Source organism: Prionailurus viverrinus, chromosome A3, assembly GCF_022837055.1.
Source record: "Prionailurus viverrinus isolate Anna chromosome A3, UM_Priviv_1.0, whole genome shotgun sequence".
NCBI classification, from domain to species: domain Eukaryota; kingdom Metazoa; phylum Chordata; class Mammalia; order Carnivora; family Felidae; genus Prionailurus; species Prionailurus viverrinus.
Window position 1 is genome coordinate 86,627,582 of NC_062563.1, and position 272,804 is coordinate 86,900,385.

At 42.3% G+C, this 272,804-nt stretch overlaps 1 protein-coding gene across 4 annotated transcripts; it reads left to right on the top strand.

Moving 5' to 3' along the window:
* The first annotated feature begins 8,735 nt into the window (after positions 1–8,735).
* Positions 8,736–230,301, top strand: ANTXR1 (ANTXR cell adhesion molecule 1). Of its 4 annotated transcripts, none has more exons than XM_047851232.1 (18): positions 8,736–9,273; positions 34,428–34,499; positions 39,191–39,262; positions 62,512–62,593; positions 63,166–63,199; positions 64,419–64,498; positions 67,365–67,433; positions 69,187–69,267; positions 82,849–82,909; positions 93,514–93,612; positions 112,324–112,393; positions 113,885–113,963; positions 142,016–142,111; positions 159,413–159,454; positions 167,478–167,573; positions 168,094–168,261; positions 179,398–179,478; positions 209,222–210,001. In XM_047851232.1, exons 1-18 carry the CDS (start codon positions 9,122–9,124, stop codon positions 209,462–209,464), a joined length of 1,677 nt encoding a protein of 558 aa, XP_047707188.1. In that variant the 5' UTR covers positions 8,736–9,121; the 3' UTR covers positions 209,465–210,001. The 4 variants fall into 4 exon arrangements, with proteins under 4 accessions (XP_047707188.1, XP_047707189.1, XP_047707187.1 ...); XM_047851233.1 differs by lacking the exon at positions 209,222–210,001 and adding an exon at positions 182,351–182,689 and having other exon boundaries at positions 8,738–9,273; XM_047851231.1 differs by lacking the exon at positions 209,222–210,001 and adding an exon at positions 226,333–230,301 and having other exon boundaries at positions 8,739–9,273.
* The last annotated feature ends 42,503 nt before the right edge of the window (positions 230,302–272,804 follow it).

The window sequence follows — 272,804 nt, forward strand, 5'->3', positions numbered from 1 at the left end:
ATCTTCCCTCTTTGGTTTACTCCTTTATGTTGCTGGAGCTCCTCCAGCACCATCTTGAGAAAGTATAGAAATATGTGGCAGGAAAATTTCTTGATATCTTCTGTGTTTGAACATGTCTTATTCTATGCTGACATTTTATTGATAGTTGGCTGTGTGTAGAATTCTGGGCTGTAAATCATTTTCTTCAGAAGTTCAAAGGCTCGATTAACTAATGGATTCAGATGTTACTGTTGAGGAGTCCAAGGCTGTTCTGATTCCTGTTCCTCTGTGTGTGACCTCATTTTTCCCTTGAGAGTCCTAGGAAACCTTGTATCTGTCCTAAATTTCCTTAAATTTAACAATGAGCTTGAAGTAGATCTATTTTTAGCCCTCGTTCTAGAGACTCAGAGGGTCCTTTCCAAACTCCAAACTCATGTCCTTCATCCAAAAAATTTTCTTTGTGATGATTTCTTCTTTTCTCACATTTTATAATTCTGTTATTCAGATGCTGGAACTCCTGCCCTTGTCTGTTACTTACTTAGCTTATGTTCTCTTGTCATCTTCATCTCATTGCTTTTTGTTTGTTCATTGTTTTTTGGTTTACAGTTTTTGGGGTTTTTTTGTTTTTAATTTTTTATTGTATTTGTCTGTTTGTTTTGCTTGTCTTTAAGACTACTTTCCATTTTTTTCTGTTGATTTTTTCTTCGATTTTACAATTGTGCTTTAATTAGTAAGAGTTTTCTCTCTCTCTCTCTCTCTCTCTCTCTCTCTCTCTCTCTCATTTCTACCTAGCTCTTTTCATGAAGGTCACCAAAGAACTCCTCGTTGTTAAATATTTTTTAAAGTTTATTTATTTATTTTTGAGAAAGAGAAAGCACAAGTGGGGGACAGGAAGAGACAGAGGGAGAGAGAGAATCCCAAGCATGCTCTGTGCTGTCAACGCAGAGCCTGATGTGGGGCTCGATCCCACGAACTGTGAGATCATGACCTGAAATCCCAAGTTGGATGCTTAACCAACCGAGCCACCAGGTGCCCCTCCTGGCTGTTAAATCTAATGAATAGTTTTCAGTTTTTATAGTCTCATACTCTCTACCCCAACTGAGACTCATGACTATTCCCTTCTAGAAATGTCTTATTTCCCTTCTTGTTTCCTTCTGTGGAGCTCCGTAAGACTGCTAGTATATTCCCCTGGGCTCTATCCTTGACTTTCATTTCTTATCATTGTCTTCACTAGCCCAGGGTAATATGCAAGCTTCCACTTATACACTCATGGCTTCATCCTAAGCATCGTCCCTGTGTGTAAGAATCACATATATAAGTGTCTTTCGGATTCTAATTTTCCAATTAAATATGAATGACTATCAATTAAGAGTGAAGGAGGGAATATTGAAAACTTTGAGAGTTTGAGAAAACTTTCTCAGAGAGGAAGGAAGTAACCCAACTAAAGATAGGTAGGACCATCAGTATATAACTGAACTATCGCAGTGATGAAGACTAAAAAATATAGCTATTGCTGCTTGCATTTTATGTTAGGAGAACCTGGTTTAGGGGAAACTATCAAAATGTGGAAAAAGTGTTCCAAAAACGCTACTATATATGCATAGTTTGCCAGATGTGGATGTTTTTCTTCCTCTTTTTTTCCCCCTCTTTCCCACAGTCTCGGAATTGACCACGTGATTAAGAACAGCATTTTAAGCTGATCTTATTACTAAATTTGTGATGAACTCCCTCCATACTTCAAGTTTATAGTTTCTGTTTTTGAGACACCAAATTATAAACTTTTCTTTTCTACCACTCGATTTCCGCCTGCCTCTGGGCAAATCTGATTTGTAGAGGACAGTATTCTGGGAATGGGTTTTATTTCTTCCTTGTTAGCTCTTAGATTTGTAACAATGACATTGGATTTTTCCTCCATTTCAACTCAAGATAATTCTTCTGTGCTTTAGGGGCTTTTAGTCATTTTATGTGTTTATTGACTGACTTTGCTATGTTCTTTGGCTTAAACTCACACTTTAAGTTCCTAAATTTATGACCATGATTAAGACTTCACAGTAGATCAGTCCTCAAACCTTGATGACAAATATGATTGAAAAGAAAACAAACCTGGGTAGTAGCACCATCCATGTCTTGAGCTCTACCTATTTTGAAAGGAGACGTCTCTAGCTTCGGGGATCAGTCCTATCCTAGCAGGTGTAGAGGCCCTCTCACAATGAATGACACAGGACTTCCCCCTGTTACTTTGGTCACAGTAAGGGCAAATGCTTTCATATTTGAGGTTCCAGGATGAGCCTGCTTCTTAGACACCTACCTTGGACACACATTTAATCGAGCCTGAAAACCTATGCCAGAAAACTAACCTAGGTCTGACTACCTGCCAAGCAATTCCCTAAGGAGTCAATGCTCAGAGGCAAACTCATAAGGTGAATGCATACCTTGTTACTAGTTACAGCTGTACCCCCAAGCCCTTCTGTACCCTGGTGAGCTGTGATGGATTATAAATAGGGACAAGGATCCTGGGGATTCCTTAAGTAGCCCAGACCTTGCTGTCTTTGCCATGGGCTCCTTCCTGATCACTTTTGGATCTACTTAAGGAAGGAGTATCTAATTACCAGTAGGAAAAAACATTTGTCATGTCTTAACTCATTCACATCCTGAGACAATCCAAAGAGTTATGGTTCAACAGTGCATCTTTGAAGATTCCATTATGTCAGACCTAGTTATCCTTGGAATTGGCATGGTAGGGCAGAAGGGACATGTTGAGTTTCCTCTAGAAGAGAGATTAAACACACTGTTGTACCAATACCTTCTTATGCATTTGTATATCCCAAGTAAATTATGCAAAGTCCAAGTTTTATTCATCGTTGTATCTTCATGTAGGCATAGGGCCTGCCCTAGAGTAGGTATCCAAAAACTATTTTTTTAATGAATGAATGAGTTAATAAACAGACGGAATAAAGATTCTTTTCTATGGATTGTTAGATCTCAAAAAAAAAAAAAACAGCATCAGAAAAAGTGCCAATTATTATAACATTAGATCTCAAAAACCAGCATCAAAAAAAAAGCACCACTGATTATAACCATTTTCTCAGACATTTCTTTAGAGTTTAGCTATGTAGCATTCTTGGCTAGCAGAAACAGCATTGCTGCCAATAGATTTTTGATAGCTCCAAAGTATTTTTTCTGTTTGTTTTCTGCATGTATCCTAGGAAATCTTCAATTCCCAATAGTTCCTAGATGAGCCCAAATCTTCACCTTTGCATTTCTCAGAGTTGATAATATGAATGTCCATGGTACAGAAACAGCTTTGTTTCATGGGTGGTAGAAAACTCAAACACCCTGATAGTGGTTCTTCTAAATTATTCTTCTCAACTCTAGAAGAAATTCACATGCTATTTCCCAGAATCTCACAATAACAATAAAAGCCTACACTTATTGTGTGTTTCCTGAGGGCCACACATGACATGCATGATCTCACTGAAACCACGTAACAACCCAATAAGGTAGGTAGTATTTTTAACCTCATTTTGCAGATGGGAAGCTATGTTATGGACAAGTCATGTAACTTGTTAGTAATGTCACCCTGTTAGTAATTTGCCCCAAATAGGCTGGTGTGCAATTACGATGTTAATTAGTATGCTTTCCTGACCAGTACACAATTTATGGGAATTACCATTAATTCAACAATAAATCTAATCAGAGCTGTGTGTGTGAGGCAAGAGGGAAAAGAAATTGGTCACTGTAAGATTGTGTGTGTCCCTGAATGCCCCATATCTATTTCTGATATTGTACAGATACATGAATCTTGAAAAAGCTTCCATTGGTTATTACAGAGTGAGTAAACTTCTTTGTCTCCATCTTCCCCGTACCCCTTCCAAATATTCTTATCCATATACATATTCACACATGGTGAGAACCACTGGATTCTCTGGCTTGGGCCTTGGACACATTAGCAAAAGTGCCAAAGGAGTTATGGGCTTGACAGGCTTAGGTAGATTTCTTCTGATATCTTCCACAGTAAAGTGGTCTAAAGTCTCTGAATAAGACTTCGGTCTTAAATATGCTTAAATATGCCAAGGTTGAGCAGAACGAGGCAAAAAAAAAAAAAAGGCTTATATTGGTCTTGTGTTTAGCTTTTTGCTAGCCTTGAGTTGTCTGATATAGTCTTTCATTGGGCATTTGTAAACTCTGGGCTTGTCAAGACCCTAGACTATACTGGTCCATTTTATCCCTCCTCTGGGTTCTAGGTTGGATTGGCCTTGTCTCTGATCTAGATGAAATGAACATTTTATTCAGTGAGGTTTTGAGTCCTTATGAGGATCTGCAATGGATTTTTAGGATATGTTGGCATGAGTTATGGATTATTCTCTTGGTTGAGACCTTGTAGGAATGTACCTTCCTACAAGCAAGCTGTGTTTGCTGTGTTAAGCTTTGACCTTTGGCCAGACTCTAGGTAGATTGGGTTAAGAGTGAGTTGGTGATTAAACTTCATGCTGGGCTTAGATGTGACTTAGGATGGATTGTGATGGTCTATAGGTTTAAGTGAGCTGTGTTGTAAACCAGATTAAACAGGATCTGTCTCTGGGCTGACATTGAATAATATATGAAATTAGCTCATTTTTTTTTTTTACTCTGAATTGATCAGAGTTGGGTTGAGGCTGTGTTTAATAAGTTCTACTTATGCATTTGGGTGGCTGTTAACAGGATTTCAGGATGTGTATGGAACTGCCCTAAATTGAATCATGGGAGGTACTGGATTAAATTGATTTTCAAGTTAGACTGGGCTGGGCTTTGGGTAGGGTTATTAATGGAATACTGGATTCAATGAGGCTTTGACTGTTTCTGAGCTGAGGTTGTGAATAACCTGGCCTATGCGATGCCATCAAGGTATTTGCTCTAGGTTATGATTTTGCCCTTGGGCTTAGAGTCATTACTAGTACCTTTGCTTTTCCTTTGACCAAAAGCAATTATTTAGCTAATTTAGATTCTTTAGAAACTTTGTTGTTCTGAATGATAAATTCCTTCTAGGAAGGCTGCCTTGGCTTTTTGCAAACAGAAGTCCTATGGAGGACAAGCATGAAGGAAATATCATGACAATGAAAGACTATTTTTACTAACTGATGTTTTGCCTTAGGAAGTTTTGGGGTGCCACCAAAACCCAAAGACCAGTGGGACCTGCAAGAACTTGGCAAACATTGGACCTACTTGGTTGACCCAAAATATGGTACAGGGTGTCAGATATGTACATATTCTGTTCTTATTGTGGACAAATATTTCTAAGGGAAAAATTTCCCAAGTTTTCTTGGGTAGTATGTGTTATCTGCAGCATTTTCCAGAACTTGTGTCAAGAACACAGACAAACGATTTAGTGTCCCTGAGACTCTTGAAGGTTTTTTTTTAACTTTTTTTAATGTTTATTTATTTTTTAGAGAGAGACACACACACACACAGAGCATGAGCAGGGGAGGGGCAGAGAGGAGACACAGAATCCGAAGCAGGCTCCAGGCTCTGAGATGTCAGCACAGAGCCTGACGCAGGGCTCGAACCCACGAGCTATGAGATCATCACCTGAGCTGAAGTCGGACACCCAACCGACTGAGCCACCCAGGCGCCCCGAGACTCTTGAAGGTTAAACAGCAATGTTATCAAGACAACAAAATTTGCTTTTTGACAGCTTGGCAAAAGGGGTTTAGTCGCATATTGGAGGTGGGGGGCAAGTATGGGACAGCAAGTCGCTGGAGGCCTGTAAACAGGCAGGTCATTCTTAATTTCTACCTCAAAGAAGGGAACCTGGAATAGTCAATTACAACAGTTGTGCACGACCAAACCCTTAAGATGATCAGTCTTGTAAGGCAAAAACTCTCCAATCTTTTGGAAGGCAGGGAACTTGAAATTCCTGGTATCCTTAAGTATCCTGGGATCCTTCCTTATAGCATTTAAACATTCAAACATTCACAAATTACCACTTATCCCACTCTATACTTGAAAGAGAAGTTCCCCTTCCTAAGAACCCAGTGCAGTTCAACATCCAAAAGCACTACATCATTGGAATCTCCTTGATGACACAATGACACGTTTCACATCATTGGGTTTTTCTTGGGGCTTATGCCCTTGACTTACACAACATGCGACACTCTTGACTGCTTCTTCCTCCAGGAAACTTTCCCTTGCCTTAGTTTCCAGGTTACCATTCAAATGCTTCCGTGTACATGATTAGTTTGTCCTTGCACTTCTCCAACTCCAGAAACTTTTCTCCATAGCCTCAGCATCACAGTCTATACCGTTCTTCCACTGACTTGACTTTGAGGGGCAGAGGAGTTACTTCTAAACCTTATCTACTACTTCAGATTCCATGTCTCCCCCTCTCTCTACCCCTCCCCTGCTCACGCTCTGTGTCTCTCTGTCTCTCAATAATAAATAAACGTTTAAAAAAATTTGAACAGTGCGGGGGGGGGGGGGCACCTAGGTGGCTCAGTTGGTTGAGCAACCAACTTCAGCTCAGGTCATGATCTCACAGTTTGTGAGTTCGAGCCCCACGTCGGGGTCTGTGCTGACAGCTCAGAGCCTGGAGCCTACTTCAGATTCTGTGTCTCCCCCTCTCTCTGCCCCTCCCCTGCTCATGCTCTGTGTCTGTCTCTCAATAATAAATAAACGTTAAAAAAAAATTAAACCTTATCTATCTATCTCTGTGGACCTTGGGAAAGTCAGTCAATCTCCTCCAGAACACTAGGATCTTTGCAAGAGATTAGGAACTCAGACCCCCTCACTCCAATCATAGCATTGAGAATCCCCTCAAGCAAATGATAACATTTGCATTAGGGCATTTGATACTTGGATGTCTCTTAGCTGTGACACTAATCTGGGAAATGCTAGCAGGAAGCCAAAGAAGATTCTCCTTCCTAGGTCCTCTTCCACCCCATTTCCCGACATGCTTTAATTATAAGGCTGCTATACCCCAACAACCAAAGGAAAATGTTGCCAGTTCAAAGAAGCTGTTGTCTCCCCCTGCAGACTTGTTGAGCCATCATATTGCTAGTATACCAGGAGCTTCATTCACCCCTGTTATTGACTCTGGATATCTTTATTCTACTTTATAAAGATATGGAGGAGCAAGAGTTGTGCAGTTTAGAGTATTTTAATCTTCTCCCAATTATTTTTTCCTGAGAGCAGTGATTCCCAAAGTGTAGGTGTCAATAGGTGTTATTTGAAAAGAACAGTTTCAGGATTGAGCAAGTCTAGGAAATACAGTTAAAGTTTAAAAAAATTTATCAAAGCTTTAATGTATAGGTATTTACTAGTTATCTATTATTGCATAACAAATTAACCCCCAAATTAGAGGCTTAAAACACAAATAAACCATAATTATCTCAAAATTTCTGTGGGTCAGGACTCTGAGATTGGCTTAGTTGGGTGGTTGTGACTTGGGGTCTGTCATAAGACTGCAGTCAAGATGCTGACCAGGGCTGCAGTCATCTCTCAGCCTGACTAGGGCCGGAGGGTCCACTTTCAAGATGAGTCACTCACATGGCTGGCAAATTGTTGCTGGCTATCAGCAGGGCATCTCAGCTCCTTGCCACATGGATGCCTCCATACAGCTGCTTGAGGGACCTTTTGACATGGCAACGGGCTCCTCAGAGCAAGTTATCTAAGAGAGCTAGAAGGAAACCACAATATCTTCTGTCACGTAGCCTCAGAAGTCACACATCATTTCTGCAATACCTTATCAACTACACACAAGTCAGTCTTATTCAGTGCGAGGAGGGGAGGGTGTGTTTGAATACCAGGGGAGGAAGGACATTGAGGATCATTTCGGATGCAGGGTAGTGCAATGCTTTATGAATCCCCGAAACTTATCTGATGACAAAATTATTGTTTAATGAAGCATTCCGAGACACTAGGATTCCATGGTACACTGGTGGGGGGAAACCACCATGGATGGTAAGTGTCTTAGAGGATCACAAATGGAGGGGAGAAATCATGCTGGAAAATGGAGTGTTAAGTGTGCACTGAGGACTCTCCAGGGGGCATCTATGAAGCTAAAACTGAGTTCCTGCCTTGATCGGCTCTTCCCTGCCAGTCCCAAACTATTCGGAAGGTCTATACTCTTGCGAGCTGTTTACTCTCTCTGCCCTAATAGGGTGAAAAAGTCAAAGTTCACAGGCTGAAAAGAAGAACTTCTCACAGAGTCTCTAAAATCTGGAGATGGAGACAATCTAGAATGCCCGGCTGTTCCACGCTGGGAGCAGCCTTTTCTTTGGGACTGTTTATGCTATTCCCAGCCACGTCACTGGACCCCAACAGTCTCTTTTATGATCTGCACTAATAGTGCAGTAAGGTCACTGGAATGAATCAGATCACAAAGGCACCGTTCATGTCTACTTCATTTGCACAATGGCTCCTTTGCAAAGGTCCCAGCCCCAGGGTCGGAGCCAAGGTGCTTGGAGGAAGTAATTTCTCATCAAATGTTTACAGTGACCTTATCAACAGACGCAGCGTAGGAAAGCAGAGGACAGGGATAAAAAGGCTAGAGAGTGAGCAAGAAGTAGGAGTGGGGAAGAAATAACGGAGAATGAAAGGGAAGGTGCATGAGAAGAAGGAAAGAATGAGAAAACACGCACAACCACACTCACGCGAAAGCCAAAGGGCGCTTTCGCCATCTTCGGCCACAAGGTGGCACCCTTTGAACTTTCTTTCCGCCCCCCAAAAAGGGAGAAAGGGAGGAGAGAGGGGGGCAAGAGGAGGGAGAAAAGGCAAGGCAGTCTCCCAACCAAGAACAATCTGAAAACCCACCCCATAATATTTAAAAGCTGGGACAAAGAAGCGTCAGGACGAAGCTGCTTCCATTGCAAAACGTCAGCTCAGCCTCCCGAGCGGTCCGCCGCCAGAGTCTGGAGCAGCCCCTTTAAAAAAGCGGAGTACAGTATTGGGATTTTTGAAAACTGAAACCTAGAAACAGAATCGAAGCGGAAACCAGAAGGAAAGCCTTGAACTCCTCCAGACAATTGCTTCCGGGGAGTTCCAGGAGCGCGAGGGGGAATAAAGGGCCCGCGAGCAGGGCCCCTCGGATGGCGCGTCCCTGAGGGTCCAGACGAATTCGAGGCGCGTGGGAAGCAGAGGTCCCTACCCTCTCCCTGGGCTGCAGGTCATGGCCACCGTGGAGCAGAAAGCCCTCGGCATTGGCTTCAAGTGTCTCTCCTTGGCCACTTTTGTGCTCATCTGCGCCGGGCAAGGGGGACGCAGGGAGGAAGGGGGTCCAGCCTGCTACGGGGGATTTGACCTGTACTTCATTTTGGACAAGTAAGTGCCATGAGTTGTTGCACCCTGGGCTCGGCTGATGATGCTCGCTGCCGGGCTGGGCTTGTTGGCAGCGAGGCTTTGAGACAGGCACGCGTCTCCAGGGACCCAGAGGGACCGCGGGGGTGGCCGAGGCCCCGCGCTGCGCCTCTGTCGGGGAGCGCGCCTCCCCATCCTTCTTCGCTGCAGCTGGAGCCCGCAGGGGCGTCGCTGCTGGTTCGAGGGGAAAACCTACTTTCCGCCTAGCTTTCTGTGAATGAGGAGCCTGCAAAGGAGTGTGAGGATGTGTTGACCTAATACGTTTCTGTGAATCCTTTCCCTTTGCTTTAGAAACCTGGTGAGAAGGGCGTGCTTTGGAGAGGCAGAACTTCCAGGCAAGGCTGGAGTGGGCTTTTGAAAGTCAGTCCTGTCTTTGAAAACAAACAAACGACAACAAAAAAAAACCCCACATTCTGTCCTGCATAATGCATTGCCTTTGTTCCTAATAATACAGTGCACGCTGACTGGGCAATTAGTGAAAATATAAGGCGGATTTCTCAACTTAGACACTATTGGGTTTTAGGCTGGGGAATTCTTTGTTGGGCACCCTTGGCCTCTCCCAGTAACCCCATACTTCCCCGCTCCATGCTCCCTCTCTTCTGCCCCCTTTCCCCCGTCCCGCATTGGTAACAACCAAAATTGTTGCCAGACATTGCCAAAAGTCCCCTGTGGGTAAATTCCCACCTGCCCTGCCTTGGCCTGGGACCTCGGATACAGATTGAGTCAAGTTCTTGGTAATTCCACTGGTGGGCTACCTGGGAGGTGCAGGAGCCCTGGTTTCCTTAACAAAAAGGATAAGAGTTAGACTTCAGGTCTGCTCAAGGGAGAGCTGAACTCTCACCAATTAAACATTTCCCAAATCCCCTTAGATTTGCCAAGCCCACAGTCATTCCAGGAAGCTTTATGCTATCTACTAAAATCCAGCTTCAACAATAAAAAGCCCCTCAGAGAAGATCCATGCTCATTAAAACTATGTGAGCTCCCCGGTGCCAGGAGAGACGCTTGCTGTTAACAGTGGTGGGGAGATGAATTTCACAGACTGGAAAGTATTTGGGAGTTGGAAAAAGAGTCCCGCAAAATAAGCTGGCCAGCTAGACACCAAATGTGCTTTGCAGTTGCCCCTGGAGTTTGATTTTTCCGTAAGGGCTGTTTTGAACTCCAGATTCTTTGGATGAAAAATGAAATCTCTTTCTTAGAGATTTATGAGAAGGTGGATACTGAGAATATACTCTACTACTAAGAAATGGAATTTCTTTTGTTACTTCTAGTGGCTGGGGGCAGAAGCTCACAAATTCAGAGACTGTCTGAAAGCAGTCAGAGGTGCCCATCATGGTGCTTCCCCACCCCCCCCACCCCAAAAAGGCAGTTCAGAAGGACAAACAGGAAGACTTGAAAAAATGGACAGAACCACCATGCCCCTGAATGGATTGACTCCACACGGGAGAGATAATCAGTTCTCCCCCAAATTAATTTGAAGTGAATTAAACATTTAAATCAAAGTTCTGTAGGAATTTATTTTGGTGGTGAGAGGAATTTAATAAAATGACTCCGAGTTTATCTTAGAGAACAAAAAAACTGGTGAAAAAGAGGTAAAACATTTTCAGAGAAAGATAATGAAGAAGTACTTATACCTCCAAATATTAAAATGTATTACAAGGCAAATGATTACAAACAGGATGGTAAAGGCCAAAGAATAGGTAGACAGAATAGAAAATCTAGAAGGAAATCCAAGAACACGTGAGCATTTAGTGGAAGTTCAAGTCAGTGGGGAATTAATTTGTTACTTTAAAAAATGATTCTTGGACAAATGGTTGGTAACATGGCGGGGGGGGGGAAGGTGACATTTTTGTTTTACACCACAAACCAAAGTAAATTCCAGAAGGACTGAAAATTTAAATGTTTGCAATGAAAGGATGAAACAACCGGAAGAAAATTTAAACAAATATTACTGTAACCTTAGGTTTAGAGCTTTTAAAACAGGAGGACAGAAACAACAAAGAAAACGATGAAAATATTTAAATATGTTCAAATTTTCCATTTCTATAAGCGAAAATATGTCAGAAATAAAAGATAAGAAGCTACAAAAACTTTGACAGCATAAATTATTGCTTAAAGATTGACCTTAATATATAAAAAGCAATTTTAAAAAGATGATTCCAGGAGAAAATAGGCTTAGTACATAAATAATTCACCAAAAAACATATGAAAATCAGTAAATAAACAAAAAATTTCAACGTCACTAGTAATCAAGTGAAAAAAGCAAACAAGATGTAATTTTTATTAAGTTAGTGGAGATTTTTTTTTAAATTACAATATTCAATATCGGCCAACTTGTGGGAGGAAAGCACTGTCATATCTTACTAAGGAAAATACAAATTTGCATGGTCTTTCTAGACTGGTGATGTCCAATAGAACTCTCTGTGACGATGGAAGTGTTCTATACCTGCTCTGGCCAGTATGGTGTCTACTAGCCATATGTAGCTATTGAGCCCTTGAAATGTGGCTAGTGTGAACAAGGAAGTGAACTTCTTATTTTATTTATTTTTAATCAATTTAAGTTTAAATAGCGTGTGGCCACTGTATTGGATGGTGCAGGCAAAGAGGTAATTTGGCAACATGTATCAAATACTTTTTTAAAAAATGGGGTTCTACTTTTCCATCTAACAATTCTATGTCCTAAAGGAAAAGTCAAATATACTCTCCAGCAAGTGACTAGATGTATGTTCATGGCAGTGCTGTTTATAATAATAAAGCTGAAAATTACCTAAATATCTAACAACAGTGGATTTCTTAAGTTAGGCATGATATTAGCAAAGCATTGAATATGCAGACTGTGCATGCTTGTAAGATATTTTAGGAGAAGTATCTAATGCTCATGATGTACTCTTAGGTGAATATTATATTATTATGTACTCTTAGGTGTATTAATGTACCAATATTATGTACATTAAGATTCTATCTTTGTAAAAAAAAAAAAAAAAGGTAAACACACACATGTGTATTTCTTGATTTACCTAATATGTAATAGTATTCCTGTCTGGAGGATAAGATTTTTAAATTCTCTTCTTGTGTTTTTCTGAACTCTCAAAATTTTCTACAATGGGCATATGTTACTTCTATATTCAACAAAAATAAGTTACTTTGACTTAAAAAAATTATTTCAAGTGTGAGGAGGTCTCTAACCAGCGTGCTGAGCCCCAAGCATATGATAATTATAGAGGCTGCTGCTTCTTTTGTATTTAAACCTGGAGAAAATTTCTAAATGCATCATGGGATGCTCTGCAGTGCATTGGGGACCCAAAAAATGCTCTATGAAAGAAATAATGGGGGCCCCTTTGGAGGCACCTACCTTTATATTGAGGTGGACTCCTCTGACTTTTTTTAGTTGTCCAGTGGCTTGAAAAGAGAGGGTATTTTTGTGCTGAATGAAAAAATTGCTAGCACTTGATGGTGTGCACACTTCAGCTTGTGCTCTTGACCCAGGCCGATTTATACGATTGTTGAACATAGGTGGGGGATGAGCCCAAAGGCAGTGATTGCAAGAGGCCCCTGGTGGTCTCTGGTCCTCTGTCCTAGAAAGAACAGTGCTGTCCAGCACCCAACCACAGCAGAGCGGAAGGGAAAAGAATGCTGACTCACTTTTTCCTTGGGCTACACACTGTCTACAGGCTGAAACTAAGGAATCCCAGGGCACTGAATTCACCTTTCTTCTCCCCACCCCTCAACTCCCTTTTCCCTGGTGAATGGTCCTCTTTTTTTCCATGACATTAAAACTCAACCCATTCCACCTTTAAGCAGGATGCATCTCTGGCCTGGAGAGAACCCAGATTATACATTTAATGGAACGTCGTGTTTTCCCAACCAGGAGCAAGACTTCATAATGATAACCTAGACTACCACAGTAACACAATAGGGCATTATTAGCGGCTTTGGCGATGGGGCTGGTGGACTGGGCTTCACAAGGCTTTATACTGATGGAATTTCATCTTCATTTAAACATGCTTTTCTGGTTACAGTCAGGAAAAGTAGATTGCTGGGAATTCAATCAGGGATTTGAGGAGTCAGATTTGGAAGGCTTTATGCAGAGAAAAACAAGGAGAAGCTAGCTTCCTTTCACTTTTCCAGGGGTCCTCTAAGATTCATGCATCCTGTTGAGTGGTCCATGGACATAAATGTACCTTTCCTCTCTCCCAGGGCTCCCCTGCTATGATACTATACATTTATGTATCATACATTGGTCAGTTTTATAGGGAATGGTTAGTTACTTAAATGGAAAAAGTGGATTTTCCATCATGAGTCTTGGGGAAGTGCTGGCTATATTCATGAGTGCCCTAAAGACTTCAAATAGGGGCAACTGGGTGGCTCAATCTGTTAAACATCTGACCAGCTCAGGTCACGATCTCACAGTTCATGAGTTTGACCCCCATGTCGGGCTCTGTGCTATCAGCTCAGAGCCTGGAGCCTGCTTCTGATTCTATGTCTCTCTCTCTGCCCCTCCCTCCACACATGCTCACGTGCGCGCTGTCTCTCAAAAAAACCAAAAAACAAAAAACACCACATTTTTTAAAATAAAAAAAAAGGACTTCAAATATAGGATGATGTCGATAGAAGGAGGCGTGGAGGAGACAGGGGGCTGGAGGGGACAGTAAGCACCAAATAACTTTATTGATAGGACTTTCCAAAACCACAGCCAATAATATATCCTTACATTTGTAAAGGCTCTCCACAGGCTCAGTATGTCTTCTTTTACCACTAGAGCCCTCTGCTATTTCCTTCCTGTTTGGTAGGAAGGAATTTTCTCTTTCTCTTCTCCCCATACAAGGAGACCCCATTGCCACTCACCCAGAGTTCTACCCTCAGCACCACAATTGGATGATCCCATAGTGGTGATGATCTGTAGGACCATTACCATGTGTTATACTCCAGGGACATGGCCGTTAAATAGATTCTTGTAGCATTAGACTGGGAACTTCACCACCGGGTATGGTATTGTTTTCCTGAGAAAATACTTCTGGGTTGCCAACTACCAACTTACAAAAGAAATCTTTAGAGTCAGAACTGAAGTCTCCTGATACTTGCACATTCTCACAAGTGCCCCAAAGACAACTTTTCTTGGTAGCTAAGGCAAGCACTAGTGTCCTTAGTTTACTGATGAGCAAACCGTTAAACCTTTGTTCAACCCACTGGATTAAGTGACCTGCCCGAGGACCTAGGATTAGCTCATGACAGAGCTGGGCTGATGTCTGATCCTGACTCCGAGCCCCACTTTCTCCACTCATCGCTGCCCTGTGTACTTGGGTTATAATGAGAAGCACATGGCAGTCCAACTAGAGGAACTGGGTGGGTTCCAGGAATGAAAAATCCCTGCATCAGAGTTTCAGTAAATGATGGTACATAAGGCAACCAACATTACTTAATTGAGGAACTACTGCTTTGCTAAATCAGCTATAGTTGATTGAAAGTTTCAAGGACTCCAGCCCCCTGCAGCCCACAGAGATGAGAGCTGATGGCTAGGACTCTAAGGTGCATTCAGGATATCTGATTAGGATGCAGTTAACGGTCCAACAAATTGTTAATTTGTTCAGATTGAATCTGATGGAAAAAGGAAATTCAACTCTTGTAGACGTGTTGAATGTTTTCAGATATAGCTTGTTTTCAGGAATACCTTGAAAGAGGGCTTTGAGTAATAAAAATGCAAAATTAGCTCTGAATAAGGAAAACAAAAAGTCCATTATAAGATATCTTGAAAATGCTACAATAATAGTTATGAGAAGCCTCATTTAAAGAAAAAAAAAATTTCCTCAGGGGCCAGGAATCAATCTCTCCCTTTCTCTTCTCTTTCTTCCCTTCTTTTCTCTCCTTTTTTCCCCTCCTTCCTCCTCCCTCCCTCCCTTCCTTCCCAACTCTTTCTTTCTTTCTTTCTTTCTTTCTTTCTTCTTTCTTTCTTTCTTTCCTTTTTATATTGAAATGGATTTTATGGTTGGTTTTAAATGTTTCTCCAGTTAGGGGCGCCTGGGTGGTTCAGTCGGTTAAGCGGCCGACTTCAGCTCAGGTCATGATCTCTCGGTCTGTGAGTTCGAGCCCCGCATCGGGCTCTGTGCTGACAGCTCAGAGCCTGGAGCCTGTTTCAGATTCTGTGTCTCCCTCTCTCTGACTCTACCCCGTTCATGCTCTGTCTCTGTCTCAAAAATAAATAAATGTTAAAAAAAAATTAAAAAAAAAATAAATGTTTCTCCAGTTAGGCTCCAGGTTTGAAAAGGACGTATTAGACTTGTTAATAGTTGGCAGAACTGCCTACAAATTGGAGATTGGCATATGGGTCAAAAATAAAAATAAACAAGGCATAGGTGTTTTGTTTTGTATTTCTGTCTGGATTAGCCAAGTAATTGCTTCTAGTTTCCTTAGCTATGGAGACCTGGTAAAACCCAGTGTCAAGTTGAGAATAGAATCCAAGAGTGTTGGAGGAAGGCGCCTGTCCTAAGATAACCTGTAATTATCTTCAAGTGCTAAAGGACTCCCAGAGGTCCAGAAACAAACTCTGGCATCCCTTAGCAAGGTTTGGCTGTCACATAAATGCAAACGGGATTTTCTCTCTGCTAATTTGGAATGTATGTCTATTTTTGATTTGTGGCCAAGAGACTGGATTTTGCCTTTCCCAGCGATCACTCAGCAACAAAAGACAAAATAAGTATTTGGACATCTCCTGACATGTTTCCCAGACATGCCAGTTTCATACTGAAAAAAGTAATCAGGTTTCTTCATTTTGGCTGATTCTTTCATTTATTTGGCATAAATACTTTCTCAGTTCCAATCACAAGTGTGTACTCAATTAAAGATATAGGTAACACAGTGTCTATTGCAAGCATGTCCCGTTCTGGGAGCTGTAAGGAATGGAAAAGAAGCAGGAAGCAGTTCCAGACTATTTGCTTTTTAGGCAGAAGGATATTAGAAGGATTCTAGGCAGCCAAAGCTAAAGTCTCCTGAGGATTTGGGGCAGGGGGCAAGTAAAGTCAATTTTAGATCAACAATTAAAAAAATAGTAAGTAACATTTACTGAGCCCTTGCTACCTGCCAGGCACTGTGGTAAGTGCTTTTCTTGTATTACCCCATTTAGTTTTTACAACCACGTAAGGTTAGTACAGTCATGATCACCATTTGACACATGAGAAAATTGAGGTTTAGAAAGGTTAGCCAAGGTCACTCTAAGTGGTGAAACTCAGCCTCAAACCCAAGCCACTCTGACTCACGATCTACGCACAAAGCTGAAAAAAATCTAAACATGCAAATGAACGTTGAATCAATCAGGATAGGTTAAGTTATGCTGTAATAACAAACAATTCCCAAAATCTCAGTGACTGAAAGCAACAAAGGTATAAACTTTTGTTCATAATCTCTGCCTACTCCACATGTTGGATGGGAGTCAGCAAGGGCTGTCTGCTCAGGGTAGTTGTTCTGGGAGCCAAGCTGGTGGAGACGTCATCTTAACACCAGCTTCCACCATGACAGCTACAAGAGAAGAAAATGCTGGAGGGTCTCTCACTGGCAATGAAATGCTCCAGCAGAAACCGATACACATCCTTCCACTCACACACATTGGTCAGAACTAGCTACTTGGCCTCAGCCTATGGAAAGAGGGTGAAAAAGGTCATCTTCCCATGTCTAAAAGGAGAGGAAAGCCAGATATGGGTGGGCATTAAAAGCCTCTACTGCAAACCTATAATTATACACGGGTTTGGCCTGAGTAAGCAAGAAAGGAGTAGTCACCGAGGGCAGAGATACATAAGACAGATGGGAAAGGGTTGGTTTTGAGCTAGATCTTGTATTTATTCATCAACCTGGGGTTCCTGTCAGACATGATAGTTCAATCTGCCTATGAGGCAGTGATGGCTCCTGCCCTTTTCCCCCCTTCCCCATTCTTCCCACATCTTAGTGGGTAAGGAGTTAAATTAGATTAAATGGAAAGCAGAAATGGAGATTAGACAAGCTTTCCTGCCACCCTTGTATTACATGGACATCTGAAAACTAAGAAACTCTTTTTCCATAGTTTATAGGATATGAAGGAACTTGGGAGGCTGGCAAGGGGGAGCAGCCCCCGGACACTGCAGCAGCTGAGCCCAGAGGATGCCCATGTATTGAAGAAACTTATTCAAAGCTTAAATCAAACACCAAATGTGTTTCTCAGTGGGGGTGCTGTTGACAATGTTAGTAGGACATTTTTTTAATGTGGGGATCTGTAGGATGCTTAACATTACTGATCCTTGCTTTGTAAATGCCAGTAGCCATCTTGATCATTGTGATAACCAATAAATAAATGCTCTTACATTTATTTCTGAATGCCTTCTTATGAGATAGTACTGCCCAGGTCGAGAACCCCTGACTGAAAGATGGTCAGGTAGAGCAAGGCATGGCAATGATGTTGATTCCTAACATCCCTGGACTGCAGCTGAGCAGGACGAGCATTTTGTCTGGAAGAAATGGGAAGGTTTCATTGATAAGGACAAGTGGAAATTGTAGACCTTGGAAATGAATGTGTTCAACCAGTAGTTCTTTTTTTTTTTAATGTTTATTTATTTTTGAGAGAGACAGAGTGTGAGCGGGGAGGGGCAGAGAGAAAGGGAGACAGTCTGAAGCGGGCTCCAGACTCTGAGCAAGGTGTCAGCACAGAACCTGACACGGGGCTCGAACTCACAAACTGTGAGATCATGACCTAAGCCAAAGTCAGACGCTTAACCGACTGAGCCACCCAGGGGCCCCTCAACCAGTAGTTCTTAACCAAGGGCCAGATCAGAACCTGAGAAGGCCAAGGTGAGCATGTATATTTTGGAAAAAATTCCCAGGTGATTCTGATGTGGGTCTCTCCCTCCCACAATAAGTGGTAAGAGTGAACAGGAAGACAAGGAAAGCTGCCCCATAATGATGTCCTTTCTCCTCTATGGTGAGATGTCGCTGAGGCAGCAGGCACCTCAGAACTGGAGACCAAGCAGAGTTCTTATTTTAGGCAGTGGTAGAAAAGTCCAACCTGATGAGGAGAAGGAAGAGCAGAGATCAGACAGACTATGCACTGCCCTTTAGTGTTACCAGGCCCTATCATGTGTGCATATATATCTAAGCCATGTATTTGCCAGTACAGTCCTTTGTTCCCTTTCTATTGAGATGTCACACATGAAATGTGGCTCCAGTGCCTCAGGAGAATGAACCAAGGCTCAGGCATAAGCGTTAAGAAAGCCAACTTCGGAATCAGACATCTCTGGCTTTAAACACCAGCTCAGCCTTTTCACCAAGCTTTGTGACCTTGTTGAAAATTACTTAGCCTCTCTGAACCTCAGTCTTCTTACCAATAAAATAGGCCTTAAATTTCTGCCTCACAGAAGTGTTATAGAATAACATTAGATTAAAACCTGTAATGAAGCATTTGGTATGTGAGTACCCAAATGACAGATGGTAATGGTGATGGTGATGCTGCTGCTGGTGGTAATTACCCCTGGAGAAAGAGGATGTGGGTCTCTAACAAAAGACACCTCCCTAGATTCCAAGCAGGACTACCTGGCTAGAAGAAGGGATACACCAATTTAATGCACCAATTAAATGCACCTACTTTTAATACACCGATTTTCAAACCGTGCTAAACTTCTGGAGGTCTCTGGTTCTCAAGGATTTCACATTTTAGTAGAAGAGACAAAGGGCTAGGGAAACAGAGTTGGTAAAATAATTTTGGGTGAGATGTGAGAGGCCTAGGAGGCTTCATAGAGGAGGTAACTTTGGAGCTGGAACTTGAACATTGAGCGGGATCTTGCCAGGTAACCAAGTAAAGAAGAAGACATTGCTCGCAAAAGGGTAACATACAGGATAGCAAAGTGACCCACCTCCCTTGTGGTGTAAACATGACGGGGAGAGTGACAGGAAAGAATCTAGGAAGAGTGGATTTTTTAATGTCAGCAATAGGTTATGGGATTAAAGTTTTCTAGAGACAAAAGTGGCAAGCTTCTATCTATATCCCACCTATTCTTATAGTAGGAATGAGGAAGAGAATAGATGAAATTGAGAGCTCTTTTGTAGTGAGGAGCAACAGGACCTGATGAACATGGGATGTGGAAGAGGAAAGAGTCTTGAGAGAGTAAGGAGGAGGTTTCAGAAGGAAAGAAGGCTTGGTGTGGATGTGTTGAGTCTGAACACGTAGGGCATTTGGGTGGAGATGCTGAGCAGGCAGTTGGATTTATACCCTGAGACTGAGAATAAAGATTTGAGTGTTGTTAGCCCAAGGGTAGTAGTCGAAAATGTGGATATGAATAATAAATAATACCGAGATGATACCAAGATAATCTCAGGATTTTTAAAATGTCAAGAAGAGGTGGAGTTTATTGACAGAGATGGCCAGGGTCCAACCTTAGAGGAATTGCCAACAGGAATATCTGTGCCAAAGAAGAAACTCCACTAACTGAGAAGAAGTTTCCAGAACAGTCAGAAGAGAACCAGAGAAGAATTCTACCACCGAGGCAAGGGGAGAGAGAATTCCAGTGGAAGAATAATCCACTGTTTACCCCTTTATGTCATCTTTTCCTCTATTTCTAGTCTTGGTGAATGACATCACCACAAACCCCAGCCACTTACACCAAAGATCTGGGAGTATCTTTCTCATACTGCAAGGCTGGACAACACCTGCCCTGACATCTGTCCTGTGATCATCCCACATGACCCATTCTCTACCTCCTCGGTGCCTTAGCTCAGGCCTTTCCCTTTTCTCAACCAGTTCACTGAAATAGTCTCTAAATTGGTCTCCTTACCTACTTTCTTCGCCCTTCCCCCACCCCATGTATTCTTGACAGTGGCACCAAATTAATCTTTTTAGAACACACATCTAATCTTGACATCATCTGACCCATCCTTTGACCTTTAAACACTTACCCAGAACTCTTTTAGAGCAAAATGTGAACTCTTTAGCAAGGCATTCAAGAGCCTTATTGCTCAGGCCACTATTTCCCTAGTTTCATCTCTTACCACAACCTACACCCTTGTAATTTCCAACAAAACTGTACCATATGGTTCCCCGAACTAACTCATGCACTTTCTTGCCTTTAGCTAATGCCCTTTATCACCACTCCCATCTTTACATAGGTGATGCCCTCTCACCCTTATGAGATGATCATTAGTACTTGGCCTCCTCCTATCACTAGTTGTGGGCTCCCTGTAGTACAAAAAAAAAAAAAAAAAGAACAATCACCTCTCTACATCACATCTTCATTCAAAATCCCTTCCTTATTCAGAATGTCTCAACTCCATAACAACTCACATTGCATGATAAGCAGCAGGATGGTTGATTATCAAGAGATGGAAAGGAATAACCCTTAGTGTTCGTCCTCTGGGGTCTCATTCAGTGGCCTTATCTTCTTTGCCTCAAATCCTGATGCTCAACCATGTACAGCTCCAGTTAATAAATACCTGTAGGAACCACCTGGAACAGAGCTTTCCCAAGATCTTGGTGGCAAAGGATTATGATCAGAATCATAGTCATTCTGACATCATTTCTCACATACAAGGTAATGCAAATACCAAATTTATGGAAATGACATAGAAAATTTAAAAAGTGAAGTATCCTAACTGTACCTATACACCAGTCAAAATAATAAAAGGAAATTCAAGATGCCATTGGACAGCCATAATCTAACCACTAATCAATAAATCACGGCCCAGGACATTACTGGCTTATGCTTCTTGTCCCAGCACAATTATTAATGGTTTCTTATTTTACTTTTGAAAATGTCTGTTTGGATTTTAACGTATATGGCCATCCTGATTGTTAATTGTCATAAAAGACAATATCAAAGAAACAAAAGGGGAGATGATTAAAGGCCAAAGTGGTGAAGCTCCTTGTATGCATTACTCCATTAAAATGGTCAACCAATACAGCACTCCTGGTTTTCCCCAAGTGCCCCAATTTTAAGCCTTTCCTGGTATACCCACTCCCACATTCCCATAAGAATTTGTGGAGATTTTCTAGTACTTCTCAGTATTAATAACTAGCATTATAAATTGTAATTGTGCATTTCCTGACCCCTCCATGGGAAGGCAGTGTTGCATAGGTGTTAAAAGCCCAGGTTTAAACACCAGAAAGGAGACTGAACAATGTTTAGACTAAGAGTGTGGACTCTAGAGCCAGACCACCTGAGTTCAGATTCCAACTCTACCATTTAACTAGTTGTGTGTCCTTGAGCAAGCTACTTAACCTCTTTGTGAACTCCGTTTCCTCATTTGTAAAAAGGGAGATAATATTATCACATGGGGTGGTTGTGCCTAGAACAGAACCCTATGAGCATGTAGAAAGTTCTCATGAAATGTTAGCTACTATTACTAAGTGGTAATGTGGGTAACGTGCTCACCACAATACCTGCTGCTTAGTAAGTACTTAATAAATATCAAGGGTTGGAATTATTAATCTTTATAGGTTCGAAAGGACCTAGTAGCATTCAAAAATCCATTTGTTGAAACAATAGAGTGTGTTGTATTTATGCATATTATAAATACGTCCAGCAAGATGAGAACTGAGAAAGGCCATATATTTTAGCAGAAATAAAGCATTGGCGACTTTTGGAAGTGCACTTTCAGGGTATCATAAATGCTGGAACTAAAATTTAATGAGCTGATGGTCTTAGTAGGAGATAAGAAAGTTTGTTTAGGATTTCTGAAAAGAAAGAGGAACATACACAACTTCTCCTTCACCACCTCCCCCACTATCATCTACAACTGCCCCAATCCCCTAAAAGAGAAAGTCTTAAGGAGGCATGTGGGGGCAGCCTGCATCAGGTCCAAAGACTAAAGATAGTGACATTGACATGCAGCACACTTGTAAGAAATTCCACTAGAAACAAAACAGATGGACTGAGTTTGAAGGATGTTAGCCAGGCTCTACTTTCAACTCTGTTGCCAAGTTGTAGAAAACACGGAGAGTAAGATTTGAGAGAAGCTACAAAAACAATCCCAAATCTAGAAGTGAGTTTGAAGTAAAGAGTGGGAAGTAAAGAGTGATGAGAACCATCTCCCTGGAGCCCTTCTGCATTGTACAGAAGCCGCTACACTGGATAAGGAAGGGGCAATTAAGCCACAAAAGAGAGATCCCATGAGCCCCAGTCATCTTCATGACCCTGGTTCTGTCCAGCTTCACTGAGTCCTCCCCATAGATCCTGGACCTTCATAGATCCTGGACCTCCAGGGAAATGGCAGAGTTCTGTCTTTGATTCTGTGGATACAGTAAGGGCCAGGAAAGATGTCTGGTACAACAAAATATGAACCTGAAGTGAATACCAGGCCAAAAACCCCTACCAATGACAAGCTGGAATGGATGTAACCATGTCCAAATAAAAACATGCAAACCTTGTGAGGATGAAATTCATCTGTGGCAAATGGTAAGAGTCTATTCCATTCCCTATTCTTCTCTAAGTGATGGAACAATAACCTAAGCTTATTTTAGCCATCAAAAGCAACTCCCTTCTTCCGGATTAAGTTCTTAGAGAAGTTTATGAGTGCGAAATGAGGCAAAACAAAAACAAAAACAAAACACCACAAGAAACTATGTCGGAAGCAAATACCAGATCCAGCAACACCTTCCCACATTCAAGGATAACAATAAGGCCTATAAAATTTCAGCAACTTTAAAAGGGGATTAGACAAAATTCCCAAGGTGAAAGAAGAACATGTTTATACACAAAGAATTTTCAAAGCAAAAGAGGACAGTTTGGGCACCATATGTTTTGTAAATTAAATGATGTTAAATAAAATAAGAAATCTGTGAAATAGATAAAATATGAAACAAGGAGACAAGGAACCGTTAACAAAATATGAAATAATAGGGAAAAATGTTAACTCACCTTAGAAGCAGTAAAGAGCCAAACCAACAATGGAGAAAATGAAATGAATTGATGAAGCCTTGTTTGAGAAATTCTCCAAATTTGAATAGGAAAATGGGTTAGATAAAGTGATAAGAGAGAAGGTAAGAAATATTGAGTGATGAAAATACATATCCAATTATCCAACATACCGGATAATTTCAGTTGCTAAAGAAAAGTCTAGAATAAACACTCAAAGATTGAATAGAACTTTCCTGATTTAAGAAAAACTTGAAAATGAAGATTGAATAGGCTTATCAAGAGGCAATAAAAGTTAATTATTTAATTAAAAGAGATGAGTACTTAGGTATGTCCTTGTGATCCTTTTTAATTTCAAAGACAAAAGAAGAATTTTATGAGTGGTAAAGACAAGGGTTACCTACAAAGTTTCTGACACATTAAATGGTGGAGAATTTTGATGGATAAATTTATGACCTACAATGTTATATTCAGCAAAGATGTCACATGTGAAGAAAATAGGAAAACACTTTCAAATACATATGGATTCTTCTTAAAAAAAGGGTGTAGGGATAATTTTCAGGAAATTACCAAAAAGTGAATCAAGATTAAAGAAAACTTTAATAGTTATTATATAAAAGAAGTGGCAATGACCATTGAAGCCATTTAAGCAAATATATGTCCAGTTAGTATCATCAGTAAATGTTAGATAATAATACATCAACAAACAAGAGCAGCCTGTCAGGAAAAAGGAACATGCTGAAAATAAGAAGATTTTGGAAAGTATATTTCTGACTACTCAAATCCACTGGAAACCATGACCACCATATTGCAGGAAGTAAATTCAGTTCATCAGAAGACAGTTTAAGAAGTTTTTCCCAGAACTCAAGCAGAAAGAATATAGAGTTGAAAATGATGAGACAGGAGATAGGTGCTAGGAACAGGATATATAAACACACACACACACACACACACACACACACATATATACACAAAAAAATATATCTATATAAACTATATACAATATATTTACTATAAAAATTCTAGGAAGAGAAAAGAGAACATTTAGAGGACCTACCAAATACTCAAACTAATTAATTTTTAAAAGGATCCACAACATACACAACCTTATAGATAAATTCTTAAAATATAAGATTAAATAGAAATGTCTACATTCCTCCAAAAAAGAAAAAAATTAGATTTCCCTTCCCCCCACAAAAAAAGCAAGACTCAGACTGATGTTAAATTTTTTTTTCTTTTTGGCCTACAACATTAAATGCTCAAAAAAAAAAAAACCTCAGTAATTATAGAGTTCTGAGTGAAATGTGATATTTAAATTTCATAACTAGGCTTTCAAAATTCAAAATGTATGCCATCCACATACCCTTACTGAGAAAAATTGCTAGAAAATATTGACATCAAAATGTAGAGTATATTGGAAATAAAGAGCAAGAAAAAGATGTAGCATAAAAGAAACAGAGGTAATTGGCCCCGGAGAAATTAATATGAGGTTATACAGACACGTAAAACTTAATGGATAGATTCTCAAAAGAGGACGTGAAAAATAGAAATTTTTTACTCAGGCTATAAAAAAATTACTTCCACTACATTCATATACAAACAAAACAAAACAACAACAACAACAACAAACCAAAATGTAGTCTACTTTTAGCTCCCCAAACCCCCTTCTTCCTCCCAGGTCCACCTACTGAGTAGTAAGAGTTATGGAAATCCCTAAATTTTGAACCAAAGTGATAATAAGAGTCCAATGTTGCGATTTTAGAAAATTCAGTTAGGCAAAATGCTCGATCTTTCCAACTTTGCCTCCCCAACCCCTCCCAGTAGAATGTGGACATTTGAGAGGGACTAGTTTGCCTTTGTGAGTAGGTCCTTTGGTTTTGGACCAGTGGGGTTTCATGGAAAGTTCTAGAAAAGTTCGTCTTCAAGGAACAGAAAATTTCAGTATCACACTTTTCCAGAAAACAGAAAAAGATGGAGTCTCCCAGTTTATTTTAGGAAGCTTGTATATATCTGATATCAATATCTACTAAAGATAACATGTTCATATGCAAAACTGCTGACCAAACTGAATAAAAACTTTAAATCCAAAATCAGATATCATCAAAATAATACTAACAGTGTAGTAGAAGAAGAATATACCAAGACCAAGTAAAGTTTATCCTAGAAATGCAAGGGTGCTTCAATATTTAGGGAATGTATTAAGATAACTCTCATCTATTCTTGACTGCCAAAGATGAAAAACAAATCATTTTCTCAGTGGAATCTGAAAAGACATCTCTCTGAATACTTAAGTGTTCAAAGGACATAGAGGGTATGAATAATGAGGCTGTTTTAATACATATATTTTGAACCATATACCCCACAGAGAATAAACTTTCTTTTCAAATATCCATGAAATATTTATTAAGTTGCAAAGAATGCCTCCGTATATATCCCAAGGCACAATTTTTCTAGTCCACATTCTCAGCAATAAATAACAGGAAATAAGTAGCAAAATTTCAGCTACCAGGAAAAATCCACTAAAGTTTAGCTACACTCAAACTTTAGCTAACCAGGAAAAATACATAGATTTTTGTGATGAGAAAAACTGAAAGAAAGTCACTGTCTAGGACAGAGGTTGGCAAACTATGGCCTGCAGACTGTTTTTGTAAATACAATTGTAGCATCACCACACTTTTTAAATTTATGTATTATCAGTGGCTGCTTTCAATGGTTGCTTTTGTGCTACAACAGCAGATTTGAGCAGTTGCCATGGGGACCATACTCTGCAAACCTGAAGTATTTACTGTCTGGCCCTCTACAGAGAGTTTGCTGACCCCTGGGCTAAGAAAACATTTGCACCCCAGTAGAAAATGGGCAAAGGATATTGATGGCACGGTCAGCCTCACGGGCACATGGGACCTCTGCAGTCACCCAGGAGCCCGCACTTACAAAGGTCTGGCTGGCACTTGGTTTAATGCTCTACTGTCACCATCTTGAAATTTTTAGTAATTTTTGAACAAGAGGCTTTCCTTTTCATTTTGCACTGATTTCTGCAAATTATGTTGTTGGTACTAATTGATATTCAAGGGATACCTGGGTGGCTCAGTCGGTTAAGTGTCGGACTTCGGCTGAGGTCATGCTGAGGTCATGATCTCACAGCTTGTTGGTTCAAGCCCCATGTCAGGCTCTGTGCTGACAGATCAGAGCCTGGAGCCTGTTTCGGATTCTGTATCTCTCTGTCTCTGTGCCCCTCCCCCGCTCACACTCTGTTTCTCTCTCTCTCTCTCTCTCTCTCTCTCTCTCAAAAATAAACATTAAAAAAAGAAAAGAATGCTTATTGATACTCAGTGTTTTTAAAACAGAAAGTGCACAATAAATATGAAAAAAATCTGTGGCTTATAATTAAGTCCATCCAAATAAAAATTGCAGTGAAGATCCATTTTCATCTATAAAACTTAGAGATATTTCAGAAAGAGGTAATCCCAGGTGTCAGTGATATATAAGAAACGAGCACTTCAGATCTTACCCCTGGGACTTTAATAATCATGATGGCGGGAAAGGAGGTAGAGCGGCCACTGTCCTATGTGCTCACTGTGTTTCAGGCAGGATACTTGGCACCTTGGGATCATTAGATTTAATCCTTAAAACAATCCTTATGAGATAGATACTATTATCCCCATTGTATAAAGGAGGAAGCTGAAGTGTAAGAAAGCAAAACATCTTGTTCAAATGCCATACTAGTAAGTGGAAGAAAAGGAAGGAGTCTGAACTCAAATCAGGAGTTTAAACTCACATGGGCATTCACCAAGTCGGTGTTCATAACTGCTGGTCTGAACAGCCTCAAGAGTAAATTTCTGTATAAAGAAATGCAGTAATTACAAATATATGTATCCCAGGGTAGGAAAAAAAAAACCCATTTTTACTGTACTTGGATATATAGAAAATAGTTTAGAGCTGCTTTCTTAATCCAAGAAAGACCCTCCTGCTGGATGCAGGTGTGGTGAGCAGAAGAGACCACTTTTTTCCAAACTGGAAATCTTAGCCCAGTGCAAGAATTTAAACAGTCAGTATATCAAATTTGAGGTTTTGTCCCTCCCCGGCCTCCACTTCTCTCACTCACATGGCTTATTGTGTCCTCCTGGCATATGCATGTGAAAGGGGCCTCTGACTTCCCTGGCAGCCACGTTACTGTCCTTGTCTGGTCATGGTCACCTAGTGGTCATCCACACATCATGTTGGTGGCTTTGGCTGGTAACCTGGGGGGGGGGGGGGGGAGGGGTCTCACCTATCACATCTTAGTGTTCATTTTAATGAGGGGAAATACCTTTTGGACAAGTAACCAATTTCTGTTTTCCAAACAACTATAGTTTTGTGTTAAATTTGCACCAAACGTACGAATAGTTGGTATCAGATAATATTTTAGGTTTTTCCTGGTGTGTGTGTGTGTGTGTGTGTGTGTGTGTGTGTGTGTGCTGGAAAAGTCAAATTAATAGAGATGAAAGGAGTACTTATTTTGCTATAATATCCTTTTGCTCTGATTTGCAAGAGAAAATACAGTTTACATCTATCTATCTATCATATTACTTACATATAATTGACAAAAAGTTCCACACATAATTACTTTCTGTTATAGCATGCAATAGATCCTAATATTTCTGTTCCATTCTGCTTCATTTTGTTTTTAATGTTGGCAATATCCTACCAAAATGATTTCCCAAATCACTAATAGGTTGCATTCTGCAGCTTGAAAGTCATTGTTTTTACAGCCATCATTCAGATTGACTAAAGGAAAAATTCCTCACAAGTCAGTAGGGTGGGGCTGGGTGTCCTGGGCTGGGGTCTCCACAACATAGAGAGGAGCCCCCAAGCTCAAAGTGGAGTGCTCAATGGTTTGGTTTGGGTCTGGACTGGTATCTGAAGAAGTTGGAATAGAGGCAAGAGTCAAGGTCAAGCTTTTTAAGCATGAGGAAGGCTTGGCCATGAACCCTGTCAGTAATAGGAGGATAAGGCGTGGGCTGGGTTTCGGGCTCCAGCCAATTTGAGTGCAATGTGAGGTTAGGAGGAATGAGGGAGGCCACGGAAGAAGCTGGGGAGCAGAGGGAGGGGGCCAATAAATGCTGGGCCTTTGACGAACTAACTAATTGCTTGTCCCACTTAGTGGCGCCTGAGCCTGTGCACCCTTCCAGGATTAGCTGGGGACCTGGGTGGGTCACTTAGGACATCAGTGACTTCAGTTGGGTGGGGCTAAGGAAGAGTGGGACTGACAGTTTTATAATTTCCATCGTTAGAGCAACTCTCTCTTCCAGGATTAAAAGACTTGTGGGTGATGGTTTCAAAAATAAGCTCTGTTTTCCCTTTCGTCTTATTCTAACCCATGTGCAAAAGAAGAGGAGACAATTTAAACTCAGTTTGGCCCACTTGATTCTTTCTGACTCTGGTTGTGTGTGTGGCTAATGGAAAGAGCCTGTGTTTTCTAAGGAGCTTAACCACAGGGAGGTTTGGAAACTCACATAAGCACAAAAGAATGTATTTCAGAAAACAAATCAGAATGAGATTTAGAGTTCTTATTTTGCTCCTACTCTTTGCATATTAGACCTTTGGAAGTAATTGAGCAGAAATCTGAGGGTAATGCCAGGTTACATGTGAAATCCCTTGCTGGGAACTCATAATGAATGCAATGACACAAAAGTTTGTTGATTTCTTACTATATTCCAAACATTGGAGAGGGCATAGAAAAACAAAAATAAGTAAGAAACTTTGGAGCTGCCCCCAGCACTTACTTCTTGTGGAGCTAGTAGTAAGGACTGGTGGCTTTGCCATCCCATGATCTGGGAAACCCTTCTCAAAGTCAAGTCAAAAAAATGGTGTGAAAAGGCATTGACTCTGATTTTTAGTGGACCCATGTATATTGAATGGATCTTCAAGCACGGAACTCTGTAGGACTGTATTCAAGCAGAATTCTTGGAGGCCCCTTGAATTCCAAATTTTGCTGAGACTTATACTGAACCAAGGCACAAAATCCCAATAAGGAGCCTGAATCCTCCACATTGTCCTGATACCCAGCTGAATTATGGAAATCTTCAGGGACTAGAATTGTATTTGAATTAAGATTTAATTAAGTCAAATATCAGGGACATTTCACATCTGCTGATTTTCTACAACATGGACATTTCAGCTCTCCATGACTATAGTTTGCCACCGACTTTGTCTTAAAAGCAGTTTTTTTAAACCTATAACAGAGTCCAGTGAAACATTTGCAAGCTCCTACATAATCTGGGCTAAGAAGCAGTTTTTATTTCTACCTTGGAGCTTTGGTAACAATGGCTGGATGAGCCATTACTGCCTGAAGAGAACATCAGGACTCCATAGCTGGGATTTTAAGATCATTAACTATTAAATAGGTTGATATGATTAATGGTATGTTTTATACGTTGTAGGGTGGATAGAAGCTGGAATTTAATCCACTCTCTACCATTTCCCCATCTAACACCCTATTTCTGGCTATGACCAGGAGGAATCCACTTAAGTCCTCAGGGTTGAGAGGAAGCCAATGATCCAAATATGGACACACCACCCTGGGTTGTACCTACTAGGTACAACTAGGTACTGGGAGTACCTACTAGGGCATATTCCAAGCCAGAAAAACAATTTATAAGGCAAAGTACAAGTGACACATGCATCTTTTAACACAAAGTCCAAATTCAGTCAAAGACCTATATCTATCCTAACATATCTATCCATGTGGCAGAACGACAGAAGTCTGGATGAGGTCACAGTGGATGGTTTCCAGAGGCCCCATGAATGATGTATTTAGAGTTCAGGGTTAGGAAGTCTAACTATGACCACTAGGTGGTGATGAGGCAGGGAGCAGGACTATGGCACCAGGCAGGTAAGCCTTTTGCTCCTGCAGATTTGGGTTAAAGAAATACGAGCAGTACCCCCAACAAGCTCACCTCCATGGCTAAAACCACAAGCAACTGACATGAGGTTCTTTCCCTTCCCAGGGGGTAATATAACCTTGGGGTGAGACAGAGTGTGATTTTGCCAGTTAAGAAGACTCAGTAATAAGGACTAGAAGGCTTCCAAGGCAGCAATATAAATAATCCTATATTCCTCTGCTCCTTGAGTAGGTTAGACCCTTGGGGTCCCATGGTAACCCAGAGAAGACAAAACCAGTTTGGTTCCCAGAATATGAGAAGGTTATATTTACCTACACTTGAGGTAACAGACTAGGTACATTTCAAGTGTGTCCCCAAAACGGTATATTTTGATCAAGGCTTATATAATTGCATAAAGAATGATGATGTTTAAGTATGAAACAACAAACTTCAACAGTCTCAGGGCAATTATTAGCAGAGTTGGGATAGGAGAAGCAAGCCTATCAAATATCTCCTTCCCTCCAGTTTTGTCTTAGGGGTCTCATTTTATTTTCTTCTTGAGAAAATACAGTCCCTGCCCATTAGCAAGAAGGTTTTCAGATAGATACAGACTTTTCTTTAACACCCGAGGTGATTTCTCAGATCTTGCCCTATTTGTGGCATCAACAAATCACATGAATACCAAATTGTGTACATTTTACATGTCAGTCAGATAGAAGAATCATGAAAAAGGAATGTTTTAAGACAGTGTGAAAGTGTGAGTTATTATTGAATGACCTATTTAAGTAAAGGGATGCAAATAGATTTGTAGCTGTTAAATAAAGACCATCCTTGAGAACAAAGAAATGGTAACCTGAGAATTTACTCCAAACCTCTCCTCCTTAGGCAAACAACCAAGAATGGTGCCTCAATTCTGATTCAAGTCCCTATTTCACCAACACTTTGCCTCCTCCTCTCCCTCCTATAGAATTCCCATGCTGTAGGACTTCTCTACTAATGAGAAAATCAAACTTGGGATGAAGGAAGTAGGGGATTCCTCTCTAATCACTAGGCATCTTAAACTACCCCTCAGATAGACCTTGTCCTGGTCACCTGAACCAACATACAACACTACATTTCAGAAGAGGTCACAGATGACCAGTGTTCAAGGAAATCTCTTGGTTCCAGTGAAAAGGATTTGTAGATTTCTAGATCGGACTATGGCTTATCATCAGTCATGTGTTGCCTCTTCTGAGGCACTTATATAGCATTAACCCCAGAACTAGACCACTTACCCCATGACTGAAGGAAAGCAGCTAGGACCAGTCTTTGAAATTTGAAGTATACAATTGAATCCTGTCCAGGATGATGTCCTGGATTTTAATGAAAGAGGATTTCCAAAGTTTTAAAAGCCCAGGGCTAGGATATGCAGTTCTGGTGAGCTCTTGGGAGACTTCCAGCTGCCAGTAGGTTCTTCTGTTGATGATTAGGTAGGTCCATTGACCAAGGAGCTGTGCTCTAGAGTCACTGGCCCATATGGGAAGGCTTCTTGGGTTCACACAGGGTCACAGGAATTGGCTGGAGAGCTGGTGTCCAGCTGGCAAAAGATCAAGAGGCTTCCTTGAGCAATCAAGGCTTCTTCTTTTCATGCTCTTCTTTCTTCCGCTGTACAAACAGGTTGATGCTGGAGAGGCAAATATCCCTAAATCCCTCACAGAGAGAGCAGATAGTAATGACTGAGAGATGTACATGGTGCCCCGAGAGCATGGAGCAGGGGTGATGGGCCCCATCTATGTCAGTCAAAGGCAAGAGGCACAGACTGAGTTGAGTCTTAAAGAATCAGTAGGAGCAGTGTGGACCTGGAGTGTCCCAAGCAGCTGGAATATGTATAAAGGCTAAGAGGCCAGAATGGAAAAGGTTTATTTTTGAGAGGAGGGGTCCCCACCCCTCTTCTTGCCAGATTCCTTTCGCCATCTGTCCATCTCCTCACCCCCAACTCTGCAGGGCTCTATGCTGCCACCAGAGGAAATTTCTTGTTTTTTCCCAAACAATTGTTTAAATATGTATTTCTGTATTACCTAGAAGAGTTAAATGTTGTTCAAATGTTGATTTACTACCCTTTGGGGGATTGTGTGTTCTGATCCTTTGTCTATTTTTCTATTGTTTGCTTTTTAATATTTACTTGTACCAATTATTTACATATCCTGGACACAAATTTTGTCTTTTTTATTTGCTGCAGACATCATTCTTTTCTTTTCTTTGAACCTGTTTATGGTACCAATTTGTCATTCAGAATTGTAGATGGTTCAGGTAGTCAAAATTATCCTTTTCATAAAAAATAATTCCTACTTTCTGTACCTGGCTGGAGAAACCCTTCACTAACCTGGGGACATAAAAGTCTCCTTCTATAATTCACTCAATGGTTTAAAGTTTTGTTTTTACCATTATGTTTTAATACATCTGGGGTTATATTTGGTATGAGACAGTGATCTAACTGGGTTTTTTCCCCAATTAGAAATCCACTGTCATAACGTCATTTATTAGGGGGTTAGTTCTCTGTCCTCAGTCTGAGTCACTTTTTCACTATATAGCAAGACTTCATGTAGGTTGAGGTTTGGGTTCTCTCTTCTACTCCATTGGCTCTACAGTTATTTCACGTGTCATGTATATGAAGTCATTATATCAGATAGGGCAAGCTTTCCAGCTTTATTATTATTTTTCACAATTGCTTTAATTATTTTTAGACATTTAATCTTCATTTCATTTTTAAAGTCAGTTTTTGAGTTTTACAAAACATTCTTTCAGAATATTTCCTAGAATTGAAGTTACAGATTAAGTTGGGAAAAATGAGATAGCCTTATGATACGGAGTCTTTCACTGTATGACCATAACATATTGTGCCCCTTTCTTCAGGTCAGATAAACACATCATTTTTGGATGTGGGGCAGAGACAAATAAATTATCTTTATAGAGATGGAATATACTCAATCAGAATGAGAATTCTTGGGTTGTTGTGCCATGAAAATGAAAGCACAAAATCTATTGCACAGATCCATCTTAAATTTCCATAGGCTAGGGATGCCTAGGTAGCTCAGTCAGTTGAACGTCTGACTCTTGATTTCAGCTCAGGTCATGATCTCAGTCATGGAATGGAGCCCCACAATGGGCTTTGCATTGAGCGTGGAGTTGCATGAGTCTCTCTCTCTCTCTCTCTCTCTCTCTCACTCTTTTTCCCTCTCTCTTTTTCTCTCTCTCCCTCCCTCCCTTTCCCTTTGCACCTCTCCTGTGTGCATCCTCTCTCTAAAAAAAAAAATAAAATAAAAACATTAAAAAATCTATAAAATAGTCTGAAACAAAGGAAAAAATAGCAACGAATAACTCTTTAGAAGTTAAAATTAAGGTAAATGAGTGAATAAAGTAATCTGAAACAAATGGAAACTCTTTGTACAAAATGTCAGGGTAGAATGAATAAACTCTTAACCTCAACAATTATTAGAATGACAGGCAGAAATGCAGTGCTCAGCTGAAACATATCCTCAAGTGGAAGGAAGTGGCATCGTAGCTACACAAAGAATGAGTTAGAACAGAAAAACCTACTATAAAGTCACTGCAACAGATTGAGAGTATTGGCATTGTGGAAAATACAAGCTGAACTGAAGCAGTTAATAAATGATATCAGTAAAACAGAAGTCAATCTTGGGAAGTAAAGAAGCCCCCTTCAAATCTAAAATTCTGTAATTCCATATGTCCTAGAGAAAGTTTCCCTCTGCTTTAGGAAGAAGATTCCTTTTGAATATAATGAAAGGCTGTATAGTTTTTCTTCGTTTTTTATTAGTATGAATAGTTACATTAAGTGTTCTTAAACATTGAACCATCCATGCATTCCTGAAATAAACTCTACTGGTTAATTAATTATTATTCTTTTGGATTCCTGCTGGATTTGTTTTGCTATCATCTTACTTAGAGATTTTTCATCTGTATTTGCAAATGAAACCTGACTCTTTGAGGAGGGGGATTTGTTTGTCTTTGTGTCTTTGGGCATCTAGTTTGTGCTAATTTCTTTAAATAAACTGGAATTGTTTTTCTTCCCTAATCAATGAATAATTTAAATTGCACAGAAACAATGGTTTCTTAAAGATTTGAAACCGACCTGTGAATCTGGGTAGGTCCAGGTATTGTTTTAGTGCATTAGGGTGTGGAGTGGGGGTGGAAGGGATGGAAGGGGGAGGGAAGGGAGATTCTTTAACAAAATTTTCAAGAACGCTAACATTGAGTCTAAACACCTTTCCAAATGATTGCCAAAGTTATAGAAGCTTCTGATAATGAGCCCAATTAATGTAAGATAATAGAACATAAAGAGAAATGATACAAGGTAAGGATGAATGAACACTTGATTAAGTGCCATCTGCTTTTGTTTTCCCAGATCAGGAAGTGTGCTGCACCACTGGAATGAAATCTATTACTTTGTGGAACAGTTGGCTCATAAATTCATCAGGTGAGAAACATAATGTATATATATAGTGCTCTTCCATGAGTAAAACTAGCCTACGTTTGCTATTCTGCTAACTACTAACTACTTTGGGCGTGCTTTTTGACAAAGATAGACTCTTAGATCTTTGACCAGAGACTTGACTTTGTTTTAATCTTTGCCGTGTTAGAATAACTTTTGGCTTTGTGTTTTCAGAAGGACCCTGATTTGGTTATAAGACCAAAATTTTACCACTGTCTCTCTTATTGAACACTATATTCTTTCAGAAGGATCATTAACATTTTCTTCCACAGTGCACCACACTGGGCCACTTGGCTTATTCTAGCTGGACTCAGGTGTAAAAGGTGTAGGGTGAAAGGTGACCAATTCATTCCAGTGTGCCCAGAACTTTCCCTATGATAGTGCTGAAAATCTCACATTTTGAGAGCTCCCTCAGTCCCAAGGAAACCACCATGTTGGTCAGCCTGGCTGTGTGTCCTAACAGGTAGAATTCTCCGAGCATTCTTTATACCACTTTCCAAGGGAGGACAATGCAGTTTTGAACTGCACTATAAACGTTGCAGAGCCTGGGAGGTCCTACTTTCCAGTAAGTATCGATGTCCACTGGTAAAGAAAAGGAGGTCATTTTACCCTCCTTGGGTACAGTCTCCAAGGGAAGACACAACTGTGATAGCTTTCATGGATGTGCTTGAAGCCAGTTGTCAAGGTCTTTGGTAAAATTGTTCTGATCATCGTGAACTCTAAAGCAGCCCCACTCCTGCGTCATGGCATCGGTAAAGTCTTCCAGCCCATGTGAGTAACCATAAACTTCTTCTTTGAATAAGATTCTTTATCTCAGAAGACCCCTGAGACCAATATAATGACAAACACATTCCCTCCAAATTCAGTTGACCTCTTACCTGCTTGCCTGATTGGAGGGGAAGGGTTAGGAGGTATCCTCTCTGTGATGTCAAAAATTAGAAGCTGCAGCAGGCAGCATCTAAACCCAGATTGTTGGAAAAAGTAGATGCCAAGAGGAGAGAGAGGGAGGGGAAAGAAGCAAATACATGAGCGGTATTAAAATCAAAGTATTTGGGAGAATTGTAGAAGCCTACAATTGAAAACAATGACTTCCCAAACTATCCTAAGAGACATTCGCTACCCTTAACTTGAATAGCGTTGGTGAGAAACTGCTACCTTTGGAGGCAAACAGCTCAATAGTTGGACAATTCTAGTTTCCAGAAAAGTCTTTTTGTCGTTGAGCCAACATGTCCTTCCTATACTCCCGTCCATTATATCCATTATATCCTTTGAAGTGATATAAAACAAATCTGCCTCCAGACACTTGACAGTATCTGCTCTGTTTCTATTTGCCCTTCTGGTCTTCTGTTCTTTCTGAAGCAAAGGAGTCTACTGGAAAAGGATTTGAAGTTAGGCAGATGTGGACTTGAATCCAAGCTCCATTGTGCAACCATAGCAATTGACTTACCTTGGTTGAACCCTGGTTTGCATGTGAAAATTAGAAGAGAAAACATGTGCAAACCAAGTAGCCCAGCACCTGGCTTAGAGTGGCCACTCAGCACTTCTCTCTCGCTGTTCCTTCAGCAATTCCAGATGCCTCACTGTCTTAGAATCAAAGACACTGAGAGGTAGGGGTGGAGGAACTAAGAAACCACTTAACCCAATCCTTTCATTTTATTGATAAAGAAACTGAGGAGGAGAAAAGTTGACATGGCTTAATCCAGACCACAAGACACTTTCCTCTGGTTGTCTCCTCTGGCCTTTCTTGTCTATGGACCCCCTCAGAGTGTAGCACCAAGATATCACTGTCACTGTCATGCAAATTCCAAGATTCAGGTACTGTATTTTGACTGCTGCAGCCCAAGTGCCTGTAATAGTATCTGACACATAGTACATGCTCAATCAATATTTTTGAATAAATGGATAGATTTTGAAAAGGAATGAATGATTTGTGTTTATTCACTCTTCTCTGTTTCCTTCAAGACCTCAACCCACACCTCTCACCCATCACTCTCAGCAAAGAACTTCACCTCCCGGTTTCACCAAGAGCCCTGTATATAACAGAAAAGTGATTTCCTAAAGTTCCAGCCCTACTCTTAAAAGATGCATGCATGTCCTTCCCCTCACCTCTGAGATTCAAGTACTCCCCCTTTGAAGGCGACCCCTCCATTTTAGTCCATTTTGTCCCATTGTCTCCAATCTTCTCCGTGTCTTTGTTTTTCTCTTGTATTTTTCTCTACCATTTCTACATCAATAGATGTAAACAAATCTCACCTGCCCCACATCTGAAAAAAAAACAAACAAACACAGAAAACAACAAATCTCCAGACTATGTTCCTCTATAGACACTATCGATACCTATTTCTTTGCTGGTTTCTCACTCAAATATCTTTAAAGACTCAGTATCACCATATCTTTACTTCCTATTCATTCCTTAACCCACTGCCATCTGGCTTCCATCCCCCCCTCCACCTGCTTGCTCTCACCAAAGTCCCTAACTAATGCCCTAAGAGGACAAAGACAGAGAGTGTCTTGCAGTGCTTATTCTGCTGGATGCAGGAGCTTCGTTTGATTGAGAGTTCCCTCTCTTCGAAATTCTTTCCTCCACCTTCTGGTTCTCCTTTCATCTCACTGACTAGAGCTGGGCCTTTAAATGTTAGTGTTGGTTCTAGATTTGGGTCACTTCCCTTCTCACTGCTGACACTGTCTTCGAACAATTCCACTCACATTAGTATGCTGAAAACTCCCAAATTATGTCTCTAGCCAAGACTCATATATCAAATATACTAGTTGCCTCTTGGAGCTGTACATTACCCACATTTCAAATTCAATTTTTCTAGAGCTGAACTCTGTATAATTGTTTAGAAGCCCAAGTTCTAGAACGAGGAGCTTGGTTTTAAGTCCTGGGTCCACTACTTTCCCACTGTGTGACCTTGGAACATTACTTTGTCCTTTAGAGTCTCAATTTCATTTTCTGGAAAACAGGAACAATAATAATACTGATCTCATAAAGTTGTTACTGGTTTAATGAGCTAATATGTGCGCATCACTTAATGATAGTGCCTGATACATAGTGAGCACTTGATAAGGTTGACTGTTATTATAGTATTATGATAATTATGGTGTTTTGCTGATTAGCTGCAGTGGGGTGGTAATAGGAAGAATTGTGTCATGGACAGAGAACCGAGGTCTGTTTCAAGATACCAGCATTCAATTCATACTCCTTAGGCTCCTACCAAGTATTAAACACCATGATAAGGGTTTCCAAAGATGCATCAGATGTATGGTATTGAATGTAGACTTTATCCTAGAGGCAGTAGGAGCCAATGGAGATTTTTATAGCAGATGGATGACAGGTCTGACTTATATTTTAGGAAAATAGCTCGGGAAGCAGTGTGGAGAATGAATTGGAACAAAGACTGTTGACAGGCAAGGTCACTGGCCAGGAAATAATTGCAGTGGTCACATAGTTGAGGGCAAAGTCCTAAGCTAAGAAATGGAAAAGGAGGGAGGGTTTAGGAAATGTTGGAGGAGGTGGGAACTATAAGATATGGGGGCCAGATCAGGGGTGGGAGGGTACTGCGTGGTGAAGAAACAGGTTGACATTGTGACAGATGAACCAGTTGGCCACCCAGAGACAGTGCCTGACAGACAGAACTCTATTGGTGAATCCACTACAGTCTGATAGTCCATCTTTTCTTTTCTTTTTTTTTTTAATGTTTATTTTTGATAGAGAGAGAAAGAGAAAGCATAAGCAGGAGAGGGGGACAGAGTGGGGACCTGAAGTGGGCTCTACACTGACAGCAGTGAGCCCAATGCGGGGCTCAAACTCATGAACCATGAGATCATGACCTGAACCAAAGTCGGACACTTAAGCAACTGAGCTCCCCAAGTGTCCCATCTTTTCTTTTCTTTTTTTTTAAATGTCTGTTTTGCTTTTGTTATTTCTGGACAGTCCATCTTGCAGACAGAGAAACACGTTTGGTCCTCAACTGAGAGTTGTTCTGCCTCTAAGAGTGTGGATTTTACCCAGGACAAAGCTCCTGAGCACTGCCATAAACAAGCCATGCCACTGTGTATATTAATAATGAGAAGTATAAAACTACCAAGTGGAATAGATATTCTTGTGACCCATCAGCACCTTCTCTCCTTCTGGGATCACCTCCTTGGGAAACCGAGCAGAAATTAAAAGTTGATGGTGATCCTGCTTTCAGAGCAAAGGGTGTTTATAGTATGATCTTAGTGGCTGATGGCACCAAGCTGCAACAGGTTTAGCCACTCCCCTCGTTAGAGGATACACTGGACTGCCGTGGAGACACTATCAAATTTCCCCAATCAGGGTCCCCTTTTTATAAACACCATGCAGACCAGTCGTCTTCTAGAGTTACACTTCTTCAGACAGAGCATGGGGCAGTGATGAATGTTACCTTTCCTATTTGTCACCCGCTGTCACTGAGCGGTGGTGTCAAATCTGAAGCAGCGTCCCCGGAAGACACCGCAGGTCTTCCCACTGGTCCACAGTTTCAAGTCGGCTACTGGCTAAATACTTGTGACACCAGCTGTGGGGTCTCTCTTAGGGTTGTAGGTCCTCAGCTCTGGCAGCCAGATAGGAGAGGAAAAACAGGGAAGATGACTGGAAGGAAATGGCATTCTATAGTCTTTCTATCTGCCCTAATAGAATTTCTTTTCCTTTCCAGCCCACAGCTAAGAATGTCTTTTATTGTCTTCTCTACTCGAGGAACAACCCTAATGAAGCTAACAGAAGACAGGTAAGGATGCTTCCCTTCCCTGTTGCTAAAAAGCCCACCTTGTCCTGAGTAGTTCTGGTATATGTGCCCTAGTGCCAGCCTTGACTGTCAGTCATTTTAAATTTAATTTTTTTTAATGTTTATTTATTTTTGAGAGAGAGAGAGCACAAGCAGGGGAGGGGCAGAGAGAAAGAGGGAGACACAGAATCCGAGCAGACTCCAGGCTCTGAGCTATCAGCACAGATAGCTCGAACTCAAGAACTGAGAGATCATGACCTTAGCCGAAGTCAGATGCTTAACTGATTGAGCCACCCAGGCGCCCCATCAGTCATTTTAATCATATAGTTCTTTCTTTCCACTGAAGCCTTGAACTTTGTACATTGACCCATCTGCTAGTTTACTCTGTGGTGACTGATAGAATTTCCTGATGTTGGTGAAATTCTGTAAATGACTAAATCGCATTAAGGTAAATCTTACATTTGATTGGCAACTCATTCTGCTAACTTCAAGCAAAATGTTAGCAAGCCAAATCCTTGGAGGATTATAGTTTCTTTTATTTAAATTAGATTTATTTTGTGGGTTAAGGTTTCAGAGATATAATAAGCATACTGTGAGAGAAGTAAGAACGTGAAATATTATTAAACATAATTGCCAAGGCAGGGAATAGAAAGGGAGGGTTTATGGTACCATGGAAAAAAGGAAATTTGAATCAGGTGTGGCAAAATGTTGTTGACATACAAGGATTACCTAGACGCAGCTTAACAAAGATATTATTTGGGGTTTTACCACTTACCCATGAAAACTAGCAAAAATAGAGACATACCATTTGTTCATAATTAGGATGGTATGTTGGAAGTGGAGATAACAGTTTTCTTGAGTTAATAACACTTTTGTCCACTTTTTAAAAAATGCAATAGTGACATGAGAGAAACATCATGGGGTGAGGGAGACACATGTGGGACTACTGACAGACTGTGTATGGACATGTAGGGAAAAGGAAAGGAGAAAGGGCAAGCACAGAGGACAGGGAGACTTTATAACATTCTTCTTCCAGAAATCAGACTAGGACTAACAGGATGGAGTAAGGTTTTCTGGATTTTGCACTAACACAGCAAATCTGAGTTAGTCCTCATTTTTCTCCATGTCTTTGTTTCCCATGTGTAACAAAAAGAATTCTCTGTACCATGTAAAAGTTTTCAAGTCCTATTTCTTTTTTTTTAATTTTTTTTTAACATTCATTTATTATTGAGAGACAGAGAGATACAGAGCATAAGCAGGGGAGGGGTAGACACTCCCCTCACTCTCACTCACTCCAGGGGTAGAGAGGGGGAGACACAGAATCTGAAGTAGGCTCCAGGCTCTGAGCTGTCAGCACAGAGCCCAATGTGGGGCTCGAACTCATGAACTATGAAATCATGACCTGAGCCGAAGTCAGTCGCCTAACCACCTGAGCCACCCAGGCGCCCCTCAAGTCCTATTTCTCCTTCAGCAGTATCTATTATTCATGCATGCCATTTGAAACCCCATTTTAAAAACAGGGGTTTCTTATTTCCTATTAACAGAAGAAGAAACTGAGGCCATATCGTATTCCTAAGGATACCAAGCAGAATGCACACTAGATGCAGGCTCCACATTCCTTCCACTCTCCCTTGCTGCCTTCTGTTAAACAGAGAATCCTAAAGCTCAAGAAACTTGAGAGATTTTTCCATCACTATTGGCCAAGGATTTTAAGAAGCTCTGAGAAAGTGTCTCTAGCATATGAAAGACTCCTACTTTCTCTCAGTCTTTACATGATGACATCCTTTATGCAGAGATGGCTTTGTTCAGAGAAGACTCCCCTCTCACCCATTCTTCACATCCTCCTACAACCCAGGCCGCCCGGTGCTGCTTCGTGCTGACCCCACTCACTCCATGCTTGAGTTTGGCCCAGAGACCTAGATCTCACACCTCTTGTGGGTATTTTGTGTGCTACTGCTCACAGCCTCTGGGAAGTGGGGAGGGCAGCCGAGGGGGTTACAGATTTATAAACGTTGTTAAAATGCTTAGGCTTTCAGACTCGTTTTGGTTATGCTAGCTCAAATTAGTCACCTGAATCCAATGTTTTTCACTTGAATCTAATGTTTTATGCCTTAACTTCACTACTCCTAGTTTCCTGTACCACGGAGAAGACAGAGGTTATGATCTCCATTTTGCTAGAAACAGCATTTAATATTTAAGGGCTGAATATGCATCAAACAGCCAAAAAATGCCTTGCTAAAAAGGATGTTTTGGTTTCATGTGGTGACTGCTTGGCCTAACCTATGGGTCAGCTGGCAAAGCATGAATGGATTGCTGACACATCCCCAACATTATCAGGCTAGGGAGAAATGTGGACAAGCCTTCTCTCTCCAAAATACTTTTTCATGAGATTGGCTGAAACAACTAGGCTTTCAGAGCTTCCAAACTGGTACTGTTTCTGAAAGATATGACTTCCAGTGTTTTAGTTGGTCACAGGAATGTTTATGTTTTTCTCTATATCTCATCAGATTTTCACAATATCCCTATAAGACAGTAATAGATGCATTATTGTACCGATGTAATGACTGAGGAGCCGTGTAAGTTAAAAAAAACTTGCTCAAAAACAGGACGTGAATTCAGAGACTCTCATTTCCACAAGAGCAAGAGATTGTGGGTAAACCACAAGAAATAATATCAAAGACATATTTGCATCCAGTTCTTGGGATCAAATCCATATAAAGGAAACCACAGGAAGGCTGAAGAAATATAATAGAAAATAAATATGGTGTGTTGAGAGGTTGTAAAGGAATTACAATTCGAATAACAATACTTACCATTTGTCTTTTATCTGCTGAACATTTTACATATCATTTCTCACTTAACCTCATATAACCATTCAATCTCTAATGGGGTCTCCTTATTTTATATGGAATATACTATTTATCACTAACTGCTTTCAGCATTTTTTTCTTTAGCTCTCAGCAGGTTGATGTGATCTATCTAGGCATGGTTTTCTTGGAGTTTTTCCTATTTTGGATTTGCTGAGGTTCTTGAATGTATAATTTGTCTTTCACCAAATTTGAGAAATTTGCAACCCTATTTTTCAACTATTTTTTCTGCACCACTTTCTTCTCTCCTTCTGGGACACCAGCAACAGAGATGTTAGACCATTTGATATGATTCCACATGTGCCTGAAGGTCAGTTCAATTCTTTTCCAATCTTTCTTCTTGCTATTTTTCAGATTAGATCATTCCTATTGATGTATCTTCATGTTCACAGATTCCTTCCTCTGTCATCTCCATCCTGCTGCTGAGCTCATCTATTGAATTGTTTATCATAGACATTGTGATTTTTCAGTCCCAAAATATCTATTTTGTTCCTTTTAAAAATTTTATTCCTCTGCTGAGATCATCTATATTTCCATTTATTTCAAATGTATTTACCTTTACCTCATGGGAGCATAATTATAAAATAAATATATAAATACTTAAATATATAATATATAAAAACATATAATAAGGTATAACATATAATGAAATATATCATATATAATTAGATATACAATGAGATTACATATGAGGTAAATATTTATGAGATCAACTATATGTAATATAATTAAATATATATAAAAACTATAAAGTAAACATATAAACCTTATATGCTTTAAATTCTTTGTCTGACAATTTCATAAGCTCAAGATTGGCATCTTAATTGTTTCTTTCCTGAGAATTGGTGCGTTTTCTAGGTGCTTTGTATGTCGAGTAATTTTAGATTATATCCTAGAAACTTTTAATATTAGGTTGTTGAGACTCTTGAGTCATTTTCAAATCCTCTGGAGAATATTAGTTTGTTTTCTCTGTTTGCACGAGGTTCAGACAACATGTTCTCTCTCTTCTTCTGTGGTTGGTGGGTTTTTTTTCAGTTCAGTTTTCAAAGCCTTTGCTAAGCAGCTTCAAGCCTGTCCTATGCATGTGCAGCTCAGAGATAAGCCCAGGACTTATACAGCTTCATACACAGAATTATTGGGACCCCCTTCTCCAGCTCTCTCTTCTGCAGGATTCCCCACACACTGTTTCCCACTGAGGCCACCCTTTCCAAGTCCTCTAGTAAGAAAAGTGGGGTTTATCTTGGAGTTTGGCCTCCACATTGTCTCGTGTAGTTCTCTACCAAGGTCACCCATGGGGCAAAGGCAGAAGTAATCAAAGATAAATGAAAGTTGGGATTCTCTCCACATTCTTTGAGTCACAGGGGGTCCCTTCCCCAGGGGCCTGATATATGGTGACCTCCCAGGCCACTACCATGTGACTGAGACCCACCCTCAGGTTAAAGCCATGAAAGAAAAGAGCAGGGGGAATGTGGAATTCATACTTGTCTGGGTTATTTGTCCAGGTTTTAACTACTCTTGCCAATCCATCTGCTTTGTTTACTTTTCATAGTCCTTATTTGTTTGCATTTTTATTTTGTCCAGAGGTTTTGGCAATAATTGCCAGGAGAGATGAGATAGCCAGTAGCAAGTTTACTCCATCTTGCCTATTACTTCAATTTTGTAGATAAGGGGCACCGAGAATCTGATTTTAGATAACTTGCTATGGCCAAATAACAAAAATGGCAGAATTAGTAGTATGATTCTGGATTCTGGAATCAGTCCGACTCATATGTTTTGCATCATATCATGTTGCTCTTCCAAGATTTCATAGCTTCATCAGTTTGCAAAATGATTGATAAACTGTAACACATTTTTCAGGTTTCTTCAACAGCATAATAAAGGATCTAATGTTAATTTAAGTACTATTGGAATACATTATTTTAGAGTTAAATACTACCTATGATTCCCTATGTACTCCCTGGACAGTCTTTTTCCTGATCTTGATTTAAATATTTTAGATGTCTCATCATTTGGAATGAGATCATGTCAAGGAAGTCCAACTCTTCCTTTAAAAGAAATCAGGAATAGATATTCAATTTAATCAAATGCATTTTTGGCATATATTAAGATGATCCTGTTTTTTTCTTTGACCTACTAACACAGTGAAATGCATTTAAAATCTTTTTTTTAATATTGGATCATTCTTGCATTTCTGGTTACACTTGGTTGTCATATATTATTATTTTAACGTAGAGTTGAACTCTGTTTTCTGCATTTTATTTAGAAATTTAACATCAGTGTTCATAATTGTGATTGGGCTGCTATTGTCCTTGTATGACTACTTTTACTTACAGTATTTTTTATACTGTTTTTTACATGTGGATCATTACTTCTAGAAATTCATCTGATGTAAGATATAAGGCCAAGATCCATCCATTTTCTCCGAGTGCTTAGCCAGTTTTTCCAACATCATTTGCTGAATAATCATTTACTACCAATTTGAAAAATTAAACTCTTTTGTAGACGTGGATCTACTGCTGTGTCTTCTATTCTGATACACTGCATTTCTGTTCCTAGCTAGGGCCACACCATTTTTATTAGTTTTAGCATCTGGAAGACCAGTCCTTCTTCATTTCTAATCATGAGTGAAAATCTCCCTGGTCTTTTGTAGTTTGTTTTTCTGTTTGCTTGTTTTACCATGGGAATTTACATAATTTGCTTAATGTACCAAAATATTCTTGGGGTTTTCACTTGAATTGTATAGAAAGTACAGAATCACCTTAGCAAAATGGCATTGCAATTTTATTGTATATATTTTCTTATTTAAAGATATATCCCTTCACTTATGTCTGTTACTAAGGTTTTATTGTTTTTTATTCAAATCCGTCTCATACAGTGTTAAGTGTTTTCCAAAGGCATTTTTAAGTTTTCCTTCCATTGTGAATGAGTTTCTTTTTTGTTTTATTTTCTAAAATACTGGTTTATGTAATTTCTACTTTTAAAATTTATTAATTTTTGTTGGTTGATTAGTAAGTGATTAAATTTTACTTATCATCCATGGATGTTAGACCATATGTATACCTGATGGATAAAATTTTTTTTAAAATTTTTTTTTTCAACGTTTATTTATTTTGGGGACAGAGAGAGACAGAGCATGAACGGGGGAGGGGCAGAGAGAGAGGGAGATACAGAATCGGAAACAGGCTCCAGGCTCTGAGCCATCAGCCCAGAGCCCCACACGGGGCTCGAACTCACGGACCGCGAGATCGTGACCTGGCTGAAGTCGGACACTTAACCGACTGCGCCACCCAGGCGCCCCTGGATAAAATTTTTATATAAGAAATGTATTGATTAAATTTGTCAAATAGCTTATATTTTTGTTTACTTGATCTGTGAGGACAGAGAGGTATTTTTAAACTTTCCACCATAACTTTTATTTGAATCTCCAACACATTGCTTTATAATTTAGGCCATATTGTTTAGTTCACATGGGTTTTCATTATGGACTATATGTCTAATCAACATAGAATACCTTTCTGTTACCTTTCATGCTTTTTAAGTCCTTTGTCAAAAAAATTTTATAAACTTAAATTTTTAAAAACATTTTTCTGCTATATCTGTGTCCATTCATTTATCTTTTACCCTTCTTTGATTTTTTAAATTTTGCACCAGAAATTTGAAAAGTAGAATTTGTAGAAGTATAATTTCATTTTTATTCTAGCAACAGTTCCCAATGAATTTTGCTTGTCTTTACAATGGCAAGAATTAAGTAATCTCATTTATTCTCCTCACTGAATTTCTTTTTTTTTTAAGTTTATTTATTTATTTTGAGAAAGAGAGAGAGAGAGAGACAGAGAGCATGTGCATGCAAGCAGGGAAGGGGCAGAGAGAGACGGAGAGAGAGAATCCTAAGCAGGCTCAGCACTGTCAGCATGGAACCCGACATGGGGCTCAATCCCAAGAACCATGAAATCATGACCTGAGCCAAAACCAATAGTCAGAGGATTAACCAATTGAGCCACCCAGGCACCCCTCGTTGCTGAATTTCTTAAGAACTTGGGGCGCCTGGGTGGCGCAGTCGGTTAAGCGTCCGACTTCAGCCAGGTCACGATCTCGCGGTCCGTGAGTTCCAGCCCCGCGTCAGGCTCTGGGCTGATGGCTCAGAGCCGGGAGCCTGTTTCCGATTCTGTGTCTCCCTCTCTCTCTGCCCCTCCCCCGTTCATGCTCTGTCTCTCTCTGTCCCAAAAATAAATAAACGTTGAAAAAAAAAATTAAAAAAAAAAAAAGAACTATTTGCATTATGTCTCATAAATATAATACACATGCACACATACACATACATAGTTCCTTCCCAGTACTTGAAATTTTTACCTGATTTATTTTTTAATTTTTTAGTTGGCTGAGTCTTTTTTCAGGTACAATCTTCCTGAAAGGTATGTGAATATTAAGCTTTCCAAGTCCCAACTTATTTGAGAATTATTGCTATTCACCTCCATATAAACATTTTAATTGAATACGAAGTTCTTACACTCTATCTTTTCCCCTAAATTTACTGACAATGACACTATGCCAACTTGCGTATATCCTATTCTACACTGCATACAGAAAAATGCCAATTTAGTACATTTCTCCTTGTGATAGTCTTTTTGTGCTTTTCCTTAAATTAAATTAAAATTAAATTAAAATTAATTTCCTTAATTAAAAAATCAAGACAAAATATCTAGGTGTATGTTCTTTCATTAATTTTGGGTAATACTTTGTATAGGATTTGAACCTTTTCATCAGGATATAACAAATATCTTGAACTTAAGAAATATTTTTCTATAATTTTTTATTATTACTTTTCTTTCACCCTTAGGATTTTTAAATGTATTCTAAACTTTTTTGTGTTCTAGGCATAATTTTTTAATCTTTATCATTTTTCTTTGAGTTCTTGGAGAATTTTTCACTCTTGTCCTGTAATTCACCAATTTTTAACTTTGTTTGTATTCAACTTATTGTTTGCAGCTTCCACTGAAATTTTTTTATCATAGTAAAATACACATGTCATAAAACTTACTATTTTAACCATTTTAAGAATATAATTCAGTGGCTTTACGTTGTGCCACCATCACACTACTATCCATCTCCAAAACTTCTTCATTATCCCAAACTGAAACTGTTCCCAGCTCCTGGTAACCTCCATTCTACTTTCTGTCTCTATGGATTTGTTTACTCTAGTTACCTCTTATAAGTGGATTTCATATAATATTTTTTCTTTTCAATCTGGCTTATTTCACTTAGCATGTTTTTAAGGTCCATCTATGTTGTAGCATATTTCAGAATCTCATTCCTTTTTGAGGCAGAATAATATTCCATTGTGTGTATGTTCCACATTTTGTTTATCCGTTCATCTGTCAATGGACATTTGGCTTATTTCCATCTTTTGTCTGATGTGCATAATGCTGCTATGGACATTGGCATGTAAATGTCTGTTGAAGTCTCTGCTTTCAATTCTTTTGGGCATGTACCTAGAGGTAGAATTGCTAGATTATAGGGTAATTCTATATTTAAGTTTTTGAGGGACTACCAGACTGTTTTCCGCAGTGGCTGCACTGTTTTACATTGCTACCAGTAATGTACAAAGATTCCAATTTCTCCACATCCTTGCTGACACTTGTTACTATGCTTCTTGTTTTTGTTTTTTAAATAACAGTCATTCTAATGGATGTGAAATGGTATCTCGTTGTGGTTTCAATTTATATTTCCCTAATGTTTAGTGATATTGAGCATCTTTTCATGTGCTCATTGGCATATTTGTGTATCTTTAGAGAAATGTCTGTTGAAGTCCTCTGTCCATATTTTATTTGAGTTTTTTATTGTTGTTAACTTCTAAGAGTTCTTTATATATTCTGGATATTAATCCCTTAGTAGATATATGATATGCAAATATTTTTCTCCCATTCTGTGGGTTACTTTTTCACTCTGTTAATGGTGCCCTTTGACACACAAGTTTTAATTTTGATGAGTCTAGTTTCGCCAGTTCGTTACTTGTTGCCCATGCTTTTGGTGTCATCTCCCAAGAAACTGCCAAATCCAACATCATGAAGCTTTTTCCCAATGGTTTTTCTAAGGGTTTTCTAGTTTCAACTCTTACATTTAGGTCCCTGATCCACTTGGAATTAATTCTTGTATATGCTTTAAATAGTGTCCAACTTCATTTTATTGCAAATGGACATCCAGTTTTCCCAGACCATCTGTTGAAAAGATTGTCTTATCCCCATTGACTGGTTAGCACCCTTCTTGAAAGCTACTCGACTATATATGCAAAGTTTTCTTTTTGGGCCCTCTATACATCTGTCCTTATTCCAGTACCACACTATTTTGATTACTGTGACTTTGTAGTAAGTTTGAAATCAGAAAGTGTGAGTCTTCCAACTTTTGTCCTTCTTAGACAATTTTTTGGCTATTTGGGGTCCCTTGAGATTCCATATAAATATTAGGATAAGTTTTTCTATTTCTGAAGAAAGATGTCATTAGAATTTTGATAGGGATTGAATTGAATCTGTATATCACTTTGGGTAGTATTATCACCTAAACAATTTTAAGTCTTCTGAACCATGAACACAGGCTGTCTACTTATTTATTTATGCTTGCTTTAATTTCTTTCATCTTTCATTTACTGTTTTCAGTGCCATTGCATTTTTTACCTGACAGATAATCTCTTTCAACCCTATGAATATTTTTCTGATCCTAAATTTTTCCTTTTGTGTATGTGTGTGGCACCCTGCTATTGTGTTGGAGATGGAATATCTTCATCATGAATATGAATTAGAATTGCTTTATGTGCTCCCCTGTTTTTCAAATGAGTTTCTTTCAAAGGGGAAATTTTCTTAAATCCCTCAAATTGGTCCTCTTCTTCCCAACTCCTGAGACTTTCCTTAGCATAGTGACTCAAAAGAGGAGCAACTAGGTTTTTCAGCACTGGCATTTGGGGTGAGTTCTGTCAGGGGTCATGAAAAAATCTTTGTTGAAAATATGAAGATCCCAGGCGAAAGACAATGGGCTAACTTAAATGTGGTATAATTTTTGCTTGGAAAGAGTAGAGACCCAGTAGTGTGTCCAAGGTAAGAGGGAAGCTGGAGCCAAAAGAAGAATGTCAGGTGTAGGTTTTGGATCACTGTGGTAAGAAATGAACCCATCACCAACCGCGGGCTTTTCATGTCCTAGAATTCCAGGCTGCTAGGCCCTTCCTCAACCTGATCTCAGCAACTCTCCTTCTTGCAGGAATTATCCCAGGTACCTGGCATGTGTGTGGCACTCTTACCTATTTTCCACCATGGAAAAAAACATTTCCCTGTATTAAACTAGTTTAGCTGTTTCTATAGCCTTTTGGAGGGAAAAAGGGGGGAAGTTAAATGTGTAGACCCAGAGCCACTGTTTTTACCTGGAAATCTCACCTCCCTTCTAAACTTTGCAAGATTAAAAAACAAAGCATAAGCAAACAACCATGAGTCAAAGAATTATTACATCTTATCCAACTCTCACTGGCCTCATTTCACTGCTCAGGAAAATTATTCTCAGAGAGATTGAATTATTTGCCCAAATTCATACAAGTCGTCAGTAGTGGTAGGATTTTTTTTTAACCAACAAAATTAAAAATTTTTAATCTAGTGATTTTTTCTACTACATTATTGTATAATCCACCCAATTTACTGTGCTGCTATCTTTGGTTTCTTGTCTGTGAAATAGTTACACAGAACCAGCCACTATGTGTATGTGCAAATGCATAAGTAAACTTACTTTTGTGTCTATATACAATCTTTTATTAATGAATTATAATGTACCAATAACCTAGAATACTTTTCTCAACTATAGTAAGAGAAAATTGATAATACCTACCTTGTTAGGTTGTTATGAGACTCATTTATTACATGTATTATGTAGATGGAGATACTAAGTCAATGAATGCACAAGACCACTCTGCTGTAAAAGTGTAGGAACTTGGATTTGAATCCAGGCATGCTGTCCCCAATGTCCACATTCTTAATCACTATACTATAGAGTTTCCCACAATTTTACAATTACATACAGTTTTAAGTTAAAAACAATTCCTAGCATAGACAATTCACCACCCAAACCCTCAGACTCCTTCCAGAAAACACGTCTCTGAAAACACATGCCCTCTACACATTTTATCTTCAGGATTTTGTAACAACTTGAGCTTGGAAATACTCCTCACAAAGAGGTAAAGAGGTAGTATCAGCATTTCACAGATGGGGTTAAGAGGTTAAGCATTTTGCCTATTGCTTATGGAGTTGGAGTGAAAGCCAAGAACTCTTGGCTCAAACTGCTGAGTGGAAACCAAGAGACCACACTTCTCCATCCCTCTCAGTCATCCTTTGGTTTGGTTGAGAGTGTGGTTTTGCCATTAGTGTCACAGGGGAAAATGACATATTCTGAACACATCGCTTGATTCCTGGAGCAGAATGATTACAGGCTGTCATTACCAAGAGACATAGTTCTAAAAGCCTTTTCTAAATTTAAAAATAACAAGAGAGAAAAAGAATCTCCAGATACTTTGCACTTGAAAGAACCTGGATTTGTTCCATTTTTAGGTACTCTTTATTTAGGTACAAGAAGTTTGGATGGCAAAATTAAGAGAAATAGAGGGAAGCATGTGTTTATTCTCTTGTCCTGTTGACTGAGAGAGAATATCCCAGGAGCTGGGTCCATGGGAAAGTTCCTTACCTCTCTGTGCCTGTTTCTTCATCTATAAAATGAATATAATGATAGTCTCTACTGCATAGAACTGTTAGAAGGATTAACAGTGCCAGGCACACAATAAGTATTGTTACTGTTGTGGTTGGGGTTTTGACAAACAGCTAAGGAATCACCCCAAATCCTCCTGGACACACCCTACTCAAATCATCATAGTAAACCCAACAGCAATCCAGAGAGCAAGCTCCCAGTTCTCCGTGGCTCACATCCTTCTCCGAAGTTTCTAACATTTGGCCAGTCTATCCCAATATAGCGGGATATAGGTAGAAAATACTGCTTCAGCATGAGGCTAGAGAAAAGTTTTTTTTTTTCCTTTGTATAATGGTTCCAGCGAGACTTCTTCCAGACAGGAGTTCACAGGCAATATCTCTAGAGGAAGTTTGTCTAAGGCCTCCTTATACTGAATCTCAGTGACGGTAAAAAGAACCCACCTTGAAGCAATTCAGCTGTTCTGGGAGCAGACTGATTTGTGGGAGTAGTGAGATCCTGTACTTCTCACACTCTTCCTCTGGGGGTACCCCTATTAGGAGAAGAAAGTAAAGTATACTCCTGGGGCCCTAGCATATAGTTTGAATTGGCTTATCAAAAGCAAACTTTTTCTTCAATACCCTTTCATCTTTAAAATGCATGTACATTTGTATCCTATTTAATAATATACCAATGTTTAGATTTTATATAAAAATCATGTTGAGGTCTTTCCCAAATTATAGAGTACAACTTACACTCTGAAAAAAATACATATACATAGTGTGTGTGTGTGTGTGTGTGTGTGTATCCTGTGTCTTTGTGTACAGTAAACTGTCCTAGTCCAAATATGGACACCCCAGATGCAGTAGAGACAATACAGACTTTGTACCCAGATCAGCTTGGGTTCCAGTCTGGGCTCCCCCAGCACAGCATGTTACTGCACTTCCCTGAATCTCTTTTATCAAACGTACGATGAAGATAATGACGCCCACCTTGTGGTGTTGCTGTGAGGCTTTTGTAAATTACTGTATGGAAAGTGCCTGGCAGAGACCCTGGCACAGCCCAGATGCTCAGGAAATATCACCTCTCTTCCTCACCTGCTGTCCCGCGTGTGGCAGGCACACAGAAATAATAAAATCTGACAGAGCAGCTTGCAGAAACATTCTTGTCAGGATGAAGCCAGCAGGACAGACGACCCAAGTGGGCAGTGGAACCAGAGAACGGTAGGGTGCTCAGATCTGAATGAAGCAAGACAGCCAAAACCAACTGGTTCTCGGTGGCCTGGCAACGGCAAACCGCTATCGGCCGACATAGGCTAGCGCCACAGCACCGCCTGCCCATCACCTCATAGCCCTTGGCCTCTAGGGCTAAGCCTAAGATGTCCTGCTGCCCTTGAGCAGCTCTGACTGCCTCTTCATGAACTGTGCTACTCACCCTCCACAATTTTTTTAAATTATTAAATATTTCAAATGTAACAAAAGTATACCAAAAAAGCATAGTAGACCCATTATCCACCACCAAGCTTATGAAACAAAATATTACTGGGGTTGACACCTCTGGGTACATTCCCCTTTCTTTTTCCTCACTAGAGATAATCACCATCCTGAATTTGGAGCTTATCATTCTAACAGATGCTGAATATTTTTGTATACCTGTGAGCAATACATTATATTTTTCAGATGAAACTCTATAATAAATGGTCATATTGTATGTATCTTTCTTGAACATGCTTTTACACGTAACATCATGTTTTTTTTTAAATTTTTTTTTTTTCCAACGTTTATTTATTTTTGGGACAGAGAGAGACAGAGCATGAACGGGGGAGGGGCAGAGAGAGAGGGAGACACAGAATCGGAAACAGGCTCCAGGCTCTGAGCCATCAGCCCAGAGCCCGACACGGGGCTCGAACTCACGGACCGCGAGATCGTGACCTGGCTGAAGTCGACGCTTAACCGACTGCGCCACCCAGGCGCCCCATCATGTTTTTAAGACTTTTTCTGTGAAGATACACATAGCTGTGCTTGGTTCATCTTAACTAATATATACTTTTCTCTTGCATCATACTGTATGGCTATGAGGTACCATCAGGTACTTATCTGTTCTCTTCTTCATGGACAGTTAGTTTATTTCTAACTCTTTGTTGTCATAAACAAACTTGCAATCAACATTCTTACACCTGTCCCCTTGGGGGTCAAAAGCAAGAATTTCTCTCTGATATACAACTAGGGATTGAATTGCTAGGTCTTGTGGTATGTGAATGTATAGCTTCACTAGGCATGATTTCATTGTTCTCCAAAGGGGCTGCACCAATTTTCATTCTCATTAGTGATTTATAAGAGTTCTCATTGCCTCTCGACATTTGTTTTATCCTCCAACTCTTCTTTTCAAACAGATTGTACCCTCCCCCGTTCATGCTCTGTCTCTCTCTGTCCCAAAAAAAAATAAACGTTGAAAAAAAATTAAAAAAAAATAAAAGGGGGCGCCTGGGTGGCGCAGTCGGTTAAGCCTCCGACTTCAGCCAGGTCACGATCTCGCGGTCCGTGGGTTCGAGCCCTGCGTCAGGCTCTGGGCTGATGGCTCAGAGCCTGGAGCCTGTTTCTGATTCTGTGTCTCCCTCTCTCTCTGCCCCTCCCCCGTTCATGCTCTGTCTCTCTCTATCCCAAAAATAAATAAACGTTGAAAAAAAATTAAAAAAGAAAAACAGATTGTGCCCACCTATGACTTGTGGGTTGGGTTATCTGGTGTGAACATAACTTCTACCTCCTCCTGCCACCAGCCCAACATTGCTCCAAAGTGTGACAGGGAAGTCTTATCTTTGGAAGAAACTGTAACTTCCACCAGCCTATACTTAAAGAAATGTGGTCTGACCAAAACAAGATGCTTGCCTATCATCCCCCCTGGGGCACTTTCAGCTTCCATCCAAGAAGGCGAATCTGGGCTCCACAGTCTCTGTTGCACAGGACTTGGCAGAGTGCCATTCCATCTTATGCCTCTGCAAACACTTGTTGTGGTCAGTGGTCCTGGGCTCAAGTACCTCAACCTGACCATTTTAGTTACTACCAGCACCCAAAGAGACCTAGTCCCTATTGAACTAAGAGGAACATGGAACAGAAGTTTCTCTCTCACAGGAGAAAGCTATGTATTTGTGAAACCCTGAATACAGAACCCACTTTTCACCACTCCCACCTGCAGAATTTGGCTCAATAGGGGAAAAGGGATTTAGTGATGGGAAAGTTACAAAGATTCATTTTGAAAGTGAAGTGGTACCATAGGGACCTGCATGGTGAAAACCACTGCATGAATGAATAACCAACCAAAACAGAGTTGTGTAAGGAGGAGTTTGTTTGGACAAATTCATCATGTTGCCCTGTGATTAAACCATCACTCCTATTCTTTTTTTTTTTTTTTAATTTTTTTTTCAACGTTTATTTATTTTTGGGACAGAGAGAGACAGAGCATGAACAGGGGAGGGGCAGAGAGAGAGGGAGACACAGAATCGGAAACAGGCTCCAGGCTCTGAACCATCAGCCCAGAGCCCGACGCGGGGCTCGAACTCGCGGACCGCAAGATCATGACCTGGCTGAAGTCGGACACTTAACCGACTGCGCCACCCAGGCGCCCCCTTTTTTTTTTTTAATTTTTTTTTTCAACGTTTATTTATTTTTGGGCATCACTCCTATTCTTTATGCCGGCTTAGGCTTAAACCTTTGGAAATTCCCTGATGGGCTCCTCTTAGTGAACTTCAGTTACGGGTTTGCACTTGACCTTGTGCCACCCTGTGGACTACTCCTATCTGCCGAGTATAGCCTTTCCGATTCCCAGCAGATGCCCAGGCTCTTTAGTCCCTGCATAAAATCAGATACAGTATTCTGAGCTGGAAGGGAGCCACTATATTTAACAGTTCCACACCTTCATTTTTACATTTGAGAAATCTAAAGTTGACATCCCTAGGAAGTGGCAGAAGTAAGATTGAATCTCAAGTCTATCTTCTTCCGCAGGCCATGCTCCCTTGATTAGCACCAGTCTTGGGAAGAATGAATTAACTACCTTGTAAAACAGTGTAGGTGTTGGGAATGGGGGAAGTCTGAGGGGAGTTCTGGGTCACTCAATCTTCAGAGTTCTAGAGGAGAAGGAAACCCTACAAGTGAAATATGAGAAAGAACAACTGATGAGGGAGATAAAGAGTGCACACCATAATGGAAATCAAGAAAAGAAAGCATTTTAGCTTGAAGGAGAGGATAACTGTGTCTGATGTTATAAGAGGTTGAGTAAGAAGAAGCCAGGGAGGTGACTATTGGGTTGGCAATGTGGAGATGGTTGGGGACCAGCAGAGACGTGGAGATAAAAGAGAAGAATGGGTTAGAAGGGAAGGTCTTCCATTTTCGAATGGGGATAAAGACATTTTTACCCTTTCTGTCATGAAAAGCACCCCAAAACCAGGAGAATGTGAAACAAAACCACAAAGCCCATCTTTGAGGACTCTAAGAAATATGTAAGCCATAAGAACACTATACATATGAGGGCAGAAAGAGGACAGAGGAGTGACAAAAGAAGCAAGCAGTGTGGAGAAAAGTCAAATATAATCCTGCAGAATGAGATGCTGAAGAGAAACAAGCCTGAAGCCTAGCAGAACCCTAGAAAGATCAAAACCTGGAACTGTCAGATACTGCAGAAAGCAAGGAAGGGCTAACAAGGTGAAAACTGGAATATTGTTTCAGAGTTTATCTTAGGAGCTGTTCAACCTTCAGAACCACCACCTCCACTACCTGTGAAAATTACCTCTTCTCTAGCTGCACCAGAGAAGAGAGGTTTATTCTCTGGCAAAATTAGACAAGGATGGTTTCACCATCAGACACCAGGCCAGGGAAAGTTATGAAGACATCTGCATAACAAATGTGATTGCTTCCAGCCCTCCCCCTTGTCAATTCCAGACTAACAAGTAAGGAAAGAGTTTGAAAACTACTTTTATGTAGAAAAAAATATCTCGGGGGGTGGAGGAATTTGCATACACTGATGTTTGAGGGTCCCCAACCAAGAAGCTTGTTGAGAAAAGCTGGCCATCCACCAGTTGGCATGCCCCACCATGCACGCAAAGCTTTCAGCAAGTTTTTCTGTCTTGCTCATGTGCTATGGACAGACAGAACAACAGTAATCTCTGGATCACTCTACATTTGAAGAAAGTCTGCACCAAGAAAGACAGGGAAGTGGGGAAGCAAGTACTATTTCAGGAAGTGCTGTGAAGAGAAATGCAAACAAATTGGTCAATAGCTAGAAGGAGATGTGGGGTCACAGATGATTTTTTTTTTAAGATGAGAGATACTAGAGTATATTTATATGCTGGTATTCAGCCTCTAGTTTTTTTCTTCCTGACTTGAAACAAATGTGTAGTCACAAATATTTAGAAAAAGCCTTCACAGTATTTCTGCTTCTGGTTAGGATGTAGAGGAATGTGAAGAACCTTCATTTCCATGGTCAACCAGAAAAGTCCTGATGAAATAAAATTCATATGTTTCTATGAGGCTAGCAGACACACAGGAAGCACTGATGAACAAGCCCTTTATAGCTGAGCAGAAATCTACAGAAGCTTCCATACTTGGTAATGGATGTGGTCTCGGTATGGGCAATCGGAAAAGTAGTTTAGCCATGGACAGAGACTTCTCAGAGATGAGGAAAAGTCAGCTGAACTGACATTGTTAATCAACAATGTGTGCCAGAGGGATGGATTATCTGAAGGAGCCCCAAATGAAAAAAAAAATCTGTCTGATAATTCTCCAGCTCACCTGCACCTCTGCATTTTTTCCAAGAAAGTAGCAGTGGAACTGCTTTTTTACTTTTTTGCTGAAAAGGAAATAGAAATTGCATGATCCTATGGATCCTTGCAGTGCTTGAATTCTGGAGTTCTATCAGGGTTGAATCCAAAAGCCAAGCAAAAAAATAACTGAACCTGCACCCAGCTCACTCCCAACTCAAATACTGAAAAGACCACAAAGGCAGGGCAGGGCAGAAGTCTGAGAATTAGGCTAATAACAGGGAACATACTCTAATTAAAGCTGTGACCCAACCCAAGCTCAACTTAACTCAAGGAGGAATCTAAATAATCAGCTCTCCCAGCCCCCACCACCCTAGCTCACAAAGATAAAAGAGTCTGCAGTGAGTGAACAAAACAAATCAATGTTGTACCTAAGTTTCCACTGTTTTGTTTTGGTTTTTTTTTTTACTCACAATGTTTGAAACACAAATTAAAAGATTATGAGGCATGGGAAAAGAGCAGGAAAATGTGACCCATAATCAAGAAAAAACACAGTAATGGAAGCAAACCACAGATCATTCAATGGTTGGAATTATCAGACAGGGATTTAAAGCAACTATTATAAACATGTTAAAGAATTTACAGGAAAAGGTGAATATAATGGAGACACAGGATATCAGAAAGAAAAAAAAAAGAAAATTCTGAAGAACCAAGTGAAAACTATGGAATTGAAAAATACAACATCTGCAGAAAAGTGATTGATAAACTTAAAAACAGGTTAATAGAAATTATCGAAACTGAAAGAGACATGGAACACCTTGATGGCAGTCAGTTAAGTGTCTGACTCTTGATCTCAGCTCAGGTCATGATCTCACAGTGAGTTCAAGCCCCACATCAGGCTCTGTGCTGATGTTGTGAAGCCTATTTGGGATTCTGTCTCTCTTTCTCTCTGCCCCTCTCCCCCACTTGTGCTCTCTCTCTCTCTCTCAAAATAAATACACTTAAAAAATTTTTTTAACTGAAAGAGACAGAAAAATGATCAGGAAGCAGAGTGGGGAGATGAACCAGCTCCTATGATTTGTGGGATAATATCAAGTGGTCTAATATATGTGTAATTGGAGTACTGAACATGGTATTCTGCACAAAGATTCAAAAATCTCAAAGAACCCCAAGCAGGACAAATACAAAAAATAAGAACAAATAAATAAATAAATACCATCACCTAAGTCAAAATAGTTGAATTTCTGAAAACCAGAATAAAGAGATAATCTTACAACATAGGGAGAAGGGAAAAGATATATTACAAAGAGAGAAGCAACAATGAAAATCACTTACTTTTCATCAGAAAAAAAAAAAGACATGCAACCCAGAAGACAACAAATTGATGTCTTTAAAAAGATGAAATGAAATAAAGACAACTTAGAATTCTATATCTAGTGAATAACCTTAAAATTACAGACAAAAATTAAGACATTAAAAGAAAAAAAAAAGCCTGAAAAAGTCATCACCAGCAAACCTGCACCAAAAAAAAAAAAAAAAGACTGCTAAAGGAATTCTTCAGGCTAAAGGAAAATGATACCAGATGTAAACTAGATCTACAAAAAAAGGAAGGAAGAATAATAGAAATGATAAACATTTTCTTAGTTTCATAAAATGATGATTGTTTAAGATAGATATAATGCCTGTATTTTTGAGCTTATTTCATATACAAAAGTAGAATATATGACAATAGTAGCATAAGGGGTGAGAGGTGATATATGGAAGAATATTAGAGGGTTCTTTAATTATATGAGAAGTGGCATAATATTAACTTATGGTAGCCTGTTATATAAAGTAAGGATGGAAATTGTAATCCATAGAGCATGCTACAGAGAAGATGTTACTACAGATCCTACAGATGTTAAAAGGTATTGAAGGAATATTATGACAACTTTACAGAAAGAAATCCAGCAATTATAAAGGAAATGAATAAATATCTGTATGGATTACTGTATATAAATTATAGCTCACTAAAAATATATATACAGAGACAGAAAAGGATCTTTGGTTCAGCATGCATCATGAAATTATTAATCATGTTGGCCTCTCCTTAGGTAAAAGTCCCAAAGAGGCTATGATTTATATACATTATAAACAAATGATTAGAGTTGACTGTAAAACATTATGACTCCAAAAGTAGCAAGAAAATGTCTTTAATTAATCTATGATCTCTTGTTCTGTTCACTCTGTTCTGCTCACTCAGCAACTGGAGGCACAAGTCCATCTGGAAATATTATAAAGGCAGCATTAGTGGTAATAAATAGTGATGTGTGCTTACAATATAAGTTGAGGCTCCGAAGCCAATAACTGCCGGACAGTTGAGAAAAGTCCAATTCCACAGAAGCTCTTTTACTAAGAGGCAAGAAGTCGACAATGCAGAACTGATGTTGGGTTATTTTGGGGTGGCAGTGGAGATTGTTTTATAGACTGAAAATGTGGTAGACATTGCATAAGCCCAAGGAGGATTTTGCAGTAGGAACATCACTAGGACACTTAGGAGAAAAGCTTGTTGAATGAAATGCTTCTTGACATGCTTAAGTGTGTCGATCCTTTAATGTTTTCGTTGGAAAATAATATCTAAATGTCACATCACAACCAGAATCTCGGAAAGTAATCTTCATTAAGTATGGGAAAATTCACTGTTCCCAAGGCAACAGAAAGTACAGCAGATACTGTGACTGTTCCTCCCACGTCCTACCCCTACCAACCAGTGTGGTGACGGGTGCATGGTGCATGCTCAGCAAATAGTTGGGGAAATGAAAGAATGGATGCATGGATGCATCTAAGCTGGAACCATTCATTCGACAACAGATCATCTACTCTGTGCCAAACATTAAGTGTTGCAGGGATTGTACAAGAAACACAAGACATGTGGCCTGAAAACCCTTCACTTATATGTAGGAACACTGGCAGACATGAAACCGCTAAGGAAAACAGGAGACTCTTTAATAGCAGCCTCTCTGTAGGATTCCTGCCTCTCTCATTTCCCAGGAAGATAACATTTCATTTGGTAATAACCAAATCCTCAGAGAGGTTCTTATCAACCCCTTTCAAAGATCTTTCTCCCAGTTTGCTTCCGTTTCTAAGAGAGCATTTAAAAAAAAATAGGCCCTTATTAATAGTTCTATTGTCCCACAATTAAAACCAGCCCACCATTCCCATGAAACCGTCTGTTTTGTTTGCTTAGATGTTGTAGGTGCTTAGAGAAGACGAAGGGAGTAGGGAGGTGGGGCCGTAAGTCATTTGATCTTCTAACGAGGAAGGGTATTTTATGGAGAGATTGTGATCGTCTTCTAACGAGGAAGGGTATTTTATGGAGAGATTGTGATCGCTGCCTGGGCCTCGTGAGCTCCAATCTTGCCAGGCACCAAGTGTCAAGGAGAAGGACATTTTCCAAAACAGCTTTCGCTTGTTCTGGTACCAAAAAAATGGAAAGCTCAAGAAAATACTTGTAAAGTAAAGGAAATAGGCTTAGAGAAAACACCCCGGTTCCCAGACTTTATTTGGCAAAGAAAAAATACAATGAAGCCAAGGAACCTTTTCCACACCCCCAGGATGCCTTTTTTAACCCTCTTTTTTTAAGCTTCAGCCTTAACGTAATATTCCAATTTTAGTGTTGCCAAAATGTCCCAAACTTCACAAAGATAAGACCACATTTGCTTTTCTTTTTCACATTTACTTTTAATTCCCAATCTTTCTCACCTAATTATCAGATTAGCCCCTCCTCCTTAGTGCTCCCAACTATTCTGAGGGGCTCCATGTGCCACCTCTGTGTGCTCGGGAACAAACCCCCATTTTCCTATCCCAACCTCACCTTCATATCCCAGTCTCACCCTCTTGCCACACTGCCATTGTCATTACCCTCACGAAACTGCTGACTGGCAGGGCAATACTGCCTCCTGCCGGGTGACTGATAATGCCACCCTCTTCCCACCCAATGGTGGCAGCAGTGAGGGGCACGGCTTTCATCTTTATCTCCCCTTCTAATGCGCAGATATATGCCCTTTCCTATCACCAAACAACAGCTAGAACTGGTAAGGGGAGAGTGGTAGCTAAACAGATCATGACATAATCAAATGTTATTGGTTATAAAATGCCCTAAGTGCTATGAAACGAAAATTGTCGGGTGCCATGAGAAAGCTTAATTGAGGGAGTAAATCTGAATAGGGGAAGTCAAATAAAGAAAGCTACTTTGAGCAACTGACATTTAGGTTGGGACTGAAGTCTGGGTAACAATTAGCCCAGTGAAGAGCTAGACAAATGGTATCTTCGGTCCACAGGCAGCAGTGATTGCAGGCGTCAAGGGCCTGTTGAAGAAAGTTGCTTGGGAAGACTTGGGTGGGGGGCACGGGGTTCAAGTGAGGAGACTGGGGGCAAAGTCATACAGATAAGGCTGAACAGGGATGCAGAGAAGTCATCCCATATACACCCTGGAAGCCATGGCAAGGATTTCAGATTTTATACCAAGTGTAATCAAGTGCTATTGAAGGATTTTGAGGAGGAGAGTGAATGGCATGTTTTGATCTGTACTTTAAGAATATTATGACAGCCATGTGGAGAATGAATGGAAGAAGGGCAAGAGGGCAGTCAAAAGATAGCAAGTGTCTTAATGGTCTAGGAAAGAGATGCTGATGGCTCAGACCATGGCATTGGCAGAAGAGATAGAGAAGTAGAGAAGTAGTCTAGAGTAGCACTGATGGACTTGATGGCAGATTATGTAGGGGAGAGGAAGGAGAGAGGAGAGTGAAGGTGGACAATCCAGGAAGGCTTCTGGTTTCTGACTTGGGCAACTGGGCATGTGGTCTGATATCTGGGCACGGATAAGAAAAGTAGACAGGAGCACCTGGGTGGCTCAGCCAGTTAAGCATCCGACTCTTGATTTGAGCTCAGGTCATGATCTCATGGTGGTGAGATGGAGCCCCACCTTGGGCTCCCTGCTGACAACTTGGAGCCTGCCCCACTTGGGTTTTCTCTCTCCCTCTGCCCCTCTCCCCTGCTCATGCTTTCTCTCTCCACAAAAAAAAAAAAAAAAAAAAAAAAAAAAAAGGAAAGAGGGAGGGAGGGAAGAAGGAAGGAAGGAAGGAAGGAAGGAATAAATTACACTTTCTTGCCCTTTGAGCATGGTATGGAGCTATTTAAAAGACAGGAACATGGATATAGAATCTTAAATCCCAGAGAGAATGGTCCACAAAGATTCATTTTGGTCCCCAGACCATCCACATTTCCCACTACCAGTTGGACGTTTTCCCAGTGTCATAACCACTTCCCCTTTCTACCCTCCCCCACCACCTTGAGCAACCAGAGTAAGAAAACACAGGCACCAGCCCACAGAAAACACTCTTGGCTGTCCTGGAAAGCGTAGATTGCCTGGACTTTTATTTTCAAAGCTGACTACATGGTTTCCTTTGGTACATCCGTGCGGGTGGCAGAGTTTGCTCCGGACGCCTGCCACTCCCACCCGCGGTCCCTGTGGCAGCCTTGCCCTGAGCTCTTGGTGTTCCCCTCTTTCCAACTCACATGAGCCATTTGCATCTTGATATAAAGTTGCCTGAGTTGTCGTGTGTCCCCTCAGGAGCAGTTGCATTTTAGGATTCATCTCCAATGTAGAATGAAAACTTTGTCCTGTTAAGGACAGAAAACTCTTCTGAGCAGGTGGATATTCCTGCAAAAGGCTCCTTTCTCTCAATCCTTGAGATTTCACTTACCCCGCACTATGGCTGACCCAGAATGGATAACATACTATAAAGACTTTTTCTCTGATAGGCTTTTGGGGGACCGTTGGGATAATATGGCAGTACCCACAGAGATAAGATAAAGGTTAATGCATCTGTCTATCCACAGGAAAGCATAAGAGGCTCTAAGAAGACTAACAGGGTGTCTTTGGATTTCAGGGAACAGATCCGTCAGGGCCTAGAAGAACTCCAGAAGGTCCTGCCGGGAGGAGACACTTACATGCATGAAGGATTTGAAAGGGTAATTTTAAAACCGTTTTCCACTCTAAATATAAAGTGTGACAGGGAAACATTAACATAAGGTTGGCTGATGAGATAAGACACATGTACCAGAACAACACCCAATGGCAAGAAGGTAAACAAATTTTTCCTGCAAGCTTGTACACTATTAACCCTATCCAAAAGAAGTGAGTTTCCTTGATTCTTCCCTGATCCTGGTAAAGGACTTGTTAGCTAATGCTTGGCTGACATGAATCATGCCACACACAAGTCCCCGGCATTCCCGGGGTAAACTTTTCTATATGGTGCATCAGTGGTTGAGACAGAATGTCAATGACTTCAGTCTTAAGGAAGACAGGTCCAAGTCTGTGACAAGTAAGACATGGATCCACGTTCACAGGTATATGGGTTAAGTGTCAGGGTAACTTCAGATGAATGCCGTCGATTGGTATTTGAGCGAAGCCTGGGTGCATCGCATAAAGAATCAAGACCGAGCCAGCCTATATATCGAGCACCAGAGCCCGCTGCCCACTATGGCGCTCAGAATGGCAAACAGAGGCTGTGTGTCTAACGTCTCTTCCGTGTGTTTTTCAGGCCAGTGAGCAGATTTATTATGAAAACAGTCAAGGTGAGACAATAATATGAATTGTCAAACTTTTTTTTCTGTGTTTGCTTCTGATAAAGTGTCTCAGTAATTTCATGTTACAACAGGTTTATGTGACATTGCCCATAACCCTACACAGATCATCACATAGAAGGAAATGTATAGCAAGGTGACGCACACCAGGTCAAATTCTGTCTTGCTGATGCCAAAAAAAGTTATATAAAAATAATGAAAAAATTATGGGCCACAGTCTATAATGCCCATGAACAGCTTGCATGTTGAATTCATTAAACTAATAAATACTTGGAAAGGTTAGTAAAATCTTGGATTCTTATGTCAAATTTAATTTTTTTTGTCCATTCCCAAGCTCCAAGCCTCTTCACTACTGTGATTGGATATGATATTAAGATGAAGATACCAGTGTGATTTACATGAAAAAAGAATGCATACGATGTACTTAACAGAGTATTTAACATATAGAAAAAATACTTGTTATAATTTTAGCTGTTATTACTATTACTGCAGTGTCCTTCATGGATAGTATTTATTTATCTGAGGCAAATCTTTTGAAAGAGATCCAATATTACAGTGGGGACTTTTCTCCCAAGCCTGTAGAGGTATCTACTTCCTATTTCCCTCTCAACTACAACAAACAGAACAGATCTGGTATCGACACAAACACTTGTTAGTATAAACCAATCATCAGCAATGTTACTAGAAGTCTAAAAATCACTGAAAGAATTCTAGTAGGTTTTGCCAACTGCTATGATAACTTCCATTCAGCTTGTAAATCATGATGGCTATAACTCCTTGCCCACTTCTTCAAGGGGTGATGTATAAGGTCAACTACAGCATGTGAGAAAGACTCCTGAACAGCCCAGGTGGTAGAGTTTCCTCCCAGGCCTTGACCTCAGTCACATGGACTGTGAATAGAAAATAATAGAAATTTGATTCACCGAAGCTACTCCCAGATATCAGTCCAGGGACCATTTCAGCAGGTTTGGCCATTTTTTGAGATAAGACTGAGAGATCCACAAACAAAACCTACTCCCCCAAGAGTCGTCCCCACACGAAGATGCATGCTTCTCCATGCTGAACTTGCTTCTAGTCCTGAAAAAAAAGTTGCTGGTTCTCACGATATTGACCTCAGGTGATTGAGCTTATAAGAGATCAACCCCAGGGCTGAGGGGGTTTCCCTGCGTTCGGCGGGATGGACTGAGTGGGTCTGTGTTGTGTTGAGCAGGATACAGGACGGCCAGCGTCATCATTGCTTTGACCGATGGGGAACTCCATGAAGACCTCTTTTTCTATTCAGAGAGGGAGGTAAGCAATGGCCTGGCCTGTATCTAACACAGACATGGAAACAAGGCTTCTTCCTCTTCAAATGGGCTGCAATCTTTCTACTCAGACAACATGATCGGTGTCTTTGTAAAATCCCTGGGTAAAATAGTGTGTTATTTGTAAAAAAAAATAATAATAATAATGATAATAGTAGTAATAATTCATTTTTAAAAAGTGAACCCTTGTATCTTACACATGATAGATATTTTTCCCCTTTCAAAATATTTGCCTATTACTCTGTGTTTGGAGGGATAAAAGTTGTCTACCATGACTTTATTGAAAGCATTATATTTATCCAGCAGTTTTGAAATACTATATATCACTTTTAAACAAAAACATTGGTACCATTTTCTCTCCATTTTTCCTAAAAACAGGAAGAGGGAAAAGAAGTATTTGACATATGTAAGAGCCACTCTTGCTAGAACATATTAATCATGGAGATTCTCACTCTGAGAAGCAAAGTCGAACATTAATTTGTACAAAGGACATTGTAATTGCTCCTGCGGTGTTTCTTCTTCCTTTTCTTTATGTTCTCAAAAAGTACTCTTCAAAGCAAGTGAAAGAAAAAAGTACTGTTTAAAGCAAGTGAAAGATTCTACATGAAGCCTTCGGTTTGAATAAAGAGTTTCAGGAAACTCTTTTATATTTATGTATTTATTCAGGAATTGAAAAGTAATGCTTATATTTAGGAAATCCTTTCCTTTTTAATCTTAGATTTGAACTACGTGTGTAATTGGCCCAAGAAGCTAGTTCACCATTACTGACAAGGTGACAAAGGTTCATTCGGACCAAGTTAGAAAGAAATACAATAAGGAAAAAGGCAGTGAGGAAGGACATGCTGGCCTCTGGGGGAGCAGTTAATTAGAGCATTACACTTAACCTCAAGTTCTTGACCATTGTTTGATTTAAATTCAGCTCTCTTGGCAAATAAGTATACATTCATTCATTCGTTTGTTCATTCATTCATTCATTCATTCAGTGTTAACTGAGAGCTCAGCATGTGTTGGGCACTTTGCCTGATACTAGGGAAATAGGTGAAGTTGCTGCCCATTACTTACCATGTAATGATGTTTGGCTTTTGGAAGCCTCTTCTAGGAAAGGGCATGAGGAAAGGGCAAAGGTAAACACGTTACTTCCCCCCTACCCATAACTAGTACAAAAGATCTTTCACAATGGGGAAACACACAAGTAAATGTGACAGACCCTGCCTGAGCATTTGGAAAGTAATATATTTCTATATTCTGAAGTTGAAACTAACTATACAATGGGAATGCAGAATGCTTATTTTGGGTGTTAAACAATCATCAAAATGAAGTAAAAACCCTAATAAGGAAGTAACTGAATATAAAATAAATGATGGATGTCAGAGGCTTAAAATAGGGGTTAGTAGAAAAGAATTTTAGGTATGGCGCATACAAATTTGGAAACATATTTGGAGTGCCAGTGCCAAGAGAAGGAGGCTTTCTGAAAAAGAAAGATAAAGCCCAAGATGTATAAAGAAATAAATCATCCCATTTTTGATAATCCTATATAAAATCCAACTAGAGGGGAAAAGTCACAGAAGTTATTACAGATAAGTCTGGAGCTAGACTGTGTCTAAACGTTTGTTTTATCCTTAAAGCAACACGGCATATTTGGAACATGAAGGAAAAAAGATATATATATATATATATATTTATCTGAATACCAAGTAGGTCTGAATACTAAAGTGAGGGATGGGAGAGGAGCACAATTCAAATCAGTATGCATACATCGAGCACCTACTACATGTTTACTACCAATGGTTTATTAAGCACCTACTATGTATTCCAATGATTTCCAATTTTTATTTTCTATTCTGAAACACAGAACAACCTGGAAATAAGATATCAGAGCCTTTACTAAAGCAAATATTAAAATCAAGCCAAAATATGTATGTTAATTCATTATGTTGTCCTCACAATACTTAATTGTAAATAAGGTCATGGGTTCACCTATTCAAATATAGACCGTAATTCCCATACCATTAAGCCAGTGTATTTTATGGGAACGAAAAAGGCCTTATTCACAAAGGGTGCTGACATTTATAAGTATCTGTGTTGTTCTAGGCCTTGTATAGGGAGTTCTGCATATGTTATCTTGTTGAATCTTCAAACACTTTGCAGAGCAAAGCCAAACCTAGGTATATCGGGTTCCAAAGATCACATCCTTTCTATTAATACCATGCTGCTATTACAAAGGAAGAAAAATATGTCAATAAAAATTCTTCAGAGGAAAAGAACAATAATTTCCCCAGAATATTTTATAAGACTTACCTTAGCCTACAGTCCCTTTTCCTACCCTCCCCCTCCCCCCCCCACCCCCCAGTCTTTCAAATCTTTTCATCAAGACTCTACTTCTATGGCTCTTTCCTAGTGCTTCCTGTTAGACTAATCACTCCCCTCATGTCCATCACACATTACATTAGGTTGTGATGTTTACTGGAGAATGAGCTCCTTGGGAACAGGGATTGCCCTCCCCACGATGGTATCTGGCACATAGGGAGTGCTTAATAAAAGCTGATCACTGGGGCACCTGGGTGGCTCAGTCGGCTGAGCGTCTGACTTCAGCTCAGGTCACAATCTCACAGTTCGTGAGTTCAAGCCCCGCATTGGGCTTTGTGCTGACAGCACGGAGCCTGGAGCCTGCTTCAGGTACTCTGTCCCTCCTCCACTCGTGCTCTGTCTCTCTGTCTCCAAAATAAGGAAACATTAAAAAAAAGTTTTTTTAAATAAATAAATAAATACCTGATCATGGAAGTTAGTCTGGTTAACCCAAAAGGAGTATGTTTGCCACTTCTCTTTCTAATGGCTTTTCTTCATTGACCCAGGCTAACAGATCCCGAGATCTTGGTGCAATTGTTTACTGTGTTGGTGTGAAGGATTTCAATGAAACACAGGTATGTGCATGGATTTCCTCAGGTTGGGGAGTATATTAAGCTTGTGAAGATAGAGAACATGTATTCGTGCAGAAGGTATATCAGCAGCATAAACACTCCTTAGGTTATTTTTCCACAAATGTTGAGTAGGTGAGAATTATTGGATGTGTAAGGGACATGAAGCCACGCCAATGCACTTGGGGCCTTTGCACACAGACTATCCAGGCAGCATCTTCCTTGGTTGACTTTCTTGGTAGATATTAAATTGCCAAGGTGTCAAAACAGAGCTGAATAAAATTAGAAAACTTGTTGGTTGGGTTTTTTTTTTCATTTAATTTAATGAATCTAATTTTGTTTAAATGTCAAACATCTCTTTTCTCCCATTAGAAATTCAGTGCATTTTCAATATGAGAAAATAAACACATGGTTGGGTCTTGAACAATGCAGGGGTTGGGGTACCAACCTCATGGCAAGTCAAAAATCCATGGACAGCTTTTGACTCTCCCAAAACTGAACTACTAACAGCCTACTATTGACTGGAAATAATATATAAACAGTTGATTAGTGCATATTCTGTATGTTATATGCATTATATACTGTATTCTCATAACACAGAAGCTAGACAAAAGAAAATGTTGTTGAGAAAACCATAAGGAAAATGCATTTGTAGTATTGTGCTGTATCGATTTTTAAAAAATCACATGTTAAGTGGACCCACGCAGTTCAAACCCGTTGTTCAAGGGTCAGTTGTAATTGGCAAGTGGACAAAAAGTATGTGCTAGTATATATATGCAAAATGTGAAATTTTGCTAACAACTTATATAAATGCTCCTCGATGTAGTTCATCATTTCTTTTTGCTTTAATGACATGGAAGAATGCTTATAATAAGTTATTAGGTCAATAAAATAGGGTTACAAAATAGTGGGAAGAGTATGAGTACACTTTTAAAATAAATGTGTACCTTTGGGTAGGGGAAGTATGAAAGACTACAGAGTGTATCAAGTTAACAGTAATAGAAAAATGATGGATGGATGGATGTTAGATAGATGACAGATAGGTAGGTAGATAGATAGATAGATAGGTAGGTAGATAGAAACTTTTTTCCTTTATAACACTCCTGGGTTTTCTGAAACTTCCCATTGATTATGTGTTACTTTTGCAATCAGTGGAAGTCCTGGAACTGACTATGACTTAGCAGTGACAGAACTATAGAGATTTGGAGTAGAAAAGTCCACAGATCAGATTTTCCTTTCTCCTGTCCTCTGCTCCATAAAGCAGGAGAGCCAAACCAACTGCAAGGGTCCTTTCCTCAATGAGCAATTTGGGCAAAAGGTAAGGGTCTCCATTCATTGACCTCACCCAACACCAAAGCTTGAATTTATTTTTAAAGTTGCTCTGAAAGGAAATTTGAGTCTATTTGATTCAAGCACAGTTGCCAACAGAAATTTGAGTGAATGGGAGAAAAATGAGCCAATGGCCTGTCCCCAAATCCATAAATACATCAACCCAGGCCAAATGTTCATCTAGCTGAGCAATCTTACCTCTTGTCCCAAGGAGAAAAGTATTAAAACAAATGTAAAAGCTGGAGCCAATCCTCTAGTCCTGCTCCAGAGAGGCTGCTGGTATTCTCATTATTACTAAGGGCTTTTCAGTGAGGCCCAAGGCCTCAAGTTCCTCCGGGTTCTAAAAGTAGATGGAGCCCCCTAGACTAAATTCTCTGTGGCCAAGCCTGACATATCTCCATGTGTGTTTGTACGTTTGCTGTGTTCTCAGCTGGCTCGGATTGCGGACAGTAAGGACCATGTGTTTCCTGTAAATGACGGCTTTCAGGCTCTGCAAGGCATCATCCACTCGGTGAGTAGAGCACTTCCTCTAAAACTGGACATTGGGCACATTCTGACCCTTGATCCACTGAAAATTCCCCAATCTCCTCCCTGGTGTTCTCTGCTTGAGACAGCACTCCTCTGAACATCTTTGTTATCTGTTATGTCTCACTTCTCCCTCTTGCCTTTCACGCATGTCTCTCTTCTCATTTTCCTATGCCAATTCTACCCTACAAGGTAAATTAAAAATTGAAGGAAACTGTGCTGTGGCAAGCCAGACTTCAGGTGCCTCCAGTTCTCATACTAGAAACATTGGTTGATGGTGTGCACTTGACCTCAGCTTTCCCAACCATGACTGAATGCAAACTGCCTTCAGAGCATTTGCAGGCTCAATCTATATCTTTTGATCACTGGAGGTACTTTTGACCAGTGGTTCTTTACCTTGGCTGCCTACTGAGGTCATCTGGAGCAGGATTTTTAAGATCTTCTCAGGTGATGTTCCTGGAACCACAGCTTTAGACCTATCGTCCCCACATATGAGGGCTTCATTGTTCTCCAGGTTTCACAGTCACCATTCCTTATTTCCACCTCAACCTAGGTTGGATGGAACAATCCCTCACACACAAAAGTGGTTTTTTAGCACCCCTTTCCTGTCAGTGAACAAGACACTGGCTTCCATGGTCTCTCTTTTCTACTGCCATACGTAAGCCAGGCCCTTGGTTCAGCTGGACTATTGGATGATGCTGGTCTTGAAAGCCACAGCCAGAAGGCCTGTTTGTGTGCTGGACCTGTAATGAAGTCTAGAAGCACTGTTTCCTCCACTTCTAGGTTTTGTGATTGGGCAGATGGCCAGCAGTTTCTCTAGTGGAAGCCCACCAGACTCTAGACTCAGGGTCCAGGATGCAAATTCAGAGCTCAGAGGATCACTATCTCCTTCAGATGTCAAGGGGGTCTTAATCCAGAGGTTACTAGACAGTACCAGGATCTGTCCAGCTCCCCCAGACTGACCTAGGAAACCTCCAACGTGGCTGTACCATCAGGTCCCCTCTCTCTCCCTCCAAGGTTTGCAAAGAACTCCTGCAGGGTGAGAAACAAAACCTTTGGAGCTGGTCATCTGAGTTTAAATACTGGCCCAATGGCTTAACCATTTGTAGATCCTTGGATGGGTTATCTCACTTGTTTCCTTATTTTAAAAAAAGGGATTGGTGGTAAGTCCTGTTTGAGGATTAAAAGGGATAGCACTGGTAAAATTGCCTAATATTTTTCCAGGCACATAATAGGTACTCAAGACATATGAATCATTTCCTCTTCCACTTCCCTTCCCCATCATAAAATGGACATTAATGTCAACTTCCCCCAAACCTCTAGATTTTCTTGAACATACATAAAAATCACCTGGGAACCTTGTTCACAATACCAATTTTCAGGCCCTACCCCAAAAGATTCTATTGCAGACAGTATGAGATGGTGCTCAGGAATCTGCATTTTTTGAATGTTTTTTGTTAATAATTCCCCCAGGTGCACTTTCAGAACATTGATACATGTGACCTTAAATTTTCAGAATTGTGAAAAATAATCTCATCTCAGGTTGGGAACTCCTACCTTAAATATGTACAGATGACAGTCATCTTATTCAAGGTGTGTTTATTTATAAGGAACAGAAATCAACTCGAACTACTTTCACCAGAAAGTGGCAATTATTGAGAGATAGAGAATTATCAGTCCCAATAATGGATCCCCAGGTGAGGGAACCTTGCTCCGAATAATTTCTGGGATCAGTGTGTCATATTTGGTAATGTAAGCAACAAGAACTGCAGTAAACATATAAAACAATACCCACATGGTGCAAAACATGATTAATAGGAGGTTTGGGGCTGATCATGAAGCTTAGAAGTGGATTCTTGTGGGCTTGAGCCATCATGAGAAGGTGGGGCAGACCTGAATCCATAAAAGACCAAGGAGGAATGATGGGTAGCACCAGGGAAGAGATGACATGACCTCAGCCCAAAGTCTGGGAAAAGGAAAGGTATACTCTGAGGATAATAATAATAATAATAATACCTGTGTGTCTGGGGGTAGAGTTTGGGTAAAGGATCAGGAGTAATAAGAAATAAGCCTAGACATTGGTTTGGAACCAGACTGATAAAAGCTTTGAAGGAGTTTTGATTCCAACTTAGTAGGTGTGATCACTGAAACATTTGGAACATCTAACAAGTGATATTTAAGAAGAGAATCTGATGGCGGTGTCCATGTGTGTAGGAAGAAGAATGGGAGGGGGTGGGGGGGGACATCTAGAGGTAAGAGCCCCCTGCAGCTACTGCACAGTCCTGCCTTCAGATGGCCGGATTCTGAACAGGGACAACTCTTACCTCTTCAAAGGTTCCTATGAACCATGTGCCCACATCATTCAAGAGTCAGTTCCTACCCAAAGGATTAGAATTGTTTCTATCTGCACAAATTGATGTTGTCCTTGAATATTTCAACCTTAGCAACTCACCCAAGCTCAATGTGAGCCCGGATGTTTGGAAAGCTCTTCCCACCCCCAAAAGGAAATAACTCCAAAGTTGTTTAAGGAATTTCCACAAAATGGTCTCCCCAAAACAGGGGGGAAAATAATAACTTGAGACTCCAGTCTCCAAACTTGAGCTGAATGATAACATTCTTATGAGCTTTTATCTGGGAGTTATGCTTGTGGTTTCCTTCCTTCCAACACTTGAAACCCATGTTTATGGCAGTTGTTAATTCATTTGCTTGGACAGAGAAAAGGGGACAAGTATGGCAGGGCTCATCTTTCTCAAGCCAGACAGAAATAATTAAGGCCTACAGTTGGCTATTTTTAAGACGTGGGTTCATTTCTTCTCTGGATACTAAAAAGAAAGCTCTTGTTTTCTCCCACCCCCCAATCGGAAGCATCTACTCCAGATTGTTCCCATGGATGTTGTTTTGTGGCTGGTTATTTTCTCATAATAAAATAGGGCTGGGCTTAATTATCCAAAACAGGAGTACAGAGCAGCTCTCAGCAAGCTCAGATGGTTCATATGGTTTCCAGCCCGTAATGACCTTATGTTTAAATCCCAAATCAAGATGCAGAAGCTAATATTTACTCTTTTATCCAGCACTCGCTGAAAACCTTCTAGAGTACACTCTTGCCATTCAGCTACAAGTAAAGTAGATGGAACCCCTGGCCTGGTGGAGTGTACCAGCTAGTGGGAGGGATGCATAGGAACAAGTAACTAAACAAATATGTATAGTTAACATTGTGATAAAAGGCATAACAGTAGTAACAAACTACCAAGATGGAGAGTAAAGGGGTTGCCAAAGAGCCCAGGCCCCTTTGAAGAGATGACCTGAAAAAAGCGGTAGCACCCTCCCCCGGAAGAGCATGGGCATGTTCATTCCTGGCTGAGCACAGCCCTATGATGGAGCACAGCAGAATCAAAAGGAGAGCAGTGCTGAAGCGGAGAATGGCAGGACCGGAAGTGAGAAGGCAAAGGCTCCATCCCACACAGCCTAGAGGGCCATGCTATTTTCCTCTAAGGACGGTGGGAACCTGTAGCCTGTAGCCAATACAAAGTCTGACGATAGAACAGTGATGCCTTAAATGAAGACTCGCAGGGAATCTAGAATCGTGGCAGTTTATCCGTATCTCCTCTAAATAATGAATAAACACACACTCAGTATCAATAGTGACGTTAGCCTGTGAAGAAAGGAAAATCGCAATGCCTTATAGAGCATCTTCTGTCCACCAGCATTTCTGCTGCACGCTTCCACAGCCACTCTCTGAAGAAGGTTTTATCCCAGTTGTACAGGCGAGGAATCTGAGGTGCAGGAAGGTCGGAGAAATTGCCCCAAGTCTGCCTGCCTATAACGGTTGAGAGGGGGAATTTGAACCCCAGCCTGGTTCCAGAGATCCTGCTCTTTCCATAATACTTAGCCGCGAATGTCAGGAAGTGGAAAATTACCACTGGATTACCAAGAGCTGATTATCCAGGGCCTGGATTCAGCAAATCCCAGGATTCTCTGCTTCCACCAACTGGTTCCTATGTTTTGGTCTCTCACCGTTCCCCAGTCCTTTCTACTCTAAGGGAGATGTACTTACCTACTAGATTTGTATAATGTGTTATTTTCACGTTCTCACTTGTTTCCCGTTTTAGTCTTTCTTCATTAGGACATAGGGAAAAGGCAGAGAGAAATCGACAGCTGCAGATAACGTATTTGGGACCAGACGTTGTTCATTTATCCCATTTCATATGGTCCCATTTTAGCATCATAACAACACTGTGAAGAAAATGTTCTTATTCCTATTCCACAGATGAAGAAACTGAACCTCAGATAACTTTCCCAAGAACACATAGCTGTTAGGGGTCTGGGTTTGCCCTGCCTCTATTGCCTTAGGAGAGTAAACATGACAGTGAGTTCTGAGGTTCTAGACACTGTGCAGATCATTTTACATAGGCATCTCATCAGATTCCCACGACCACCATTTAGTGTGGATTCCATTATCTTTTCTACAAAAGTAGATGCCATAAGGACAGAGATTAGCTAGCTTATCCAAGGCCACATGGCAGTGAGCAGTGATCCGGAATACACTCACCTCCATCTCTAATGCCCACAATGTGAATGGCCAAAGGGCTCTACTCAATAGTGTGGGTAGGCCAGGAAGTAGCTCCATTTCAGAGAAGGGGACACTGAGGACCAAAAGTGTGAAATGAATGATGTGATGCAGTGCACATAGGCACAGCAGAGGCAAGACCAAACCCCACGTGGTCTGACCAGAGTGCACAGTGGGTGGGCAGGGGAGCTCCTCACCTTTTACTATTAGATGGGGGAGCACTTTGGAAAATACCGATTTCTGCTCAATAGATGAAGTTCTACCACCACGAGAAGCTGGCAGCTCAACACAGGCTGAAAAGAACGTCTTTCCTTCCACACATGCTCAGGACTCTACCTCTGAGGACAGAATTTCTACTTGCTTTTGCAGAATACGGTTGATAAATTTTAAGACAAACTTTGGGTGGTTGAAAGATTGTAGCCTTTAAAGCCAGTAAAACTGTAAAGGAAGAAACTATTCCTTTGCCTTCCCTTATTGTGGCTTCTTCGGGGAATTTCCACTAACCACAACTGGTAAGTGTAGCGCCAGCCCTCAAGCAAAAATATGAAGCAAAGGTCCAGCAAGTCTCCTGGGTCTTTGTTTGCCTTTGCAAAAGTGCTGCAGGCAGTGAAACGGGAACCTGCATGAAAGCTGGGTTCAGACACCACTGAAATAGGTCTTCAACTTTGAATCCCAACACTTGGCCTGGTTACCATGATGCCAGCTCCTCCCCCAAGCTGTGCCCCTTTGTGTGCAGTCTATGAGAAGGAGAACCCAATGGCCGGCCCCAAGCCATGCCCATCTAGGAGTATTTCCCTGGAATAAATATTTCAGCCTGTCTTGGGCTTCCTATTAAGCGAGGGTAAATCAGTGCATAGAACATTCTGCATGTTTGATCAACAATAAACAAGTATTGAGCAAACACAACTATATTTGCAAGGATTTCTCACAAGTTTTGGCACAAACATTCCAGTTATCAAGGAAGCTGTAACATCAGTGAAACCGAAGAATAAATCTATTCCGTGATGCATATGAAATAATTTTATTTATGAAAACCAGATTCTGTGCTGATTTCTCCCTTTCACTCATGGGAACTAGAAGACCTGTACCCCCTAGTCTGGCCCAGGTCCTAACAAAGCTATGACAAAAGGCAAAGCCCATCTTCCAAGACCTTTTCAGGAATTGCTAAGGGTTTTCCTCCAATCAAAATCTACATTGGATTCCCACAGTCCTGGAAAGTACCTGACTTTACTGAACAAACCCTTTTTCTAGAGCTAGCAGAGGGCGAGGCCCAATTCAGCAACAGCAGCCGTCCTCTTAAGTCAGGCTTGTTTGTGATCGGAGGAAATCCCCTTCTTTTCCTTTGCCCCATCTGAATCCCGTCCCAAAGCCTGTCTGGACCTCAAGGCCCTACTGAGTCCTGTCTTCTCCAAGGAGCCTGCCCTGGGCTCTCCTCTACTTTGAACTCTCCCTGCCTTGAACCCCAGTGGCACTAACTGTTGGCATCATTGGCTTGGCACTTGGACCTTTTTCATGCTATCTGCCGTTCATCCTGGTCAGATGCTAAACAGTGCAATCACAGAGACTGCCCCATTTGTTATGTTTTTCATGGTGTCCAAAGCTATGCTTTGCATATTTATTCATTAGAAAGCAGCCCAGAGGGCTGCATGGCATTTGTGACCTACACTTCATGACAAGTGGGCAGCTTTGTGGCTGTTTCTTGCAAAATCCTCTCGGTCCTCCCCCCACCCTCTCTTCCAAGATTGCATCTATAAAACGATGGCATTTGGGGCTCCGTTCACATTAGCAGGCCTGGATACAAAACATAAATTAAGAATCAACTGTAGTTTCTGTAGTGAGCAGAAAATCTTTCTAAAAAACATTTGCCTCAGCAGTTACTAGACTCAGGCATTGCAGACATTCAGGCCATTTCAACTAAGCTATTATTTCTATTTGGCTTATTGAAGAGTCCAAATGTAATAAAAATTCCCATAGCTTGACGCAGCTCCCAAGGTTGCAGAGGGGATGTTCGGTTACTCCTCAGGTCACCCCCACTCCTCCAGCGGTTCCTCCTCATATCTAGGAATCTGTTAAGACCCATTGTAAAAACAACACCAGAATTCAGAACAAAAACCGGTGAAATGCTGCAGGGTTCAGCTCTCAAGGAGGGCCACTGACTTCCCCAATATTCAGGAGGTCAGCAAGCTCATCTTCCTAAATAAACCACATTTTGGAGTTCACAGCTATCTGAGCTTTCCTCCTGCAAACAGGAGAGGAAAGTAGTTTGGGGCGGGGGGGTGGGCGGGGAATGAATTTCCTCAGTTTCATAATCTTGTTTGTGCTATGCTCCTTCACACCAGACCCTCACTGAATGTGAAGCTAATGGAGAGAAGAGTCATATTTATTTAAGTGAGCTGGGTCCTCTCCCCTCAGACAAAAACTTGTGCATATTTTGAGGATAAGCCTTACTGTCTAAAGTTCAGTAATCCATTTAAATTGTGTTTCTTGTGTCTTAGAGTATTTATTCGGCGTAATGTCTGAGTATACGTAAAATCATATGTGAATCCCAGAAGGATGAGGGTATAATAGTAGGTTTTTATTTTAAATGCAGATTCTATACAACGGACAAGGATCTAGGATAATATCCATAGTTAACAATAGCTCTGATTATTGGTTTAAAGTATGGAGTGGAATTTAATTAGGAAAGGTGACTATCTTTTTTAAAAGACACTTTGTTAGAGATCAAATAAAGTGAAAATTCATGGAGGCAACATTGCAAATCCTGAAGGCATGAATGACACAGTTGTATGTCCTAAGCGTTTTCTAAAAGCAGTGGTCCCCAGCCTTAGCCAATGTGCATTCTACCATCAGCTATAATAGTATATGTGGCCCTCTGTGAGAGCCTGAGTCTCATCTCCCAAGCCCAGAGCTCTCCATTTTTCTCAAGCAAAGGGGTCAAGGCCTTTTACAAAATGGGCCAGTTTAGATCTTAGACATGGGGACATGATAGACCTATAGCATTACTGTTTGAGAAGATAAGCCATTAAAAAAAAACAGAGTTATTGAAATAGGTCATCTGGGAAAGCAGTGCCCAACAGTGGTGGTGCCTAATAAGAAAAGCAATGTGTGGGGGGCCTGGGTGGCTCAGTCAGTTAAGTAATCAACTCTTGATTTCAAGCTCAGGTCATGATCTCACTGTGAGATCAAGCCCTGCGTCAGGCTCTGTACTGACAGTGCAGAGCCTGCTTGGAATTTTCTCTCTCCTCTCTTTGCCCCTCCCTAGCTCATTCTCTCTCTCTCTCTCTCTCTCTCTCTGTCTCTCTCAATAAGCATTTTTTAAAGATTAAAGATAAAAGAAGAGGGAGGTGTTACAAGTATAGAATATGGCCCTGTTATTTAAAAGACCCTAAAATTGCATTTATAGAGAAAAAGGAAAACCAATACCTAATATGCTAGAATGCCAGTTTATGAAGCCATGTAGATACAGCATTTATTCATTTATTCAATAAATATTTATTTAGTGCCTCCTATGTTCCAGGTAGGCATTGTGATTGTAGTGATGGTTAAAACAAATGCAGTCCTCACCTCTAGAGTTCATAGTCTAAGGAGAAAGATAGACAATGACCAAACAATCAAAAAAAATAAACATATAATTATCAACTACAATAAGTCCTCTGAAGGATGGCAATCTATACGAAAATGTGGATGGATGCAAAAATATTTTATTGGTAAAATCACCAGGGCATAGGTGGGGTGGCAAAATCTATATTCGGTTTGAAGGGTGATGGTGAGGTTAAGGACAGCTGCTAAGTTTTTTCTTGGAGAACTACATAGACATAATCAGTCAATAAGTGGTTTAACCAAACTTGGACCAGCCTACTTCACGCTCCAGACACGTTAAAACCAGAATGTGCCTTTCATGACAATTAAGGCACCAAGGAACGTGCTCTGAAAGACTTTCTGACAGATGCATGGAAGCAAAAGGCCCTATACTCTGAATGGGTGAAAGAGGCTGGTCTTTATTACAGGCACAAAAAAATCTTTTTTAAAAAATGTTTATTTATTTTTGAGAGACAGAGAGAGAGAGATAATAAGCAGGGGACAGGCAGAGAGAGAAGGGAACAGAGGATCCAAAGCAGGCTCTGTGCTGACAGCTGAGAGCTCAACGCAGGGCTCAAACTGACAAACCTGAGCTGAAGTCAGACACCTAACTGACTGAGCCACCCAGGTGCCCCAACAAAAAAATATTTCAACAGGAAATGACCAAGTAGATAAAAATCAGTTGTTTATTGGGGAAGGAGGCAGAGCAATTAGGGGAAAAAAAATTGGGTGTGTGTATGGTAAGGGAGGGGTTCCTGATAACTCTATGTGAATATCCACAATTATTTAAGGATTCTTGAGAAATCTCTGCAGAAACTGCAAACTTTATAAAAAAAGGACACTACAGTTTTAGGAACCAAAAAAATAAATAAATAAATAAACCTTTATATACAACCTGAACTGGTCCACAATAGATTTCACTTTAAATATATTAAGTAGCTCTTATTACTTGGCAAAGTTCTTTTATATCTGTTGTTCCTCTTACTCCCCCAACAATCTAATGAAGTGAGCAAAAGTAACCATACCACATTGCATTTATATAGTTGTTTGTGGATTTCAAACCTGCCTCCCCATATCTCTTCTTTTTGAAATCAGTCCAAAAGGTGGCAGGAAGATACCATTAGCCATCTTTTGGGTTTCTTTTTCAGCAGATATGATTAAGCAGGAGCCAGGGATGGGTGATGGGATAGAAGCATAGAATGAGCTACTGACTGTCTTTGCCCAAGAGAAGTAGAAATAATAGTAGTACTAACAAAAGTAATAACAACAGCTACCATTGTTTGATGGTATATATGTCAGACATTCTCCTAAGTGCTTTACTATTAAGATTGTTCTGATCACATTTCTTGGTACCTTATTTTCATGAAGGACACTTGTTGGCTGGTGGCCCAAGAATCATTAAATGACTATCTACTGACCCTTTACATCTGTCTAGATCTGTCTGTAAGACCAAAACCCTTGCCAGTTTTCCTTGAACTCACTCCCTTCCTGACTCTCCAATCTGATATGAATTTGACCACCAAAGTCCAGTTGAATTTACAAACTAAATGTCTCTGCATTTATGTCAGTCATTCATTTTACCATCATACAGCCCTTTGAGGTCAGTGTATTTCTTAATCCCCCTTTTACGGAAAAGGAAACTGAGCTTTAATAGCTTGCCCAAGTCCACACGGCCAGTAAGTGGTAGCTCAGATTTGAACATAAATCTTTTCAGAGCTCAAATCTATCTCATCTGTCTCCAGGGCCCAAGTTCTTCAGAGTAATAGTTACCATTAGTTGAGAACTTTTGGGATTCCAGGTACTGTGCTATGGGCACTGCTGGTATTCTCATTTAACCTTCCCAACTCAACAACCTTATGCAGTAGGTACTGTTTATAAATGAGGAAACAGAGACTCAGAGAGGTTATGGAACTTGCCCAAGGTCACACTGCTCATGAGGGAGTTAACCCAAGCCATTTGATTCCAGATTCCAAGCTATCCTCAGTATGTTAAACTGCTCTCCAAAATTGGGATTCGGAGAAGTGAAAGGATTTGTATGACGATAGTTCAGGGCTTACAATCAGGGCCAAGACCCACTCCTCACGTTGGATTATACTTGAGACATATAGTGGTCTTAGCCCAGTCTCCATAAGAAGCCAGTTATACTGTCACCTCTAACATGGCCCTGACCCTGTATGAGTCCATTCCACTCCCTCAAGCAATTTCCCAATGTTCTATGTGAATCCTCCATGGCTACCACTGTTCAAGGTGGGGACAGATCCCCTGCCCCTACCACTCCTATCCAGTCTCCAGACCCTAAACTAATCTATTGTCTACTGCAGCTCAGACAGACTGATTATAGTCTGGGCTGCTAATAACCAAGGGAACCCCCCAAATCCACCTACTGCCATTGTGACTTCCTACCTTTTGAAACCAGACATTTCAAACTAATATAAGCCGCAGTCCCAGACAAATCCTGCCCATCCCCCTCACTGATAAATTTTGCTCTATTGGCTGCAGTGTATCCCTTCCAGATGTTTTAAGTTAAGATTGGGAAAGCTGTGTTTTTACTGGATTGAATCATAGAGCTTGGCTGACATTTTTTGGCCCTTCATACACTCCTTAGATTTATCAACTAATTGCAGACGCTTTGAGAGAATAATACAGCATGTGTTTATTATGACAAAACCTGCTAGTGTGTCTTTGTGGTCAGAGATTCACGGGTGTTTCCTCTACCGACCCCTGATTCAGTATTAAAGTTGGTTCAAAAATGTTGGTTCCAAGTCAGGAACATACATGGGTGAAAATTTCATTTGTGTGTTTTGATGGAGATTGGGAATGGGGACAGGATAGATCCAATAGCTCAATTTTTATTCTTGGGCTATTTTGAAATCTTTAGTTGTGGATGATAAAATGATTTATTAAGAGATTATTAAGAGATGCCATGTTTTTATTTAAAACATAAAAAAAAATAGCTTTGTGTTGTTCTGATGCCACTGTTTACTAAGTTTCTCCATATGGGTTAATTCTGTTTCTTCCAATGTGGCCTGTTTGGAGGTTTGTGCCTCAGGACATGTGGAAAGGGGTGGCTACCTCCCTCAGTCAAGGCATCCACCAGCTGAAAGCAGGAAGAGCCCAGTGGCAGCAAATGTGGTTGGGAGTAGACAGTCATCATGATTCAAGTAGGACAATTGTCTTCTGGGATATGAGCCCCTGCACACCAGTATTCTAGCAAGCAAGCCCCAGCCCTAGGATGTTGCTACCTACATAAGAGACCTAAAGGTCTGGATAAACCATGGAATGGGAAAGGTGGAAAAGCCGGAAAGGAAATACAGATGCCACACATACATCCTCGGGGGCCCTGATCTCAAGTCAAAGTGACAATTAAGGGGACTCAGGAGCTCAGTGGTGATACCAGGTACCCAGAGCCAGGTGTGTGAGGACCACTCACCCTACCCAAGATGGACATAGACGTGGGAATTTCGTTCTGCTGTCGGAACAGTCCCTGGCACTGGTGGGGATCTGAGGCTCTACCTGTGTTTGAGGTGGGCAGGAATGGCTGGGTAAAGAGAAGCCAGAGAAACAAGGCAAATGCTGACAAAAAGGAACAAATTGGTTCTTACTGTGGTATCCTGTAGAAGCTGAAAACAAATAGAGAAATCAATGTACAACAATGCCTTTAAATTGTACTAGAGCAGGAAGGAATAAAAGTAGCTGGAATTCTGAATTCTAGAATTGTCAAAAAAAAAAAGAGATATTACTTCTTAGGACTTTTGGGTCTATAGAATTACTTAAAACACATGATTGTGAGAAAGACTGTTTCAATGACTAAATTTTAGTGTGTTGTCATCTGCACATGAGATAAAGATTTTCTGAAGTATGGTCTTCATTTTATTCATTTCCTTTCACAATGCTTCTCTCTGAGGATGCCCAGATTTCTCTCTGGAATGGGTAAATATTATCTCTTCTGAGAAACTGATTTGTTTTTTATTCCAGTGATTGAGAATCTCATAAAAATTGCCTGTCCTTCTCATTTGCTACTGGAAAGCTTAGAACTAAATCCATGAGCCATTCCTAGCAAGGACATAAGTTCTTCACAGTATATATTTTTTATGCTCTTCTCATTCTTTACTTCATCTTCCCCTTATTTTTTTTCTTTAACCCATTTTCTCCCCTTTTGTAATTCATTGTGTCTTATGGTGTCTGTGTCACTTAAGCTAGGACAAAGAAGCATATATAAATACATCAATGCAAACAAATGGGTGTTTCCTAAAGCCAAAAGAAGCTTTTTTCCTTTTACAGACTTTAAATGTTATAATTTCACTATTAATTCCTTCAACAAATGCCCCTTTCATAAATAGAGACATAGTTTCCTTCAGCCCTCCGAACCATCTCAATTTCCAAATTAAGTAAGGCTTAAATAAGGAGATTTCATTTACTTGGTAAATTAACTCCGTGTCCTATACTTGTTTAAAATGCTTGGATGAAATTTGAGAATCAATATTCAACCAGACACAAGATTCATTAAGGGTGGAGAGAAGCTTATGCCCTACCAGTCAGATAACCTGCTTTGACCAGAATCAGCTTTGATTAACTCCCTGTGTGGTGATGGGGTTGGTTCCTTGACACTCTCCTCTCAACCCTACAAGACACTCTTTTGGAGGGAAGAGTCCATTTTCATTTAAGAGAGGCTATCAGGGTCCAAAGAGTGAGGCACAACAAGCAGCCTTAAGTGTCGTCTCTGGAAACTTCTTTCCAGACTTTTCTAACAAAAAGGGAATTCTGAATGATCTGAAAATGATTCTCCATCTTACCTCTCCAGCTTTATGTATTATCACTCTTTTATTTTTACTTTTCAAGCTCCTTGAAAGAGGTTCAGCTAAAGAGGTTTATATATTTCTACTTCCTTGCCTTTGCTTAGGCCATTCCATGCCTGGATCCCAACCTTCCCCTAAACTCACTCCTCTCCACCTGACAGAGTCCTACCCTCAGCACCCACCTCTTCCATAAAGTCCTTCCCAATTACTAGCCCTCCCTCAGTGATTTTTCCCCCATGAACTCCACAGCTCCTAGTATCTGCCCTTTCACCCTGCACCTACCACAATGACAAGGCATTGTTATTTATCTTTTCAAGTGTAAGTCCCATTTCCCCAACTAGATGTTAAACCTTTCATAACCAAGACTGGCATATCTTAGACTCCCTAAGTATCTGCTGAAAGAACAAATGAATGAATAATTCTCATGGCATTTGGGACACCCAGAGGCATCTATCATAATGTTGGCTCATTAAATGTTTGATGTTAATATTAGTAAAGATGTTACCACCCACCCACCCACTACAACATAATGTCCTTGAACCTTCCTATCATGGTAACTAAAAGCAAAACTCTGCTTCTAATAAAATAAGCTGTGCTTTGACTTTTTGATTTCCTCTCTTTCCAGATTTTGAAGAAGTCCTGCATCGAAATTTTAGCAGCTGAACCATCCACCATATGTGCTGGAGGTAAATTGAAATTAAGTGTTAATTGGTCTCATACAAATGATGGTATTTTGAGTTCAAATCACATGTTTATTTCATTGGTGGGGAGAAGGGGAGGGTGGAAAGAGGAATAGAAATTGCTAAATAAATTTGCTCCTAGGGAAAAAAGAAAAGAAAGAAACAATATGTCAGTTGTTTGACAAAGTCTGTCCAAATTCTCTTCTTTCACGGGAACTAATTATGAGAGTATCGCAGAAATACTGCATTCCCACACATCACCACCAACATCCTGCTCTGACTAGAAGTGGAACTGATCCAGAAGAACCTGTTAAGAAAAAGAATTGAAAAATCCTACCTTCTCAAATTTGACAAAAGCGTATGACCACATGTACCCAGTGCCAGGGCCTTCTAAGAGGTCTGTGCAGTGAGGAGCCTCAATTAGGGGTCATTAGCTCAAGGTAAATCCACCTTCCCAATTTTTATACGTCCTTCATTTTAAAATAATTAGAAAATAGGGAGGTTCCTTAGTTACGCAATTACCGCATTCATGAAGAAAACCCAGACTTGCAGTTTAGCAATGTGCAAACTAGGTGTGTTGCAACCTTTTAGTGAATCAGAAAGTCTAAAGACAATTAAAACAATTCCTGTTAATTCATAACATAATCAATTCCCCTTCTGTAGGGTTCTTGCAGACAGAGAAAGAATCTTATCTGCCTAACAGAGTACCTGGCACTTAATAGATGGTCAGTCACTTAATGTTGGCTGAGTATCTTGATTCATTATTTCTCCAACAAACAATGCACTGATTTTTGCCTATTTGACCCTTACTAACTCCTTTCACTTAACCACAAGAAATTAACCTAGTACCTTTGAACTAATTAAAAATGAAGCAAAATCAGAAACTAATAGTCAAAGAGAGAACAAGGCCAAAGCAAGCAAACAACAAAAATCCCAACTACTTGGGCAACAGATAATAATTCTTGAATCACAGAGCAGTCAACCAACCTCTCCTTTATATATCATTGAGATTTGAGACAATGAAAATACCACATATATAAACTTGATGAAGATGGCACAGAAATATCAGAGTCTGATCCTAGCAAATTCACATATTTCAATGTTTCTTATGAAATGGAAAAGAAAAATAAGGAATTAAGAATGAAGTAAAAGATATTTTTAAACTAAGGAACTACAAGAAAAAAATTAAAATGCATTAATAAATTTAAATAGATGAGACCAATTCAACTGCAAATCATTGCAAGAGCTATTTCTTTGGTAGAACCCATAAAATAGACAAATCTCTGGTCAATCCAATCCAAGGGAGCTTTCTTTTGACATTTTTTAAATCTTTGGCAGATCTGCAATACTGCATATTTTATAAACAAACAGTAATTTCCTGTATTAGAGTAAACTACCCAATTCGGTTTTCTTTTATTTTTTATAAAGAAAAAAAGATAAGACACAATAATGAAAGCTAGCCCTTGCTGTTGAAAAAGGCAAGCTCCCATCTCTCTTAAATGAGAACCATAAGGATTGAAACATGCTAATTAGAGAATAACGTTACTAAGGAGAAGAGGAAACTTCTGAAAGAAAGATATCCTTACACCAAAAGTTCTTCCATGGATTTTCCTGAAGGGCTACTGCTGATCATTCTCTAGAGTAAGTTGGGCTTTCCTGAAGCACTGGCACCCTTTTTATTGTCCACGGCAGTGAGCACCTGTCAGGTAGACCTGAGCATACCCACTGTGTGATTTTCATTAGGCTACTGCAAAGACCCAGGGATTTACATCAAAGTGCTTTGAAAAACATAAACTGTTGTACAGAGCAAGGTGACATTATTATCATCAACATCATTGTAATGAGGATTGAAGGTCAATGCAAGAATCGTGATGTTGATAACATACTTAGATGAGAAAAACATGCCCGTATGTTTTCTTTACTTTATTTCTTTTCTTTACTTTATTTCTTTCTTTACTGAAAGAAAACTGGGGAGAACATCAATAAAGCTCAGAGTACCTGCAAAAGGATGAACCCAATATGTGTGGGAGGTAAAAAGAAACAAGAAGTAACTGATTGTTCACATTTCTAAAGTAGAATGGTGGGACTGAGCCCTAGAAAAATTTGTGAAAAAAAGTAAAATTCATTTTCACCAGAAATCTTTCTTCTCAGCCCCCTCCCCTCTCTATGAATTGCGTCCCTTCCCTGGTCCCCAGAGCAGCCCCTGCTTCGGAGCTCCACCCAGGCCTGTCCTGGTCAAGGCACTCTATGCTGACAGTCCCGTTCCCCCAAGACAATGATCTCAGCTGGCTCTCACCGACAACTCAGCAACAGCCATAGTTCTGACAGCAAACTGAGCTCTGAGAGAGGCAGAGAGATAATGCACTGGGCAGACAACAAAACTGAGATCCAGCACAGATCTTTATATGTCAGGCTGCAAATAACAGGGTGAAATTTAATGGGGCAGATACAAAGTGTGGAACTTGGGTTCAAATGCCAATTTAGGGAAACCTGACTTAGTAGCAGTTCATGCAAGGAAAAAGAAAAAACAAGGACAGATAGCTATCTTCATAGCCAACAAGAATACCTCTGAGGAAAAAAAAAAAGCTGACAAGATCTTTGGGTAAGTGTCCAGGGTAAGAGAGCTAATTTCATGTCTTACAATTCCATGGTTTTTTTTAATATGAAATTTATTGTCAAATTGGTTTCCATACAACACCCAGTGCTCATCCCAACAGGTGCCCTCCTCGATACCCATCACCCACCCTTGACTCCCTCCCACCCCCCATCAACCCTCAGTTTGTTCTCAGTTTTTAAGACTCTCTTATGCTTTGGCTCTCTCCCACTCTAACCTCTTTTTTTTTTCTTCCCCTCCCCCATAGACTTCTGTTAAGTTTCTCAGGATCCACATAAGAGTGAAAACATATGGTATCTGTCTTTCTCTGTATGACTTATTTCACTTAACATAACACTGTCCATATTTAGACCATGGCCCAAGTCACACATTTTAAAAATGGCATTGACAAAGGCATGCCCATTAAAGGTGGTGGTGGATCTGGAAACAATACTAAAAATTCATTCACAGATTCTTTCCTTCCTTCCTTCTTCCCTCCCTTCCTTTTTTCCTCATCCTTCTTTCCTCCCTCCCTCCCTCTTTCTTTTCCTTGCCTGCTTTTCTTTTCCTTTCTTTCTTTCCTTTCCTTCTTCTTTTCTTCCTAGCTTTCTTTCCTCTTTCTTTCCATCGATTCTTAGTGTCTACCATGTACCAACCAACATGAAAAGACATGAGTACACAAATGCATAGAGCTTGCTCCCAACCACCCACAAAATTCACAGTCTACTCTGGAAGATAGTCTTATGTTCAGATACAGTAGAAAACCACACATGAAGCTCTGCTGTGGAGATCTGCTCAAAGAGCAGTGGAACAATAATGAGATGCTGGTGGAATGAGGAAGGTCTGAAGTAACCATGGAGATTCACACATAGGATTGAGACCCTTGCAAGAGCATCTTCAGAAACTTACAGAATTCCCATGTGGAAAGGAATTATTATGCTTACTATGTGTAGCTTCTGGAGACCACCATGGAGAAGTTGGGGAGGAAATCAGGGAGGTGAATTTGGGCTTAACATTTACAAGGGAACATTTACAACTAAAGCTTTCTAGCAATGGAATGGATGGTCTAAATTTTCCACCCTTAGAATTATGTGAGCAGTGGCCATCTGTAACTAGATACTATCCCCCTTTGGGTGTCCTTTATAATTTTAAGTTTCTAAAGTCTTAATTCAATTTCAGCTAAGGCATAATTTCAGCTAATGGCTGATTTTTTTTAATGGCAAAGAATCCAGTATACCTGGAACTATTTTGCATTTTAACACAAAGTCTTAATGGGGAAAGGGAGTGAGAAGAATATTAATCTGCTCTGATCTGAAAGAATTTCATTCAGGGGCACCTGGGTGGTTCAGTTGGTTAAGGGTCTGACTCTCAATTTTGGCTCGGGTCATGATCTCACGTTCATGAGTTCAAGCCCTGAATAGGGCTCTGCACTGACAGCACGGAGCCTGCTTAAGATTCTGTTTCCCTCTCTCTCTTCCCCTGCCCCACTCACTCTCTCTGTCTCTTTCTCAAAATAAATAAATAAACTTAAAAAAAAAAAAAAGAATTTCCTTCAATGTCATGGGTTTAACTACTTGGAGAGAGAACCTTCCCAGAGGTTACAAATGGGCAGCCTATAAGCCCTCCCTGGTCTCGAAACAGGTTCTTTTTGATCCACACTACATTTTTAAAAAAATCATAACTTAAATTTATTACCAACATTTAAGAATCTGATTTTGCCTAAAAATTCAGATTTCTATCATGTCTTGAAAAATCATATCTAGTAACACTAGGCTTGTATTTATTGCAAGGTAAAGATTATCGGAGACTGAATAACTTCCCTTTAAAAGAAGCATGTATTCTTTCCAGTTCACCATACTCCCCACCATTCCCCACTGTCACCCCGAGACACGGGCCAAGCATATGGTTACTATTTAGCACATGCATATGTCACTGTATTTATAGTTCATGTTCTAAAACATGTAGGAATTCATCTGCTCAAGCTCCTTTGACATTACCTGCATTTAAATAATTCTGTTTCCCTTCCAACATAGACTCTTTTAAAAAGTTCCTAATTAATATTTTTACAGATTAGCTTCTGTAATTAGGAGAGTTGACCCCTTGTTAGAGTGGCCCTGCCTAATTTAGCTCCTCCTCAGGAAATGCATGCTTTTGCCTAAGTACAATTTTCCTCTGGTCCCACTCAGTTGGCCTCAAACTTGAATAGCTCACAGTGTACGATATAAGCAAGTTCTCCAGGAAGGAACTAATTGGAATCAAGTGTGCAAACTGCCAACTGTTCTACATTTGATGTTGTTGTACTCCAGAAACAGAAGATCATATTTAACTCCTCACATTGTCCTCACCATTCCTACTGTGCTGTTTCCCACCGTTGGTAGTAAAACTGCGTGGGTTTGCACAGAAAGAAGGTAGTTTTAGGCTTCACGTTTATCATTTGGAATTGGATGCTTAAAAGAGACACATTTAAGCAACATCAAACAGTGGTTTCATTTCTTTGACGTTTCATTGTTTTTCAAAGAGCTCGTGCCTGGCCCTTAGGCACCTCTTGGGAATGGCTTACTTAATTCTCTGCTTGGCCCTTCCTTCTCATTTAAAGATGTTTCTGTTTGGAGGAGGGACTCTCACACACTATTAGTGGAAATGTAAAATGACACAATCACTTTGGAAAATAGTTCTGACCGTTTTCTTTAAAAATGAAACATACACCTATCATACGACCTGGCTGTTCTACTCCCAGGTATTTATCCAAGAGAAAAGGAAGTCTGTGTCCAGACGGAGACTTGGACACAGATGTTAATAACTGCTTCATTTTTAATAGTCAAGAACTGTGAAGAACTCAAATGTTCATCAACAGGCAATGGACAAACAAATTGCGGTTTATCCATATAGCGAATGATACTCAGCAATAAAAAGGAATAGACTATGCATAAATCTCAAAATAATTATGGGTGAATTTTTAAATAATTATGCTGGGTAAGAGAAGCCAGACAAAAAATGTATTTACTGTATGATGCCATTTACATAAAATTCTAGAAACTGCAAGCTAATCTACAACAACAGAGAGGGGATCAGTGGTTGCATGGTCATGGGGAGGGGCAGGAGGGAGATCTTATGAAGAAGCACTTGAAAACTTTTCAGAGTGATGGATGTGTTCAGTGTCTTGATTGTTGTATCGTCCCATGATTATATACATATGTCAAAATTTGCCAAGTAATATACTTTATATGCAAGTTACTTATGTCAATTATACCACACTAAAGCTTTTATAATTGAATAGCTATAAAATCAGAAAGTTCTACAATAATTAAGACATCAGAAGGTACTTCATACACACCAGTCTCTATTATATTTATGTTTCATGTCACATTAAGCATCTAATAGGAAAGAAAATTCAGACTAACTCACAAGGTGAAATATCAGTAACAATAATTTTGCACAAGTCTTAGGCAACCAGAGCAAATGGAGAATGTAAAGATGTCTCATTTTTCAATACAGTGAATAATAAGTGATCTTTACTGAGATCATCGCAAAACTATGTGTTCCACATTCAAAAAGAAAGAAAAGAAAAGAAAAGGAAGGGAAGGGAAGGGAAGGGAAGGGAAGGGAAGGGAAGGAAAGGAAAGGGAAGGGAAGGGAAGGGAAGGAAAAGAAAAGAAACAAAGGGAGGGAACAGAATAAATTAAGTTTATCCAACTATTCATGGACTTTATTTTTTATTTTTTTAATTGAGCTATAATTCACATACTATAAAATTCACCTTTCAAAAAGTGCAATCCAGTGGTTTTGTTATATACACGAAGTTGTACAACCATAACCACCATCTAATTCCAGAATATTTTCATCACCCCAAAAAGAAACCCTATACCCATTAAGCAGTCACTCCCCATTTCCCTTCCCTCCAGCCCTGGCATCTGCCAGTTGAGTTTCTGTCTCTATGGATTTGCTGAACTTTTCATATGGAAATGAAATGGAATGGAATCATGCATTATGTGGACTTTCACGTCTGGCTTCTTTCATTTGGCATAATGTTTTCAAGATTCATCCATGTCATGGCATGTGTCAGAACTTCATTCCTTTTATGGGTGAATAATATTCCATTGTATGAATACCATCTGCATCAGTTGATGAACATTTGAATTGTTTCTGCTTTTTTGCTATTATGAATAATGCCATTATGCACATACATGTACAAGTTTTTGTGTAGACATGCACTTTCAGTTCTCTTGAGTACATACCTAGGAGTGAAATTTCTAGGTCATAAGATAATTCTATGTTTACCTTTTTGAGGAGCCACCTCACTATTTCACAGAGCAGGTGCCCCATTTTGCATTCCCAACAGCAAGGTAGAAGCATTCTAATTCACTCACCAATGCTTGTTTTTGTCCATCCTTCTTGTCACAGCCATTGTAGTGAGTATGGAGTGATATCTCATTGTGACTTTGATCTGCATTTCCCTAATGACTAATAGTGTCAAGCATCTCTTCATTCATTGACCTTATTAAGCCTCAGAAAACAAACAGGATTAGACCTGACTGTACATGAATAAATGACCATCTTTTCCTTCCTATTTATTCCCTTCCTGTACCAAGATGTGTCATTTATTTATTCTTTCAATACTGATACTGGCTCAGCCCTGGATTAGGCACAGTCAAAAATTTTAAAGAAATAGGAATGATGGCCTCTACTCTCAGGAAGTTTAAATTATAATTGAGAATGAAGTGAAGAAAGAATCATAATAAACATATATCTTAAAGAATATATATCTTAAAAGATGAGATTAAAGATCATTTCCAAGTAGAAAGTCCTCCCTAAAGCCCTACAATCCCTAGGCACTTCTTATAGGAGCAGTTACCCAACAGGCAAATTGCCTAAAAACACTTGGCTGTACATATTGTGAAAGGTGGGTTCGGGGCTCTCTGGATAAATGAACTTAAATCATCTGTCCCAGTTCTCACTTACTGGCAGATTCACGAGACAGAGTTTTGTTACATAACTTGCATGTGTGAAGAGCTGACATTCCAGTCAGGCTGCAGGGGCAGATGTTTGGGCCCTTCTGGAAACCAAATGTGCGCACGAACACAGAAACCATACCCGGCAGGGTGGGAGCATGCCTCTGCTCTGGTGTGGTTCCCAGAACATCATTTCCTCCATCTTCTCCCCGGGCCGAGGGGGTTAAGTTGTTCGCTTTCCACCATCGCCACGTCATGGATCGTGGCTGTCTTTCTTTCTAAACACCCTGAGGTCAGGCCAAGCAGACATGTGGGCAGCCTTTTTTATAGAGGACTCAGCAGCTGAACTGGTAATGCTAGAACATGGTGTTAGAGAAGAGAGCTTGGCATGTGGCCTGCATTTCCAGAGTCTTGTCTCCCACTGATGTTTGAGGAAACAAGAGAAGTAGCACAGCAGTGAGGCCGAAAACATTTTGCATCAGCAAAAGTGTCCAACTGAGGATTCCTGGATGTCTAACGTTCAAAATAAAAAAACAGGAATAGGTTTCTATAGGCTTAAATGAGTGAAGGAGATACAATAAGATTCTTCCACAATGTTTGACACTTAATAGAATGCTCGTTGAAGTAACTGCGTCATCAGTCACATGCCCGGCAGACATCTAGAGAAAATCAAGTCCATCCTTCTAAACTTAGCAATTGCATAAAGATGCATATGTAAATTCTTAGTATTCATAGGACTTGTGGTCCTGAAAAACCATTTGCCCATGACCTTAATTACCATAGTTCAATACTAAAGCAGTGAACACTTGGATAGAGTTCCAGTTTTGCTGCTTACAAATCACATGACCTTGGGCAAGTCATTTAAAATGTCAGAATCTCAATTTTCTTATCATTAAGGTCCTTTTTACTTCTACAAAGCATTCTGTTCTAACTTGTACTCTTTGTGGCCATGTGGTGCCTCTGGGTTCTCTTGCTTGGGTTTTAATTTCTTGCCTCCCTATCCAGGCCAGCCCCACTTTTCTGCAAAACAGCAAACCCGTCTAAAACGAAAATAAAACAAACTTTTTAAAAATCACAACTTCAGTCTCGAAGCTGATCATAGGTCACAAGACAATGAAGATCCTTTCCAGCCTAATGGCTGAGTCCTGGGGGGATGGCATTTGATGCCTGCCTGACACACCGGGATTCCAGCTCACCTCTGACAGCTGCTAGCCTGTGATGTGGGACCAACTACTTAACCTCACTAAGATCAGTTTTCTCATTTGTACCTCTCTGGACTGTGGTGAGGCTGAAATGACATTGGACATATACAAGGCTTATCACAGGGCTTGGCACACAGTGAGGGTGCGATTAGCATCCAGTATTATTATCTTGGCAAACACGAACTTTAAATTCGCTTCCTGGGAATGAAGGGGACTTTCACTCATGACATTTATTAAGTCTGGGAGTGATCCCTATGCTAGTTCTCTAACCCCCTTCTTCCTCCAACAAAAATGTCCATTTTGTATAGCAATTTACCATTCAAGATCCACTTTCACAAATATTGCGTTTTCCTCTGACTTTTAGTCTATTTCTTTTTCATATATCACACATTTTTAAAGTTTATTTATTTTGAGAGACAGACAGAAAGCGAGCAGGGGAGGGGCAGAGAGAGAATCCCAAGGAGGCTCTGTGCTGTCAGCTCAGAGCCCAATGCAGGGCTTGAACCCACAAACCTGTGAGATCGTGACCTGAGCTGAAACCAAGAGTTGTATGCTTAACTGACTGAGCCACCCAGGCACCCCTTAAGCCCCAATTTTTATACACAAAAGAATGACAAAGAAAGAAAGAAAGAAAGAAAGAAAGAAGAGCATGGACTATTAGTTACTATCAAACTTACGCAAATATTTCTAAATATTTAGTTAACAAATTTGCTGTTTTTTTCTTTTTGTAAGACTATCATAAAGGATAATGATTTTTACTTCATAAGAATTTTCTCAACCTACATGAGTTCTACATGCATTATGCCAATGTGAAATTGATAGGCAGGGCCAGAGACCTGCAAAATATACTTTCTATATAGAGAAAAGCAAGCACTACATTGAAGGGCCAAAGTCAGTTCAAGCAGATAAGGCTGGACAATGACCACTAGATAAGCAAGATTCTAATTTGTCGCTAAGTATAACTATTCCTACATAATCCTAGGTGTGCCCAGTAGAGACAGGAGGACCTGAAGCAGCATCAAATAATTCCTGACCTAATGTACCATTTTGCTAGTTGTGGAAGAAAAGACACCACCTGACACTTACATAATCACCTGCCACATCGTTCAGGACAGACCGTGAATGCCATAAGGCAGTGATTTTCAAAAAATGTGAGGCACCTTGGGCTCTAAAGAAAGGCTTTCAAGGGAACCCAGTATGTAAAACAGACACAAGAAATGCTGAGTTGACTGGAAGAGAGGTGGAGAGCCCCCTCCTCTGTGCCCCCACCCCAGCTGCAGAGATCATGGTTTCTTTTTTTTTTAATTTTTTTTCAACGTTTTTATTTATTTTTGGGACAGAGAGAGACAGAGCATGAACGGGGGAGGGGCAGAGAGAGAGGGAGACACAGAATCGGAAACAGGCTCCAGGCTCTGAGCCATCAGCCCAGAGCCCGACGCGGGGCTCGAACTCCCGGACCGCGAGATCGTGACCTGGCTGAAGTCGGACGCTTAACCGACTGCGCCACCCAGGCGCCCCGAGATCATGGTTTCTTAAGCTGCCAGGACTTGAGAGATAGGTAAGATTTGAAGGGACAGAGAAGCGGGGAGGAGGGCATTCCAGTAGGAGGAAGAAGGCAAAGGCAAGAAGGCAGGAATTTAAAGCAAGAAATCATACATCTTCCCCATGTGCACCTGGTGAGACAGATGTGGTAAGCAAGTGGTAAAAAGGCACCCTCGTGGCTGCTTTAGGTTTCTAACATGAACCAACTTCCTAATATTTTAAGCCTGGTGAAACAGTTAACAAATGCCCTGCATCAGGGCAGATGGCAAACTTAAGGTTAATGGTCTGCAGTCAGATGACATGGCTTGTCCTTCCTCCTTTCAGAATCATTCCAAGTGGTCGTGAGAGGAAACGGCTTCCGGCATGCCCGAAACGTGGACAGGGTCCTCTGCAGCTTCAAGATCAACGAGTCAGTCACGCTCAGTAAGTTCTTGCAGACTTGTGGGTTTCTTCAGCCGGCTTCGGGGAAGGGTTTCCCAGCTCTCCATCTGCCAGCATGGCCTCCCACAGGGGACCGCACAGAGAAGGGTCTTCCCCGCCAGAGAGGCGTCCCGCAAAAGCATAGGTAGCCCCTAAGGTGTCCCATCAGGAAAGGCAGCAGGGCTCTTGTTTCTCAGTCCACTGACATCTATGCTAAGCTACTCCCTCTTTGGTGGCCATGCCGGTGCTGCTTGGTTAGAGCTTGGGAAGCTTGATGTTCCTGAACAAAGTACTAGGTGCTGTCAAGAGTGAAAAATAGATGGTCTGAATTCTTTAATTCTGAATAAACCAAAAAGCCAAACTGTTAGGCTTGCATGTGTAGATTCTGGAAGTCTTTCCAATCTGGATCATTCTTGCCTGGAGAAGCCAAGAAACTCTCATCATGGTGAATACCTGACATGAAATACAGGAATACGGAAGTAAAACTAAGGGCAGTTCATGCGAACAATGAATTATCATAACACTGGCACTGTTACAAGACATTTGTAGCAGGCAAGTTCTTAATTTAAAGACATGTGTGATTCATGTAGCTGTCCAGGAGAGGTGGGGAAGTCTGGTTATGGAGGGGACAGATGGCCAGGAGCCCTGGTTATTATTCACATCTGGCATCCATCACACAGACAATTATTGATTCAGTATCTACAGTGATAAATGGTAATAATACACTGCATTTTGTGTAATGCTATGTCCTTCTAAATGCTTCACATCTTTTTGCCACAATAGCACTAAGAGGTAGAAAGATCAAGGAGTATGGACAGACACATGTTTACTGACTCAGCAGTGGCTCTAGTGTCGACCTGATAGCCTTATAGCACAGGTGCTATTCTGCTTTTAAAAAGGAAGAATTGGGGGTGCCTGGGTAGCTCAGTCCACCTCTTGATTTTGGCTTGACCTTGAGCATCCACCTCTTGATTTTGGCTCAGGTCATGATCCCAGGGTGGTGAGATCAAGCCCCACATCAGGTTCCACAGTGAGCCTGAAGCCTGCTTAAGATTCTCTCTCTCTTTCGGGGCGCCTGGGTGGCTCAGTCGGTTAAGCGGTCGACTTCGGCTCAGGTCATGATCTCACGGTCCGTGAGTTCGAGCCCTGTGTCGGGCTCTGTGCTGACAGCTCAGAGCCTGGAGCCTGTTTCAGATTCTGTGTTTCCCTCTCTCTGACCCTCCCCCATTCATGCTCTGTCTCTCTCTGTCTCAAAAATAAATAAACGTTAAAAAAAAAAGATTCTCTCTCTCTCTTTCTCTCAACCTCTCTCTCTCTCTCTCTCTCTCTCTCTCTCTCTCCTCCCCCCCTTTGCCCTTCTCCCCTGGTCATGCTCTCTCTATAAAATAAAAAATAATAATAATCAAAATAAAAAGGAAGAATTGAGGGATATGTTTTTTTTTCCTCCTTAACATCTTAAAACCCACTTAAATATTTAAACAGAGATAGGCAATGGCTTCCTTACAAACATCTGGAATTCCTGGCCTTGGAATAGTTCCAAACATTTGAAGCATTCAGTTAGTTTTCTTGATACTTGCCTTGAAATGCTCTCACATATCTAAAAGGTACATGCTATTTGAAAACATTTTGAAAAGTCCCTGAATAGCCATAGTGTGAAAGTTAAATGTGTGCTCTCTACTGAGTTCTTCCTTTTTCTCCCCTTTCAACTGTGATGTTGCTCAAGTACACATTCCCTCTCTTCTTAGCCAAAATCTCAAATCTAACTAAGATCAGAAACTCTTGAGGGTTTAAGCTCCAAGACATCAAGCCTTCAAAGAAGGTTTCACACACAAGTGAGCCTTCAGACCCAGCCCTTCTCTAAAGATGGGTGGAAATGGGGTGTAGTGTTGCTGTTGCCTGAAAGGTTAGACAGAGATGCTATGTTAGCATAACATGAAATGCAAATTTACTTTGGATTTGTAGAGTGACATTCTGAAGGCCTGTTTTTCCAGCTTGTCCAGGAAATTTTCTTTCTTGGGAAACCCAGCTCATTCTCTTTCCCCTTCTTCCCTTCCTTTTCTAATATATCCTTGTAAACACCTGCACAGGCTTTCCATCTCATTCATATTCAAAACAAATAAAGGCCATAGCAGTAGGGATTTGGCTGAGGCCACAAGCCTAATTGTGCTTGCTGCACAGTGCTACCAGTTTGGAGCAGAGGAGGGCAGTGACTCAACCATATTTCATCCCACAAGCAACATTCCCAAACTCAAACATATGATTATTAGAAACATTCCAAGGGGGAGGGGGCGCCTGGATGGTTCAGTCAGTTGAGTGTCTGACTTTGGCTCAGGTCATGATCTCACAGCTTGTGGGTTGAAGCCCCGCATCAGGCTCTATGCTGACAGCTCAGAGCCTGGAGCCTGTTTCAGATTCTGTGTCTCCCTCTCTCTCTGCCCCTCCCCCACTCATGTTCTGTCTCTGTCTCTCTTTCTCTCTCTCAAAAATAAATAAACATAAAAATGTTTTTAAAAAGCATTCCAAGGGGAAAATGTTAGAATTTAAAAAAAAAATTGTCCTTCATATATTAATTCACCTGCTCATGTCCATTCAGTAAAGAATATGAACAAGAAACTACGGTGGACAGAAAAGATAAATAAATTTTAAAATACAACATAGTCAAATCTACATTCTTCTCTCAATCTTATGAATGTAGCAGTCTCTATTGAGTCACCTCTGTGAAATAAAACAAATTTAGACCCCTTCACTTTTCCCATTCTCCTTTCCTATCTCTATATCCCAAGTTTTAAAATGTTACCCATTTTCATTTTTACAGTATGCATTTCCTCTTTCAAGATTTTTTCCTAAATGCTGCATTACCTTTTGTAACAGAAAGAGAACACAGTGCCATTATTGATCAGAAAAAGATTAATTGATGGCTCAGTAATGAAGCTAGGGATGTTGTGACTCCAGCCAATTCAAACATGATTCAGGCCCTGGAGTCCTCCACAAATAACACAAGAGCAGATTATATGAAGCCAAACTGTTAAACAGAAAAGAACAAACTGAAAAATTATATTTATAGTGGGAGATGCTAACACGACTTTCCAAGTCTTTGAATGAATAACAAAAAATTAAAGATAGAGAGCAGATATATAGATATGTTTTTAAATGGCTATGAATATCCTTAAACATTTATGGCACTGACACAAATAAAATGCCAACATAGTAATGCCAAAAAGTAGAAGTTATTTAAATATGGTCTTTGATGATAAACATAACCAGAAAATAAAAATCATAGGTTAATAGCTACTTCTCTCCCACTTTCCTTGCTTTCCCTTAAAAATAAAATAAATAAATCAACCACTTAGAAATCTAAAACAATTTCTGGACTTGCATTCAATATAATAGATACAGGGGCGCCTGGGTGGCTCAGTCGGTTAAGCTTCCAACTTCAGCTCAGGTCATGATCTCGTGGTTCATGGGTTCGAGCCCCATGTCAGGTTCTGTGCTGACAGCTCAGAGCCTGGAGCCTGCTTCAGATTCTGTGTCTCCCTCTCTCTCTGCCCCTCCCCACTCATGCTCTGTTTCTCTCTGTCTCAAAAATACACATTAAATTTTTTTAATATAATAGATCCAGAAATTCTGGATGAAATATGATTTTAAAAATCGTAATGTATGGCCCTGCTCAAAAGAAGGAAACCCTCAGGTAGAGGAAACAAAAAGAAGGGAATGCAAAATCTAAGCAGGAAGCAAAGCCATGGAAGGTCCAGTCCTAGTGGTCTGAAGGCTGTGATCCCAATGCTGATGCAGACATAGAACATCAGCCTGTGCAAGGCAGTGGGCAAGAGCAGAGCGCCCCTGCAGAAATCCAGCTCTAAGGGGCTGTACTGTACATTAACTAAGACTGGAAAAGTTTCTCAGTGACTCAAATAAGCAGGGGAATAAAGGTAAGATATTATACTACTCACATGATACGGAAACACCAAGTCAGGGCACAAACCCCAAAATGTGTCCATGATCATTCTGATCCCTGTGTCCCTGGCCGTGGCAATGCACAGCTAGTCCAACCTCCAGCACTCCTGCAGCCAACAACCCCCTCTGAGGTAGGGCTCACAGCACCAAATGCAAACATATGAAGTTGGATGGAAGAAACAGGAGAACAGGCAAGAAAAAGGGACTGGAGAACAATTTGAAAAAGAATATAAATAAACACATTTGAAGTATGTAAAGCGATTGCTTAGACCAAAGGGGAAGAATGTTCAACAAAGGCAGAACTGCAAAGAACCTAGTATAAATTCTAGAGCTGAAAAAATGTATTCACTGTAATACAACTTAATGTATGAATTTAGCAGTGTGATTAGACACAGGTGAAGATGAAATGCATGAACTGGAAGAGAGAGACAAGAAAATCCAGCCAAAGCACTGAAGCCAGATTTGTTTTATCCAAGTTCTACAAGACTTTAAGGGACAGACGACCCATATCTAAAACATACAAAAAATAGAGAAAAGGCATCTTAACTCATTTTATAATAATTATATAATCTTCATTTTTTAAAAATTGGACAAAGACACTAGAGGTAGAGAATATTTGAGGATCAAGCTCGTTAATGACAAACATCTAATAAAATACTGACAAAATCCAATGATGTATCTAAGAAGAACCAGAATCGGTAAGACAATTTTGAAGGATGAGTGGGAATTTGTCTCTCACAGAGAAAAACTTTTTCATGCCAAGAAGATATTATCCATTCCAAAATTTTAAAATATGTGGTTTTACAAAACTAGGAATAGGGTCAAACTTCTTCAGCATAATAAAAAAATATACCTAGATATTTGAATTCAAAACTCAACATCATTTCATAGTAAATCACTATGTAGAGGTATTTATAGTTGGGAAGAAAAAAGCAGGACAACCCGTTTCACCATTATTATTTAATGTGGATGTGAAAGTTCTAGCAGCTGTCCAGTAGAACTTTCTGTGATGTAAATGTTCTAAAATGGTAGCTAAATGGTCGCCATAGCCACATGTGGCCACTGGGGACTTGAAACGTGGCTAATGAGATGGAGGAACTCAAGTTTTAATTTCATTTAACTTCAATGAAATTTAAACTTGTGTCAGTAGTCACGTGGCTAGTGACTGTTATCACTAACCAGTAGTCACTGGGCAATGCCATAGGTATCACGAGAACACAAGAAAACTAGCGACAGGTGTCAGTACAGGAAAGAGGTCCAAACATCCTTACTTTAAAATGATGGTTGTATTCTTCTGAAAAACTAAAGAAAATCAATAAACCACTAGACTAGTTTAATAACTGGATGATTTCAAAATAAATACCTCCCTTATAGTAATCAATTGCTTTTCCAGAGTTCAGTAATAATCAGTTAGAATGCATCCCAGGAGAAATAGAGCCACAACATAAAAAATTTAGTAACAACTAATATAACCAAACTTGTGAAGATATAGAGGAAGAAAATCACAAAAGTTGGTGAGGGGTAGGAAGAAAGTGTAAATAAATGGAGAAACAGTACAGATTCATGCACAGGCACTGGAACCAAACCACCCAGGAACAGAATCCTGGCCTAAGCCAATGTGACCATGGCGAGGTATTAACATCTCCATGCCTCAGTCTCTCTCTCTGTAAAATGAGGTAGCAGTAACCGCACCTCTCATGGATTGCTTTGAGGTTTAAATGTGGGAAACAGGGCTTAGAACAGGGCCTTGCACACAGAAAGCAGTCGGTCAATGTTGGCTGCTGGTATTAACTAATAATTATGATTATCACTTTTATTATTAAATTCTTATTTAATCATTAAATAGGGCAGCAAATGAGTATCGTGAAGACATCGATTGTCTTCAAATTAATATTTACTTTTAAAACAATCTCAATGAAAATTCCAATGGGACTTTTTAAGTTAACAAAATAATTCTAAAGTTTATATGGAAGAATAAACATTCAAGAATGGCCAAGAAAAATGTGGAAACCTGCCCTTGTTGATTTTAAGATGTATAAAAGAACTGCGGTAATTGAAATGATGTATAAACTGGTGCCACAAAAGGCAAACTGAGCATTGGAGCAGGAAACAAAGTCCATAAACAGAGCCAAACACTTATGTGAATTTAGTATAAAATAAAGTGACCTTTACAATCAGCAGGAAAGGAATGGATTATTCCCCCAAAATGGTGTTGAGGCAACTGGCTAACCACTTGGAAAAACAATTCAGTTAGATTTTTATCTCACACCTTACATCTAAACAAATTCCAGATGAAAAATTTTAATGTGAACATAAAACTATAAAAGTTTTAGAAGGAAAAGAAAATAAATATTTACATAATTTTCTAGTAGGGAGAGGCTTTTTAAGCCTTGGAGGGGAGATAGAATAAAGGGAAATTTTAATAGTTTGAGTACACATATTTTGTTTTTTATGTTTCTGTTCCCTCCTCCTCAAAATCTAAAGGAAAAAAGAAAACTACCAAAGTATCTGTAGGGCATATAACACACAAAGAGTCAATAACCTTAATATATAGACTGCTCTTAAAATCAATAAAAAAACAAACAAAAAACAAAAAAGTAAGCACACCTCTGGGTAAAAGATATGAAAAGGAAATTTACAAGAACCATAGTGGTCAGGAAGCATATGGAAAACACTTACCATAACCAAAAGAAATAACCAAATTGAAATAATCTATCAACCTGGCAAAGATTAACAAAAATACAATGCCTGGGTATTAGCAAAAATATAGAGGAACAGGTGTTTTCACTCATCATTGGTGAGACACCACTAAATCTTTTAGAAGGCAACTCTTAAAATGAAGCAAATCCTTTTATACATTTTTGACCCAGAATTTCCCTTTCAACTTCATCAAGAAGAAATGATTGGGAATGTTTACAAGGACTTGGGTACAAGATGTTCGTCCTGATACTACTTATGATAGCAAAAGGAAAAAGAGAAAAAGAGAGAGAGAGAGAAGAAGAAGGCGGAGGCAGCAGAGAAGGATAAGAAGAAGAAAGAGGAAGAGGAGGAGGGAGAGAAGAAAAAAGGAAGGGAGGGAGGGAAGGAAGGGAAGGAGGGAGAAAGGAAGAACTGGAAGGAAGGCTGACCTGGGAAAATATTAATAATATAGTCACAAAAGTTACAAAACAATATCTCCATGTTATTTCTGTTTTACGCACATACATTTATATACAGAAAAAGACTTGAAAACACATCAAAATGTTAACAGTAATTACCTCTGAATGAGAACACTGTTAATTTTTTCTGTTTTCTAAGTTTTCTACAATGTGTCTCTTATGTAACAAGAAAAAAATCCACAACAGTTGTTTAAAATTTAATTTTAAAATTCTTCTTAATTATTTAGGCCTAGCACACATCTTTAGCTCTCCAATCACCAGGCTGAACTCACTCCTGTCCAAGAAAAGATCTTGGAAATCTTCACACAAACTTTATTTATTCTGGCTGCACTTTTTCCTACTCCAGGATTCAGCATATTGTGCCAAGAAAAGATCCACTTTCAACTGGAAATCCATTTGCAGAGAGATCAGAATGCTAAAAAGGAGACACTGGGATACGAGCTGAGAAATGATCCACTTTAATAAACAGTAAATTAAAAATGGGGTTTTTATTGATGCAATAATGAAAAACAACCTAGACCATCCCGGTGCTGTGTGGTGAGGTAGGAAGTAGGACTATAAACAAAGAGACTGATTTTTAACAAACTCACTAAAATTCAACTTCTAGGCCATGTGAGAAATCAGTTGCCTGGTTTTGTAGGCACACTTACTTTTTGATACAAAATATTATTTCCCAGCTTGATCTCCAATCTTATTCACTACGCATGGCTCTGATTTACCTTTTGTTCACACTCAAAGGATAAAACTTTTCCTCCTTTGGAGATATTTTTTTCAAACTGAACATTGGTCATGGAGACAGTTCTAAGAGTTCCAAAGAGGGGCTCAGCTTCCCAAGGGGACGAGAGACAACACTCACTCAAATGCAGAAGTTCCAGTGTGTTTGTTTTTTAAAATCTGTCCAATTATCCAGAAGCTATACTTCATCTTAGAAAACATCTGGGCCGTGGGGCTGCAGTGGGCACCCTAAGGAGATCATTGATGTGCACCTATGGTGGCAGATGGGGAGGGAAGACAGAGGGAAAGAGAATATTAACTTCCCAAAGTTTCCCTTCTCACCGGTTAGAGTATTGCATCTGTTGGTCAAAGGTACTTAGTGCAAGGTGGATGCATCCCTGGGGGGTTGATGTCATATGAGGATGGTGGAATGTCACTTTGTGTAACATAAAGGAGGATCTCCTCTCGTGATGCCAAATCAGGCTGCACATCAGACTCTCCAGAGACCTTCATCTAAGTGACAGCAGCAATTGATTGCTGGGCCCTGTGCATTCACTGTACTATCTCACTCCGTCCTCACAGCCCCCCAGTGAGGGATGAGTTATGTGTATTGCTTTTTGCTAAGTAGGACATGAAAACTCAGAAGTGCCCAAGGTCAACCAGATGGCCAGAGGTAGAAGCAGTTTGGACTTTTGGGTGATCCAGAGGCTTTTGGCTACTTCTTTACTTTGCTTCCAAAACGAGGATCCCCACAGATCCTTGGGTCCCCTGATCCCAAATGCCCACATAACTCTGATGTATACCTGATTGGGAGGTGCAGATTCCCATGACTCCCCCACATTTTGTAGACAGGAAACCTCAGCTCGGAGAGATTTAGCTACTTGGCCAAGGTCACAGAGCACATTAGTAGGGAGCCAAGACTCGAACCCAGGTTCAAGAAAAAAAGCCCTGGACCAGGGAAGGAAGAACCCAGGCTTCAGCATGTCAGTGTGTGCAGCTGACTGTATGTTCACAGGTAAAGCACATCTTCCGATTCCCTGACTGGCCTCTCTTTCTTGAACATCGGGAGTTTTGTGTTATCTGGCAGTGTTTGCCTCTTGCTCCCACTTTCAGAATGACTGGCTTTGCCAGTCATTTTGAAGTGGCTCCTGCCAAGACTGTATTAGTGGGTGTTCCCATCTTTAAGGTCCAAACAAAAATGTAGATAAGTGGAAATTTACTGGAGTTTTGCTTGGTCAGACAAAAGCCCCGGTAATCTCGGATGGAGTAGAAATAAAGGAGGAGTTGCTACCGGAGGGTAACTAGGTGGTAAAGATTTTCATTCTGGGGCAAAAGACCTTCTTGCAGGGGTGAGTTGACATAGCCCAAAGTTAGCTACAGCAGCGCCTGATAGACTCACCCTTGACAGTGCCCCTGCTCTACCGCGTGGGCAGTTGCCTCCGAGCGAAAATTGTAAGCTACACATGGACTTAGCGTGCAGTGCACTTCTTTTGAGGCATGCCTAGAGGAGAGAACTGCTTGCGAACTTCCTGAGACAGTCATTGCCCCAGCCCTGCCTATCCTGCTGGGGAAAGTTGGCGCCCTCGACTTCTGCACCAGATGGCTGGACTTTCATGAACGCTGCTTGTTCTCACAGAACACTGCTCCTCTGACACTTCAACACAACAGGGGAAGAGAAGGTGGCAAACACAGAGCTGGGCCAGACTTGTGAGAACCCCAGGCAGGCTAACAATCCATGCCACCTTCCAAATGACATTCTTTAAATATTTGCCCAACACCCATCTAGAGGAAACGTTGGGGGCAGCTAAGGGAAAGGAAGAAAAGGAATGTTCTCTGTGGACCTCTTCCCCATGCCATTCAGCTCTTGCCCCCAGCATGCACACTGCAGCAGCTTGCTGGCACCCACTATTATTCATATGTGTGCCTGGGGTCTCCTTCCCACCTCTTCTTTGAGTTTCTATATAGGTTTGTGTTCTTTAAAAGCAGTCCACATTTGCCATAATTAATAGTCATGACTGCATGGAGGGCTCTAGCCATTTTGGTAGACTTGCCCCTCAATACCAATTCCAAAGGTAAAACCCTCCCGAACCTAATTGGGCACAGCTGCAAGAGTTTGTGTGTCTGGAGACACATACCTTGTGCATGAAGCCTGAACTGTCTCCAACCAAGTGAAAACAAACTTTCAAAAATACATTTACTCTTAGTAAATTATAGCTGTCCTGAGTGCACCACTTGCTCTGACCTCAATTTTTAAAGGTCGGTGCTTCGCTTAGAAGATAATTTGTAAATTCTATAAACGCCAACCAGTCAAGAACTTTTTTGGTGTAGATTTATTGAGAGGACAAAATATTTTGCAAGAGTCCTGGGCCCCGTTACTTTCATTTAGTTTTCTTGCAATAACCCAGACCGCCCCTTTTAACTTCAGATGAAGATGAGTGCCAGATACTACATTATGGGTACTATGATCCCAATTATGCAAGAAATGATACACATAGAAAGCAATTCTGGAATAGTATATCCCAAAGCATTAACAGTGTTTGTCACTGGAAGTTAGGATTACCAAAGGTTTTCATTTCTTTTTTGTAAACTTCTCTGTATATCTCGGACTTCTCACTTCTCACTTCTCTCACTCTTCTTCTGAGTCTTCTATCACTAAACATGTATTACTTTTATAATTAATAAAAATAGCAGAAAAATATGAGCAGGAAATAATTTACATCCCGAGAAATCAAACTAATTGTGCCAACGACCAGTTCCAAAAGCTGATGAGCCTAGGACCACAGAGGTCATAAGCATGTGTGGGACTGGGGAATGTATAAGCCCAAAAAAGGCAATCTGGAGGCCAGCAAGGCTGCTGGATCCCATCCCCGCACTCCTCTGGGAATGGACTCATGGTCCCTTGCTATTTACTTCCTCTCTTTCTGGGGCCATGATGTAATCTTGATCCTCATGTACACAGTGACCAGGATGACACTTCATTTTCTTCTAAGACTGCACTCAGCTCTGAGTCCTACATTGCTATTTATAGATAAGGTGTTCTGACTCTACAGCCTTCCCACTCACAGCAGCTTAGAACCTTGGGCAGCAATCTAAGCCCCGCTTCTGGAGTGCCCCCATTTCAATTATAAAGCCCCACCAAGCAGAGTGGCTCAGGTGCTATCCCACCTACCTACCACCAGGAAAATCTGGACCTATGAAAGCCTGCATGGAGGCACTGGTCCTTACCCCAACCAAGTGTCTTGCTACTCCCTCCTCTGTCCATCACTTTATGACACCTCTGAACTTGTCTGGACATTCTAACAGTACCCTGGGGGCTGTGAACCATCCAGTAATACCTAAAGGACCCTCTACAATGGGCAGAATAGATATATAAAGCCATGATAGACATTATACCAGGATTTCTGACCTTGGTACTATGGGGCCAGATAATTCTTTGTGGAGGGAAAGAAGGATGCCCTGTGTAGTACAGGATATTTAGCACCATCTCTGGTCTCTACTCACTAAATGCCAATATCACTTCTCCCCCAGTTTGGCAACCAGAACTGTCTCAGACATTGCCAGTTGTCTCCTGAGGTACAAAATCACCCCATCAGAGAACCACTGCATTATATACATGTCCACACATCCTATTTGGATAGATGACTTTCCTCTCGTCACGCCTTTACCATATAGCCCTGACACAAGCTGGTAGATAAGTTATAAGACATACTCAGTTTGCGCACGCATTCACATCTTGTGTTGTACAGGTGCCTCAGAGAAGGAGCCTAGTGGTACCTCACTTTATTTTTTTTTTCAACGTTTATTTATTTTGGGGACAGAGAGAGACAGAGCATGAACGGGGGAGGGGCAGAGAGAGAGAGGGAGACACAGAATCGGAAACAGGCTCCAGGCTCCGAGCCATCAGCCCAGAGCCTGACGCGGGGCTCGAACTCACGGACCGCGAGATCGTGACCTGGCTGAAGTCGGACGCTAACCGACTGCGCCACCCAGGCGCTCCGTGAGTGGTGTACCTCACTTTAGTAATAATAGTTGACATGCAAGTGCTTATTAAGTGTTGAGCATTTAATCATATCATTTCATTCAAATTTACAACAACTTATGAAATGAGTATGATTCCCATCTGATAGGCGAGGACTCTGGGTTGCAGATAGGGTGACCTAGGCAGTGGGTGGCAAAGCGGTGATGGAACTGAGCCTTGGCTCTTCATGTGCTCATTATTTCTCCATCCTAGTGCAACCTGCCCCAGGGAAGAGGGAGGGAAACTAAAAGACATATCCTGGATACCCATAACCTACAGGAACCGGTAAAATAGTTACACGTAGGTGCACGGAACTTATCTGGGACCTGTGGGCCAAGCTCTTTGCCTGAGCCCATAGTAGTAGCCACTGAGGGCTTCCAAGGAAACCTTGCCACAATTCCAGGCTAGGGAAGGGGTGGGTAGATGTGGGTCATGCCTGAGGCAAAAGATGGTGGCCAACTCAGTTCTGCAACATTCAAGGTACTCCTCTGGCTTCAGCCGGGCGTGAGAGGACATGCCAGTGGATGCGCTATGTTCTGAGGATTATTCCCACCTTAGTCCCACCCACCTGCGCTTCCCTACCATCTCTTCCCATTCTGTTTTGACTCTTGTTTCTCTTGCTCTGACCTCAGAACCCCTGGTCAGCCTGTCCAAGTAGAAGCCACTCTTCCACTTTCAAAATCTCTGCTCTGGCCCCTAATGTAATTTACTGTGTAATGTCTTTCATCAAAAAATCCATAGGCTTATTATCTCACCCGTTTATGAAAACCTCCCCACCCAGGGCCTGACACGTAGTACATGCCCCAAAAATATTAATCTCCTTCCACTCTAAGCAGTGGGTTCCATTAAGCTTGGCAGTAAGATCCCCGTGTTTGTGAATTATCATCGCAGGAGCCCCAAGAGGGCAATCAACCACCTCCTTTCTGGCTGGGGCTCCAGAAAGCTCAACCCAGATGCTTTGAATTGCACCAACTTGGAGTCCTGCTGAATATCAGTTTATTTCAGGTTTTTGCACAGTATTTTAAAAACTTAACTTTTTAAAAAGCCGGTTACTTGAGAATTCAGTGAGAAGGTAGAAACATCCAGCCTAACTCCAGCCTGTCTATTCTCCATTCGGACACATTCCCAAACCAGCTGATAATTTGGTGCTGAACAGTTATGCTTGGCTCGAGGATGCCATGAAATGCTCTCTAGACCCAGTGGAGATTGGGAGAAAGAGCAGAGTGAGCTCATTTAGTCCCCTAACTTTCATTATTTTGTAACAGTAGGAATGTAAACTCTACTTTGGAACTTACATCAGCTTTTGGAGGGTTTCAACAAGCTCTCCCTGATAAGGCTAAAGGTTTTTCTTGTGCTGTTGGCCAGAAATAAATATTTATATCAAGAAAAGATTTCCAAGGCTTGAAAAGCATTTGAATTATTTAATCAGCCTGTAAAAGGATTCACTGTGATTGGTGTTTGAATTAACTAATGAATTTTAATCCTGGTTTTATCTCAAATCCATTAGATAGTCACCAATGGCAGGGAAGAATTCTGGGAATTCCTTCAATCGTCTGAAAAGAATTACATTGATCCAAGGTCAAAACCTGGGAGCGTACATATTTGAGTGTATGATTCTGGAACATGGGTTCATTACAGTAGATCACTGTCTCTCAAAAGGTACCTGAACCTTACCAGAGAGCTTTTCAATTCCTGTTCCCCTCTCATAGAAGACATGCCTCCTACTATTATCCAGCCTCGCCCATGGAGCATCTTGACCATTTGCCTCCAAAGTGGTCAGGTATAAAAAGACTTAGCTCCTAGTATACTTCAGGCTAGCTGTATCACAAAATTAGCTGTGACATTATGACAATGTAAGATGGCTAACTAGTTTAAATTACATCTGTAAAAAAACTAGCTGGGTTGACCTTGGGTAAATCATTTCAACAAAACCTGGGTTTGAATTTCAGCCCTGACATGTACTAGTGGTGCAACACTGATTCAATTAACTAACCTCTCTGAGCCAGTTTCCCAAATTGTAAATAATGAATAATAATAATGCCAAATGAGGCCATGAGTATCGTGTCAGACAGAATCAGAATAAATATATAGATATGGATTTAGATGTAGTGGATATACACATTTGTGAGAATATAGACTGTGTGTGTGTGTGTGTGTGTGTGTACTCTGCCCCCCTCTGTGCCCTCTGTACTCATCTTCAGGGATACCCAGCTCTCAAGCCTTGGGTGTTTGGCAATTTGGTATAATGATACTCATTGATACCCCAAACCTGGGTTTAAATCAATCTTCTGTTCTATTATTAGACTCTTATAAGCAAGTGTTTTAGATTAACCTATGTCGAGTGTATGCACTGAATTCTGAAATATCTTTGGTAAAAGGCAAGGAAATTCATATTTACAGATCATCTAAAAATTCCCTTAACTTCTGGTTTCAAACTCCCACCCCTCCCTAATTCTCTCCCCCTGTTGCCAACAAGCCAAGCGCTGGTCTCCTAGGTCCTGGTCTCCACTCCCCCCTGCCCACTCAATGCTAATGAACAGTGAAATGGCTGCCCACTGGACAGAGGAGCTGGGACTCAGTCGTCCTTGGGGTGGATTATGGCCCCATAAACACCACTGGCTTTGGAAGAAGTGGCGGCAAGGTTGGCAGGGTCCCTGAGCCAAACGTGGCTCAGCCGAGGGGGAAGGCTTTGTGCCCTGCTTCCCAAGAGGACGTTCCAGGAAGAAGTCAGATGATCTGCGTTATGGAAACCAAATGGCCCTTCTTTGTTTAGAAAGAGAGAGAGAAAGAGAGAAAAAAAAGTCACTCATTTTTGTGGTAAAGTGAAAACAGGCTCCAAATCAAACAATCCCTCTCAGAGCAGAAGATGCCAGCTCCCCAGAGCAGGCCCACAGGCACAGAGGCTGATAAACTGACAGAAGGCAGTGTTAAGGCTGCACCACAGCCTCAGCAAAGTGTCCTCAGTCCTCCCAGTGAGGTTTTCCTCTGCTTCACTCCAGAAATATTTGGTCTCCTAAACAGGAAAGGAAAATGAAGGGAGGGGAAAAGAACCAACTGATTGACTTAGGCCAGTCTTGTCCTCTCACCCCCTTCCAGTGGGATGGAGGGCAGGGAAGGAGCTTTTCAGAGAAAGCTCTAGAAGTGGCTTGGGCACTAATAGCCACTTGGGCATCCTGGGCCCGGAGCCTCCCTTGTGTCTCTGACTTGGATGCCCATTCTGGGTGACCAGCTCTTCCCACAGAATGCAGCCAAGAGTCACGAGGCCTCCTGTGGCCACTCTGTGGCTACCCCGTGGCCCCATGGGCAGGGATCTGCACTCCCAGGTATTACTAGTGCATGTGAAGCAGGATAAGCCATGGCCAAGAGAAAATAAATAATTTCTAGTCAGCCATGCCTGTCCTGAGTTTGGTTTATTGTCTAATATAAGCCTTTCCTGGAATGGAGAGGCTCTTGGCAAGGGAAGAATAATGGAGAATTCACATCTAGTCCCGGCTTTGCCTCTGACTTGCTGTGCAACCATGGGTCACTGTTGCCTCTCTGAGCCTCCATTTTGCATCTGGGAAATGCGCCCAATGCCCTTGCCTTGTCTCAGTTCACAAGGTCGTGTAGAAGGTGATAACGCATGGCTCTTATCAAGAGGTGGCAGCCAGACTGCCTAGGTGTGGATCCAAGCTCCCCTGGGTAATGTTGGGCAAGTTTCTTCACCTCTCTACGTCTGTTCCTCACCTTTAAAATGAAGGGAAGTGGGGCGCCTGAGTGGCTTAGTCGGTTGAGTGTCCGACTTCGGCTGAGGTCATGATCTCACAGGTTGTGGGTTCGAGCCCTGCGTGGGGCTCTGTGCAGACAGCTCAGAGCCTGTGTCTCCCTCTCTCTGTCCTACCCCACTTACTCTCTCTCTCTCTCTCTGTCTCTCAGTCTCAAAAATAAACATTTTTTAATTAAAAAAAAATAAATAAAATAAATAAATAAAATAAAATAAAGGGAAGAATATTCTTTCCTGGGAGCACAGCTAGCAGGTTATAAATTCGATTGTGTAGCACGCTCAAAGTGCACGGAGAGCACCGACACACAGGATGCCCTGGGAGAGTCTCACTGCCATTATTGTCACCAGAGACTGGGAAACACCTTGAAAATAAAAATGCTCAGTTCAGGATTGTATGATCCACCACTGTCACCATAAAGCTTCATAATTCCATTCAACATGCCTCCACTGCCCCAGCAACATTCCGTAATCTGCGAATGCTAGTTCTAAATATGAGGAGGGACCTCCAGTACCTTCCCGTCGCCCCACCATGACCCACAAGGCCTTGATCATCTGGCCCTGCTGCCTTTTCTAGCCTCATTTTGAATCACTGTCTCACTCAACTTCAGCAGCCTTGTTGACCTCCTTTTAGCGTTCAAAGCTAAAAGGCTCCTTCCTGCCCCAGGACCTCTGCAGGGCTTCCTGGCTCACTCCATGTCCTCTTCACCTGACAATGGGTGGTAGCTTATATGGCTTCTCCTCTGGGAAGCATTCTTTCTCTTTCTTTGCGCTCACCACAATTATAATGAAATAGTAACTTGTGTAGTTACTAGCATGTCAGCTCCTTAAGCGAGGTGCTTTCATCTGTTTTGTTCATTGCAAGGCCCTGACATGTGGAAGGCATTCAAAAGAATATATTTTTCAATAAAAATGAAAGTACTCAATAACTATCCCCCCCTGCAGCTCCTATAAAATCCATTAAATCAGAGACCATGTTTCTCTTCTCGAAGCCTATGTCTCTAGCTCAAAGTAGGTCTTTAATAAATATTTGAACAAAATATGAATGAACAAAAGAATGAATGAATGAATGCATGCATGAATAAATTAATGAATGGTTTGGAAGAACCGAACTTTTCACCACTTAGAAATTTGCTTAGACATCAGAGGAGACTGTAACGGACCATCCTCTTCTTCCTGCTTCCATGGAGACACAGTGCTTAGCACTCAGACATGTCCTCTAACTCCCACCCCCGGTGGCTCTGCTCCTTCAACCCAGGCATGGAGGGCACGAGGCTTCCTAATCCCCACTCAGGCAAGCATTTCGTGTCTGCCACAGTCCAATGTCATTAGACACATCAGTTTCATAACATGCCAATAGCAGAATACTGTCCTTCAATTATACATGTATTCCTTTCTGTCTTCTAGTGCAGGCATTCATCTTCACAGCTGATTAAAGGGACTCATTTTATTCATCTCCATCTCACCCACAGGTCCTACCACAATTCTTGGCACAGAGCATGCACTCTTAAATGTTGCATCATGAAGGAACAAGTGCTATATACTGACTATAGTCAGTAACTTCTCAGCCCTGCTTCTGGCCCCAGAACCTGGGACACAATGACATTTTTAAGGAGCTCAAGATGAAACCTGCTTAAGATTTCCCCAGTCAACCCATAGAATAAGAGCAAGAACTTCCCACCTCTAGTGTCCCCCCACTTTCATCCATCTTTCACAGCTGCATCTGCTGAAACTTCCAAAATCATCACTTCAAGTTTTTCTCCCAAAGTCTCCAAAGATCTCTTCATGGCTAATAGACTTATGTCCAAATTCCTCAGTCTCACTCAAACTTCTTCCTATACTGATCTTTTCAAATCCTACTTCCCTCCTACCCTGGCATATGTCTTCTTTGTGCTCTGCCTTTACTCATGCAATTCCTCTTGCCATTCTCTTCACCAAAGTACATCTCAGATTTTGTGTTTCCTGTCGCCTCACCACATCACCCACCTAAAGGGAGCTTTCTGTCTTCTGAAGTCAAATGATATTTTGGCTTAGCCACTTCTAATATGTCAGCAAACTTTTTCTTTTTTAAAAAATTGAGATCCAATTGATAAATAGGTTTATGTTAGTTTCAGATATACAACATAGTGATTCAATATTTGTGTAGAAGGCGAAATGATCACCACAATAAATCTAGTTAACATCCATCACCATACATAGCTACAAGTTTTTTCTTGTGATGAGAACTTTTAAGATTTGCTATCTTAGCAACGTTCAAATATGCAGTACAGTATTGTTAACTATAGTCACCATGCTGTATATTACATCCTCATGATTTATTTGATAACTGGAAGTTTGTACTTTCTGACCACCTTCTCCCATTTCGCCCATCCCCCACCCCCACCCCCACCCTGGCAACAACCAAACTGTGCTCTGAATCTATGAGTTCATTTTTTTTCTTTTTTAGATTCAACAAAAAAAGTGAGATCATATGATATTTGTCTTTCTTCATCTGATGTATTTCACTTAGCATAATGCCCTCCAGGTCCATCCATGTTGTTACAAATGGCAAGATTTACTTTATTTATGAATGAATGATATATGTTGTGTGTGTGTGCACACACACACAAGATAATGATATATATATATACACTATATATATATATAAGTATATATATATATATATATGCCACATTTTCTTTAGCCATTCATCCATGGATGGACAGTTAAGTTGTTTGCTTCCATGTCTTGGCTATCGTAAACAATGCTGCATCAGCAAACCTTCTCCATGAATATGACTTCTCTCTCAAACTAGACTCAGACCTGAAGCTCCCCTAGGGACCAGTCTTGTATCTTCTGGTTTCCCCTTGGTTATGCTTGGTCTATGGTAAGAGCTCAGTTTCTATTTGTTCCCTGATTGACTCATCTGGATGTATGAAGTCAGAGACTAGTGTTCTGGCAGGAGACTGTAAGTGCGTTCACTTGAGTGGATTTTATGGCTCAAGGCTAGTTTCTATTTCAAATAGTTACTGCTTTTCTAGTGTCTCCCAGGAGTCGGTCTCTAGGAGTCACTGAATATGAAATTATAAAGTCACTTCACTCCTCTTAATCCAGTGACTTCCTTTTTACAGATGAGAAGCCCTTCACTGTGGAAGATACTTATTTGCTGTGTCCAGCACCTATCTTAAAAGAAGTTGGCATGTAAGTTTCCACCAGCAACTGAACCTCACAGCCAGGGAGGAGAGAGAAGGTAGAGGGGACAGAGGGAGAAGAAAACGTCTCTCTTCATTGTCATAATGCAGTCTTTGTCTAGACCTTTCCAGGTAATGATGATGGTGCCCATGTTTACAGTGAGCAGGGCACCAGGACAAATGTTTCACAAAGGGGATCTCACTTTATCCTCCCAAGTTCCCAAAGAACCAGGTACTCATGTCATCCCAGTTTTACAGATGTGGAATCTATGGCTGAGAGAATTTAAGTAGAATTTAAGTAGTTTGCCCAAGGTCACACTGCAGTAGTGGGACTGTCTAGATTTGAATAAAGGTGTGTCTCACACAACTACATTTCTAGAAAGCTCTCACACTTCCCTCTCACAAACTTTACCTTGCCCCGTCATCGTAATTTCCCTGCTAGATGATTATCTCCTCCTTAGAGATACGGAAGTTCGGAAAGGAAGCTCAAAGGGGCTAAGTGGGTCCAGAGCTGGTTGAAGACCCCAGGTTCAGACCTCCTGAGGCCAAGCTCAGTGCTCCTTCCTCTGAGCCTCTGCAGGACATTGGGTATTCACCCAGACTGCACAAGGTTCTGTGAACTAATTTATGGGGGGAAATTCCATGGCGGTGCTATTATAATAGGTGGTGGTGAAGTGTGATGAAACTCTTCAACAGAAGGAAGACAATTAGTACCCTAAGCAAGAAAAGAACTATGTGGGGAGGCAGAGAAGCTGTGTTTGTCAGAGAACACAAACTCATTTCTCTGTAAACATGTCTACAACAGGCTGAAGATAGAATGGTGGTCTTGAGGAAACAATACTAAACATTTTCATCTAAATTCTGCTTTCGATCATTTGTTCTAATGGTAAAGCCTCCAACTCTGGTTGCCTAACAATGGTCTCCAAGTCCACTGATTCCACCAACTAACCTTGTGTCCATATGGCCAAGTACAAGCAAAATGCAAGCTCAGGTTTCAGTGAGTCTCACAGAGATGGAAGGTGGGTGGAAGGTAACTCATCCACTGCTGTGCCTCCGTGAGTTTGCCAGGATGGTCACAAACCCCCTCGTCAGAATCAGTTACTGATAGCCCCAATAATAACAACAGAACATTAAGTTTACAGCGTGACAAGGTTATCCCCATAGACTCGAGCCATGTTTGGGGAACACTTCTTCCTATGACAATGTGACAGGTAAATTAAATGGCAGCAAGCTTTTCCCATTCAATGCAATTTGCTGCAATGTAAGAAGGGCTGAATGCAATGCCTTGATACACTAGCCAAGGGTATCCTGACGTCTCTAAAAGGTTACAGTGGATGGGCCCTAGAGACCTCCTCTACATTTTACAGGCCCCAGGGGAAGAGACCACAGTCTTTCCCCTGGGTAGTGAGGAGCAGGGCTTACAGGGGACCTCAGTGTCAGCTCATGGGCCCCTGCTCTTTGTACATCTTGCTGAGCATCTCTGGCTCCTTTGTCATTGCAGGAAAGCAGCGCTTCAGGTCAGCATGAACGATGGTCTCTCTTTCATCTCCAGTTCTGTCATCATCACCACCACACGCTGTGTAAGTCACTTTCCCTTTCCTGAAGGCTTTATTGTCATTCTCATTTCCCTGGGAAGTTTCCAGTTCTGCATTCTGTTCACTGAGCTTTGATCCCAGCTCCGCAGGGCCAGCTGTAGGCTGGACCCCAGAGGGTATCGGGAGTGCCTGTGCTGGGCTTCTCCAGGTTCCTCATCTCTGAGCAAGGGTGAGAGCTGAACACACCTGCATGTCTGGATGGTAAGATAGGGCCATTGTCTGTGCAGTAGTGACGGGAGATATCTGGGTAGACTGTGTCTAGGAGGAATTGTGCAGAAAGAAATTGGATGGCACACACAGAAAGCACATCTTAGGGAGTTTTTCTCTAAAAGGAAGCAGGGCAATAGGGCAGTAACTAAAGGGCAATGTGGAGTATAAGGAGAGTCTTGTTTAGAATGGGAGAAATTGCAGCTTGTTATTATGATGGTGGAAATAATCCTGGAGAAAATGGAAAATTGATGAAGCAGGGTGGGGGCTATGCCAAGGGGATTGTGAGGCACGAGTGGGATTGTACTCTACCAACTCTTCAGACACTCCTTCTCTGGATCCTTAATGGCAGGTGGTTTTTTTTCTGGCTACATATAAAATCACCTGGAAGACTTAAAAAAAAATTATGATGCCCCCAGACTCATGCCAGAACAATTGAAGCCAAGTCTGGAGTGGGCCCTAGCTTTGGTGGTTGCAAGGCCTCCTGGGAAGGTTCTTGTGTGTGACCATGGGTGGGAACCCTTGCGTCAGTGCAGCTGCTCCCTCCCGCTGTCAGTATGTCAGAGCTCAGCCCATCAGAGGACTGTCAGGGCTAAGGGAGCTTTTATACAGTCCTCAGCCCCTAGCATGAGTAGTTCCAAAATAACCTTTGTCTGAATATTCAGTTGTTGTCACCAAGTGCATTTCTTCCACTGAATCATTCTAAAGGCTAATGTGTTTGACCTGATGGTCAGCGTGGGCAGATACTACGGTCACATTCTGCCTGGGCACTGGAGGACATGTCATTAGAGCCCCCCACTAATTGGGGCTTGTATCCCTCATACTGTCACAGGTGGACAAGAACTAGCAGGCATGCACTGAAGCCACACAAAATAAAAATGAGTCATCTCATAAATGAGCAGGAGATCCGGCCTCAGGATGGACAGTCTTCCCTCCCAACTTGCCCCTCTGCCCGCCTCCCACAACACACATTTCCATCCTGTGTTAGGAGCAAACCAGTTTTCTTAAAAGCAGGCTAAGCCAGTGCAATGGGTATGGAAAATGGAAAAGTTTTACTTTTCTTTTTTAATGTTTTATTTACTTTTGAGAGAACACAAGTGAGGGAGGGACAGAGAGAGAGGGGCAGAGGATCTGAAGTGGGTTCTGTGCTGACAGCCCCAAGCCTGATGTGGGGCTTAAACTCATGAACTATGAGACCATGACCCGAGCTGAAGTCAAACACTCAACCAGCTGAGCCACCCAGGTGCCCCAATGGAAAAGTTTTATTGGACCACAGTAAGAAATTAGGGTTGTCACAGAAAAGTGTCACCACTGAGAAATGTCTGAGTCTCAGACACCCCTCAGTGGAACATCAAATCTGGAAACCAAATACGAAAACTTTCTGGAGAAGCAGTGAAATTTCAAGTGTACCCGCCTGCTTCTTTTAAAAATTGACCCTTCTGGAACTTGCCAACCTGCAGGAAATGATTAAAATACCCCAAACCTAACAACTCCATTCCAGATTCCTCCCTGCTTTGGAGTGATCCAGCAGTTTGGGCCTGCATTTCTCATTATGTCTGACCATACCACAGAGAAACAGCCATGCCCTTAAGGCCACAAGGGCATGAGGAGGCGGAAGGGAAACATCTCAGGACCAAACTTGTGGTATGGCAGATATAGGACTATGACTGATGGCTTAAGTCCTGGGCCTGTAAGCCAAGAAGAAAGGGTGTCCTCTAATGTACTGAAAAATGAAAAGAGCTCAGAGCCAAGTCCCCTCTACCTTCCCATCCCACTCCAGCCTTCATTTACATCTTATATCTCCCTTACCTGAGTGCTCATCGCTCAGTTTTCTGCTCAGTTGACCCTTGATAAACACCACCCCATCACATCTTATGTGCTATTGCCCTTTTCACCTGAAAATGCTGTATGTCTACAACAAAATTATGAACACCCTAAGATTTGAGATCCAGGACCATTCATTCATTTATTCAACAAATATTCATTGATCATGTATAACATGCCAGGCACTGTCCTGGGTATCTAAGTTGACTTTCACTGTCAATTAGTTGTGTGGCCTTGACCAAGTGATTTAGCCCCTTTGTGCATCAATTCCCTAATCTGTAAAATTGGAATAATACGACTTTATCACTCTTAGCAGCATCATGAGTATTAAATGAAATGAAAAAGTTCTTGGCAGAAGGCCTGGCTCGTAGTAAGTGCTTAATAAATGTTAGCTGCTGTTCTAGTGGAAGCTGATTAAAATTATTGAACTCTTTGGAAATTCTTTCCAGAGAGTTGGCTCCCACTTCAGAGTCCCATAATAATAAAGGAACTCTTCTTCGATAAGATGGATCCCTAGGGGAATATGTTTGTTACTCAGCCAAGTCCAGGTGATTGAAAGGAGGTAGGCGAGATGGTCAAAATCATCCAGACAAAGAAATGGACCTATATTCAAACATAAAACCCCCATCCCCAGCAGGACCCTACACAGAAGCTCCAATTAAAAAGACTGAAGCCACCTCTGGGCAAAACAGAGATGCAGGTGGAACGTGTGGTCATCCGGAATATGAAGTAAGGTCTTGGACTTGACGTTTGTTTCTTCAGCAGCTGGTTTGGAGGACAAGGTTTTTAGATCAGAAGTGATCCCCTGAGTCTGAGTAAAGGGTTAGTCCTGTCTGTGCCAGTCACAGCCTGCCCAGCCCATCACCTGGAACCAAAAATAATTCTAAAATATGTAGTTGAGTCTTTTCTTTTCTCGCTTTATTTGGTGCCCATTTGGATAACCATGCCACAGTTTTCAAGATCCACAATGAATAACTGTCATCCCTGCCAGGAGCAGAAATTCCATGAAGTTTTACAGGAAAGAGTTTTTTCCATCCAAGAGCTAAAAGATTCCTATACAAATGGTAAACTTTACTGAGCTCCAGGACTCTAGAAAATGGTTTAACATCCAAAGTCCTCTTTCACCAGCATATGTGAATACATCCCCTTTCTTCCCCAACCTCTAGCAGTTGGGAGGGGAGGATCACTACTATGGTGCTGCTTTAGGAGAAATAGTTAAAAGAAGTTTGTGCTTTTTAGAGCAGAGCAAGCAAATGTTAGCCCCTTAAAGAAGTGTTCATGAAAGATTGTCCTCATTTAGATAAATGCCTTCAAATTTGATGATTTCCCAACCAAAGTGTATAAAAATCAGAATCATTCAACAAGTATTTCTTAACTTCCTACTGTGTCATCAGTGTTCCATTTACTTTTACAACATTGCTACCCTTAAGGAGCTTAAAATCCAGTTGGAGAAAGGAGCCCAACAAACACATAAAAGAATATGTGAATAAAGAACAAAATTGTGTGAGCCAGGTGTAAATGCAATAGAATTTCAGAGCGGGGAACAAGGAGTGAATTCAGGAAGAGACACAAGGGCTTCACGGAGGAGACAACCCAAGTGGGGACTTGGAAATGCTAATTTCAGTTCGTGAAGGTGGGAAGAGGCCATCCACTAAACAGAATCCAATCTGAGCAAGGACTAGATATGTCTATGAGCACAGTTTGTTTGTGGTCCCTCTAGGGACCATTAACTCTTTTTCTCTTTTTCTCTCATTTTGTATCAGTTTCTGGTGCCTTCTGATTTGGGGCCGTTTCTCAGGTTGGCAACCGTTTTCCTGGGATGCCCTAGTTCACACAGTATGTACAATGAGGCCCAGCTGATGCTCCTCCCTATTAACTATGATCAGGCTTTGATTTGTGTTGGTTTCTAGTGTATTAGAGCATCACCATCTTTGAAGAAAGGAAAGAGACAGAACATAAAGTTCTAAAATCAACACTAAATCAGCCGAGAACCCTGCCTTTTCCCCACTAACTTATATGGAAAACAGCCTGGCTTCAAGGGGCAGCAAGGTTGAGCAAATTTGAGAGGACCCATGTCAAGTCACTGTTCAGAGAAATTCTTTTCGAATGAAAATTAAAATGCCACCTAGTCAGCCTTGAGAGATCACAACCAGAACAACTGCTTTGTAATTGTAGCACAATGGAGGAATAAAGAATACAGGATATTGAGTTAAAGTCCTAATTTCGAATCCCAGCCCCTCCACCTTGTAGGGTGATCTTGGGCACATTTGCCTAAGCTTGTCTCTGAACCTGTCTGGCATGGTTGTTGCAAAGATTAAAGGCAAAGTGTATAAGGGGCTTAAGGTACCTGGTAATAAGTCAAAGAATGACAGTCGTTTACTAGTTCATTGAGATTGTCTTTCTTTGCCAAGTAAAAGTCTAATGGCCTGTCTCATTAAAAGATTTGCTGCTCATGCCCTGCAGAATATAAACAGGCAATGTTTCCCTGATGAAAAGTTATGATTCCTTTTGGGTCTGTGATAAGCCTGTAATCTAGGAAGAGGCTAGGGAAAACTTTGAAGATGTTGCCTGCAGGCTAACTAGGGGAAACACCAGTAAATTAGATCTGGTGGTAAGTCAAAGAGGATTAGGTTGCAGTCTCTTCACCATTTTTGAAAAAAGATTTTCTCAGTAAATGAATCATGTAAATAGTAACATAAGGGGAATGTTTAGACCATTTCAAAGAATGAATTGAAACAACTATTTACTAAGGTTTATGCATTATTACCAAGTAAAAACTATTATCATTTGAAATGTTCTATCAGGGTGCCTGGGTGGCTCAGTCAGTTGAGCGTCCGACTTCAGCTCAGGTCACAATCTCACAGTCCATGGGTTCGAGCCCCGCATCGGGCTCTGGGCTGATGGCTCAGAGCCTGGAGCACACTTCCGATTCTGTCTCCCTCTCTCTCTGCCCCTCCCCCGTTCATGCTCTGTCTCTCTCTGTCTCAAAAATAAATAAACGTTAAAAAAAAAAATTTTTTTTTTAATAAAAAAAATAAAATGTTCTATCACGCCGAGCATGTTGGGGGGCATTTCATCAGAGGAGGTAACATTTCATGCAGAAGAGAAACACAGCTTCAGGAGGCATTTCACAACAGACTGAATCTTCCAGTGTTCCCCAAAATAGCCCCAACTCACCATGGTTTGGGAGTATGGTTTGGTTTCTATGAGGATGAACAGGATATTAACTTATTTCCCAAGAATTTTTTGAACCATTTTATCCTTCATATTTTCATGAATTCACACTGTTCTTTCTGAAGCTAGTAGTATTTTTCTACTTATATTTGTTTGAAAGAGAGAGACATCAACAATGCACAGGAGGGCCCCCACCCATGACAAAAAATTATCTTGTCCAAAATGTCAATCTAAAGAATCAGAATTTCTTGGAGGGAGCCCAGGATTCTGCATTCTTTTTTTTTTTTTTTTAAGTTTATTTATTTATTTTGTGAGAGAGGGAGCAAGAGAGAGCATGAGCAGGGGAGGGACAGAGGGAGAGGGAGAGAGGATTCCAAGCAGGCCCTGCACTGCTAACGCAGAGCCCAACGCAGGGCTTGATCTCACAGACTGTGAGATCATGACCTAAGCCAAAATCAAGAGTCAAACACTTAAGCAACTGAGCCACCCAGGCGCCCCCAGGATTCTGCATTCTAATAAGCTTGCCAGGTAAATCTTGAACACACAGGACTCTTACATTATACTTACCTGACACTAATTGTCCTCCAAAGTTTAAAAAAATCATTAAAATCTATTTAAGAAAAATGATTTGTTCTCTTGATTCACTCCCAATCCCATTCATTTAAGAATCCCAAGATTTTAAAATCAGACCCTCTGTTTTATGTTGCTTCTTTTGGACAATATTTTCTGGTATAAAAATAGAAATTTGCTGAAAAGGATAATTTTAGCTCAATGTGACCAGTCTAGGATCTTCTCCCTTTTGGGTTGCCAGGCACAGACTGTAAAACTTTGTCTCTAAATGCCCCTTTCCCATGTTCCAAGTCTTCCCTTTGTTTCCACCTCTCACACTAAGGCTTAGGGAGCCACAGACTTGGCTTCTTGTTTCAGGAAGAGAGAACCCAGTTAGCCTCAGTATTGTTTTTAACACTGAATGGCTCCTAATGTCTCACAAGAGAGTGGGCCTCCAACTGCCAAACAGAGATAGATTATAAGTTTGGAAACAAGTGAAGACTTGAAGTAAAACAAACAAAACAAACAAAAAACTCACAGACATTGGAAAGAATAATTGTCTCCCATGCACAGTATAGCACATGTGCATCTTGAGGAAAAAAAGCAAAGATTGTGTCTTGTTCGCCATTGCAACCCAGCACCTGGCACAATGCCTGCACATAGTATTCAGCAGATAGTTGATGGTTGAATGAATGAATGGACTCAATCAAGGGTCATACTGAGATCATGATGGTACCTGATGGTAGGAGAGAAAGGGAGCCAGAACACAGCACGATTAGAACAGGGAGCACTGAGTTGGTTGAAAGATAGTTCAACAAAGAGGATGGCCAGCCAAGGAGCATGGTGCAAGATGCACATCCAAGGAGCATGGGGAGCTTGAGCATGATTTAAGAGGGACAAATCTATCAGCTGAGAAACTACAACCAGTGATTCCAGACAGGGCAATAGCCAAAGACCTCCTCAGAACAGCACCAGCTCCACTAGGAGCAGACTCTTGTCAGGGGGTACAGACCTGGAAAAGGGGTCTAGAAATAGCCTTTTCAACTGGATCAAGATTCAGGCAGGCCTCCAATGCATGAAGGTGTATAGCACCAGGCTGGAAGCAAGGCAGAAACATAGAGACTGATACAGAATGTAGGTAGCTACATTTTTTAAATTATTATTTTATTTTTTATTTTTTAAAATTTACATCCAAATTAGTTAGCATATAGTGAAACAATGATTTCAGAACTAGATTCCTTAATGCCCCTTACCCATTTAGCCCATCCCCCCTCCCACAACCCCTCCAGTAACCAACTGTTTGTTCTCCATATTTATGAGTCTCTTCTGTTTTGTTCCCCTCCCTGTTTTTCTATTATTTTTGTTTCCCTTCCCTTATGTTCATCTGTTTTGTCTCTTAAAGCCCTCATATGAGTGAAGTCATATGATTTTTGTCTTTCTCTGACTGACTGATTTCACTTAGCATAATACCCTCCAGTTCCATCCATGTAGTTGCAAATGGCAAGATTTCATTCTTTTTGATTGCCCAGTAATACTCCATTGTAATTATATACCACATCTTCTTTATCCATTCATCCATCGATGGGCATTTGGGCTCTTTCCATACTTTGGCTATTGTTGATAGTGCTGCTATAGACATGGGGGTGCATGTGTCCCTTCGAAACAGCACACCTGTATCCTGTGGATAAATACCTAGTAGTGAAATTGCTGGGTCATAGGGTAGTTCTATTTTTAGTTTTTTGAGGAACATCCATACTGTCTTCCAGAGTGGCTGCACCAGCTTGCATTCCCACCAACAATACAAAAGAGATTCTCTTTCTCTGCATCCTCGCCAACATCTGTTGTTGCCTGAGTTGTTAATGTTAGCCATTCTGACAGGTGTAAGGTGGTATCTCATTGTGGTTTTGATTTGTATTTCCCTGATGATGAGTGAAGTTGAGCATTTTTTCATGTGTCGGTTGGCCATCTGGATGTCTTCCTTGGAGAAGTGTCTATTCATGTCTTTTGCCCATTTCTTCACTGGATTTGTTTTTTTGAGTGTTGAGTTTGATAAGTTCTTTATAGATTTTGGATACTAACCCTTTATCTGATATGTCATTTGCAAATATCTTCTCCCATTCTGTCAATTGCCTTTTAGTTTTCCTGATTGTTTCTTTCACCGTGCAGAAGCTTTTTATTTTGATGAGGTCCCAGTATAGGTAACTACATTTGTTAAGTCCAAGGAACACAAAGATATGAGACATGGGAAATAGACAAGTCTGGAAGGAATTGCAATTTAATGTGATAAGTTCTCTAATAGACAATTTAGCAATGAAGTAGAGTGTCTAGGAAATCCACAAACAGAAGAGATAATAAGTGAACTCAGTCAGGAGAGAGTAGGCATGGGCAAAGGCATGCTTTGGGCCACCACGGCTGTGATTGGTTGGGATGGGGTATTAGAAGAACAGGTCAGAGATGAAACAACTGGGCCCAGTTGGAAAGGCCTTCCTTATCTGCCATAGTTTGGAGTTTCTTTAATATTTAATTTAAACATTATATGTGATGCAGTTTTCATGTTAACTTCCAGTCTTTCCTAATTCAAGAAATAAAAACCTCTTATCTTCAGAAAAAAAAAAAATCTAAGTAACTGCAGAAAAGCTGTGACTTGGAGAGCATTGGCATGGCCCGAGCTCACAATGGAATACCAGAAACTTAGGCTGTGGCAGTTTACCCAGTCTGGATGCTGCCGGCAACAGCTGAGGGGTGCACAGATTGCCCTGGTTGGGGCTGGCCCTGAAGGGGGTGTGCTGGAGCTCACAGGTAGAGGCTGCAGTGGCTTTACCTAAGACAGGCTGCAGAGAGGGGGTAAGGACCATTCCCCATAACTGTCTTAAGAGTTCTGTCCTAGGCACCTTCCCACGTTCACTTTGTAAATCAGTTCAATTCTGTTACCAATTGCTTTGAAATAACTTGGGAAAATACAAATCCAGCCTGGTTTTGTAGTCATATGGCTATCTAGGTAAACAGACAGTTGGCATGGCTGTCCTTGCCAAAGTTTCTTGAATTTCACCAGCCTGTTAGGGAATGAGTCCAGCAGCCTGTGCTGAGTGGCAATCTAGCCTTCCAACATAATAAAATATTATTGCATACTCCTCAGAAAAAAGTAGAAATCATAGAAGACTTTTTTCTTCTATTTCTTTTCCAAGGTCAGCAAAACAGTCCATCAATCAAAATAGGTAGCTATCTTTGGGATAGATACTTCATACCAATAGCTATGTAGGTCTCTTTAGTAAGGAAGGATGGGAAGGAAGGAGGTTGCTGGTGGCAAATGGGGCCAATGATCAGGATCAATGGGTATTAAAACAGTACGATGGGCAAAATGTTAAGGACTCAAAGAAGAATAGCCAGTCAATACCCTCCAGAACCCTACAACATAGGTCCCAAGGCAAGATATACACTCCAAGAGGTAAATATTTTACAATTTGGGGTACAAAAGGCAAATATCACACAGGAATCAGAAATTCCTCCATCTGTTCCAAAGACTCAGGAGGCTCCTCACAGGCCTTTGGAAAACTCACTTGATACACGCACTACACACTTTGAGGAGTGTCTACTTACTGGACCTAGTGCATTACATCACAGTTACTCAAGAATGTGTTCCCCCCATTCTTGCAAGAGAGCTGGACAAATGATTCCAGAAATTCAGGGAGAACAAGTAAGAAGCTCATGATTTTCTCAGCCCAAAACCTTTACCCCATGAGTGTCCTTTCCCCAGTAAGACCCTCCCCAAACTGTTCCCAATTCTAGGAAATGGCCCCTGGAGAAGACAAGTCCTTTCCAAACACCCAATCAAGGAGGACAGGACTAGGGCCCACACTCTGACTTTCCCCTATAGGTTTCTTCATCCTAACATTATTCTGGTTCCTGTGCAACTCACTCCCACACCCACCTCTCCTTGTTCATTGAGCTGCTGCCTATTCACACGGCCTGGAAGGGTAAGGGGAGACTGGATTGGAGGGGAAATAGGAGACTGACCTTGAAGAGGGTTTGAATGACAAACAGAATGTGGAGTTTGGACAATGGGAAGTCATTCAAAAGAAGCAAAAAGCAATATTTTAGGAAGATCAGTCCCTCATTTGTATGTTCCAAGTATATTAACAAAATAGCATTAATTTGGATTAATTGATTTATAAATGTGTTCATTTGGAAAGGGAATAGGCTCTAGTTTACTTTTACATTATCTGAAGGGAACTTTGTAACAAAAATGGCCAACCCACAGCCCCAGGGCTACAAGTGACTCATTAACGTTTCATACTCAGCCCTGAAAAAGGATGGCCTTTACTTCATTGTTGTTGTAATTATAGGTAATATGTCCTTTGAAAGATGTGGCTTGACAAAACGTAGGGAACAGACTAGTTGGAGAAGTAAAGTGGGAACAAACTTGGGATCAGATCAATGTGGTGGCTGAAATCGTGGCCCTTAAACAGCTGGCCTGGTACACAGTAGATACCCAGAGTTAGCTTCCTTACCCTGATGTTGTAAGCTCTGTGAGAATCAACACAGTGATGTGGTTTCCAAAGAGGCTCTGGCTTCTGAATTAACAGAAGTATCTTATCCATGACTAAAAAAGTGACAGAACCTTTCAACTTGGTAGAGGTAAAATCTCATTTGCGTATTGTATGAAATACCAAGACGCTTCAAGGGAGATCCTAGAGAAACTGACTATGTGAAAAGTATTACCAAGTATGGTAGGTTATGTAGAATATTCTATGGAAAAAAAAATAATAATAAAGAATATTCTATGGAATTGGGACTCTTTGATCTCAAGACAAGGAAAGACTTTGGCTATTTTTAGCATTTGCAGGGCTGTCCTGAGACAGGAGTGTCTGCTTTTATTGTATAGATCCAAGGACTAGAATAGGCTGATAGACAGTTTGTGGCTCAGTTTTTAAAACGGTCTTTATAACTGGCTGCTTCAGGGGGGAGTGAGCTCCCTGTTATAGCTATAGTCAAGCACAGGTGAGTTGACAAGCTGGCAGAATTATGGAAACACCATTCATGTATCAGACAGGCAATTGGACAGGAAAAGCTCTCAGACTCCTTCCAACACTGAGAGTCTATAATTCTAAACCTAAAAATCAGCTGGTGAAGGAGTAAGGTGAACATTATCAGTCCTATATAGTATAACAACTGAGTTTGGCTTTTGTATTCTGAAAATAAATATGAGATCCTTTTGTTGGCAATGCTAGAGACAGTGGGTCTTAGTGCAATTCAAATTGGCCAACCTCCACCTAATACAAAAAGAGATTATACTTCAGACCAAAGTGTGGTCCTTCTGAGCTCCTTCTGAGAACATCTTGTTTTCAAATAACCTCAAAACACACTTTCTAATTTACAAACATTGATATCCTAGTCATAAATCATTCTCATCCCTTTATTAGTCTCAGTAAAGCCATACTTAATGCAAGGCCTTTTTCACAATATCTAGTATTTATTATTATTATTTTTTTAACAAAATGACCTGTGGTTTCTTGTACTGTCACTAGAAAGGGCAAAAGACCACAGGAGTATCAGAAGGCAGAACTCAGATATCGAATGTTGTTTATGAACTGAAATAAAAATAGTTTGCCAACATCTTTATTTTGATAACCCTTGTATGCATAAAAAATATCTTTTCAAATATGTTTTGGAGGATCTGAGCCGATTTGTTTTTCTTGGATGTTTGAGCAATTGACTTTCAATATTTTTATCTCAAAGTATTTTAAAGAATATGTTTTCCCTAAGTTTGAAATTTCCTTGTGTTGAGAATAAATGAGGGGAAAAAATTTTCTGAATCTATGCTCTTAAAAAACTCTGAGATAAGCACATATAAGATAGTAAAATTTATTTTTAGAAATAAGAGTTAAATCCAAATAATCCATAACCAACATAAATATAAAGGACCAAACTCAACAGTTAAAACACAGATTGAAAAGTTGTGTTTAAAAAATATGCCACTGTACACTGTTTACAATAAAAAAATACATTCAATAAAATATAAGGGCACAGAAAGGTTGAAAATAAAAATATTAGAAAATTTATATCAGGAAAATACCAATGGAAAGCTAGTGTGGTTATATTAATATGAGATAAAACAAACAAACTTTATAGTAAAAAAAAAGTTATTGGTATAAAGAGAACCATTACGTAATGTTAAAAGGAACACTTAACTTAGAGGGTATAATTCTGATCTGAGCTTAATGCTATATCCTCAGCATATATAAAACAAATATTGACAGAACTACAAAGAGAAATTGATAAATCTGCCACCACAAGAGATTTAAACACAACTCAGTACTTTATAAATTAAGCAATCCAAAGAAATTTAATACAATATAAATGTTTGAATAATGCAGTTAAACATGATCTAGTAGGCACACAATGAGGCTACAGTAAAATGTTCTAAGAAGGGTCCAAAATTTTTTGGTTGCATAAAATAGGGGCTATGCAATTACAAGGTTAATGGGGAAAAAAACCTTATTTTATACATTCTGAGACCCACTTTTTGCACATTTTAACATCTCTAAAATTAGGATGTTTCAGATAATCAATAATGTATCATGATTTAATTGGCTGTGTTTTTCCCTAATGGCTAATAATCGGTTATCCCACAAGGATGCATTTTAAATTCAGTGAAATATTTCCCATCGGTCTATACTGTGCCAAAAGTAAAACAAAACTTGAACAAACGCTGAACAAAACTGATCAGTCACCTCCTCTCCACCATCCACCCCATCCTCCATGGAAAAAGAGAACTCTAGCCACTCTATTTTGGAGAGTGAGAGATAGACAGAGGGCAGGAGCTGATCACCTACCACATTACAGCCAACTTCATGAGATAGCCAGTTAGCACTATTGCAGGGCTTACCATACTTAGGAAAAGCTCACATTTTTTGAAATACCAAACAGACATCTAACTTTTTTATAAGTCAAAGCAAAGTCATAATGGAAATTAGGAAATACTTAAAAATAGTCAATTATGAAGATGCCACATCACAAACCTTGTGCATGCAGCTAAAGTGGTTCTTAGAGGGAAATCTATAGTCTTAAATGTTTATATTAGAAAAGAAGGAAGTTGTAAGTCAATTAGCCAAGCACTGAACTCAAGACATTAGATAACAACAGAGTAAACCCCTCTAAAAAATAGATAAAAGTATGAAAGTAAGAACAGATTAGAAAACAAGATAAATGGAGAAGGGGGCACCTGGCTGGACACAGTCAGTGGAGTGTGTGACTCTTGATTTCAGGGTTGTGAGTTCGAGCCCCACACTGGGTGTAGAGATTGCTTAAAAATAAAATCTTTTTTTTTTTAAGATACATAGAGAAGTACATAGAGTAGTACATAGAGAAGTAATAGGAAATATTATTAATAAATAATTACATAATAATATGTATTATTACATACATATAATAATATGTATGTAATAGGAAACTATTAGTTGGGGGCAAGGTAGATAAAAAAGAAAAATAGACAGTGTGTCTGATAACACACTGGTCAGTTCTGGATGGGGGACAGGTCACACTCACTGCTGTTACAGGTTGGATCAGTGCTGGAGGGAGATCATTAACCAAGGGAACCAAGAAAACACATGCTGATTGAGTTTATCTTTCACCTATGTCTGGGTCTATGGAAGCCTTTGTACACAAAATGGATGTTATAAAATACTGTACAATGTTTACATGTTACTCTCCACCATTCTTATCATGAGCTATAATTTGCCAGGTTACTACAAAACCCCCGATTTCTGAGGCTGCTTGCCCTTCCAATCACTATGGTTTTTGAAGTTTATGGTTCTGCTTTTTCCAGCCTCTCATCTCTCAGTATTATACATGTGTCTTCTATTCTAGATGTCCTCTTTCTAATTTGACAGTTTAAGATATCAGATATCAGACAAGCTTCTATAATTTGTATATAAAGTGAGAAGTCCTCGTCTCTGACTAAGAAAGAACTTGAGACAAAGTGTATGCCCTAAGTATACAACCTTTAGTATGATCGGTGTGTCCATTCGTGCCTGCTCCTGGGTTATTGAGGCTATTACGAATGCTTGAGTCTTTTGGGTTGAGTGTTCTAGATTAATGAATCCAGTTGTGACAGACACAATTGTAGGAAGAAGTGCACAATTTAAAGAGGATCCAAAAAGTGTGTATGAGTGGAAAGGAGGAGAAGGAGAGGGGGAATGACAGGGAGTGGGAGAGAGAAAGAGAGAGAGAAGAAGGAGGTGGTGGAGGAGGAGGAAGAGAATAGAGGTGTTGTAAGGAGAAGGAAGGAAGTGGAGGAAGAGGAGGAGGAAAAAGGAGGCGGAGAGGAAGGAGGAGGCAGGAAGAGGTGGAGGAGGAAGGAAGAGGTGGAGGAGGAGGAGTGGAAAGGAGGAGCAAAGGAAGGACTGATTTCCAGTTTGGGAAGTGGGCCAAAAAGAAGAGAGAGCCTGAAAGGATCTCCTTTCTGCCAACACTGAAGTAATTGCCAGTTCCTTAAATGGTCCAAAATTGGCAAAATCCATGGACTAGGCTATCACAGAACAGGAGGAGACAGCAGCCAAACCCAGACCATATCATCCTGGTTGGCAATTTGTGGTCACATTGCACCAAATCACAAGCTGCGCCACGGTCCTCACATGTCTTCGGATCTGGACATTGTTTGGGACTGATATGACTTACATCATTTGCAAGCTCTTCCTTCTGCTTCCTACAGAATGATAAAGTCTCACAAGAGTATATATACACCTTTCCTTTTGCAAAGCAACCAGCTCTCACCTAGTCAGTAGGAAATTCAAAGGTCAGTGATTTAATTTATATTTCCCCAAAACAAGAGTCAGTCTGTGCCACAGGCAATACATAACTAGCATTCCTTTGCCATTACTGTGGTTGCTAGAACAGATGTTAGTGTAGTGCCCAAAGCAGTGGGCTTAATGTTTTGTTTCTTTAAAAAAAAATTAAAAAGTATTTGAATAAGTGACAACTAAAATATTCCTGGGTTTCTTTTACACACAACCCAGTGTCAGGAGAACTACTTCATTTGCAGGCCAAGGAAATATGAAAGGTAACTTATTCTAAATTTATTAAATTGCTAAGGCAATTTATTTTACCTTCATTGCCCAAATTCATAGAATTGGAAAAAGATATCTAAAAGCTCAAGGTTTTGAGCTTGTGTATAAAAGGTACAAACTCAACCTAAATGAATATATAACAAATGTGGCTGATAGAGTCCAATCTGGCAATCTCAGGTGGCCTTTACCTGCTAGGCTTAAAATTTGTGAATGCACTGACTCCTAATAGATAAAGATGTTTGAGGATGATCAAAAACTTATATTCCATACTTCCTCACTCTAAGTAAAGTGATGTCTGTCCCTCCTTCGGTGCCTTTGATCACATTTCACTTTCCTTCTGGAATGCCCTCTCCTTTTCTCCACCTACCCACATTTCACTGTGGCTTCAAGGCCTGCCAAGTACTGCCTGGACCTGCCCCAGGATGTCTCACTGACCTTGGCAAGCCTCCTGAACGCTCTCTGCTCTGAGCTCAAGCATTGTGGTTTGTAGCATCATTTCAAGTTTAAGCACACATACCCCATACTGCTCCTTGAGCGAGCCCTGTGAATCAGTCCTGAATAACTAACTGGACACTGATGACATCTTCCAAGAGCGGAGACTGACTGTGTTCATCTTTCTGTGTCTCCTGCTGCTGACCATGTGTTAGAAACTCAACAGAAAATGATTAGTTGGTTTCCAGATACTCTGTAATTCAGTTTAGAGACATAGTTTTGAGGAATCAATCATCATGGTCACCAATGGTAAGCATCTATCTCCGTGAGGCACCATCCAAATCATAGGCCTGGCTTCTACCTTTCCAAGTTTATAATCTAAGGCTAACAGTATATAGTAGGTGTGCTTACTTGCTGATAATAGGTAATAATGATACTAATATGGGAGGGATGGCCAAGAAGGCCAGTTGAGCACATACATTAAATAAAGAGCTACATTAAAGGCAAGTAGACCAGTCCCTGTAATGGAACAAAAAATGAAAACGAGAAATTAGCCTTTCTTTTCCAGTGTCATCATATTTGAATATTACCAAGTAACTTTCTCTCTAATCCTATTTCAACAGCCCACTCACAGGAACTAAGGCATTTTGAGTACTAACGAGCCACATCTTGTCTGCATTATTCTCTAAAAACTGGTTTTGATTAACGAGCTATATGCATTTTAGGGAGAGAAAAGAAAGTGCTGAATGAATCCAAGATACACTTATTATCACCCTTCCCATCATAAGTGAGATGAAGTGTCTCTACTAGGTCAGGGTGACAAGAAGACCAAGATGATACTGGAAAACCTTGATATGGAGGGTCCTTCCATGACAAAGGACCTCAGAGCTTGAGTTTGAAGGAATACAGCATCAATCTTTCCCTTAATTGCATACTGACGATGGCTTATCTAGTGCTTCTGGTATTATTCATATAAGGCATAAAGCCATAAGATTTATAGCAAGCTAGAATTTGCACGTCCAAATGATTGCTGCTCCTTCAAAATATTTACCTTGGAAAGCCGTATACTTTGTCCAACAACGCTGTCACAATGCCAACTATGTTCTGCACTCCTGCTCTGAAATGACCATAACTTCAAAGTCACATAACTTTGAATATCCTCAATAGGGGAATAGGGAAACATCATCATCTGATATGAAAACCACCTCTAATAGTTGTGGGAACTGGGTCTAGTGAATGGTAGTTTATCAAGCTGAGAACCTCCTTGGTGAAAAGAAAAGCATGACTAAGAAGGTATAAGATTTTCTTTTCGTGGCCTACAAATTGGTTTCAGAAACAGTTCCAAGGGAGGTGTTTCAGAATGGCTTTGAGCAATGGCTGTGTCACTGGAGAGTCTCCAGCATCCAAAGCCACTAGTTTAGAGGGAATTAGATTCACTTGGATGTGGGTGGTTTGTTATGGCACTATAAGAACAACCTCATTACTTTATAGCCATACTTTTTAAGAAGAGTTCCACTAGGGTTTAGGTAATTCTCACCTCATATTTTCTCTATACTGCTTACTCTGTGGGTTAAGGAATCCAATGTCTTCAATGCCTATCAATTTGATTGCCATTTCTAGCCCAGGTAGATTACCTCTCAGGTGGCAGGAATGAAGCATAATGTTTGCTTATGTTTTACCAACACTAATACTTGATCACCTTTAATGAGAGCTATTAAATTTACCATCGGGAAACCCACTTGGGCTTCCCTTTCCTTGACACTGGTATGGATATTTGAGGGCATGTGGTTTCCCAAATACCTAACCTGCAACCACCTAGTGACACCATAGCTCCAGCCACAGTTAGCAAGAGATTGTTTACAGGAATCAAATTCATTTGCCTAGGCCAAGCCCGGGCACATCACCAGGAACATGACGTGGTGTTGTGTGAAGCAAGGGGTGAACAGAAAGGGAAATCAGATCTATTGAAGGATGGCCATGTGCCAGGAGCTTCACATCTCTTACCTCATTAAGGATCAAATCAATCCTGGGAAGTAGGAATTATCTCAATTTCATATATATAGGGAAAAGGAAGTTTAAGAGAAGTTAAGTAACTTATCTAAAGTCTACATATTAATAAGTGGAAGAATGAGGATTGAAATGATCTTTTACTGGGGTACCTGGGCAGCTCAGTCAGTTGAGCGTGTAACTTTTGATTTCAGCTCAGGTCATGATCCCAGGGTCATGGGATCAAGCCCTGCGTCAAGCTCCACGCTCAGCGTGGAGCCTGCTTGGGATTCTCTCTCTCTCTCTCTCTCTCTCTCTCTCTGTCTCTCTCCTTCTCTCCTTCCCTCTGCCCCTCTTTCCCACTTACGCTCTCTCTCTCTCTTTAAAAAATAAATCAATCAAATAAATAAATAAATAAATGATCTTTTCCTGATTCCAAAACCCAAGCTCTTTGCACTGAAGTTAGTGAAGTTAGTTTCCAGGGACGGGGCCATGGTGGGAGAGGTGAGCAGCCTCGGGCGACATCGGCTCCAGTGTCACTTCTGCCACCCACTAGCTATGGAAGGTGTTAGCCTGCTAAATTCTAATTTTCCTCCGTCGAATAAATACTTGAGTGACTAGCCCTTTAATGTTTGAAACACTATGCTATGTCTCAAAATTACAAAGATGAGTAAAGCCAGACTTGAGTCATCTAGGGGCTCAGTGAGAGAGACAAATACGTAATGATATCATTTCTATAATACACAGTAGATGCTTAAGTAGACATATAAAATGAGAGCACAGACTCAGAGTTCATTGGTAGTATTTACTTGTCTGTGTTCCCCACTCAACTACAAGGTCTGCGATTGCAAAGACCATGTCCATCTTTTATGCCAGTGCCTGTAGAGGGCCTCACACAGTAGATGTTTAGTAAGTAGGCAAGGGAGGAATTAAAGGAGTGTTGCCTGAGCTAAGACTCGAAAGATGAGAAACAGCTACCCAAACAATACAAGGAATAAAGGGCATTTCAGGGAGAAGAACATGAGAGAACAGTACAGTAAGGTGTGCCTAGGTTTACTTTTGTCAAAGCACAAAGTATAAGGAGGGAAGTGAAGAGGAGAGGAGGTTGGAGGAATAAGAGAGGCCAGGTGGTGTAGGGCCTTCAGGTAAGGACCCATAATGAATTCTGGGAATTTGATGGACGCCCTGAAACTGTCATCAAAATTTGTGAGCTTGTGCGTAAATGTGAATGTGTACTTTTCTGAGCAAAGGGGTGTATCACTTTCATCAAATTCTCAAATGATACAAACCTGTGCAGACAATGAGGAGCTGTTAGGGCTATCAGAACAACATTCTAGACAGATGACTCTAGATGCAGCTGTAGAGGATGGAATTTGGGATAGCAAGATGGTGGTAGAGAAACCAGTGGAGAGCTGCCACTGTCCAGGAAAGAAATAATAAGGTTCTAACCCTGATCCGTAGTGTTGAGGGGGAGTAGACAGGGGCAGATCCAAGAAGAGGTTAGGTTGGTAAGTAGTGCCATTGAATGAGGAGAGGAGAACAAGCAGGCTTGCAGGGGAGAACAATGAGCTCAGTTTGTTGACTCTGAGGCATCAGTAAGACCTGCCGGATACTTGAATGACCCCGATTGTAACACTGAAGCATAAAGAGAGATCTAGGCTAGAGATAAAGATGCAAGTCCTCAGTATTGAGATGACAGTTTAAACTCTGAAGGGAAATGAGACAGCCCGTGGAAAGTGTCACACAGAAAAAACCCAGCACAGATCAAGAGTGCATCCATGGGTTGCACAACACTGTAGATGTACTGAACGCTTCCTGAATTGTACACTTGGAAACGGTTAAAACGGCAAATTTTACGTGTATATTTTTCACCATAATTTTTCAAAGCGAACTTAAAAAGCAGACTCACTTCAAGCAAAATAAAAAGTGTATACCTTTCTAAAAACAAAAAAATGGATCCATAGTGCATGCAAATATTTAAGGGACTGCGTACAAGGAGGAGCCCGTGAGGAAGGTGGGTAAGGGATAATCAGATAGGAGGAATGAAGTTCAGGACAGTCCAGTAACTGTCACAGATGCCAGAGGAATAGGACTCCAATAAAAATGCAGGGCGGTTTGGGTGGAGATGTTAGATAATCGCTAAGGTTGCTTCCAGAAATCACAGTCAGAATATAGAAGCTATGAGAGAGAGAATCTTGGTCTCTGGGGCTTGCCTATCCGGAACGTCTCAGCAGCAATAAAATGACTTAAATTTCATCTTACAAAATAAAACCTGCCCGTGCTCCGCCAGTTTTGTCTGGGCAGGAAACAGAGCTCAGAGCAGCTGCTGAGAATGGTTCTATATTCCACTTCAGAGCACTGGAATGTGACACCTCCCAAGCACCAGCCTGTGCCCTGGGAGGGAGGAAAGGAGCCTGGAGCCAAGGGGGCTGCAACAGGGAATGTAGGACCCCACCCCACCCCCCACAGCCTCCGTGGGGTCTCTCATCTGGAGAGGACAAGTCTCTTTGACTCTGCACATTTCCCTCTCGCCACGATGGCCTCTTCGGTATTTAGAACAAGCAGGTTGCCATGAGATCACAAGGTCATAGACCAGAACTGCCCCTGGAGAAGGGGTCATTTTCCCCTGAGGGCTTTCCAACAGTGCTTCAAACTCACCCTCACTCAGTACCAGAGAAAGAGGGTCAGGGGCTGGGGCGGGGGCGGGGGGGGGGGGGAGAAGATGAAGAGGGAACACTGGGTGGCCTCATGCAGTAGCAAACCCACCTCCCGCGTCCTGGACTGCCCTGTGGCATCATCGGTTACCAACTGAATCCAGGGAAATAGCATTGCCAGCTTTTAAGAAGCTTGAATGGATCATCAGCTATTTTCTTGTCATATTTTTGGCAGGGTTTGGCTGAGAGCTCTTCAATGTGGCAGAATAAACCTGCTAATTCATTCTTTCGTGTTAAATGTTTAAAAGATAGCCTAGTCTAACCACGTGGAAGGATCTGATATCTTCAGTAATTCAGTGTTAATACTCAGGATCTGTTAGACCTGGCATAGATCATTTAGAGTGACCGCAAACCCACCACCGTCACTGAGGCTCTCATAACCACTTGGTTAATAATCCATGTGAGCTGTTGTCAAACATAATAGTTACCATTGCCAGGGCCCATCCTGGGAGAAGTTAAAATAAGATATTAGAGGGGACATTGTAGTGGGGGCAATAAAGCATGTGAACAAACAGAAATGAGACACCCCCCCTCCAAAATGATATGTGAACTTCAGTATTGCCTTTATTATGGTAGGCTAAAGACTGGCTGAGTGTGGCAGCAAATGGGCTGGAAACTGAAGCCCAGGATTAAATAGGTTTACCAGCCTCATCATGGGCAGGGGGCCTGTCCAGGGAAGACTTCAAGCCAGCAGCAGAGTTACTGGACAGCCGAGGTTTGAGCTGCAAGGTTGCTTATTTGAACGGGTCCCTCCTAGTTCTCCTACAGCTCTGGGAGGGGCCCTCATAATTGTGCAATTATACTTTTATGTTCTTTCTCTTAAAGAGGCACCCCCCTCAAAAAAATTGTATAAGCATCAGACCTCCTGGCAAAACCAGCTTGATATTGCAGAAGAGGAGAGAAGGCCCTGTCTCAGATAGCTAGCTCACAAGTTCAGTGGGAGCCAGCCTCCCTGGGGGCTGCTCCCTGGGGGCAGCATGTTCTAGGAGTGACAGGGGGAACAGATCACATCGTGCTTGGTTTACTCTGGCCTTCTTTACCTAATGAGTAAAGTGGAAGAGAAGGTCTGCACACAGAGGGAGCCCTCGACATGGAAAGACGCACAGCAGTGGGGAAGAACGTTCCCTCCTTACCTAAGACACCTCACTGGCCACATAATAACCCATGCCGGGCAGCGGGCAGGATCCCAGTCCAAACCCAACTGTGAGATGGGGAATAGCACAAAGTTTCTTTAATTTGAGTCTCCCCCAGTCTCCCAATGATTCTTCTCAATGTTATCCTCCTCTCTTTACCATGGCAACCCACAAAACAAAACCGAAAGGAGCAGCAATGCTTGGTGCTCTGTTGTCCAGAGGCCTGCTTCTCTCTCATCACAGCACAAACAGGCCCAGGCCAGATCCCTCGCCCTCATGCCCTGCATCAGAAATCCAAAATTACCTACAACCTACCAAGTAAGAGATGCTTCCATTATTCAGGTTTCCAAATCTATATCCTTGAAGACAGTGCTTCCTTGTCTTAAAAGAGATGCCCTCATTTGGTGAGCTGGCAACAGAAGGAACTAAAGAAATCTATGATGCAGGGATTTGGACTTTCAAGCCAGGCAGCCCTCCGGGATGGTTACCCTAACAATGAGGACCTGGCTGGAGGGAAGGAGCAGGGCTGAGCACCGCGCCTTCATATTTAAGAAGGCATGAAATTATTCACCGAAGGAAATGGATGATTACCCTCCCCCCGAACTGGAAGAGGTACCACCGTAGGCTGCCTGCGTTCCCACCTGCCTTTCAGCTCTATTCACATACCCCAGAACCCCCCACCTGTAATTATTGTTTAATTAAAGAGCCCTGTTGGTGTTTTACAACTTTTCATTTTTTAAATAAAACAAGAATTTAACTTGTGTTGAGATTTAGGCTGTCAGAAAAATCACAGTGGTAGGAATCAATCTTTGCTATTTATCTGCTTCTTTTTTTTCTCTGAAATCTTTTGAAGGTTTCCGGAAAATTACACACAAGAGGTGCCCAGCAAGGGCAGGCATCAGAGTCTAAGAGTTTGCTAAGCAAGTCAGCTCCTGCTCTCTTGGTGTCATAAAATCAGGTCCCTTCCCCTCCCCAGTGAGGGCTCTCAGAGAGCTTGGAGTATGTGTCTGTGTCTCCCTGGAGGCTGGTACCTGTTGAAATTACGAGGTCTCAGAAGCCACTTTGCTCTCTGTCAGCTGGCCATCCACAACAGGGCCTGTACAGACACAATTCCGTAACAGGGCCACTGACCTAAATGGCCCCACTCAGTCCTGTGGTGCGACCATGTGGGCCTGGGGGCGAGGGGGTCTCTTCAGTCTTGACCATCTTTGCCCTGGTGAAGGGGGAGAGCAGAGGCTAAGCCCACACACCTGTCCTAAGTCAGGATGAGAGAACAGACAGCCCGAGACCCTCCTGGAATTATCCAGCAATAAGCTTTGGGGAGCAGGCCCACGGGGCATGCCGGCAGACCGTGAGCTGGGACACAGAAGGGCAGGCCAGTGGCTAGAGCCCAAGGAGTCAAGGCAATTGGTACCAGAGCAAAAGAATGGAGCCGGGCTCCATTGTGGGGGCTCTGAAACATTCCACATGCCTTCCAGCCAATGGCAGAGCCTGCTCCTTAGCACCCAAGAGGGTTCTTCATTTTGGGACTTGGTAAAGATGTAAAAGAACTGGTTTAGAATAAGCGACTAATTTTGTGAATGAAGCAAATACCATTTACTAAACAGTGCAGATGTGTACATATTTGTATACTATATACTGATACATATTCAACAGGTTCTGTAGGGCCGTCCTCACGTATGTTGTCAGTCCCTCCTGAACAAGGTTACGGAGTGAAACTGCAAGCCAAGACTATAAGGGGAAGGCGGGCCCTGCTGTGGTTCATTCCAGTTTTGCAACATTAAAATTGTGGGCATATAAATGTCTGTAAGTGGTTTGTATGTGGGAGGTCCCGGCTAAGGTCTTCACTGAGTTTCCATTTTCCTCACCTGCAAAAAGGGAGTAACAATTCCTACAAGACTGCTTTCACAAGGTGCATTTAATTAAATGAGATAATACATACATACGCTTTACATAGCACCAGCAACACAGGCAGCACACAATAATGGTCAGCCATTGTTAGTAAAATCAGGGCCAAACTTGTCCATGAAAATGTAAACGTTTCCAAAGGGTGACCCTGTAAAGTGTCATCCTGAAAGAACGGGACAGCATTGCGGCAGGCCTCCACCTGGGCCTTTGACCCCCAATCTCTCCCTCCTTGAGGCCATACTCTAGAATGTCAAAAGCACTTGCTTCCCAAGAAACAAATCCAATAACGGTGCACCGGAGTCCCCTTGGCTCCGAATAGAAGCCATGCTCCTCTGCTCAGCTTGCACAGCCTCTCACAGTGACGTCCCCACTTCCCTTCCACTCCTACCCAATGCCTTTCTCTGCAGGAATGCCAGCTTCTCCTCCACCCTGCAGGCCCAGAGCTCAGTGCCACCTCCCAAGCACTCGGTTCTTAGCACTTGCTGAAAGCAATAGACTGCTGGTTACACCTGTGAAGTGTGGAACCAAACACCCCAGGTTCAATTCCGCTCTCTTCCTGTGACGTAGCGAAGTTTCTTTACCTGTCCTCGCCTTAGTATTTCTATCTATAAGATGTGAGAAATAATATTATTAAATTCATTTGGTTGTTAATGAGAATTAAGTGAGGTAACATACAGAAAGCATGTTAGTACATACAGTTAGTCCCTGACACATAGTAAGTACTCAGTAAATATTACCTGCGCTTATAGTAATTATCATCATCATCATCATTCGACAAGAATGTAAATTCTTTTTTTTTAATGGTTATTTATTTATTTTGAGAGAGAGAGAGAGAGAGAGCAGGGGAAGGTCATAGAAAGGGAGAGAGAGAATCCCAAGCAGGCTCCACACTATGGGCACAGAGCAGATGAACCATAAGATCATGACCTGAGCCAAAATCAAGAGTTGGATGCTTAATCAACTGAACCACCCAGGTGTCCCCAAAACGTAAATTCTATAAGAATAGAGACTGTCTATATCGTTCACTGCCTGACACATGAAAGGTGCTCAGTGTACAGCTGTTGAATAACACCCAGCCCCCGGCATGTGGTTCACTATTTCTACAACTCCTTCAGCAGACTATGAGCGCCTTGGTTCTGTCTAATCAATCCTGCATCTCTGAGGTCTGCTCAGTGGGCACAGAACAGGTCCTCAATAAACGTTTGCTGAATGAATATGCGAAGGAACTCTGAGGTTACATGTGCATGCTATATCCCAGGAAAACATTGGCTCCAGGTCTAGGTTTATCAAAAATTCATACCCTAAGTTTGATGGTGACCCTTTTGCACTCGGTATATACGTAATGGTTGCGGGAAGATCTTGAAAAGCAGGCGGTGCATTTGGGGGCTGCTTCTGGGCCTGTCTCCAGAGCAGGACAAAGTGCCTCCAGGAGCTCCTGGCCTGTGCATGCTCACTCCCCCTCCCCCTGCACCTTGCCCCCTCCTGAGCCCCACAGCTGTGCTCCTCCACAGCCGGGGAGAGCTGTGCCTGATAAGGGGCAGACCAAGCCTGGCTGGAGGGAAGCCAAACATAGGTGGCTTCCTGGTCTCAATCCAGGAAGTCTTCTCCCAGTATGGAAGCCTCCTCTCTTTCCTGGTGGGCCGGGTCTTTCTCCCTCCCTGCTTCACAGGAAACCTTCTCCTTCTTCCAGAAGGAAGTATAAACATTTCCCCCACAGTATCTGAGCTTTTCTGCTTCGGTTCTTCTATGTAAAATGAAAAGAAAATCAGGAGGGTGGAGAGATTGAGTATAATGTGAATAAATGCAGTCTTTGCTAAATTATAACTCAATACCAAAAGACTGCTGTTTTATGAGACTTTCAGTAACCAAAACTATTTATTATTCTAAGTGCAAGCAGATTTATGATCTGAAACGCCCACCATGTTTGCTGTTCTGAGGAACTGGAGGGAGGGCGAGGTACAGTGCAGTGTTTGACATGATAGCCTTCATGCCAGCTGTGCGGCTGTGTCTACCGGCCCCTGAGGTAGCTCATCTGTCTTCCCGTCAGTGCAGTGGGGCAGCTGAGGGTTAGTATCTCCATTTATGGGTGTGGAACATAGAGACTGAGAGGTTACGAGAGTTGTTCTTGACTAACAGTAAGTTTGGGAAACACATGCGTCTCGCCAAGAGCATCCCTCTTTACCACAGCTCATGCATAAGTGTTGTGGGTCCAGCAGCATCCTCCCTACCATGGCCATGTCCCTCCTCCGGCCCCTGTGCTCTCTCCCCACCCACTGCCCAGCCCTGCACCTGCACCTGCACCTGCGAGGGTGCACCTCCCTCAGGGGCCATCTGGCATTCCCAAGCCTTGGCTGGGTGGGGCCAGGGTATTTAGTTCCCTGGCTTTTTGGTCAAAGACATTCCAAGGAGTAAGAGCTACCTTTAAACGGCTTCCAGTAGCCCCCGCCAAGTGCTCAGAGTGGGAGTGAGTCAAGTCCCAACTCTGCCATTAACCTGCTGTGCTGCCCTGAATAGGCCGCCCAACCTCGCTCCTCATAAATGGGCTAGGGGGTGGGGGGCAGCTTGGAGAATCTGGTCATGCTGTGAGCAGTCTCCCCCTGAAAACACAGGCCCTGAAGATCATGAGTGTAATTTCGAGAGGGTCACAAGCTTCCATCCCCTTGAGCCCCTCTGTGTACCCCATAGGTCCACTGGCCCTGGGTAAGAACCTCTGGGCCAGTGAGCTTGGGCACCAAAGCATCCACCTGGAGCCCCAAGTACAGATTTTTAAAGAACAACTTCAGTAGTTTATCTTCTTACTACAAGTTGTTTAAAAAAACGAAAACGAGGGGCGCCTGGGTGGCTCAGTCGGTTAAGCGTCCGACTTCAGCTCAGGTCATGATCTCGCGGTCCGTGAGTTCGAGCCCCGCGTCGGGCTCTGTGCTGACCGCTCAGAGCCTGGAGCCTGTTTCGAATTCTGTGTCTCCCTCTCTCTCTGACCCTCCCCCATTCATGCTTTGTCTCTCTCTGTCTCAAAAATAAATAAACGTTAAAAAAAATTTTTTTTAAAAAGAAAAAGAAAACGATTGGGACACCTGGAAGGCTCAGTCAGTTAAGCATCCGACTTCAGCTCAGGTCATGATCTCACAGTTCGGGAGTTCGAGCTCCAAGTCAGGCTCTGCTGATGGCTCAGAGCCTGGAACTGGCTTCAGATTCTGTGTTTCCCTCTCTCTCTCTGCCCTTCCATCCCCCTCAAAAATAATGAACATAAAAAAAATATTTTTTTAAAAAAGAAAACGATTTTTTAAAAAAGAAAATTATCATAAACCAACTGCCTGCAAAACTACTATTAATAATATCCCTCAGTCTTTCTCTCTCACTAATTTATACATAAATCCACTTATGTCAGAAATGGTTTCACATGTCATTTAACTATTATTTGAAAACAGAAAACAATGTCTATACAGTAATTGGTTGCATGGGAGTTCTGTAATGTATTGTTAGCCATTCCCTAATTCAAAACAACATTTAGGTTGTTTTCCATGGTGATGCTTATGATCAGTTGTCATCATCTGTGCAAACATACCTGATTATTTTGGGGAACTAAACGTGGAATTTCCAGCTTTACTCAGAAAGGGTACCATGACAACTAATACCTATGACAATTTGCTCTTCAGCTTGCCCTCCCCCACCCTCACCCTCACAAGTTGTGCCCATTTTCACTCCCGCCAGCTGGAGGTGAGGGCGGGTGGAGGGGGCTTAAATCTGCTTCCCTGAACCAGCAGCCCTAGAATACTGACACCCAGTGGGATCTCTGCTAAAAGGTAACAACCATCTCAGACACAACTGTGTCTATTTGCAGTAACAACCGTGTCAGTAACAACCGTGTCTATTTGCAGGACCGGCCTAGGCACGTTTTGAAGTGGGTAAAATTTGTCTTTGGTGCCTGCCTTGCCCCCTGGCCGGAACTTGACAGCCACTTGATCTGACAGCAGCCTTGACTCAGCCACCACTCCCCTTGCCTCCCGGGTTCTCTTTCAGCCGCTCCCCACCTCCCCCTCTCCCCCACCCCCCCACCCCCCCCACCCCCCCCACCCCCCACCCTGTGCCTGGAATCCATCTGCCCTTTATTTCGTCCTATCAGCTGGCTCTAGACTTCGCCTCCCGGATCAGTTCTGGGCATCCCTGGGAACGGGATGGGGGGAGCAGGCTGAATCCTGAGCAGAACTGTCCACAGTGCAAGGCAGGTGGTAGCAGGAACAGCAGACCCAGGGAGTAGGAGGATGTCACCAGGCAGAGGGTGATAGGCCAGAGGCAAAGGCAGTCGTCGGTCACCTCCATGCCTCCTGGTTATGTGGGCAACCGCCCGCCCTGGCTTTTGCAGGGTTGGTCCTTCAGAATGCTCTTCCTAGAGGGGGCGCCTGAGTGGCTCAGTCAGTTGAGCATCAGAGCCTCCGACTCTTGATTTCGGCTCAGGTCATGATCTCACCATTGGTGGGATCGAGCCCCGTGTTGGGCTCTGTGCTGACAGTGCGTAGCCTGCTTGGGATCTTCTCTCTCCCTCTCTCTGCCCCTCCCCTCTCACTCTCTCTGTCTCTCTCAAAATAAACAAACTTTATATTATAGATGTAGATATAGATATAGATATAGATATATAGATATATAGATATACAGATATAGATATAGATATATAGATATATTTTGATATATATATCAAAATAAACAAACATATATATAATATATATATATATATATGTGTGTGTGTTCAGAGACGAGCAGGGCCTTCTGAAAAGACAAATGAAGGGCCATTTCTCGAGAGAATTGGCTATGTGGAGTGTGTTGTCCAGAATGTTCAGCAGAGTTTCAACCTTCTGTGGTTTTTTTTTTGTTTTTGTTTTTGTTTTTGTTTTTGTTTTTGTTTTGTTTTGTTTTGGCAAACTGTGCTCTTCTCTGGGCCTTAAGTCTGCATATCAGTGATGGGAATGCGGGGAGGGAGAGGCTACAGGTGTCTCTGGCTGCCCACATGGCCGACCCACTGCTGACCACCCTCTTTCTTGGTCCCACAGTCGGATGGCTCCATCCTGGCAATTGCCCTGTTGATCCTGTTCCTGCTCCTGGCCCTGGCTCTCCTCTGGTGGTTCTGGCCCCTCTGCTGCACCGTGGTAAGTGCCCCAAGCTCCTCTTCCTCACCTCAGGCCTCAAGCAGAAGGTGATACAAGGTTAACAGGACCATCAGTAGGAGACGGTGACAAAAAACTACATAAAGATTAAGGACAAATTTTGCATTGTTTATGTAATTTGTACAAAGTTGGCACAAACTAACATTGCTTGATGGAACCGCAAGTCATTGGGAATCAGTACGGGTAGGGAGTGAGACTGCCAGCCTTTAGGTAGGGCCGTCCAGGTGCCCGCTCTGGTTCTAGTGCTCAGGAAGGACCCCCAGAATGTTGTAAATGGCGAGTGTTATTTGACATGAATCTCACACGCGCGCGCATGCACGTGCGCACACACACGTTGAGTTGCACCCGCTAATACTCTTTCAAGACGACGCTGGCCTTGGCAGCCAGTCTGCCCATCTGAGGGAGTGCCGTCGACCTCTTTATTTTTAATAATAATGAGTGGCACCTGCCTTCATTTCATTACTTGTAGCTAACATTTATAGGACACATCTACCCCGTGCCCAGACTAGTCTAACCACTTAGGCTACGAGATGGATAAAAATCTGTCCCCTCCCCATCATGCTCGTCAGGAGCCACCACATGGCCCTGGCTAGTGTCTCCCCAAATAGCTTCAGGGCTGGCATAACCTGCCATCACCTGCTGCACCCAAAGGAGGAAATGTGCCTGTTTATCAATTTTTATTCCCTGGCCCCTAGACTAGGAGAAGCCCAAACAAAATCATATCCAAATGAAGGAAAACACCGTTTGCTTTCACATGCCTACTCCCAGCCCACATTCAGCCTTTATGTAGACTCAGAGGGTGCACTGTAAGCCCAGGCGGGTTTGAAGTGAGCGCTGCTGGACTGCCCCCCATCTGCCATTCCCTGTCTCTTAGTTCTTCCCCAGAGGGCCCCTCAGGGGAGGCAGTGAGCCTCTCCAGGCAAGAACTTGTCCTCATTTTCTCTCTGAGCATTCAGTCCACAGCGCAAGGAAACTCACATCTGCGTGTGGAACTGAGCTCAGCAAGGGCCCCAAACTCACAGAGCGCTGGGCTCAAAAAGGCAGGGAGAGGGCTTCGAATGACATGTGAAAGAGGTGATGAAAGAAGGAGATGAGAAGCTTGACCGGGATGTGGATGCATGTGGCAGGGACTTCTGGAAAGAAAGAGGCTCTTGCACCAGCAGAGGCCCTGGGTGTTGAGGGAAAGAGATGACTTTCAGGAGATCGGGACGTGTGTGCAGGCAGGACCCAGGACAGACTCAAGTCTCTGGTCAGCCGGTGCAAGCCAGACCGGACTGACTGGACTGACTCACCGCGACTGTGCACACATTCTTCCAGCAGCAGCCCCAAAAGTAAAATGGTGTTTTCAATACTTAAGGCCACACAACTGTTTTATTTTGAGGATAAAAACAAAACAAAACAAAACAAAACAAAACGCCATGAGTCAGCCAGGGTGCTTTCTATGGTGATTCAAAAACAATTTTCAAGTCTGAAGTTCTAAGGAGGGAAAACCCCACTCAGTGGGGTTCTTAAAGAAGAGGGTGGCCAGGGCCAGTGGCAGTGATGGTGGCCGGCAGTGAGCACCAGACCTTCTATTGGAGGCATCACCCTGTTCACCCAGTCCCTTGCATTCTTAAAAACAGTTAGTCCTGGGTGGGGACAGCTGGGAACAATAGAACAGCTAGCAGTGCTCCATCACATATTAGCTGTGTGATCTGGGGCAAGTTACCCAACCTCTCTGAACTTGCTTCCTCATTGTATAATGAAGAGGATAAGAGCATCTCCTCCTCATAAGGAGATGGTAAAGATCAAAGGAGTCATATATACACTGCTTAGAACAGTACCTTTGCACATAGTAAATGCTGTGTATTATTATCACTATTAAAAAATATTTACTATAATAGGAATATACTACTGTACGTCATGGCATTACATTCATATTGGTGCAAAATGTCTCTTTCTGACATATAACACTGCATAAGTTTGGGGCGCCTGGGTGGCTTGGTCGGTTGAGCGTCCGACTTTGGCTCAGGTCATGATCTCACGGTCCGTGAGTTCGAGCCCCGCGTCGGGCTGTGTGCTGACAGCTCAGAGCCTGGAGCCTGTTTCGGATTCTGAGTCTCCCTCTCTCTCTGACCCTCCCCTGTTCATGCTCTGTCTCTCTCTGTCTCAAAAATAAATAAACGTTAAAAAAAAATAACATTGCATAAGTTTAAGGTATCCAACATAATGATTTGATACATGCATATATTGCAAAATGTTTACTATAATAAGTCTGATCAACATCCATCACCTCACAGTGTCACAAAGTTTTTTCTTTGTGATGAGAACTTTAAGATTTACTCCCTTAGCAGTTCTTAGCAGCTGTCAAATATACCATACAGTATTGTTAACTACGGTCACCATACTGTACCTTACATCCCCAGATTTTATTTATCTTAAACGTGGAGGTTTGTACCTTTTGACCCCCTTCTCCCAATTCCCCCACCACCCACCCCTCCAACCCCACCTCTGGCAACCACAAATCTGATCTGTTTCTATGAGCTGGGGTTTTTTTTTAGATTCCACATATAAGTGACATCACACAGTATTTGTATTTCTTCATTTGACTTACTTCACTTAGCATAATGCCCTCAAGTTATGTCCAGGTTATGGCAAATAGCAGGAGTTCCTTCCTTTTTATGGCTGAATAATATTCCATTATATGTGTGTACTACATTTTCTTTACCCATTCATCTATCGATGGACACTTGGGTTGTTTCCATGTCTTGGCTATTGCAAATAATGCTGCAGTGAACATGGGGGTTCAAGAAGATACTTCTTCAGGATAATGATTTTATTTCCTTTGGAGATATACCCAGAAGCGGGATTGCTAGATCATATGGTAGTTCTATTTTTTATTTTTTAAGGAACCTCCATATCCAATTTACATTCTCACCAGCAGTGCACAAGGGTTCCCTTTTCTCCACATCCTCACCAGTGTTTGTTATCTTTTGTCTTGTTGATGACAGCTGGCCATTCTAATTGTTGTGAGGTGATATCTCATTGTGGTTTTAATTTCCAGGGAAAGGTCTCTGAAATAGTGTCTTTTATTACTGGAAGCAGTGTCACCCAAGGCCAGATTGTTTTGCAATATTCAAAATATTTTTCAATGAATTTATCTGGTTAAGTCCATGTTGCTTTGGAAAGCAGCCAAAATGTCTTAATGTGATCTGCTTTTGTAAGTCCCAAAGGATCTCTTTACAAGGGAAGATCTTGGAGATTAATTTTCCTGTTTATGATGTGTATAAAAACTGCCCTCACCCATATTTCTGAAAGCTGGCCAGGGCTCTGATGCTTGATGTGCCCCCAGAAACTACTTGTTGACCGGTGGCTTTCTTGCAGAGTGATGAGATATGATGCGACAAGATAAAGTCATGTGTTTTCTAAAGGGAGTACACAGGAAGAGGGCAAACATCACCTCCCACCCCATTCCAGGATCCTGGTTCAGAAGATGCAGGAAGTTTCTCTCCCTTGAAGGTTAACACCTCTAGCCACAGCTCTGGGACTAGCAGAGAGCATCCTTGTAAATGACAGTCCTGAAAGCTTCCTCTGTCATGCTCCCTGCCTTGTCCCAAGGAAATGCAGGAAATGCCCCCTGACCAGGTACTAAAGCAGCATCGTGATGATGGGAAACAGCCAGGGAGCAGAAGCGTCTTGCAAAATGTGGGGTACAAGAGGTTTGTCTCTGTTGCAAAGTTTTCTCCAGGAGTGATATGCAAAACATTTAACAACCTGCAAGGCTCTCCACCCCAACTGAGCCAAATATCAACCCTTTAGTGGCTGGATATGGGGCAGGGGTGGGGGGCAGTCCACAAAATCCTGGAGGGTTGCTGGGGGTAGAAGGGCAGGCATTCAGATTGCTATTTACTGATCATAAGGAGCATTTTAAAATGTAATGACCAGTATGAGCAGACCAGACACAGTGGTTACTATCAGTCCTGCCCTCTGCCTCAGCATCCTTGCTTCTTGCTGGCCTTGTCTGGCAGAAGAAATCTGAAGGGTGACCTGTGCTGCCTATTGCATTTTGTCTTTCTTTTTTTTTTTTTTTTTTAAATTTTTTTTTTTTTCAACGTTTATTTATTTTTGGGACAGAGAGAGACAGAGCATGAACGGGGGAAGGGCAGAGAGAGAGGGAGACACAGAATCGGAAACAGGCTCCCGGCTCTGAGCCATCAGCCCAGAGCCCGACGCGGGGCTCGAACCCACGGACCGCGAGATCGTGACCTGGCTGAAGTCGGACGCTTAACCGACTGCGCCACCCAGGCGCCCCAAGCATTTTGTCTTTCTTAAAGGACCCCATTCCCTCTGGGCTCTTACCCTCCAGCTGAATGGAACCTGGGGTGACTTACTGCCCACAGAGCATAGTATTGTCTATCCATCACGACGGATGGGAAGAGACAGGTAATTGGCCAGATAGATCCTGAAACAAAACTTTTTATGTGTTTCCCGAATCGGTCCTCAGGATCCCCAGGTAAACCTTTGGCTTCTAAGATTTCTACGTTGATTCACTGGCACAAAAACACCCACACTGAAAGGGAAAGAGGTATTGGACTATATCACCCTGGACTTATTTGCATTTTCAAAAAGGGAATTCAAGGGTCAATATTTTACCAGAAAGAAATAAAGCCCTGCCTCAGTTCCACAAGGGGCATTGCAGAATGCCCCTTTAAATCATGTGGTGGCCACTCCATCTACTCATAAGTTTGGTCCAATATTACTGAAATCTCTAAGTTGAACTTTAAAAAGAAGAAGGTTAAGAAACCTAAATGAGAAGAGAATCATGGAAAAAAAGAGCTGAAATATATTAGAAAAGTAAATGTTTTGAATGACTTGAATGCGTAGAGAAAAAAGGTCAACAATGAATCAGTGATATGAGAGCGCTACTATTCTAGAAAATGCAGGCAGTCCTGCATTTCATAAATTACATGGATGTTGCAATGTAATGTTTTATATGTATCAAATTACATAACAAAAGACATTTATGGCAGTTTCTTAAATAAAATCGTAGAAATGTGCCCACTTTCTTGGGAGGTTAATGGTATATCAGGAATCCCATGTAAAAAGATCTTGCTGTATTTTGCCAGATAAAAAATTCTGGTGAGGCAGCTGGCTGATTCAGTCGGTAGAAGATGTGACTCTTGATCTCAGGGTTGTTAGTCTGAGCCTCCTGTTGGGTGTAGACATTACTTAAAAATAAAAATCTTAAAGGGGCACCTAGGTGGCTCAGTCGGTTGAGCATCTGACTTTTGATTTCAGCTCAGGTCATGATCTCACAGTTCATGGAATCGGGCCCCTTGTCAGGCTCTGTGCTGACAGCATGGAGCCTGCTTGGGATTCTCTCTCTCCCTCTCTCTCTCTCTCTCTCTCTCTGCCCTCCCCCACTCGTGCTCACTCTCACACACTCTCTCTCAAAATAAATAATAGACATTTTTTAAAAAATAAAATAAAAAAAATAAAATCTTAGGGGTGCCTGAGTGGCTAGTTGGTTGAACATCCAACTCTTGATTTTGACTCCGGTCATGATCTTGCCATTCGTGAGATCAAGCCTCACTTCAGGCTCTGCACTGACAGTGCAGGGCCTGCTTGGGATTCTCTCCCTCTCTCTCTCTGCCCTCTCCCCATTTATGCACACTCTCTCTCTCTCTCTCAAAATAAATAAACTTTAAAAAAATAATAAAATCTTTTTTAAAAATTCTGGAGATTGGTTGCATAACAATGTGAATATACTTAACACTACTGAACTGTACTCTTAAAAATGGTTAAGAGGGGCGCCTGGGTGGCTCAGTCGGTTAAGAGGCCGACTTTGGCTCAGGTCGCGATCTCGCAGTCCGTGAGTTCAAGCCTCGCGTCGGGCTCTGTGCTGACAGCTCAGAGCCCGGAGCCTGTTTCAGATTCTGTGTCTCCCTCTCTCTGACCCTCCCCCGTTCATCTCTGTCTCTCTCTGTCTCAAAAATAAATAAACACTAAAAAAATTTAAAAAAAAAGAAAAAAGAAAAAAATGGTTAAGATGATAAGTTTTAGGTTATGTGTTTTTTATCACAATTAGAAAGAAAAAAAAAGAGACCCTGCTATAAAGTTACAGTTCTTCTGATCTTCTGAAATCCAGCTATTTAAATGATGCTCTTTAGGTGAAATCAAATCATTATATTTCTGTTCATATAAAGGCAAATATTTTTATTCAGTTTGTTGAAATAGGATAGTGTGCATGCATCCAGAGTTTTTCCCTATATAAGCAAAATTCTGCTCTGTTTTGTTTTGTTTTGTTTGTAATGGCTTTGTAGGTATCTTATGAACAGTTTTTAAGGCACCGTAAAAAAGATCATGTCTCATGCACTTTATTAAATTTCAAGAACAGTTTAACAAATTAAGTCCCTTCGACATCCCCAATGACAACTTGCAAGGGACAAAAATTAATCAAGAACTTGATATGCCTTATTGAAATAAAGTCTTCAAATAATGCTTTCCACACCTTAAAGCATAATATTTAATTTGTAGGGCCAGGCAGCCAAGCTTAACATCAGCAAAGGGATTTACTGATAGTTTGTTTAATAGAAACCTGACTGGTGCAAACAGCTCCTTAGCCAAGCATCTTGAGCCTAGACTCATCCTGCTCTTTAGGTCCCTTTCCAGCCTCCACCCATTTCCATCTGGACACTCCTCACTCTGCAGCTTACAAGATTATTTCTCACTAGCATACAGAACTCGGCCATGGCCTGTCCTCACCCCTGCAGCTCTACACCACACACCGCATACACCCAGTCTGTTCTCATCTCTACCTTGCTTTGTGGCTTCCCTCATCCCTGCCAGGCTGGCCTTGTGACTTGCCTTATAACCCAGCCACTGCCATCCTCATGCTTGCTGGGTGAAATGAAAAGAGGTGAGCTGTCATTAAAGACAACTGGGTTCCAGTAGATATCTGCCTCTTCACTCACAGGATTGGGCAAATCCTTCCACCTTAACTTCCCCACTTGGAAAATTTAAAAACTGGAACCATATCGTCTCTAAAGTTGCTTCTTTATATTCTTACCTCCTATAAGTAAATCTATTCCTCCCTTTTGAGATTCCCTGGCCTGTGGTTCTCAAAACTGGGTACACATCAAAATGACCAGAGGATCATATGATGTAAGTAATCAGGGACAGCATGTCCAAACTATGTCCGTGGAACAATAGTACCTACAAGATGTGAACAGGTGTGCTTCAGAACAGGAGTATTTAGACAATGAGTTTGAAAGACACTATTAAACTAAATTGAATAACTGACTTCACTGCAGGACTTCTCAGAATGTTTCATAAGATAATTTGAGCTGTGAATCCCCAAACTTATTTTGACGCTGGAACCCTTCCTTAGCTTATCCCTATCCCCCCACCCCTTCCAAATACCTATTAACATACAGACACCTGGAAGGGCACTAGTATTCTACCAAACACTGTTTGGGTAACATAGTCCTAGAGAATGCTCAAACAGTGGAAAGAGCAGATTCCTGAGTTCTGAGGGGCTGCCTCCTTCCTGGCCTGCTCAGAGGCTGCATCGAAGCCAACAAGCTTGACATGCTACGAACATCATTATGTCTTCCTGTTCCCTATGTGCCCTGCTCAGATCCTATAGGCACTACTCATGGCTGGAATCACCTTGCACGTAACCCAGGCAGACCAGACACTCCTTCTCCAAGCCTCAGGGAATCTGAATTCATGGATTTCTTTGAACTGTTTCACTTAATAGAGTTTTGTGGTGATGGGGACATATTATCTAATGGGGAATATACACAGTTATTCTTTTAAGTTACCATGTAAGCCACATAGGCCTGATTGACTAATGTAAAATGCCTGCCACTCACTACTCTCATTTTAATTATCGAGACATTTGCCCTTTTAAGGCAAATTAGGCAAATAAGACCAGATGAGTCTTAAGAGAGATGAGTTGGGGGTGCCTGGGTGGCTCAGTTGGTTAAGCATCTGACTTCATCTCAGGTCATGATCTCATGGCTGGTGAGTTCAAGCCCCGCATGGGACTCTGTGCTGACAGCTCAGAGCCCAGAGCCTGCTTCGGATTCTGTATCTCCCTTTCTCTCTGTCTCTGCCCCTCCCCTGCTTGCTCTCTCTCTCTCTCTCTCTCAAAAATAAATAAACATTAAGAAAAAAAAATTTTAAGACAGATGAGTTGGGAGGCCAAAAACATTTGAAGTTTGAGTTCCAAATGCAAAAAAAGAAAAAAGTTGACCTCATTTCTTTGAAAATTTCTTGTACTACATTCTAGATCAACACCCTTGGCATTAGCCTTTGCTAAACAACAGGGTAAAATTACTGGGTCCAGGCAGTACTTGGACAGCACTAACCCACTCCAGTCAGCTGTGAGGTTTCTATTACATTTAGGTTGTTCGTATAGTAGAAAGATTGACTTCTCTGCCATTAGCTGGAATATCCTAGTTCCTTGATGTTTTCCACATCAAGTTGCCCATTTTCCCTTGTTTTTTTTTAGTTTTGATTAGAATAGTTATTATAAAGTTTGGGTATCAGAATGGAAGTCTAGAATTTAAAGCATGAGAGCAAGCATCCCCTTCTACCTGTGAAATTGAAGCCCTTGTTAGATGGCTTTCAGAGCTCGACTGGCATTTCTTGTTTACACAGCTCTGTTCTGATAGCTTCTCCTCACACAGAACCTATGAGGCCATGAGCCAGCAGAAGAGTTAGTGCTAAGAGATCAAGCCAGAAGTCTCAAGATAAGCAGTGTTTTAGATCTAAGGACCCAAAAATCTTTAGCCATCTCCATACAGTATTTATTTGAGCCAACCCCTCTAAGCATGCAAGAAGTAATCATTTGTGAAAAATAAATTACTCTCAATGGTGATATAGTGAGGACTACATAGCAAAACAAAGAAAAAAATTCCTAGAAAAAAATATAATAAAAGTTGTTTCAAATATATATCCAGGCTCATCAGAAAACAGAAGACATTTCCAGGGCCAAAATAAAGAAGGATCTGGAAATCAGATGGTTTGCTGACCCTATAGCAGTGGCAGTCCTAGAGGGGGAAGATTTTCTGATCTCAATAACCTAGACATTTGGTTTAATAGTATACATAAAAGTTTGGGAGTTGGAATGGAGTCTTCTGCCTAAAGCTGGGAACTTGCATATAAGGCTAGGCCATGGGCTTGGTGCATGTGTACATGTATGTCCCTAAGAACTCAAAACCATAATCTCTCAGTTTTAGAGTTCAAATGTGTCTTACCTGTGGCTCTGTAAATTGCAAGCCGAAAAAAGTTGTCAGTTTGGAAGTACTTAGGAATCTGCAGAAGGAAATTCGAATCCTCTGTGGCATGTTGGTCCCTCAATGCAATCCTCATAGGATTCCCATAGGTAAATGCAAATTACCCATGAGCTCACAATCCCAAATTACCAAATACCCAAGGAATATTATTACTCAGATTCCTTGAGGTTTTATAATACACATGGAAAGCACAAAGACCAGAATTTAGATAAGGAAGTCATGCCCAGTGAGTGGTTCCTTTGTCCTCTCCAGAGTTAACAATGGTTAAGTAGCAGGTACATCAAAAGTTCTCTAAATACCATCATCTCTCCTATAGCATGTGTCCCTAAAAATACCACTGCATTATGGAATTTGGGCTGCAGGACTAATGGGGGAAATGAGTTCAGAGGAGAGCATTCAAACCTGTGTAGTCTAATAAAACAATACACTTCAAAAAAATGAATAATAAACCCAATAAAACTCCGCCACTTCAAGCATCTTAGATTCTTAATTTAAATTATGCTACACTAAATATACCACTTTGCCTCGATTTGTAAAAATAAACTCCTGAAGTTTCCCGGGGCATGTGAGTATGATGTAGCACTGTGGCTTTGAGTTACGGAGGCAGAACGGAAGGAAGGACATTCTTAGGATGAAGTGTCACGACACCAGAGGTGGACGGCTGTGACTCACTGTCTTGTTATTCCTTCTGCGCCAGCTTAAAATAGGAGTCCAGCTTTTGTTGTTTTGCCAGGTTCTTCTTTTCATAACAAAAAAAAGACAATTTCTGTGGTTTCCAGTCAGACCTCATGCCACGAAAGTGCTGTTCTGCTGCTCACAGTGCGATAACCTTTTCTTCAATCCATGGCACGTGCCTCAATCCTCTTTAAGGCCAATGATGGCTCCCATTGAGTTCCAATCTCCTTTCTTTTGGTTCTTCAGTGTGGCCTCTGACGAAGCTCAGTGTGGGCACTTTTACTCCTGTTGGTCACAGGATGCCCCATCTTCTCTCGTGTTACAAGCTTCTCCTCCACACGCTTAAGCCTCTCCTCCTTCATTCAATCCCTGGATTCTTATGAGCAGGACACACACTGGTTTTGAGGATGTATATTCAGTGCTTTCATGAGGAAAAGCACATAAGCTCAGGAGCAAATATAACTTGCATTGAACAAGGGTAAACGGAAGTGAGAAAGCAGCCACGGTGTGTGGGGGTTTGTGTGTGCCTCCCAGGCCACTGCTGGCAGCTGGACAGCACCTTCACATTCACCCGATGCTATTCAGTGGCACCAAATATAATTCCCTCACACTTTAATATGTTTAATGTTATGTTATGTGATTTTTACCATACAAAAAGACTAATATAGGGGGGCCTGGGTGGCTCAGTCAGTTGGGCGTCCAACTTTGACTCAGGTCATTATCTCATGGTTTGTGGGTTCAAGCCCCACGTCAGGCTCTGTGCTGACAGCTCAGAGCCTGGAGCCTGCTTCAGATTCTGTATCTCTCTCTCTCTCCCCTCCCCTGCTTGTGTTCTATCTCTCAAAAATAAATAAACATTTAAAAAGCTAATATATATATTATATATAATAAAACTATAAAACTAATAAAACTATAAAAACTAATATATATTATATATAATATATATCATATATATATTATATATAATATATATGTAATATATATATAATATATATCATATATAATATATATCATAATATCTTATATATCATAATATATATTACATAATACATACAATATTACATATATATGATATGTATATCATATATATGTAATATATATAGTATATATACAATGTATATATATATATTATATATAATATATGATACATATATATGGTATATATGTATATATAATATATAATATTAATTATTAATATAATATATATTATATTATATATAATATATGTAATATATATGTAATATATATCATATATATGATATATATATGATATATATATATAAAATCTTCTCTTTTGCCTCATGAAAAATCAAATTTTGAGGTACACTGATCTCATAGTTTACTGATTTTATGCCAAGTTTACCTACCACATATGAACAGATTCACATATTACATACCTGTATTGTAATAAAAGAGACTGCAATTGTCACCTCCAAATTTTCAGGAAGCCTTAATAGAAATTTAGTTTGGGACACTATGCTTGGAAAGTGGACTCTTGAACTACAGGCAAGTGAGTTTACTTGGAGGCTGGGGCTAGGGAATAGAATGGGGTATAGATGTATCCAATGAAGTACTATAATTAATATAAATCCAACCTATGACCCTAATGAGATCCTCGTGATGCATCTAAGTGTCACAACCGACTCTCAGCAGTTGGCACTGTTAGCATATTAACTGCTAAAGAAGCATTTATATGGACAGTTGAGAGACCAGTCCTGAATCTTGAATCATTCAAGTGCTTATCTGAGAGGCAAGGAAGTTTAGAATAATAAGGAATGCTTTCTTTATTTACCTTTTCCTCCGTGGGAATGCAAACCCATTCTTCCCAGAAATAGTGACTGAGTAACAAGCATTGAGCCACATGCCAGAGATAAAAGATGGCCAAGAACACACATGTCTTCTAGGGGCTGAGAGTCCAGTGCAGAAGAAAGATGCAAAGATGCAGACATGAACAGTTCACTGAGTTCACTGCTGACAGTGCAGACCGTGAAAGCTAAGATCCGTGTCCTAACTCCCAGGGAACTATCTGGCTAAGATTGCTCCAGGGCCAGGTCCAAGAATCCAGGCCCTGCCAGCTCTCCAGGCAGATGAGCACAAATGCTCACTAGAAAAAGCAAGAGAGTGCCTGTAGGCAGAGCTGAGAGATTCCTCCAGAAACAGTTCCATGTCTTCCCCAGTGCGCTGACAAACGGGCAATCGAGATCCCATAGTTCCTGACAATAGAACAGGGACACCATAATTTTTAGACTGAAACATTTTTGAAACCAGTGTTTTTAATCAGCCATAAGCAACTCTCAACAGGAATGTCTGACCTGAAGCAACAACATACCCCTGAATGCCTAACTGAAGCTAGCATTGTTAGAAATAAGCTAATTCATAATTCTCAAAGTGTGGTCCATGGACCAGGAACATAAGCATCATTTGAGAATTCGTTAGAAATACAAGGACCTCGCTCCAGACCAACTAATGAGAAAGTACAGAATGCAGCCCAGAAATCTGTGTTTTAAGAAGCCCTCCAGGTACCTCTGACACTCAGTGAAGTTTAAAATTAAGTTCAAATTAGAGGACATGTTCCTAATTTTGTTAACAGAGTAGTATTTTTTAAGCGGTTCCCTTGAACTTGGTCTGGACAACACAACTGGTTGTGCATCAAGGAAGTGTCTCCTTTGCAACAAGAGAACCACACCTTCAGTGTAGAGGGGGTTGCGGGAGATGCTTCTCATCCAGGTTGTGTAAGGATACTGAACCCCTAAATACAGTTTATGGAGAAAGGGAACCCAAAAAGAAGTCCTCTGTTTTGTCCCACTTCTCAAGCCATAAGATGAACATCTGTCTAAAATGAGCTCATACAGCTTAGCCTACAGCCAACTGCTGCCACAGAGAGGAGTCAGAAAAGATAAAGAGGAGAAATGTGAAATGGTGGTGTGGACATAGCAGGGGACCACGTGGGAATAGCCCGACCTGGCATCCTCCTGCTTCTCATGAGCATGTTGAACTGACTCACGGCTTTAAATGGAATGTCTGGTGAGCCAGTGTGGTTCTCATCTGGTAGAAGAGAGGTGCCTGTGTGAAAAACTGCGTAGATTACATTCTGCATTCCACTACACAGGACGGTAGCAGTAAAGTTAGCAAGAGCAAACCAAGTGGCAATGATCAAAATATACAAATTAGGAGCAAAACTTGAATACTTCTAGAGGGAAAAAAAAATAAGCAAAATAAACTCACCAGGTGCTATATTTCGCCTTAACATTTTATAAAATTAATTTTCAAAGAGAGCATTACAGAGACCTAAACGGTTGAACTTGACTCATAAGACCAGAGTAAGGTTCCTAGGTATCAAACAGGACCTGGGTATATATGATCGTCCTACTGTGTTCATACCATGCCAGCTCTACCTCCACACCTTCATCATTACCATTTCCAGTAGCCAGACTCAGGGGTGTACGCAAAACTTTCCTTTGTTTTGACTCAATGAGAAGTTGTCAGTAAGATTTCAGTTTAATAAGTTTCTACCTGGTCTTTTCTTTCCTTTATCCATACAACAGCCTCTGTCAAATCCAACCCTATCTCATGTCTACCTACGCAAACATGGCTAAAACTGATAAGAGGGGAGAGGGGGAATTTCTCCCAAGTCACAGCAGAGATAGTTTCAAGAAATTCTCAGATAGCAAAGAAACACTAATAGAATTCAGAAGTCCATATTCCATCTCATTTTTCTTATCCCCTTTACCTCAAGACAGAATTTACATCAACGCAGAAGGATTTCCAGGGCAGTTCTCCCAGGGAAGCAAATGGTCACCTTCTGCCCACTCAAAATACCCAAGCTAAAGACGGTAGTAGGTGGAGAAGTGCTGCCGGCCTCTGGAGGAAAAGCATGTCCCCAGATTTACCCCCCATTCAGTTCTACCATGTTATTCCATAAATATGTTTATTGAATGTTCTCCTTTGAAACATTAATTAAGGAGCTCTTCAACCTACCATCTTCTATGTGTCCCCCTAATGGGGAAGGATCTGACGAGCCCACTCACAACCAAGAGGAATCTCCCGGAACCTTCTAAGAAGGGCAATGGGCCAAATCAAGCCTTCTCTTGGCAGTGCTTAGCGCTGGTTCTAACTTGCGTTCTGGTTAGGAATAAACACTTTCTAGTCACACCAGTTGGAAGCAAAGAAGTGTTGAATTAATCTGTTAATTAAAAGTGCTACAAAAGACACTGGGCTATGTGAGATCCCATAGAGGAGAGCTTGAGGGATAGCAAGCATTTAGGCTACAAGTAAGAAGCAATGGGGGCATAGAAGAAGCAGAAAGGTGACCAAGACGCTGAAGCTCAAAAAGTGAAGGGAAGAGTGAAGAGGGATGAAGTGGAGAGGTGGGGCCACATCACACAGGCCTTGTGGAGATGCAGTTTGAGTTTTATCCGGGGGGCCCTGGGCCACTGCGCAGCAAGGCTGTGGTGGTACCGCAGGCTCAAGAGCGACACAGTATGTTGCCCAGCTTCTCTTCTAGGCATGAGCTCCGGTCTTCCGCAGGAGTGAGATGGAGAGGGCTGATGTGCAGAGTACTCCTTTGGGGGCCCATGTGCCGGTCTTGGCACGGGGCTTTGGCTCATTCACAGACAGCCCGTCCAGCTTCGCAGCTTGGAATAATCATGTCATGATTTCAACTTTGCCTGTCTGGATCAAGCTTTGAAACGCTCTCCTGTTGTCCTATGGCAAGCTGCTCCCTGTCCCAGGGGAGGAGGCTGGGTGGTGGTGGAGCTTGAAGCACCAGGAAGACTTCTTCCTCATTCCTGCTCAATGCAGCCAGACACCCAACCAGTAAGGCCAGATTGGAGGTGCCTAATCCTGTTTACCTGAACATGGTGGCATTTTTCCAGAAGCTCAGGTGCCCATTTACAGTGCGTAAGCATGGAATCTGGATTACAGATTAATACTTAATAAATTTTGTATCTTGGCATTGTCTTGTAGGTCCCCCTTCAGACATTCAATAGTGGATGTAGATGTAGAATTCAATAAATACTCAGTAAGTGACACTGAACGGCAACCGCAGTTGGGTTGGTCTGAGTGATAGGCCACGTGGTGCTGCACTTCCTGGCTGATGTCATGTGCCTACACATATGTGGTAAAACATACTGATGCTCACCACCCTGAAGTCCCTGGTCACTCTCAAGCCCCCTGACCACTTTCTGAACACCAGACTCCTGTCTTACTCATTTTATGAAGCTCTGGCTTGGAAACCACCATACATAGTCATTTAGTATATGCAGGGAGTCAAGTGAAACCTTCCTTAAAGGGGTAATAAAGGAGAGACAGAGAAAGGAGAAAGGAAAGAAAGGAAAAGGAGAATAATAATGCACACACCATTTACTGAACACCCACTCTATACCAGATGTTTGACAAACATTATTGTTCATCATGACGCTACAAGGTCACATTATTCCCATTTAACAGATTAGGAGAGTAGAGCTCAGGGAGGTTCAAGGATTTGTCAAATCTTCACAATCAGAAAAAGGCCGGTCTGGGGTTCGCATTGGACAACGATGCTGCACTTCCATGCAGTGAGGGAAGAAGCTGGTAGCACTGTGAAGACAGAAGCCCAGCTGTTCTGCATGGAACCTCTCTGTATGCCCAGCATACTTGCCATGCACACTGCCCACAGCACTCTTGTCAACATCTGTCTGGGTTTCCCAAATATCCTGCTCTCTCTCTCACTCCCCTCCCAACCCTGCCCTAAGAGAAGAGATGCATTCCAGATTGCCATCCCCAGCTCCTCACTCCTCCCTCCAATTTCTGGACATTTCCTGTTTTCAAATAATCACATTTCCTGTTTTAAAATCAGTAATGGCCCTCCTCAGGGATTTCCCTTAAGGAATTCAGAGCCAGTGTTGAGTGGGTGAGCAAAATTATGGCTTCGTGCTTTCCAAAGACCTTCAGAAGGCTTCCCACAGTGGCCAGGAAGTGGAGGCAGATGAAATGGCAGCTTGAAACCCCTGGAGCCCTTAATCTCTGCCTCTTAATTAATTGAATACCATCCTTTTAGATGGCTGGAGTCTTCGTTCCCTGACTGGTGTTAATACAACGTCAAGTCAGTAGCCTGTCTAAACATACAGAGATGACATTACAGATAATGGTAGTGTGGGTGAGAGCAGTGGGGATCAGAGCCCAAATGAGGCCCCAAATAATCATCAAATCAAAGGAGACATGTGCTCGTGAGGGAAAGGTGAGGAAGACCTTGATGCCCAATAGGCAGCCAGGTCAGCAACCGGGAGAGCTCTCCAACTAAAAGATTAAGGATCTGGTTCGTCCTGTGGGCAGTGCCTGAGCATCCGGGCACAAACAGCCCTGACACTAGGACATCAAGAGATATATAATAAGTCTGTATTTACCAGAATTGTCTAAGGAAAAGACTACACGTAGGGGACTCAAAATTCTAATAAGCATGGGGGGAGAGGAGGGAGCCCCCAGGGGACATGGCCAAGCCGCTTTGTAAAAGACTCTAATATAATTAACTACAGGGGCTTTCCTTTTATGCATGGGGTGAGCAAACTGGGGGCAAGCAAGAGGAGAAGCTGCTCACTGTCACCAAACCATCCTCCTCCGATGTGTCGATCATCCTCTCATTGATTAGAAGGGGTTCCAGATCGCTTTCCCTGCCCAGACTGTCCACATATCTCTCTTCAGCCCTGATGATGGGGAAGTTGCAGCATACAATCTTATAGCATTGTAATGTAAATCTTTGTACCCCTTAAATGTCAGGGTCCTGAATGAAATCCCTGGTTATCCCTCCTTTGCTGCCCTCTGTCGGGAATAGGTCTGACCATCACACTCTCCCTCCTGGGGCAGGTACCATTTGGGGCCGGCGACAGTTAACAAGACTGCTAGTAGTTTGAGTGTGGTCCATACCTGACCCATTTCTGCAGCATCATCTTAACTTATATTGGGTGTAGCTCTTTGTTAAATGTGTAGCAGTTTGGATGGGTAGATAGAGGATTTGGTGCATGAATGACTGGATGCATAAGTGAGTGAATACAGTTGCAAGATAGCAACCCTGGGATAAGAGATGAAACTTACTAGTGGAATATTTTTTCTCTGTATAAAACAGACACAATTGAAAATGGAACCCTCAGTCTGGATCATGCTCTAACTAACTGAGCTATTCTGCCCAGAAAGACACATCATGGCATTGATTAAGCCTTTCTTGCTTGGGCCCATTGTGGTGGTAATTATGGCCATACTACCAAGGCATTTCTTGAGGACAGGCCTGTTGGAGAGCAGGTGGCCAAATATTTCCACTGACTTGTTCTCTTTTTTTTTTCCCCCTTTTCAGATTATCAAGGAGGTCCCTCCACCCCCTGCTGAGGAGAGTGAGGTAAGTGACCAGAGCAGGGTGCAGCGGGATGGACAGAGTGGTAAAGTGGAGCAGAGAGTGGGCTGGGCTGGCCCAGGACTCAGGCCCCTGCAACACAGAGCTGAGTCAGGCCCAGGCTCCCATTGTATCTGAGGTAGCAGGGAGGGAAGTTTTTGGTCCTTTCCGAACAAAGGTTGAACAAACTGGACTGACCAAGGTTGAACAGAAACTGAACTGAACTGCAGCCACGGACAGAATAGTTTGGGAGCATTTTCCACCTGCAAAGATAAAATCTGAGATGCAAATATAAATATTTTTATCAATACAATTTTTCCCTTTAAAACGGACATTTTAGGTTTCTCTTTTCCCTGCAGAGACTATGCTTCATGTATGTAGATCAGGGCAAATTTGATACATTCTCCAAACAATTAGTGATTCTAGGAACAGCCTGATGCTGAAGTATTCCATTTTTCTTTAATTTAACACAATGCCTAAAGATTAGCCAGGCAGTAATAATAATGTATGGGAGGGTGGGGGAGGTGGTGGTGGGAGAAGATATGCTAATATCCTGGCCTTGCTCCCAAATCTTCATCATTTGAGGGGGGAAAAACATCTTAGACTCCACCATAAATGGGCCAGTAAGCAGTTCTGGTGCAAGCGTGGCCTAGGATAGAATATGGTGGAGGCATTAAAGGCTAATGGTGAGAAGGAGAATCCCTGGGCAGGAGTACCCGGCCGGTGGCTTTTCTGATCCTTTGATCACTCTCAGAGCAACAGGCCTCCTTTGGATGCATCACTCACCAATTTAGAAACCAGGGTACAGGTCTGAAAACAGTGGGATCAAAAGACATAGGGGTGAGGATTCAAATTCACGGTCCTCAATCCCTAAAGTCTATTGTATGCAAACTGAGCACTGCCCCCTGGCCATTCCTCTAACCAATGCCTTCATCAAGTTTCCTGCATACAGAAAGAATAATGATTGAATTTAACATTCCACGAGTCTGTTATATCCTGAACCATATGCATGTAAGCCAAGGGATTTAATAGCTGCACTCAATTAAAGCACATATTGTTGGAATGCTAACTTTTTGCCCAGAAATCAAGGGAGGAAATTACATTGCTGTGCAAAGAGGGAGGATAAAACCCTCTTTACATCCACAAAAGCCTTTCTTAATCCTTCAAGAGAAAGCACCGTGGCTAGTTCCACGGGTTCCAATTTGGCTGTGTTTCTGTTATGTGCAGCTGTCTCTTATATTCCCAAAGGAAAATAGGGCAAGAGGCTTTTGCTTGATGAAGTTGCTCTGTTTGCCCGAGGTGAAGAATGTTCCCTCCCCTTATTATGTTCAGTTAAAGGAGCTGTTGCCCTTTTTTCTGGTGCTGACTCTGCATTTGCCTTTGGAAGCAGCCACTGTGGTCGAAACACACCAGGGGACTTAGGTACAAGACCGTGGGGTGTGGTTTACCCAAAACCACCTAGTTTCATCTAATATTTCTATAGAAGTCCTACTTTTACCTGAAGAAGGCAGACCTGGCTTCTGAAACAGAAGGACAACCCTAGGATGCTTGAGATCTAAAGGGTTGTGTTAGACCTCAAGGAGCTTCTGGGCTGGCTGGGGCAGGCTGCAGGCTGTGCTGATCACTCAACATGTGTGTTGGCCTTGAAAGTTCCTTGGCCTTGTGAGTTAAGCAGCCCTAATCTCCTTCCTAATATGTTTCAGCAGAAAAAAAGAAAGAAAGAAAGAAATCCCACAGGAACAGATAACATAATCTATACCTACATAGTATCTTACACAGTGCCCTGAAAATCATAGTCTGAATCTAGACTTCTAGGACCCTCTCCATTCCAGCTCCCTGCATTTAAATCCTGTCAATCCTTCAGGTACAGCTCATGTGCTATTATCTCCACAAAACGCTCTATAATTCCTTCCATCAGGACTAATTTCTCATTTCCCCCTTCTCTGCATTCCCAGGGTATTTAATTGATCTTTTCCTCTGCATCAAAGGTTAAGTTCATTAGCTACTTGAAGGTCAGGATCTATATCTCATTAATCACAGATTTATCCCCGAAGAGCTTAACACAGTGTCTAACACTCAATAGCTCTCTGAAGTCAAACGCTCTGCCATATATGTGAACAAGTTCGGTATTATTTATCCAAGCTTTTATCAGTTCTATAAGCTTCATATCCTAAGGGAGACACATGTACTATTTAAATAGCTAAACTTAGAATGAACACAACTTTATAACAAGCTCTCAGTGGTCCTCTTTAATAAGGAATTATCAAAATGCATTATATAAAAAAGCGTGACTTTTCAAGATTCCACGCAACCAACAGTGATACCTCTATATAAAGAGAGGACAAAGAAAAATTTTGAGACCTCAACAAAAGCAAGAAGGCTCAATTTTAACAACTAAGATGGGTATTTCTTGGGTTGAGAATCCTCTCTAATTGGCAGCAGAGTGAGGATTCCTCATGAAGCCTCTAGCTACTCCAAAATACTGGCAGCTTAAGGGGGAACTCAATAATGGAGTACTTCATCTGATGATTCAGTTCTAAATCACCTTCAATGGTTTTTCTGTTGGGGAGGGTGAGGGATGCATATTGAAGGCATTGACGGTGGGCATGCAATTAACCATAAGCACCTGGCCTTGAATAATGAACTTATTTTTAGGTTCATTATCATGCTCACTCGTCCTAACAATTTCTCTGTGGCAAGAATGTTTTAGATGCGAAAACCGAGCTATGGAAAAATTATACAACTTGTCTAGGAACAGACAAGTTGAACCCCTTCACAGCTATGTCTACACAGACAGCCAGAGTAGATCCCCACTCTGAAAGGCAGAAGGCCAAGCTACTGCCAGGCATCTTCTTTCCAGTGGTCATCAAATACACACTCTCATGCTCACACACAAACACACACACACACGTACGCCCCAAGCAGAAGTCCTAGAACAGTCCCAGAATTCAATATTCTGTATGTCAATAGTTTGAAAAAGGAACATCATTATTAAAAAAGTAAATACACTATCCTTCACTGAAGAATACAGGACAATCACAGTGCTGTCCTTAATCATTGCGTGTATTTGAAGAGATAGGATATGGGGTCATGACATGTTAAATGCAACTCAGAAGGGGGAAATCTCAAGTCAGTTGGGATTTTTTGTATTTACATAGAGAAGTGTTGTTGGATTTTTCTGACTTGCCAATTCACTCCTAGGAATTCATCTCCAAGACTGCCATTGAGGGTGACTTCTCTGGCTTCTCCCCAAAGACTTCAGATGAGACAGGATAGCTAGTTCTACCTCAGGTTCTGCCCCCCAGAGCCTCGTGGGCCTGGGAGTTTCAGTGGCCTTGGTCCTTTACTCATGTCATCACCCTCACCAAACATGTTCCTCTATAAACGTGGACAATCTTGTTGACAGTTGTATTCCTTCCGTTGTCTTTATTTTTCTCAAAATATAGCCCTGTGCTGGCAAGTAGTGGGGGGCTCAACTCCAGTTGCTTGAGTGAGTAAATGAAGGAATAGACAAATAAGGGGCCGTTGTCGGTGGCCATATAGGGCTTATCATAAGGGTTTAAAACGTGTTACAGGTCAATGAAATGTTAAATGAAACCATTTCCTTGGGCTCAATTCTGTTTCAGGTCCATTCTCCTTTCCATAGATCATTCCCACTGTACGTGCAGTGCAGTGAATTGAGGGTTGAGAGTTTATTTGGCCCATGATAGAGCACTGAATCAAAGACTTCTTCACAGAATAGGTTACATGCCAGTGATATTCTAAATGATAAGTAGACGTAGAGGAAGGATGTTCCGAGCACATGGAGCCATGAATGCTGAAGCATGTGCTTGTACCTAAGCCTGGTATGACTAGAAAGATGGCAAAATTCAGTGTCCAAGGGCAGCACAGGACAAATCCAATTATGGGCTAACCAAATGCATGTGTCAGATTCCATGTTCTAGAGCTATTTCTTCTGGGAGCAGGGCTGCCTGAGGACAAGCAGTTCAGAAGGGGCCTCTACCATCTGAGTAATGGTGCAGCCACTTTTACCCAAACAGCAGCCAACTACATGTCTGGGGCCACCACATCCATTAAGATTTATACATAACTTCCCCTGATGGGAAACCAGCATCCCTCCCTAATCTCTGCGGTTTCTTCCGGCACCACTGACTCCTACCTCTTGCTTAGGCCTTATCTCATCTTCTTCATTTGCCAAACACCATCTTGCAAACCTGATTCCCACACTCCCCCCAAGGCATCCCTGGCACAAGACCGTCTGCAGAAGGGCCTTAAAAAAAGTACAAGGGTGAGTTGCAACACAGTTCACCAGGAGGCTCTTGGGGCCCTCTTCTCAGGTGGACCCTGGCAGTTTCCTGGCATCTCAGCTCCACTCTCTTGTGCCCATTTCTGCTGGCTGCCCGCAAACCCTCCACCCCTACTACTTTGCTCACGCAAAGCAATGTGGCTTAGCCTGTCTGTCCTCCAGTCATCACAGAGGATTTGTGTACCAGAAGTTCTTTCTCACCCTGCTAATGTTCTTGAAGGGCGGTGTGAGAGGGCCTCCGCAAGAGAGACTTTATACTTCATTCAAGGTAGAGATTCACTTCAGGTGCTGCCGATTTTCTTTGTGGCATTGCTGGGAACTGTGATTTTACTCCATCAGTTGTTGGCCAAATGAAAAGACACATCAAAGATTCCCTTCTCTTCTGAAGATTGCAAAACCCTCCCGTCTCTAGAATGTGTAAACAGAGCCATGGTAACTGCAGGGAAATTCTGACTCTCCCGTTGGTCAAACCCTGGGCCTTTGTGTTGTCTTTGCTGTTGTTGTTTGAGTTTGGCAGGCGAGCTCGGGTCAGAGGATTACACGGCAGGCTTGGTGGAGCAGATTGAAGTCCCGGCATTTCCTGTTGTGGGAAGGCCAGCCCCTGCTGCACATGCTCAGGAGAGTGCAGACCAGAGGCTGCAGCAAGTCCGTGGTGGGAGGGAGGATGTAAGGAAGAGCAGCTCTGGGTGCAAATAGGGGGGAGATCCAGGCATCAGGGAACAGGACCAGAACTTCAACTCCACTGGTCCCTTCATTTCTCTGGATCTGACTGTCCTCTCCTGCGCAATGAAAAGGCCCTAGTAAATGGTCTCCAATGTTTGTACTCCTGTTCTTTAAAAAAATTAGGAGACTCATGAGACCATTTCAGTTCCCTGCTGAATAAGTCAGCTTTATTCTTGGAGTTTCTTACATGCTTGGTGCTTTTATGGTCAGTTTTGGGTGATATCATTTCATTTATCTCCTTTGGAAAAGAAACTGCACTAGACCAGGAGTGAAGCCACATTTCCTATATGACACACAGACACATACACCCACCTCCAGGGATACTTGAACCGTGTGTGTAAGATACGTAAGGGTCTTGGTTTAACATCCTAAACCTTCTGAGGTTCTTATCATAAAGTAAAATAGTGTGAACGTGTTATTTGGGGCTCTTCGGTGTTATTTTACTATTTTATCATGTGCTACAGTCATAAATCTTCAAGATTAGCAGGTACAAGGGGGAAGAAGTAGAAAAGTAGCATTTATTTGGTACCACCAAACGACTGGAAAAGCAAAACCAGGGGCGCCTGGGTGGCGCAGTCGGTTAAGCGTCCGACTTCAGCCAGGTCACGATCTCGCGGTCCGTGAGTTCGAGCCCCGCGTCAGGCTCTGGGCTGATGGCTCAGAGCCTGGAGCCTGTTTCCAATTCTGTGTCTCCCTCTCTCTCTGCCCCTCCCCCGTTCATGCTCTGTCTCTCTCTGTCCCAAAAATAAATAAACGTTGAAAAAAAAAATTTTAAAAAGAAAAGCAAAACCAAAGGACAAAACCCAGAATTTTGCCAACACTGAGAAACAAACGGGAGTGAGGCTATCTGGACTCGGAAGCAGTTCTCTCACCTATAAACTGGGTGACCTGAGACCCTTAACCTCTCTATTCCTCCTCCCTAAAATGAACATAATAGCACCACCTACCATGCCGCCTGCTGTGAGATTAAAAGGTTAATGTCAAGCACTTGGAAGAGTGACTGGCACATACATGGTAAAGACTTCCTAAATTCAACTGGTTATCATGAATTCGGTATCTGGTTATTGATCACCTCCTTGTGAACCAGCTCCATACAAGACCTAGAATACAAGGGTCAACAAAATACACTCTGTGTTCAGGACCCACAGTCCCTGGGGAAGAAAGACAGATCTGTTTTAAAGAGACAGAAAGACCAGCCCAGTATCAGCTGCCAAGATGTTGCAAATCCTCTGGTCTGCTGTGATCGTGTCTTTTAAGATATATAAAATTTTTTGATTTTCTAAAAAGAAGCCTGCCCGTCCCAAGCACAGTAAGTCACCCAGAGAGTCTCCATGTGTTACTGTGGTGCTTTGTCATCTCTGGGTCTCTGTATTGCTGACCACTTGTCCTTGCTTTGTTCCTTCCCTCCTGCATGGGATCCCCTTTCCACCCACTGATAGAATTGGCCCTACCTAGGACTCCAGTCTGAGTCCTTGACTCTCCAGTACCACCAACACAGGCTGTGGGAAGCAGGCCTGTTCTGAGGATTTTCAGCCTCTTTGGCTTATTCTTCTGTTTTGCAGACTCCTTTTTTGCAGCTTCCTTTCTTTACCCAGGAGGGAAATCATGCTACTCCTCTGTCACCCACCTGTGACTGTAGATGGTGGAGATTTTTCTCCCCTCAACAGGAATAATTACGGTGCCAAGATAAGGAGCAGTTTTGCTAATTAGCCTTCTCTTTTCCATCCATAAAGTTACAAGTTCCTCTTGTTTTCTCCCTTCATCTTAAAAAATACAGTAAGCGCTAGCTTCCTGTCACTGAACTAAGTGGCAGACACTGAGTTAACTGCTTTATTTGAATCACTTCATTTAATTTGTTTGTAAATTCAACAGATAACTCTTGGGCACCTCCCACATTCTAGGTGCCATTCTAAAAGCTGAAAATGCAATGGTAAACATGAGGAGTAAACAGAGGCTTCCATGGAACTTACACTCCAGCCAATAGTAAATAAATATCAAGGCATGAAAGGGTCCATAACTGAAACTGAAACAGACTGATGGGATGAGGAGACTGGGGCTGCTTTAGACGGATGTCCAGGGAAGTCCTCTCAAAGAATGACAGGAAGGATCCGGCCATGAGAAGAGCAGGGCAAGAGCATTCTTGGGTCAGGGGACAGCTTGTGCACAAGCCTCGAGACAGGAATGTGCTCTTTGAGGGACAGAGGGAGGGCAAGCAGGCTGGAGTACAGGGAGGTGGAGTGTGGTAAGGAAGAAGGCTGGAGAGGTGAGCCAAGGCCAGAGCTCACAGGGCAGAGCTGGGTTTGGATTTTCCTCTGCTGCTTTGTGGAGAACGGATTGTAGGCGAGGAGCACAGCAGGGAAGCCAGTCAGTGGCTACTGCAGTATCCTACAGAAAGCGGAGGGGGCTTGGGACCAGTGTGGTGGGGTGGGGATGGAGGTGGAGGTGGAGAAGTCATAGCTGTGGGGTCTTTTAGAAGTAAGGTCAACAGAATCTGCTGGCAAATTGAGATGAGGTGGGGGGAGGGGGGATTCAAGGGTGACTCCAGGCAGTGGGGAATACTGCAGGACGAGCAAGTTTAAGATGAGGAGACGATGGGGAGACTCCTCTTTGACGTGGTACTACTGAGATGGCTATTAGTCCCCTGAAGGGAGATGTCAATGTCAAGTCAGCAGTTGGGTTCAGAGGAATCGGGGATAAAGATAGAAACCCAAGTCATCAGCATGTAGATGGGATTAGGTGAACCGCCCTATGAAAGAGTAGAGATGCAGCAGAGAATGGGTTCCTGGATTGTGCTACAACCTAAGGAGGCAGGAGCGCTTTTACCCCTGCTTTACTGATAAGGAAGATAAACTCAGACAGCTTAAGTGACTTGCCCCACGGACGGCCTAGGAAGCTCTGAGGTTTAACCCAGGCAGTCGATTCCCATCCGCTTTGCCAAAGTGGACACGTACATACAGCAGTGGTGCTTTGCTTCCTTCATATATGACAATCTCTCTGCAGGAAGAAGATGACGATGGTCTGCCCAAAAAAAAGTGGCCTACTGTAGATGCCTCTTACTATGGTGGGCGAGGCGTTGGAGGCATTAAAAGGATGGAGGTAAGATACAGCTTCAAGTACTCACATCTCTGTGCCGACGACTCCGTGATGGAAAACCAGATAAAACTGGTGAAAGCTCATACTTGAGGTCTGGTGGGAATTTGGATTATAAGGCGTCAGACGGAGAGATGGCAGGTACACCCCTTTAACTGTGCACCCCCATATCTTGCCCACCACTTACAGTAATTTGTTTATCTGCCCAAACACCTCAGTGGTTTCCTCTCCCACTGGAATACAGTCCAAAGTTCTTTCCTGGGCCTGCAGGGCCTTTGCACATGCTGTCCCCAGTCTGGACAATTCCTCCCCTAAACATCCATCTGTGTGATTTGCTCTCCCTGCCCCTTCAAACCTCCCTCTTTCCCTTTTTCCACACCCTCCTCTTCCCTGACCCAAAAACCCAAAGGAATTGGGGAGTGGGTAGCACTCACATTGCATATCACACATGTATGTATGATGCCCATCTCCAGAGGCATTTTACTGTATTTTGTCATTTTGTTTTATTATATGTTATTTATTGTAGGTTCGCTGGGGAGAAAAGGGTTCCACAGAAGAAGGTGCTAAGTTGGAAAAAGCAAAGAATGCGAGAGTCAAGATGCCAGAGCAGGAGTACGAATTCCCCGAACCTCGAAATCTCAACAACAACATGCGTCGGCCCTCTTCCCCCCGGAAGTGGTACTCGCCAATCAAGGTGTGTCCCTTTCTACTCAGAAACCCATCATCTCTCCTGATAAAATGCTCACATAGTAAGACTCAGATTCTTTTGACATGATAAAATATCAAACCAAATCCCAGGTATCACAAAGGAACAAATTTCTAAAATCATGGACTTAAAAGTACATGTACTTATTTTCTCTATTTCTACATTATCAAAGTTGAAACTAGGCTTTTTAAAATCACCAGGGCTGGGGTGCCTCATGGTTCAGTTAAGCGTCTGACTCTGAGTTTGGGCTCAGGTCACGATCTCACGGCTGGTGGGATTGAGTCCGGTATCAGGCTTTGCACCAACAGCATGGAGCCTGCTTGGGATTCTCTCTCTCTCTCTCTCTCTCTCTCTGCTGCTCCCCCACTCATGCTCACTCTCTCTCTCTCTCTCAAAATAAATAAACATTTTTAAAAAATCTCCATGGCAAACTAGCAGAATCCAAGTGGACTATGAGTCAAGAGACTGGAGTAGTGACCCCAGAAGATCACATAAATTCCTGTAACATCTCTCAGCTTCATTGGTAGACAGTTCCACTATCTAACAAAAATGGCAGCATTCCCCTTGATGCCTTATCTCTCTTCATCTTGCCATAACACAAGCCAATTCCCCTTTCTCCAAGCTTCCCGCCAGTGCGTCATGTGTTGGCCATGGATTTAGGACTCACTTGTCCTGTCTGTGAGCAAAACCACCCCCCCTCCTTTTCTTTTCTCCACTATCTCTCTTCCCCTGTATATCTCCAGAGCTTAAATCTCTTCGGCTTATTAGGGAATTTCAGCTATAGAAGGTAGCTAGTGCTTCCTGAAGACTTCTTTTCTCTTCCTCTTGTTCTTCCTCTATTTCTATACTGCAAACAGAAACTGGGCCAATTCCAAGGTCTCAAGTCAGAAAGACCCAGTTTAAGAGCCAGCTCGCATCACGCACATATACACATGCACCCACACAGTCTTACCCTTCTTCCAGTAAGAGCAAAAATACTACTCATCATCATTCACTGAGTTATTTGCTAATTTAAAAAAAATTTTTTTTAATGTTTTATTTATTCTTGAGAGAAAGAGAGACAGAGCATGAGTGAGGGAGGGGCAGAGAGAGAGAGGGACACAGAATCCGAAGCAGACTCCAGGCTCTGAGCTGTCAACACGGAGCCCGACATGGGGCTCGAACTCACGAGCCGAGCAGTGAGATCATGACCTGAGGCGAAGTCAGATGCTCAACAGACTGAGCCACCCAGGCACCCCAGTTATTTGCTAATTTTAGAGCAGCACTTCTCCTATGAAATCAAAAGAAATACATTTTTTAAAAATTTTCTTTATTGCTTATTTATTTTTGAGAGAGAGAGAGAAAGAGACAGTATGAACAGGGGAGAGGCAGAGAGAGAGGGAGACACAGAATCTGAAGCAGGCTCCAGGCTCTGAGCTGTCAGCACAGAGCCCGACGCAGGGTCGAACTGACAAACCGCAAGATCATGACCTGAGCCAAAGTTGGACGCTTAACTGCCTGAGCCACGCAGGCGCCGCAAAAGAAATAACCATTTTAAACAATGGAGTGACATTTCATTGGTAATTGTCTCTTCTCAGCCAAGCTGGCTCATGCTCACACTAATTGGCAGTGTATTTTCGTTTTGGTTTGCTGTGTTTAAAGCAAGGAGATTCTTTTTTAAGATAAGTGCGCCCACCCCCTCCCACCCCACCCCACCTCACCCCACCCCAGCCAATGGCTTGAACTCTGGAAAGATGTGGGCAAGATGTAGCTTGCTTGACTAACAGCTGGTTGCTTCTAATTATTTTCTAATGCAGAACATGCAATGGCGTGCATGCATGTGCAGACAGGAAGGAGCCAAATAGAACCTCAGAGATGAAGAAGAAAGGGAATTTTCTATTAGGTCGTTTTTAGGCATCTGTACCTTGTGACTAACATGACATATTTGGTTATCGCCAGGTTTTCATTTCTGTAATCCTGGACTTTGAAAGAACATTAATTCTGTTTGAAGAATCCAATTTCTGCTTGAGAGAATGTTATTCCTCCATCAACCAGTGGTTTAGGACTGAGTTTTATGAAGTAAATAGGGATATAAACAACTGGATGCATACGTCTAAAAACATTCCCCACACCCACTTGGAGTTAGCATCAACGAGCGTTTGTTGTGTACATAGTATGTGCTGGGTACTGCCAGATACTAAGTATACAGAGGTTCTCAACCCTGGCTGAGTATCAGAATCACCCTGAGAGCTTTAAAAATACAGATTCCCAGGCCTAATGACTTACTCTCACAAAAGGCTTTCATAGGCACACAGGCTGTCTGTCACAACTTGCTTTGCTTTTTCTCGGTGAAACTCCTTTTCCCCCCAGTGCCTCCCTTTCTAACATCAAAACTCCCTAAGCCACACCCCTCTGTGGCCCCCAATTATCGTTACCTCCACAGCCTCTGCTCATGAGCCTCCTCCTTAGTCATTGTGTCCCACTGCTGGTTCTCACAGTGTGGTCCCTGGACCACCAACATCAACATCCCCCAGGAACTTGTTGGAAATGCACATTCTCAGGCCCAACCCAGATGTACTGAATCAACAACTTCAGGGGTGGGGCCCAGCCATCTGGGATTGAACAAGCCCACTTAAGAAATTGTCACCGAAGGGGCGCCTGGGTGGCTCAGTCAGTTGAGCGTCTGACTTCGGCTCAGGGCATGATCTCACGGTCTGTGGGTTCGAGCCCCGCATCGGGCTCTGTGCTAACAGCTCAGAGCCTGCAGCCTGCTTCCGATCCTGTGTCTCCCTCTCTCGCTGCCCTCTCCCCCACTCTCACTTTGTCTCATTCTGTCTCTCAAAAATAAATAAATGTAAAAAAAATTAAAAAAAAAAATTGTCACCTAAGGTTCCAGCCACACTGCCGTATAGAAGGTTCCCTGAGGGCAGGAACCTTGGCACCTGGCCGAAAGATCATGACCACACGTCAGCAATTTGTCAGAAGTCTCTGCAAGGAGGCCCACGTTAGATTTCATAGCCTATTTCTACCACAGACGCAACGGCGGGATTAATGTTAAATGGTTGAGAATCTGAGCGTCAAGGAAGCCCCGGACAGCCAGATGGGAAAGACGTGTGATGTCGGTGGACGGGCACAGCCCCTCAGCAGTACTGTCATACTCTGACATGGCAACGGTCACTTTGCCTTCCTGCTGGTGGAGCAGCTCAAGCCAAGGCCTGCTCAGCTCCCTCTATACAATAGTCCGCTAGTGTGATTGCTCATGTGTGAGTCTTCTCCCCACCAGATTTGACCCCTTGGGGGCACCACTTCTGCTTAACTCATCTTTGAACCTGCAGGAAACAGCACTGTACCTGGCATAGCACAGGGACTCCGCCATCTCTTGTTAAAGAGCTGACACATAAGTTTAATTACAAAACCACTCCCAGAGTGTCCTGCTGGTGAGACTATCTCCTGTGACGTGCACAGATCGCTTTGGTACCATCAGTTCAAAGAAGGTGACATTCTTCTTGCCATCCCTTTGAGGGGAGGAGAGAAAAAGAGGTCACCTTATGTGTTGAGGGAGGGGTGAGAACAAGGAGGTTTCAGAATAGAAGCAGAGAAAGGAATTCAAAAGTAAAATTGTATACTGTCTCTCAAGAAGAAGGGCAGACTTGCTCCCAGAACGTCAGCATTCATATTGTTTAACAAGTTTCATGCTCCATGATGAGCCCCATCTTAGCCATGGTGCCTGGGGATGTCACTGGGCCTTGGAAAAACATTTAGCCTCACATAGTGCTGTAAACTCTGCTTCCCTTTCATGAACCCTCTCGCTGGATTTGTCACAGTCTGGGCAGGAAATAGAAGCACACTCAAGAGGGTTGAACTTTTGGTGAGGGCAGGGTTAAGAGAACCCACAGAGATGGTCAGGGATTCAGGGACTGGCAACCAGTGAGAGCTGTTACCCCCCTAGGCCTGAAGGATAAGGACGGGAGATGGTATCATTTGAGCCAGTGACCAGAAGAGGCCACCCAGTGGGAGCTGTGGCCATAGCAAGGGAATCAGCAATCTAAATCTGCCCTACCGCCTGTTTTTCATATGACCCACAAACTAAGAGTGGTTTTTATTATTTTTAAATGGTTTTGTAAGTTCCTATATAATACCCTAGAGTTTGCCTCAAGCTACAAAGCTTAAAATATTTACTCTATGCCCTTTACAGAAAATGTTTACAGATCCCTCTCCTAAAAGAATGCAGCCACCGAGGAAGGCAGGGGGTCAGGGAGGGAACAGAAGGAATAAATGCCCCGACCTCTCCCTCATCTTGCCCTCATCTTGCCCTCATCTCCTTCTGGTACACCTATCGGCCAAACCAAAGGGCAACCAGGTGATGTTTTCTGTAGAGGTCAGGCCTCTGGGGCATAGAGCTAGGAGGACAGAGAAAGGCAGAGAGTGGATGGGGGCATGCAGCTCATGCAGAATGACCAGTCCATTCTCTGCCCCCACTATAAATAGGGAGAACACTCCCACCCAATGTAAAGCTTTCAAGAGACACTGGAAAGACCTAGCTCCCCAGGGAAAGTGGTCAGAATCATACACATCTTTAAATGTATTGCATTCGACTCACTTTTTTCATGCATGTTATAAAATCGATATGAGAAGCAGAGAGGCAGGTGAGCGCATCTGCTAAGCAAACCCAGGAGGAACTCATCAAGAGACGAAGTCCACATCGGGCTTCTCTCCCCCATTCCCCAGTCGGATTTAGGGCACTGACCACAGCAACCACACTTCACCCTTTCCTCATTCCAGGCTCATGACCAGGAAATTTTCCGATATTCGGCCTTAATTTTCCTTTGCTCCATTTTCACCCCCTGGATTTACAGTACCCCATGCTTCTCATTAAATTGGGACTGACCATTTCAGACAAGTGAAGTAATGCCCAGATATATGGCCTCCAGATAGATTAAAACCAGGACTGTTTTCAGGTTTGCTGGAAGGCTTGCAGCCTTTAGAGAAACCATTTTCTCCCTTTCCAGTAGCTCCTCCACAGGACTGAAAATGGCAGAAGTGACAGCTGAAGGACAAAAGCCAGACCCTGGATGGCCAGGAAGACTGGCTGTTCTTTGCACAAGAACCAGACCATGAAGGGGCAGGGTTAGGTCATACTCATTGTGAGGCCTGGGGCAGGGGGGGGGGGGGGGTGTCTTCTGTTCTCTTCATTTTCTGTCAGGCCAACCTTCATCCCTGGCCTACAGCACCTTGACCTTATAATCAAGCAGCATTCAGTCATGAAACCATGCTGGATGGAGCCCTATGTAGCCCAGTAAGACATACCAAAGCCTTAAGTATTGTCAGATGGGCTGTTGATGTTAAACAGACGTTTTTTATCCCTTTCTGGCTACTTTTTATAATGGCTCCAAACTTTTTTTAAACAAAGACCAAAACTAAAAAAGAACAAAACAAAAATCACCCTGTGTGAGTGTGTGCTAGTGTGTGTGTGTGTGTGTGTGTGTGTGTGTGTGTATGTGTGTGTGTTTCCAACGTTATGCATTAATTCATTTCATCTGAGGAGAAGCATGGGCTGCAATATTTACCATAGATTTTAAGGTGTAAAAATTCAGATGTTAGTCTCTAACCACTCTATCGTTGACCTACCCTCAAAATTCTCCACCTCTGACTAACTTACAAGCAGCTCAGGCAGACAACCCAGAAGAGAAGACACAGCTGCTGCTTGGCCAAATTTTTTAAAAAGGAGAGAAAAAGAAGCTCAGCCCCAAACCCCAGGCACCACGATGCTTTGAATGATGGCTGCATAAACATTCCCCACCCTGCCTTATTGTTTAGGAAGAAACAAAATGGAGAGTTGACCTAGAACTCCCAGTTTGCCTGCCTTTGTGGATTGGAAGGTAGTCTGAGCATGAGGTGCAGTGCGGAAGCCTGAAATTGGTAAATTTCTCATCTTATAGTGAAAATGTATCAATTTCCTATGAAAGAAAGCTATATTTAAATTCCAGCTAATATATTCTGACAGAGGGTCCCAAGGTTAATAGGGAAATCTTTATTTCCAGCTTCACAGAAGCAGTTGGGCATTTCTCCTGGGGAGGGACCATGTCTTGAATTGGGTCCTGTGGAGAGGCCTGTGCATGATGGTCACTCAAATCTGAGATAAATAGGGAGTCAACTCAAAGGCTCCTTCCCCCCACCTCCAGACTTCAGGTAAATCCCAGGAACCGGTTGGAAAAATCCCCTGAGGCTCTTCACACCCCAAAGGGATATTATTAAAAACCTCATTAGCTGCTGTCTTGAAATGACAGCTTTCTGCCTCCATTCAGAAAAATAAAGGCACCAGCAGCTTTTGTTATGCACTTCTCTTTGACCTTAGGGGATAATTTTGTATCCTCTTGTTGGTTAGAAACCCACTTTTCTAAAACTTCCTTCAGCTCTTGCATAAAAAGCTATAAAAAGCTGACGAGGGAGCAGAAGGAGAGGTTGGGTGTGTGGATTACCCAGATGGTGTCCTATGCCACAGAGGTGGGACTTTGGGCTCATTGGTGGCACCGCCAGAACTCAGAACACTGAGAATAAAACTGGAACTAACTAACTGGTCTCACCTTGGCCAGAGGAACCCAAGGACAGCAGCTCACCTGGGTGAAATGCATACTGCAGGCCAGGCACAATTCCAGAGGCTTCCCACACACCACACTCTCACTCCTTTATTTTACAACAACCCTCAAAAGTAGAAACTACTACTACTCCCATTTACAAATGGAAAAACTAAGGCACAGAGAAGTTAGGTGACTTGCCTAAATTCATACTGCTAGTAAGATGTTTCCTGGTTTATTTTATTAACTGCAAAGCATCCATTAGAGCTAGCAATGAAATCCATCATTAATCAAACAGGAGAGAGGACTGGGGGGGTGGGGGTGCCTGGAGGTAAAAGACCAATCAGGAAACCGTTGGCAAGATGAGTGACAGATGATGAGGGTCTGGGCCAGGCAGTAGCCATGGAGACAGTGGGGCAGGATGGACAGGAAGCAGTGACAGGAGAGCTGTGACAGAGAGAAAGTCCACAAGACATGGTTGGAGTTGAATATGAGGAGGTGAAGAGGGCAAGGAGGTGACAGTGAGTCTCTGGTGTCCAGCTTGCCCGTGTGGATGTCGGCAGTGCCAGGAACCAAGCAGGGTATGCAAAAGGAGGAACGGGTTGGGGAAAGATAGCTAGTTCCGTTTTTAATACCTGTGCTAACTTCTGCATGACAACTAAGATTTGGTAGGTGACTGGATTGGGAGCTCAGGAGAGGACTAAGCTGAAGGTAGAATTTGTGAGCTATCAGCAGAGAGATGGAAGTTGACCCCAGAGACTAGGTGAGAGCCTCCCAGGTGGATCACTCAGCCTGAGGGAGAGGCTTGAAGAGGGCTGAAGGGAGGACCAGGTAGAAGCTGAAAAGGCCTATCCGGGGAGGAAGGAAGGAGCAGGCAGAGGCTGATGGCACTGAGGCCAAGGGAAAGTGTAAAGAAAGGAGAAGCCCAGTGCATCAGATCTAAGAATCAAGTAAAATGCTGGGGCACCTGGGTGGCTCAGTCGGTTGAGCCTCCAACTTCGGCTCAGGTGATGGTCTCATAATTTGTGGGTTCGAGCCCCGCATCAGGCTCTGTGCTGCCGCTTGCTCAGAGCCTGGACCCTGCTTTAGATTCTGTGTCTCCTTCTCTCTCTGCCCCTCCCCCGCTCACATTTTGTCTCACTCTGTTTCTCAAAAATAAATAAATGTAAAAAAAAAATTAAAAAAGAAAAATGAGACCCAACGGTGGCCAAGGCACTTGGCAGTTGGGATCCATTGGTGGCCTTAGCAAGTGCAGCTTGGTGAAGCACTGGGGCCAAACGCTGCAAGAGAGGCCAGTCCACAGCATGCTGGAGGGGAGTGGCCTGAAGGAAGTGGGCAGGGGTTGGCTGAGCACAGAATGGAGGATGGATGGATACACGCTTGTCAAGTTCACATTATTGATTTCTTACACTCTATATTGCATTCTTTTCCATCTTTCTTCAGAGCCTCCCAAGTGATCATTTTCATGACTTTGCCATGATCATAGGTAACATTTAACGAATACTTTCTTTGAGCTAAGTATCTAACTTCAATATCTAATTGGGTAGTTACCTGATAAGGTAGATAGTACCATTGTGTCCATTTTAAAGATGAGAAAAGTGAGGCTTAGGGAGATGAAACAGCTCATCCACAGCTGCAGAACTGGGAGGGCCAGACCCCAAATACCAACTCAGGCAGTGTGAATTGTCACTTTTGGCTTAAACGTCACACTATGACCTGTTGCCACAAGAAAACCTAACTTACTACCGATTCTCATGGTGTTATGCATCCAGGTGGTCTCTGCTCTTTTGCTCTGCCCATAGCTTCAGATTTAAGTTTCTGCAAATATTCTTCCCATCCCCATCTTACTGCTCCTCATTTGTCAAGCAGTTGAGTGATTAGCACACAGAATGCTGTGGGTGGGCTGATTTACAAGGATGAATACTGGGAGTCCCCCCAAAATAGGGAAAGAAAAAGAGGCATTCATCCAGGAAATCCACCTGGTTTCATCCTGAAATATAAATGCTTACCCCAAGGAACCTTCAAGGAAAACACTTAACTGATGATTGAAATGGTTTAATGCAGAAAACCGTGCTGAACCCAGCAGCAGTCCCCTCCAGCTTTCTAAAGTCATTTCAAAATATTTTTAGAGGCTTTTGTAAATACTTTGCCAAAAGAGATGAAAAACATAACACTTAGCAAGACAAAGTTTAACCCACAGAACTTGAGCAACAGTTGATAGAAGTTCAAGAGCACATTTTATTTGAATCTAACCCACCAGAAGAGAACGCCAGAACATGAAGTCTTCGAGATGACATTCTTAAATTGATGCTTCCTCTACAAAAGCTTTGTATCAAGGAACTTGAAGTCTCTGGACTTCCCCAGCCTCTCAGCACCATCCTTCAGAGTCCTCTTCCAGATCAGTATCTTCAAACATGCCTCACTGAGACCCAGTAGGAAATACAGTTTGGCTCAGTACATAAGTACGTGTGCGTTGAATGTGCGCTAAAACACTCACCAATATACACACACCCATACACGTTTAACTGATACAAATTGGTCACAAAATAACAGTTATCTTCGTCGTGTGCAAGTGACTCAAATATTCTCTTTCCTATTCTATTTTATTTCTTAAGAATTCTGGTCCTAGGGGCGCCTGGGTGGCGCAGTCGGTTAAGCGTCCGACTTCAGCCAGGTCACGATCTTGCAGTCCGTGAGTTCGAGCCCCGCATCAGGCTCTGGGCTGATGGCTCAGAGCCTGGAGCCTGTTTCCGATTCTGTGTCTCCCTCTCTCTCTGCCCCTCCCCCATTCATGCTCTGTCTCTCCCTGTCCCAAAAATAAATAAACGTTGAAAAAAAAAATTTTTAAAAAAAAAGAATTCTGGTCCTAATACACAAAACTGTCTCATGAGGGATTGAAGAGTTGCAACCTACCATTTAGAAACCCTCTTCTAAAGGATCTAAGTCCAAGTACTCGAGCCAGAAGATCTGCACAAGGAATATAATAGAAAGTATATGAGCTCTGGAATTACACAGCCATAGGGTCCAATCACACCTCCCAATTTACCAGCTGTGTGCTTTAGGCAAGTTAGTTGTTAGTCTGACCTTCCATTTCCTCTTCATAATCCTTTGGGAGTTTGGGAGAAGACGCATGTGAAAGCACCTAGCCCAGCACTTATTCAGTAGCACTGAATGCATGCATTCATCCAACCAAAATTTACTGAGCACTAGGGCTGGGTGTCCAGCAACTAACAACCCAGTGACACCTCTGCTTTCATGGAATTGACATTCCAGGTGGCAGAGACAGACAATAGGCAAATAAACATAGAGTACGTCAGGGATTAATAAAGCCTGTATTTGTTTCCTATTGCTGCTGTAACAAACTACCACTAACTTAGTGACTTCAAACAACACAATTTTGTTATTTTACAGTTCGGGAGGTCAGAAGCTCAAAATAGGTCTCACTGGGCTCAAATCAAGGCGAGGCCAGGGTTGCATCTCTTTTGGAGGCTTTAGGAGAGAATCTGACTCTTTGTCTTTTCCAGAGACTAGAAGCTGCCCACACTCACTGGTTTATGGCCCCCTCCCTTCCCCAAAGCCAACAACCATGGGTTGAATCTCGCTCACGTGGAATCCCTCTGACTCTGTGTCTGTCGGCACAACTTCTCTGACTCTGACCCCCCCCCCCTGCCTTCCCTCTATCAAGGACCCACATGCTTAGGGTCCACCTGCATAACCCAGGATAATCTTCCCATCTCAAGATCCTGTACTTAATCACATCTGCAAAGTCTTTTGCTATGGCAGGTAACATATTAAGGGTTAATACTAAGAGCAAAATTCAATAAATGTCATTGTTGCATTTTAGTATTTGAGACAGGGGAAATGAGCCTCCATTCAGCATGTCTAGGGGACAAGAATGGCCAGAGGCATTAGGCTCCCTTCATCATATGCTGTGAAAACTTCACTCACAGACTCACCCTTCTCACATTCAGCCAATTACCTACAACTCCAAAGGGGTTGTGATTTTGGGTATTCTGAGATTTTTGGTAATCTGTCCCTTGAGCCTGGGATTCCTGAGCAAGTCATAGGTGCTGAGTGAGCCCAGGGATCTGCATCCCAGGGGCCTTCAATTGGTCTGGCCTCATCAATAGTTCTGTTTAGTAGTTTTCCTGAATTTGTCATCATTGTTTCATTTGTGAACTCTGGGCATTAAGTGGGAAGAAAAAAACTACTACTTCAGTGGAAGTTGAAAAGATTGACTTTGGTGTGAGGATACGCCCAGAAACGCAGTGAGAGCAAAAGCTGAGAGCCTGAATGCACTTCTCTGCGTTAGCAAATTTGGGACAGCACCGAAGTCTCATGCATGTATCCTGCATGCACATCAGGGTCTTGTTACATGTCTCTCCTGCAGCCCCCATTTTGAACTTAGGGCCTGGAGAGTCACTTATCCCGTTACGACCACATTGCCAGCGGTACGTTGTTCACATGACTGAAGAAGCATGGAAAGTTCTACATGTCTATGTTGGCCACTGCTCTGGTTTCATTTGTAATCTTGATGCATTTGGTGTTTTGTTTTGTTTTGTGTTTTCAGGGAAAACTGGATGCCTTGTGGGTCCTACTAAGGAAAGGATATGATCGTGTGTCTGTGATGCGTCCACAGCCAGGAGACACGGTAGGATTCATTAATGGTGTCATACATACTTTGTTTTTCTCTCTCACTCTGAATTTGGTGAGCTAGAATAACTCCAGATATATCAATCTAGCTGTTATTTCCTGTTGTGACAAATCAGATACTAATTTTCAAAATTCTGGGTTCTTGACAAGACCTTAAGTGTTGACTTGCTTTTCTGGAAAGGATCTTGACAGAAATAGGTTGAGTTAAACTTCCTAGGACTTGAGCTTCTTATGTTGTAGGTACAGCGAGTGAAAGAGGCAGGAGTGGCCCTTCCCTAGGCTGTGCCAGGAGAGAGGCCTGCTGCTCCCCAGCAGCGGTGGCCAGTGGTGACCAACAAGATGCACAAGATGCCAGAGCCACAAGGTGGGGCAAGGGAATGGAGGCCACAGAAAACATCCACCCTCTTCCAGCAGGTGTCAGACCCAACTGGTCTAAGACCTCAGGAGGTCCTTTTACCCTGGTAAGGATTTGCCCCAAAACTGTCAGGGCCAAGCATAGAGTGTCTCCAACTACAAGGAGGCAGAAAAGGAGGAGTCAGCAGAGACCACTAGGAACCATCTAGTCCATCTCCATTTTGTGAATGAGAAAATGAAGGACAGGAGAAGCTGAATAACTTGTTCTGTTCCCAAAGTAACAGTGCTGGAAACAAATCCTGTTCTGCTGAAATCACACTGTTGCTCTGTCTTCTCCCTAAATTTTACAAAACAAACTTGGGACGAAATCCTCCCTCAACTACCAGCAAACCACATCTTCCATCCACTTCTCTGGATGTCAGGCACATAGCCCAAAAGCAAAATAAAGGTGTCCGATTTGAAATTCCTTTCAAATCAGGTAGAGAACTTCCTTCTTGGCGGGAAAATTCCAGGCAAGTTACTTAACCTCTCTGAGCTCCATCTTTATAAGGTAAATGATGCTGTGGCTGTTTGGAGAAGGTACTTATAACGAATCTGGCCCAATGCTGAACACCTAGGAATGCTCAATCAATGGTGATTATGATGATTATTTACGTCACGCTTTTCTACTGCCTGTGAAGGGCTGATACAAAAATTCAAAGCATATTGCAACTGACGTGTATCAGGTAAGCCCACAGCTTTACTTACCCTGCCCACTGTTCAACGAGGCACAGCTCATAAAACTCAAGAGTACAGCCTGTTAGGCAGGCCCCTCTTCCTTTGCACTGATGACAACGAGTGGTTTGTGGCTGAGGGGATTTGGTCTAAAGTTTCACAGCTTGTGCAATTAGCTTTCCTGCCCCCAGGTTGTGGCAAAAAGAAACCAGGTCATATAAATGCGGGGCTGACTTGGCCCTCATGGCATACGGAATTTGTATTTTGTCTGTCAAAGTCAACAAGAACACACTGCAATGGCAAATGTTAAAGTACAAACTCTCCAGTTAACAAAAATGAGCCCAGGCCATAAACTTTGTACTCAGGGTGGTATTTGGCCTTATAAGTTATACATCTGGTTTCTGTGGGAAATTAAGGAATTGTTCTAGCATGCATGAGACTCATCTAACAGATCAAGAAAAAAACAATAAGATACCCTAAACTCAGGTTCAGCCATACTATTTTTCCGTGGCAGACTATGCTGGTCAAGTGTACAAGAACATTTCTTTCAGAGCACCTGAAAAACATCTCCACTAAAATTTGTTAATGTTCCATTCTCCACTGACCAGATTGGCAGAAACAAATTCATAAGCTGAGTCAACCTGAGAAGGAGTAGGTGATGTTATCATGGATAAGATACAGAACCAACACTGTTTGGCATGAAAAGGCTAAATGTATAAATCCAACAATGGAATGCAAACCGATGGAATGTCCTCCAATGAATCACGCCTAAACTGAATCTCTTGCTTACTAATTTTGACCAAACGTTTGTATTAACACTTGAAGATGTTCTCTACACTTTTGAGAAACACAATACCACCTTGAATTTTCATTCTCCAATCACACAAAATAATAGACTTGAAGTACAGAAGGTCTATGAATTAGGATACCTTTAACCATATGCTCAGCGTTGTCACAAGTTATGATTGTCCAGCCTACTTTTAAATGGGCTTGCTTTATAGAAATCCTGATAAAATGTTAAGACACGTGGGAGGAACAGATGCAGAGAACTGTGTCTTTGTAGGTCACGACACAACGATGGCCACAGACATCTTGATGTACACGGAGTTATACAACAAAGGTCACAGATTAGGAAGGAATGGGCATTCAAAGCTGCCTTGTGGCAACTCAGGAAAGAGTTCCAGGTGAGGGAGGACTATGTCATAGCTGTGTCTACATGTGTATTCTTTTTTGTCCTGCATAACTGTAGGAGACTCCCTACAGATCTCCATTACTTGCATGGCAATGACTCTGTAAGAATTCCTCAGCACTGATTTATGGGGCTGACCACATTTTCCATAAACTCAAAATGACTACATCTAGGCATGTGCTCGTGAACAAGAGTCACAGGTTCTGAATTTTTCCTTTAAAACAAAAACAAAAACAAAAATCACCTAATTACATTCTCAGTTACATTCTGAATGGTTTCAAACACATGTTGACCTCACAGAAACCTGGCAATGCTTCCTTCTCTGTTCCTGTGTGCCCCATCCTCCCCAGTTAACCCACCCCAGCCCTACAGATGCAGACAGGGGCCCACCAACAGAGCCTTTGAGGCTGCCTGCCGAAAGGGCTGAGTGCCTCCAGCCTCTACCACAGAGTTGAGGGCTGGGGGTGCCTAAGCCCAGAGCCACACCCTTCCCTGGGACTGGTGCCCACCTCCTCAGAGCTGTCCAAGCCCCAAGTCAGGGAAAACACAAATGGGGCCACAGCAGGAGACATGAGCCTTCAGTCTGCCATCACCCTGTCTTCCTTCTTTCCAGGGTGGGCTCACAGTCCTATTGTTCCTTGGTACCCACCAGGAAATCCCTGAGCCAACATCCAACATCAAGTGCCAGAATAAACCACTTAAATAGCAGGCCAGCAACACATCTGATCCTACAATGTAAAGAGTTCGCTAAGCATTTGCTGAAACCATCCCTCTGCTTCCAGTATATAGCTATGCCATGCTCTTTCTAAAACACATATGTGAACATGACATTCCAAGGCTTCAGACTTGCAAACACCAGGAAAAAGCCCCCTAAAATTGCTTGATTTAGAAAGGCTCTCCTAGGGGCGCCTGGGTGGCGCAGTCGGTTAAGCGTCCGACTTCAGCCAGGTCACGATCTTGCCGTCTGTGAGTTCGAGCCCCACGTCGGGCTCTGGGCTGATGGCTCAGAGCCTGGAGCCTGTTTCTGATTCTGTGTCTCCCTCTCTCTCTGCCCCTCCCCCGTTCATGCTCTGTCTCTCTCTGTCCCAAAAATAAATAAAAACGTTGAAAAAAAAAATTAAAAAAAAAAAAGGCTCTCCTAATTTTAAACAGAGATGTAAGGGAGCTTCAGAAATCAGGGTTCGTGGAATCTAGTGGTTTTCAACCTGGTTGCACGTTGTGGTAACCTGAAGAGCATTCAAACGCTGATACTGGGATCCCACCTCAAAGGTTCTATTTCACTTGTCTGGGATGAGGTCTGGACATTTGGGATTTTAGAAGCTCCCCAGGTGGTTCTAATGGCAACTGGGATGGAGAATCACTGATCTGGTCCAATTCCCTATTTTTCATCCAAGACCGCATCTTCTCTTTCCTTCTCCACCAATTTGAAGGCAACTGTTCACACTGCTCCAGAGACAGGCATAAGGGAAATGGATGATTACCATCTGCATGGGCTTCCACCAGTCCCTTTCCTTCTAGGAAGATGATTAACACGGATTCAGGCTACTATCTTATTGTTACTGCTTAGGGGGAAAGGATGGAGAAAAGGAAATATAACTCTGCCTCACATGTTTGGGTTTTTTTTTTCCTGGATGGAATTCAATCAATATATGGACCAGTCTAAACCCTCTCCAGTTGTTTTTACCTCAGTTTGAGCCATCCCACTTCACATGCTCTGGGAGGGACCCACTGGAGTTGGATGTCTTCTTTGTTTTCAGCTCCTCGGTTTCTCCCAGATCTGACATCAGGAGGCCGGTACATTCCATGACTATCAGCAAGAACAAAAAACTCAGGCACATTCTGAGCTTGTTTTGCAAGGCTGGGCCTCCTTGCAATCAGAAGAGACCCAGGAAAAGTACACACATAAATGTACATAAACAACGTTTGAAACTTATTTGAAGCTCAGCCCCAGAGGTTGTGAAATCCTCTCCTGGAGCTCCAGCCTCAGGCTGCTGTCTGTGCAGCTGCTTCCAGTAAGGGAGCTAGGCCAGTCACATGGGCACCATGTCTCCCTGCTGTCGCTGAGGCCGGAGTGAGCTGGGCAGGTTATCTCTGAGGGCAGAGAGCGTGCTCAGCCCAGTCCTTCGAAAGCAGATGAGCCTCCCGTAACATAAGCAAGTCAGAGAAAATTGTCTGCATTCTGCTTCTCTCTGTCTCTTTTGTCCATTTTTCACATTCCCTGTGTTGCCTCTTTCTTCTTCCCTCTTTAACTTGGCTGCTTTCCCTCAAACATTCTTTGATCAAACAGCTATTATGTTCCCACTAAGAACCCATCATAGGGCCGGTACTAGGGATACCAATTAGAACGGGACTGAATTCTGGCTTCCTGGAGTTGAATGTAGGACTTGGAAGAGAAGAAAGGGTCAAGCATTGTCTCAACTGCAGATGCTTATAGAAGCACAAACCCATTCAGAACAACTTGGGGAAGGATGTCGATCTCTGTTTACAGAGCAGAAACTGGGGCTTAGGGTCCGTTATTAACTTTCTAGAGGGCACACTGCTAGTAAGGGACAGATGAGGGGCTTGAATTCGGGACTGTCAGAGACTAGGGATTCCTGAAGTCCTTTATGCATTCGACAGATCCTTGTTGAGCACTTTCTATGCGACTAGCACTGTGGTTGTGCTGGCTGCTCACTTGCAGTGTCCTCGCCCTTGAAGGTCAGGGACAACAGTCAAGTCTCCAAACATCGCCCATGTGAAAGGCTGTGTGATGGAGATGAGCATGTGAGGTATGAAGGATACACCTCATGTGGGTGTGAGGGATACACCTAGAAAGGGCATTTCACCAGACTGGAATCAAAACCGATTTCTAGAAGTGACATTTAAGCTGAGAGTAGGAGAGTTAAAAAGGGACAGTTATCCTAGTGAGAAGGAAGCTTAAACAAGGACACTAAGGGGTCCTTCTGGGAGACACCAAGAGCGGGGTATGTTGGAAGACAGAGTGTGAGGCAGTGACAGCAGGCCACGTGGGGTGCTGGTCGTGGGGTCGTCCCACTCTGAGGACAGTGGAGAATTACACAAGTGTTTTAAGCAGTGAAGTGATCAGATTTGTGTTTTAGAAAAGTCCCACTGGCTGCAGCGTGGAGATGGTGGCAGTGAGGGATGGTGAACAGAAGCCGTGGCGAACAACGAGGAGAGTCTGGATTCCATCCAGAATGACTGGGTTTGGTAACCGGCTGGCTGTGGAGGATGAGAGAGGAGGAAGTGTCAAGAAAGACCCCCAGAGTGTGTCTGAGCCAACAGTGATGCCACCAGGATGAGGGCGGGAAGACAAGAGCTTTGGGGCTGAAGACGAAGAATTAGCCTCATAACTTAGCAAGTTTGAGGCACTGTGGGAGCATCTCCAGGCAGAGATGGCCAGGCATGGGGCCAGGAGGCACTCATTCTCAGGGCCGGCACCTGCTGAGACCCGGGAAGGAGCACCTCCTTCGGGTCTGTGCCCTAGACGCCCCACCGGCCTCACGCTAGTCCCCGCCTGTGTTGGAGGCAGTTCTGCTCAGTAAGAGTTCGGAGCTGGAGGCAAAAATTTGGGAGTCGTCAGTATGGCAGTTGTGACCAGTGTGAGTAGATGGGGAACTAGGGAGTGTGTGTAGACAGAGAAGAGAAATCGGTTAAGCAGGGAACCCCAGGGCCATGTCCTTTAAGTCAGCGTGGGGAAAGAAAAAGGGAACAAGAAGAAAACTAAGAGACCAGCCAGAGAACGAAAAGGTGCAACAGGAGAGTCTGGGGTCATGGAAACGGAGAGAAGAAGATACATCACTGAGGAGGTCAGTGTCAAGTGCTATAAAATTTACACACAAGCTGGCACCGGTTCTTTAATTACACAAGGTTATGGTGACCTTGGTGACCTAGGCGACTTAGGTTCGGTGGAATGAGAGGGGCAGGAAGGAAGCTTTGTGGAAAATGGGAGGGGAGAGCCAAAGCAGTAGCGGGGATAGCGCTGGAGTTGAAATGTGTTCTTCGTTTTATTAAGATGGGGCACTAGAGCTTGATTAAGTGCTCATGACAGGCCCAGAGATGAAGAGGTTGAGGAGAAGAGCTCACTGATGGGCTGGAGCCCTTAAAAGCAGGGCTTAGAGGACCTGGAGCCCAGGAAGGGCCACTCTTCCATGTGAATTAGGTAGCGGAGCCCAGGTGGGCTCTCAGGTGTGGGTGAGAGGGCAGGAAGCCTCAGCACCCATTTGATGACTTCTGTCTCTCCCACGATGATGCTAGTGGAGAGGGGTGAGTGAGGGCACAGTTCCTGAGGTCAGATGAGGAGAACCAGCCATACCTTTGGAATCCCATCACTCTTGTGGGTCAGCGCCTTCTTTAGTTCCAGGGTGGACGTCTCCACCGCATGCAAGAAACATGAGTAATTCCAGATGCAGTGTTACAAGCAATTCACTTCAAAACTCCACCCCCAAGCGAACGCCCTTTCTGGTCCCTTGAATATATTGCTGTAGGTTTTATTTCTCACACGCAGAATGGAAATAATGACCTAGTTTACCCACAACCCTTAAAGAGCAGTGCTAACTGCTTTGGGGCTTTTTGTTTCGTTTTGGCACCGGAGGTCTCCCACTGCTCTAAGAAGTTAAAACCATAGGGGCGGCTGGGTGGCTCAGTCGGTTAAGCGGCTGACTTCGGCTCAGGTCATGATCTCATGGTCCGTGAGTTCGAGCCCCGAGTCGGGCTCTGTGCTGACGGCTCAGAGCCTGGAGCCTGCTTCCGATTCTGTGTCTCCCTCTCTCTCTGAACCTCCCCCGTTCATGCTCTGTCTCTCTCTGTCTCAAAAATAAATAAACGTTAAAAAAAAAAATTTTTTTTTTAAAAAAAAGAAGTTAAAACCGTAATACCTAACAACTACTAACAAACTAGTTTCATACCAGTTTATAATCAGCTACAGTATAAATTACTAAAGAATGGGATCCTTGTCATATATAAATACTGTGACGTAGCACCGTGTCCCACAGAAGAGGCATCAATAACTATTCTTGATCAGGATTAGCTTAAAGCAGCGATTCTGGAATCACTCCATTGCTTTGCCACGTACCAGCTGGGTGACCTTTTCAGCTCACTCTGCTTTTTAAGATCACTTCCATTTTTCCGAGGAGTTGTTTGCAGGGCACACGGGTGCCTAGTAATGCAGGCTGTGCCCATGTCGGAGGGCCAGACTGTGCGTGGCTACACATACAAGCTCCCCGGTACGGGCACACATTCCACCTCAGACAGGAAGGCCTTTTCCTGATTCATTCAAAGGTACTGTGTGGGTGAGCCGTGGCCCCCACCATCTGAACACAGAAAGCAATTAATTTCCTCCCAAGCATTGCTTTAGATAAACATTGGAAGATATTGCTCAGTCCAGTGGTTTCTCCCAATATGATCATCCCCAGCAACATTTTTTTTCACTATTTCTTGTACTCACCAAAAGAGTGTTTGCTTAGTTAATAGAGTTTTTGCCCTATCTTATCTTTTTTCTCTCTTCAGTTGTGATCATACTGCAGATGAGTTAGTATTGCATTCTTTCATTTTATCCTATAGGCATAAGGGGGAAATAATTTTTTAAATCACTTTGTTTCCTAAGCAATTAAAATAATTTAAAACTTTTATGTGTGCTGATAAGACATCCCTTCCTGAATATTGGCAATTTTAAAGCAGATGCATGTCTGGGTCAGGAAATAAACATTCCCATTTGAGTTGCTTATTGGTGAAACCACAGATCCAATTGGCTGATGTGCGGGCACATCAAATTTCTAACACACACCCAAACAAGCTGGTGAAAATTGATAATGTGGGCATCCAGAATAAAAAGGTTGGTTGACATACTCTGAGAAGTTCATCTAGATCCTGCAGTTCTTTTTTTTTTTTTTAAGATTTTATTTTTAAGGGGCACCTGGGTGGCTCAGTTGGGTAAGGCTCAGGTCATGATCTCACGGTTTGTGAGTTCGAGCCCTGCATCAGGCTCTGTGCTGACAGCTCAGAGCCTGGAGCCTGCTTCGGATTCTGTGTCTCCCTCTCTCTCTCTGCACCCCCCCCTCAAAAATAAATAAACATTAAAAAAATCTTAAAAAAGAAAAAAAAGATTTTATTTTTAAATAGTCTCTGACTGAGCCAACCAGGCACCCCAAACCTGCAATTCTTGTCTCATTTCCCTTTCACAGAGAAACCTTTTGCATCTGAAACTCCTACCTTTAGTTTTCCTCTGAATTTGCTTCATTGGGTCTCTAATAAACTCTATTCTGACAACACTGATTGTTGAAAATAAAATGGAGGGTGGCTCAGTCTGTTGAGCATCCAGCTCTTGGTTTCAGCTCAGGTCATGATCTCACTGTTTATGAGTTTGAGCCCCAATTGGGCTCTGTGCTGATGGTGCAGAGCCTGCTTAGAATTCGCTCTCTCTGGGGTGGGTGATGGGTATTGAGGAGGGCACCTTTTGGGATGAGCACTGGGTGTTGTATGGAAACCAATTTGTCAATAAATTTCATATAAAAAAATAAAAAATTAAATCACAGTAAAAAAAAAAAAGAATTCGCTCTCTCTGCCTCTCCCCCACTCATGCTTGCTCACTCTCTCTCACTCTCTTTCTCTCTCTTAAAATAAATAAATAAAAACTTAAAAAAAAATGAACAGGGCAAATCCAAAAGCTGGAAATATTTACTCAGTTGGCTAAGTATGATCATTATCAGCAAATGGCTGCTGAGGTGCCAGGAAGGGCTCTGTGGAAAACGCAGACAAGTATGAGATGTGGTCGTGACACCAAAGATTGGTTCAGGATATAGAACAGATGGCGGTCAAGGTCACTCCCTGGGCAGACCAAGAGAGAGCTGAAGGAAAGGAGAGCAACAGAGAAAGGGCAATCACTGGCAGCCTAAGGGGACAGGAGGCCTCCCTGGGGACTGGAAGGACTTGCCCTGGTGTTGGAGGCAAGCTGGGACTTAGTCAAGCAGACAGGATATAGAAGGGCTGAGGCCACAGGTCTCCAGAACCAGGATGCAGCCCATAAGTGCACATGGCCGACAGTGAGGACACATCTCAGGCTGGAGTGGAGGGAGTACATGGTCCCCCTAAGGCTACAGGGTGCACATGAATGAGATTTCACCACCTTGAAGGTCAGACTAAAAAGTGTGGACCTAATTCTATTACCATTGCGAGCTAATCTTCATCTGGGATAAATATTACGGTGCCAAAGTATATTGTATTTTAAGACATTTTATCTAATACAAGTTTAACTAGGTATTGATAGTGTTTGTAACTTATATATAAAATTTGGCCACAGATGTCTTGTCTTATAGAACAGCCAGATGAAAATTGTTCTACAACTCAGGAACAGTGGGTCTAATAATGTTGGGAACCAGTTAATAGGCTATTGTGATGAGCCAAGCATGGATCATGAGGCTTGAATTTAAATGGTGACACAGGGAATGAAAAGACATAGATGGCATTGTCTGAAACCGGCTGCAACATTGCATGGAGAAAGAGATAAAAAAATTTTAGTATCGGGGGTCACCTGGGTGGCTCAGTCAGTTGAGCGTCTGACTTCGGCTCAGGTCATGATCTCACAGTCTGTGAGTTTGAGCCCCACGTCGGGCTCTGTGCTGACAGCTCAGAGCCTGGAACCTGCTTTGGATTCTGTGTCTCCCTCTCTCTCTGCCCTTCCCCTGCTCGCATGCCCTCTCTCTCTCTCTCTCTCTCTCTCTCTCTCTTTCTCTCTCTCTCCCCTTCTCTCCCTCAAGAATAAATAAACGTTAAAAAAAATTTTTTTTAACTTTTGTAAGAGTAGATCATTTAAGAAAAAGAAAAGAAAAGCAAATTACAGGAAATGTTCCTAGAGGGTGTGATTTATTTTGGCAGAGCACCTTCCCTGAATATTTGAATTCTCAGTAGTATTTATCCAGTTCTCACCCTTGGAAATCTTTCCTTCACTGTCTCATTGGAGAGGGACATGAGTACTTGGAATTCTTGGCTCACTCTCCTGAATTAAAAGAGAAAAAGTTCAAGACACCCTATGTCCACAGCAAAAACCAAACTGCACGCAAAAGCTGCAGTTAGTTTTTTTCAGAAAAGTCAAACCCAAAGTTGATGCTGCAAAATACACCATCAAATATACATCTTGAGGGTGTTTTTTTTTTGCACCAACTTCCTTCCCTACAGTAGGAGGTCTTTCCAAATAAATAGATGGGGAGGCAGCTGATGTGGTTGAAGACTCTCCCGCCTCCCTCTGCTCCCTCTACCTCTCTGTTCCAGTCCCCCACAACTTAACCTCCCTTTTTCCACGTGCGTGCGCACACACACAGACACACACACACCCATCATCATCACCATCATCATCATCATCATCATCATCATCATATTATAGCTCCTATTAGGACTTTCATGTTTGAATTGCCTCATCTCCCAAACAGCCGCAGCAACAGAAGCTCATGTCTTGGTTTCAAGTTGCAAATAGCAAACAGAGGAGAAGTAAATACTAGAAGCTGAACAAGACAGGGCTGGGTGATAAAGACATCCCTGTTCAAATTATCTGACCTCACTGTTCCTTCCAAACAGAATCAGGATCGAGCAGGGCTTGGTTCTAGAGTCAGAATTGCACCCAAGTACGTAACATTTCAGGAAGTTTGCTACTTTCCTCAAACACGATGTTTATGTCTGGCCACTCGGCTGCCACGAGCCTGTCCCTCCAGCCTTAGGCATTGGGAAAGATCATCTCTAGGGACAGCCTGCAACTCTGCAATAGGCTTCGGTTGAGAATCATCCTAACCCCAGCTGATGAGGAGTTCTGTTCTGGCTAGAAGTGTGGGTTGAATCATAGATGACAAAAGCTGACCCAAGAGATAGCCTTCCAGAATTCACAGTGTGGAGAGGAGCCAGCCTCCTGTGGAACATCCAGCACTCCCAAGTACATTTGCTTAGTTTCTCCCTACCACCACCTTACCTTATCTCCTTTTTGCATATTGGGAAGATGAGGCTTGGATAATAAGGTCCTTGCTCTGTTCAGGGTCACAAAGGGAATTAGTGGAAGTGGCAAGACTAGACCCCACCAGCCCTATGCTGCCTGGCTGTCCTGTGTCCTCACCCCAGGCCAGGAGAGGAGGGTAGGGATCGTGAGTGGTCTTGATCTCTTGAAGAGCAGGTAGGACAAGATCCAATTTTGGAAAGCAGGGTGAATCCATGCCAGCTAACCAACCACCTCCTTTTCTGTCCTCCTCCCTCTCCCACCTCCCAACACCTTTCCATCTGCATCCTGCCTAAGATGACATAACCACTGGTGTTCCTTCCACACTCGTCTGCTTTCCTGCACAGTGTGCTGTGCTCGCAAATTACCTCATGTTCTTTGCACTTCCTGATTCCACCTCTCCCTGTCTCCCCTTAACCACCAACACCATGACTAGGACAGAGTGCACCCACTCGTTCAACAATTAGACCTTGAACTCCTACTACATAGCAAGCACCAAGCTCCACAGCAGGGATTTCGCATGAATGAGGTGGAGTCCCAACTACTACAGAGTAGTCAGGAAAGGACTAAGTTATACTCAGTGTGATAAGTGGTGTGGAAGGGGAAAGTTGGGGATTCCATGGGAGCATAGAGCAAGGAGAGGTAACCCAGACTAGGGGATCAGGGAAGACTTACAAAAGCAGAGCTCATTTGACTGTGACCTGAAGAATAAGCTTTCCCAGTGAAGAAAGGAAAAGGACTTTCTGGTTGGGAGGAATAGCATGTGTGAAGCCCCAGGTAGGTAAAGGAACAGAAAGAGGAGGCCCAGGCTGACCTTGGAGAGAGGAAGGGGAAAGCAGTTCCACCCACCTCCTGGCTCTGGCTTCTCCACCCTTTTGTCTCCTCACATGTTTTCGGGTGCTCAGCACTCAGCTGCAGCCCCACTTCCTCAAAGACTCTCCCCTCATCCCCATCTGGCCCCTCCTTTCTCGGCATTCACAGCTACTGCTGCAAAGTTCAGTGCCATTTTAGTTTAAAGTCAATACTGACTTTCTTTCCTGGACAGGCTGCGATTGGAGGAAAGAGACCAGGGCTTGTTTTCCCCACTTTCTCTCATGGCAGTGAGGATGTCTCACTTTGCCTTCTTGTCCCAGGGATTGTGACTCTCTGCAACCCCCAGGTGGTCACAGCTGATTGTCAACTTTTATGATGTTCCCTTTGTAGGCAACCGCATTTGTATTTTCATAGTGGGGAAAGATGTTTCAATAAGCCAAATCCTCTGCCTTTTAAAGAAAAAGAAGGTTCACACTGTCTTCTACGGTTAAGCTTTCTAGGGGGCATCTTCCAGTAAAACGAAGCTTAATAAGGGTTATTAAAACATTAAGCTTTCATTACCATTGCTAGTCATATTTTTTGTCACTGCCATTTGTTAATAACGTTGACTTCTTAAGAAGTTTAGTAGAAAAACAACTCTCTGACTTTACTAGTCTCACTTTACAGATTCATTCTTATGATATTTGCTTAACATTTCAGTGTTTTTCCATTTTTTCTTTTTGGCTAATACCACTGAAAGCAGTCATGTTCAGAGTCCACGATATTGGCAGAGTTAGCTCCGGGGATGCTTACTCCTCTAGCGTTCGGCACCTCTGTGCCTTCTTGTGTTTCCTCCCAACATCTGGACTGGGATGCCTCATTGAAGAGCCTGGCCTTAGAGGCTGACACCTAGGCACTGGCATATCCACTTTTCAAGGACTCTGACTTGAATACAAGCCCTAAATGGGAGTGAATCTTGAGTAAGCTTTTCCATATTCTCTGCTGCTCCCTAAAGGTGATTTGTAATGGCAAACTCTTAAATGTCACAGAGTCTGGAAAATTGGACATCATAACAGACATCCATTCGCCTTAGTGGTACAACTAACAAAAGTGAGACCACTGGAAATTCCACTGTGGGATCATCCCTGTTGCTACACAAGATAGTGTACCCCTTCTCTTTTTAGCAAGGAAAGCAGTTCTGATTAAGAAAGGTGGAGTTTCTTAAACATGGAAGTAGACAGAAATAGACAGGAGACTGAGTGTCTTGCCCTTTGGTAGTGGAGGCAAGCTTACCAGAATCTATGAAGCCATTGCCTCAATGCCCCCACCACGCCTATAGACTGAGGGGTGCTATGTGGTTCTCCAGAGATGGCCAAGGCACCTGCAGAACTGAGGCCACCTTCCGTGCTTGTAAACAGTAAGCATCCCTCTAAATGAGGACTAATTCCATGAGAACTCCCCAGAGACCATGGTCCCCACTGCAGCCCATCAGCAGCACTACACTAGATCCTCTGTTGGTGGCCTAGTGTTGCAGGTATGTTTGCTAATGGATCAAAGCAGAATCTCTTGGCAAAACTGGGCCTTCCGGGTAATTAGCATCAAGCAAACAACCCACATGTCTGCCATCCACACCAGGCCACTCATAAGCAAGGTGAATAGAGGCTTCCGAAAAGGTTAACGTGCCCATGTGAAAACTCCAGTCTCGTCCAGCAGGGCAGCTGTGCTTTCAGCTTGCTATAGAGTCTAATGCTGGAATGAGTCTTCAGTCCCTCAGAGGATCATCCATGGCCAGGCTGTGATGCCTGTCCTTTATAAAACTCACCCAATCCGGGGCGCCTGGGTGGCTCAGTCGGTTAAGCAACCGACTTCGGCTCAGGTCACAATCTTGAGGTCCGTGAGTTCGAGCCCCGCGTCAGACTCTATGCTAACAGCTCAGAACCTGGAGCCTGCTTCTGATTCTGTGTCTCCCTCTCTCTGACCCTCCCTAGTTCATGCTCTGTCTCTCCCTGTCTCAAAAATAAATAAACGTTAAAAAAAACTAAAAAAAAAAACTCACCCAATCCATATCTAAACGGTCCAAGACAATTAATAAGAGACTTTTGTGTCAGAGGTGAACAATAATCTCTGGATAATTTTATTCTATAATAATTTTCTTGCTCTCTCCAGCCCATTCTGTTGATGACATGTTTAGTTCTAATCCATTTCCAAGTTGACTCTTTTTTAATAGCAACAATTTGATTAGTGAAATTCTCTAACTTTGTAAACCATGTAAACCATGGAACAAACTGTCCCTCCCTGAAGAAACACGGCTTCTCATAAATCTTCCCCAAAAAAAAACCAGAGTTAGAGGAGAGAAACACAATTTGATTTTAAATGAGTAATCTTCCCAACTGTCACTTCCAGAAGATAGATAGATACATAGATGATAGACAGACAGATGCAATTTCAAATATAGTTTCACATGCCTTTAAAAGTCCCTGGAGATCAGAAGAGTACAAAATATCTTTTCAGTAATTTTTATATCGATTACATGTTGAAATGATAGCCTTCTAGACATATTGAGTTAAATAAGCTATATTATTAAAATTAACTTCACCTGTTTCTTTTCACTTTTCACAAATGTGGCTATAAGAACCCTGAAAATTACCCATGTGGTTCACACTGTTTTCTGGACTAGAGGACTGACCTGGAAAACACTTATAAAGGGGGGAGGGGGTGACATGATTTCATACAGGCCTTAAGTCCTCCAACCACTTGTATTTTGTGGACACAATGAAATTTTCAGAAACTATGGGCATCTGCCTGCCTTTCCTGGTTTCCTACTAGGTCAGCTGTGACTTTGCCTTTCTGGGCCAGTTCCTGTCCCAAACTTCATTTTCTTAGCCAGAAGTCTTATATGCTCCAAACCAGCATGTTAGGGTTTTGTTTGATGCAAACAAGCATTTAAGGAGGTCTCTCTACTGCCTCTTTTCTCCACTGTCATCACAGGGAAGAAAGGGCTTGCAACATTTAAAACTCTCTTCTAAGTATGTGTATGTCTATGGGACTATCTTTTCTATCTTTGAAAAATTCCTAGAAAGCGAATATTATCCCCATTTTACCAAAACTGAAACTGACTCGACTTGAGCAATAATGTTAACTAGTACTTGCCAAGAGCCTTATAATTTGCAATTATTCTTTAATGTATTTTCTCTGATAACCTTTTGATGTAGGTGTTCTCATTCCCATTTTACAGATGAGGAAATTCTCTTTACAGAGGACTCAAGAGCTTAGGCTTTACAACTAGCATTTATTCATTCCACATGGATTTATTTGTCATTCTAAGCCCTGGTGAACCAGGGGAGCTATGGTCCTTTCACGGCATCTATACTCTGAGATTCCCAGCACCCCAGTCTTCTATTAAGAACTAAATTACAGTTGTCTCCCCACCTTAACCCCAGGGGATATGTCCCAAGACCCCCAATAGATGCCTAAAACCATGAAACGTACTCTCTATTGCTTTTTCCCATACTTACATACCTATGATAAAGTTTCATTTATAAATTAAGCACAGTGAAAGATAAATAACAATAATAAAATAAAACAATTATAATACTATATTGTAATAAAGTTATGTGACTGGTCTCTTTCTCTCTCTCAAAATACCCTATCATACTGTACTTACCCTTCTTGTGATGACATAAGAGGATAAAATGCCTACGTGATGAGCTGAAGGGAAGTGAATGACACAGGCACTGTGACATAGTGTTAAGCTACTACCAACCTTCTGACAATAATACATCAGAAGATCTGCTCTTGGAGCAGTGATTGGTGGAGGGGGAGCAGGGGGGAGGGGACCAAAACTGTGGAAAGTGAAATCACAGAAAAGGGGGCACTACTGGAGGATGGCAGGAGAGAAGGAGAATGGGTATCTTGCCTGCATGGCCAGAAAAGCCATGTCTTTGGAGAGTTTGACATTGAAGGTGAGATCTGAATGACCAGAAGGAACTGGCCACGTCAAGATCACAGGACAAACAACTAGTGCAAAACCTGCAAGGTTAGAGAGAGCGTGGCACGTTGGAGAAAGTCAGAGGCTAGTACTAGTCAAGTGTAGTGGGAGACGAATGGGCAGGAAGGCCAAAGAGGAAGGCAGGGGCCATGGCAGGCAGGGCTTGTAAACCCAGGAAAGACATTTGGATTTTACTCTGGGTGTATCATGAAGGCTTCATGGTGTGGAGGATTGGCAGAGGAGGGTCATGATCTAATTCATATTCTACAAAGACTGCCCTTGATGCTGTGGGAAGAATCAGTTGTAGGGAGACCAGAATGGAAGCCAGGAGAGGAGGTCTTACAACTGTCCTGGGTGAGAGGCAGTGATGGTGCCCTAGCAGAGATGGAGTGGAAGTGACCAGGAGTGGATAGATTCTGGAAGTTTTGTGGAGATACAGCTGATAAGACTGGTTGATGGATACTTTATCTTTCTTTTGACCTGATGGTCCATCCGGTGCTCCTGCACTGCCCAACCTCCTGCGGCTCTCTTCCTGACAGTCTCTGCTCTGGGAAATCTAATCCCGTTACCCCAGTAGTGGCCTCGCAATAATGCCTGAAAGCAGAATGAAACTCCAGCAGATCGTGTTGTCTATCACCCCGTTTTTTTTTTGCTGTGTTAATTCATTGTCCTGCCTAGCCGTTAGCCTCTTCATGGTTCATACTGACCTTCAGAAACATATCCATGATGAACGAGGACTTGCTATATTCCAGAATCACTTCAATGGAAATAAAGCGAAGTGATTCCATTCTTTCTGCCTCATTTGGGGCTAGCAGGAGAGTGGATCCCTCGCACATTCACTTGCCCTCAGCAGTAAAGGTACTAGACCCCTGGGGGCACAGCACAGGGTAGGCACTACTGAACTGGGAACAGAGAGGAAGGGGAAGGGAAATTGTATTTAAGAACCAGGTGGTGTATCATAAAGTGATTATTTGTGGGCTGCTGATAGAAAGATGAAGAAGAGCGAGACTGTGGGTGTAAGGGGCAAGCCAGAGGCCAGGATCAGTCCGCAAAGACTGCAGAGAAGAGAGATGACTTCAGCTTTTCCTTAAAGGATGCTCAGGCTTTGGCTAAACAAGGAAAAGCAGGAAGGATATGAGATCCAAAAGAGTTGTCAGTCAGCAAGTTTACATGTGCACGCGTATGTATACGCAACTCCTCGGGCCAGTGAAAACATTTTCTTGGCTTGTGCATTGAGTTTTCATTAATACCCCAGGGCAATAGATGCTCTCAGTGGTAAAGAAGGAAAACTCGCCCTTCTTCACCTACACAACGCAGTCTCTTCCCAGGAAAACAGAGGGCGATCGACCGCTGTGATAGCAGGTGTCTGACTCATCTGCATACACTCCACACCCACCTCTCAGATGAGAGGGAGTTTTTATTCCTTCACAGCAATGAACTTCGCTCCCTCTGAAACCTTCACTGGCTCCCACCGCCTGCCCACACAAGGTGTGTTTTTGCTGAATGCTTTTTCCACAACTGGTCATAGGATCAAATCAATTTGGAAAATGCCACACTTAACAATGTTAAACAGGGTTTTTCCTTTCCTCTGTCGGACATTTAATAAGCCAGTGTACGGTATTATGATGCAGGATTTCCCAAGCTTATGAATGACTGATCTGTTTTTATAGTACATCACTCGGGACTAATGCCCTTCAGAAGGCACTCTGGGAAATACTGGGCTAATCGGCATTTCGTCCATCACCCTCCACGGTCAGTCAGAGCCTGCCTGCTTCTCCACAAGTCCTGACAAAGAAAACTGCCCTCCGAGGCACTGTTTCAGCTGACATGCCTTATGTATCCCCACCTCAAGAGCTTCACCAATGCCGTGCGCTGGCCCAAATTATCCTGGCCCTTCCTCCCCTCTCCTTGTAACTCAACTCAAGTCCTATCTTCTCTAGAAAGCTTCACTGGCCCCTTCCAGGACTTGGAGATGCCTCCTGCCTGTGAACCCCATCAATTGCTTCATGTCCCGCAGATTTAGCATTTCATAGCTGGTTTCTACCCCTTTCTGTCTCTAGTACCTTGCACATGGTAGGTATTAAAGAAGAGTAGAAGCCGGAAGGAGCTAGAGGAAGTGGAGAAGCACAGGGAAAGAGATCAGGGAGGAGGAGGACAAGGAAGAGGTAGAGGAAGAGCAGAGAAGAGCCCAGAGGTGATGAAGTGATAGGATCTTGGACATGGCACTTCCAGTGAGTGCAGGTGGAAGGGACTACATCTGGAAAAGAAGATCCATAAAGTTCTCTTCTGTGACCCAGGGACATGGATCTGGCCCCAGGCCCCACTTGTCGGGCATCAGCTCTAACCAGAGGTGCTGTATCTGAGAATGGCACCCACTATGGTCCCTTAACCTGTGTTTAATAATAATAATAATAATAGTAATAGTAATAATAACACCGTATATAAATGCACTATTAAGAAAAGTCTATGTATCTCTTTCTGTTTTTGAAAACAACATAATACAGTATACAATACACGTTCAGTACTAGTCAACCAAATAAAGAACCTTCAAAGTAAAAATTACCTAATCCTGAAGCTATTGTTTCTGCTAGAGCCAGTGCCTGCCTTTTACACAGGAGAGCCCAAAACTCACAGAGCAGCTTGAACTGGGGCTTAATCCTTGAATTTGTAGACCAGCACACTCACTACCTAGACTGTTTGAAACTCTGCTTCCCATGGCTGAAGAGTCTGTGATCTGTCTCTTGGTCAAATGGCCACCTGCCAGAGACAGAGACACAAGAAACATACCCATGTCTGCTTCACGCTTCTAATTCACACAAAAGTGGCCACTAGTTTAACAAACCTGCTTTCCTAAACCAGACATTCTCTTCTTTACCCCTGCACATTTAGAAAATGCCAAACACAATGGCATATGTTGTAAATAAGGTTAAAAGGGCATCTTCCAAAAGAGCCCATCCTTTGTAAGTTGTCCGTCCACTTCCATTGACTTAGTTACCTTCTGCAAAGGCCAGGGGCCTTGCCAGGGTTCCACCCTGGAAAAGCTCATCCTATGGAAGCATAGCTTGGCGGGTTTACCAGACCCCGTCTCCAACACTCTGTTAAATGCCCAGATGTATTTCTTTTATGCTTGTGCAAAAATTCCATTTCAGAGTGTCAAGGCAACACCTAAATCAGTCTCCCAAATGTGGTTTGTGGAAAGAGCCTGAATGCCAAAAGGCCTGGGTTCCAGTCAACATTTCCTCTGACTTTTACAAGTTGTGAGCAGATGACCATGGCCCAAGTGCCAGCAGCCATGGGACGTGGGTGGGGGCACTGAACCCCAAACATAGTGGGCCAGTGCGGGGCATGGGAGAGCGGTCGGCCCAGCTCCTCTGGTCCCTCCACCGGTCCCCAGAGGACTCGCAGTCAGGCAGGGCTCCACTAGGGCAGGATTGAGGCCACAGTGAGAGCAGTCTCCACACTAAGTCACAGCCAGCCATGGAGGAGAAAAAGAGTTGAATGTGTGTGAGGAACTGAGTGTCTGTGAGAGCCTAGTCCCAGAGAGCATTTCTGCGCTGTGAGGAGGAAGAAGGAAAAAGGACACTGGAGTCTTCAGGTTCAAGGAAAGCAAGCCATCCCCCACCCTGTGGGTTAGATTAGTTCCTTGTTACCAATACCGCATAACTGTGATTTTCTCCTTCTGAGCCCTGCTACCCTGGTATATGGAACAAGAAGACTTGTAACATGATCAGAATAAAACCTTCCTTTGTATTTGCTTGTATACTTTATTCACTGAGAGATTTTTCTCCAGCCATCATACACAAACTTGGCAGGCACCATAACTGTTCAGCCCACTTAGGTTTCAGGCAGGTCCGCAATCAAAACCACACTCTAACTTCAGTAGTTAGAAAGTCCAATCTGAGATCAATCAAGACCTCAAACCTGACTTAGCATTAAATCTTCCCTCCTCCCCCAGCTGGGCTGGACTCCCATTGTAAAGGAGGCCGATAGGTGTCTCTCTGTCTCTCCACTTTGCTTTTCTCCTCCCAGCCCCGGTCCCAGCTTCTTGGCCACTTTCTTACATCTCCTTGGCTGGGACAGGTGAGCAGAGGTAGGGAGGAAGTAAGCTCCTCCTTGAACTGGGACCATCAAGCTGGCTTTGTGCTCTGTGGGCCCAGCACAGGTTTAATGTTGACTTGTTTCTCCTGTGGGGTGTTCTTTGGAGCTTCCTTCTGGATCCTCTCTCCTGCAGTGGACAGATGTCTCTTTATTCCCAATGTTTGCTTGTGGCTGCTTCCCCAATCTCTGGATCTGGTGGTCACCTCTATCTTCTTGCTGCTAAAGTCCTTCTATCCTAGTCAATGGCTTTGGACAGGATCCAAGAAGACCCCACATTGACCTCCTTCCACACGGCCACCTCTGCTCCACAGGAGACACACACACCACACGTGGCCAGGCTAACCCTGTCACAGCTGTCTCTATCCAGTTCCCACAGGCTGCTCCCGCTTTCTCAGACATGAGACCTCTGTGTTCACTCTGGGATCAGTCTCATTCACCTCCCTGGGCTTGAGGAGAAGCCCATGGAAGCCTGCCCTCCCTAAGCCCCTCTACCTGGTGGCAGAGCCACTGGGGACTCACAGCACAGGGGCAGCTCTCTCCAAGAAGTGCCTCTGCCAATCCTCCCCACCCTGACCCCTTTTAATATCTTTCATCTGGCTGAGGGGTCCAAGCATCATGGGGCCAGTTTACAGACGTTGCCTTGGAATCTGCTTTGGGTGATTAGGTTCCTCATCAGAATTGTTTGCACCTTGGAGCCTAGTCAAAACTTCCATTTTAACATTCATTAGACACTTATGTCAGATTTTTAATTATGTGCTCATTTAAATATAAGCCCCATGGGGGCATGAACTTCATCTGGTTGATTCACTGCTATATAATAGGCACTCGATGAATAATTGTTGAATTAATAAATTAATTTTTAAGCAAAGTTGGCCACCTCCCCCCAGACTATAAGCTTTATGAGCATAGCGACTGCAATTATTTTTACTCAATTTTTATCCCCAGAGTTTAGTAGAGTGCTGGCCAATAGTAGATAATTTAAAAAATAATCTTGAATGAACTAACAAACCTGGTGAAAGCCCATATTTCTCTAAGCAAGATTCATGCAGGCTCCACTGGCTGGCCCGAAGCATCCCTCCCTCCCTTCCTCAAATTCTTCACATGGCCACATGGCTTAAAACTCTATCAGTCAGAGATCCTCTCTGCTATCCGAGTCTTCTTTAACAACATAGCGGCTAAAGGGAAGCCATCAGTCGCTGACACTTAAGAAGGCCATTTGCTACAAGGAGCTTCCAGGAACCTAGTTGTTGGGGACCTGCTAGGAGGGAGCACTACCAAGAGAGGAGATGCCGGCCTAGAGGTGGGGACACCTTTAGAGATTCGCCAGAGAGACCGAGGACCAGGAGGTGAAAGGCAAATGAGAAATACAGCCAATATTTCTTTGGAGACTGCCTTTAGCATTCTTTCCTCCTCCAGTACAATTTTTAAAAAGCACTTAATTTGGGGGGTGCCTGGGTGGCTCAGTCAGTTAAGCGGCCAACTTCAGGTCATGATCTCGCGGTTCGTGGGTTCGAGCTCTGCGACAGGCTCTGTGCTGATAGCTCGGAGCCTGGAGCCTGCTTCAGATTCTGTGTCTCCTTCTCTCTCTATCCCTCCCCTACTCATGCTCTGTCCCTGTTTCTCTCTCAAAAAACATAAACGGTTAAAAAAATTTTTTTAATAAAACCACTTAATTTTTAGAGCTAACAGGAATCTTAGATATCCTCAGAGTCTGCAGTTTTCAGGCATTTTTAGCCGAAAAAAAGAACTCTTTCTTTAAATGAAATCTTACCAGAACCCCAGTGTGAAAAACAGATAAGACAGATGATCTGGTTCTAGATGGGCAATGGGCAGGAAACCAAAACACACACATGCAATTTTCCCGCAGTAGGTCTTGGTACCTCCCCCTTAGAATGCCTAAGTGCTCATGAAACACAGTGTGTCCTCACATGGTACGAGACCTGTGCTCATCCTGCCTGGATCATCACCAGGACTGCGAGGCTGAGCACCAGAGGCCAAAAAAAAAAAAAAAAAAAAAAGACAGTACTAGACCCAACTTCTCTTTCCCTTTGTCAAGAATCAGACCTGCTATTCTCTCCACTTCCCAAACTCATCTATTCTGTAATGTTTGCTAAATCAAAGAAAGAGACCTTTCATGGGGCCACTAAAGACCTCCCCGGGAGTTTAATATGACCAAAAAATATTTACTAAATGCTTGCTACACCCTTGACCCTGTGTTTGGCCCTCAGAACAAATGCCCGCTGCTACATTAATCAGCACTCTGAACCTTCTCGGAACCATCTCAACTGGAACTGCAACATCCAACCCACATCTATCCATCTTTTCTCTAAATGTGCTGTGAGACATCGTGTGAAATGATTTGCTGAAACACAGATAAACTCCATCTGTCAGCCCCCATCTACAAATCTAGTAGGACTTGCAAAAATAAATGAGGTTTGGCACGATTCTCTCTCTGCAAACCTTTGCTCACAGGGATGACCACCGTTTCCTGTCTTTGGAACTTAGAAGCCATCTGTGTAATAATCCGCTCTAGTTTCCTGCCAAGTTCTGACGTCCCTCTCACCAGTCAGCAGTTCCCACCAGAAATGCTCAGGGCCTCAGGGCCTCCCATCCCTCCACTGGCCCATGTCCAGGTCACAGAAATGGCTCCCTTGTCCCTCTTCATGTAACAAGACTGCAGTGTGAAGCATGGAGAGTTCAGTTTAGTGTGATTATTTCTGTATCCGCTCAGGATCGCTCAGCATAAGAACAGACTTCACCAGGAAGCACACTAGCTTTGAAATCCAGCTCTGTCACACATTGTGCGGTTTTAGCTAATTACCCTCCCCCTCTGACTCCACAAAATGAGCGCACGAGAAGGTTGAAGGATTGCACGCAATATCGTACATGAAGCGCTTAGCACAGCAGTTGGCACATGTCATTGTCACTATAAGAAAATTACCTATTACAGGTCAGGGATGGAGACCAGGCAAGGCACAGGCCCAGAAGGAGGGTGTATGTGGGAGGGGCATATTCACAGGCATGCAATTTACGTATTTTTCTGCACGTTAGTAAATCTATAGAAAAGACCCTCTTCCCTATGAAGCCTGGAGTCTCATAGAGAACAAATGATGAAAGATGTCTGCCCCCTTTTAGTCACATGGTTGTGAATTTACTGTCTTCAGGTCAGACTGAAGTCCTCAAAGACTGCCCCAGGCTGGTTCCTAGAACTGCTGTTCAGAAGGGCACATGGGTTATTTCAAGGGCAAGTTCTTCAGGTGGCTCCTAAACACCCAGAGAGCTCAGTACAAGGGATTCAGTGCCTTTGAGCACTCCTAAGGAGACACAGAGGAACAGGGTAGAGGCCTCTCAAAAGAATGTCAACCCAAGAGGCAAAAGCTATCACAGGCCATGCTCCCAGTCTTCATGGGAAAACTGCAGAAGAGACGTGCTCTGTGCCTTTGTTGATGACAGTTAAGTTGGCAGGACTCAGCTACAGTGGATTTTAGAAGGTCTGGGTCTGTTTCTAAAGGTCATTTATCTTAAAAGTACTTGAACTAAAGGCTATAGTAATAGATGACAGCTGGGAATTTTAAATTTCATTTTCAGTTCCGAAAAAAAATAAGAGGGTTGGGTTTCCATTTATATTTTCATACTGAGGATAAGTCATAAGGGAAATTTCATTGTGTTTGTCAGTCTAAAAAACCATCAATTCAGTGTGCATAGTCATGGATTCAAACTGCTTAGAAAACCCAGGAGAAGCAGCACTCCTCACCAGTCGCCATGAAAGTGACATGCGGAGGGTAAGAGCAGCAGCTGCGGGGAAGATCCTCTGAAGGGCGAGAGTCCCTGCCAGGTCCCTTTTTCATAAAGCTCCTCCTATTCCAGAACACCTGGAGGAGCCTGGAGCTCTGCTAGGAGGGGTGGTACTTCCAGACTTGACTTCGACCAACTTTATCAGGAGCCAGGAATCACAACAGGAACAAAACCACAACAGCCAGGAACCCAGCACCAACAGGGAGCCAGGAGCAGGCAGATCCAGCCAGGAGCAACTGGCTGCAGTGACTTACAGCTGTAGTAAAAGGCTAGCAGAAAAGCAGGGCCCTGCCCCACCTAGACTCACCACCTAACTGAGAAGGGGGCTCTCAGGGCAGAAAGGGATATAAATGGTCCCAAAAGCTAGAGAGCTTGGTCTAAAAGGCCCAGGTCCAATGAAAACAAGCCTGGAGACTTAACAGCTGCCCTATTTTGTCATCAGAAACCCATTCTTAGTTTTGCTAATGGCTGAAAATGTACAAAGTTTATGTTTTTATTTCATGGACTTAATTAATGCTTAAAAGAATTAAACCGGTAAGGCCCAAGACCACAGCTTCCTCGTCCACCATGGATGGGCTACTTTTCCCAGATCCTGCCTCTTACTGAGAAGTCCTCCTGTTCCTTCTCAGGGTTGTGGTAGCCCTACTTTAAGATTTGAGGTGTGGTCAGAGCGTGCGTGAGCCCAACAGGCTGTGGGCCCCTGCTGTGATCAGAAAACTTCTCTGTACATATGTATCTCCTCAAACTAATTGCCAGAAATTCTCCAAAAGAAGGGTTCATCTTTTTGACTTAAGAACTTGAGCCTAGCTAACATCCCAGTGTCCACCAGCAGGAGAAATACACACACACACACACACAGACACACACACACACACACACCACTGAGAAAAATTAGGGTATCAGTTAGTCTCCCTTAACCAACTAGCAGAGTAAATCTTGTTCTTTTATTCATTCACCATTTTTTTATATAGCTAATAATTGGATCCTTTACAATGAGCCAGGCACTATGCTATCTGCTTAAAAAATTTCATGATCTTCATGTACCACAAAACTTTCTGATTATAAGTACTTTCAGAGTATACCGAAGGGACAGATCCCCTTGGTGATCCTGATGCTGTAGGTCCAGACTTGGGTTTGGGCATTTGCGTTTTTAACAAGGAAGCCAGGTGATGCTTATGATCACGTAGCTCTCCTGGGAGGCTTCTCAGTTTGTCCACCTTGCCTTCTTGACTAAGGTGCCCCCAGTTTCCCAGCAGGTGTGATCTCATCACTGCAGAGCAAAATAAAGAAGGCTGGTCAGCTGAAGGAGGAGCGCCCACCTCCCAGTGTGGTCTGAAAATCCATTGGCTTCCCTTGGGCAGTCACACAACAGCCTCATGTTGAACAGACAGCCTGAAACCCCCAGATCTTCTTCTCCTAGGCTGGGACTGGGCTGGGAGTCCCCCATTAACAGTATCGATTTTCTTTACCTAAGTGGTAGACCTGGCTAGTAATCCTAAATAAAGAGTGGTCTCACAACCTCTGGCTCCAGCTTGTCCAGTTCTCTGCAGCATCCTTACTCCATTCTCCCCTGCATGAGGCTCCTCTCACCGCCAGGAGTCGTCAGTACATGTGGTAGAAAATGCCCATGTACCCTGTTGTCCATCTGAGGCAGGAGCTGAACTTGGCCACAGCCGCCTCCACCATCAGGAACCTGTCCAAAAGCTATCCTTCCTGTGTATTTTTTGAACAGGCTTTTAGCTATTAAAAACCAAAGTAGTACTCTGTAAGGAAATTTTTAATGGAGACAAACTATCCCAAACTGTACATACTGCCTTTTTTGATCTCATTAAATTCTCAGCATTAGTGCCATGATATCAGGAAACGAGAGGCCAACTCACTTGAAGTCTGTTTTGGTTAACGTTTATGTTGTTGATGGTCCCACCTATTGAAAAGGCAAAGAAATGTCTACGGAGGGAGCCAAGACAGTCTCATGGCTGCGAAGAAACCTTGGACCCGTGCCCTACCTTCCTCTTTGTGGCTCAGTTTTTCCAGCCACGTAAGGGAGCGATGATTCCTGTCACCTTCTCCTCATGAGGAACTCCTGAGGTAGCCATACACAAGGCCATGCTGGACTTTGAATTTCTGGGGCAAAAATTCAACAGTTGCTGTTGTAGTGTGGTTCCCTGAAACTGGGTTTCTTCATCCACCAAGTGTTACCACTGGTGTCTGGAATGATGAGAAATGCCTCAAAGTAGGTAATCAGGCAATTGAAGGAGACTTTTCCCACATGTTGTTGATGGAGCAACAAGTCATTGGGTCTGAAATCTCTAGGTCTGAGACACTAGGAAAATTACAGCTTGTGTCTATAACAGAAAAGGCCTCTTTGAATTATATATAACATTTATAAATTAGAATAATTGCTCTCAAAGCAAGTCTGTGTATATTGTTATTTATTTTTTTAAAACAACTTTTCAACATTCCTTAGCTTCCATTGAATGTACTGCTTAGAATGAATTTGTGTAGCAAGCATGTGACTGTCCTCTGATGGAAGGTGAGGCCAGTGTCCTCTGTGTTCTCTCTGAGCAGAGACTGTAAGGGGCCGATCCTAGCTAACTATAAAACTGAAAGATGGAGCAGGGGACCCCTGGAGGTCCCTACGCTCCAATGATTCCTCTCCTCTGTATCAAATCTCTTGAAGAGATCATCATTACCTCAAATACAAAGGGTGATTTCATTTGATATGTTCTGGGAATACAGCTTATATGAACCATGATAACAAAATGGTGACTGATTAACTCTATTAAATAAAACATCATTCAAGCAATATAGGAGATGGATGGAATGCCACAGGAGACTTAAACAATATTTATTCACTTATACACTGAGAAGTGGAAACACCTGGGAAAACACGGTGTGGGGCTTTTAAATAACACCACACATTTATAACAGCTGCTTGTTGACCAAGAGCTATAAAGAAACCCACCCTCAATTACAGAGGACCAAAGGCCAGTGGACACTCTCCCACAAAACAGTCATCACCCACTGAGACCTACTTAAGGTAACCTTCCAAAAGTTTCCATACAATTTCATGCATCTAAAGTACACTAAAATCTCGCATTAGGAGATATCAGAGTCTGGAGGTTTTATTAGTCCCTGTACCCAAATGAAAGATTATTTCTTTTAAATTCTCTAGATAAAGCCCCATCTTGTTCCCATATCATAATTCAACTTATAATTTTTTAAATTTTATTTATTTATTTTGAGAGAGACAGAGCAAGCAGGAGAGGGGCAGAGAGAAAGGGAGAGAGAGCATCCCGAGCAGACTCCACACTGCCAGCACAGAGCCTGATGCAGGGCTTGAACCCACAAACCATGAGATCATGACCTGAGCCAAAACCAAGAGTCAGACACTTAACTGACTGAGCCACCCAAGCACCCCTCATAATTCAACTTTTAATGTGAGTGAGAGTAAAAAGGGACCTATAAATAAAGTAGAAAGCATTCAGTGGGGTCTCAGTCCTAATCCCAGGACAGCTTATCCAAGAGACACTGTCAGTTAGTCAATTAAATTTTGCCTGGACTCAGTTTCCCATCTAGAAATTAAAAAAAAGGAGAAGAGGAGGTGGATCCTTGTTTCCCTTGCATCACCCAAAATCAGTGGATCCACTGAAATGTGAAAATGGTGAGATGTGGAAATAAACAAGCAAACAGATAGTCCGCAAATATTAATAGTTGTCATGTTAGAATAGTGAGCCTGGGGTTTTCTTTTCTTTTTCTCCAAAAAATGTTAATGCCCTTAATTGCTTTTATCTAATGAGAGTGATGGTAATTTAAGAAAAGAGGGAGAAAGAAGCAGATGTGAGCTTTAAGGCATGATTGTAGAACTGGACCTATGATGTCTGAGCTAGGCTCCCCAGTGGGTAGAAAAATGTTCTGGCTGATTACATCAGAAGGAGGAGGTGTGAGTGGTTGGTCATGCCAGGACACAGTGGTTCTCAGCCATGGTCCCCTCTGCTTACAGCACATCCAGCCTCCAGCACCACCTTTGCTCCCATGGCCCAGGTCTCCTAGGACTCTCATTTGCAAGGTCACTGTCATTAAAACTTATCCTCTGGTCTTCCTGTCACTCTCTTTGTCTATTGGTCTCCACGAGAGCCCCACTCAGAGCTGTGGGATGAAATTCAATCTTCGTTCAGTTCATAATTTTTTTTTCTTTACCCAGGGACAGAGTATGATGAGGTAATATTTTCTGGTGTGCTGGCCCAAGATCTGAACCATTAAAAGTGAAAAATATTGAGAGCTTAAAAAGCCAGTGTCCAGTATTCTTTCAATGGTCTTGAGTGGACAGTGATGTTTTCCCAGATGTGAATTCCAGAGTCACAGAACCATCATTGTCCCCATCTGCCCCCATTGCAAAATGATAGTTAGTCATTGTCTATAACAGTAGCAATGAACTCTAGTAATGAACAAACAACCCAAGAAAATTCTCCTTTCCCCCAGAGTCTATTTAGTGGGCTATTCTAATATCAGTCAGAATAATAGCAGACTGGAAGGGAGTAGGGAATGACCCTGAAATCACTTAATGGTGAGGAAGAGGATGAAGAGTGAAAAGGTGCCTACGTAGACCAGTAAATGCCCTACTTCAAAGTTTCAGAAAATGGGCTTGCATTCCATTCTTGTAGAAAGTGCCTACAACCCCCCACCATTAACTTGGGCACTCTCTCCACAAGAACATAAGGATTGTCAGATGTCCTGCCACAACCCTGCCTAGCAATCCTCAGATGTATACATCTCTTCGTTCATGTCCTGTTCTTCCCTTCTGGAAACATGTAGATGTGACAGCTTTGAAAACGTCATTTTCCTCTGAAAAATGACACAAGGGGTGGAGGAGTTCAACCCCAATCCCTTTGATGAAAATATTCGTAAAATATGAACAACTTTGTGACTAGTCCACATTATACCGTGTGACTAACATAGGAACAGAAATCTCCTTGGAGATTAAACCGGTCTCTCTTGGGTCTTTGAACAAATTTGGGAAGGTAAGCACTAGATCGAAAGATGCATGGAATCTCTTTGTCCCCCTTTGTCTAGGACTCTCCCAGACGAGGTGGATGAGCTCACGTGCTAACTTCCTTCAAATGCTCACCTCCCGCACGTGCTCACTCCTCTTTAAGTGCTCTGTGGCACACGTTCATCCTTTGCCTCCCCTCCATTCCCATCCACTGGGTCACTTTCACTACCACCCCCAGATTTAATGATCCTGAGTGACCTTTCCTTGGCCTCAAAAGGATGGCTCGTTGTGCTGGGTGTCAGCATTGAAGGGGTTTTCCCCCCAGGTAACATTTTGGCATTTTAAGAGGGATCTCCATGAGATGCCCACAGAGGACCCCTAATATTGAAAACAGCAGACCCAGTGACAGGCTGGACTTGTCTGGGGTGGAGGGTAGGAAGAGGATGTCTCAAGGCAAACAAGTTGGAGTTCTATTCAGCCGACTCCCAGAGGCATCCACATCCTACATGGGGAAGGCAAAGGGGAGAGGCTGGGGGAGAGTGCTGAGCCGAGAAAGAACAATGAGTTGGGAGAAGCCAACAACACAGGCCTCTACTCCATCACCAAATTTGCAATGTGGTCTGTAACCCCTGTCAGACAGCTTATTTCTTGAACCCCTAGCAAGTGTCTGATGCTATTCCAGAAGCTTCTTTTAGACCAAATAGTATGACAAAGTCTCTGTACTCAAAGAAAGAAAGCTGGAAAACATGGAGGGACCAGGTAGAAATCACGATGGCCAAAAAGGGGATAAGGATTATTGCAATTGCTACTGGGCTTTGTGCTGATTCCTTATTTTACCACTTCACAGCTGAAGCTCCCAGAAAAGCAGATAAGCTGTGGAGAACTGTGGCGTGTCTCCAAACTGCCTCACCACTGCATTCTTCTGCCTCAGTCCCAGCCACATCTCTCAGCCTCAAGAATCCTCTTTCTCTCTGAACTGGGAGGAGGTGGTGAGCATGGCAGCAGAAGGGGGAGTGGGCCAAACCACTATACCCCCTGCACATTGCAGGGTCTTTGCAGACGGAACAAAGATGGCTCTTACTCAGCATGAGGTCACCTTTCTTTTCTCTGGACTGTCTGGATTCACAGGGTTTATTTAGGTTCTCTGCCTGAATTCACTCTGGAGCTGATCACTGTGAGCAGGCCCGGGACCCAGCTAGGAGGCTCCCCTCCAGGTAGACACACATACACAAACACACACACGCGTGCGCACGCACACACACACACGGAGTCTGTAACCAGGAGGCTGGGAAAGTACGAAGGGACACAGTTCAGAAGCAGCAGCATTAAGGGGAAAGCACAGAAGCCCCAGAGTCAGACCGACCTAGGTTGAAACCTGTCCCTGTCATTTACTATTTGTGTGGCCCTGGTCTTAGCCTTTGAGAGCCTCCATTTCTTTGTCTTTGAAATGGGGATAGTAATTCCTACCTTACAGGGTTGTGGTGAGGTTTTAGGATAACATAGATAGGGATTAGATAAATCATGGCTATTATAGTTATAACAGTGACCACCCTGTGCCCATTAGATAGGCTTTTAAGAGGCACCTGGGTGGCTCAGTGGGTTGAGTGTCCAACTCTTGGTTTTGGCTCAGATCATGATCTCACGGTTCGTGAGACTGAGCCCCACATCAGGCTCCACACTGACCACGCGGAGCCTGCTTGACATTCTCTCTCCCTGTCTCTCTGCCCCTTCCCCACTTGTGTTCTGTCTCTCTCTCTCTCTCTCAAAATAAATAAATAAACACTTTTTAAAAAAAGATAAGCTTTTTTTTAAACATTTTTATTTATTTTTGAGAGGGGGGGGGAGGGACACAGAGCATGAGTGGGGGAGGGGCAGAGAGAGAGGGAGACACAGAATCCCAAGCAGGCTCCAGGCTCTGAGCTGACAGCACAGGGCCCAGTGAGGGACTCGAACTCACCAACTGTGAGATCATGACCTGAGCCGAAGTCAGACACCTAACTGACTGACTGAGCCACTCAGGCGCCCCAAAAAAGATAAGCTTTTAAGCTTGTTCACAGGATACAAATAGGATCATAACATTCACAGGGCTTAACGCAGTATTTGACAAATGTTGCCCCATGTTCCTGGAAGCAAGAGCTGCTCCTTCATTGCTATATTTTCCAAATGCTTTGGCAGCCCTCGGTGTGCCAGGTCCTCGGTGGTGAGGGGAATTCAATGGTCCAAAAAGGGCTCGCAGTATCATGGCAAAGAGAAAGACAAATAGACAAATTATGACAAAGGTTGAAGAGGAAAGGGGCAGGAAACCATGAGAGAGATTACCAGGTGGGCCTGAATGAGATAGGATGTGAGCAGGCAAAACCTCTGTGAGGAAGTGACTAACCTGAGACATGAGTTATAAGTAGAATTTAGCCAAGCAAAGTTTGGAGGTAGCATGTTCCAGGAAGTGTATACGCAAAGGTCATGAAGCACACATGTCCATGAATTTGAAAGGAAGCCACAGGGCTGGCAGGTGAGGAGAAGGAGGGAGCATGGCAGGGGGTAAGGCTGATCATTCAGCACCTTGTCAGCCATGTTGGCATTTGGAATCTCAGCAGTAGGATGGACTGGGACAGGAGACCAGCAAGGCCTCAGACAGGCTAGCCAGGAGGCAGGAGATGATGGCAGATGGACCGGCTGGAGGAACAGGATCTTTACCTTATGCTCACATCCAGTGTGGACCAGAGCCCCTTGGAAAACATGCCTTTCTCATGCTCCTCAGAGGTGAAGAACTTGGTCTTTACCTCTTCAGAGGTAAAGACAGAGTCTTGGAGACCTTCGCGTTCACACCTCTTACTGAGTCAGGAGGTGAAGGCTCTGTCTCCCGTGGTCCATGCAGCCTCCCCATCCCCAGCTCTCAATCCTTCCAAATCAGGTGAGCAGGAAGATGGCTTCTTTCCGCATGGCAACTTACATTCCCAAACTGCCCTCGCCACACCAGCAGATGGATGTGTTTATACAGTCTAGCCTTCCTGAGTTAGATTTAGATTGAAGTAAGAGCCAAGGGGGCACAAGGCACATTAACCAAAAGTCTGGTTTGTCTGTGTGTCTCCGAAGCAGCCTCATTCTCGGCAGGTGAATAAGCACCTGCTCTAGCCCAGTCCGCAGCCACCCTCCCATAGAGCAGGGCCTGGTGAAAGGCTGGTTGACTGGGGAAGACACAGAGCAGGTCAAGAAGCAAGGGGAGGCAAAGCTGAAGCTGGTTCCCAGGGTCTCACCGACATGCAGGAAGGGCAGAACCTGGGAACCAGAGCAGTGTTCAAGAAGTGTGAAATGTTACCAGTCAGAAGCAGCAACATAACTAGTTGGGAGGACACTGGGAAGAATTCTGAAGTCAGGCCCATGCAGGCCCCTGGGGTGACTTTTGCTATCCTGATTAAGGCTTTGCAACCAGGAGGGAGCATTTAAATAGACGGAAGTGAAGCGGGGGATGCAACTCATGGTCTCTCCAAGTGGAGGCCTCTGTCGAGTCCACTTTTTCTGAACAAATAAGATTAACTGGTTATTGACAACATCTTTGATTTACAGTTAAGGTGCTGAGATCCCCAAAAGCTTTGCTATATTTGATAGTCTGCCTCTTTCCAAAGGATTCAAGGTGTTCTATTTCTTCCTCTTAAAGATTCTTCCTACATTGTCACTAAATTATTAGTGTAACAGGCCATTTCTTCCAGACCCTACAGAACATAAGCTCAGGCCAGCCTGGGGAGAATTATCACAAATATTTCATTAGCGCAGCCTGAATTCGTGAGATGTTTCCAAATGGAAAGGAGGCATTTTGATACTGGGTCATGGTCTCACTTCAGATCCAACTCTACATGATCTCGTAATTAGGGAGAATATTGGGTCCCAGTGGAGGCCTGAAACCAATTTTGAGGTTGGATAACTTAAATTAATACTTTTTTCTCCTAAATGAAACCCAGATTTTGAGTGCTATAAATTTTCCATTTGTGTGTCTGGCAAGTCTCAAACAGCAGCCATGATATTTCAGGGTTCTGACTACTGTCTTCCTTTAGTTTAGATTTGAGAGGCACTCTGGCAGGATCATACTAACCCTTACCTGAAGAGAAGATGAGTCCAGGAAAATTGAGAAGGCTTCTCCAGGCCAGCTGGGTAGAGATCAGCCTATGTAAATTTGGACTAGGTACCCAACTACACGGTCAAAACTGAAGGGGCATGCAAAGGCCCAGCTAGCTCCCAGAAGATCAACAGGCTAGCCTGCCACAGCACTCCAAATGCCCAATACTGGGGAAACTCCTTTAGAATACCACGCTGTGTTCAGGAGGTTCCTTTTAGGAATAGTATTATTTAGGTTAGAGGTTCAGCTGATCTAGCAAAATCTCAAAATAATATAAGGTTTGAACAGGATAAAACTTTCTCACACACATAACCCTCTGGGGAGAAGCTGTCCAGGGTCAGTATGATGGCTCCATGCTATTGGGCACCTAGGCTTCTTCTCATGTTTCTTCATCCCTACAGTGTGGCTCTCATCTACACAGCCAAAAAAGAAAAAGGAAAAGAAAAAGAAAAGGGGAAGGTATACCCCTTCGATTTAAGGCACAACCTGGAATTTGTACACATCACTTCTGCTCATATCCAACTGATGAGAACATAGGTTACATAGCCACACCTCAGTGCAGAGGAGGCCACCCCCATCTGCAAATTCATGCACCACAGTAGGTCAGACCTTTGAGTATCATTCATTGCCTCTTGAACTGATCTGTGCAAGGGAGGCTGGGAAATGTAATCAATGCTAGATGGTCATGTGCCCAATGAAATTCGAGGGTTCTACTCCCTGAAGGAAGAATGTGAAAATGGATATGGAAGATAACTGGCCATCTCTCTTGCATGGAAAGAAAGCACCTTTGAGGAATAAACCTTCATAGTGGATCCAGCTCACGGATCAGATTAGAGATATGTCACATAGAAAGTACAGAGAAGGAGTGAAAGGGACAGGCACACAGGACAAGCAAGCTTTGATTGAAAGGAAGAGTAAGACTCTGGGGCCCTTTTCCAGGAAATACAGCTGAAGGGCACTGAAATTCTGAAGAAGGAACAACCAGAGACGTGGAAAAAGCTGGAAGAGAATGATGGCAGCGGGGAAGTACTGGGACCCAAAACAAACTCTCCAATGTATATTATTACTGGTGGCCAACTCTTTTAAGTAGCCATACTTCTTGATGCATTTTGCCCTACATGCATTCCAATCTAAACGCACATGTTGCTCAAAAGAAAGAGAGTCAAACAGACCTGGATTCAAATCTCTACTCTATCATTTACTTGCAGAGACACCCTGGGCAAATTCCTTTGTGTTCCAAGCCTGTTTCTACATTTTTAAAACATTTTTTTAACGTTTATTTATTTTTGAGACAGAGAGAGACAGAGCATGAACGGGGGAGGGTCAGAGAGAGAGGGAGACACAGAATCCAAAACAGGCTCCAGGCTCTGAGCTGTCAGCACAGAGCCCGACGCGGGGCTCGAACTCACAGACCGCGAGATCATGACCTGAGCCGAAGTCGGCCGCTTAACCGACTGAGCCACCCAGGTGCCCCTGTTTCTACATTTTTAAATTGGGGTAATAGTACTAACCACTCTTTCTATTAAGAGGGTAAAATGAGATGGTGTATATAAAACAACTAGTGCCCAGCATGGCAACGGTAGAAGCACTCAGCAAAAGGTAGATGTGGTTAGCATGAAACTTTTTGCTTCATGACCAGCACCAGTCTCTCAGATAGGGGGCTTAGCCTTGCAGACAGGGCTGTGGATAGGAAAATGGTACGTGTGTGAGGTACCGAAAATCTAAAGAACACATACCCGTTTAGGATACCACTCACTGGCACAATATAGTCATCATAGAAGTAAAATTGTTATCTTTTTAAATTAATATTCCCTCCACTCTGGGGAAAGCACTTTGGCAGCAACAGGCATAAGGAAAGAATTCATTCCTCACATTATACAAAAGAAGAAAACAGCCGTCATCCATGAGCTTATATAAATGGAGCAGGATGAGGTTGGGGCTATACAGCAGATGAATAAGTAATTTCATAATTTTACATTTTGACAGCCAAGCTAAATAACGCTGTTGGCCAAGCCATCTCTGTCAACTTATCTTCTGGCACCAATTTTTTTAATATTTATTTATTTATTGAGAGAGAGACAGACAGACAGACAGTGCACGAGTCAGGGAGAGGCAGAGAGAGAGAGGGAGGTACAGAATCCAAAGCAGGCTCCAGGCTCTAGTCTCTGAGCTGTCAGCACAGATCCTGACCTGGGGCTTGAACTCACAAACTGTGAGATGATGACCTGAGTCAAAGTCGAAGGCTTAAGCAGCTGAGCCACCCAGGCGCCCCTCACACCAATTTTTTAAGGCAAATACCTCAACACAAATGAAATAATGATTGTATTAATGACAGTTCTAAGTATTCAGAGCCGTTTAACTTGGGGACAGGGCAGTAAAACAAATTCTCAGGATTATTAGCTGGGAGAGAAGACTCTGAATAAAATTAGTTAGTCCTGGGTCAGACTTCCACTCACTCAGCATGACCATGCCGCAGTGTTTTTTTAAATCTTAGAAAAGTACATTAAAACATTATTTCTCAGACTCATCCAAAATGTCAATTAAAACCAGGCTCTTTGGAGAAGTCCTACTGCTTAGCAGGACCCACGGGGCATACGGTGGACTCCATGTGACCGAGGAAGAGAGGATGGTCAAGAGCAATGGCTGGTTTTTAAAAAGCAAAATGAAGAAACAGTATTCAGAGTATACTACACTGGCTCAGACCTTTCAGACCTACTTCCTCTTGAGCCAACAAACGTTTTCAACGAATTCCACCTCTCAAGCGTACTCTCCATGGTATCTCCGCACACATCTCTGTCTGGCTCTCCTGAAAGGGCTGAATGTTAGAGCCAGTCCCACTAATGACACTTTGGCCACCTGATCACTTTTCCTGGATCTCCTGTCTCCAATTCTATTTTGTCTTCTTTTTTTAATTTGTCAGAACTAGACAGATGCAGACGAATGTGCCACGGTTTTATAGGATGATGAGACTTGAAAGAGAGAGTATTTAAGCATCAGAGTGTGAAGATTCATTTATAAAAAAAAAAAAAAAACAATTCCTTATGGTACCATGTGTGTTTCTGTCTTTGTCAGCTGCAGTGGTTCACTGACCTTTAAAGACTGTCGGGCGTGAAGGGCGATTTGAACATACGTGTTTCACTTGACTGCAGAATCAGGGCAGACTTTCCAACCTGGAGCTACCCACTGGCAGATAGGGTGTCTCCGGCCCAGCTCACATGAATGCACTTGCAAGTGTGGACACAGGCAAAGTCTTCTCATTATTGCAACACCTTTCCCAGTCCTCCCCCAGTTCAGCCTTTACTCATCATCATAACAGCCTATGTTTCATAATTAATAGCACGGGGCAATATCAAGAAACAGAAGGGGAAATGTGTGATAGCTGCCTTTGAGGTACTATCTTTCTCTCATCCAGTGATCTTATCTCTCTCCAGGCGGCCCTTGGATTCTAGCGATGTGATTTTCTAGCTAAGGAGGCAATAAGGAGAGCGCACAGATCTGGCTCCTTCCCAGCAACTTTGGAAAAGGTGCCAAGTTAAGAGTCCAAAAAAAGGGGGGAAACCTACAACACCTCCTATTTTCAGCTCCACAAACCAGGAATGACCCTCCTAGACAAAGGCAGGAGTTGCTGCTTGTTTCTGTATTACTCTGTAACAAACCACTGCAAAACACACTGGCTTAAAACAACAATTTGCTGTTTTCTCTTACAGTTCTGTGGGTTGACCAGAATCAGCTGTATAATCTCATTTGGCATCTCTGATGAAGTTGTAGTCAGAGAGTGGCTAGGGCTGGAGTCATCAGAAGGTTGATTGGGCTGGACGTTCAAGAAGTTGCTTCCCTCACTTCTCTGTCGTCAGTGCTCCTCCACACGGAGAAGAGGAGAATAGAGTAGCCTCAGGGCACCAAATCCAGGAAGCAGAAAATTCCAGGCCTCTTTTTATTTTTTTAATGTTTATTTATTTTTGAGGGTGTGGGGGGAAGGGCAGAGAGAGAGGGAGACCGAGGACCCGAAGCAGAGTCTGCGCTGACAGCAAAGAGCCTGATGCAGGGCTTGAATTCATGAACCACGAGATCATGACCTGAGCCAAAGTCGGACACTTAACTGACTGAGCCACGCAGTCACCCCATTTGTTGAAAATTCCGGGCCTCTTAATGTCAGGCACGAAGCTAGCATATCACTTCCATCACATTCCATTATTCAAAACTCTTACAAATCAACCCAGAGTCAAGGGAGTGGAGAAATAGACTCCTCACACAGGAGAGAAAGAATTAATGGCAGCCATCTTTTCAGACAAGCTACCACCAAACAGGAAGAGAGAAATTTTTAGAACATAAGAAATTCTCTGCCTCAACTGCTCTGAGGGAGGCCCACTCCCTGCTGCTCTTGAGTGGCCCGGTGACTAAACAGCAAAGTAAAATTTGAGCAAATATAATTGTTTAAAATATCAACCGGGAGTACTTAATAAACCCTTAGACTTTACTAGATCTAGCAGATTAAGTAAACAAACAAACAATATAAAGGCTTTACTCTAATAAAAAATGATTAATGAATATTTATTTAATAGTGCAGCCATCAAATTAAGAACTCACATTATTTCTTAAATTTATAAAAATTACTAAGTCTAAGAGGAAATCAAAACTATAGTTACTGGGATTCTAGAAAATAATGACAGTTGGAACACCACAATAAAAACTTCTGGAATTTGAAAAAATCATAGTCTTGAATTATTTCATTATTAAACAAGAAAAATGAAAATAAATGAGCTAAGTATTCAGTTAAAACTTAGAAAATAATATGGAACAAATCTACAGAAAGCAGAAATAAGGAATCTATGAATATAAGAACAATTAATGAAAATAAAGCAAAATCTGTAGAACTGAGAAATAAGTCTTAAAATTTTTTTGGAAATGCCAATATCATTGGCAAATTCTTGAAAGCCAAAAAAAAGAACATGCAAATATGTATATTAGTGATTACAAAAGAGGTAACACCACAAATAGATTTAACTGTGAGAAGTTTCCTTTGTGCAAAGCACAAACCTATGCAAATGCTTCAAAAGTCTTGATAAAATGGGGCAACTGGGTGGCTCAGTCAGTTGAGTGCCCAACTCTTGATTTCAACTCAGGTATAAATCCCAGGGTTGTGGTCTCAAGTGCTACTTCAGGCTCCAAGATGAGTGCGGAGCCTGCTTAAGATATTCTCTCTGTCTCTCTGTCTCTGTCTCTGTCTCTCTCTTTCTCTCTGCCCCTCTCCCCCATTTGCATGCTCTCTGTCTCTATCTAAAAACAAAAACAAAAACAAAACAAAACAAAAAACAAAACAAAAAACAAAAAAAAATAACCTTGATAAAATGAATGGTTTTCTAAGAAAGGATAAATTATGGAAATGGACTCAGAAAGGGTACAAAACCTGAGTAGGTCAATACCTGTGGCAAAAACTTTTAAAGTCATCAAAGAACTGCACTCTAGAAAAACAGCATGTCCAGGAGCACCTGGGTGGTTCAGTCGGGTGAGCGTCCAACCTCTGGTCCGGTCATGATCTCACAGTTCGTGGGTTCAAGCCCAGCATCAGGCTCTGTGCTGACAGCTCAGAGCCTGGAGCCTGCTTCTGATTCTGTATCTCCCTCTCTCTCTACTCCCTCCCCTGCTCACACTTTCTCTCTCTCTCTCTCAAAAATAAATAATAAACATTAAAAAAGAAAAAGAAAAACAGGACATCCAGAACGATTTTGAGAGAATTTTCTCATGCTTTTAATGAACAAAGAATTCTTACACTATTTCAGAAATATAGAATATATTAGAAAATGAAAATCCTCCCCATATCTTTTGTAAAGTTAACATAATCTTGATGACAAAAATAGCACACAACAAAAGAATAATGGCCAATCTCATATATGAAATTGGATACAAAAATCCCACGTCAAAGGTTAACTGTTGATTCTAGAGCTTACCAGAATTTATTATAGATGTGTTAGGGGAAAATTAGAAATTAGGTGGACTCTTAATGCCCACTAAAGAATTCGATAACTGCATTTTGTGCTTTCATATGATAGAAGATTATGCAACCATTGCAAATCATATTGAAAATGGCAGGGGAGAAATGGTCACAGCATAGCATTTTAAAACTGGTTCAGAATGATCTCATTTTTGTAAAGACATGCACCTGTGTGTGTGTGTGTGTGTGTGTGTGTGGCCTGAAAGGAAGAGCACAAATGGTAACTCTCTGAGTGTTAAAACTTAAAATTCTTCTCTTCTCCTCTTCCTTCTTCCTTCTTTTGTACATTTTCCAGATTTCCCACAAAGAAAATGTGTTACTTTGTAATCAGATGAAAAACAAGGAATTTTATTCTTAAATAAGTCTTATCTCAGTAGTAATCCTTAACAAGTCCTATGTTTGCACGTCCCACTAAAGATGAGCCATTTTATTTCTGCCCCTTCGTTTTTCTAGTTTCCTCTTGTTACCAAATATTTCCTTTCTGCTTTCATCCTCCCCTCAGTTTTGGCATCCAAAGAGGTTACTGTGGAAAGCGTGCCAGTATGTGTGTCAGCAAAATGAATCAAACAACTGAAAGAATTGACCTTGGATCCTTTTGCATGAACAGCACATAAAAGGCAGGCTGCTGTATGAGATTTATAGACAGGGCAAGTTTGAGGTGGAGGAAAGGCAGTCAAAAAGGACTCTGGCATCACCACTCACAACACACCCTTCCCTTTGGCCCCGGCTCCAGCTTTGGGGAAGGGGAAAGAAGCAAGACAGGTGTCTCTGTGGCATTTTGTCCCTGTCATGGGCCCGGGAATGAATGCTGTCAAACAAAAAGCCAGAGTATGGTGGCTTCATTCCAAATGATGGATGAAAGCTGAAGTGTAGGGTTCAAAGAAAGAGGAAGAAATAGGATGGCTGAAAAAAATGCAAAGGGAGCAGGGACCTGTGCGTGCTGAGGAGCTTGGTGATTTTCCTACAGAAAGTGGGGAGGCATTGAAGAGTTTATGCAGGAAGGCAACTTTGAATGTGCATCTATGTATGTATAAATGTTTACATATATAGGCATATGTACATCTTACATACATGTGCAAACATGTATATATGTATGTACATACACATTTTTATTTATGTGTGTATGTGGATACATTTTATATGGAAACCAAAATATAACTGGAAAAGAGGCTGAAAACAGGAAGGCCAGTTTATGTAGTAGCCCAAGTTACAGAAGACTGGCCCAGGTTGGGAGAAGTGAATGGACATAAAGGATCTTTTTTTTCCTTCTATTTAAAATTTTGATTTAAATTCTAGTTAGTTAACATATAGTATAATATTGGTTTCAGGAATAGATGAAGGATCTTTTCAATATAGAATCAGAACTCTGCTTCTCCCTGACTTTGCAGAAGACAGCCACCCCAGTTCCTACTTTCATCCCCTCTATTCAAGGGATCAACCCTAACTGACTGCCTCAGCTGGTAACTCAGTTGTAATTCCAAACTCATAAGAGAGAATCTGATTGGCCTAACTCAGATTAGGTGCCCACCTCTTGTCCAATCGACTACGGCCAAGGCCAGTGTCACAGAATGCAAACATGGTTTCTAGGGCCCATTAGTTTGTGGGATTAACATACTGATATCTCTCTCCACCTGTGGACTACATTCTTCAATGGGGCAGGGACTATTTTTGGTTCCTTATCACTGAATTCAGCACCTTATTAGGTACCTGGGATGTAACCGGCACTCAGAAACCATTTGTATTTGTCAAAAGGATGAATGTACAAATAACAAATGGAGAGAAACATAGATGGGATAGAAGGCACTATTAAGTCATCCAATCCAGCCCTCCATCCATTCATTACTCATGTGTCTCATTTATCACTGGAGCACCAACTTCAGCAGGATTACGTCAATTGCCTTCAATACACCAGTGAGCTTTTGTGGTCTAGTCTAAGGACCAACCCCCATTTGCAAGAGTGACTTAAGTGAGAAACTATGCTCCTAATTCTAAACAACTGACTTAAAACAAACCGTGGAAACCCAATCCATTTGTAACTTAAAAATACCTCCATACAAGACAATCAATGGAAGAACTAAGCTGGAGAGAAAAGGTATCTGTCAGAAGAAACTTGGCATACATGTTACACTGTTTCCATCTGATTCTTTCAGTATTCTTCCTGTGGAATCCAATTTCCGTAAGTGACCTCTGTTCATAGGAAACTATTTGGTTTAATCTCTGGGAGCCATGGCATATTTTTAACCATCTCCAAAGGCCAGCTCCGTCTCCAATGAGCATGCCTGATACCCAAACAGATGTTTTATAACACTCAGCACACATGAGCTCACCACTGGCAAGTCTTTTGCACACAATCAGCCCACAGCTCTTCTCAATCTCCCCTTTCATACCACAAACTAAATTCAGGGCTCACAGGCAAGCTTGAGTCCTTACCACGGTAACCAAAGAGCAGAAGATGGAGATCCCAATTTTGAATTTTCAACTTATAAATATTTTAGAAATCTAATGATGAACCAAAAACTATGCAATGCAAAGAGTTAGCCAGATTCAGGAGTATAAAAAGACTCGCAAACTGGCTGCCCCAAAAGAATTCAGATTCAAGTATCTGGGTAAAAGGTTCAAAAGCAATTCAAATTTTGATGGAGTTATAAAGCATGTTAACATTTCTAGTGTGGAAATCAAGGCGACCACATAGGACTCTTGCCACCCCTTCCCCCAAAGCCTAAAAGATCCCCAAAGAGACCACAAGGGGGTGACTAAGGAGACCTAAATAAACAATTGCAAGCTCATGGGGCTTTGATTCCTTGAGAACCTAAACCTGCAGGGAAAAATCTGAGCTTTTTAAGAAGGCTTGCTCCACCTCAGAAACCCTCAGAGATATAAGCAGCAGTTGTTGAGCACCAACTTAAACTTGAACCTATAAATATTTCAAGAGGAGAAGACCCAGAGGCTGCCTCAGAGACACTCATCCACGCGTTGGGAGCTATATGTAAACTGGCACCTTAAAATGACAGCTATGTCAAGAGCTGATGGCTTCTGGACAAGAGCTGTACGTTGTGTGATACCGTCTACAAGTGATCAGGAAAATATTTGCAAAAAAAAAAAAGGAAAGAAAAAATATTTGCGTTTTTAGTCTATATTCAGGATAATAGAGTGAAGAGAGGATAAGTGCCTAAGGCAAACAGAGCTGGTTTTAATCCCACTTTAACCATTTACTGCCATATCGTCTTGGGTGCAATATTTAAATAAGCCTGAGCCCTCGGTCTCATGTCTGTACAGTGAAAATAATGAATAAAAATGACGTGCCTGGACAATTCTAATAATGCTTTCAACACCATTACATTCAGTCGTATCAAAATGGAACTTTCCAGCCTAGGAGAAAAGCCACCTAGCATCCTGCTAAGCCACCACTGAGCAGGAGACATTGCTGCATTTTCTCCTTTGAATTTAACCAGAGTATTTTGTTGCTAATGTGTGACAATAATTGGCACTCATAACTTTGTAAATGAGCAAGCGGAGGTAAACTGAGGTCAAAGCCAAATGTTGGATCTGAATCAAACCACCCAAAAGCAATACTGCAGAGAATTTAACAGGGTTACAAAGACCAGTGTGCAGACTGAGAGCTTCGGTCGTCCTAGCAACCTTTTGAAGCAAACACTGGTGCAGATTTGCTGGCATATATGACACTGAGAACATCTGGTCTTTCTATTATCTTCTCACAAGCAAAAAATGATGTCGTGTAAACTGATCTTTAGGCCAATTATATGGTCTAAGTGTTACAGTGTTTGTGTTGGCTCTTCTGGCTCCAGGTTTTAAGAACTTAATTTGTAGCCACACCCCTCCCTGAAGTCCTAATTGCATCTTACTGTAACTGACCCCAAGGATTTGTTTATGCCAAGTCTGCACCTTCCTTCAGGACGATAAGTATGTGTAAATGCATCATCAGTCAACTGTGCGTGCAAAGCGTGGTGGGAGGTCCTATAAGAATCAGTTACAGGAGTTTTGTGCAATGGGAAAGTAGAGACAGTGCCTAAGAGAGGAGGCTCTGGGGACTGCTCTGGTCATATATCCAATGCTACATTTTTTCCCCTGTATTCCAGTTTTGTTATGGAAGCCAGGTGTGGAGTATTGAGGCTCTAGTCTGCAGCTCACTTAGAAGGCACTAAACTAGGAGTCAGAAAACTGATACTACCTCCCACCTGGCCTTCCTACCCTAGACAAGGTCATTGTTGTGTCTGAGCATCTGTTTCTCCATGTAGACTCAACTTCATTTACAAACTCAGTGTGGCAGGCACTGTTCCAAGGCCTTCATCAACATTGATTAAGTTAATCCTCATAATGACTCTAACTGGCAAGCAGTATTATTATTCCCACCCAATGTCACACGGCGGGGGCATGGCAGAGATTGTGAGCTTGCCCCCCACCCTGCTCCAGCTGCTCACTAAGAGCTCTGGGTTTCTGTGCTCAGCCCTAATGGACTGGGGTCTCTAATGAACCACAGCCTAGTGCTCTGGAGCAGGAGACCCATGGGTGCACCCCTGGACTGGTACTGACCACAGGAAAGGGGCTTCTTGCCTCTCTCCCTCCTCATCCCACCCCATCCTTCTGTTGCTATGGCCAAGAGGCCATGGCGGCAGCTGATGGGGCTGACCTAGGGAGGTCTTTCTCCCATTTCACTCCAACCCTCACCCCTACAGCCCACAGATAGATGTGAGGGGCCATCTTTTACTCTGTGGATCCTCTCCCACCTTTTTGAAGACATCTGGGGATCCTAATCTGGGTTATGAACAGAAGTATTGGCAGAAGAAGGCAGGGAGCTCCTGATTTTGTCTTTGGACAAAATAGCCTCTGGTAAATGTATTAGCATTACAGTGTGTGAAATAAGTAAATAGGCCTCTGAATTAACATGCTTCCTTGATCTGCCACAGCCCCTCCCCCATCACTGACCCCTAAATGGAGGAAGGGAGTTGTGGGATGGCCAGCCCTTAGGGAAAACTGAAGCTTTATGGGGACTTGACCCCAGGCACCAGCAGCACCATCTTCAGGACCAGAAGTTTCCTTCATCTTTAGAGGAAATGAATCTCTCGAGTCTCTTTGTCTGACTTAGCATGTCTAGGAACAAAGGGCAGAATATGTAGTACAGTAAATCCCAACTCTGAGTTGTCCATTACAGGAATTTATCACAGATGGTAATCATTAGGACTTTAACATTCTTGAAGGAAAGAGCTTTATCCAGAATTATAAATAAACTATTCCCAAGGCTTAGATTTATAAAGCTGTGCTAAAAAAATAAAATTCAAGTGAATAAAATTTAAATATCTCATTGGCTTTATTTAACAATTCGTGAATCAGGCTGCAAACAGAAAGGAGCTCCGAGAAGCTATACAAAATGGGAGACTTTTATAGGCAGAAGCGGGCAGGGACAGGGACAGGGACAGGGAAAGAGTGGGTTACTTCATATTTCTTTGGGGGACAAAGGGGTCTATCAGGCATATTACCTCATTAATGCTAACCAGGAAATCCCAGATTGACTGGTTTAAGATTACATTTCTGGGAAAGTTTGAAACTGCAATTAGCCTAAATATTGAGTCTTGGTTTGTGGACATGGGGCTTAGCACAAGTGACTCCATTTGGAGCATGCTGTTTCTCTTTTTTTTTTTTTTTTTTTTTTTTAACAGCTGTTAGAGAGGGTTGCTTGGACAACTAGGACTTTACAGCCTGGGTTACAAAGTCAACCTAACTTGTGAAAGCTTGGCATTGATCTGGAGTTCTGGGTAATGCCAAGAGAAGATGGGAACTTATTTTCTGCAGTTAGTGGGCTCCCAATCAGAACCTAACAAGGTTAGGTCCTGGTTTAAGCTCATGAAATGGAAGCTCAGAGAAAATGGGGTGCCAGCATCTAAATATGGCATTACAATTCCTAAACCAATAGTGGAGCAACAGTGTGCAGAACAAGGATGCTGCCTTCCAGAAGTTTCTCATCTAGTCAGGAAGGTAAGGCATTTACCAACCAAACAACTAGAGTTTGTAGGCTTCTGCATGTGGCATAGACTGTAACTAGAGAATGCAGGGAGGGAAGCAAAGGACACATGGAGGCTGGAGTCATCAAGAAAAGATGGGGCGGTGGGGGAAGGGACTGACTTAGGACTTGGATGAGTGGGGTGTGCACATGTAAGGCAAGGTTTGCTCAGCCCCACACCTCCGACAAACATGCATCACGTCCCTGCTGTGACTCTCAGTCTGAGCCAGGTCTCAAATCACACACTTGTGTCTCCTACAGGTGACTGAGCCTTAAATTCCAGACTCACCCTCTTCATTCCCCCTCGAGCCTTCTTCTAAAGGCCTGAAAAGGGAAACTCCAGCCTCTGGACATATCCCATCCGGGGCAGATGCCACAGGATGGGCATCCATCCTGGAGGGTGAAGCCGGGGGAAAAACCCACACGCCAGCCACAGCCCCAGTGTAGAGCTGTATGGGGTTAGGATGAGCAGGAGAGGGAGAAAGGGACAGGGCAGCCTCAAAGGCATGTGCCCCCCTGCCTCAGCTTCCATGTGGCAAGATTCTGTAGGCATCTGGGAGACACAGTTGAGGGGACAATAAAATGCCCTGTAGGCACCGGAAGTTTGAAGGGAGGCTAGGACCCCACAGGGTGGTCCACAGCCTGTCCAGGCAGTCCAGGAGGTTCTGATGGGAAAAGTGAAGGGAGCACAGGCACCAGAAGGAGAACGTCATCTGTTGGGGGTACAGGGAGCGCAGGACTAACTTTGAAGCGCCAAGAGGTGACATCACAGAGGAGAATTACATAGGACTGGCTGCAGATTCTGGACTCTCTAAAGGCTGCTGTAGGGGGCTCTAGGTATCTTCTCTGCATTGTCCAGTCAGGTGCCCAGGAAGGATGGGGAGAAAAGTAGAATTCAAGGTAGATGTGTGCTTTGCAATAAAATGTCCCCAGAACCTAAGGGTGCCTGAGCAGGTGCAGCAGCATCTGGAAGAAGAGGGACTGCCTCAACCAGAGCAAGGGGAGGATAAATTGTTCATTACAGAGCTTTGGAGAAGGCAGGGGCATGGAGAGAGAAGCTGTATCGACTGGGGTCCTATTCACATCAGTAGGGAGAGCTGCCTCCTTAATTTATTACCCAGCATGAAAGGTTGAAGGGAGCAAATGTTGATGAGGAGAGACAAATGCATGAGTGCCCCTGAGAATCACCCCAGTTTGCCATATTGGTGACAATGCAGATCACAGATTGATTCAGCACCCTTGAAGTATAGTATAGGAGAAGCTCGTGTTGTTAACCTTCTACTGCCTCCAGAAGTGTAACTGAAATCAGTTGAAACAAGTTCCTTTCATTTAAAAAAAATTAGGGAACCCTCCTTAGAAGACATTAAAGTGTGGCCGGAAGAAGAGAGGTTCTGGAGCCTATCAGGGATTCCAGTCACCAACCCCACCTCTTCCTGGTTGTGTGGCCTCGGGAAAATGATTTCATCTTTTTGAGCCTCAGTTTCCCCATCTATGAAATTGAACATATGATAAAGGTACCTGGCTGGCAAGGCTATTGAAGAGATTAAATTTGATAACCTCTGTACATAGCTTGACCCCATGCATCCAACCTAGTTAAGGTCAGTCCCCTTCTCTTCTTCCTCTTTGAGAGAGAGACTCCAAGAAAATGAATTTTGACAAACAATTTTACACAGAAAGAAGAAATTTGTTGTCAAGCTCTATGGTATGCCAGAAGAGCACTGCCATAAACATCGCGTTTGCTTTGTACATATTTCTTTCAAGCTGCCCACCGTGCTTCCCAGCTGCCCTGCTCCAAACAGCAAGCATCAGCTCACGTCCTTCTCTCTGATTCTCTTACAGGGGCGCTGTATCAACTTCACCAGAGTCAAGAACAATCAGCCTGCCAAGTACCCCCTCAACAACGCCTACCACACCACCTCACCGCCTCCTGCCCCCATTTACACGCCCCCACCCCCTGCTCCCCACTGCCCTCCCCCACCCCCCAGTGCTCCCACTCCTCCAATTCCATCCCCACCTTCTACCCTTCCCCCTCCTCCTCAAGCTCCACCTCCCAACAGGGCGCCACCCCCCTCCCGACCTCCTCCCAGGCCTTCTGTCTAGAACCCAAAGTTCATGCTCTGGGCTCTTAGAAACTTTGGGGAGGAGGCTCCTCTGTGGTGTTAGAATAAGTCTTTCCAGTTAGGGGAGGCTTCTGCTTTGGAAATGAGTGGTGATAAAGCCCACTGATCTTCACACACCTTAAAAATTGGTTTGTAATGCCAATACATCGACAATTGTGATCAGCAGAAAGAAAGAGAAATTTTGAAATGCCTCTAAACAAATGATGAGGCAACTACAGTCACAATTATAGCCAGCCAGCCATCACCTCTAGAAGGTTCCAGAGACAGTGAAACTGCTGAGATGCTCTAAATGGGATTGTGTCTCATGGAGACCAATAAGAAAATAATTTCTCTGAGGGTGAAATGCAGAGTCGGATGGATGAGAAATAACATTGCTGGGTTTCTAAATGCTGCCTTCCCTCCTCCACTCCACCTCCATCACTTGACCCTGGACCCTTGGCCTAGGAACCAAGGAACCCTCGCCCAAGAAAGTGAAAACCCTTTGCCTACAACTTTGGGAAAAGCTTGGGTTCTCCATTGTGGCAAGAAACTCAACATCAGACAGGTATCTGACAGGTATCTGAACAAAAGCATGTTCGCCTGGGATTTGCAGAGGAATAAAAACATATGCCTTATTTTACTTTCAAATTCTCCCAGTTTCCAAGTGAGGGAGAGAGCAGGTGTTTACAGATGGAAAAAGGTATGTTGCCACGTTGCTGTGTAAGTGAAATCAGGTGTGTGCATTGACAGGAGAGTACTGATGAGAGCATCAGACAGTTTCTAAAACCCACAGGCCATCAGCAGCTAGAGGTGGCTGGCTTTGGCCCGACATGGTCCCCTAAATCAACAGACATGGCATTGTTGAAGAGCAACCTGTTAATTATTCATCTTAAAAACCAAGATTTGGCTTCAGTTTAAATCACTTAAGATACGAAGAAGTGACTGATCCCATTTTTTAGAGACAAACATGAGTTGATCTTCCCAAAATGGTGTCAGTAGCGCCTACCATACAATTTTGCTGGGGTTTTTTTTCTTTCTTTTTTGGTAAAGTTGTGTACCAGAGACTTCTATTCCAGCTGAGAGACAAGGGTCCTAACATAATATGGAAACCATCCCCACCTGCTTTAATTAACCACAAAAAAAGTCATGTATGTGTAGACGTAAATATATTTCTCCTTGGCTTTTCAACATTCTCATAAATATCAGCTATCAACCCAGGAGGAATACACTAGATGTTCTGCCTGAAATTCCCACCAGGCCTGGGATCCACCCCATTCCTCCAAGTCTTTCTGAATCTGTTGTCATCAGTAAACCCTATAATCACTTTCTAAACATTGGGCTTCATCAACCAGGGTAAAAACAGAGGGCCATTGTTGAGCACCTCCTATACCATCCTATTCAAAATTATCTTCCCCTCCAGCTTCCCACAGGTCTTAAAATTCCTCTCCCAAAGTGCTCAAAGACTTAAATCTTTTCTGGAACAAAGCAGCATATAAAATAAATATAAACCTAGCACTTTGGGTTATGATCTCCAAAGATCCTTTAAGAACCCATCAAGCCAGCCTGATTCTTGGACCTTACTTAGAGACATAAGGACCTGGTAGGCATTCCATAAACACCAGTTCTTGTAGACATTGTAGATATGGCAGACATTACTTATCAATCACAGCACTATCCATGAAGCCCAACAATTTCTTCAACAGCCCTCAGATCACAACTACAAAGAGCCTCCATTCATCAGTCAGAATTGAGAGAGAGATGAGCCCTATTTTCCATCCCTGCTTTAGAAGTCAGAAACAAACAGGAATTGCATGGAGAAATGGGGAACTCTTGGGCAGCAAAGGTACAGTCGGGGGGAAATAGATCTAGGCAGAGTGCCTTATTGGGGGGCCATACGCACTAAATCTGCAGTGCCAATGCCAAACTGACACTTCTCCAAGTGTACTTCAGACCAGCCCTTCTCCTGACCTGCCACTTCCGAAGAATCTCCCAGCCATTGTCTAGAGCGAAAATTAGATATGGTTTCCAGGACTTATGAAAGCAACCTCCCTTTGCCACCCCCTCAACCTGGCCTATATTATCTATTTTTAGAACACTAGGCTTCTTCTTTAGTATAGTCCCTCATGAAGCAGGGGCCAGAATGTCTCAGCCACTTGCAGTGACATTGCTGGACTCCAGAAAACCATTCCATAGGAGAATGGGTTCCCCAGGCTCACAGCGTAGAGACGTTGAGCCCATGGCAACTGTTTTGACTGCTGGCAGTACAAAACGGTCCACCCCCCACCACTAGCCCCATGACTCACTGCGGCCATAAGAAAGTTCAAGCCAAGATGCTGACGTCATACAACAAGATGGCGGGCATCATTCAGGATCTCAACAGCACATCAGTCAGAAGCCCTGTGCGGTTTCCACAATATTTTGGTGAACTTTTTGATGAATAGGGAACTGCAAATATATGATGATTTTGAAGAGGATTAGCAGGGTTTGTCCTTCAAACTGACTCATCATGTCATCCCTACTCATTTAGAATTACAGTTAAGAAGGTGAAACTTCTAGACTGTATGAACAAGGCAATAGTAGGCTAGTACAGACAAGAAAATTCTTTAACTGGTTTATAAAATCTATCAGTACTTGTATCATTCCCTGTCAAAGGCAGCAGACATATGATTGTGATCAGGAAACTGCACAAAACTATTGTTTCAACCCCCATGTTATTGTCCTTGTGAAGTTTTTTTTTAATAAAAGCCAACTTTTTGTTGTATATATTCGTATTCCATGTGTTAGATGGAAGCATTTCCTATCCAGTGTGAATAAAAAAGAACAGTTGTAGTAAATTATTATAAAGCCAATGATATTTCATGGCAGGTTATTCTACCAAGCTGTGCTTGTTGGTTTTTCCCATGACTGTATTGCTTTTTGAAATGTACAAATAGTTACCGAAATGACGAGACCCTTGTTTGCACAGCATTAATAAGGACCTTGAGTTTCGTGGTCCCCTCTTTTGAAGACCAGCTCACAAGCAGTTTCTGGCCTGGAGCTTTGCACGTATTCCAGTGAGACTGGAAAAGTTCTCTGTTTTACCAAGATCAAGAACAGAGCTGGTGGACAAATTAATTAATAGTCTTGGATATCTGGCCATGGGTAACTTCATTGTAAATATCACTAAAATGGGTAGAGATGATTTTAATGTCTCATAAACACTAGAGTCCAAACACTGTCAGATGAGAAAAAACCTATCAAAGAACTAGGAAAAAAATAATAATTATTATGAGATAGTGAGCAAGTTTCAGCCCAATGCCAACTCAATAAAAACAATTAATGCTGTGTAAAATGGGTTGAATTAGCTTGCAAACTATATAAAGATATATGCAGTGAAACACCTGTTAATGCACACAAGATGGGAATGAGGTGTTCTAGTCAATTGCCTTTTCTAGTTATCTGAGCTCTACTATATTATCATACTTGGATAACCAATTTAAAACAATTAGAATATGATTTTTTTAAATACACTTAACATTAAACTCTTCCTCTAATTCTTTCTCCTTTCTGTGATAATTCAGAACACAGTTATGGATCTCCAGTGAGTCATTGTTATAAAAAATGAGTTATCACTGTACTATGCTATAAGAGACTGGGCTAACCCTGCACAATGACAAACTCTGGAAGTTGCTTTTAAAAAAAAAATAATAACAATAAAATACTAAAATCATCTCTTTTACTGGTTATTTGTCTCTTTGTTATAAAAATAAAGTGTAGACTGTTCAACTACTTAACATCTTGATGATAATAAAACAACTGTTGTTATGCAAATTATATTTCTGAAATCATTATTATATTTCCAGTAAGTTCTTTACTGTCTTGATTATTGTCATTTTTTTCCTTAGCTGTCCAACATTAAAAATATTCTTTATTTCTTTTTTTTTTAACGTTTACTTATTTTTGAGAGAGAGGGAGAGAGGCCAAGAGGGGAGGGGCAGAGAGAGAGGAGAACAGAGGATCCGAAGAGGGCTCTGTCCTGACAGCAGAGAGCCCAGCATGGGGCTCAAACTCACAAACTGTGAGATCATGACCTGAAGTTGGACATTTAACTGACTGAGCCACGCAGGCACCCCTAAAATATTCTCTATTTCTAGTAACAGTTTTAAAATTTAAAATGGAATCCAAGCTAAATAAAAATATAAAGTAAAAAGTCGAAACGGAGAAGCACACAGAAAAAAAAAAACGTAGTGGACCAGTCAGGATTGTTTCTGGCTGCCTGTAACAAGATTTGGGGCCATGACTGATTTGATTCTCACAGCAAGGACTCCAGAGGTTTGCAGCTGCTCAAGAAACCAGGCAGCATTACAGCCAGTGCTGCAGTAAGTACCTTTCCTTCCGTATACATCTCAAAATATTTTTATTATATCTGCAATTCTGATACAAACCACTTGATTCCTAGCATCTTCAATCCAGCTCCTTCATTGAAATTTTTGTGTAGGTAAGAGTGTCTCTTACTAGTTCCTGAATTTGTTTCTTTTACAAGTCTTCCTTCAACCCTGAATTCATCTTAATGGGAATAAAACCATCTGCAAACAGAAACCCATGCCACATTTTTTTCCAAGATTGCAATAGTATTTACTTTTTAATAGCTTTTCGGGCACATGCACATTTTTAAATTACATTCTTAATCATTAAATGGTTTTGAGATAACCGGCTAGCAATTTGGAAGGAAAAAGAAAACTTGGAGCTCTACTTCACTCCTTACACCAAAATTAACTACAGCTGTATTTAATTTAAGTGTAACAAATAAAATGAAGAAAGTACTAGAAGTGGAAAAAATATTTACTGTATCATATGAGGAATTTTTAAATCCTGCATATTACCAACCAACTTTCTCATGAAATCGTTTCAACTACCCTGAGTAATGCTCCAATGCATTAAGTTGAATAAACAACAGAAATAAGGTCATCGATCAGGTACTGTGAACTTGAGCAGATCTACAATTTTCCATCACTAAATCCAATGTTCTGCCCTCAGATAAATGTATGTTTCTCTGGAGTCTCATTTAGGTATAGAACAACCCATACAACACTTTGTCCCTCTAAATACATTACAAACAAGGTCTAAGTGCTCACAATTACCAAGCACTGGGTAAAGCTATAGAGTTGGTATCCGCAAAACAGATGAGTCTACTCTGATTACAATTGTTTTGTTATTTTATTATGATTACAACTGTATCATGTTGGCTGGAACCACCACATCCTCATCAAATTTATACCTAAACAAATTAGAAGTAATCTCTGATTCCTCCCCTTTTTATGTAACATTCAAATAGTCAGTTACATAGATTCTCCCATCTCTACTAAAAATGGGACCATTTTAATTGTTGGGGTTTGAAACTGTGCAACATCTCCTTTATTTAGTTTTAAATATCATCTCACAATGTACTTACAAGGCAACAGCTAACAAAGCTCTGCCTAAGTCACTTGAGAGCTTAAAACAAAGTTCTGTGTACCTTAGCTGGCATCTTTAGTTGCTAGTTGCTTATAAACATTAAAATAAATACAACTCGTAAAAGACATTTTCCTTTGTGTAGTGAAGTGGTTTGCATTCTTGCAAAACATTTTAAAGTTTATTTATTATTTTTGAGAGAGAGAGAGAGAGAGAGAGAGAGAGAGAGAGAGAGAGAGAACCAGTGGGGGAGGGGCTGGGGGTCCAAAGGATCTGAAGGGGGCTCTGTGCTGACAGCAGAGAGCAGGATGCGGGGCTCGAACCCATGAACTGTGAGATCATGACCTGAGCCGAAATCAAGAGTCAGATGCTTAACTGACTAAGCCACCTAGGTGCCCTACAAAACATTTTTAAAGTACAAGAAATGTGGGGTATGAGTGCTAAGAGTCCAGAAAACATTAATGAACATTAATTTTCTTCTGAAAGAGAAGTCATAAGACAGGCCATCTCTCAGCCACCCATCACTAGTCCCTTTCAAAAATGCACCCTCAAGAGCCATGGAAGAATTACAGCCCTCTATCACATTTTTTAAAAAATACAAACATTTTAACTTCCCCCTCCCTCTGAGGCACACCCTAACTTTGCAGGATACAGACCACCTGTCTTTTTGCTTAGTTTTACTCTTGAAAGTATTACCTATAGATTCTCTAAGAGACTGGCTCAAAATTAATGATAATCTTCATTTTCAACCAAGATCTTATAGAAACAGATAAATATTCCACATGAATGGAAAGAGTGTTTCATAGATATGGTGATGCAGAAGCACTGACATTCATCTGAACTTGGAGGAAAGGGCTTCTCCCCAGCTGGGGTGGATTCCAAAAGGGAAGCAACCTGTCTCTGCCATGGGTGGCCCACAGCGGTATTCAAAGGTCAGGCTCCAAAGGGTGGAAGGAAAGACAGCAGGAGCTAGGAAGGTGAGAGGAGCCAATCCAGGCAAGAGAGGCAAGAAGGAGGAAGTACTGAATGAGGCTGCATAATTTCTGGCAATCCAACAACTGGAATTAAGTAGGGTGCAGATAAACTAGGGCTTGGGAGATTAGCTCAGCTACATGTCCTGCTGGCTAAAAACATCAGGCATGGTAATATAGTCACTAGCATATAACAAAAAACAAGGGCACCTTGGTGGCTCAGTCAGTTAAGTGTTCTGACTCTTGGTTTTTGGCTCAGGTCATGATCTCACATTTCTTTAGTTCAAGCCCCTCCACAGGCTCTGTGTGGACAACATGGAGCCTACTTGCGATTCTCTCTCTCCCTCTCTCTCTCTCTGCTCCTGCCCCACTCATGCAGCCTCTGTCTCTCTCAAGTAAAACTTAAAACAAACAAACAAATAAACAAAGAACCAAGGGACTATTTTTCTGGCAGCAATAACCATACTGTTGAGCACGCCCCGGCTGAGAACAATACTGACATCTGATGACCTTGAGCAAAGTGAAAGTGCAGACAGACCCTGTTCAATTCCTTTCCTTTCAAATGGTCCTATAAAACCTCAGGTGAATAAATCCATCCTTAAGGGGAGTAGTGTGAGTTTAAGTCATCTCTTTAGGAAGATAATTTTCTTTCCTGCTTCAAACAAGCATGTGCGTTTTTGCTACAAATACTCCCTTCTAATGCCTCTGTTGACTGCCTTCTCCCCTCTCTGTGCAGACCTGGGTGTGGTGATCACCTCTAGGTGCTCACACGGACACATGGTCAGTGTCTGTGTAACACATGTTCCATTTATGTGCTTTTGCTTCCTGTGTTTCATTAAGGCTGAACAGACTTTCAGACCCATTTACATTTGTATCTCCTCCAATGATGTAATCACTGCTATGAGGAATATGACCTGCAGAGCTCCAGGAGAATTTGATTCCAACCTGACCCTTGTCAGACATTTCCAAGAGCCCCCAAAGCTACCAAAGTGAATGCTCACTCTGAATAGGCCCCTCTCATTCCCTATGTTACTTGCTGAGACTGTTGTTTCTTATAGCATTTTGATGTTTAACTGTTTTTTTTTTTTATTTTTTTTTATTTTTTTAAATTTACATCCAAATTAGTTAGCATATAGTGAAACAATGATTTCAGGAGTAGATTCCTTAATGCCCCTTACCCATTTACCCCACCCCCCCCCACAACCCCTCCAGTAACCCTCAGTTTGTTCTCCATATTTATGAGTCTCTTATGTTTTGTCCCCTCCATGTTTTTATATTATTTTTGTTTCCCTTCCCTTATGTTCATCTGTTTTGTCTCTTAAAGTCCTCATATGAGTGAATTCATATGATTTTTGTCTTTCCCTGACTAATTTCACTTGGCATAATTCCCTCCAGTTCCATCCACGTAGTTGCAAATGGCAAGATTTCATTCTTTTTGATTGCTGAGTAATACTCCAGTGTGTGTGTGTGTGTGTGTGTGTGTGTGTGTGTGTGTGTGTATACCACATTTTCTTTAGCCATTCATCCATCGATGGACATTTGGACTCTTTCCATACTTTGGCTATTGTTGATATTGCTGCTATAAACATGGGGGTGCATGTTGTCCCTTCGAAACAGCACACCTGTATCCCTTGGATAAATACCTAGTAGTGCAATTGCTGGGTTGTAGGGTAGTTCTATTTTTAATTTTGTGAGGAATCTCCACTCTGTTTTCCAGAGTGGCTGCACCAGCTTGCATTGCCATTAACTCTGTTTTTATAGGCTTTTCAATATTTGTTTTTAGGAGGTTCCTAAAAGATAATTATCTTTATTTAATTTTGAACCATTAGTAAAAACAAGAAGAGATCCTGTCCAGCACTATGTGCAGGATATATTTTCTTGCTTTTAATTAATAGGAAATGGTAATTGATTTTTAAAAATGACTTTAATTTCCTTAGCAAGTTAGGAATAGGGGAAGAAAAAAAAAAGCTTCCTTAACCTGATAAAAAGGTATCCTCCAAACATACTTACTGTTGAATGCTAGGAGTATTCCCTCCACAATAAAAAACAAGAAAAGATTCTAACCATCACCATTATTGTTCACCTTTGGTTCTAGCCAATGCAGTAACAAAAACAAAATTAAAAAGCAATTATAAATATCAGGAAGCAAAAAACTGTCATTATTTTCAGACAACATAACTGACTACCTGAAAATTCCATGAGAATCAACTTAAAACTTATTACAACTAATAAAAGAAGCCAGTAAGCTGGCCAGGTAAATGATCAGCACCATCACTGACTGTGACCAGTTAGAAAACTATCCATTCAGAATAGAAAAAATACATCAATCTTACATGTTTATATTATTAAATTATATATAAATTCTATATAATTATATAGTTATATTCTATATGTAAATTATATAAATATACAAATTAATTAGAAACAAACATACCAAAAAATGTACAAAACCCATAGGAAGACAACTATAAAATTTTATGAACTCTCCTTACTAGATGGAGAGTGGTACTGCATTCCTGAATTGGAAAACTTAACACTGAAATGACATTAAGTTCTCCCACAAATAATCTACAAATCTAAATGAAGGCCAATAAATCACCTAGCAAGATTTTGAAGTAATTTCAAATGCAGATTCTAAGTTTTAATTAGAGGGGTGCCTGGGTGGCTCAGTTGGTTAAATATCTGACTTCGGCTCAGGTCATGATCTCACAGTCCATGAGTTTGAGCCCCACATGAGGCACTGTGCTGACAGCTCAGAGCCTTGGAGCCTGCTTTGTCTCTCCCTCTCTCTCTGATCCTCCCCTGGCTTGTGCGCTCTCTCGCTCTCTCTCTCTCTCTCTCTCTCTCGTCTCTCTCTCTCAAAAATAAATAAACATTAAAAAAAATTTAAGTTTTAATTAGAAAAGTAAATGGACAATATAGCCAGTATATGGTAATACAACAGAACAATTTTCAGAAACAGACCTGTAAATATATGGAAGTTTGTTTATGATAATGGTAGAATATCCAAGGACTAATTCTTTAATAAAGAGCTATCTAACTGGGGAGAGAAGATGAAATTTCTATCTCTACTGCATAGGAAAATAGATTTAAAAGAGAATACAAGAGAAGTACTTCTAATTAATAGTGACTGTGCCCTTAGAAGCACTATCCTGTGACTTGAAGCTTCATTTAATCTTACCAATTAGACAGTTCTCAACTCCTAGGAAAAAGCAAAAAAAAAAAAAAGGGTAGAGAGAAAAATGGAAGGGCAGGAGTTGTCAAGGTGAGGGTAAGGAGGAAAAGAAAAAGGGATCTCTCAGCCCCACACTCGGGCACTACACTAGAACATATATTGGTGTAGCCTCTCCAGTAACAATTCTACACAATTGGTGCCTGTCACATGGTAGTTAACCAATGTTAGTTAAATGAACAAACATATAAATGAAGAATCTCAACATGTCCAAATGTTTATGAAAATCAACAATAGGAATGGAAGCTGTATCTGAGACAACGTTTTCTTTCAAGAACCAGAGGTAATAAGCAAGTTCTCATTTCTCCATTGCCTTTGAGCAAATATTCAAAGCATGGACTCTCACTGGGTGGTATTGAATGAATTCCTATAAAAATTCATTAACTTCGTCAGCTTACTGGATTGCTTTTCAATGCATACACATTCTTCCACATGCTATGTCAGTTGAGGTCAAGTCCTTTTTTGCAGTTGGTCTGGGAGGAAAAATAAGAATAGATGCCAGGAAGTTAGGGTAGGTGCCAGAAGGAAAAAAAAAATAAAAGGCGCCAGCCCTGGCAGTCACCAGAACAATCCACTCCAATTTGCCTCGTTTGTTTATCAGATGTCCTGTCTCAGGACCAGATTCCCTTGCCATTCTACAAATGCATAGAGCAAGACCCAACAGTTGTGTAATGGCTCACTGAGGAAACAGCAAGGATCCAGAATCAGCAGTCAAGATGTTGTGATCTTCATTAATGCATCCGTCAATAAAGCAGCTATTTATTTGTAGATTTACCTTCTGATACTTCACAACTACCTGAGAGGGGCTTTGTTGAGCCCATGGTAAGGAGCTCTCCTCACCTTGGCTTGCTGAGCACACCATCTATTAAATTCAGTCCCAACTACTGCTAATGTTTTTGCCTCTAGAACAGAAACTGATACTCACTTTCCTTTTTCTTTTTTTTTAATCAAAAGATTTTGGTTTTTTAGAAGAGTTTTAGGTTTACAGGAAAACTGACCAGATAATGTGGAGAATTCCCACATATCCCCTCTTCCCTGTACATAGTTCTCCTTATTATTAACATCTTGCATTAGTGTGGTACATTTGTTATAATTGATAAGTCAATATTAAGAGTCCATAGTTTACATTTGAGTTACTCTTTGTGTTACAAATGCACATGTATCCACCATGCATCACACAGTATCATGCCGAATAGTTCCATCACCTCTTCATCCTGCCTCCTCTCTCCCCTTGAATCCCTGGAAACCTCTGATAGTTATACTGTCTCCATAGTCTTGCCTTTTCCAGAATACTATATAGCTGGAATCATACACTGTGTAGACTTTTCAGATTGGTTTCTTTCCCTTAGCAATATGCATTTAAGCTTCTTCTATGTCTTTTCAATGTTTGATAGCTCATCTTTTCACTGCTGAGTAATATTCCACTGTCTGGATGTTTATCCATTCACCTACTGAAGGACACTGACATTCACTTTCTGACTGACTTGAACAGCTCATAGAGAGGAATCAGTGGTGTGGCTTTATGTAGTCCATAAACTACTAAGATGTGTGTGTGTGTGTGTGTGTGTGTGTGTGTGTGTGTGTGTTTAAAAGATACAGGTTGGCGCCTGGATGGCACAGTCGGTTAAGCGTCCGACTTCAGCTCAGGTCACGATCTCGCGGTCCGTGAGTTCGAGCCCCGTGTCGGGCTCTGGGCTGATGGCTCAGAGCCTGGAGCCTGTTTCCAATTCTGTGTCTTCTTCTCTCTATGCCCCTCCCCCTTCATGCTCTGTCTCTCTGTCTCAAAAATAAATAAACGTTAAAAAAAATTTTTTTTTTAAATAATAAAAAAAAAAAGATACAGGTTGGGAGAAAATGAAAGTTATCCGTTATTTCAACACCAACGCAAAGCCTCTTAAACATCTTACTTTAACCCTCTCAGTCCTTTTTTTTTATACATATGCCCATTTTAAAATATTGAAATCAGGGGCAACTGGCTGGCTCAGTCGGTAGAGCATGGCGATTCTCAATCTCAGTGTCATGAGTTTGAGTCCTACACTGGGTATGGAGCCTACTTTAAAAAATAATAAAAAGTAAAATATCAAAATAATACTATAAATAAATTTTTAACCTTGTGTTTCTTAACATTATGAAAATGTGTAGTGGACAGTAGGATACTCTGCCCAGATCCCCTCTTCAAGGCTGACAAATAACATACCCACCCCCGGTTGCTGGGAATATCAGCTGCTGTCCATAGTATTTTGTATTCCCCAGTTTCACTGCTATTTGTCTAAGGACAATTTTTGTTCCTATTGCTATAAATTTATTGGGCTTCCTGAATCTAAAAGTATGCATCTGTGTATTCATCAATATGAATCGTTTTCAGCCATTATGCCTTCAAAAATTGCCTTTCTTCCTTTCTCTCTCCTTTCCTTCTGGACTTAGACCTATGTTACACCTTCCCAGCCCATCCTCCATATCTCTTAACCTGTATTTCATATTTTCTACCTCTTTGTCTCTCTGTTAGGCATTCTAGATCATTTCTTCAGATCTCTGTTCCTGTTCATCAGCATTTCACCTACATCTAATTTTCTCTTTAAATCCTCATTTGAGGTTTTTTAATTTCAGTTTTTACATTTGTCTTTTATTAAAAGTTATTTTTTGTTGGTTTTCAAGTATGCCTGTTTATCTTTCATAAGTGCTGTACCTTACCAGTTTTCTTTCTTTAAATATATTAAACATGTTTAATTTGCATTTTATATCCAATAATTCCCATATCTAAAAGCTTTGCTGGCCTGATTCTGTGGTTTGTTGTTCCTGCTGACTTTTGCGTATAGTGCCTTGTCTCCTTAAATGCTTTTTGACTTTGACTCTGAGCCTACATTCCTCAGAACTTTATTCATGGAAAACTCTGAGGTTTGTGTTGTGACTGCATTTCACCAAAGAAAATTTATGTTTGCTTCTTCCAAATATCTGGAATCATCACCAATCCAGAACTGTTTAAAAACAAATTCTAACCTAAAGGTATTTAGAATCATGCAGGTAGTGTAAATTTGGGTTACAAATTTGAGTTAATGCCAGCCTGTGGTTAAGAATTCTCAAGAGAAAATTTTCTCCCTCAACCCAACACTGGCAAGCAACCTATTCCTTGCTATTACTAGGAGGAATAGTAGAGTAAGGCAGAGTATATTTCTAGTTCATTCATACACTAAGTTGCCTTATAGGGCCCCAGCTTGTTACATTGGCTCTTGTCTCCTATGCACTCGACCAACATCGATCATCAAAATGAAAGCTGGTCCTTGAAGAAATGACTTATTCCAGAGTTGGTACACAAAAAAAGTACAAGATGAGCCTGGAACATAGATGTGCAATACAGATAAGTAAATGATGAAGATAGATAGATGGATAGATGGATAGATAAAAGATCTTCCCCCCCCATAAAAGAAAAAAAGTATTCCTTAAAATAGAATGTCCACAAATAAATGCCAACTACATAAAGAATGATATAATTACACAGTTGGTATTTTGGCAACCACAATAGTAACAACTGTTTCAAACAAGAATGATAAATAGATATTTAAACTAATGAGCAAAAGTATGATTGGGAAACAGGATATTTGGTGTCAAAACATATCACCAGATATTCTTAGTAATTATAAATTTATAGTAACTTTATCATGGAGAAACTTGACAGATACCACCTTCAGCAAGTAATCACAGATGAAAAGTTGGTATCATGTGCTTCTGTATATGACGCGCTGAGGACACAACATCGCTTCCGTGATACTCTTGCCAAAAATGTATAAGCTAAATCCAATCATGAGGAAATATCAGACAGACACGAATTGAGGGAAATTCTAGAAAACAGCTGACTGGTGCTCTTCAGAAATGTCCAAGACCAAGGAAATGCAAAGAAAGACTGTAGAACTGTTGTAGATTAAAGGAGAGTAATGAGGGGTGCCTGGGTGGCTCAGTCGGTTAAGCGGCCGACTTCAGCTCAGGTCATGATCTCGCACTCTGTGAGTTCGAGCCCTGCGTCGGGCTCTGTGCTGACAGCTCAGAGCCTGGAGCCTGTTTCAGATTCTGTGTCTCCCTCTCTCTCTGACCCTCCCCCGTTCATGCTCTGTCTCTCCCTGTCTCAAAAATAAATAAACGTTAAAAAAAAATTAAAAAAATAAAATAAAATAAAATAAAATAAAGGAGAGTAATGAGATAAGAAAAGAGATGCAGCCTGTGATCCTGGGTTGGATACTAGATCAGAGGCTTTTTGTTGTTATTATTATAAAGGACATTATTGAAACAACTAGAAAAAAATTGAATGAGGTCTATATATTGGATAATAGTATTTTATTCATGTTAATTTTATGAATTTGATAACTATACTATAGTTACATAAAAGAATGTCCCTGTTTTTAGGGAAGGTATACATACATACATATGTGTGTATATGTGTATATGTATGTATACACACACCAATATATATGTATATGTGTGTGTATATATACACATACAGAGAGTATATACACCCACACACACATATACACACACAGAGATGGGTAATAGATATAAATACAGATATAGATGTAGATATTGGTATACAGAAAGGGAGGAGAGACTAAAGCAAAGGTGGTAAAATATTAACCACGTGAACACATGGAAATCTGGTGAAGAACATACTCCAGGATTCTTTGTACCATTATGCTATTTGGAACATTTTTGTGAATCTGAAATTATTTCAGAATAAAAGTTAAAGACATGAAAGCTGATTTGGACAGTCCAAAACCAGGATTAGAATCAGGTCTGGCCTTGGTCTCCAGTCCTGCTCATCTCCCAGGGCAAGGCTGTGCCAAAGTGGAGGAAGACTAAGGACAACCTGAATTTTACAAAGTCAGAATCAGTGAAGCTGGAGAATGATGAGACTGAGTGAGCTATGAGGCGAGGGACAATGAGGGGTGCAGGCGGACGTGCCACCAATACCTGGTACTTATTAACAGCAAGAGAATCACAAGGATATGCTGACTACAAACAGCAGATTAACAGAAGCTCTCGGAGAAACAATAGTCTGTACAATCGTTTCCAAACTATCCAGTTTCTTATATTACCTTCAGATTTCAGGGGGAAAAAAAGCAAATAAATCAGCTGCAATTTAATATGAACTCATTTGATTTATTAAGACTTGTTGAAACTCTCCCAACACATATTGGTCTAAATACAGTAATCATCAGTCCCATGGGGATATTCTAACTTAAATTATTTTTAAGAATTAAAGAAAATTTAAAATTCAGTTCATTAGTCACACCAGCCACTTTTCAAGTACTCAATGGTCGCATGTGACTACTGACTAAGAGCTACTGTACTGGCAGCATAGCTATAGAACATTTCCATCATTGCAGAAAATTCTGGACATCCTGGAATTCTGCAGAAAACATGGTACCTCACTGTTCTAGAAGCTGAAGAACTCATCACTGATGAAGATGGCTGTGATTTTTTTTAATTTCATTGTCTTTGACTCATGGAAAATACCAGGCAAAACATGAGAAAAAATCTTCAATAAAAAAACCCCTCAAAAACCTTTAAACATTCCACTTCCTGTAGGATTTAATATTAGGAGAGTTCTTTCTGCCAGATGGGAGAAACTCATCGAGAAGAAGTGGGAAGAACCTTGAGACTGTTGCAAGCATTGTCCAGAAGATTCTGGTGCTCCTATGTCCTCTGACTTCTTGGTTGATCCACATTTCCACCCACCTTCCACACCCACCTCTGCTCTGTGGAAAATATTGTTCATGGTCCATTCACTACACAGAATGGTTTGGCAAGAAAGGCTTGAGCAAGACAAACTACCCATAATAAGCCTGTAATATTATCGAAGGAAGTAAGGAAATTGACTTAAACATCCAAATTAGGGAGCTAAGGAGTTAGAATCTGGATTGAACAGGACTGGAAGGGAATTGTGAAACATGACCCAACAATGGCTGATTGCTCAATGCACAAAAATATAAACACTTGCATAGTAATAATAAACATCAACTTCAAATAGTAGTTATTTCTAAAGAGAAGGAGGAGAAAAAAACATCAGAAAGGGACATACGGAGAGCTTTAACTGGATTTGTTAATATTTTCTTTTAAAAATCTGATGCAGGGGTAGCTTAAGGTTAAAGTCTTATAGAGCTATCATATGGTATTCTTGGAATGTTCCTCTGTGTTTGAAATATTTCATAACAAAAGAAAAGTTTAATAAAATAAATTCTACTTCTCCTGCTTAGTATTTGTGTGATCCTGAGTTTCCTTTTTTTCTAGCTGCAAATGAGACCAATATAATATCTACTAGATGGGCTGTTGGGACGGGTTCAGGAGACACTCAGAAACCAATCAAGACACCTGTGTGGAGTCTGGCAGGAGGCCTCGGGAGTGGCCGGGCACCAGGCTGTGTGGTGGTCCAGACCAACCAATCGGGCATGTGGCATGGAGTCGTCATGCTCTGCTCCAAAATGTGAGACCAGAGATGGCCCATTTTCCTTTGGACTGGAACAGATTGGAGGAATGAAGCTGGGTCTTGACGTTCCAGTTTAAACAGAAAGGAGGTTTGGATTTGTAAGCCTCTCTGCTTATTTTGGCTGCCTGCGCTTACTGTTTCCACATCTGTCCTGGGGTCCGGGGAAGCCAAATGTGTGGATGTAAACGTACACATCAGCACTTCAGGGACCCAGATTCAACGCCACGGATCTATAAATGCAGCGACAGGCAGCCACCTGAGTAACTAGAGGCTGGAAATAGCTGAGAGAAGAGGGGCCAGTTTGGAATGGTTCCCAACCCTCCCTCAGCCACCCTCCATGGTGCCCTCGGTCACTGAACTCTCAGTCAAGTGACCTCTTTCCACCCCAACACTTCTGAACGCTATCCTCCCTTTCTTCTTTTCCCCCTGGAGTCCTCATTTCTGGGAAAACGTCTCTCCATCCGTGCTTCACCCCTGCCCCTTCCTCCTGTCCTTCAGAGACCTGGCTCTCCCCTGAGGCTGCCTCCCTGACAGCCTGGCCCCACACACCAAAGCTGCCCAGAGGCAGTTCTGGAATCTTCCTAACTTCTCCCACTACCCAAACCCCTACACCTCTTCTTAAGTATGTCATCAACCAGCTTTTTGGGCACGGTCTTCATAAATTCTGATGCTTCACAGGACTCTGACCTTGGTTTTCTTCGTACCACATACTCTCTTCATCTCCATTCCCATGATTTCAATTTTCCTTATGGGTTAGTGGATCCTAAATCTGTAGAGCCAACGCAGATGTCTCCCCAACATTCCAGATCCATCCTTCCAAACACATCTGGACATAACTACCTGGATATGATCCAGTCACCTCAATGGCACATCCTCTTCCTCTCCCATCTCCAAAGAGTGCTTATCTTTTTTTTTTTTAAATTTTTTTTTCAACATTTTTAATTTATTTTTGGGACAGAGAGAGGCAGAGCATGAACGGGGGAGGGGCAGAGAGAGAGGGAGTCACAGGATCGGAAACAGGCTCCAGGCTCTGAGCCATCAGCCCAGAGCCTGACGCGGGGCTCGAACTCACGGACCGCGAGATCGTGACCTGGCCGAAGTCGGACGCTTAACCGACTGCGCCACCCAGGCGCCCCCAAAGAGTGCTTATCTTAAACACCATTGTCTCAGTCACCTAATCGTGACCCCATCTCCTCCTAACTCTCACATCTAGTTAGTGACCAAGTTCTGTTGATTTTGCTTCAGGAATAAATAATAACCTCTTCCACTGCAGCCTCATGTCCCTTCTAAATTCAGGATTCATCATCCATTCCCTGATACATGAAGCAACCGTCCCCTACTTTGCTCTCCGGTTCTCTCACTTTGGCCTTCCAAATAGGGACTCCAGAGTTAAGTCTCTAAAACACAACGTTGATCTTGTCTCACCCCGACCCTAGGGCCTGTTTGTAAAACTAAGCCCAAACTCCTTAACAAAACCCTTGATCATCTAACCCCTAAACAAAAAGAATGAGCTCTAGAACCAGACTGTCAGGGATCTAACCCCAGCTACCCCACTTACAAATTGAGGGACCTTAAGGTCAGTTTCCTCATCTGTAAATGTGTATGATAATTGTACATATAAGACATGTTAGCTGCCATTGTTAACTTTCTAGTCTCACTTCTCATCCCTCCTGCACTAGCACCTATGCTCCATCCAGTTACATGGAATTATTACATGTTCCCTGATAGCACCAAGCTCTGTCATGATTCCTGGTACATCTTATCCCTCTTCCTGGAATGCCTTCCCTCTCCCTTGTCAATCTAGAGAACTCTTATTTAAGCTTACATATTACCTCTTCTGTGAAACCTTCCATGATTTCATCTTCCTCTATTATCTGTTACATATCTCTATCATAGCACTCACCATAAAATCTAATTATTTTGTCTCTGCTCAACTCTTACCCCAACTAGCTGATAGGAAAGGACTGTGACTAATTCATCTTTGTTTCTCCAGCACTTAACGCAAAACCACATATGTACCAGAGGTTCATTAATTGCACGAATGACTTAAAAGTGAGGAACCTGGGCCCCAGAAAAATGAATCGTTTAGCTCACTCTTCTCAGTGCTTCTCCAGTCTTCCACAGAATAGCAATGTTGCAGCGAGAAGGGATGAAGTAGCATAAAAATGCACTGAGCTATGTAACTGCAACCCAGATCTGTCAATAAACCCAAGATCTATCAAAACTAACAGGGTTTCCAATCAAGATAGCATACTACTACCTTTCATTCCCTTGAAAGACCTCATTAAAATGACAGTAAAAATATTTAAAAGTTCATCACAATAAAGAGAGTGGGAGTATCCATCAGTGGACAATGGATTGCAATACATTTCTGAAGGACAGAAAACAAATACATGAGGAGCTGGCAAAGGATGAAACAAGATGGAGGATGCTATGGTCTACAGGACCCATGGAGGGGATGGAGCTGAAGATTGAGACCCCTGCCCTGAATAGCCCCAGAGAGGGTCTCAACTCACAAATGCCAGGTGTTAGAGAATGGGAGTAAGATGAAGGGCTGAAAACAAGGAGATTAATGGAAATTCTGTATACAAAAGAGTTGTCCCCAACTTGTGCAGAAGTAGCAGACTTGTATTCTCTAATCATACCCTCTTTACTCCAAACAAACATAACAGAGGGTTCTTCCCTTTAAAGAGTAGACAAGCTGGGAAAAGCTAGGGTGGCCAGAGTAGGGCATTTGGAGTCTCCTTGGTAAGATCCAACTTCCTGCCCACTCTCCTTCTTTAAACAAAGCCTACCAGTTGAAAAGCTCCTCCCTCATACGCAGACTTCCCAATCGCCTTTTTCTATTGCTTCATCCTTGAATATAACTAAAACCTCACTAGACTTTTGAGAGAAGCCTAGACTGTGAGAAAGACCAACATAAACATTAAGATATGGGTAACTCAGAGACAAGAAGGTCTCTAGTATCCTCAGTAAGATCTGTGACATCACATAAAATAATAACAAGATACTATGAATAAAGGAAACAATTCAAAAAGAAATCTAAAAATCATCCGAATGATTGGAAAATAAAGTTAAGAAAACCCCCTAGCAAAGAAAATAAAAGTAAAGGGAAATATTATATAAAAGAAAAAAGGGGCACCTGGGTAGCTCTGTCGATTAGGCATTTGACTCTTGGTTTCAGCTGAGGTCTGATCTCACGGTTTGAGTTCGAGCCCCACATTGGGCTCCATGCTGACAGTGTGGAGCCTGCATGGGATTCTCTCTCTCTTCCTCTCTCTCTGCCCCTAACCCACTTGCTCTCTCTTTCAAAATACATAAATAAACTTAAAAAAAAAAAACAAAATTCATAGAAGATCAATCCATCTGACCCATAGAAGTCCCAGTGAAAAAGAGAGGGAGTATAGGAAACAGAAAGGGAGTAGAATTATTTTTAAAACAGTACCCCACTCACCCAGATTTGAAGGATACAAGTCTTTAGATTGAAAGGTCAGCCAAATGCAGTGCCAAAAATGAAAAAGAAAGCAAAATAGACAGAGGTGAAATTTCAAGACCCCCAAGGATAAAAAGAATAATCCTAAAAGCCTCTAGAAAGGAAAAATAAAATTGTCTACAGGGGAACAGGAACCAGACTGGTATCAGAGATTACATCAGAGATAAGGGTTTCTAGAAAACACTGGAACAAAGCCTTAAAATTTCTGAGAAAAATTTAGTTTCAACATAAAATTATATACCCTGTCAAACTATCATTGAAAATATAAAATTAAGACAAAGATATTTTGAGACCTTCAAGGAAAGAAAATTTTACTGCCTTTCTATTAATATACTTGAAGATGAGCCCCAGCAAAAAAAAAAAAAAAAAAAAAGAGTAAAATGAGAAAGAAGATGACACAGGATCCTAGAAACAAGAGATTCAACCCAGGAGGTTAAGGATCCAAGATAAAAACTATTTAGCACAGTGAGAAAGAAATAATTCCAGATTCAAGCAAGATAGCAGAGGACCCAAGAATGAAAATCAAGGAAAAGGGTGGATTCTATACATATGATACTATTCTTGATTACTTAGAAGAACTTAAGCTTGTAATTCAGAAAGACAATGCAAGAAGAAAAGAAAGTTCATTGAAAATTCCAGAAAAAATTAAAACTGAACAAAAAAAATATATATAATATAATTAGAATGCTCTAGTTGAAAATGCAATGAAAATATGTACATATTTATAATATAAACAATTTTTATTATTGTTTTTAACTTTTGGATCAACATATAGGCAAAGCATAAAAATTAATGATGGTTATAGTTATGAATATATTACAAATATATGAATACATTAAAAATACAAAAGGAGGGGCGCCTGGGTGGCTCAGTAGGTTGAGCATCCGACTTTGGCTCAGGTCATGATCTCACGGTTCTTGAGTTCGAGCCCCACGTGGGGCTCTGTGCTGACAGCTTGCAGCATGGATCCTGCTTCAATTCTGTGTCTCCCTCTCTCTCTGCCCTCCCCCCATTCATGCTCTGTCTCTCTGTTCTCTCAAAAATAAATAAACATTATGGGGTGCTTGAGTGGCTCAGTCAGTTAAGTGTCCAACTTCAGCTCAGGTCATGATCTCATGGTTTGTGAGTCTGAGCCCTGCATCAGGCTCTGGGCTGACAGCTCAGAGCCTGAAGCCCACTTCAGATTCTGTGTCTCCCGCTGTCTGCCCCTCCACTGCTTGCATTCTGTCACTCGCATTGCCTCAAAAATAAATAAACATTTAAAAAAATTTTTTTAATAAATAAACGTTAAAAAAAAATTTTTTTTTAAATACAAAGGGAAAGGGGCACCTGGGTGGCTCAGTCGGTTAAGCATTCGACTTCTGCTCAGGTCATGATCTCACAGTTTGTGAGTCCGAGCCCCGCGTCAGGCTCTATGCTGACAGCTCAGAGCCTGGAGCCTGCTTCAGATTCTATGTCTCCCCTTCTCTCTAACCCTCCCCCACTCATGCCCTATCTCTTTCTCTCTCAAAAATAAACATAAAAAACCTAAAAAAAATACAAAGGGAAAAAATGCAAAGGGAAAATTATAGATGACAAGCTGAAAGATGTAAGTGAAAGAGAGGTAAATGAAAAAGAAAAGAAGCAAATCATATATACATATATATATATATACATACATATATATATATATATATATATATACACACACACACACACTGTTAAAAGATGCCATCTATAATTGATAGAAAAAGAAATAAAAAGGTGACCAAAACCTTTAAAGTTACAAAGATAATTAATGAAGGAACTAAAAATAGTACTATAACTATGTAACTGCGTTCAATTTTCATCTATTATTGCAAGAAGAAATTAAATAATGTCTAATTTACTAAATCAAAAAGTGATATGTAGATATGTAGATCAGATGCTCTGATGATATATGACAGATGGAATACATGTGTTAGCCTCCACTAGCTTCCAAAATCCCACTACAGATGCAGTAAAAGACGTTTTAAGGCATAAACACACCAAGGAAAATAAATCATAACATTCTAAAATTGATTGAGGTGATGGGTGCACAACTCTGTGAATATATTAAATCCACTGAATTGTACACTTTTTTTGAGAGAGAGTGTGTGTACCAAGCAGGGGAGGGGCACAGGAAGAGGGAAGGATATGATATTAAGCAGGCTCCGTGCACAACGGAGCCCACCTTGGGGCTCGATCTCATGACCACCTGTGACATCATGACTTGAGTTAAAATCAAGAGTCAGTTGCTTAACCAGCTGAGCCACCCAGGCGCCCCCCACTGAATTGTACACTTTAAGTGGGTGAATTGTATGGAATATTAATTATATTTTAATAAATTTTATTTTAAAACAAAAGAATGGATGATGAGAAAATAGTGACAAATTTTCAGAAATTAGCAGATGGATGAGTGAGAAATAACCCAAGGGTCACCTTAAAAAAAAAAAACAACGAGGGGCGCCTGGGTGGCGCAGTCGGTTGGGCGTCCGACTTCAGCCAGGTCACGATCTCGCGGTTCGTGAGTTCGAGCCCCGCGTCAGGCTCTGGGCTGATGGCTCGGAGCCTGGAGCCTGTCTCCGATTCTGTGTCTCCCTCTCTCTCTGCCCCTCCCCCGTTCATGCTCTGTCTCTCTCTGTCCCAAAAATAAATAAAAACGTTGAAAAAAAAAATTAAAAAAAAAAAAAAAAAAACAACGGTATTCCAAGACCACAGTGGAGACAGCCTCAAAACACTTCACACTACTATTGATGCCTCAAAGATCTAGAAATCAGCCATGCCTGATACTGGAAGTGGGGGTGAGGGAGGGAAAAAAATAGGAGGCTGACCAACTAAGAAACCTTCCTTCATGCCACACAACTGAGCTGCTGCCCATGGAGTTTTTGTCCTAATACTAATGTAAACACAGAAAACTGAGCTAACCAAAATATTAATAACACTGTATTAGAAAGATGGAGGATGAGAAGTGTGCGAGTAGAACAGTAGGGGCCAGGGTAAGTAATATGAAAGAAGGTTAAAACCTCATCTTTTTTTAAGTCAATAGTAAATGACTAGGGGCGCCTGGGTGGCTCAGCCAGTGAAGCCTCTCACTTTGACTCAGGTCATGATCTCACGGCTCATGACTTTGAGACCCGCATCGGGCTCTGTGCTGACAGCTCAGAGCCTGGAGCCTGCTTGGGATTCTGTGTCTCCTTCTGTCTGCCCCTCCCCTGCTCACACTCCATCTCTCTCTCTCTCTCTCTCTCTCTCTCTCTCTCTCTCTCTCTCTCAAAAATAAACATGAAAAAAAATCGTTTAAATAGTAAATGACTAAAACCGAATAATCAAGAAATAGCATTGCAAGCAAATCAGTTTAGAAACGTGGAGGAAAATATCACACTAATTGAAAGCGGTTGCTTCCGTGAAGTGGGAAAGTGGTTGGTGTGGGGGAGGTGGTCAGGAGACTGCTTTTCTTGGAAGTATTTATTGTCCTCCCTTTTCTTAATAGCTTTATTGAGATATAATTAACATGCCGTAAAGTCCTTCCATTTAACGTGCACAATTCAATGGGTTTTAGGGTATTTACAGAGTTATGCAACCATCGCCACATTCTAATTTTAGATTATTCTCATCATCTCAAAAAGAAACTTGTACCGCTATTTTAATAACAAGCCTTGTAGAACTAGTTCACCCGTTAAACCTTGATAAAATAAAATAAAATAAAAACTAAATTTAAAAAAGAAACAAAGCAACAATTAAGAGCGGTTTCCTCTGGGAAGCAGGGCTCAGGGTGGGTGGCCATGGCCTGAGAGACAAGAGCTTTCCATTGTTGGCTTTCTGTAACATTGTCTGCTTTTTTATTTTAAGAGCATACATGTACTGTTTTTATTTTATCATTTTCTTCCAAAGTTATAGCAATTCCCTAAGCACAATGGAAAGCGAGAGATTACATTTGAGGCAGCATGTGAGGCCTTTCAGAAGCCCTGTGAGGTGAGAATTGTCCCTCTGGCTGACTTGAGCAGAAGTCACCACAACAAAGGTGCTTCTCAGAGTTCCCTGGGGCCGGAGTCTGGGTGAGCCTGTCTTTGGAGAGGATGAGGCAGAGGACGGAGCCCCAGAGCACTCAAATGTGCAGCCTCCACCATCAGACACCCAGGCCAGGGACTGTGATGTGAGAACCGAAGATCCTCCTCCCAGGAGGAAAGAGAAATGTAGCATCTGACATCCCAGCCAGTCTTCTCTCCCCAGAGGCAGTTTTCACTCCTCTGGAGATTAGGCCCTTTTTAAGTTTTGCATTTTCCTACACTTTAAAAAAAAAAAAAAGACCAAAGAATGTCACTGGCCACATGGGCATTGTTCTCGCCTCTGCCTTAAATTCTGTTTCTCATCTGGCTGCAGAGAGAGGTAGCCATTACTTGCCAGCAAACTGTCTCTGGGAAGAAAGGAATGGAAAATGTGAGTATATTTTCTTCCAAAATCCCAAAGAATCCTCACCTCAGCATAACCAATGAGAATTAGCTACCCAATGAACCACACTGGAAAAAAAAAAAAATTAAAAACAGTCATAATTTCTCAGTGCCTGATGGCATCTGAATTTACAGCAAGATCTCTCTTCCTGGACCCCAAGATGCTGCCATGTAAGGGGAAGGCTTCCCAAATAGGACTAAAGGAGTGAATCTCTCGGGTGAGGACCGCTCTGCAGGCAGAGCCTGGATGGAGAGATAGGATGAGCCGCATCAGAAATGACAAGGAATTTGAGACTTGAAGTTAGAGGTGGTAAACTGCTCATAACCTCCAAATCGTGACCAAACCTGCCCAGTCACGACCGCTTCTCACTTGTTCCTAAGTGTAAACCCCACCACTCCTGTTCCCAGGCTGTCAGCAGTGCAGCCTTTGGGAACCCACTAGGGCTATAACACTATATGCCCCAGGAAAGTTCATCTCATAAATTTCTTTTTAACCAGGATACCTGGGTGAAAACCCTGTTATAAGAATGGGACATAGAACAGATAAGTTTTTACTGGGGAAAAAAGAAAAAGAGTGGGTAGGAGACCTTATTAGGTGGCCAGCCCTGATGAGATATGGGTTCCAGCTTTGGGCAATACTCAGTGGAGCAAATAGCAAGGAGGAAAATGGAGCATGAGTGATACAATACAATAAACATGTGATAGGGAAAATAAGAGAAAAGTAAAATGATGTACTAATTTATACATTATTTTTCCTTTATTTCATTTTAATTACTGACAGCCATTTTATCTTAAATATGGTTCTTGAAAATAAGAAATTTAATGCAAAGTGAATATGCAACAAAAGGATTAAACACCATGAAGAAGTGGGATTTATCCCTGGGATGCAAGGATGTTTCAACATACATAAATCAATAAATGTGATACATCATATTAAAAGAATGAAGGATACGGGGCACCTGGGTAGCTCAGTCTGTTAAGCATCTGACTTCGGCTCAGGTCTGATCTCATGGTTTGTGAGTTGGAGCCCTGCACTGGGCTCTCCGCTGTCAGCACAGAGCCTGCTTCAGATCTTCTGTCCCCCTCTCCCTCAGCCCCTCCCCCACTCATTCTCTCTCATTCTCTCTCTCTCTCTCTCTCAATAAATAAATAAACTTTAATAAAAATAAAAATAAAAGAATGAAGGATAAAAAACATATGATCATCTCAATACATGCAAAAAAAAACATTGGTCAAAGTAAAGCATACTTTCATGATAAAAACTCCCAACAAATTGGGTACTGAAGGAATATATCTCAACATAATAAAGGCCATACATGACAAGCACACAGCCTACATCATACTCAACAATGAGAGGTTGAAAGCTTTTCCTCTAAGATCAGAAACAACACAAGGGTGCCCACTCACACCACTCATATTCAACATAGTACTGCAGGTCCTAGCCAGAATAATAAAGCAAGAGTGAGAAATAAAAGTCATCCACATTAGAATGGAAGTGAAATTGTCTCTGCAAATGATATGATCTTATATTTAGAAAACCCTAAGGAATCCACAAAAAAACTGTTAGAATGAATCAACAAATTCAGTAAAGTTGAGGGATACAAAACCAACATACAGAAGTCAATTGCATTTCTATACACTAACAATGAAATATCTGAAAAAGAAATAAAGAAAACAATCCCATTCACAATAGCACCAACGAAAATGAAATGCTGAGGAGTAAATATAACCAAGGAGGTGAGAGATCTATAGAATGAAAACTATAAAACTTTAATAAAAGAAATCAAAGAAGACACCAATGCATAAAAAGGTATTCTATGTTCATGGAACAGAAGAATTAATATTGTTAAAATGTCTATACTACTCAAAGCCATCTGTAGATTCAATGCAATCCCTATCAAAATTCCAATAGCATCTTTCACAGAAAGAGAAAAAAACAATCCTAAAATTCAAATGGAACCACAAAAGACCATGAATAGCAAAAGCAACCTTGAGAAAGAATAACAAAGCTGGAGGCATCACACGGCCTGATTTCAAAACTATATTGCAAAGCTATAGGAATCGAAAGAGTAAGGTTTTGGCCTAAAAATAGACACACAGACCAATGGAACAGAATTGCAACCCCAGAAATAAACCCTAACATATACAGTCAGCTTTGACAGGGGAGTCAAGAATACTCAATGGGGAAAGAATAGCCTCTTCAATGAATGGTGCTGGAAAAACTGAATAATCATATGCAGAAAAATGAGATTAGACTCTTATCTTGTACCACTCACAAAAAATTAACTCAAATGGATTAAAGACTTCAACATAATACCTGAAATCATAAAACTTCTAGAAGAAAACATAGGGAAAAGCTCCTGGACATTGGTCTTAGCAACACTCTTTTGGCTATGACATCAAAAGCACAAGCAACAAAAGCAAAAATAAATAAATGGACCTACATTATAAAACACACATGCACAGCAAAAGACACAATCAACAAAATGAAAAAGCAACATACAGAATGGAAGAAAACTATACTGCAAATTGAAAATTATATATCTGATAAGGAGCTAACATCCAAAATACATAAGGAATTCATACAACTCCTAGCAGACTAACAATTCAATTCAAAAATGGACAGAGGAAATGAATAGACACTGTTTTCAAAGAAGACATCCTGGGGCACCTGGGTGGCGCAGTCGGTTAAGCGTCTGACTTCAGCCAGGTCACGATCTCGCGGTCCGTGAGTTTGAGCCCCGCGTCAGGCTCTGGGCTGATGGCTCAGAGCCTGGAGCCTGTTTCCGATTCTGTGTCTCCCTCTCTCTGCCCCTCCCCCGTTCATGCTCTGTCTCTCTCTGTCCCAAAAATAAATAAACATTAAAAAAAAAAATTAAAAAAAAAAACAAAAAACAAAGAAGACATCCAAATGACCAAGAGGTACATGAAAAGATACTCAACATCACTAATCATCAGGGAAATGCAAATCAAAACCACAATGAGATAGCACCTCACACCTGTTAGAATGGCTATCATCAAAAAGGCAGGGGCAACGTATGTTGTCCAGGATGTGGAGTAAAGGGAACTCTTGTGCACTATTGGTGGCACTATAAATTGGTAGAGCCACAATGGAAAACAATATGGAGGTTCCTCAAAGAATTAAAAATAGGACTACCATATGATCCAGCAATCCTAATGCTGGGTATATATCTAAAAAAAAAAAATGAAATCATAATATCAAAGAAATATCTCCACTCCATGTTCACTGCAGCATTATTCACAATAGCCAAAACATGGAAACAACCTAAGTGCCCATCTACAAACAAATGGATAAAAAAAAGATGTGGTACATATATCCATGGAATATTATTCAGTAAAGAATAAGAAAGAAGGAAATCTTGCCATTTGCAACAACAACACAAATGGAGCAAAATCTTCACACCCAGACCCCATGGCTTCTTCTTCCCTCTCACTCCAGTGATAACCACTATCCCAACACTGGTATTTATCACTCCCATGAATATTGTGGAATCTGTAAACTTATAATATTGTTTCACACTTTTTTTGAGAGAGAGAGAAGGCATGTATGAGAGGGGGATGGGGAGAGAGAGAGACAGAGAGAGACAGAGAGAGAGAGAGAGAATCCCAAGCAGGCTCTGCAATGTCAGCACAGAACCCAACATGGGGCTCAATCTCATGAACCATGAGATTATGACCTGAGCCAAAATCAAGAGTAGGATGCTTAATGGACTGAGCCACTCAGGTGCCTTCTCACACTTTTAATGTATAAAAAACGGTGGCTTTTGGACTTCTCTACCATATTCATTGTAAAAAATGTGTTTTGCATTTTGGTAAACACACACATGTACACACATGTATATGTATCCATATATACCTGTATGTGTGCATGTGGATGTAATATAAAACAACACTGTCATGGAAATACTTACTGTTTAACTACTTCTAACACATTCAGATATTTTCTTTCTATTCTAACTTTATTTTGTAATGCTGGCAGTGACTCACTAAACTGATTTCACAACTTATGGATGAGTCATAATCAACAGTTTGAAAAAATAATAGGATGTAACTATAATACCATCTTACAGGTTATTTTCTCACTTCTAATATTCTTTGAGAGTTAAAACTATCTTGACATAGGAGATCTAGTTCATTCATTTTTATCTAAGTAAGCTCTATGCCCAACACTGGGGCTTGAACTCACAACCCAAGAGTGAGAGTCCTGTGCCCTACCAACCGAGCCAAAAAGGCACTTCTCAAAACTTTATTCTATTTATGGATGATTAGATTGATTCTCTATTTTCTCTATTCCAAAATGTCCTGTGGTGAACTCTCTTACACATAAACACCAACGTTTGTCTAGAATACATAAGTGGGGATGAAAATGCTTAAGTCAAAGGCTTGCATCTCTTTAACTATAATAGATACTGTAAAATTTTCCTAGAAATTGGTGTATGAATTTATATTGCCACTATTAAAGAGTTTCTATTTCTCCCCATCCTAACCACCACTTAGTGTTATCAGACTTTGCATTTTTGTCAATCTGATGATATTGTGAAATTATTTTATTTTATAATCACCTCATTAACTGACAAAGTAAGATTCTTTTCTTATCATCAGCATCCATTCAATTTTCCTTTCTATAAATTTCCAATTTTGTTGCCTGTTTTCTTATTACTAATTTTCAAGACTTTTTGTATTTCTGCACACTAATTATTTATTAGCTGTAGATATTGCAAACTTCTCTCATTTTCATGAAAGTTTATCAAAATTTTCTCTTTAACTTTTTTGCCTATTTTGTCTTGTTTAATTTTGCATTTTGCATACCCTGAAGTTATAAAGATATTTTTCTATATTTTCTTATTAAAATCTTAAATTTTACATCCTACATTTATATTTTAATCCATCTAGAAGTGTGTATGTGTCCAAAAAGATGCTCAATGTCACTCATCATCAGGGAAATACGAATCTAAACCACACTGAGATACCACCTCACACCGGTCAGAGTGGCTAAAATGAACAACTCAGGAAACCAGGTGCTGGTAAAGATGTGGAGAAACGGGAACCCTCCTGCACTGTTGGTGGGAATGCAAACTGGTGCAGCACCTCTGGAAAACAATGTGGAGGTTCCTCAAAAAATTAAAAATAGAACTACCCTATGACCCAGCAGCAGCACTACTAGGAATTTACCCAAGGGATACAGGAGTGCTGATGCATAGAGGCACCTGGACTCCAATGTTTATAGCAGTGCTTTCAACAATAGCCAAATTATGGAAAGAGCCTAAATGTCCATCAACTGATGAATGGATAAAGAAGATGTGGTTTATATATAAAATAGAATACTACTTGGTAATGAGAAAGAATGAAATCATGCCATTTGCAGCAACATGGATGGAACTGGAAGGTATTATGCTGAGTGAAATAATCAGTCAGAGAAGGACAAATATCAAATGTTTTCACTCATATATGGATCTTGAGAAGCTTAACAGAAGACCATGGGAGAAGGGAAGGGGGAAAAGTAGTTACAAACAGAGAGGGAGGGAGGCAAACCAAAAGAGACTCTTAAATACAGAGAACAAACAGGGTTGATGGGGGGGAGGGGAAAATGGGTGATGGGCATTGAGGAGGGCATTTGTTGGGAGGAACACTGGGTGCTGTAAGCGATGAACCATGGGAATCTACCCCAAAAACCAAGAGCACACTTTATACCCTGTTATGTTAGCCAGTGCGACAATAAATTACATTTAAAAAAGAAGAAGAAGAAGTGTGTATGTATGGTGAGGTAGGAATCTTATTTCATCTTTTTTCATAGTTTATTGTCCAAGACAATTTATTAAATAGTCCATTCTTTACCTGCTGCTTTGTAATGTTACCTCACATAAGCCAAATCCCTGATATACATGAGTCTGTTCCTACACTCTCCATTCTGTTCCATTGGTAGATTTCTCTATCCTTATGCCAATATCCCACTGTTTAAATCACCATATAGCTTCGTATAATTTTTTTTTAATTCGGTAGAATAAGCCTCTTATCATCATCATGACTTAAGATTTTTTGGATATTTTTGGCCTTCCTTCTTTTGTTTGAATTTTTTGATCTATTTTGTCAAGCTCTGTGACAAACTCTCCTGGGAATTTGTTTGGAACTAAATTAATTTATTTAATTTGGACAAAAAAATTGACATCTTTTATGCTGCCAAGTCTTTCTGTCCATGAATATGGAATTTTGTCTCTAACTCCTTAGGTCTTGTTTTATAATCTTTCAATAAATAGTTTTGATTTTTCCATAACAGTTTTACACTCTTTTATTATATTTATTTCTAAGAGCTCATAGTTTTTTTTTGTTGCTGCTGTTATTATAAATAGTATTTTTAATTAAATTTTCTAAATTTTGTTACCAATGATTTTGTGTATCAATCTTGTTCCCAGTGATCTTTTTCAGCTCTCATTATTTCTAACATTTTGCCTATAAGTTCTCATGGATGTTCCATGTTGGCCATCATATAATCTCAAATAATAACAGTTTTTTTCTCCTTTCCCACTTTCTTCTTTGTTCTACAACCAAAATAATCCCAACCAAGCTCAGGGTACTAACAAGAGAGTGGACTCTACTGTCTCTAGCAATACTATAGTGGAACATGAGCTGGTAGGGGAGGTAAAGCTAACACTGATTCATTACACTGATGGTGGCTGATTATCAGGCATGTACCCACATTCTCTACCATATAAGCTTGAATTGAACAATTATACAATTTTTAAAAACAACACACTAAAAATATATATAAATGAAAATAAATAAATAAATAACTTTTTTTCCATCTCATGACTCCATTCAGATTCCCCATTCATTCTCTCCTACTCTACGCTCTTTTGGGGCTGCTCATAGGAAACCTGTTGGCCCAGCATTTCCAGTATCATGTCTTTATAATAGAAAGATTATTTTGGTGTCCTAGGCAACCAAGCTTAGTGTCTACATTCTTATCCTCATGATAATCCTAATGCTAGCTAGCATATTTTCCAAGAGTATACAGACCATGCTAAGCCCCAGTGGGTTGAAATATGCCAGGACAAGAATGTATGCCTCCCATTTTCTCTTTCCAAGTTCTGGCTTTTGGACTTTTTTGGTACTTTTTGGTTTTGTTTTTTTTGTGGGGGGGGGGGAGAGGGACACGGTTCAAAGGATGCTGAGCCTTTTGTGTTTTATTGTTTTGTTGGTTAGTGGCAACCTGTTTTCCTCAGCTTAAGTCTACTTATTTTCAAATCTGAACATGAACGTTAATATGTTTTATTATCAGTGTTACTTCCAATCTTTCCCATTAGTGTTAATACTTCCACTGTGGCTTCTATTTTTCCCTTTTATCTGTATAACTATTGAAACAACCCTGTATCCATGGTCCCTTTCAGATTCTATGATTTCAAGTTCGGGATTGCTGATCCTCCGGCTCGCTGTGCCCGCAAGTTCTTGTAGTGGATCTTCCGACAGCTCTTTTGTAATTTTTTACTGAAAGCTCATCTTCAACTGAGCTTGATTTTTCAATGGAAATTTCCTATGACAGCATGATTTTCTATCTGCTTCTGCATGTGACCTAGCAGTAACATAACCGGGACCAATTTTTATGTGCATCTCTTAATTTAGGATGCTACAACTCATGAACAGTATACACTCAGTCTCCAGAACCTCTCAAAGCACAATCACGGGATTTCATTTTTTTTTCTCAAAAGGCTTTTATTTTTTCCTACTCAGAACCCAACCAGAGGCAAACTTTCCTGGCTTCTTCCTGATTCAATGGCTAGATTTTTTTTTTTCTAGTCCTCCTTTCATGGAGAGTTCGGCCCTGCAACTGCCCCACCTTTTTGCTTTCTTGTTCAGGCCTCCAAATGGCACTGGCCCAAGGCCTTAACTCTCATCTCTGCATGGGCCCTACCCCAGCCTAATAAGAGCAGAGGCAGACACACTCACATCCCTGGCTTGCTGTAGCACCACTCACCACTTCCGGCTATGTTTTTCTATTCCTTCTTCACTTCCAGCAGCTGAACTAATTTGGTTTTTGTTTTATCCCATTTTTCTACATAGTAGGAAGGAGTCCACATTAGCCCTCTCCTGAGTCCCCCTTTCCTTCACAGAGGCCCAGAAACCAACCAGACCTCAAAACCTCTTAGACCAGAAGCAGATGCCTCTGGGGTCTAGGGTAAATCCTACCTGTAAGAGTATCTCCGGAATTTGACCAGAATCTTTTGGGGAAGAAGGGTCAGGGCTTGTCTGATTACTGACTGGACAATTTCTGCTTAACAACCACCTTTCTGTTCTTGTGCTGGAACGAAATCGGAATGCTTCTTCTCTGCCAATTTCAGAGGGTGAGATCATCCTTACAAAGTCCTTGGAGAGAAATAAAGTCAGGAATCCTTTACAAAAGAAATGCATGTAGCATCTGAGACTTGATGAAGGACTGTCATCTTGAGAAACAGACCCAATGGGTCTCTTTGTTGTTGTCATTATTGTTGCTTTAGGAAGGAGGCTCCCCAAGTTGTTTCTTTTTTTTTTTTAAGTTTATTTATTTTTGAGAGAGAGTGTGCGTGTGCATGCGAGTAGGGGAGGGGCAGAGAGAGAGGGAGACAGAGAATCCCAAGCAGGCTCTACACTGAAAGCACAGAGCCCAATGCAGGGCTTGAACCCACAAACCGTGAAATCATGACCTGAGTCAAAACCAAGAGTGGAATGCTTAACTGACTAAGCCACCCAGGTGCCCTTTTGTTTTTATTTTGTAAACAAAAATAGCAATAAACCAGGGAGCTTGGCTCTTCATGGAGGGAACACATATGTTCATGGGTCAACAGGCTAACGGGTCACAGCAAAGTACTCTGACAGTGTTCAAAATGATCTCTTTCAAACAGAATTGTTGTGGAAGTCAAGATGAAAGTCAGCAAGTATCTCAGGAAAGGAGAGTAATGAAAAACAGAGCCCAGCTTTTAAAGTCCATTACGGAGACAACCCCCTTACCAACATTCCCAGTGATGGCTTGCTTCCAAGGGACATGAATGTTTAAAGCCCAGTGAGCACCACACCTATGCACCCAGGCTTGAGAGTAATCAGCTGGAGACTAAATGTGAAGAAATCTCCTTAACAGAACTTCTGGCCTTTAGCCTTACTGACGTCTTCCTCTCATGGTATTTCCTCCAGTCCTGTTCTTCAAAGCTCAATACCCTCCTTAGAGTCAGAGCTGGCTCCAAGGGAAAGTTTGAGTAATCAGTCATCCACACCTTAGTGGGAATTTAACCCAATGTATTATCCTTCTAGAGATGCTGTCTCTTGAAAATTATCATCTCAGTGAGATAAAAATTCTCCTGAAATTATATGGTGCAGTATGATGAATCAGATGAGACACTCCAACTCCAAATCCCAACCTCTTTCCAAACCTCACCGCTATGCCAGAAAAAGTAGGTTGGAATCTCTTCCCTGAACTATGAGGCTCAGACAGGCCTGTAATCATGAGCTTTCTCTGCCTCAGGGAACTGCAGCTCTGGGCAGACATTGGTGGTGAACATTCACAGGCTTAATTTCTACCAACTTCTCCACCAGTCAGATCTATCTGCTGGAGTCACAGAGAAAAAGGAATGATGAGAAAACTCACTTACTTTTTCTTAGTGAGTTCCACCTCATGGTGAAGTATCTTCAGGGAGCCATCAGCTAATTGCTGAGGGAGATTTCAGCATCCTAGAGAAATAACCAAAGGAATTTTCCTGAAACAATTATATTCACATCAATCCAAAGCCTCATGCACTGAACTCTTTTGAGGGTGTTAATCTCCTTAGGAGCCTCTTATATAAACTTGCTCATACACCATCCACAATTTCTGCTGAAGGGTGAGTCTGTGGGCCCATGTTTGTAACACTTGACAGGTGGGCCAGAGCTGACTGAAACATGAGTGGACACCTGGCTCAGGAGAAACCAACCCACTGGCTCAGCTGAGCCAACCAGATTCTTCCTTTTAAAAGAGAGGCGCACACAATCAAAAAGAATGAAGTCTTGCCATTTGCAACTACATGGATGGAACTGGAGGGTATTACGCTAAGCAAAATTAGTCACTCAGAGAAAGACAAGTATCATATGACTTCACTCATATGAGGACTTTAAGAGACAAAATAGATGAACATAAGGGAAGGGAAACAAAAATAATATAAAAACAGGGAGGGGGACAAAACATAAGAGACTCTTAAATATGGAGAACAAACAGAGGGTTACTGGAGGGGTTGTGGGAGGGGGGATGGGCTAAATGGGTAAGGGCCACTAAGGAATCTACTCCTGAAATCATTGCTTCACTATATGCTAATTTGGATGTAAATTTTAAAAAATAAAATTAAAAAATAATAATAATAAAGAGAAGCCCACAACTAAGATGAAGGCAGCCACTGGATCTGGAATTCCAGACCCGCCAGAGTTCTGCCATGGTGAGCTATGCCAAATGCAAGATGCAGACAGATGCCGACAGATCTGAGAAGGGGAGCTGCAGCCTAAGGTCAGCCAGCAAGCAAACTGCTGGGGGACTCGTGTGCTCCACCATGTTGGAACTGAGGGGGAAAGGAGGAGAAATCTGAAAGACAAGTCATTATCCCACAAAGGCAAGAGCCCTCACAAGGACAGTGCATCCACTGTGGAACGCTGTGGCAGAAGTGTTCTCTCCATGAGAGGAGAGAGAATGGGCAAATGCATAAAGGGTGCCTACATGGTAAAGAGATCAGGGAGGGATCACAGAACACAGAAAAGTCCCCCTGGCTGCTACTTCTCGGTTCATTTTCCTTCAAACGTTTCTGGTTTCCCCCCTAACAGCTTTTACTAAACTTCTTCCCCACCCCTATCGCATCACTTTAAGGTGGAGATCTGCTTCCTTGTCACTAAAAACTCAAAGCACCCAAGAAGAGGTGCATCCATGCTCCTCGCCCCTGCACAAAGTCCCTGTTTCCTCACTCATCCATCCTTTCCTCCTTATCTGAAGAAACACGCCTCCTCCTTTACAAGTCTGAATCTTCCACATTGTGCATTGATCCTGAGGTCTTGGACCCCTGGGACCCTCCATCCATCTTCCATCTCTCCCTCACTGACAGCACCTTCCTGTCTGCCTGTAAGCGTGCTCCGGGGTCTCCAACTCTACATTCCCCTTCCTCAACTCCAGGATTCCTTCTGCTGACTGCACAGTTTCCCTCAGTCTCCTCAGAGCTGAACTTTCTGAAGGAGTAGTTAGTCTATGTTTCCCCAAGTCTCATTCAACCCTCAACTCACTATGCCCGTCGTATTTGGGAAATGGCTCTGGGGAAACCAGGAGAGCTCTCCACTTCCTCTTGCAACATCTGACCCTGCAGACCCTCCCCTCTATATTGGTTATGGTCCAAAAAGGACATGGAGGATATACAAGCTTGGTTGCTTTTCTCAAACCAGTGCACTCCTCCACCAGTAATCCCTTCAGTCACAAGGAATGGTGCAGTATACTGGGACCAGTTACAGAGACCTACCAGAGTGAGCAGCTGTGGAGGGGGTTACTGGCAGGAGCAGAGGCCTGTGATGGAGGGCGAGAGCCCGGCAAATACACTCTCCAAAGTCTCCTCCTTCCCACCAGCCTCCTGCCTGCCTTCCCCAAGGTTCCCTTGCTGCCCTGCGGCAGGCACTCCTCCCGACTTCTCGACTTCTCACTTGGTTTCCGTCCTCCGACCTGGTTGTTCTCCTAATATTCTAACCACTCCTGGCCAGTCTTCACTCATCACTTTTCTTCCACCATCTTAAATGTCCTGTCTCAGATCCTGTGGCTGTTCTTTCTTCTCTTCATAAACTCCCTCTCCCTCTCCCACTCCCGCTCCCGCTCCCTCTCCCACTCTCTCTCTCTCTCTCTCTCTCCCCCGCCACCTCTAAGCAATTTCATTTCCCACAAGACACCCACCATAACCTCCAAGGTGGTGCTGACCCAGAACTGCATCTTCACTGTTGACTTCTTGCTGACCTCTCGCTGACCTCTCACTGACCTCTCACTGACTTCTCACTGACTTCTCGCTGACCTCTCGCTGACCTCTCATTGAATGCTAACCCCACTAGTCATCATATAATTTCGCACAGGAAAAATGAGTGCCCTTAGCACTACACATCCCAAACAAAATTCATTCTCTTCTCCCTCAGACTCTTGTCCATGTTCCCCCTTCATTAACCACAGGCACCTTGACTTCTTTGCCTTTACAAACTTTTGCTACTCCACGAGTGGTCCAAACCCTGTGGAACAGATGTCCTCTGGGAACTCGTTAGAAACGCGAAATCTCAGGCCCCAGCCAGCTGACTGACTCAGAACATGCACTTCAAGAGACCAAGGTGGCCGATATTCACGGTATGATTTAGATGTGCTAGCTTACAGCATGTGCTGCAGCCATTCCTCCTTCCACGTAACACTGGGATGAATATTCCAACTCAGAGGCATGGCATTCAGACAATTCTGCAACTCGCAGGAACCCCTCTACCCATCACCGCCCTGGGCTCTGTCTTAGAGGGAGGGCTTTCAGGAGGATGGTGTGCTGACAGACTTCCTACTGTTTTTAAAAATCTTCCCTGTCCCCTCAGTCCTTCCTGCCTATATCCTTGGAGCACTCTGAAAGGCACCCAGATTACCCTCTTGTGAAAGAAAGAAAGAAAGAAAGAAAGAAAGAAAGAAAGAAAGAAAGAAAATGAAAAGAGAGAGAGAGAGAAAGAGACGATTTGGGATTTCCAAAATGAGAAGCCCATCTGTCTGAAAAAGCCCCAGCTGACATTTGTCACGGGACACCCTGTAGAATACAGGACACTCTACTCAATTTTATCAGTATTTTTATCTCTGAGCCTCAGTTTCCTCATCTATGAGGAGATTATAGTAGCTCCTTTATAATGTTTCCACTTATAAAAGTGGCTAAACGTGTAAAATATGCCCTCCACATGGAAGGTGATCAAATATTCACTGAATGAAGAAAGGAAGTTATTTAACATATCAAAGCCTCTGGGGCGCCTGGGTGGCTCAGCCGTTAAGGCTTAGGTCATGATCTCCTGGTTTTGTGAATTCGAGCCCCACATCAGGTTCAAAGCTGATGGTGCATAGCCTGCTTAGGATTCTCTGTCTCCCTCTCTCTCTGCCCCTCCACTTGCACTGTCTCTGTCTCTCTCAAAATAAATACATAAACTTAAAAAAATTATTAAACATATCTTTAAAAAAAAAGATATCAAAGCCTCAGTTTACTCAAATGTAAAAGGAAGAATACGAGGGTGACTAAATGTAGGCTCCTCAGCCCCGCTATCATACCCTCCCACAGTTCCCACACACGCTCACATACATGCACAAGCATGCACTTCAGGCATGCACAACCCACATGCATGTGCACACGTGTGTGCAGGCACATGCACTCACACACGTGTACTCGCACTCATACATGCACGTGTACATGTGTGTACACACAAAACAGCCACAGGAACTCTGGCCCCTTTCCCCTGATGTCTCCCCCATAGCCTCCTGCTCTCCAGATTCACTCACAGGGTCCATTACAGAGCATCTACTGGCCTACCCACTGCTATCCCAACCCTCCAGCCCTCCTTCCACAGCGGACACAGTGATCATTCCAGAATACAAGACTGAATTTTCATTCCTGCTTGAAGTCCTTACCCTAGAGCCAGGCCGAACCCACTCTACATCCCCAAATGTGCTGTGCGGTGTCAGGCGTCTGGGCTTTCACACACATTACGTTTTCTCTATTGAAAATCTTTGGCTCAAAGCATAAGAGACTGTTAAAAACTGAGAACAAACTGAGGGTTGATGGAGGGTGGGAAGGGGGGAGGGTGGGTGATGGGTATTGAGGAGGGCACCTTTTGGGATGAGCACTGGGTGTTGTATGGAAACCAATTTGACAATAAATTTCATATATTAAAAAAAAAAAAAAAAAGAAAGAAAAAAGAAAATCTTTGGCTCCAGGGAGCTAACTCCTACTTGTCAAGACTCAACTTAAGCATGGCCTCCTCTGGCTTTCCCTGCTGCCTCCCACCAGAGTGGCCCCTCGAGGCCCTGAGCACCCGTAGCAAGAGATGCGACACTCTTGATGTCACACTGTCCTTCTATCCTTAGACTGTGAGGCTTCCGCTGAAAGGGCGGGCCTATGCCCGCTGACTCCATCTTGTTCTGTGTCCTTCACCTTGACCACGCCTCCTCCCCTTGAGTAACCTCGCGCTCACCTGCCTAACAGGACTCGGACCCTTCCCCAGCCAATCGGCTGAGGCCACAGCCATTACCTCACCAACTGCCCCTAGGCCCCAATAAAACCTTTGTCCTTTTGAAACTCGCTCCCCCCCCCCCCCGCCCCCCCCCCCCCATCTCACCGCTGCCTCGGTGCAGGTAGGGGATTGAGCTGGAGCTAGCTCGAATAAAGGCTCTTTTGCTTTTACATCAGACTCAGCTCCCTGGCGGTTTTGGGGATCACGAATTCTGGGCATAACACCGCCAGAGCAAGGACCCAGCATCTCTGACTGCGTGTTTCCAGTCCACCGTCCCAAAGCAGGGAGCACAGTGGGTGCCCAGTAAAGGCTGGTTATTAAGTGCTGGTCCCGGGAGAACTTAAGGAACACTGCTCCCCAGCCCAGCCCACCCCCCACAACAAATCACAGTCCCAGGAGACCAGGGTTCCACCAGAAGGAGCACACAGCCTCCTGTCCCCGGTGACTAGGGAACAGGACTAGACACTAGGACACATTAGGTCTTATCCCTTGAGTTGGAAGTGCAGAGCTGGGGACAGAATTCACGGAATGAAACTTGCAAGAGGCCAACTCTTATGTCTGCACCACTGCACCCAGACTGCCTTGGCCCAACCCCTAGGCCCCACCTCCCTGCAGCTCTTACACACATTTCCCTCTGCTTCCTTCAAAGCAGAAAACAACCACCCTTTCCAAAAGGCAGGAATGTTGGGGGAGGCGGGATTTGCTTGCCCAGAAATAAAGATCCAGATTTCCTTTCCCAGTCGGAGAGATTTCTCCAGACTGGGCATCGCCACGAGGGCAGCGCACCCCCAGGCCCTCAGGACAGCAAGTCTGACCGAGATGCCCCACAAGTGCCCGCATCACAGGGACCCTGTGGTCAAGGATGTGTGAAAGGAGCAGTGTGGAATGGAAACGAGTTCTGCCCACAGCACTGCTGCCTGAGGGAGAAAACAGTCCTGTCCCTCACCCTCCTCAGTAACAGGTGCCATCCCTGCAGATGTCACAGACACATCAAATTTACATTAGTTCAGGGAAAGCCTGCGGCGGACAGGTGCAGTGCAAGGAGCTTGGGGAGGCTCAACATATGAGACCTGACAGGACCTCTGCCCTCAAATGTCCCTGAGCTCCACCCTGGGTGGGGTACCAGTGCGGGTCTGAAGGAATCGGACAGCAGTTCTTGCCCTGGGGAAGCTGACATCTCATTGGAGGCAGGGCACGAGGCCCACACAGGAAATAAAGAACATCACAAGGCAGGATGTAACCAGGAGCTAAACTGGGGGCATGGACGTGAGCTGCTCTAGAACTTTGAGAAGAGATGGGAGAAGCTATGTGGACAGGGAATATCAGGAAGGTTCATGAAGGAACACCTAGAAGGATGGATGGACAAGGTGGAAAGGACATTTCAGATGGGGAAGAGCTCGTGCAAAGGCACAGAGAACGGTCTGTCGTGGTGCATCTGTAGCAAAGACATGGGTTTCTGCTCATTACATTGGCTATGGCTTATTTTGACTGATGATTCACTTTGAAATCAGCCCTGCCAGGGCTCTATGCTGCCTAGAAGCCTAGGCGGGTTGAGCCATCTTCCTGCCCAGCCATGCAAACAAACCACAGAGCATAGCCAAACCACGGGGAGCGAGTCAGACAAGGAGAGGAAAGTCAGCTTGGGAACAAGCGTGCTCTACTTCTTAAAAGTCCAAGGAGGAAACCTTGTCCTTCCAACCTGTATGCAATGACACCATCTGTGCTTAAAAACACTGAAATTGACGCTAGTGGGAGAGATAGCTGCAGAGAACCGGGGAGAGCTATTCAAAGATTTGTCAGCTTATTTATCCGCCTAGTCTTTCATTGGCTTCACTGATCCATCGAAGTTCCCTGCAAGATGAAATACCCTGAGCTCTGTGGTGGGCAGCTTCTAAAATGGCTCCCCATGACCCCCACCGCCTGGAATTGGTGCTCTGCTGTAGCCCCTCCCCTCAAACGTAGGCTGGACCACATTTTCATACTTCTTTTTTGTTGTTTGCTTTGTTTCGTTTTAAAGTTTGTGTTTAGTTATTTTGAGAGAGAAAGCACGAGTGGGGGAGGGGCGGAGAGAGAGAATCCCAAGCAGGCTCAGCACTGTCAATGTCAGGCCCGATGCGGGGCTCGAACCCATGAACCACGAGATCATGACCTGAGTTGAAGTCAGACGTTTAACCGACTGAGCCACCCAGGCACCCCTCATACTTCTAATTAGGAGAAAATAGTGGGAAAGTGATGAGATGTCACTTCTGAGATTGTATTTTGTCTTGCTCACACTTTCTCTGGCTCCTCTAGCTTGCTCACCCTGACGAAGCCAGCTGCTACACTATGCGCTGCCCCTCAGAGAGACCCACATGGCAAGGACCTTCTGGTGGCCTCTGGCTGATCAATGAGCTAAATCCTGCCAACCACCACGGAGTGCACTGGGAAAAAGATCCTGCCCAACTGAGCCCAGAGGTGCCTCTGGCCCCAGCTGAGACCTTGACTGAAGCTTGTGGGGCCCTGAGCCTGAGGACCCATTTGAGCCATTCTTGACCCACAAAAACTGTGGGTCTTGTTTTTCGCCACTAAATTTGGGGGTCAGTTGTTACACAGCAACAGATAACAAATCCACTCTCCAATCAGGTCTTCGGTGGTTATTAACGAGATCATATGTGTGCCTGAGCTGATACAACCACATACAACTAGAAATGTCCCCTGAAGCTAAATCTTTTCCCCCAAACTCACTGTTAATTAGCGTGTCTCCCAGTAAAGTTAGTGCACAGTTTTCAGATTGTCCAACTTGAGAATTAACTTACGTGTGTAGAAAAGGATGGAAGCTGGGAGTTTTACATTATGCTGACGTATGCTGACTCTTTCACATCTAGGCAGACGCTGCACATCCCTTTGGAGAAAATCTTCCTTCTCATAGGAGGCAGAGAACCACCTGTTTCCAGAGAACAGGTACCCGCAGACTCAGGTGGGGTGTATTCAATACGTCTAACAGCAGGTGTGGGCATGAGAGCTGACCAAGACAGGTGCCAGCTGATCCATCACATCCCAGGTAAGCCCCTGGTCCTGAGGACAGGGTGTGCCAGAACTCTTGGAGGCTTGACAAGGCTTTCCCCCTCTCTGACATTCTGTGACAGGCAGCATTCTGGAAAAAGGGAGTGCCGAGTGCCAAAGGAAAGCCCAGCTGGCTTGTCCCAAACCTGGCGACATGGACAGGATGGTCGTCTCTGAAGATCAAATTGGGGAAAGACACCAAGGGCTCCAAGGAGGAACTCCCCAGGAAGTAAAGAGGAAGATGCTGTTTGTGTGCTTGTTTGAATGTCTGTCTGTTGGAGGGGCAGTCACCTGGGCTGGCCTGAAGGAGCCAAGGGTCATAGAGGAGGCAGGGAGCTCCAGTCCCTTCTGTCCTGGCTTTGCAGGTTAGTGACTAAACTTATGAGTGTGTTCCCACAGGGCTAAAACTTAGAGCCCAGCATGGGACCTCCGGAGTTCAGTTCTGAGCAGATTTTGGAGGTGAGATCTCCAAATTAAAAAACACCCAGCACCTGAAGAAACGGGTCTTGAAGTCATGGGAGCTCAAAACCGGAGAAAAGGACTTTTTTTATTGTGGTAATATATACACAACATGAAATTTACCATTTTCACCATTTTTAAGAGTACAATTCAATAGCATTAAGCATATCCACACTGTTTTGCAATCATCACCACATCCATCTGCAGAACTCTTTTCAGCTTGCAAAACTGAAGCTCTGTGCCCATGAAATAATAACTCACCACCCCTCCCTCTCCCTTGCCCTTAATAACTACTCAGTCCTATTCTACCTTCTGTCTGTACGAATTTGCCTATTCTAGGATCTTCACATAAGTGGACTCATGTAATATTTATCCTTTGTGTCTTAATTTCACTTAACATAACGTCTTAAGGTTCATTCGTGTTGTAGCATGATCAGAATTTCATTCCTTTTCAAGATTTATTCTGGGGCACCTGGGTGACTCAGTTGGTTGAGCATCTGACTCTTGATTTTGGCTCTGGTCATGATCTTGTGGTTCGTGGGATCAAGCCCCACTTGAGATTCTCTTTCTCCCTCCCTCTCTGCCCCTCCCCTGCTTGTGAACACACTCTCTCTCTCAAAATAAATATTTTTTTAAAAGATGTATTACTATTATATTGTACATATATAGCTGACCCTTGAACAACACTGGGGAGTGGGGTGCCGACCCCCTGCACACACAAAAAATCTACATATAATGTTTACTCCCTTAAAACTTAACTACTAATAGCCTACTGATGTCCAGAAGCCTTACTGATAATGTAAACAATCAAGTAACACATATTTTGTGTATGTATTATATACTGTATTCTTATAATAAAGCTGGAGAAAAATGTTAAGAAAATCATGAGAAACTTCATTTACAGTACTGTATTATATTTATTTTTAAAAAACTGGGGTGCCTGGTGGCTTAGTCGGTTAATTTTTTAAGTGAATGAATTGTATGTAAATAACACTGTGATAAAAAAAAATAATTAAAATGAAAAAGTGCTCCTTTTTTAATAAAAAAACATTAAGAAAAGTAAAACTTTGTTGTTATTTTTCAAGACATATTTTGAAAAATAAAAAGTGGCAACCTTATGTGCATCCCAAATTTTTTTCAAAATGTTCAGGGCTGAAAATCTGACAAGCCTGTGCATTACCTATAGCTATATATAAATTACTCCAAAATTTAGCAGTTTATAGTAATAGACACTTATTATTTGATAATTCCTGTGAGCTGGGAATCTGGATGGGCTTCACTGGGCCCTCTGGTTCAGAGTATTTCAATCAAGGTATCTGCTGGGACTGTAGTCTCATCCGAAGGCTTGACTGAGGGAGGGTTCACTTCCAGGCTGACTCACATGGCTCGTGGCAGGACTCAGTTCCTCTCAGGCTGTTGGACTGAGGAAATCTGTTCTTGCTTTGTGAGCCTCTCCATTGGGCAGCTCAAAACATGGCAGCCAGCTTCTAGGATAGCAAGCAAGTGAAGGACCAAGAGAGGGCAAGACAGAACCAGAGACTTTTTAAAGGCTGCCTTCCACAGCCATCAGTCTGAATATGGGGGAGCCAGGTTTGTTGGGGCAGCAGACCTCCTCCAGGATGACAGGAGAAAGGGGGCAGAGGCTGGGAGCCACTACTCCTACCTGTGTAGTTATGCAGATGGAAGCTGAGGGGGGTGGTTCTATTTTCTCCCAAAATTAGGGCAGCGGCCAAGAACAGAGAGCAGGTGATACAGTAGGAGGTTGAAGGGAATGGAGAGCTTTCAAATAGCTGGTGTGGGGAAGCGGGGACAGACATGAGCACAGCACCACACGGGGTACTCCAGCCGGGACCTGAGCCTGGAAGCTTTAAGCTCCAGATAAGCTACACCCCAAGGCTCCAGGCAGTTTGTGTCCAAAGGAGGAGTCGGTACTGAAATCCACCCCTGAGGCCGATTTGCCTTCTTCTGAAAAAACCACTTTGTGTGCGGCCAAGGCCCATACGTGATCCCAAGGGGAAGTGGGCAGCCACCAGGAACCTGAATGTGGATGTTCTGGGCAAACGTGAGCTTCACCTGATGCTGAGGGGCTGTGCTCTTGATGTCCTCCATACACAGATACGGCCACGAGGCTCGGTGAGCTATGGCCCTGCGGTGCCCATCCTGCAGGGCCACTGTGCCGGGGGCTGCTGGCCCTCTCCAGAACTGGATGAGCAACCTCTCTGTCCTGGGAAAGCAGATCCTTGCACAGGAAATGAGAGGATCTGAGTCCCAAGCTGCAGTAAAACGGCATTTCCTTTCCTCACTGGGCCTGGGGACAGAGTAAGGTCTGTCCCAAAGGTGAATTCAAGTCTCCACTCTCTTTCCTGCTTGAAGGCCTGGGTGCAGCAAAGGCAGAGAGGGCCCCCTCTTTGGAAGAAAGAGGACGACCGTCACAACTCTGCACGGAGGCCCATGCTCCCAAGGACAGTCTGGTGGCCCTAAAGAGCCACCATTTCTCGTGGAGGGATACACAGGACGCTCTGCATCTCACTGCTCTCCACTTGTCCGGGCCTCCAGTAAAGCTCTATTCAATATGTCAGCCTGATCTCAGCCGCATTGCTGGGCATGAACAGAAAAGCTTCCCACCTGCAGGGAATAGCAGGAAAGAGAGCAGTGTCCCATTTCCCAGGCCAGGGCAGCCTCATACTGACAAGGTGTGGAGGCAGAGCCAGGACCACCAGGACCACTCTTACACGACAGCACGCTGAGTGAAGCTCAGGAGAGGCCAGCCATGCTGCAGGGATGGAGGCGAGGGCCCTGCATGGACAGTGGGCGGTGAAGTTGACTGAAACGTGGTTTTACACTAGCGGGGAAACTGCTATGAGTCACACATACCGGTCAAACAGTGGCAAGCCGGTCGGGCATTTTCGTCAAGACCAAGGCATGGCCGACCCATTTGTATCTACTGTTGGGTGTGGCCGGCACTCCCTGCCCACATCTTCTAGCCCAGGCCCTTTCAGATCACCTCTCAGCCGGACCTTGGCCAAGCCAACTCCTCCAAGCCAACCATAAAGATGAGCATAGGAGCTGGCCGCCTCAAGGCTGCACATCTGCCCTTCTCTCCACCAGGACCGTTGCTCACCGAGGAAGAAGCAGGCGTTAAGTAAGACCTAAGGTCCCAAGGCTACCTCCACATCTAGTAATTCAGAATTGTTTTGAATAACCAGATCCGATTTCTAAACCAAGGCAGATTCACTTTGGGCCCTCGTTTTAGGTACAGCCAGAGACTGTAGAATTGTATAAAATTTCTGGGCATAGGAGACTCCATTTTGAAGTTCCGTTTTCTTTTCCAGCTAATGAACTCTTGAACTGGCCCAGAAGCGGCAATAGCTTTACAAGCAGTTGCTCATAACATTTCAACACAGTCAGACGCCTGGGTGTCAGTTAAGCATCTGACTCTCGATTTCGGCTCAGGTCATGATCTCACTACTCATGAGTTTGAGCCCTACATCGGGCTCTGTGCTGACAACTCAGGGCCTGGAGCTTCCTTCAGATTCTCTGTCTCCCTGTCTCTCTCTGCCCCTCCCCTGCTCGCGTGCTCTCTCTCAAGATAAATAAACATTAAAAAAAAATTTCAACAGAGCAACTGGCATTTGGGTCATGTGAGGTAGGTAATGTTAATTAATACCAGGGATAGTTTCATTTGATAGCACCGGTAATAAAATAATCAATAACAGTAATCAGAAGTGGCTTAACCAGTCAGCACCAAATTAGAAGGGTTTTTTTCTTCTCTTCTTTATCAAAATCATGTCATTGCTCCTTCCTTCTTTCTCTTAAAAAAAAAAAAAAAAAATCCTTGCTTTCTCCCCATGAGCACTTTTCTGGTTACTCCAGACTCTCTGCTCCCCAAACTGCAATTCTGAGACCCAAAATAAAGGCCTTTGTTCTTTTTCAGTTTTGCCTTTTTTTTCTTTTTCTTTCAGTTGACAAGACAAAGGTGCTCTGGTCACACCACAGCCCAGGACCTGAGACAGACAACACACTGACCTTGGGGACACCAACATTCTTTTCTTGTCCCCCCCTGTAGCTGTGGACTGAAAAATCAGCCCAGCCTTGCTGTGTTCCTTGTGCCAAAGGAGTAGGAGCCAAAGAGAAAACAGGCAGGAGAGAACAATTTTGAGCAAGCTATTTACAGGCAGATTCACTTTCTTGCTTTCAAAACCTGAGCTATAAACCACCAGAAAACTGCAATTTGCAATCAAATGGCAAACGCTCATACTTATGGCTGGGGGATGTCAGCTTCCTGAGGATCTAAAATGGTGGGGACGACACGGGCTTTAGCCACCAACAAGTAGGAAAGAGAGAGGGCCTGGGGCTTGGCACAACCGTAGGGGGCCTTTTGTGTGTAAACGCAGCACCTAATT

Bases quoted from the DNA above. Each gene is read 5' to 3' on its own strand.
- ANTXR1 (XM_047851231.1), top strand. From the start codon at position 9,122: ATGGCCACCGTGGAGCAGAAAGCCCTCGGCATTGGCTTCAAGTGTCTC. The intron at 9,274-34,427 runs GTAAGTGCCATG...TTGTTTTCCCAG, and splicing joins CTGTACTTCATTTTGGACAA to ATCAGGAAGTGTGCTGCACC. The intron at 64,499-67,364 runs GTAAGCAATGGC...TCATTGACCCAG, and splicing joins TTTTCTATTCAGAGAGGGAG to GCTAACAGATCCCGAGATCT.